The 222,733-nt window shown below is 39.4% G+C and overlaps 1 protein-coding gene, 1 long non-coding RNA gene, 1 other non-coding gene and 1 pseudogene across 20 annotated transcripts; 1 reads left to right on the top strand and 3 right to left on the bottom strand.

Moving 5' to 3' along the window:
* Nucleotides 1-5,666: 5,666 nt before the first annotated feature.
* DTNB (dystrobrevin beta) lies at nt 5,667-217,201 on the top strand. Of its 18 annotated transcripts, XM_031466695.2 has the most exons (22): nt 5,667-5,826; nt 33,973-34,040; nt 43,652-43,732; nt 46,813-47,026; nt 64,653-64,738; nt 74,337-74,491; nt 84,637-84,742; nt 87,740-87,906; nt 111,151-111,275; nt 145,696-145,773; nt 159,342-159,431; nt 163,020-163,107; nt 174,020-174,105; nt 174,910-175,023; nt 180,763-180,859; nt 186,154-186,174; nt 207,181-207,334; nt 208,117-208,206; nt 210,877-210,908; nt 211,236-211,289; nt 214,737-214,771; nt 216,674-217,201. In XM_031466695.2, the coding sequence occupies exons 2-22, from the start codon at nt 33,974-33,976 to the stop codon at nt 216,894-216,896; spliced, it is 2,163 nt and encodes a 720-aa protein (XP_031322555.2). In that variant the 5' UTR covers nt 5,667-5,826; nt 33,973; the 3' UTR covers nt 216,897-217,201. The 18 variants fall into 18 exon arrangements, with proteins under 18 accessions (XP_031322555.2, XP_031322557.2, XP_031322556.2 ...); XM_031466697.2 differs by lacking the exon at nt 5,667-5,826 and having other exon boundaries at nt 216,606-216,747; XM_031466696.2 differs by lacking the exons at nt 5,667-5,826; nt 211,236-211,289.
* LOC105100035 (large ribosomal subunit protein uL22-like) lies at nt 22,934-23,548 on the bottom strand (annotated as a pseudogene).
* LOC135323086 (uncharacterized) lies at nt 146,033-151,029 on the bottom strand. Its single transcript, XR_010384253.1, has 2 exons — nt 150,735-151,029; nt 146,033-149,776 (listed from the first exon to the last, which is right to left on the bottom strand). It is a non-coding gene; the product is annotated as an uncharacterized LOC135323086 (long non-coding RNA).
* On the bottom strand, nt 175,965-176,039 carry TRNAG-ACC (transfer RNA glycine (anticodon ACC)). The gene has a single exon. It is a non-coding gene; the product is annotated as a tRNA-Gly (tRNA).
* Nucleotides 217,202-222,733: the final 5,532 nt, after the last annotated feature.

Consider the following 222,733-nt stretch of genomic DNA (forward strand, 5'->3'; position numbering starts at 1 on the left):
ATGTAAGCTACATATTATTTTTGGAGTTATTTTTAGAGTAAATTCCTAGAAATGAGAGTGCTAGGTTGAAAGGTAAATATCCCAATTGTTTCATTAGATATTGCCAAATACTGCTCCATAGGGGCTGTACTATTTTTAATTCCCTCTAGTAATACTTGTCTTCCGTAATCTCACCAACAGACTAAGGCTGTGGATAGCTGTCCAGTTGTCCCAACACCACTCATTAAAAAGTCCTTTGCTGCAGCCATTGACTGTTAATCATGTACGGGGTTGATTTCTGTACCTTCCCTTCAGTTACACCTGTCTGCCTATTCCTGTGTCAGAACCATGCTGTTTTCACTCAAGAGACTCTGTGTTATGTTTTAATATTTGCTGGGACTAATCACCTCTCATACATCTTCATTTTTAGTGTTTTACTAGCTATTCTTGAGTGCTTATTTTCCCACATGAAGTTTGGTATCAATTTGTCTAGCTACATAAAAACTTGTTTGTATTTTTGGGGGAAACCTGTTAAATCTATAAATTAACATAAGAACTGTCATCTTGATGATATTGAGATATTTTAACCAAAACCAAGGGATTGTCTTTTTCAAGTATATTTTTGTGTCTTTCAAGATGGTTTTATAGCTCTCTTTTTTCAAAGAACCAGATTTACTGAGACATAATCCACTTTCAATCCATCTATTTAAAGTGTACACTTTAGTGGTTTTTAGTACATTCACAGAGTGTGTAACTTTCACCACAATCAACTTCAGAACATTTTCATCAACTCAAAAAGTAACCCCATACCCATTAGCAGTTCTTTCCCAATCCCTCAACACCCCAGCCCCTGGCAACCACTATTCTACTGTCTGTTTCTATAGACTTACCTATTCTGGACATTTCACATATATAGAATCATGTAATATGTGGTCTTCTGTGACTGGCTACTTTCACTTGCCATAATGTTTTCAAGGTTCATCCATGTTATAACATGTACCCCATTCTTTTTCATTGCTAAATAATATTCCACTATATGGATGGATTTACCACATTTTGTTTATCCATACATTGGCTGATGGAGTTTAGGGTTGTTTTCACTTTTTGCCTATTAGGAATAAGACTTGATGAACATGTGTGTGTAGGTTTTTGTGTGGGTATATAACTAGAAGTAGAATTGTAGGGTCATATGATAACTTCATGTCTAACATTTTGAAGAACTGCCAAGCTGTTTTCTGGAGCAATTGTTCCTACCATTTGCATTCCTACCAGAAAGCATCAAGGTTCCAGTTTCTCTACACCCTCACCAAAACTTGTTACTGCCTGTGACTTTGATTATAGCCATCCTAGTCGGGGTGAAACAGTATCTCATTGTGTCCTTGGTTTACATTCCACTAAGAGCTAATCATGTTGAGCATCTTCACATGTGCTTATTGGCCATCTATACATTTTCTTTGAAGAAATGTCTGCTCAAATCCTTTCCCCATTTCTCACTTGGGTTATTTGTTTTATAATTGTTGTGTGGTTTATATATCCTGGGTTATACATCCCTTATCATATATATTATTTATAAGTATTTTCTCCCATTCTGTAGATTGTCTTTGCACTGTTTCATGGTGTCCTTTGACACACAAAAGCCTTTTATTTTGAGAAAGTCCAGTTTATCTATTGTACCTTTTGTCATTTGTTCTTGCGGTGGTGTATCTAAGAAGGCTTTGCCAAACCCAAGGTAATACAGATTTACACTTCTGTTTTCTTCTCAGGGCTTTATAGTTTTAGCTTTTACATTTAGATTGTTGAAGTCCTAACTAGTACCACAGAATGTGACCATATTTGGAGATAAAGTCTTTAAAGAGATAACTAAGTTAAAATGAGGTCATTAGGGTGGACCCTACTCTAATATGACTGGTGTCCTTATAAGAGGAGATTAGGACACAGACACAGCACAAAGGGAAGACCATGTGAAGACACAGGGAGAAGGCGACCATCTACAAGCCAAGGAGAGAGGCCTCTGAAGAAATCAACCCTGCTGACTGTGCAAAAGCAAGGCTGTTCTTGAACCTCTAGCCTCCAGAATTCTGGGGAGACAAGCTTCTGTTCTCTAGGCCAGTCTGTGGTACTTTATTATGGTAGTTCTACCAAATTAATACATAAAACCCACTTGGCCACAGTATGATTATATTCTTAAATCATATGGGCCTTGTGCTTTTTCTGGAATAACTTTCTTTCTTTTCCTCTAGTATAGGAGTGGCAAACTGCAACCCACGGCCAGATCTAGCTTGCTGCCTAGTTTTGTAAATCCAGTTTATTCGGGACATAGCCACACCCACTCATTTGCATATTATTTATGGCTGCTTTTGTGCTGGCTGGCAGGGTTGAATAGTTAAGTCTGCAAACTCAAAATATTTACTCTCTGGTGCTTTAGAAAAAACTTGCTGACCCCTGCTCTAGTAGCTACTTAGTATGGGCTTATGTGCATAGTATTTTTTGAGTTCTTGCATTTAAAAAATATTTTTCTTTCTTTTTTTTTATATAGCTTTTGATGCTTAAAAAACAGCATGGATGGATGGATATAAAATCCTTAGCTTGCATCTTCTTTCCTTGAGTTTTTAGAAAATGCTGAAACTGCTGCATCACTGTTGCCTTCCTTTGCTCTTGAGAAGTCTGATGCCAAATACCTGGTTACTAGATTCTATAACAAACTACCTACCCTAAAAGGAACAGCTGAAGTAAGAACCTTTTAGATTGTAATTTTACAATCCTTGGGGTCAGGAATTCAGGTAGGATTTGGCTGGATGATTCTTCTGTTCCACGTGGCTTCAACTGCGGCTCCTCAGTGGTATTCAGCTGATAACTGGACTGATAGAGAAAATGCATGATGACTTCACTCGTATCAGCTGGAATCAGGTAGGCCCCTTTTGCTGTCCATGTAGGCTCAGATGCTCTTCCCAGGGAGTTAGATATTTTATATAGTGGCTCAGGGCTTTAAAGGCAAGTGTTCCCTTGTGGACCCAGGTGGACTCTTCAAGACTTCTTCTGACCTAGCTTTGGAAGTCCATAACATCACACATTCTATTGGTCAGGCAATTCACTTAGGCCAGGCTGGATCAAAAGAAGAGATAAAGAATTTACAGCCAGAAACAGACTCACAGACATGGAAAACAAACTTATGGTTACCAAGGGGGACAGGGGATGGGCAAGAATAAATAGGGAGTTCAAGATTTGCAGATACTAACTACTATATATAAAATAGATAAACAACAAGTTTCTACTGTATAGCACAGGGAACTATATTCAATATCTTGTAGTAACCTACAATGAAAAAGAATATGAAAACGAATATATGTATGTATATATGACTGAAACTATGCTGTACATCAGAAATTGACACATTGAAAACTGACTATACTTACATTTAAAAAAATTAAAAATTAAAAAAAAGAATTTACAGCCATCTTTAATGTACTGCAGCCTACTTTTCTTACCTTTTTAAATAATCTGAGCTTTTTGCATGGAGGCCTTGAAGATTTATTATTAGTATTCCTAATAGTTTTAAGAGGCTAGCTATCAGAATTGGTCATTCTGGGGTCATTTCCCCCAGTCCTTGTGAGCCCTTTCATTTTGTAGGTTTATATTTTCTTTTTTTCCAGCAAGTTTCTTAGATTAGAGTTTTAACTCTAATGTGAAACTTCAGCTCCATATATGCTGGACATTCTTTGCTTGTATTCAAGTGACACTACAAAGAGAGAAAGAAACCATGACCGAGTACAGTGCAGGGATGTGATGGGGACAGAAGCTACACAGCCATGGGTTGGGGAGGGAGAAGGTGTTGAGTTGACAGAGATGAGTGTAAACTACCTTTAAGACACTTGTGAAGGAAAAGGCAGGGAGAGAGTAGTAACCAGAGCACAATCTAGAGTGACAGAGTGGTTTCTTCCTTTTTCTTTAGAACAGGAAAACTTGAATATGAATAGACAATGAAGGAAAAGGACAAGGAGGTAAAATAAATGGATAACATTGGGAGTGATGGAGGGGAGGATGATTGAGATATGTTTGAAAGAAGTTTTCTGAGGATGTGAGAGGTGGTGAAATACAGAACCAAGGTGGAGAAATGCTAATATGAGTTTATTTAAGGTGGTTATTCCCAGAATTGCCAGCCCACATACTGAAATTACTGTGGTTTCAATCAATAGGGCAAACATAGCAAGCAATATTCACAAATTTATTTTACATCATTTACACATCTTTTCTCCAAAGGACAAGATCAATGTTTTATCCTTTCAATGCCTCCCATGTAGGTGGTCCTCAAAGTTGTAAGTGAATAAACAAAATGTCTCTAACCTGGGTTCCGAGTATCTTAACATATTCAAAACATAGTTACGACTCTGCATACAAGTGAAATGTCTTCTGAGCAGGCAAAATGTCACAAAAATCCATGTGTGATAGGCGATGTCAATTTTTTTTTGAGGAACCTGTTTACTCTCACTTAACAAAGTAGGTTACTAGCATTTCCTTCACTATAGGAGTTTAAAATTGGAAAATGAGAGGAGGAGGAAGAGGATGTTCTAAAGGGAGGCAAGCAGGCAGACAGCAGGAGATGGCACGATCTGCCTTACCATAAGTTGCGAAAAGGCAATGAAAAACCAGATTCAAAGCATACAGGCCTGGACTCTCTTAGCTTAGGGATTTACATCCTTCGCTAAGATATCAAAAATCCTTAAAGGACACTGCTGTGTTGAGCCTTAAATAATGTTGAGAAAAATTATCCTTCGAGTCGTTAAAAAAAAAGCTTTGCTGTTCCTCATTTGGCATCATCTCCTGTTTCACACAGTTTGGAAAGGATTCTATCAAAAACGGATATTAAGACAAAAAAGCTGATGCTGAGATGGTAAACCTTGGCCACTCTCTATTCCTTTGCCCAAGCTGTTTACCTAACCTTTGATGCCCTCTCTTTTTTTTCTCCTAGAACTTCTCTCTTTTTTCTCCTTGCTGGCGGAACACAAATGCCACCTCTTCCAGGAACCCCTCCGCATCGTCCAAGCGGAAGTAATCTCTTCCTCTTCTGCCCTCCCGCAGCATCTCACTATGGCTTGGCTTTGCATGGGTCACCAGACCTGGCTTTTTACACGGCTGCTTTTCCACTAAGTTATGTGCTCCTCGAGACCAGGGACCGTGACCGTGACTGTGTACCCACACAGCACCTGGTACAGCGCTACAGCGCTAGGCATGGAGTCGGTGCTCAGTAAACGCTTGCTGAGTTGAATTAATTTGGAAAAATCACTCAGGGCAGGGTCTTGTGCTCGAGGCGCGCATGAATGATTCACGGGGGTGGTTCTTTGCATTCTTCACCTTGTAGTCACGTCGGGTCGAGCATCCAGCTGGCGGGGCACATACCTGTGGAGTTGAAGCGCACCTCCGCCGGCCGCCGCTGCCTCGCGGGAGGAGCCAGCAGGGGGCAAATTTCCCCCAGCCGCCGGGAAGACTGAGGGCGAGCTGGGGGGCGGGTCTCGCCCGGCCGCAGGGGGCGGGGCTCGAGGGGAACTCGGCCCGCTGGCCCGCCCCTCCTCGGCGCGGCGGAAGCCCTGCCCCAAGCCGCGCGCTCGCGCAGGCGGCGCGTGCCCGCCTCCCGCCCTGCGCCCTCGCGCCCTCGCGCCGGGGGCGGGCTCGCTGCGCGTGCCGGGCGGGGAAGCGGCGCGAGCCGGGCGCCTGAGAACGTTCGCCTCGGGGGCGGCTCCGGGGCCTGAGCGGGCGCCGCCGCCGTCTCAGCCGCGGGGGCTGGGCCGGAGGAGGCGGAGGAGGCTGCGGCCGCCGGAGACCTTCTCAACGCCCCCCAGCTCCGGCCGGGAAGTGAGTACGGCAGGGATCTGCGGCGGCGGCCGCCGCAGTCTGCAAGAGAGGAGCGCGGTGCCAGAGCCTCGCGCCCGCTAGGAGCGAGAAGTCCGCACAGCCCCCGCACCTCGGGAGCCTGCGGGGGCGCAGGGCAGGGAGCGGGGAGAGGGCGCGCGGGGAGCCGGGGCCGCTGCACCGCCCGCGCTGTGCGCGGAGACGGCGCTGCGTGCCCGGCCTTGGAGGGGCGAGCGGAGGGGATGGAGCGGAGACCCGGGCCGGCGCCGCCGGGCTCTGACCCCGGGGCTGGGGAGGGGGCTCCGAGGTCCCCGGCGCACTGTGGCCGCCGGGCGGGGACCGGGGTGCAGGCGCCGGGCAGATGCTGCTGGAGCCCGGCTCGCTGGGAAGAGGCTCTGCATTAGGTGTTGAAGGGGGCGAAGGAGGCAGGTCCTGGCAGAGGGCAGGTGAGGCAGGCAGGCCCTGGCAGAGGGAAGGGAATTCATATCATCCCAAAACACTATTTCCCGAGACGCCTAGCATTGAACCTGTGCACTGAGGTCACCCTTTAAAGGAAAGTGTCCTGAAAGGAGGGAGGATGTAGCTAACAAATGCTTGCTGTTAAATTCCTGTGCCAGGCCTTGGGATTAGGAAGACCTTCCAGCATTCTCAGCAGACGTTTATTGATTAGCTCTCGTGGGTAGAAAGCCGTGGTCAGCACTGGGGCCACAAAATTGTGTAAAACACAACCATCATTTGCTATTTAGGTGCTGACAATTTGGTTATGAAGTTACGCATATAAAATAAAAGCAGCATTGAATTTTGTCTCATCCCTTAATTACTTTAGGTCTCTTTTTCCCAGTAATGGGAAATTGGAGCCATTAAATTGCTTGGTTTGGGGATTAAAGCAGGAGGGTCAAAGGAGCTCGTGGGAGGAATTTGGAAGAGTTTTGAAAGCACTTCTGTGTAACATTTAAAGGAAGAGAAAGAAAAAAAAAAAGGAAGCGAAAGGAACAGGAGGTTGGAAAGAGGTAAGAAGTTCCCTTCCTTGCCACGTAGAATGAAGCTCCATGACCATTAACTGCTAAATCCTGACACGAACAGTGCCTGACCCACAGCAGGCACTGAATACCTACCTATTGCATGAGTGAATGAACCGAGCATAGAACCATGCTCTATTTACACTGAGCACTGTTGATCAATCTGGTGTTAGGGATGGCTGATGGACTTCCCTTGTTCCTCAAGATTTGTTTTGTTTGTTTGTTTGTTTGTTTTTGCCATGTAAGGTAACCCAGGTTCTTGGGTCTGGGCATTTAAAGCAGTGGCTAAGGTGATGGAGTGGTGGTATCTGGTGGCCTGGCTGCCGCCTTCACATCTTTATTGCCTGTTGGCGGCCAGGAGCCTACTCCTTGGGCCTTTGCTTCAAATCATCCCATTCTAGCCATTCTCTTTTCTATCACTTGTGGATGGAGAGTTCTAGAGAACATTCTTTCATTTTTATCCTGATTCTTGGATCTTAGATCTGTAGTGAGAGGATAAATCTCAGCTCTTCTGTAAGGGCGGGGATTCTGCCTTTTCTCTACCGTGGTTGGATTTCTGGGCTCCCTAGCTCCAGGCTGCTGTTTCAGGTGCCTGGGTTGCAGTGCCTGTTGGGTTACTTTGCCTGCCAAATCAAAACTTGACCTTTTATGAGTTCTGGGAGGATTTTTATCATACATAAGTGGAATTACCTTTGAAGGGGGTTGTGTAGTCAAGGTAGTTCTGGCAGGAGTTTTGAGTGTCCAGTATGCTTGAGAGACAAAATTTCTACTTCATTAGAAAGTTAGACTTAGAACCAATCAAATGCCAAGTTACCATTTATTTTATGTGTTTAATATAAATCTCTCAGGACCTATATTTCCTCGTATAAAAATAAAATGTTAATTCAAATTTGGCATTGTGTAGTAAGCCTTGAAGAACTAAGTTTATTTCTCTTTAGTTTTAGGGCTGTGTACTTGAGAGTGCAGCTAGCAGGTGTCTGCTAGTTCTTCTTTTGGAATGCTTAGGTCCTATAATTTTGTATGCTTTGTTCCAGATTTTCTCTGTGATATTATGTTTTTTTTTTAATTTATGTATTTAACTTATATTTGTTTCTTTTGAGGGGGAGGGGAGAGGTAATTAGGTATTTGTTTATTTATTTTTTAATGGAGTTACTGGGAATTGAACCCAGGACCCCGTGCATGCTAAGCACACACTCTACCACTGAGCTGTACCCTCCCCCCTTATATTTATTTCTAAATCAACTTTATTGGTGTATGGTTTTCACATCATAAAATGCACAGATGTCCCATGCAGAGTTGGATGAGTTTGAAAAATGTATATACAGAGCTTCCTACTCTTATGGTGGGGTTACATCAGATAAACCCATTGTAAGTTGAAAGTGTAGTATGTTGAAAATGCATCTTAGCCTAGCCTACCTTAAACATGCTCAGAATACTTACATTAGCCTCCAGTTGGGCAGAATCATCTAACACAATGCCTATTTTATGATAAAGTGTTGAATGTCTCACGTAATTTATTGAATGCTGTACTGAAAGTGAAAAGCAGAATGGTTGTATGAGTACAGAATGGTTGTGAGTATCTCAGTTGTTTACTTGTGATCCAAACCATTGTAAGTTGCAGACTGTCTATACTTTGTACCTACCATCCCAATCAAGATACAGAAATTTACATCATCCCAGAAACTCCCTCAAGCTGGTTTGCAGTCAGTACTCTTACCCTCTCTCATTTTATTTATTTCTAATTACATAGGCATCAGGGCTGTGGCCTCTAGTGCAGGAGGTGTGCTGCCCAACTTTAGGGGGTACCAGTCACATTGGAGTCCCTGTGAATGGCTGCTCCTGGGGTTGTTGTGAGCACAGCCTGTGGCTGCGTACTGCAGCTCTGCAGATGGCTCATGAATGCACACTCTTAGAAAATACTCAGACAGTAAAGACAGAATGAAAGCCCGCTGACCCACTCCCTTCTCCACCGAAACTGGAGTTATCAGTTTGTTGGGATTCTTCCAGATCTTTCTCTATGCATTTTCATCTATATATAGATAATACAGAAAAAACTAGGGTTTTCCTCCACACCCACAGTAATGACACGAAACTGTACACATTGGTCTGCAACTTTTTTTCTAACAGGGCATCTGTGATCTTTCCATGATGGGACATAAAGATCTGCCTGATTCTTCTTGACTGCTACACAATCCCTTATGCAGTATGTATTGTACTGTAGTTTATTTACCCTCTCCTCATTAATGGCCCTTAAAGCTGTTTGCCATTTTACACACTGCTGCAGTGAGTGGAAAGTAGAATTGCTGGGTCAAAGGGGTGCACTTTTAAATTAATTGATGGAGACTTAACCACATTGCTACTTGTGGATCTAGTTCATTTGTTTTTAATGCTGAGTAGTGTTCAGTTGTAGACTTGCATCACTGTTTATGTATCCTTCACTCACTGACAGTTAGGTTACTTTGAATACTAATTCACTGATGGATTTATATGTTGCCAAAGCATCCTGCCAGTCTGAGGCTTGCCTTTACCCTTTGTTAACAATGGCTTTGGTCGTATACACATTTAAAATTTTAATGTTATACTTACGAAAAAAATTTCCATTAAATTAAAAAAAATGGTTTCTGTGTCTCTGGTTTAAGTAAATTTTCTCTGCCCCAGGGTATGAATTATATATATATCTGTATTTTCTTCTAAAAATTTTTAAAAAGTTTTGCTTTCTGTGTAGAATTTCTATATGGTATAATGAAGAGAAACGATTTTTTTTTTCATTTTGGATAACCAGTTTTAAAGTACTTTTTCTCAACTCTTTTTTTTTTTTTTTAGTGTGCTAAAATATCCATAGCATACAGTATACTATTTTAACCATTTTTAATTGTACAGTTCGGTGGCGTTAAGTACATTTACATTGTTGTGCAACCATCACCATCCATCTCCAGAACATTTTCATCTTTCTCAGCTGAAACTCTACCCATTAAACATTAACTCCCCATTCTTTCTTCCCCCCCAGGCCCTGGCAACCACCATTCTGCTTTCTGTCTCTGTGAGTTTGACTACTCTAGGTACCTCATATAAGTGGAATCATACAATATTTGTCCTTTTGTGTCTGGCTTATTTCACTTAGCGTGTCTTCAGAGTTCATCTATATTGTAGCATGTGTCAGGATTTCCTTAATTTTTAAGGATGAATATTATACTGTTGCATGTATATATCATATTTGTTTATTCAGTCATCCATCAGCAGACACTTGGGTTGCCGCTACCTTTTTTGCTACTGTGAATAATGCTGCTATGAACATGGGTGTGCAAATACTGTTCAAGTCCCTGCATTCAACTCTCTTGTGTACATACCCAGAAGTGGAACTGTCCTTGATAATTAAAAAATTATATACATAAATGAATATGATCAAAATGAGTGGATAGTACAGAGAGTTCCTATATACCCTCTTTTCCTTATGTGCACTTTCTCATTATTGATGTCTTGCATAAGTTACAACTGATGAATATGTATTGATACGTTATTAACTTAAGTTCATTGTTTACATTAAGCTTCACTGTTTGTGTTGTACAGTTCTGTGGGTTTTGACAAATGCAAAATGTTATCGTATGACATTTCATGTAATGTCATTGCAGTATCATACAGAATAATTTCATTGCCCTAAAATCCCTTGTATTCCACCCATTCATTCCTCCCTCCCTCCTACTGAGCTCCTGGTAACCACTGATCATTTTACTACATCTGTAATTTTTCCTTTTCCTGAATGTCACTTAGTTTGGATCATACAGTATTGGAGCCTTTCAGACTGGTTTCTTTCACTTAGCATTATGCCTTTAAGTTTCCTCTGTGTCCTTTCTTGGCTTGATAGCTCATTTCTTTTCATTATTGAATAATATTTTATTGTGTGAAAGTACTACAGTTTGTTTATCCATTCATCTGTTGGAAGATATCTTGGTTACTTCCAGTTTTTGGCAGTTATGAATAAAGCTTCTATAAATATTCATGTGCAGGTTTTTGTGTGGACATAAGTTTTCCACTCTCTTGGGTAAATACCTAGGAGCTTGATTGCTGGGTCGTATGGTAAGAGTATGTGTAGCTTTGTAAGAAACTGCTTGTCTTCCAAAGTGGCTGTCAAATTTTACATTCCCAATAATTAAAAAATATATATCCTGCCACTCTAAATGTACTTTAAAAAAGTCTTTGTTAGACTGTTGTGTAAAATTAAACATCTGGTATGAATTTATGTTCTAATTGTTGCTTTTGTTGGCTGTCGTTCTTAGCCTTACATTTCTTTATGTGTTTTGAAATTTTGATTTACAGACTCATTTGAGGGTGAGTACTTTTGATTTTGTTTCTCTTATTTCTGTGCTCACCTTCTCTGTGTGGTGACATTTCAGGTGCTTCCATTGACTTCCTGAACTCTAGTCAAATCAGATATCATGATGGTGGGTCAGGGTCTTGCTCTTTGAGGAATTGGGGCTATTTTAGATCCACTCAGTATGTGAATGTTTTGGTTCAATTCTTGGTCATAAGGCTGGGTTTTAATTTTCTCGCTTTTCTAAGCCCAGAGCACCACGTAAACTGCAGTTCTAGGCAGAGACTGGCAGCAGTACTTTTTAGCTTCCTTTTATCTCCAACCTCATCCTTGGCTTTAAGCAGTGGGTCTGGCTCAGATGTCCCATTTCTTTACCTCCTTCACTTTGTGTCACTGTCGCCCTGCAGGAAGTATCCACCTGCTTCTGGACCCAGAGTCCAGCAAGCTTGTAGCTTCCGTCCTGCTCAAAGCTTTGTGTATCTGTTCTGTTTCTGATCCAAGTGGAGGGTTATGTTGTTTTTGAGCCTTCTTAGTAGCTTAAAAATGTGTTTTAAACTATTTTATCTATTCCTGTGTATTTGGAGCAGAGGGGATGCATCAAAGTGTTTACTTACAGGGCTACCTTGACCAGACTTAATTGACCAGCCTTCTTTCTAAACTCTATCCCACTTATCTTGTTTTCTGTGTTATTGCAACGCTTAGACTCTCCAGTGCAAAAGTTGAATAGCAGTGATGATAAGGGGCATTTAAATCTTTTTCCTGAGTGGGAAGCTTCCAGTGTTCCACTATTAGATATGATACTTACTGAAGGTTTCTGGTAGATGTCTTTGTCAAGTTAAGGAAGTTTTCTTCTGTTCTTGGTTTGTTTTTTTTATTGCATGTTGAATTTTATTGAGACATTTGTTGAGGCTTTTTTGGCATTTGTTGAAATTATCATTGTTTTCCTTTTAATATGTTAAGAGCAGGGCAGACCTTTCTGAGTTGTAGATAACTGAGAGAAACAGATATATTATATATGATTTACTTGTTAATACATTTTTAACAACAAAAAAATAAACTTTTAAAGAGAACACATTTTTGTCTTGAATTTTTGTTTATTAACAACATTATAAACTGTATATTATAACATTATAAGCTATGTATTACAGCATTTCAGCAATAATCACATTTGGACTGAATATTCTTGTAACTCAGCTTCATTGTAATCAAATAGGGCTCAGTAAAAAAAAAATTTTTTTGGTAAATTTTGGGACTCTATAAGGACTTTTTCAGCCCCTAATGTTTCCAGCTTCTTCCTGGCTTCTTTTTCTAGACTCTTTACTGCCTGCCCCCTTTTATCTCTACTTGCTCTGTCTCCTTTTGCCAGAGACTTTCTTTTGCAAGTAACAATGACTTATTTATTGTGATGCTACTTACTGTGTGTCAGGGAATTTTCATAGATCATGGCTACACTTTAGTCTTTACCAAGCGTGGAGGCGAGGTGTGATATCACAGTGTATGGGTGAGGAAATTGAGCACAGAGGAGTTAAAAACCTGTTCAGGGCTACACAGCTAATCAGCTGTGGGGGTCGTATTTGAACCCAGGTCCAATCTCACAGCCCATGTTCTTTCCACATGCTGTCTCTAAACAAGACTGTTTCATGTTCCAAGTTCAAATTGGATTTTGCCTTTTGGCTTACCCACATGATTCCTGAGCACGGTGATATGACCACTATGTGTTTCCAATAAGATTTCTGTGAAAGACTTGGTCTTCATCAGATACTTCACTGTTTTTTGCCAGTCTGACGTTTCACATATTCTTGAACAGTTTCTTATAATGACTAAACCTTTCATAACTGCACAAACAAAAATAGAATAATTTGATTTAAGTTGGAACACATTTAATTGGTCTTATTTTCCTCCCAACTAATTCCAAAGTCATTTGAAAAAGTAATTAATAGTAATTCTTATATATCTTTCTAAAAAAACTTTTTAGGGACAAGCTTAGCTATAAAAATAACTAACAAGGATACCTTTTTTTTTTCTGAAATATGACTATGAAAACTACAGTTTTATGTGTCATTTCAAGACTGTACCCTTTCTGGTTCTTAGCTTTTAATGTTTCCTTATTAGGTAAGTAGTTTAGTATCTTTGCTTAGAACTGAAATTTTCTCCTTATGAACTAAGCAGCCTATGGCAGGTTTTTGGAAAAACTCTGAGGTTTGTCTTTAGCAGACTAGAGGCATCTGTTTCTCCTTTTTGTGCGTTACTTTCCCCCAGTTTTCTTATATTCTATTCTTTGATTCCTTGGGAACACTGCATTTCTACCTCTTTACCTCCTTTCATTGTATTAAAACCCTTTCTCTATGCCAAATTTAAAATGTTGCAAACGATTGATAACAAAGTATTTACTCTTCTTCCAACTTTATATTTTTATACTTTTAAATCAGAAGAAATGTAAATTAAGAGAAAGGAGCCTTGCCAATAGAATTCCAATCTAGGCTTCATCCAAGAGAGTAGTTACATAATAATGTCAGTAATAGTAGCTAACATTTATTAGGTTCTTATTTTGTGCCAGGCATTGTGCTAAATGCTTTACATCATTTATTTAACAGCTGCCATAGCCCTGTGGGGTTATATTTGCTATTCAGAGCACTGGGTAGTTATGGAGTGCAGTCATGAATACTTTTCATTGGAACTTAGAGACTGTTCTCAAATTTGTTAAAAAAAAAGAAGTCAATCTCTACGGTTTTACAAAGTTTGCTTTTTCTGTCATTTTTTTTTTAATCTCAAAGAGAAGAGGAAAGAAGTATTAGAGGAAGGATAGTTGAGAATTTTCCTGAAATAAGCAGGGAAGTTAGTTCTCTCTGAGGGAAGTTTGATTAGTTACAGCTAAGGACTTATTAGTGACAATCTCAGTCACCTCTGACTCCTTATTGAAGGGAGCATCCAGAGAAAAACTGACAGGAGTTTGCTGGGAGACAGTGAACTTGTACAAGTCGTTTTGATACCTAGATGCTTTGAAGTAACTGAGACCTGGAAGTTAAGGCATGAACAGAAAGATTCAAGGGGAGTGATGGATACTTAACACTTAGGTGCAGTGCAGGGACTTTCTGGAAACATTTCTAGAACCTGCTCTTCTTTCCTTTAGTCTTTACTGTGGGATTTACTTAACTTCTGCCTGCAGACTGAATCTAGCTCTGGAATACACTGCTTCCCTGACAGGACGAACGAGGGTCCAGACGTTTTGTTACACTAGCCTCTGGACCCCATTTAGTTGTGGCCTAGGGTCTGCTCCAGCGCCACGGTTTGGGGACCTGTGTTCTTTCCTCAGTCCTGGAGTCCCCGTGTTTCCCCTGGAGGGGGCGATGTGGTACAGTGGAAAGAGAGTAGGCTTTATTGTCAAATTGGTGGCCTAACTCCACAAATTACTAGCTTTAACTTTGGGCCAAGTTAACTACCAATTAGGCTCTGAATTTCCTCGTCTGATCCTACCCTTCATATTGCTCATTTGCTCCTCAAGCCTAGCACAGTCTCATCTTTTCATTCTAGTTTTTTTTTTTTTTTTTTTCAAAGAGTAATGGTTTCCAAAGTGGGAGGCATGCAGGTTGATCTTCTATGCAGGGTATAACAGGAAAAAAAAAAGGGCAATTAACTTTACCAATATTTAATCCATAGGTTGACAGTTGACTCCATCTGTATGTCTGATGATATATACCCGGTGTGGAGAGTGGGGTACCCTGAGAGGGGGACCGTGGGGACACCACAACCTGGAGGCACTGACAGCCTGAGCCTCCTTATTTGTTTGCTTACATCCTATTTGGACATATTACAGTTAACTCTGCCTGTTTTAGTGGTCTTTCAGATTATATTATCTGACTGCCATGAAATGAACCTTGCTGAATGAATGGACAAAGGGCTTGAAAAGATTCCTGCAAAGAAACTGCAGATTGAAGTTTCAGATTTAACTGATGATTGAAGTGATAACATGAGGACCCATGAACAGCAGGAAACAAGCCGAGCTGATGCTTCTACTTATGAACCTGTTGTCGGTCAGATGCAAAGTACAAGATAGTAATAATCTAAGCAGATTGAAGAGGAATCATTAAAAAAGAAACCTTAAACTTTTAAAAATACCATTTGATATACAAGTTTATATATACCATTGAGTGTATTATTCTTAAGCTTAATGACAGTACAAGGCTAATATCAGTTGAGACTTTTTTTTGAAACATTTTTTTATTGAGTAATAGTCATTTTACAATATTGTGTCAAATTCCAGTGTAGAGCACAATTTTTCAGTTATACACGAACATACATATATTCATTGTCACACATTTTTTTTTTTGCTGCGAGCTACCACAAGATCTTGTATATATTTCCCTATGCTATACAGTATAATCTTGTTTATCTTTTCTACATTTTGAAATCCCAGTCTGTCCCTTCCCACCCCCTGCCCCCTTGGCAACCACAAGCTTGTATTCTATATCTATGAGTCTCTTTCTGTTTTGTATTTATGGGTTTTTTTTGTTTGTTTTTTTAGATTCCACATATGAGTGATCTCATATGGTATTTTTCTTTCTCTTTCTGGCTTACTTCACTTAGAATGACATTCTCCAGGAACATCCATGTTGTTGCAAATGGCATTATGCTGTCAGTTTTATGGCTGAGTAGTATTCCATTGTATAAATATACCACATCTTCTTTATCCAGTCATCTGTCAATGGACATTTAGGCTATTTCCATGTCTTGGCTATTGTAAATAGTGCTGCTATGAACACTGGGGTGCAGGTGTCATTTTGAAGTAGGATTCCTTCTGGATAGATGCCCAGGAGCAGGATTCCTGGGTCATATAGTAAGTCTATTCCTAGTCTTTTGAGGAATCTCCATACTGTTTTCCACAGTGGCTGCACCAAACTGCATTCCCACCAGCAGTGTAGGAGGGTTCCCTTTTCTCCACAGCCTCTCCAGCATTTGTCATTTGTGGACTTTTGAATGATAGCCATTCTGACTGGTGTGAGGTGATACCTCATTGTAGTTTTGATTTGCATTTTGATTTGCATACTCTCTGATATTTAGTGATATTGAGCATTTTTTCACGTGCCTATTGATCATTTGTATTTCTTCCTTGGAGAATTGCTTGTTTAGGTCTTTTGCCCATTTTTGGATGGGGTTGTTTGTTTTTCTCTTATTAAGTCATATGAGCTGCTTATATATTCTGGAGATCAAGCCTTTGTGGGTTTCATTTGGAAAAATTTTTTGCCATTCTGTAGGTTGTCGTTTTGTTTTATTTATGGTTTCCTTTGCTGTGCAGAAGCTTGTAAGTTTCATTAGGTCCCATTTGTTTATTCTTGCTTTTATTTCTATTGCTTGGGTAGACTGTCCTAGGGGAACATTTTTGAGATGTATGTCAGATAATGTTTTGCCTATATTTTCTTCTAGGAGGTTTATTGTATCTTGTTTTATGTTTAAGTCTTTGATCCATTTTGAGTTTATTTTTGTGTATGGTGTAAGGGAGTGTTCTAGCTAGTTGAGATATTTTAAAACTAAGCATTCAGAATATGAAGATAAACTTATTGAGCTTTTTTCAGTGATGGTTATAGTCATGTGCAAATTAATAATCTTAAAATTTTATTTACCTAATGATACATTTTTAGATGTTTATTTGGAGATTTCCTACTTTAGAGGTAAAAGATTAAAAGCCATAAATCTTTGTTCTTCCTGTTTTAGTAAAACTGGCTGAAATAATATATAGACAAATTAAGAGTTTTAGTTTGGTGACGAACTGTAATGTCCTTTGTTAGCAAATGCTGTTCTGGTACTCATAGAACACATTACTGAGGATTTGACATAATAAGTATTATATCAAATTATGGAGTGTGTGAACATTCCTGTACATTTGGATAAAAGTTCAGAGCTTATGGTTTTGGTATAGTCCATTTTAGTAATGAAATGTCTGGAGACCTGCCTCTTTAACCCCCAAACCACTAAAAGGAAAGGTTTACCAGGGAATATACTCAAATGACTTAAAATTGTATTGTGAAATAGGCATATAAAGCGTAAAGAATAATACAGTGTACCTAGAACCCAGCCTAGTAAACACATCATCACTAATAGAGTTGATATCCCTCTGCAGTCACATTATTCTGCTTCCATCCCCAGAGGAATTAGCTTTTTTCAGTTTGGTGATACATGTTTTATGTGCACGTGTAAAGAATTTGTATTTTGTCATTATTGGGTGGATTTTTCTACAAATGTCAGTTAGATCTAGTCGGCTGATGATGGTGTTTTGTCCTTCCATATCCATGTTGACTTTCTACTTGTGTCGATCATAGAGGAGTGTTGAAGTCTCCAAGTCTAAGTGTGGATTTAGGGGGGAGGGTATAGCTCAGCGGTAGAGCACATGCTTAGCATGCATGAGGTCCTGGGTTCAATCCCCAGTAAGTACTTCCTCTAAAAATAAATAAATAGACCCAACCCCCCCAAACCCCCCAAAAATAAAAAAATTAGGGGAAAAAAGTGTGGATTTGTCTATTTCTCCTTTCAGTTCTATCAATTTTTGCTTAGTGTATTTTGAGGCACTGTGATTACGTATGTAGATGTTTAGGATTGTTGTCTTTTTAGGGAATTCTGTATGTTACAGGCCCCACAATATAATTTATAAATATTATTTTATCTGTATTGTATTAAAAAACAATTGCTCTTTAAATCAATTAAGAGAATAAAGGAAAGAAATATGTAATTGTACTGTCTTAAAAAAACTTTTTTCAGAATATTTTTAGATTCACTGAAAAATCGAATAATAATAATGAGCTCCTATGTGCATCCCATACCCTGTTCGCTCTGTTGCTAACATTTTACATCAGTATGATTCATTTGTTGCCGTTAATGAACTAATGATGATACAGTATTATTAACTAAAACCCTCACTTTATTCAGATGTCCTTAGTGTTTACCTAATGGCCTTTTTCTGTTCCAGAATCCCATCCAGAATACCACATCACATTTAGTTGTCATGTTTCATTAGATTTCTCTCGGGTTTGTCAGTTTGTCAGGCTTTTCTGAGCAAGCTTTTGATGAAACTTGACAGTTTTAAGGCGTATTGGTCAGGTATTTTGTAGATTTTCCCTCAATTGAGATTTGCCTGATGTTTTCCTCATGATTAGATTGGGTTCATAGGTTTTTGGGAGGAAGCCCACAGAGGTAAAATGCCATTTCATCACATCGTGTCAAGGGTACTGCTGTCAACATGGTTAATTATGGCTGATGTTGTGCTGGATCACCTGGCTGAGGTAGTGTTTATCAGGTTTCTCCACTGTCAAGTTATTTCCCTTTCCCCCTTCACCTCTTTGGAAGAAAGTCCAACTGTGCACAGCTCACGCATAAGGAGTGGGGAATTATGTTCCCGTCTTCTTCAGGGCAGAGTATCTATATAAATTATTTGGAATTTTTCTGTACAGGATATTTGTAGATTTTTCATTTATTAATTTATTCAGTCATTGTTATCAGAATCAATTTAAGGATGTTTAATACTATTTTATTTTGTTGCTGAAATTTTTCCAACTTTGGCCATTGGGCGCTCTTTCTGTTGGTCTCTATGTCCCTTTGGTATACACCTATCATATTTTTTTTTCTCCCAGGATGTCTTCACTTTCTATGTTATAAGATGCTCCAGGCTCATCTTGTATACTTCTTACTCAGGCATTTCTCAGAGAAACCCTGGTTCCTTTTATTGGAGAATTATATTATAAACAAAAATTTGGGTACTAGATGTGCTCATTGCTATTGGGATATTGTTGTTTCTAGGCTCTGTTAGTTGGCAGAGCAAGGATGTGTCTATGTTTATGCTAATATGCACATACCTACTAACGCTTTTATGTGTAACTATCCATGTGTCTATATTAAGTTAACCATGAACTTATACTGATGTCTCCAGTGGTAATCCATTCCATTACCACCTGGATCATTCTAGCTTCTCACCTTGCTTATCTGTAACCTCACACTCCACCATCTGCCATTTGTTTACTTAATTGTTCAATTATGCATATGTGCATAGCAATATCAGAATTGTTTACCCATAACCTGTGGGAAACTAGAGTACAGTACTCATGTATATTTTATTTTACCTTTAGTCTTACAGCGTCCATTCACTTCCGGAGTTACTTAGGTCTCTACACTTCGCCTCCCTACCCCCACCGTTCAGTGGGGTTGTTTCATATATTTATAATTCAGTTAGATTGTTTTCTCATATTCTGCATTGTATCCTGGGATCCTCTGACTTCCTAAAGGATTTTTTTAAAAATTTGCATGCATTAAGGTTCACTCTGTGTTGTAAATTTCCTTTGGTTTTCACAAATGCGTAGTGTCGGTACCCAACATTACAGGATCATATGGAAGTTTTCTCACCCTAAAAATTCACCTGTGCTTCCCCTGTTCATTCCTCTTCCCTTCTTCCCAAATCTGGCAGTCACTGATCATTTTACCATTTGTATAATTTTGTTTTTCCTGGAAGGTCATAAAATTGGAATCATACAGTATGTAGCCTTTTCATACTGGCTTTTTCACTTAGCAGTGTGCATTTAAGCTTCATGTCTCTTCATGGCTTAATAGCTTATTTATTATTGCTGAACAACATTCCATTTATGAAAAGAGCAGTTTGTTTATCCATTCACCTATTGAAGGGCATCGTGGTTGCTTTCAGTATTTGGTAGTTGTGAATAAAGCTGGTGTAAACATTTGGGTCAGCTTTGTGTTAATATACATTTTCCACTCAGCTGGGTAAATACCTAGTGCAGTTGCTGAGTTGCATGGTAAGACTATGATTAGTTTTGTTAGAGGCTGCAAAAGTGCCTACCAGCAAGGCTGTGTGTTCCTACTAGCAGGATGAGAGTTCCTGTTGCTCCCCATTCTTGTCAGCATTTACTATTGACAGTTTATGGATTTTAGCCATTCTGATAGGTGTACAGTGGTATCTCATTGTTGTTTTAGTTTGTAATTTCCTAATGACAAAAGATGTTGAACATCTTTTCATATGCTTACCATCTGTATATCTTCTTTGGTGAGGTGTCTGTTCAGATCTTTTGATCATTTTTTACATTGGGCTGTTTTCTTATTGTTGAGTTGTAAGAGTTCTTTTCATAATTTGGATGCAAGTTCTTCATCAGGTATGTGTTTTGAAAATATTTCTTTCACTCTGGGGCTTTACTTTTCATTCTGTTAACAGTATCTTTTGAAGAGCAGTTAACTTTGATAAGATCCAACTCATCAATTTTTCCTTTCATGGATTGTGCTTTTGGTATCATTCATTCAGTTTGGCCGTGGGCTTATGTCATTAAATAACCTTTTCTAGGAACCTAACAGTTTCAACTCCTATCAGATGGAAGAAACTTCACTTAAATTCTCAGAGCTAGGACCCTGGTTTCCTTTCATTTTGTACACTGAAGCTATATTCTGGTTCTTTTTTTTTTTAAATTTTGCTTTAATGGTATTTATTGTTGCATTGTTCATAGTAATAGATAGTTGGAAATAATTGCCAAAGTCAAGGCTTGGGTGAATGTGATAAAATTCCATTCCATCATTCAAAATTATGGCTTTGATATGGAAAGGTATTCAAATATATTGTTTAAAGTTTTCCCCCAGCTTTGTTGAGGTCTAACTGACAAATAAAATGGTATGTATTTAAATTGTACAACATGATGATTTTGATAATTGTATACATTGTGAAATGATTACTACAATTAAGTTAATTACCTCACACAGTTACCTTTTTTGTGTGTGCGGTGGTGGTTTAAGATCTACTCTCTTAGCAAATTTCAGGTATACACTGGAGTATTATCAACTATAGGCACCATGCTCTGCATTTGATCCCCAGAACTTATTCACTGTGTAACTGAAAGTTTGTACCTCTGACCAACATCTCCCCATTCCCCCCGCTCCCCAGACCCTGGCAACTACTAATCTACTTTGCTTCTATGATGAGTTTGACTTTTTTTTTGGTATTATTGGATTCCACATATGAGTGAGATTATATAGTATTTGTCTTTCTCTGTCTGGCTTATTTCACTTTGTGCTCTGTGTTTTGTTTTGTTTTTTAATCGAGTGGAATGAAGCTCCTGAGTAGGGTGATTCGAATCCAGTGAAGATCAGACATGTTTGAATGGATGTATCTGGTGGATTTCTCTGAATATCCACAGGATGAACTACAGGAAGAAGAGGTTGCAGAGCCCTGAGATCACGGTGTCATAGAATTTTATTTGTGCATTTATGCGGACAAAGATTTTGGCAGTTGAAATGGGGAAAAAAAAGGGTGGATGTGAGAGTGATTATGAGGAAGGAAGTGGCAGTGTTTGAAATCAGGGTTAGTATGTGAAGTGAATGATAAGGAGGTGTTGGTTACCTCTGGATTATGAGACTAAGAAAAGGCAAAGTGCCAGGAATCCAAGTGGAAGGAAGAAGAGAGATGTGTTTACACTCCTGGAAGTGTTTATCTTGAAGGTTATATCAGGAAGAAGGATTTATAATCAGGTGTGGTGATAGGATTAGATCCTTGTCGAGTGTGGACTATTAAAATCATGATTACAAAGATGGAGGTATCCGTATAGAGCACGGGGATGAAGTCACACTAAGACCAAGGGAAATCATTTATAGAAATCTTAGTTAATGTGTACCCCATAAATTTGGATTTTATGAAATCTGAACTTTAAGCGTGGTTGAAATGAAAAGACTTAATATTTAGTTTGAGTTCTCCCAGAAGCTGACTCTCAGACAAGAACTTGAGTGCGAATGTTTTGTTTTGGAGGTTATCCCAGCAAATACCAGCAGGGGACAGAGAAGTGAGATAGGGAAGGAAGTCAGCAAATAAAGGGTTTGTTATCAAGCAAGTTACCACCGCGGGTAACTGAGCTTATTCCCACCGGAGAGCTCTAGGAGCCAATGCAAAACATGTCCTCAGAGTTACAACCCTTGACAGGGCAAGACAGGTAGAGTATTTATGTATCACCTACATCAATCATTGGTCGAGACTGTTTCCAGGGAATGGTAAATCTGTAGTATTTGAGGCCTGTCATGCAAGGAGCAAAGTGGACTTCAGAGATCAGAGAAAGCTGGATTCTCTGTTTAAAACACACAAAAAAGCAGATGCTGTCAGTCTAGTATAGAAGGACTCAGTAAAGGTTGGGATACGTGGGAAGGGGAGCACCCTATTAACTCTTTATACCCTGCTGTGTGGTTCTAGCATCTCTGATTCGTTTCTATAGGTCACCAACGCCCTCCCCGCAATCAGTTTAAGTGAGCCAGTCCAGCAGCACATTTGGACTGGTACCAGGTGTCCTTTTCAGAACATTAAATCCTAGGTCATGGGATGAGTGCCGCCATATCAACAAGCTATTTCTTACCGACCTTACATCTGCCCCCCAAGTTCAGCATCTCAAGATCCATTCCCAGATATGTTCTCCCAGTTCCTGCCGGTGTGTATTGACAGGTCCAGCAGCCGTTTTGATGAATCATCCCTTTTCCATCCAAAGCGAGGACGTTACCTCCCTATTCTGATGCCAAGACTTGACCCTAGTTGTTAGCCTAGAAGCAGTGAGGAGGGCAGGGACAGATCCTGGGGAGGGTCAGCATCTTTTGAGACATGCATCTCAGATGAGGCCTTTGCACAGTCTTTAGGCAGAGGAGACTGCCCTTGTGGCAAGGGCAAGGGAGCCATTTCTTCTGGCCCATAGGGTTCAGGAGAATCTTGGCTGAACTGTGAACTCAATCTTCTTTGTAATTTGCTGACTTTCTTTCTTTCTTTCTTTCTTTCTTTTTTAACTTTTATTTGCATTTATTTTTTGCTGAATTTATTCCTGGACCATAAGTTTTTGTTTCCTCAGTTTCTTCTGGGATATCTTTTTCTTCTGTGCAACCTCCTCTTCTGGTTTAGGAACAATCTGCTCTTTTTCAGTAAGGATCATCTCAATGTGGCAGGGATAGCTCATGTAAGGGTTGATCCAACCATGAGCTCTGTAAGTCCTGCACCGCATCTTGGGAGCTTTGTTCACCTGGATGTGCTCAATGACCAGTGAATCTACATCTAAGCCCTTAAATTCTGCATTACTTTCTGCATGCGCGGTAAAAATTCAGCCGTCTTTTTGGGCCATCGACTCTGTGTCCATCCCTACTGTTTTGCCTGGGCACACCTACCAGCTCCACTGTAACGACGGAACGGCACACACTGCTTCTGTAAAGTGATAGCCTTCAGGTATTTGGTGGCTTTTCGGATATACATACCCTTAATGGCCTGGGCAGCTTCACAAGTGTTCTTAAAGTGAACACGAAGATCTGAACCTCTTATTTGCATGATTTTATGGGGTTTTCTGGGTCAAGTGAATAGCGAACCATTTTTAGAGGTCACCTCAGGCTGCTTACTGGAAAAAGCTGCTGACTTTCATAATCAGAATTTGAGCCTGATTTTTAACACAATCTGCTCTCAAGTTGTGGGAGCTGAGGGTTCCTTAAGATGCTGCCATAGAGGTCTTCTGGCTGTCATGCCATGCTCTGAGTTGGTACTTGGCTGATTTAAGCCTTGACATTTTCTTTCTGTTGTGCATCAATCTTACTTAACAAAAGCTCAACCATTTAATTGTCTTTAAAATTTCTGATGCCCCCCCCCCACCAAATGCTAAAGCTATTGCATAAGCCAGTCGTCTTCTCCTACCCATATCCCTTTACTCGCTCCACCACATCAGGAGTCTTAGTAGTATCAGTGCAGCAGCACGCCAGGGGCTCTCACCAAGCCACTTACTACAGGCGCTGGATCATTGTCATCTGGTTAGTGAGTGATCCACTTAGAGATTTCATCTTGAAGGTCTGTTTTACAGGATCAAATCTGTCTTATTTTGCATTACCCTAGAAGCAAATGCTCTACAAGCACTCAAGTGCAAGTTTTAATTTTAATGTTTAATTTTTATTTTTTAAGATGGCCCTAGGAAATACTTCTACTAAGAAGAATGGAGAAGTAAGACAAAGAAGAGAAACTAGCTGATAAAGGGTTTCTTATCAGGCATCATGAGTAAGCGAAGTTAATTCTAATGGGGCGCTCAGAAAGCCAGTGGAAAACATTGCTTCAGAGTTATTCCCTCTGATGGGTAAAGGAGCTGGAGTATTTATATGTTAACTTCCATGAGTGGGAGGGCTGCTATCCAGGGATGTTAATTCTCTGGTACTTCTGGACTGCCCTGCAGGTGTCAAAGCAGTCTTCAGGAGCCAGAAAAAGCCCTTAGGTAAAGAAATGCAGATGCTGGCCACTGGCAGCTGATCATTTATGCATCAAAGTGGTAATATGGGTGAGAGAATAAAGGCAGGGCATCAACAGGTTCTGCCACACCTGCTAAGTCAGCAAATAAGGTCAGTGTTGCTACTGTTGAGTAACAAGCTTTTCTTCTATGTTGGTTTGAGAGTTTTAAAAAATAAATACATTTTTCTGGATACAGGTTCTGTGTCAGACACGTGATTTCTAGATACTTTTCTCTCAGTGTGTAGCTTGTCTTTTCATTTCTTACTGCTTTCTTCCATAGAACAAAATTATTTAATTTTGGTGACATTTAATTTATTACTATTATTTTCTTCTATGGCTTGCACTTTTGGTGTGATGTACAAGGCCATGAAGATTTTTCTCCCATGTTTTCTTCTAAAGCTTCTGTACTTCTATATTTTACATTTACACCTATCTTCCATTTTGAATTAAGTTTTGTATATGATGTGAGGCATAAGTGAAAGTTCATCCTTTTGACATGAATAACTATGTTTTTCCAACACCAAGACTATCCTTTCTTCATTGAATTTCTTTTGCACCTTAAAAAAATCAAATGGTCATATTTGTGTGGCTCTCTGTCTGGTCTCTGTTCTGTTTCATTGATCTGTGTATCTGTGTCTGCCAATATCATGCTGCCTTGATTACTGTAGCTTTTTAGTAATTTTTAAAATTTAGTATGTGCCTTGAACTTTATCCCTCCTTTTCAAAATTGTCTTTTCTATTCCTTTAGCCTATCCATATAAAATTCAGAATCTATATTTACAAAAAAAACTCTGCTAGGATTTTGATTAGATGATGTGCCTTTCTTTTTGTTTAGGTTTTTAAAAAAATTATGTCATCAGTGTTTTATAGTTCTAGTTTATAGATCCTGTACTTATTTTGTTAGTGTATACCTAAGAGTCTTGTTTTTATTACAGATGTTGTAAGTGCTATTTTGAAAATACTGTTTTTATAACTGACTCACTATGCTGTACACCAGAAGTTAACACAACATTGTAAACCAACTATACTTAAATAAAAACTTAAAAAAAATTCAATTTCTAATCGTGTAATGCTATTATATAGAACTGTGGGTAAATTTTGTGTTTTTACATTGTTTCCTGCAACATTGTTAAACTCACTTTTTAGTTCTAGGATCTTTTTTTTGTATGTTATTTTGGATTTTCTGCAAAAATAGTGTTGTTGTCTGCAAATAGGTATAATTTGATTTTTTCCTTCCCAATCTGTTTGCCTTTTGTTTCTTTTCTTCTTATTTCACTGGCAAAGACAACCCATATAATGTTGAATATAAGTGGTAAGGGTGGACATCCTTGCCTCGTTGCCAGTCTTAGGGTAAAAGCATTCAGTTTTTTACCATTAAGTGTGACATTAGCTGCAGGCTTTCTTGTGGGTGCTCTTTATCAAGTAGAGGAAGTTTTTATTTTTAGTTTGTTGAGTTTATCACCATGAACAGACACTGTATTTTGTCATGTGTACTTTCTGCACCTGCTATGATCACGTGTATCTTTAGACTGTTAATATGTTGGATTATATTGATTAATTTTCAAATATTGAATTGGCCTTTTATTCCTGTGATAAACCCCAGTTGCTTCTGGGGTTTTTATATATTACTGGCTTCAATTTATAGTATTTTGTTGAGGAATTTTTGTGTCTGTGTTCACAAGGGATATTGTTTATTTGCCTTTGTACCATCTTTGTCTAGTTTTGGTATCAGGAATTACTGGCTGTTTTAAATGAATTGGAATGTATTCTTTTGTATTTTCTGGTAGAGACTGTGGAATTGGTGTTATTTCTTCTAACATCTTTTATATTGCTGTTCTTTCATTTGTCATTCAGGTTTCCTTCTGGAATCATTTCTTTTCTTTCTGAAGAACTTCATTTAGCAGTTCTTTCAGAGCATGTCTGCTGGTTACAAATTCTATTTTTTTAAATTTCTGGAGTATTTATTCTCTTAGTATAGAATTGTGGGTTGAGTCTTTTCTTTTAGTACTTTAAAAGTATTGTTTCACCATATTTTGTCCTCCATAATTTCTGATGAGAAATCCAAAGAAGACAATATCATTATTCCTCTTTAGCAGGAGTTGGCCAACTATGGCCTGTGAGTTGATTGCCTATTTGTTTTCTAAATAAAGTTTTAACAAGGCCACACCCATTTGTCTACATACATTTGTCTGTAGCTGCTTTCGTGCTGCAGTGGCACTGTTGAGTAATTTTGACAGAGACCATTTGGCCTGCAAACCCAAAACATTTACTGTTTGACTCTGTAAGAAAAGATGTGCTGATCCCTGACCTATGGGAGTAATGTGTTCTTTTATTCTGGCTTCTTTCAGGAGTATTTCTTTGTCTTTAGTTTTCAACAGTTTGATTACGATGTATCCATTATGATGGATTTCTTTGGCTTTTAACTTGTTTGAGGTTTTCTCACTTTCTTGAATTTGTAGGTATATGTCTTTCACCAAATTTGGTGAGTTTTCAGCCATTATGTCTTTATGTATCGGTTTAGCACCACTCACCACACTCTTTTCTCCTTCTGGAATCCTGATGGCATGATGAATGTTAGACCTTTTGTTTTTATCTACGAAATCCCTGAGACATTATTCCTTAAAGAATTTTTTTCTATTGTTCAGATTGGATAATTTCTGTCTGATCTGTCTTAGTGTGCAGTTTTCTTTGTCATCTCCATTCTACTGTTGAATCCATCCAGTGAATGCCACCCCTCCTTGGTTATAGTATTTTTCAGTCCTAACATTTCCATTTGATTCCTCTTTATATCTTTTGTTTGTCTGCTAACAATGTTTTAACATTTGTTTCTAGAGTGTTTGTGATTGCTTATTTGAGCATTTTTATAATTGCTGCTTTCAAGTCTCTTTCAGATTACTGAAGTCTGTTACAGATTACAGATCTTTGTCATCTTGTCAGTGACATATGTTGATTTTCTTTTCCATTGTGAGTTAAGATTTTTCTTAGTTCTTTGTTCGCCATATAATTTTGTATTGTTTCCTGGACATTTAGAACATTATGGCTGTGGTTCTAATGTCAGTTCAATTTTCAAGTCCTTTTCAGTGCTATTCAGATCTGTACCATGTGTGTGTGCCACCAGTGGTCAGTCTGGGACCCAGGTGGAGGTCTTCCTGCAAGCTCACTTTTCAGAGTTGTTGGTGTGCTAATTAAGATCAGATTCCCTGAATGTGCGGGTTGGAGAAGATCCTAGTGTTTCACAGACAGATATCTGGGGTTGCTGTCCTGAGCTTCTCCTGCTCAGATACCTCTCTGATACTTTCTGGCTACTCTGGGCTCCCCTTTTCCGTCCTCTGGCCAGAAACTGCCCACTTCTGCAATTGCACCACAGTGGCATAAAGACAGAGAGAGAAAAAAACTGTCACCGGGGCCCTGCTTAGAGCTGCAGCTGACTGAACAGAGGTGAAGTTTCCTTTTCTTTGCATTTTTGATGCTGGTAGCTCCCCAGGCCAGCTGCTTTTGTTGATACTGCCACTGCCTTCACCACAGGATGGCCTCTTGGCTGGAGTGGGAGAAAATGAAGAAAAAAGAGAAAGAGAGAAAAAAAAGACCTGGAAAGTTTTTCCCACTCTCTCCAGGTGGGCTTTAGTCTTCTTTCATCTCTTCAGGCCAGAACTAGAGTTTCTCCTGGATTTCTCTGTGTGAGTACCACAGTGCTAGGTTCAGGGGTTCAGGCCAAGGGATGCAAGAAGGGAAAAATGTAAACTCACTGCCTGTGCAGTGGTCTTTGCGTTCTGTGTTCTTTCCCGAGCCAACCTGCTGATACTTACTTTTCACAGACTGCAGCTATCTCCAGCATACATTCTATGCAGGTTTATAGTTGTATTTGGTGGGAGAGTAAGGTTGGTATGTGCTTACTACTCTTTACTGAGGTCTAGAACATCCCAGGGGTGGGCTTTTATACCTTTTACTAGTCATTGGCTATAGCTGCTTGATGACTCCTATAGGGAGCGAGTTACTTGCTGGGCATTTCTTGGTAAGGGAGTGTTCAATCAGCTGAAGGCCATTTTCCAAAGAAGAGTGCATCTTTGACAAGTCAGCAGCCAGCACTCACATCAGCTGGGGCATCTGTAAAGCTCAGGTCAGCTAAGGGTATCTGAGCAGGGCACGAACAGCATCTACTGTGTTGTAATACTGTTTCCTTACATGCTTTGACTTACATGCCTTGAGAATCTTTTCCTAAGTTGGACTCACCTGCTTCGTTCTTTTTATCTGTGAACTACACTATTTCATTGTATGGCTGTACCATGTTATTTAAGCAGTTTCATATTGGATTTCTCCTTCTTTTCTTTTCCCTCTCCACCACTCACCTCTACTTCCTTCTTTTTCCCCCTCTCCAACTTACCCCTTCCCCTTCTTCTTTCCCCTCCCTCCTTCCTTTCTCTTTCCCTTTTTTTTTAAACATTTTTTATTGATTTATAATCACTTTACAATGTTGGGTCAAATTCCAGTGTTCAGCACAATTTTTCAGTCATTCATGGACATATACACACTCATTGTCACATTTTTTTCTCTGTGAGTTATCATAACATTTTGTGTATATTTCCCTGTGCTATACAGTGTAACCTTGTTTATCTATTCTACAATTTTGAAATCCCAGTCTATCCCTTCCCACCCTCCACCCCCCTGGCAACCACAAGTCTGTATTCTCTGTCTATCAGTCTATTTCTGTCCTGTATTTACGCTTTGTTTTTGTTTGTTTGTTTGTTTTTGTTTTTGTTTTTTAGATTCCACATATGAGCGATCTCATATGGTATTTTTCTTTCTCTTTCTGGCTTACTTCACTTAGAATGACGTTCTCCAGGAGCATCCATGTTGCTGCAAATGGCATTATGTTGTCGGTTTTTATGGCTGAGTAGTATTCCATTGTATAAATATACCACATCTTCTTTATCCAGTCACCTGTTGATGGACATTTAGGCTGTTTCCATGTTTTGGCTATTGTAAATAGTGCTGCTATGAACATTGGGGTGCAGGAGTCATCCTGAAGTAGGGTTCCTTCTGGATACAAGCCCAGGAGTGGGATTCCTGGGTCATACGGTAAGCCTATTCCTAGTCTTTTGAGGAATCTCCACACTGTTTTCCATAGTGGCTGCACCAAACTGCATTCCCACCAGCAGTGTAGGAGGGTTCCCCTTTCTCCACAGCCTCTCCAGCATTTGTCATTTGTGGATTTTTGAATGACAGCCATTCTGACTGGTGTGAGGTGATACCTCATTGTAGTTTTGATTTGCATTTCTCTGATAATTAGTGATATTGAGCATTTTTTCATGTGCCTTTTGATCATTTGTATGTCTTCCTTGGAGAATTGCTTGTTTAGGTCTTCTGCCCATTTTTGGATTGGGTTGTTTATTTTTTTCTTATTGAGTCGTATGAGCTGCTTATATATTCTGGAGATCAAGCCTTTGTCGGTTTCATTTGCAAAAATTTTCTCCCATTCCGTAGGTTGTCTTCTTGTTTTACTTCTGGTTTCCTTTGCTGTGCAGAAGCTTGTAAGTTCATTAGGTCCCATTTGTTTATTCTTGCTTTTATTTCTTCTAGGAGAAAATCTTTGAAATGTATGTCAGATAATGTTTTGCCTATGTTTTACTCTAGGAGGTTTATTGTATCTTGTCTTATGTTTAAGTCTTTGATCCATTTTGAGTTGATTTTTGTATATGGTGTAAGGGAGTGTTCTAGCTTCATTGTTTTACATGCTGCTGTCCAGTTTTCCCAACACCATTTGCTGAAGAGCCTGTCTTTATTCCATTGTATATTCTTGCCTCCTTTGTCGAAGATTAGTTGACCAAAAGTTTGTGGGTTCATTTCTGGGCTCTCTATTCTGTTCCATTGGTCTATATGTCTGTTTTGGTACCAATACCATGCTGTCTTGATGACTGTAGCTCTATAGTATTGTCTGAAGTCTGGGAGAGTTATTCCTCCAGCCTCTTTCTGTTTCTTCAGTAATGCTTTGGCAATTCTAGGTCTTTGATGGTTCCATATAAATTTTGTCATGATTTGTTCTAGTTCTGTGAAATATGTCCTGGGTAATTTGATAGGGATTGCATTAAATCTGTAGATTGCCTTGGGCAGTGTGACCATTTTAACAATATTGATTCTTGCAATCCAAGAGCATGGATTATCTTTCCATTTTTTAAAGTCTTCTTTCTCTTTCCCTTTTTTAACAAATAAATAGTGTGTATGTTGCTATGTGACTGAAGTATTGTGCTGTACACTAGAAACTGACACAACATTGTAAAATGACTGTTCAATAAAATATATTTAAAAAATAAATATTTGTAGGAAGTGTAAAAAAAACCCACGTATTTACTGGGCCAAAGGTAATATACATTTAAACTTTTGGTAAATATTGCCAAATTGCCCTTTAAAATGCTTGTCAGTTGACATTCATTAACAGTCTGTGAGAGTGTCTGCTTCTCCATTACCTCCAAGGAAATATATTTAAACATTGTACAATTCTTTTAAGTGCAGTTGACACTTGAACGATATGGGGGTTAGGGATGCGGACACTGTGCACAGTTGAAAATCTTCGTATAACTTTTGACTCCCCCAAAACTTTACTACTAAACCCTTCTGTTGACCAGAAGTCTTATCGATAAGTCAACTAACACTTATTTTGTATGTTATAGGTATTATATACTGTATTCTTGCAATAAAGTAAGCTAGAGAGAAGAAAACAGTAGTAGTGATAATAATAATTATAATAGGAATAGCAGCCACCATTTGTCCTGTGCTTACCTAAGGTCAGGCACTGTCTAAATGAATTACTGTTTTTAATCCTCTCATAAGCTACATGAAGGTGGTGACTGTCTCTTTTATTCACTGCAATGTTTCCAGTACATCTAGGAGTGCCTGTCACATAAGAACTCCTCAGTAAGTATTTGTTAAATGAAGGGTAGCGAAGCATATATGATTCTTATGCCATTTCAGCAATGAGGAATGAATCTTAGAGTGATTAAAGCCAATTGTCCAGGGTAAACTTCTGGTAATGGAACTGAAACTCAAACCCTGGTGGGATGTGGGATAATTGTCATTTTGACAGTGGAATAACCTAACTGCAGCCAGGCATGGGTAGTAATGCAATATTGATTACTATTGCTTTAGGTTGGGTTGACTTATTTTTTCTTAAAAGGACCAGATGTTGATTGTTTTAGACTTTGCATGCCAGATGCTCTCTGTTGCAGCTGCTCAGCTCTGCCATTGTAGCATGAAAGCATCCACAGACAATATGTAAATGATAGGTGTGGCTGTGTTCCAGTAAGTCTGTGTTTGCAAAAACAGGTGGCAGGCCAGATCTGGTCCAGGGAACTCTAGTTTCTCTAGTTTGCTTTAGGTGATCTCTTGCTTCCAATGTCACAGTAATCACACATGCAGATGTGGGCTTTGAAGTGGCTTTGAAGTGGCTTTGGCAGTCCTTGTAGCTTGGTGGTCATCCAGATGATCCACAATATGTTTATAGTAATTTTTTTCAAGATTAATCTGGAAATAAAGACAAAATTTAGAAAACTACCGTGAAGAACTTAGGGATCTCCAGGAATTCTTAGATCTTACTTTCAGAAAAAAAATGATGTAAAGAAATAGCAAAAGTAAGGGGGTAAGGTATAGTTCAAGTGGTAGAGCACACGGTTGACATGCACAAGGTCCAGGATTCAATCCCCAGTATGACCTGTAAAAATAAATAAATAAACCAAATACCCCCCCCAAAAAAAAACCTAAGAAAAAAATAATGAAAGTAGAAAAAGGATATAATAAATGATATATATTATAAAGGACATTGTGATTCTCTTGTTGTAATCTGTGTTTTGCATTTAAATTTTGCATTAATCTAGTGAGAGACCAAGACTAGGGGGAGGGAGCAGACTTTTGAATATTTTCTTTTCTTTGTAACTGCAGATAGCAGCTCCTGTTTTTTCTCTAGGACCTAGATTTCAGTAGATTTGTGCTGTTTCTGGCTGCTTTTTCTTTGTCTTATTTTCTTTCTGTTTAAAACTTTTTCCTCTTGGGGGCAGATTGTTAAAAAAAAATCATGTGGAGCACAAAGGAGTTTTAGTGCAATGAAATTATTCTGTATGATACTATAGTGGTGGCTACATGTCATTATGCTTTTGTCAAAACTCATAGAATGTACAACATCAAGAGTGGGCCCTAATGTAAACTGTGGACTTTGGTTGATAATAATGTGTCCATGTTGGTTCATCGATTGTACCAAATATGCCACACTGATGAGGGATGTTGAGGGTAGGGGAGTATATATGTGTGGGTGAGGAAGGCTTTGTGCCTACTCTGTATTTTCTGCTCAATTCTGCTGTGAACCTGAAACTGTTCTAAAAAATTAAGTCTATTAATTAAAAAAAGAAAAAAGAAACCATTATGTATGTTAAAGCCTATTTGATAACATTTCAAAATGATCTAAGGGCCAGTCTTAGTGATAAAAATATTAATTGCAGAATGTTAAGATATATATTTACATTCTAAATTTTCTTTAGGATATATCTATCTATAAACTTCTGGCAGGCAGTTTGCTTTAATGGATATGTAATTTGTGTAGTCATCACTTAATTTGTGATTCTAACATATTTGAGAATATGTTAGATAAATCACTCCATGATTATAGCAGTTTAATCTGCTTAGGGAAATCATTTAGCTTATGCTATTGTCTAGATATTTTTCTTCACAAAGTAAGGCAAAGTTTGGCTGAAATTGCCATGAATTTTGCATCAGTAGGGTCCATGCAATGGGCTATTTGTATTCCAGCTTTTTAGGCATAGAGATTTGAAAATATGCATGTAGAAGCAACAATTATGAAAGAAGTTTAATGAATGGGTTGGGATTCCACTCTGTTGCTTCTGAGTTGTATGTCCTTGAGCAAGTTAGTGTTCTTTCCTCGGCATTTGTTTCCCAGTCTGTAAAATGGGAATAATAATAATAAAAATAATAAAATAATAAATACCAGCACCCAGGGTTGTTGGGACGATTAAATGAGATAATGCATAGAAACAAAATGACTGGCATAGCCTAAATCATGGGACAAAATAATTATGTTTAGGAGTTGTTTGAGTTTGTGGATGAATACTTTTTTGTTTAATACTGTGTAATATAAAAATAAAAGATTTTATTTATATTTTACATATAAGCTAATTATCCTTATGTGTTTTTGTAGCTCTTCATTATAATTATTTTAAATTTATATTTAGTGACATGTTTATCTATGTAAAACAGTAGGTATATGGGAAACTGTGTCTCAGCTAATCTAGGACTCTGCAGAGAAAATAAAGTTAGCAATAAGACATTATTTTCAGCAAAGGAAGCAAGTGTACGAGCTCATTTAAGTATTGACTCTGATATTTCAAGGCTATCAGATAGAGGGACCACAGTTTATCTTTTTCTATATTGGGCTTCCACTTTATTTTTACTGCTACCCTCTTAATGTGTGCTTATACAACTTAATTTCTTCTTCACAATAGCATGATAAGCACTTGGTTGAATTGTCAAATTATACAGTGGTTTATTGTATCCTTTTTTGTCTCTAGGATGATTGAGGAAAGTGGGAACAAGCGGAAGACCATGGCAGAGAAGAGGCAGCTGTTCATAGAAATGCGTGAGTCTTGAGTGCTTCTAGAAATCCTTATTTGTATGTGTGGGAATGGCATTTTTTTTTCCCTCTCCCTTATCAAGTCATAGCTTTAAAAAATTAGAAGTTTTATGTTACAAGCTTTAGAAAGGGAAGAATGGGGGTTAAAGAATCGTGGAGTTGGAGAACCCCCAAGACAGAGCACGTATTTTAACTGAATTGACTTGAACTTCTTTCTTAAGCAAGATCATAAATAATAAAGCAGAAATGTTAACCTAGATCATCTGTGGGTTTAAGGCTTGCCTGTCAATTTAAACCTCTTGCTGTAACTCCATTGTTACCATGAGCTTGCAGGTGGTGATAAATAATTAATGCATTATATAAATTACCTCCCACTAGATAAAGGTTCTAAGGTAGAGATGACTAAGTGTTAGCACAGCACTTACAGCTGTAGGAAAAATTAAAAGCATAAATGTGTACTTTGGTATATTACTTTACTGTATACACTTTAAAATCTGTTAAAACTTCTTATATATTTCTTATCTATTCTTATGTATTCCTATATTCTTACATATTCTTATATAGTTGTTACATAAAATTCAAGCAAAAAAAAAAAGATGGCTGGGAGGAATAGGGTAGTTCCCAGTGTTCGGAGGGTTGGTTTGGTCTGCAATTACTTGTCGATGTGACCATGACTGCATGGCCTTGACCAATGCACTGACGCTTGGCGGACCTCAAATTCATTAACCATGAAATGGGGTTATTGGTCTGTGCCAGTGATTGTGAAGCCTTTTAAGAGCATTGTGCTTTTTTTTTTTTTTTTTCCCCAATGAGAGCTTACAAGGACCTTCAACATGAGTGTTGTAAAATTGGTGCTGCTTGGTGAAGCCAGAGGAGGGAGGTGGGAGTCAGCTTGAGATACCCCCGAGGTAGCTGCAGAATTCTAGAATTCTGCATATCATGGAGTGAAAATCAGCAGGTCAGACCCTTTCAACTATCAAGATTTTCTAAATTGTTAGAGTCTTAGTAATGGGGAAGCAGAGTTTGACTCAACTCAGATCTGTGTTGTCCTGTCAGGCAGGGCCTAGATAATTGTCTGTTAAAGATGGCAGAAAAAGAAATTTTTGGCTTAGGCAGTTGATCTGGGTGATCTTTAACGACTTTCCTAGTTCTGAGTCTCTCATTGCTAGTCATCTAAGCTGGGCACCTTGGAATCACTTCTCTCCACCTCACCCTCCTCCACCAAAGAAATTACAAAGCGCAGCTGAGTTTTCCCCTGTGAGTCTTTTTTTTTTTTTAGTTTTATTTATTTATTATTATTATTTTTTTATTGAAGTATAGTCAATTTATAATGTTGTCAATTTCTGGTGTATAGCATAATAGTTCAGTAATACATGTACATACATATATTTGTTTTCATATTCGTTTTCAGTATAGGTTACTACAAGACATTGAATATAGTTCCCTGTGCTATACAATATAAACTTGTTGTTTATCCACTTTATGTATAATAGTTAGTATCTGCAGCTCTCGTGAGTCTTGAATCGGTCTGTCCCTCAAATTATAATGGCTTTGAATCCAGGCTCTGTAGTCAGACTGCCTGGATTTGCATCTTGGCTCCCTCACTTACTGGCTTACAATTTCCTCATCCATAAAATAGGACCTACTGCATAGAACTATTGTGAAGATTAAATGAGATAATGGGACTAAAGCACTTCACGCCATGCTTGACCCAGAACCGTAGTTATTTAATGTGGTTAGCTGTGTTTATAGTTAATATATATATATATTTTAATCATTTTTACTTTTCTAAACGGAAGCAGTCAGTTTCTGATCCCTTCCTTCAGTCTTGACGCTCAAGTCGGTGATCTCTGATGCTACCAGACTGAACTATATAAACCTTAGGTTACTTCCTCCTTAAATCCCTTCTGTTGCTCCTCATCACTGTCCTGAGGAAGCCCGAGCTCCTGAGTTGCCCAATGAGGCCATTTTGGACTCTTCCTTGGCTCACAAGTTTCTGATTTCCATCACTCACCATCTGTGTTGTTTCCAGCAGTCCTGGCCTGGCTTTCCCCCAGAGAGATGGTGGTTTTCCTCTCTCTGTGCTGTTGTGTATGGGGTTGCCTCCGCCTTCATCTGGCTTGTTGCTCCTGCCTACCCTTCAAGACTCAGCATAGGGGTCATCTTTTCATTTAGTTTTTAACACATTTACTGAGAATCTGTTATGTTCCAGGCACCATTCTAGGTGCTGGGGTTATAGGGGAGAACAAAACACAGTCCCTGACTTCTCTCCCACAGCTTACATTTTAAGGGGAAACTGACAAAAACAGAAACCAAATAAACTGTAATTCTTGATACTAAGAATTACAGAGGGTAGGTACACTTACATGGGCATATGAGAGAGCGTGGTAGGGTAGGTATTTGAAGTAGAAATTGGGTATTCTGCAAAGAATTGAGTTTACTCTTTAGTGAATGCTATCACTGACACATAAACCTTGTATAAGTTACCATTCTCTGTAACAAACTCAAGGATATGATGTTTGGTGGAGGTGGCTCCCTGAGTCTACTCCATTTCTTCACAGAAAGAATTGCACTGGTACCAGTGGTACGTGCTGTTGGAAGCCCCAATCTCATTGTCAACATCACCCCAAGTCTCCAGCATAATTACCTTGTAAGAATGCAAAAGTCACCTTTTGCCAGCCTTATTACTTGGCCCTGTCATCTGGGTGTTGGGTTGATTGTAGTATGTCAGTTTTGAACCAAATGATCTTTCTTCACTCTTATTAATCTTAATGGTTAGTTTATAGACTTCTACTTAGGTAGGTAACTACATGTATATCTTTTTTTTTTTAAGACTTTATTTTTTTTAGAGCAGTTTTAAGTTCATAGCAAAATTAAGAGCTGTCTCGTATTTACCCCCTGCCCTGACATATGCATAGCCTCCCTCACCGTCAACCCCCGCCCGCCAGAGTGGAACATCTCTTACAATTGATGGACCTACACTGACACATCATTAGTGATGGAATTGGTTCATTCTTTCTTTGCTTAGTATTTTATCTTCTAGACTGTAAGCATCACAAGAGTAAGAATCACATGTATTTATCATGGTAGCTCCAGCAACTCAATAAATATTTATTAAAGGAAGAGGAGAATAAATTACATAGAAAAATTTGATAGTTTATAATTTTTACATAATATAAAATTCCTTAGAAAAATGAAAGGTGATAATTTCTCAACTCTGGTGCTAAAGTAAAAGCTGTCTAGATGAGTCTATAAAATATTTGACACCAGGCCTTTGTGCTCAGAGGTTCTGGTTTTATTTTTCCTTCCCCAAAATGTCACTTTTATTGTATTTCTCAAGGAACTTTTGGCTTTATTGGTCCTCTCCATTATATGTTTTTCTAAATATTCCACGAATGCTTGAAAATAATGTGTATGTTCTCTGCATTATTATCTCAGTCAAGCTTGTTATATGTTTTATTAAAATCTTTTTTGTTCTTACTGATTTGACTGGTTGATCTTAATTATTAAAAGATGTTAAAAATCTCTGCTTTGATGGTGGATTTGAAATTTTCCCCCTATAGTTTTGTCAGTGTTTTGAAGCTTTTGTTCTTAGTGTATATATATTAAAATGTTATGCCTTCCTAGGAAGTTGGATCTGTTGTCATTATATGGGTACCTGTTTTTCTAGTAATGCTTTTTTTTTTTCTGCTGTGAAGTCTAGTTTAAAAAAAATATTGTATGTATGTATTTATTTTAATAAAGATTCTGGGGATTGAACCCAGGACCTCATGCATGCTAAGCATGTGCTCTGCCACTGAGCTGTTACCCTTCCCACTGTGAGTCTGTTTTTGTGTTATATTAATATAACTATACCAGCTTTCTTTTGGTTACACGCCTAGTACAGTATATCTGTTCATTCTTTAAAAAATTTTTCTGTATCCTTATGTTTTATGTATATCTCCTATAAACAGCATAAGTTAGTTTATTTAGAAAACAAAACAAAACTGACCATTGTGACAGTTTTGGCTTTTTCACTGAAGGATTTATTCTGTTTAACTTTTTTTATGAATACTGATATATTTTATTTCTTACGTTTTATTTTGTACTTCAATTTTGTCCTTTCTCTGTTTTTCCTCCTTCCTTGACTTCTTTCAGATGAGTTGAGCTTCCTTCCATTTGTTCTACTTTTCCCCTCTACTTAGTTGTGAGTTATATTATGTTCTTTTTCTATTCTTTTTGTGGTTACCCCAGAAATTTTAATATCAATTAAAATGAAGTCCAGATCCTATCAATAAATATAACTTTGTTCAAAGTAATACAGGAATATTAGAATATTTTAGAGTACCTCTTTTATGAAATATATGCTGTCTTTTGTATTATGTTTTGAACTCCATATTAGACTTTATTTTGTATAATCAATTTTTGTTTTATCCAACCTATTTGGTTATCACTTTCTTTGCTTGCCATTATTTAAAAAAATTTAAATCTAAATTTTGGTGGCGCTAGGCATGTGTCTCTACCATTTCCTTTTGTGGAATTTTTAAACTTTTTTTCCTACTTCATCCGCTGATGGAGTCACCCTTCAGTGGTTGTACCTTCCTCTCTGCTGGGACCTCTGGCTTCACCTCTGGTCCCTAGGGTTTTTAATTGTACCACCAAGAAAAAAATGAGGAAGTCATTCATGTTCATTTTTGTTGCTTATTCAGACTAATTTTTTTTGAAAAAAATTTTTTTCCTCATTAGAAGTGCTTGTAAAAATTTTCAGACAATTCAGAAATGTTACTCTATTTACATTTATTAGATTTATAATCTTTTCTCCCCTTTCTCCCCTTTCTCCTTCCCTTCTCCTCATTTCCCCAGTTAGATTCCTTTTTCAACAAAGTATATTTTCTTTGTTATACCTCCCATTGGTCTGCTGAACACCTCCACCAAATCCTGTGGCTTCCTAGAACATGGTTTGGAATCCTCTGCCCTACCTGAAGAAGGCTAAAAGCATCAGCATGTTTACCCAGGAAACAGAGCTGGCTTCCCCACTGTTTTTATCACCTTCCCCATTAGCTTTTCCTTGCTAGTGTCCACAGTTGTATAGTTTGTCTAACCTTTTGTATTTATTTACTCTTTATATTTTTAGGAAAAAGGAGATCAGAGTCTTTTATACCAGGCAACTGAGAACTTCCTAATTTTCAGTTATTTATTCTAATAAATACTTAGTTGCTAGTTTTATTATGTCCTACTTTGGGGCATATATTAATGAATAATACAACAGTAAGTGGGTCTTTGCCTTCATGGAGCTTAGTTTCCAGGAAATGGAAACAAGGAATGATAGGGCAGTGGGAGCCATGGTAGGGGAAGCATGGGAGGTCAAGGAAGGGATCTGGGAGGAAGTGTCTCGGCTGAGTCAGCCCAATGATGTGGTGAGGGGAGGGCTGGGGCACTATCACAAAGGCCCAGAGGTGGGAGGGCGTGTCATGTTTGGGTAATTGTATGCAGTCCAGACTGATTGGAGTTGGGTGTGCGGTAAAATTTGAGAGGTGCATGAGCCAAACCTTTAAGTTGTGTTGGGTAGTCTTGTGTTTTCCAAAACTAGCTGCTTTATATGACTCTCTAGGGACATTTGTTAAGAATGAGGATTGCGGATTCTTCCCCTGGAGATTTTGATACAAGCTTCTGATACAAACAGATAACAATAAAACTCTTACATTTGACTCTTCTCTTTTCTTGGGGTTTGGTTATACTATAGAACATTCATATCCTAGTTTCATGAATAAGGAGAGCCATAATGTACAAAGAAGGGTTAATCCTTTCTTATCATTTCCCTGTCTTTCTCCTGTACCTCTTGGGTACCCAGTGTCTCCATATTGTCCCCTGTCTGTTCAGGAATTTCACTGGGCTTTCTAACTGGAGCCAGTGTTCTGCTTGGATATTTAGTTAGGACTCCGTACCATTTTTGATGCGCTTGAAACATTGTCTGACATTAGAATTAAAATGACATTTTACTGTATTTCTTATAATGAAATACTCTTGAAATGAATGATAATGAAAAGTAATTATTTTTAAGTCCAGAATTCCCAAAGGGATAATCTGATCATTTCAGTTTTTTTGCTGGGAGCTTTTCTATTTTGTATGTGCCAAACTACCATATTTTCTGATCAGGAAATCAGTATGATACTTACGTAGGGGAAGTATTAAAAAATTGAAGGCTACACTTAGGCAGTGTATGAGGACTCTCCTTTTGGAAATCAGTAAAGGTGACTGCTCCAGAAGGAGGAGAACCTATGGGAAGTTTGAGTACCTGATTGGTTGAATGTTGCTACAATAAGATTTTAATAAAGTTCTAAGGTTATTGATTATATCTTAACTTCTAGGAATTATTTTTGGATTTGGACTGCTACTAGATTTTAAAAAATGGTATTATGGCCAGGACTTCCTAGAATTTCTGAATCCTATACCATCCCACTGTTATCTCTACCTCTTCCCCATTGGGTTTAGAGTGATGTGTTTTCATAAGCATCAGTTGCAGAGGAAAGCAGAGTGATAACTTGATTCTTACTAGTTCCTGATACTTCAGTGTAGAGATTTCTGGCAAACTGGGCTGAAGCATATGGAGTTTCCTGCTTCCCTAAACTAGTTAGCTTTGGACTTGGGTGATATCGGCTCTGTTTCATCTTTTGCAGTACCCAAATCTGACTCTAACTGCACTGGAGAAAAAGTCTGAAGAGAGTGAGTTACAACAGGTGCACTGACTTTTTCCTGCACTTTTACTTCTTCACTAGCAAACATGGCCTAATAAATGCCTTGCAGTCTTGTCAATCAGATTAGTAGTCTATCTGTTTGGTCAGCTGGGGATGGAACTTTCCTTTCCTAGCTGTTCACATTAGTTTTCTCAGTGTTTCTCATAAAAATATTTCATAAAAATAAATATTTAGACATTAAAATTACCTGCAGTAGTTTAATAACAGGTTACTTATTAAGTGCCCTTGAACATTTGTCAGCATTCTTTTTTAAAACCATTGGTTTGGTTTAATTTTTGAATAATTAATATTTAATGATTCGAATTTAAAATATTTAGGCTGAGACAGTAATATATTAAGAAATAAATGAGTAAAAGAAAATCATACTGAATAAATTTAATAGAAGAAGTATAACACTTATACTCTGAAAACTGTAAAACATTGTTGGAAGAAATTAAGGAAGACCTAAATAAATGGAAAGATATCCTGTAAGATACCAGAAAAATTTATCATTAAGATGGCAGTGTTCCCTAAATTGATCCACAGACTCAGTGCAATCCCCATAGAAGACGGCTTCTTTACAGAAATGGATGAGCTGATTCTAAAATTCATATGGAAATTCACAGGACCCAAGATAGCCAAAACAATCTCAAAAGAGAAGAACAAAGTTGGAAGACTCACATTTCCGAATTTGAGAACTACAAAGCTAGAGTAATCCAGATTAAGTGGTACGGGCATAAAGACAGACATAGAATCAATGGGATGGAATTGAAAGTTCAGAATTAAACCCATACATCTTTGTTCACTTGATTTTTCACAAGGACGCCAAGACCATTTAATGAAGAAAGCATTGTCTTTTGAAGAAATGGTGCTGAAAGAAGTGAATATCCATATGTGAAAGAATGAATTTGAGCCCCTGCCTCACACCACATAATAAATTAACTAAAAGTATATCATAGACCTAAATGTAAGAGCTAAAACTATAAAACTCTTAGAGGAAAACATAAGTATAAATCTTCATGAACTTATGTTAGGCAACCCTTCTTGGGTATGACACCAAAAGCACAAGTGACAAAAGAACAAGTAGATATATTGGAACAAAATTAAAAACTTTTGTGCTTTCATGCAAACAACCAAGAAATTGAAATGACTACCCACAGAATGAGTGAAAAAATTTGCAAATCATATATCTCATAAGGGACTGTATCTACAACATACAAAGAATTCTTACAACTCAATAATGAAGAGATAAAAGCCCAATTAAAAAATGGGCAAAGTGACTCATAAAGGGAAGTGGTTTCCTTTTGGGATAATGAAAATGTTCTAAAATCAGTTGTGGTGATGGTTATACAATTCTGTAAAGACCATTAAATTGAATACTTTGAATGGGTGAATTACATGTGAATTGTATTTCAAAAAAGCTTCTTATATTAAAAAAATAAGGCTATATATATATATATATAAAAGGATAGAAGCTTTGTGAGAACTGGATGATGGAGGAAATAATTTTAATCGTGACATCAAGGTAAAGGTTGAAGTGAGAGTAAGAGAAAGCTTTGCTTCACTTTTTGGTCAATATTACTTTCACCAAAAACCTGGAAAAATCCTTCCTTTTTAAAAAAAAATTTTGTGAAATGAGCAGAAATGAGAGATGACTATAAATATTGGTAGAAGATAATTCATGCTAGTTCACTTTCCGTTTATTGAGTCAAAGTTGCTGCTAGATCTTGCAAAGGCAGCATAGATGAAGTGAAAAACTCACATTGGAGGCCAAAGTTCCCTGAAGTGACCTTAAAATTCAAGGAGAATTTTATAGCAAATTTTGACATGAAAACAAAGTTTGATTTGTAGACTCATGTAATTTAGGCTTTGTTATAGTTACTGTGGTTATATATCACTTATCCCCAAAGAGTCATTTTTTTTGTTTATGAATGTTTGGGGTCTAAAATTAGAACAACATCCAGTGCCGATGTCTTTGCTGCATAATATCCGAGGTCTCGGTTGCAAGACTCGAAGTCTCAGGGCTGGATCACTAGAGGCCTTGCTTACTGACAAGTGTGACGGTTGCTGATGACTTCGGCTGATAGACTCAGTTCCTCCGCACGTCAGCATCTCTGTGTGGTCTCTCCACATCAGCTAGTCTGGACTTCTTCCCAACAATGGTCCCTGGGCTCCAAGGGCAAGCATCCTCAGAGTGAGAGCAGGGGCAGCCTGCCCCACCTTTCATCACCTGTCTTCAGGAGTTGCGCAGTGTCGCGTCTGCCACACTCTGTTCACCGAGACAGTCAGAACAGCCTCAGATGCAAGTGGGGGGCATGTTCTTTAGTTCTTGATGGGGAGGGGCAGTGTACTAGACGCACATAGAGTACCGGTCTGGAAATACTACTGTGGCCATTTTTTTGAAAAATACAGGCTACCACACAGCAGAAGGGGACCTTAGGGATCAGCTGGTCCAGTTCCCTCATTTTACAGATGAGGACACTGAGGCTGAGAAGAGATACATAATGTGGCCGCAATCTTGGCAGGTTGGTGGGCAAACTAGGGCTGGAATTTAGCTTTCCTAACTCTAGGCTAGGGTCTTTCCTACTATACCAGTTTGCTTCACTTTGCTCAGTATACAGTTCCTTCATTCAAGTCATGAGCGGTCCTCCTCTCAGAGTTTTCTTAGGCTGGCAGCCAGGATGATGTAGGGAAAACTACTGGCAGAGTGCTTGGCATGGAGAAGGCACACAGAAAGTGTTTCTTAACCCTTCCTCCCCTCTTTGTGTTGCATCCAAAGAAGGCCTGGTTGACATGCTGTCTATTGGCATGACTGTGCCAACACAGTGGAGTAGAAGCACTTTGCCAGCACGTAGAAATTAAATGGTAGATCTAGATGATGATTTTTTACTTGTCCTTTTTCAGGTGCTCAGAATTTTGATGTCATACGACTATCAACATACAGAACAGCTTGCAAATTACGATTTGTACAAAAACGATGCAACCGTAAGTCATTATTTCTACTCATTTCTGTGATAGATGAATAAAGCCCTTGATGGTGTAAAAGATTTTAATATCTTTTAGTCATCTTATAATGTTAATTTAATTATTTTTGTCTTAAGTATTTATCAGAATATAAGCTTTGAAATGGAGAGAACTTGTTTTATTCTGGGTGTCCCTCAAAATATTTAAGAAACTCAATAATGTAACTAGTTTTGAGACTGGTATAGTATTCTCTCAATGGGAGAATTGATTTCTCCTTGTCACCGTTTTTAATTAAAAGTTTTATACAAAATTAATACAACTTATCAGCTTCTAGAGGAAAAGAAAAACTAATATTTTGATAAAGGTATAAAAAATTAACTTTATTAAAGTTAATATAACACATCAGCCTTTTCTATAAGCAATTGCTTCCACAGTTGCTACATATAAAATAAGTAAATAAAATATATGTATATATGTGTTTGTATAGACACACGCATATAAAATCTCTCTTAATTTGTGTGCAGATGAACTAACTTAGACTGAATTATTGTACTTTTTCATTTACGGGCATGTATGTATTTTAATGAAAAACTGTTTTGTGTAATGTCAAAGGACACTTGCCTTGGAATGGGAAAACCTCAGTTTTACCATTTATTATAAACACGTGACCTTGGGCAAGTCACTTCTGATCTAAATACTTCTACACTACATTAAGTCCTACTCAAAAATCCTAGGTTAAAATTCTCCTGAAGAGTTTACTTCAGTTAGACTGAAGTCATGTTTCTTCTCTGGTTTTCCAAAGCAGTGTTTTTCAGATTACGGGCTGTGACCCATTAATGTTTCCTGAAATCCTTTTGGTAGGCTGTAACCGAATGTAAAGCATATAATAGAGAAAAGGAAAAAAAAAGAAAAAAGAATGTAGCTTAATGTGGTAAGGTATTTTGTGAAACGTGTTTTTTATACATCTAGAAGTGTGTGTGTGTGTTGATTTAAATATATTTCTGTGGGTTGTGGTAAAAAAATTTGAAAACCGCTGTCCTAGAGCAACTACCATTTTTATAATTCTTCCTGTAATTATTCTTGGAACATAGAATAATGGGTTGAGCCAGGCTATAAAGTAAAAGAGGCATTGTTCTCGAAGTTTTATTTTGTTACATGTGTTTCCTCAATTCACCTGAAATTTTTTTATGGGTGTAGAGAGTATGAGTAGGAGTCAAATTTCAATTTTTTCTGTATGTATGTTATTGTCCCTATACTGTTTATTGAAAAGATCATTCTTTTTCTTTGTTGCTAAAAACATCTTTTCCTCATATTCATTAGGAGAAATGTATAAGAATGTTCATAGCTGTGTCCATATGTAAGATCTGCTTTTGGACTCGTTGTTCCATTGATCTGTTTGTCTATCCTTATACCAATAATCACTGTTATCGCTTTATAATAAGTTCTTGTTATCAGGTAGATCACGTCTTCCTGCTTTGTTCTGTTTTTCTTTTTAAGATTATCTGGGACATTCTTGGCTTTTTTACTTTTATTTCCATACAGCTTTTAGAATCTGCTTATAATTTGTGCTAAAAACAAATAAAATTAAACGAAGAACCATGCTGAGATATTTTTCCTTCTTCATTTCTTTTTTAAAGTGTAATTTATATGTAGTAAAATTTACCCTTTTAATGTATTCCCCTGCGGGATTTTGTTGGAACTACGCTGAATCTGTAGATCAAGTTGGGAAGAATGAACATATTTCCAATATTGAGATTTCATCCTATGAACATGGTATATCCCTCTGTTTATTTAGTTCTCTAATTTCTGCTGATTATATTTATAAATTTTTTCGGTAGAGATGTACATCCTTTATTGGATGTATTCCTAAATCTTTGATGATTTATGATGCTAGTATAAATTGTGTTTTAAAATTTTATTATCTGTTACTGATATAAAGAAATACAGGGACTTTCATATCTTGTCTCGTATCTAGCAGTCAATCGAATACCCAAATGTTAATTTTAGTGATGATATGTGTAGAATCTGTGAATTTTCAATGTGTATAATTTTGTCATTTCTGAATAATGACAGTTACCTTTCTTTATTTCCGTTACTTGTACTAATAATTACTGCATATTTATGTTGGTTAGGATCTGATGATCCTATAAAAAGCTTTCATTTTGATAATGATTTCTGATTTAATTTCATTTTGATCAGAGAGCATGGTTTGTATGATTTCAATCCTTAGAGATTTGTTGAGATTACCTTTATGACTTGGGATAAGGTCAATTTTTGTACTTGTTCTTTGTGCTCATCACAGTAAAGCGTGTTTTCTAATCATTAGGAGCAAGACTTCATATAGTGTCCATTATGCTTTGTTAGTCACGGAGTTTAATTGTCTATGACTATACTTATTTTTTTGTATGTTTGCTCTGTCACTTGCTAAGAGAGGTGTGTTACTGTCTCCCACAAAGTTTGAGAATTTGTCTCTTTGAGGTTCTGTTACATTTTGCATTGTGTGTTTTTGACACTGTTGTAGGGGAGGCAAAATTTTACCTCTGCCCTCTCAGGGTCTCCAGCTGGGCCTGGGAATTAAATTGGCATAAGACAGATTAACAGGAGAAAAGCATACAGATTTTACATATACATGGGAGCTCACATAGGAAAATGAAGACTCAAAGAAGTGAGCAGGCCCAGGTGCTTGTGTACTAAGCTGAACAAAGAGTAGCGATTATGGAAAAGTAACTAAAATATATCAAGAGACTAAAGATAAGAGTTATTTTAACAAAGTCTGTGCAGATTTCTCTTAGCCTCAATTCACTGTCTCTGGTGTTGAGGACATTTCTTTCCTCCTGGAATAGGGAGGACATTTTTCACAAGGGACATTTATTTCCAGCTTTTGGGAAGAAAAGGGGAGATCAGAGTGCTCTTCTTGGCATCTGCTGTTTTGCAGGTGTCTTTAGCTCAAACTAATCCTTATGCCAGAGTGGCATATTTTAGGGGGACATATTCTGCTATCTTTCACTATTTATTAGATGTAAATAAATGTAAAGTTCTTCTATCTTTCTGCTGGATTAAAACTTTTAGATTGCCGACAGTTTATTTTCTTTGTGTTCTAGTCCATCTTGTTGATATCTGGAACATGATTGAAGCCTTCCGAGACAATGGCCTTAATACACTGGACCATACCACTGAAATAAGTGTGTCCCGCCTCGAGACCGTCATCTCATCCATCTACTACCAGCTGAACAAGCGCCTTCCTTCTACTCACCAAATCAGCGTGGAGCAGTCCATCAGCCTCCTCCTCAACTTCATAATTGCTGCATATGACAGGCTAGTACCTCACCTGCTTACTCCATTTTAAGAATGTTTATCTCCGAATCATCCCTCTTCTGTACTGCCTTGCCAAGGGTTGTCAACTTAGAATCACAGTTAAAAAGGAAATGAATCAGTGTTAAGTCACTTCTGAAGACTGGTTAGATGCCAGAATGACTTACTGTCCTGGGGTATGTCACATTTTAACCTGTGTAATATTAGGGAGATTCACAACACTTGAGACACATTGTTTGGTAAAATTGTAGTTACCTTAGTCAAGCTGTTCTCTTCCAGTGAAATATAGCTGAGTTGTACATTTGATTATGAGGCTTCCTGTTTGACTTTTAAAGCTAACTTTTCTTTATTATGTAACAGCAATTGCCCCTGGACTATAGTAACTTGTTTTCTCTTTATTTATTTTTAGGGTTCTATTTTAATTTTTTTCGATGTAGAACATTTTTCTTCTAAACCTTACAATGATAGAATAAAACTAAACATACCCCTAATTAAAACAGAAATGAGTTGCTATATTTGTATTTATGGAGAATTAAGTTGGGTATGATTAAAAAAACAGAAAATAAATGGTAAATGATGGAAGCACAGAGGTTAATGCTTATATTCTGGGAACCATGGGTTCAGGTTTCTGATCCTTGCTGTACTGTACCATCTGATTTGGATGGATTAATTCTCTCCGCTTCATTTTTCTCTCTGTACAAAATGAGTTCATATATTTGTAGAATGCTAATACTTTATAATATAGAGGATTCTGTGAATTAATGGTAAAGTCATAGAAGTGCCAAGGCCAGGTAACAACATAGGCACTTACTAAATTCACAACACTTTTATAAGATGTTATCAAATTAGATATTCCATCCATTTAGTAAAATTTATTTAAAGAAATCTGAATTTTTAAAACAAGAGTGTACATGAGACATAAGTTCTAGAATTCTAATACCACTTTTTAGCAATTTAAATTAATCCAGGAGGTTAATTTTATACTATCCAAGGAATGACTCTTCTGATCCCAAAACCTCAGTAAAAACTGTCACTCTGTGGTCAGTAAACAGTACCTTATCCTGACACTGACTCACTTGAGTAAGTCAGTTCAGGGTCAACACAACACAAATTAATTTAAGAAACAATTTTAAAAAAAATTTTTATGGGGGGAGGTAATTAGGTGTATTTATTTATTTTTGTAATGGAGGTACTGGGGATTGAACCCAGGACCTCATGCACACTAGGCATGCACTGTACCACTGAGCCCTCCCCTCTCCCCTAAGAAACAATATTTTTAAAGTCAGAAATAAAAATTGTCTTACAGCCTAAAAATAAGGCAGAGATTATAAATTTTGATTCCATACCAAATAAGTACTACGGCTAAAGAAGGGAGAAGAAGGGAGAGTGAAGAGATAGCAGAGGGAGAATGGGAAGACCAGATGAAAGAGGAGAGGGTGAGAAGCGTCCTGGGACACACTCAGAGACAAAGGAAAGGAAGAAATGGACAGTAAATCAGGTGAAGACAGATCAGTAGAAGGGCACCCTAAAGAGAACTAGGGAAAACAAAAAGAGATGAAAGAGTTAAGAAGAGTGGGGACTATAGTATGGCAGTGGTGAGCTTGGTAATTCTCAAGTCATGTGCTGCCTAAAACCTTGAACGTGGGCATCAGAATAAATCATCGCATCTTTACTAACCTTGAAATCGTTCTATGGTAAGAGCTTATTTTTTGGGTTTTTTTAGGTTATATTATTTTTTTTTATGGTAAGAGCTTATTTAATTAGCTCTCCAGAAATTTGAAATTGGCTTTCACGTCCTGGGAAAAATAAAGGATCTAGTTATCAGAATTTTATTTTTTGAAAATCAGGGCATTTTGTTGTTAAATACTTCAAAAAGTAGTAATCCCATCGTGGATAGGCCACTTTGTTACTTAGGCTGGCGAGTCCCTTTGATGTGTAGAATTTCTGTTATTTTAATTGATCTTTTCAGGCTTTTGTATTTCATAATTTCTCAAAGTTAAAATTTGGATGCAACAATTACTTAAGTATTGAATTCCTTTGCCTCCAAATTCATAGTCAGATTTTTGGCCAGGTTGTTTCTGTTTATTCTAATAGATTGTAAGACGTTAAAACAACCACCAGAAACAAATAGGGTCTAAGACTTTCTCCCTGAAGTGTGTATTTTCTTAGGATTTTTTTTTCAGTACTTAGGATTTGAAATATTTCACACTTGACAATTAAAAACATTGAAAAGTACAAAGAATACTGTTATAAACATCTGTGTATAGGACTTCTATGAAAGCTATAAGGAATAGCCAAAACATTCTGATGGCCTCATTTTTTCCTCTATCAGATCCTCACTGCTACAGTATTGCTAGTTACATGGTCTGATCTGAGGGTACAGCAGGTGATACTTTAACCAACATTATATATAATTTTTTTTTTGAGTAACAGATACTCAAATTCCCAGCATGAGGGATAGGAAACCTTCCTTATTCTTCCTCAGTTCAGCTGGCTTAGATTTAGATTTGTGATTTATAAACCTCCTTTCTGTTTCCATCCTCTGCATTAGTTCAGTGTCTTCAGTTGTAAGCAATAGAAAGCCTACTCCGATGGACTTTTACAGTGAGAGGAATGTAGGCTCACATAACGGAGGAGCCAGAGGCAGGCCAGTCTGGGATCTTGGTTCCATCAGCGCCCTGGCTTCATTTCTTTATAGTGGTCTTGGCTTTGCCTTCCTCTTATATCAGTTTCATCTTTAGAGCTGACTTCAGAAAATGCCTGCTGGCAGCTACTAAGTGCTTCCTTTTTCAAGTCTGGGTAGGGGGAAAGAGCCAGTTTTCTTTCAGCACCAAACAGATGTACCTGAACCTCCAGAAATGTGCATTTGGGCCATATATGTGTGTTACGCTTTTTAGTGGAAACCAAGGATTTGTGCCTCTAGAGCAGAGGATAGTTTAATTCTCACCTTCACTGCATATTGCCTCACACTGGGGATGATTAAACTCGGTATGAAGGTGATGACTACAGTGTTCACCCCTAAACTCCTTGCAATACATCATAAACTTGTGGTTCCCTTTCTTGCTAAATGGCCCTACTGTCCATCCAGTTTCTTAAACCTGAAACCTGAGAATCATTTATAAGTCTTCCTTCTCAGTCAGCCCCCACAAGTTGTCAGTTATCAAGTTCTTTCATTTCTACCTCTGGACTATCCTTCAGATTTGTGTACTTCTCTCCATCCTCACTGCCACCATCCCAGACCACCAGCATCAGCTTTTGCCTGGACTACTGCTGTAGCTTCTAACTGGTCTTCTTAGTATATACTCTTCTTCCCTTGTTCATTGTTAGAAGTTATTAACATCTACATACCCAGAAACTTGAACGTTGACAATAATTTACATTTATCTCTTCTAACCCATCCTACTGACCTGCACCTAACTAATTTGAACCCTATTCTGATTTTGTGTTATCATTTCCTTGCTTCTTAGAAAAACGTTTTTCCACATATACAGACATAAACAAAGTATTATTTGATTTTAATTATTTGTGCAATTATAAGAGTGCTGTGCCGAACCTGCTATTATCTGATTTACTTGTTTCACCCAGTAGTATATTTTAAAGATTCATGATGCCTGTAGCTGTAGTTGAGTTATTTTCACTGCTGTATAACGTTCTGTTGTGTTTCTATGCCATTTTGGTTTTTTCCTGATTTTTGCTTTAAGAAACAACTCTGCTTGGAATATTCTTACATGTGTGTCCTAGTACGTGTATACAAATGTTTCTCTTAGTTCTAAACTGAGGAATAGGATTGCTGAACTGTGAGGTATATGAAAGTTCAGCTTTAGAATTGAACTGAGATTTAGAAGATACCAAATTATTTTTCCAGATAGTACCAGTGCATAAGATCTTTTTGATCCACAGTGTGTAAGCCTTAGAATTGTCAGCCTTTGTAGTTTTGCTAAATGACCTCTCAGTGTCTTGGTTTGCATTTTCTTGATTACTGAGTTTCTTCTTGTGTTTGTTGGCCGTATATATTACTTCTGTGAAATGCCTCTTTGTGTCTTTTGCCCATTATTCTAGTGTGATGTTTTTTCTTTTTGTATTGATTTGTAGTTCTTCATATATACAATCTAGATAATCCTTTCTTGATTGTGTCTTGTATGTATATTCTCCCAATTGATTTTTTAGTTTTCTTAAATATCTTATTCTTAAAATATTTTTTCCACTCCTCCAACCTCCTTTCTTGAAATATTATTAATGAAAAATTTCAAATATATACAAACATGGGAAGAATATTGTAATAACACTCAATGTGCCTGTAACTCAGCTTCAGTAATTATCATTACAGGGCCAGTGTTACTTCATCTATATCCCCAGGCTCTCTGCCTCCCCTTTCCCCACTTTCTTGGCTTATTTTGAGGCGGATCTCACATATCATTATCATTTCACATGTCAATATTCCAGTGCATCTGTATCTCTAAAAGATGGGGCTCCTTTAAAAATTTATTATCATAATGCCATTATCTCACCTAAAAATTAATAAATATTTATTAATATCTTAAAATATCCATTTCACTAATTCTTTATAATTTTTTAATGTTTTGTTTAATTTGAGATTCAAGTAAGGTCCATGCATTGCAGTTGATTGATATTCCCTTAAGATTCTTTTCATCTGTAGATGTTCCCTTCATTTCTCTCTTTTTGTGCTAGAGATTGCAGTATGCATTCTTGATTTTTCAAAGTCTGATATTAATTGGCACCATTATTCTCTTTTTAGGCAATGCAAAGACTGCTGTGTTTCTATACCATTTTGGTTTCAGGACGCTTTAATTTTTACCTCCTCTTTTATGTCATTGAGATTGTGTATTTTTATTTCATATATATTTAAAACCAAGCAGTCCTTATTAATTTTTTATATAGTTAAACATTTATTTATAGGTAAGTCTATGGTAAACTAACTGGTATTTACTGTATAATAAAATAATGTTTGCTTAACTTTAAATACGTTAATTTTGTTGTTTTTTCGTCCTCTCCTGCACTTTCAAGATTCCATCGGAAATTATTTTCTTTCTGCCTGAAGAACACCTTTTGTTATTTCCTTTCTGCAAGTCAGACTGTGACACATTCTCTTTGTTTTTGTATGGATATTTCACCTTCACACTTCCAAGAATATTTTCATTTGGTATATGATATTTTTGGTTGACAGTGGTTAAACCTTTCAACATTTTAAGAATATTGTTCTAGTATTTTTTTTAGCTTCCATTATTACTCAATCAGTGGTGGATGTAATTTTAGCTTCTTTTGATGGTAATCTGTCAGTTTCCTCTGGCAACATTTAAGATTTTCTTCCTCTCTTCCTTATCCTCCTCCTTCTTCATTTTCAGCCAAGATGCCAAATATGTCATTTTATGCCATTTTGTCTCTTACTCCTTAAATATAATCAGCCTAGTTATAAGATCTGTGCTTATACTCCATTATCTGGATTCTCTGTGATTCTTTTTGTATTATTTGCTGTTCCTGTTTCTCATTCATGTTGTCTTATTTCCCTTTTGCCTTGTTACCTTTTATAATGTGAGAAACATTGCAAAGTTATTTTTAATTTTTATTATGTACCAGACATTATATTGCAGAATTATTTGCAGAAATACTTTGAGGCCTAGGATAATGTTTTCTTACAGAGAGGATTTGTGTTTACTTTTGCCAGTTGTTTGGAGACCTTAACAGTCCAGAATGCCCTGAGTTCAGTCTGTGATATGGCCCATGTGAGGACCTGTTTTACTTCCTCACACTAGTGCTTTTAGGTGCAGCCTTTGCATTCTCAGCCCACAGTAATGGGAGCCAGAGTAGGCAGTTTCATCTGGATTCAGTGATCCAACGTCTCTCTTCTAGCCCCTTAATGCTGTCAAAGAGTTACTGTTCTGTATTTCAGCCTTTCTGGTTCCCCCTCTGAAATCTGAAAATCGCTTGCATGGAAAAAGTGGTTTCAGCCATTGCACTCACCTCCTTGGGCATCCAGCTCCCCTGCATTAGGTAATTCAATTGTTAGTCCTTGTTTGCATTCAGGGAGATAAAAAAATTTTTTCCGCATCTTTTCTGCTTTTGCTCAGAGGAAGAGATGATCAGAATTAACTGGTCTGCCATTACCTATTATTTCTCCAAAGATTTCCTCTGTTTTTATTTATTTTTTCTCTTTTTTTGGAAGGTTGTCATATTTACTTCCTCTATCTCCTGATGTTTCTCATAATATGGATCAGTTCTTCAACTTTCTCTGCTTCCTTTCAGTAGAGTTTATCAATCTGCATTTCTACTCATTAATTTCTTTTTCATTTAGAGCCGTTCTACTGTTTGTCCCATCTATTATGTTACTTTTTAGGTGTTATATTTTTCACACTTAGTATAGCTAAAATTTTTTTTTCATGATATATGGTTCTTCTTTCATAATGCTGTCTCCTTTTTTTTAGTTTGACTTTTATTTTTTAATATTTTTATTGAAATATAATTGACATATAACATATTAGTCTCAGGTGTACAATATAATGATTCAATATTTGTATATATTGTGGAATGATCACCATAATAAGTCTAGCTAACATCCATCACTGTACATAGTTACATTTTTTTTCTTGTGATGTAAACATATAAAATTTCTCTTAACAACTTTTAAATATGCAATACAGTATTTTTAACTATGGTTACTGTGCTGTACATTACATCCCTAGGACTTATTTATTGTATAACTGAAAGTTTGTACATTTTGACCCCCTTAACCCATTTTGCTCACTCTCCACCCCCTACTTCTGGCAGCCCAATCTGTGTATCTATGAACTGGGGATTTCTTTCTTTCTCTTTCTTTCTTTTTTTCAAGATTACACGTATAAGTGTGATCATATTTGTCTTTTTCTGTCTGACTTATTTCATTTAGCATACTGCCCTCAAAATCCATGTTTTGTTGCAAATGGCAAAATTTCCTTCTTTTTTTGTGGCTGAATATTTCATTTTATACACACACACACACATATTTTCTTTACCTGTTCATACGTTGATAGACACTTAGATCATTTCCATGTCTTGGCTGTTGTAAATAATGGTGCATTGAAGGGGGGGCGGAGAATCTTTTTGAGTTAGTGTTTTTATATTCTTTGGATAAATATCTGAAAGTGGAATTTCTGGATCATTTGATAGTTCTATTTCTAACTTTCTGAAGAACTTCCATACTGTTTTCCATGGTGGCTGCACCAGTTTACATTCCTACCAGCAGTGTGCAGGAGTTCCCTTTTCTCCACATCCTCACCAACGCTTGTTACTTGTTGTGTTTTTTTGATAATAGCCATTTATTTTTTGATAATAGCCAGATGTGAGGTGATAGCCCATTGTGGTTTTGAATTGTATTTCCCTAAAGATGTCTATTTTCATATGTCTCTTTAATGTATTTATCATGTTAATTTTTAAGTTCCCGGTCCATTTGTTCTAATACTTAGGCTTTTGAAACTGGTGTTAAGTTGTTCTGTTTTTCAACATTTGTGTTTTAAGGTAGTTGTACCCCTGGGTCCAAGGGGTGGTCTTGGCTTGGATGTTTGTAGTGGATGTGGGCAAAACGTGGACGTGGAGTTGGAGTGTCCACATACATGTGTGATTCTTTGAAGTATGGCTGTTGGAAGTGGGAGGAAAAGGGGACTGGGCTCTCCCCACGTGGGAATGTATAGTGTCTCAGAGTCCTCAATCTGAATTTGACTTTCCAGGCCATTATGAAGGCGTGTTAATCATTGAACAGAGATAGGACATATTTTAATTAATAACGTTTTAGCTTGATTGATAAGTTTAATATTTAGATGTATGTATAGGGCCTCCTTTTGTAATCTTGCTGCTGTAGGGGCAGGTCTGGCGCCAGCTGTTGGTTGGGCCGTAGTGATTTCTGACAAAAAATGTATTTCCTAGAAGACTTATCTCATTTTGAACTGCTGTTCTAAACTTCTTACATTTTAATCCTTTTTATGTTTTAAGCCATTCTTCTTGGATCATTATTGTATTCTGTTTTCCAGAAAGACAAATGTTCTATAATGAGTTCCTGACTTTATCTGACTGTTGAACCTTATTTTCTCTCCCATTTTTTTATCAGGATTTGTTTAGAAAAGGAGTCTGTGGCCTTCACCAAAAATGTTGGTTCAGAGATATAGTGAAATTCCACCTCAAATGGAACAAACCTATAAAAAATCATGTATCTAATGAAACTAGGCTTGGATAAAGCCGTCAAAATATAACATATCAATGAAAGGCCCAGGGATATTGTTTACCATCGAAAATAACAATAGAAAACACTCTTGCTAATTTGAATAATCAAAAGATTCCTTTAAGGTAAAGACTTTTATATATCTAACTTATGATGATTTTTATATTAAAAAAAATTCCTGTGTAGTTTGGAAGTATGGCTGAGAACTATTTTAAAGTCTTGTTTTAGCAGTTTAATTTGGATATATTTAAAAGTTTCCATAGTTCCCTTTTAATGCTGGATGTGGAAAATGAAGCAATATGAAAAAACAAATCAAAACCAAACTAGTTCACTTTAAATAAAAGCAAATGTATTTCTTAAATTCTGAATGTGCCTGGCTAGCATATTATGGAATGGACATTGCTAAAAAAGCTAATGTTAGGTTACTGTCTTCCTCATTAGTGATTTTTAAACAAAACTATAATTTCCTAGGAGGCACAAACATTTCATGTATTTATGTACGGTATTTACGAATACCCCTGTTTGTTCTTTGATGGATTCAAGATGACAGGAAAAGGCCAAATAAAAAGAGAAGAGAACTAGTGCTGAGTGGGAAGTTTTTGATGCCCTGGATAGTAGCACATTTAACTCATAGAAGGCTCTGATCATAACTCTTTTAGGAAATTTCCAGAGGATGGTGGGGACTGAACTAGGGGTTTTGAATGTTTTAAGGAGGCGAAATCCTAAGGGGAAACCTATTGCAGAATAGGGAAGAACAGCTGCTGTGGTGGAGGAGGATACAGGATGCTGCTGTCGTGTGCACTGATGTCGTGTGGAGGGTGTGATGCCTGATGTGACACCACCAACGCCAGTCTAAGCGCTTGAAGTTCGCTTAGTATTCTTCCCATCACTTACTCTTTGTTTTGTAGCTTTTCTTTTCTCCCAAGAAAATTCATCCATTTGTACTAATTTTCAAAGAGGAATCTGTCTGATTTCAGGATATGCAAACCTGCAAAGAGTTTGACCATTAGCTAATATTTCAGAAAAAAACTTTTTTGATTATTATTTTGGTCTTATTTTATCGTTTCCTTTTTATAATTTTTTTTTTTTTTAAAGAGCAAGATGAATACTTCTGAGTGTTGATTTCTCCTTGCCTTGGTTTTTCTCTGAAAGTGAGGAGAGAGGAAGTAACAGAGACTTCTCCAGTCCATTCAGTACTCATCTCCAAAGTAATCTGATTAAGACATTGTTTTCGTCATGTAACTTCCCACTCGGAAACCTTCAAAGACTACCTGTGGTTTCTGATTGAAGTTGGTACTCCTCAGGTCTGGATGGTATCAGGCAGTCCTTAATTCCATGTTCACCCTAAACTCTAATTAAGCTATTTGAGGCACTTTTTAGTTTTTCCAATGTGGCATGCTCATTTCTTCTCTCCATGCATTTTGGTTGGTCTCCTGTCCCGCACCCCTTCCCCACCCCCTCTGCAGTCAAGTTTTTACCTACCCTGTAGGCTTCCTTTTTGTCACCAATCCCATTTTCATCCCTATGATGATCTGGAGTACTTGTCCGTATCATTATTTTGACCTTCAATTATATAATACTCTGAACTGCTTCCTAATTATACAAAAATAAGATCCTTATTTCAGTTAAATCCTTGAGAGCAGAGATTCTACCTTGTATTTCTTTGATACCTCAACAGATACAGTGCTGGGTTCTTAATAAATATTTGTAAGATTGAAATGAAAATTAGGAGGCATTCTGATTGTGATAAATTTGAGTAATATTCTATGTTGATTTCGCTTAAGTTATTTGACATTTGCCAAATGGATTCTTGATTTGCTGTTGACTGTTACATAATCTGTTCACTGTGAAGTTTTGTAAATTAAGATTAACTGGAAAAATATGAATTTTTGAAAATCAAGGAGAAATACCCTTATTACTTTTAGCTTAGAAAATGCTTTAGAAATGCTCTTATTATGTGTGATATTTGGACTGATAATAGTGTTTCTGAAGTAGAAGTCTATTTTTATGTGATAAGTACTAATTTATGGTTGGCAGCGTTTACAGTTGTTTGCCAAAGATGTAGAAACAACTTGGTTTTTTTTTTTTTAAAGTGAAAAACGCTCCCTGTAGTCTTGTTTTCAGAAATACTAATTTGAATAGCAAGCTCTTATTAGATAGATAGTGGAAAGCTATAAACACCATCCAGATTAGGTTAAACATCCCAAAATAGGCAGAATTTGAGACTTTACTAAATTGAAATGAGCAAATTCCCGTCCAGAGGGCACAGGTGAGGATTGCAGAGACGTCTGAAGGTGCCTGCATGTTACAACATAACAGTGTTTTTTACGGGGTGACTCACTGTCTGCTTAGCTTGGCACAGAGCTAATCACGGTATCTTCTCAGTGTTGGATCTTAAGAACTCTTTTTAGAAGTCGTGCGCACGGTGTATTGTCGACTGTGAAATGGTAGGCCTATGAAGATGAATCACACAGAAAAGTCTGGGAAGGAGAATCGTGTTGCTTGTTGAGGGAGGGTGCTCCCTGGAGAGATTCTGTGGGGGTGGGGTTAAAGTAACAAGTTTCCTCTCGCCAGTCATCCTCAACAAATGTTACCTGTTTATCCATTTATTCATTTTAGTATCTTTCTGCAGGAGTTAACTATCACTGTTAATTGTGTTATATTTAAGAATTGACCTACTAATCAGCCCTCCAGCTAGGCCAGATTTTAAGAGAATCACTTTTTTTTGTGATGAAACCAGGCTAAAGATCCTTCCAAATCTCGTTTGAAGAGAACTGATTCTGCTATGAACTTGGACTTGACTTTGGAAGTACTGAAGACAGGGATGTTGGTGGGGTTATCTATACCATGGCCAGGGGCAGCTGACTATTCAGTTTTAAATGTAGCTTGACCAGGGTATATGGATTAAATTCAGATGTCTGGTGGGAAGGATCAAGAAGGAATTTCTCTGAGAAGAAGGAATCAATTAGATCAAGGACAGAATCATAGGGTCTTAGGCTGCAGTAGGCTGAGACTGCAGTTTCTCTTCACTGCCTCTAATCTCAGAGGAAGAATGCAGAGCTCTAAGGAAACAGGAGAAAAGTGAAAGGGACACTTTCCATTCGCTGTGTTTGGGGGACGTTATAGGAAGTTGTAGTTAGGCTTAAAGTAGACCGAGGGATTGCAATGCCAAGAAAAGCATTCAGAGCAAAGGCGTAAATGCTGAAGTTTGGCCTACAAAGCAAGTAGTTGAGAGAAGGAAGCTAAGTTTTTTTCTTTTGGAAGAAAAATAAAAATAACATGACTTGAGGAAGTAAGAATTGTGACAATACCCCTTCACTAATTTTATTATTTTTTTATGCTGTTATACTTCGATTTTTATATCAGTATCTTTAATAAGTATTTATAAATATCTTTAAATATATCATTTATTAACTTGTTTATATTAATATTTCCTTTTGAAGGGTGAATAAACCTTTTGATAATTGAAACTGTGAACCTAAAGTTATAAGTGATGGTAAGCATTATATGTAGGGAAGATGAGCTCATAATTATGGCCTGAGCCCACTCCCCCGTTCTCAGAATGCAGTTACATACATATAATTAGGTTCTTAAATATAAAGGCTCACTAAGCACCATTTCCAAATCTCTCCTGCCTGCAAATTCATCCCCCTCATATTTACTGTGATCCTTAATCTCAGATACCTCTCCTTTTCCCCATGCCTAAATTGCCCTCAGCCTGACATGTATTCCTGCTATCCTATTGAGTTACACATCTACACTTAGATGCATATCTCCTCACCTTCAATAAAGCAGGCAGTGCTAAGCATACATACATTTGCACACTAAGAAGGGCATGCAGGCAGAGAAGAGAGAAGATCCACGGTTGGTTGGGTGGGAGATTGGGGAGATTGCTGTGTGGCTGTTGTGAATGTGGAAACAGTTGGAAAGTAGGTATGAGAGGTGATGAGTTAATAGTTATAGGTAATGTGTGGAGTTGGGGAGTTAATGCACTATTCTGTTAATGCAGCTACAGACTGCTTGATCTGAGACCAGCCGCTGAGACTAGTAATAATCCTAATAAGTGGAAAAGGATACAGGTGTTTTAGTGCTGATCCAGGCCAATTGAAAAGTACAGTTGCTACTCTGTATTTGAACAGAAGACTTTCTGAATCTAGAACTATGATTTGCAACAGAGTTGAGTTAAAGAATATTTGAATAAGGGATGTGAAGTGTTGTAAATATTAGTGTTTCTAAAGCATTTGAAGACAAGGGGAAAAGGCTGTTTAAAATTTTCAGGAGTGATAGACCCATTAAGTCATGCTGTATGGCATTTATTGATGAATACTCTCTTCTGTAGCAGGGTTGATTCTGACCTGGGCCTCTTGCCAGTATGCTGGGCTCTGCCACACTCCCCTGTGAGTCTGCATAGATGGCATTAGTTCCTTCTTTGCCGCAAGGAATAGATACTGTTTTGTCTCTTTGAAGAAAGAACATTCCATTTGGAGCCAGAAAGAGTTACACACAGTATGATTAATTCTCTTTGATCTTTTATTATGTTCTTTGATTCATCATTGCCTTCAAAATAAAAGCTGAAGTCTTTGTGTTGCATTCACAGCTCTGTGTTGGTAGTTCTCAGCTCTGGATGCATATTAAAATAACACGAGGAACTTTTTAAAAGAGCAGGGCGGGAGGGGGTGTTTAGGCATATGAATGGTATCTTTAATCTCGTACCTTACTGAGATTTGTAGGGATTTAGAACTTTAAGGAAATTTAAATAATCATCTTGTTGATTTTTACAGAAATATCCTATTGTGAATTGGGGGTTGCATTGAATCATAACAGGATTTTGTTCAGTTTAGGAAGAACTAACATTTTAACAATATTGAGTCTTTGATTTTATGAATATGGTGTGTCTCTACATTTTCTTTTTCTTTCATCAGTATTTTGTAGTTTTCAATGTGCAAATCTTGAATGTGTTTTTAAAATTTTTTTTGTGTTTTTCATATTTTGGGAGCTACTGTATTTCCAGTTATCTTTTGCTAATTTGTAGAAGTAAGTTGAATTTTGTATAGTGACCATGTATTCTGTAACCTTGCTGAAGTCCCTTATTACAGTGTTTTGGTAGGTTCTACAGATTTTTTTTAGTAGGTTCTTTGGGATTTTCTACACAGATGATCATATTGTCTGGAGTAGACACAGTTTTATCTTTTAACTTTCAATCTGTATGCATTTTTCTTTTTCTTGCTTTATTGCACCAGCTGGGTTCTCCAATGTGATACTGAGTTCTAGTGTTGAGAGCAGTCATCCTTGACTTGTTCTTGATCTGAGAGGAAAAGCGCTTAGCCTTTCATCATTAAGTATGGTGTTAGCTGTTTTTTGTTTTTGTTTTTTTAAAGATGTTCATTATCAGACTGAGGAAATTCCTTTCTTTTCCTGGTCTTCTGAGAGTATCAAAAGTAGATGTTGAATTTTGTCATCTGCATCTTTTCAGATAATCACGTGGCTTTTTTTTTTGGTCTGTTAATATGGTAATTGTATTGATTGGTTTTCAGTGTCAAACTAGTGTTACTGGGATAAAGCCCTCTGGGTTGTGATTTTTTAAAAAAATTTTATTGTATTGCTTAATTTTGGTGGGGGGTGGAGGTAATTAGGTTTATTTATTTTCAGAGGAGATACTAGGGATTGAACCCAGGACCTCATGCATGCTAAGCATGTGCTTTACCACTTGAAGTATATCCTCCCCTCTAGGTTGTGGTTTTTAAATCATTTTTATATATTGCTACATTTGATTTGCTCACATTTTGTTGAAGGTTTTGTCTCTCTATTCATGAGGGACACCGACTTGTTATTTTCTTTTGTTGTAATGTATTTATGTGTTTTTGGTGTCAGAATAATGCTGGCCTCACAAAAGAATTGGGAAGTGTTCCTTCCTTTTTTACTCCCTGAAAGAGAGTAGAAATGCAATTATTTTTTCTTTTAAGTGTGTAGAATTCGCCAGAACAGCTCTCTGAATGAGGAGCTTTCTTTTTTTGGAAGGCTTAAAAATACAGATTCAGTTTCCATCATGGACATGGGCCTCTTCAGGTTGCCTGTTTCCTCTTGAATGAGCGTTCGTAGGTTGTGTTTTTCAGGGCTTAGTTTGTGTTTGTCCAGTTCATCCAGGTTGTTGAATTTATGGACATAAGGTTTTTGGAACATTTCCTGATTATTTCTGTAATGTTTAGAGAACTTGTGGTGATACCCTTCTTTCATTCTTGATATTGGTAATTTGTGTCTTTTTTTCTTAGTCAGTCTGGCTGGAGGTTTATCAATATTACTGGTGTATTCAAAGAACCAGCTTTTGGTTTCATTAATTTTCGTATTGTTTTTCTGTTTTCAATTTCATTGATTTCTGCTCTTACTCATTTTTTTCCCCCTTTGCTTGTTTTGGGTTTAATTTGCTGTTCTTTTTCGAAGTGCCTTCAGTTAGAAGCTTAGATTATTGGCTTGAGAACCTTCTCTTCTAGTATAAACGCTTAACATGAATAAAGTAAAAAGTGCCCACCCTTTCGTTGCTTTCCTTTGGCTGCCTGCTTTCCACCCTGGATGCAACCAATGTTATTTTGTCAGTATCCTTTCAGACAGTTTATAAAATACAGATATATGAGAATATTATTTTTACTCTCTCCTTTTTAACATAATTGCTAGATTGCATTCTGTTTTACCCCATGCTTTGCTTTTTTTTTTTTGAACCTAGTAATCTATCTTGGATACTTGGATATAATTCTTTATCTTTTATGTTTTTTTCATTCTTTTTTATGATAGCCTGATAGCCAGTCTTCTATTAATAAACATCTAAAGATGGGGCGTGGGTCTTGAGATTTTTAATGTTTTTATTCTTTTTATGCATTTTATTACAGAAATTTTATTGTGGAACATTTTATGCATTGCAGTTTGTTTATCTTAAATGTTTTTTAACATGTATTTTTCCCTGTCGTCATTCTCCCCCTTAAACCAGGAGCTTTGTCGAATAACCCTCACTTTCTCAGGATTCATTTTTTTAAAACAGTTTTTATCAGAAATAGAAAATACCTACAGAAAAATAGCTAGAACAAAGTACAGTTTAATGAATTATTATCAAGCAAATACCCATGTAAATACACAGAGGCCAAGAAATAGAGTGCTGTCAGCATCCCAGATGCCCCTCGTGTTGTCCTTGCTGTCTTACAACTTCTCTCTCTTCCCCCAGAGGCAATCAGTATCCTGATTTCTATGGAAATCTCTTCTAACGTTAATTTTTACTTTCCCTGGTGGAATTTCCTTGGCATTCTTGCATCATGAAATCTGTGTATGCAAAAAATGTCTTGAGGAAGTTTACCTTAAAAAATGTTGTTAGCTGTGCAGCAAGGCCTAACTCTTCTGTTGGCGGGCACATGTTCTTCGTTCTTGCTCTACTGGTCATCAGGCTTACTGGCCCTTGCTCGGGGCTTCTGGAATGTTTTTTCCTGCTGCTTCATTTTTCTGGGCCACTTTGCTTCAGGATGGAAGCTGCGTCCATCAGAGTTCTTAGGTGTAAGCAATAGGATCCATCTCTGGCTAATTTATTAAAAGGCAGCCCCTTGGCTCTCTGAGAACCTTGGGAAAGTAGGCTTGAAGACCAAGAACAGAGCTCAAAATCATACCCCAAAACTGGTCTCGGGGCGCACCTCTGCTACCAAGCTGAGCATAGATTCTGCTGCTTGTGCTCCAGACACCACTGATGCTGGGCAGTGGGCGCTGCTGCAAGAACCTCTGCTCTCAGGACACTGGATGTAACTGCTCCTGTTCCATCCTTGCCAGGTGGATTCTTTGGAGTTCTTCTACCAGTTAATTGTTTTCTATCTGTAGGCTAGAGAGGGTGCATCTTATTGGTGGAGCTTGTGTTATGTGCCCCTGTCATAGTTTCAAAGAAAGATGAGAAAGCAAATATCTTTTTTTTCCCTTTTCTTCATACTTTGATAGTGGAAAGTGTACTTGTAGCATAAGGTAGGGTGTGCTTAAATGTAGACCCAGCATTTGGGTGGTTGGTGACTGAAGAGAAATACCCACTGTAAAAGTTCTCTATCAGTCTTAGAAACCCATTATTTTGAACGCAGTTGAGGCTCTTTGTAGCCACTCATGTTGCTCATATAATGCAATGAATATTTAGCGTAGGAATATTCCTTATCATTTCTAGGTGCCATATTGCCAGGTACTATATAAGACATGGAGCAGAATCTGTATTTCTGAAAAACTATATATTTTAAAAACCCCATTCTAATTTGAGCTAGTTTTAGGGATTCCTGTTTCATGAATAAACTTAATGAGATGTGATAGTTAAAAATTAGACTGTAACAGACATTGGTATCTCCTGGCAACATTTTCACTGAGAATTTTCTGGCTTATTGACCATTTGCCTTTTTCACTTGTGATCTTATTATATCCAAAAGGTTTGGAAAATAGGAGACACTCTATTAGGACCATTGGTAAATATAAATAGGATGACATTTGCTTTTCAAAACCAAGATGATATAGTTCTCATTATTGCAAAGATATTTTACTCAAAGTTACTATGAAACTTTTTAAGGACAAGCTTTCTAAAATTAACACAAGCCCATTGTTAATTTACACATATGACTTTAAAAACCGGCCAGTGACGTTTTCATCTTCTCTGAGACCAGGGCGTAGTTGAATGGCTGGAGCAGTGGCCACGGTGCAGAGGATGGGGTGGGGGGCCTTGCTCGTGTTGCCTTGGCTCTGCAGGTGGTGTACAGCAATAATTTGGGTAGTTCATTTATGTTCTACATTTCATCTTTCTAGTTCCTGAAGAAGAATTAATATTACTGTCCCATTCCCTTCACTTTTCTCACAGCTGTGGTATAAGATCTGACACTGATGTCTCAGATGGGACAGACGAGCTTCTTAGAATCAACACATGGTGACATAAAAGTTGTTACAGTAAAAGCAAAGATGAATATACTATAAAACTTTATAGCAGTATGCATCCTGTCGCTTTAATACATAACAGTAAGCTGTTGTGATGCTATCCTGATGGAAGGACACATTTCTGAACTATTATTCAAACCAGATGGTGCCTCAGATTTGAATATATAAACACTTCAGCTGTGGATTTAATGGACCAAGTTGGTAGGAAGTTTATTTCAGGTTCATCCATTTGGACTTTGCCTACAAAGCCAATAGAGGTTGCTTTACAGGGTGTTTCTAAGCTCCTTTCTAAATGAAACAGGTTAGTTTTAACACTGTTCACATAGCATAGGTGAAGCTTTAATTCTATAAAGAAAAAAAAATCCAAGGTTTCTAAATGTGGTAACATTGTAACATAAGGGTAGGAATCAGTATACTGGTTGCTTGATATTTAGTGATACATTTAATTGCTTTTGTGGTTCCAGATAGCAATTATTTCTAATATAATTTATTTTGCAGTGAGGGCCGAGGCAAGTTGACGGTATTTTCAGTTAAAGCTATGTTAGCAACCATGTGTGGTGGAAAAATGCTGGACAAATTGAGATGTAAGTATTTTTGTATTATTTGAAAGATTTTATTTTCAAATTAGGACTTTTAAACACTTTTAAATGAATGTTTTCAGAATTTTGGATAATGGTCTATTGAATTAGCTTTTTTGTTACCACATCACTCACTTTGCAGCAACTGGCTTAGAGTATGTGAATTATGCCACCTACTGTTCAGAGGGAAAAGTTGGTTGAATTGATTTGTTAGTGTTTCTTTTTTTAGTTTAAAGCAAGAAAACTCTGAAAAGATTCAGAATATAATGTTGACAATTAAAAGATCTTCCCACATTATTAAAAATTTTGCTTGAAGATGATTATGTTGAGCACTTTTAGTTAGAAAATAAATGTCATTACTTTCACTGGGCTTGGTCAAGTTTAGCCCTTTTCTTAATCACGCCATGCTTTATCAGGTGGTATTTCTTGTGATTAAACTGTTTTTTTTAGTACCTTAAGGTCAAGTGTAGTTATTTAGAAATTGACAGCCTATTTATTCAGTTATCTTTCCTTAATTTTTTTCTTCCTTCCTTCCATTTTGGCATTTTACTGTTCAGTAGATAATATTAGAGGGTGGTTAGATGAAATCAAAGGAGGTAAAATTCATAATTATTTAGGTTTCCTGCTTATCATTTTCATTTATTCAGTCACTGGATAGTCCATCCCTGCCTACGCTATACCAAGCACTGTGCTAGGTGCTTTACATATATTTTCTCACTGAATCCTTAAAGTTTCTTTGAGTGGCAGGTGGTATTTTCTCTGTTTTATGGGTGAGTTAACTGAGGTGGGAAAGCTGGGATTTCAACTCAGTCTGTAGCTTCAGAGCCCTGTTCTAAGCTACTGTGTTGTACTCCACTATGCTTGTCCTGTAATGGGAGGCACAGCTGTGATCAAAGTGCCATACTTTACAAGTAGCCATGGAGTGAGAAACTGTGGCAGATCTCAGGGACATGAGAGTGAAGCTGTGGGCTTTAATGAGGTATTGAGATACCCTGTGAGTTGATTGTTGAAGAAACTGGGTCATCTGTCCTGTAGTGTTTCTCATGCACTGGATTTCAATGATTGCATCCTCGTGATGTTCCTCTGTGCCCTACATTTTTTGTTTTAAATGAAAGATATAGAGGCTTCATCAGATTCAAGTACAAGTTTTTAGGCAAGGTTACTTCATAGGTGCATTTGTTTTCTGTACTTTTACTCAAAGTTGGAAAGCTAGATGGCTCACTAGATACAGATTTAGATATCTGAAGAAAGGTCTTAGGTAATATTTGGTCAGTGTCATCTGGGTATGTCATTTAAAATCAGCTGCAACGTAAAACCAATTTTTGGTAGAAAAAATTACAGTTTTATGTGAATACTATTCTGAGTTTTTTTCACATGGTATCTCAAAATATTCTTTTGGACTGCAATTTCTTAGTATTTTCTTTATCCTAGCATGGTATTTTTCTGAGGAAGATAATGTAATACAGATGATTATATTTCATTCAAACACAAAGAAAATAAAGTTGGGATTGTGTTGTTTTTTTTTAACAATGATGATACCAGATAAAGAAATATGCATTGCCATTTTTATTAGTACTGGAGAAACTGGTTGAAAATAGAAAATTGATTGTGTAATTGCACGTGCTAGATGACTCTGTGCTTTATAAGTTTCTATGATTAAACTTGCTACATTTACATAAAGCTGGTACCTGGCACATAGTAAGTGCCAAAATTTTGCCAAATATTAATTATTGATTGAGAACTAAAATTACTGTAATTCTCTGTTGTAACTGTTAGTGAAAAAGTGCAAATACTAGTTCTATGTGAAGTATGGAAGGGATCCAAGTGATAGCAGGTGTTTCTTTTTGTTGTTGTTGTTGTTGTTGTTTTTTAATGTGGCTTTTGAACTTCTTAGAGGAACACAAGTGACCATCATTCAAGTGGCACAAAAGTGCACATGCCTCAGCAAATGTGACACATCAGTGTGTTCTCAACACCAGATCATTGCACATCGTGTATGGATTAATGAAATACAGACCACACTAGGTCACTAATTGCCATGTTTATGTTATTCTGATGGATTTAAAACCTGGTTTATCTTCTTCATATTGAAAATTATGGTTTCTTTACCATCTGTAGCTCTGTTTCAGTATTTTTATCATACCGTAATTATCTTGGCTGGAGAACGCTTAACGTAAGTAAAAATTTCAGGTATTGAAGCCTGTCTCCACTTTTTAATTTTAATCATCCAGGGAGGAAACCTCTTTAAATGTGGTCTGTGCCTCTGATCATAATTTAAACTTTTTTTATCCTTTAGGGATGTTCTCTGATGCATCTAGGGCTAATTGTGAGGCCCTGTTTTTTTCTCCTCATATTTCCAGACTGCTGTGCTTTTTCAGCTGTTGAACTTTTTGTTGATGGTGGTGGTGTATGTGTCCGTGTCCTTTATTGCTGGTAAATGTGATGGTATTATCTATGTACTAATCTCTAGAAATCTCCCTTTGCTTCTAATTTATTTTTAATATGTTACTGACAGAGAAAATATAACCAGCCTTCTTAGTATTCTACTAAAGTTTGGACAGAAGTAATTACTCATATATTATGAGACAAGCACTTACTTTCATAGTATGATTGTTAGTTTTGGCTATTGTGAGAATTCTTGTTTTTTTTTTTTTTTTTTGTTTGTTTGCCTTTTTTAGTGTCACAATAGCACTTAAAATGACTTAAGCAATATTTGTGCTTTTAGTTTGAAACATTTCTTAATTAGATTTTCCAGGTCTCACTTAAGAGAGTTTCTGTCCCCAGGTGTTATTTATAGATAAGCGGTTAACTGTTGCAGCTGTTCGGGACTGTATTCTAGATTCAGAGGCAACTTAAGCCAGGATTCTAGATATTAATGATTTATAATCAGAATACTGACTTTAATTATCAGTGTGATAAAACCTCAGTAACATCAGGAACCCAAAAAATAACTCAGAGAAACAAAATATACAGGCTGTAAAGCCCACATTATTTGTTAAATCATACCTAATTATCAACTGATTTAACTATGTGATTCATTTGTCTAATTCTGCTGTTTTCTAAGAAACTTAATCTCTTATTCAAGCCCCATCTGTCTGATAGTAAAAGATAGGAGCAGATGATTTGTGCAATTTATCTTTAAATCCTTTAGAAAACTGGTGCCACTATTTTGAAGGGCATTCTAACAGCGTGTGTCAGGGTGGCCTTGAGAATATTTATATCCAGTGACTCAGTCTGCTTCTTGAGGGTGTCCTGAGGAATAATCAGAGGTGTACCCCAGGTTTTATGTATGTTTGTTGCAACATTTTTAATAACATGTGAAAACTTGAAACAGCTTTAGTGTCCAAAAGTGAGAGCTCAGTTAAACTTTGATATATCCACACGACTGAATATACTGCCTTTAAAAATATGCTTCAGATCAAAATGCATAAATGTAATACAGTTTTATAAAAAATTATTATACACATATAAAAAGAAAGAAATATATCAAAATGGTAGTGCTATTAGGTATTTTTTTCTGGATTGTAGCATGAAAATGGTTTTATAATAATAATTTATATTACTTACATTTTTGTGTGTTTTTGATAGACTACACTTTGAGTAGTCAGAGGAAAGGTGACCTGAGGTGCTGTTTTTGCTCAGAACTGGCAGTTCTGACATTTCAGTTGTTTGCTTCCTTGATGTTTCATTAACAGACTATAGAGGGCCAACCTTTGAAGTCATAATTAAGCAGTTTCACCTGTTCAAAATTTAGCATCCTCTGTGTAATTTTTTTAACTACCTGTCACTGCATATTATCCTGGCAATTTCTGTTAATCATCCTTTTGCTTCATTAGCCGAAAGTTTCTCTTTAATCTGAGTATTTTTCCACATTTACATTTCTCATATAACCAAAATGTTTTAGAACTGGAAATAAGTAAGAGGTAAGTCCTCCATCTGCATTTTATGAAGAAGGAAGGGAGGCCTGGAAACTTGTGTTGGCTAGTTCCTGGCTGAGTTAACACTACAAGCCCAAGGCAGGCTGAATCCCATCCTCTAGCCTCACTCTGACTTAATGAATGATGTAGGAATATTCATGAGTTTGAAAATAACACACACTTGGATTTGGTTACATATAGGTATTTATGAACATGCAGATGTGTGTACATGTTTTTGTGGGTTAGGTTGCTCATTTGGTAGAAAGATGACAGGAGGAGATGAATCATTGGCCAGAAAAGCTGACATATAGAAGAAAATGGCTTTGCATGTGTAGACTTGAGTCTTTATTGTAAACAGCCCTATCATCTTGCAGAAGTGTATGGTTGGTCAGGTGGGGACCAGAGGGGAATGGATAGATGTATAGATGCAATGAGTAAAACCAGGGTTGGGAGAGGGTACAGCTCAAGTGGTAGAGTGCATGCTTAGCATGCATGAGGTCCTGGGTTCAATCTCCAGTACCTCCTCTTAAAAAAAAAATAATAAAACTAATTAACCCCCCAAATCCCCCACCCCAAATTTCTTAAAATAATAAATTAAAAAAAAAAAACCCAGGGTCATTATCACCAGGGGAAAAAAATATGTATGTAAAGATGGTAGAATAATAGCATTATTTTGCCATTACACAAAAGCCAGAATATTTTTTAAAGTGTATACACATGTGTCTTTAAGGGCTTGATTATGGATTTTTCACAAGGGAAAGGCCTATATTTTTATCTGGAAATAACTAATGGGAAATTAGCATACCTTCTTTCAGAGGTATATAAATTGAAAAATTACTGGGGAAGTGAACCGGTCATCTGGGAAGTAATTTATTCCCTTAATGCCGGAAGGGTTTAGGGCTTTAATTAGAGGACTAGTTAAATTTTTTAGATATTTTTATTAAATTTTATTGTCTTGTATTTGTTTCTTTGGTAAAATATTTTTTGTATGTATGTAGTGAATCACACTTAGATTCATTGTTACACTTTATTTATGATAAAAAAGTTAACAATCACTCTTCAGTGTTTTTGTTACAGATAAGAGAAGCCTAATCTTTAAAAAAAAAATTGCTGTTTTAAATCAGTAACTCAAGAAGTAATAACTTCTAAGTAATAACTGTGCCTTCAGTTTTGGGGTCTAGCAGTGTTTCTCTTAAAACCAACCAACCAACAAACATGCTTCTGCTTGTTCCTTTACTACTTTTATATGGGCCTATTAATAGTTTAAATAGTAAGTATAGTTTCTTTTTTCAAGAATTAAAAATTTTTTTACTACTTTGAATCTATTGTATGATAAAGCAGCTAAGTGTAGTTGAAAATAATACTCTTAGTCATTTCACTATCCAATCCCTCCTTTTATTGCTCTGAAGTTAGATGTAGATTTGTTGGTGTGGATGTATACACTTAAGTTTTTGTGAGTGGAAGCTATACACATGGTATTTATATACTTGGTAGCTGAAATCTCCAGTCTTAAATATTCCTACCATTAGTGGCTACAAGGTAATAACTTGCTAGTTTGTATCAGTTATGAAAACATTGAGTGGCCACAGAAAACTTGACTAGCAGTTACTTAAAACCATTGGGATTTATTTTTCTCAAGTAAAAATAAGTCCAAAGGCTGGCAAGTTCAAGATTGATACCATGACTTAGAGATGTCACCAAAGACTTGGGTTCCTTGTGTCTTCCTGCTCGCCATATGTCTTTCCTCAAGATAATCAGTGACTGCTCTATGCCAGGCTTCATACCCATTTTAAGCAGAAAGAAGAAAGAGATGCCTCTATTAGGAAAGCAAAAGCTTTACCACAAATTCACTCCAGAATTACAATGTGCAAAAGAGGCTGGGAAGTCATTTTTTAAGGGGAGCACATCAGCGTTCAGTTAGAGAGCGAGAATGGGAAAATAGATACAGAGTAGTGGGCACCTTGCAGTGCCCACCACATCCCGTATTGACCCTTAGTTTTCACTTAGATTAAGAGGATGATTATTTTCCTTGTTACAAGAAGAGCAGCCAGCTATTTGAAAATTAAGTTTTTATGCTCTTCCCTCCTTCAAAAGGCATCAGTTATTCACATAATTCGTAATCGGTCTTTAAAGCTGTATGTCTGCTGTCTTGAACTCTGTTTCTAACTGCCTGCAGGATGGTTCCACTTGGAAATTTGCTGAATAGTTCAAATATAGTTATGTTCAAAGCTAAGTATCTATCTTCAGTTTGGTTATTTCAGTCAGGGTTGTCAGCATGTTTTTGAGCTAGATATTTAGAATAATCTTAATTTTTGAAATTCCTTTATTCCCTAGTCTAGTTTGCCACCAAGTGCAGTTTTCTTCAAGAAATTGAAGATGTCTTGGAACTGACACCCCCCCTCCTCCCAAGTACTGTCACTCCTGTAATTCTGACTCTCACCTCCTTACTTGTGCATTATTTACAAGGTTTTCTAGCCGATGTCTCCAATCCTGTTCTTCCTCTTTTATTCATTTTGCCAGTTGTTAACAGTCTAATTTTCTTGAAACCTAGCTTTCAAAATATTTCTTCCCTACTTGAGCGTTTTTAAACAAAATTCAAAATGTTTCCTCTTTTAGCATTTTCACTCATAGCATACTTTCTAAATTCAATCTTTATCTTTACTTCTCAGCATAGTCTGTCATAGTCAGAATGTTCTCAATGCACTGTTTCCTGCCTCCTACCACTGATAGTTACACTCTATAAATTCCTGCCACAGAGACTTTTTATCCCACTTAAAAAAAGTTATAGTTGATTTACAGTATTATCTTGATTTCAGCTATATGTTTCAGGTATACAATAGAAAATTGAATAATTATAGATTATATTCCACTTAAAGTTATTATAAATTATTGGTTATATTCCCTGTGCTGTACAATATGTCCTTGCAGTTTATTTATTTTATACATAGTAGTTTGTACCTCTTAATCTCCAACCCTCATCTTGCCTACCTCCCTTTCCTCTCTCCACTGGTAACCACTAGTTTGTTCTCTGTTTCTGTGAGTCTGTTTCTGTTTTGTTATATTCATTTGTCCTACTCATCTCTGGTTGTGCTCCCAAACCCCTACTCTCAGCCTGTTTTGACCTCATCATTCCAGATCCTGTTTTTCAAGGCCAAGCTTCTAAATTTCTTTTTTGACAATTCTTGCCTCTGTGTGTGTGTGTGTGTGTGTGTGTGTGTGTGTGTGTGTATGTGTGTATGTATATGTTTTAGATCTATTCTACACTATGTTTTGAAGAAGTGTGGTGTAATGGAATTTCTTTGGAGTCAGATAAGTGTGGGTTTAAATCTTGATTTAGTCACTTACTAACTTTTTGACCTTAAGAAAGTTAACCTTTCCAAACAGTTTCCTTATCTAAATTTTAAATGATTATGTACATACACATGTGCGTGCAAACACACACACACCTTTTTGTGACAGTAAAATGAGCTAATGTTTACTGAAGTATAGTAGTACTTAATATTGGAGATTACCACGTGAAAACAAAACCCCAGGGTAACAGTGTTTTAAACAAAGTTGAAGTTTATTTTTCTCTTATATAAAAGAAGTCCAGGAGTATATAGTCCAGAGGCTGGTATGGTAGCTTTATGTTCATCTGGAATCCAGACTTTCTATATCTTTCTTTTCTACCATTCTAGTGTATGATTTCTACATCAAAAATGAGATTGCCATATAGTCCAAGGTGGCTGTGGGAGCTCCAGCAATCATAGCTGCATTACAAATAGCAAAAAGAGGAAGGAAAAAAGGGTGTATTCCCAGTGTAGTCAGCTTTCTTTAACCAGCTTTCCTGAAAGTCTCTCACAACCCTTCTGCTTATAGTCTCCCTGGCCAAATACCTAGTTGCCTGACCACAACTTACTAAAAGAAGGCCACAAAATTTAACCTCTTACTTGGTTGCATTGATGCAGAAAATGAAATTGGTGTTCTACTACTAAGGAAGGAGATAAGAATATTGGGTAGCTGCAGGCAGACTCAGCCATAGTTACCCATTGTGGTGCCTGCTGGCAAATGGTGAGGTTTAACAAATACCTTGTTTCTCTTCTTTCTGTTCTATTTAGAGTCAGCTTAGGACTTACTTCTTTGTTGCTTCATAAGTATCTTATTTTTCCAGCTACACTGAATTTTTCTTGGGGGATAAGAACCATGTATCATACTTCTTTGCTGTGTTTCAAAATATTTAGCAGAGTGCTTGGTACTTGGACCACTTAGTAAGAACATCTTACTTTCCACTAGGACCATACTTTTAGCCTCTTGTTAGATTTTTCCCACCTAATAGGTATTTAATATTTTTCCTTCAGCTACAACCTAGCAGCTATCATGAGAGGAATGTACAGACAGTTTTATTTCTTTGGTAATTTCCTGTTTTCTAATGCTTAAAAGTTATACTATGGAGTTGATAATCTAAATTTTTTCTTTCTTTGATTAATGTATTTTAAATATTGGTTTAAAAAATTTTTTTTCTCTACACCTATTGCTTTAGGATGAAATACCAGGTTGAACCTAGAGAGTAATGCATATATGTACCTTACATCTATCTATCATATATATATCTAATATACCTGTTCATTGTGCATATATAGAATATGATTTTTCAAAATGCCATGTTTGGAAAGGCCTCAGGAAATTATTTTTTGTGCATATTTAACTCACTGATTTGTTTGTAAGAAAGCTGAATAGTTTGAAAAAAAGCTTAGGTTAATAATTGTCAAGTTGTTTTGAGCTCCTAGTTGTTTTTCTTTTTCTCCCCAACTGGGTGAGAAGAGAGGAATAACTAACGGGAGACTGGAAACTCTGCAAAAAAATAAATAGTCGTATTTTTGGAAAGGTCTTTCCCATCTATGGGTCAGACTTTATGTAAAAATAGGATCTTATAGTAACAAAGTATCTGGTGATAGAAGAGTTTTTATGAGTTTTTAAAAATTCTTCTCTGGAACTTACTAAATGGAATTTTTCTAATTTTAATTTTTATTTTTTTTTGAGGGGGGTGGTCATTAGGTCTGTTTATTATTAGTTCTTTTTTTTTTTTAATGGAGGTACAGGGGTTTGAACCCAGGGCCTCGTGCATGCTAAGTATGTGCTCTACCACTTGAGCTATACCCTCCCCCCAAATGGATTATTTTAAATAAACAAGTTATATGCTTCCTTGAGATTTATTTTCCTGTATAGAAATATATTACATCATTAATATATGAACATACAAATATAGTACAATTTCTTTCATCCCCCATCACCAATATGCAAATGTATTCTTACACTCAAACATGTACATGTCTTATATAAATGCGTATGTAAATGTAAGCGAGAAAGACAGCTGCTACAAATTCTTCTTGGAACAAAGTGAGGTATAATTGAATAAAAGAAAAGTTATATATCATTCAGTTAGGTACAGAAAGAGTAGGGAGGTAGTCCTGTGTGGATGGTTATTGGATTTGAAGTTCAGGTTCTTCTGTTAAGTGGGTGGGGCAGAGGGGCCTCACCAGCAGAGTAACCACACAGCGAATGAGAATACCTGTTAACTAAAAATCGTATTAACTTTATGATGCTTTTTAATGATACTTTTGGACTGGTATACAAATGACATAGAGCTGTTTATTAAAAGTTGGTTTTTTGTTTTTACAGTTTGACTTTATTTGGTTTTGTTCTCATAGATGTTTTCTCCCAGATGTCAGATTCCAATGGCTTAATGATAATTAGCAAGTTTGACCAGTTTCTGAAGGAAGTGCTGAAGCTCCCAACAGCTGTCTTTGAAGGGCCATCTTTTGGTTACACAGAGCACTCAGTCCGCACCTGTTTTCCACAGCAGGTAAGGACAGTTTTCTAGAATCTAGGACTTGAGGAGCTCCCATCCCCTCCTCCACCTTCTGTCAGATTTCACCAGATTGCTTCAGTCTAGGGATGTAGGCCTTGAGCTGGGGACGAAAAAGAGCTTTAAGTCAGGGGAGGGGGTGTGGAAAAGAGGGGGGATAAAAAAATTCACCTGAGAACTCTTTTTTGGGAGTGGGGAGGAGTCTTCTCTGAAAAAAGGATAACATTTGAAATATTTTAAATTACTAAACATTTCAAGAAAAAATATTTAGGATGAAGTGATTATATTATTGCCACTGGACATATATTCCTCTCCCTAATGAACTTTTCAACTGTGAAATATAGCAATTTTGATATAAACCTCAGTACAATACTGGATCATTGTTTCCCGAGCACTGAAGACAAGGAACGCTGTGCAGCTCAGCTGCCGGCTCAGAATCCCTCAATGTGCATTTTCATATGGAAGATAGAGTTGGTTTCCTGTTTATTTGTGGGTGTCCTTTTGTGGTCCTGCTCTAGAGGCTGGTGTGAGTGTATTCCTGAGATTTAAACTATACCTCCAAGGACTTAGAGCAGAGTGGATGCTGGCTGTAGCATCTGTTTTTTTCAGGTAGAGATGAGATAAAGAAGCTTCACACTAGACTTAGAAAGTTTGGGAAAGCAGGCAATTAAGAAAAAAAAAATCTATGTTAAAACTAATGGGTAGGGGGGCTGAGGGTATAGTTCAGTGCTTGGCATGTACAGGGTCCCGGGTTCAATCCCCAGTGCCTCTGTTAGAGGAAAAAGATTTTAAAAAAATTTAAAAACCTAATGTGTAAAAGATAAACAGAAATAAATACACAAACATCTCATACAACTCAATAACAAAAAAACGAACACGCACATATCCCTTTTTACATTTAAAATTAAGAACTCATGTTTGTCTGAATTCAGACTTCCAAATAATATTTTACAGTTTGTCTAGAGATTACTCACCTTTAGCACTGAAGGCAGAGCCCACAGTACGGGAGTTATTTTTAATAACTTCTGAAGCGATGTTCTTCCCAAATTTGTACACACTTTGGCTGGTTGCTTTTGTGGAAATTCGTCTCTATACATTATTTTTTTTCTCTCAGCATAAATGGCGATATCAGCCTTTAGCAAATTAAAAGTATCTATGCTTCAATTATTCTAGTAGAGCATAGTTTGCATTTTCCCCCAAATAAATGTGCATTTTCAAAGGATTTGAGGCTGTCCAAACATATACTGGTCCACAGATGTGCTGCAGGTATTAAAATGCCCTACAGAGATACAAGTGAGGATGAGTAGGATGAAGATACCACAACCATTTTTCATTTAGAACTCATCTCACTGCTGCTGCTTTATTAGTGCCATCACATTGACCGGCTGCCTCCACAGGGCTCTGGGGGAATCTTGTATGTGATGTTCGTGTGGCTTTTCACACAGATGCTTCCTGGAGGTCAGGCTAAAATTTGATCAGTTCTGGAATGCTACTATTAAGTAAAGCAGTGTCAGGACGGGGAAGGGAACTTATACAAGGAAGTATCAGTGTAGAACATTTGACCAATGGATGATAATTCTATGGTGCACTAAACCTAAAGTAATCTTTGATTAAATTGTAACGTGAGTGCTAAAATGAAAACCTAAATTGGAGTAACAGTTTAAAATGTTAAAGAAGATTTAAAAAATTCCAATTGTTAATTCTATCTTCTAGAAGTTGGAAGTCTTCTTCTAAGACTTCTGTCTAGAATTCTACATGTTACCTTTTTTGTGAGGCCTTTGAACTCACCACCTGATTGGTGCTTTTTACCTGCTTCAGATTCTTATTTAAACAATTCAGCCTTGTTTTGATAATATGCCAAATTTGGAAAAGTCAGAAAAGCTTATTGCAAAAGAAATACAAGCTGCTGATAGAATGACCAAAGAAGAAGAAAGAAAGAGAAAGACAGTTTGGACAAAGTTTCATGCAGCAAGAGTTAAATTCAATAAATTTGTTTGTTTGTTTGTTTGTTTCTGAAAATGAGCGTTTCCTGTGCAGTTTGTTTTCCTATGTATGTATTCCCTTGGTGTGCGTTAGCCTGTGCACCCTCAGTAGGGAGCGGTGTTGGTGTAAAGTGGGGTTTGTGTTGTTGGTTTATATGTAGTTTCCCCCAGCATGTTCATGTTCTGGGCTGAAAAAGAAATGATCGTGATTAAAGAGAAAGTATGACTATTTTAGTAAAGAAGCTGAAAATCCTGCAGAAGGACCTTCCTTTAGTGAAAGAAGTGGCTGGTTTGGAGGATTCTGCTTTTAGTAATTTATCTTAAAGCAGTCATGGATATAAACACAGACTTATTTACAAGAATATGTATTGCATTGGTGTTCATAATAGCAAAAAGTTGGAAACAACCTAAAAGTCCCAAAATGGGAAATTGATTATATAAACTATGGGATATTTATGCCATAAAATAGCATACATCTACCAAAAATTATATCATGGAACCTTTTTTATTATGTGAAATATTAGTCAAGGCTATTAAATTTGGATGTTTAATGTGAAAAAAAATTTTGCCGACTTTTCACAATAAAGGATGTGGATTTATGTAACTTAGTAGCTTTAAAAACATCAAAAATTAAAAGCATTTATAAGTCAATTCAACAGAATGCATCTACCGGAATAGTTAAAATTCAGTGACTGACACCAAGTGTTGGTCAAATTTGGAGCAACCAGAAATCTCATATAAGCCACTTTGGAGAAGCCCTGGTGTTTTCTTACAACCCTAAACAGACACCTACCCATGACCTAGCAATTCTGCTCCTAGGTTTTTCCCAAGAGAAATGAAAATTTATGTCCACAAAAAGGCTTTGACAGGAATGCACTTAGCAGCCTCAGAGGCATCCTAGAAAGCATCCTTAGTAATAAAACATTGGGATAAAGCTAATTCAAGAGATAATATGTCTGGAATTTGCTTCAAAATAATCCAGGTCAAAGGGATAGAGAAGGCATAGATGAAACAAAGTTTCACCCCAGTTTTTCCAAACTTCAGAGTTTTGGGATGCATTAAAATTTTTTCCTTAGAAAGATGATTCTATTTGTTTTATTATTTATTTTTTAGGTTCATGGTGACCTTAGTTTGAAGAGTCTCGTTCACCTTGCAGAGGATTTAAAATTTGCTGCCTGTCTTTATGAAAGGGAAACCTGAGTGAGTAGAGAGGAGAGTTAGGGAGAGGAAGTGAGAGAGGGAACAGGTGCATTTTTTCAATCAATGTTGCAGGAGATATGGTTGATAATACTTTATGGGACACTGCACCGCCATCTCTGTGGTTCACAGAGGGAGAGGGAAGTAGGGTAGAAAAGGGATTATGTTACTGCCGATTTTCAAAATAGCAAGAATATTTCTTGCCTGGATATGTCCTTTGATTATACTTTGACTGACATACATTCTTCTGCTGTATGCCAAAGTGACTTTTCTTCCCACTGTATCTTTGAAATGAGACATTTTCTGGATGTTTGGACCTTGATTTCCAGAATACTGAATAAAATTTGGCAAAAATTGCCTGGCACATGAATACCTGTATTTGTGTATTTCATATGTATTCTAATTAAGCAGATTTTACAGCCTCTGTTAGCAGCCGCTCATTAGCATTATAATCTAGTGTGGGTTAGTACCATGTTTCATTGATTGGAAGACATTTTTCACACCTTAACATCTCTCAGGATACCTCGTATGGCCAGTGGCATCTTACCATTGCAGTTGGCCAGGCAGTGGTTATGATGGATTGTCACTTCCAAGTATGAACTTGGTCACAGCTGTTCCAGTTGTCACTTCAGCTGAATTATGTCCACTTTTGGTACTGTGTGTGGTGTCATTTCAAATGTTCTCAGAAAGGATGCACTCTGATTTAGCATTAAATAAGAAGTTATTGTACAGAAAGCCATGGACATAACAGGGGAATAAGTTTAATATTAATGAGATACATATTGATTATTGGAGGAATTCCGTATTTTCTTACAAAGCAACACCAGGTGCTTTCAGAACCTTTTTTTTTTAAAGGAAAATATCCACAGATAGATGTGGCTGTATTACTTTTTTTTACTGAGATGTGACCAAAATAATTTCTTGTCACTCAAAGTAGCACAACTGAACCTTGGCGAAATTGCTAGATCCTTCTGAATAGATGAAAGGAATTTCAGTTCAAGAGGCTGGTGTGACGGATTCACATGTCACGAAGGATTACAGTTAATTAAGTCATTGAGTTAGTTTAATTGGCTAAGTGTTTTTCTTTCTTAGTGGTAGGAAAAAAATAATGGTGTATCTTATAAGTGGTGGTGTCTTAGACTGGATGAAATACAGCGTATAAAATGGATTTTGTAATGAACAGGTCTATGGTAATGAAGTGTGTATCACTGGCATTCATTAGATTGAACAAAATTTTAGAGACCTAGGAGGTCTTGTTTTGTTGAGGTTTTGTTCCTTTTGGGCCTGTGGAGGACAGTGTCTTACTAAATTCCTTAGGTAGGAATGACAAGTGGCTCCAAGATTGTTTTCTCTTTAAAAAAAAAAAAAAAAGATTTTTGTTAGATAGAAGTGCTTACTGTGTAGATGCTATGGGAAAGGTCCTCCCCTCTGTTGTTACTCATGAGCTGAAAACAGGTTCTGATGAAATCAGTCCTGGTTCCCTGGCCCCAGGGCAGGGCTGAAGGCTGCTGGACGTGCAGTGTTGGGGGCCGCTGGCCCAGCTGCCTCTCTGGGGCTCACTGGTGGCACAGCCTAGCATGCGCTCCCTACTCGAGAACTGCAGGGTTCACTAGTCTTCAGGGAAAGCAGGAAGATTTTTTGCCAAAGAAACCCTCAGGACTCTGGTCTCATAGTCACTTTACTTACCAGCCAAATGGCGTCTAAAGAAGAGGACGATGCCCGCTCAGAGACTGCTTTTGTTTCATTATTCCTTTTAATCATAAACAAATTTGAATTTAAGTCAACATTTTAAAAAACAGCTTTGTTAATGTCCTTAGTTTGCTTTTTAAAAAACCTTGCTAACTTCTTGTTGCCTACTGGATGAGATTCTTAACCAGACGAAATGGTGCTTATCAATCCAACCCCCAACCTGTCTTTTCACCTTCATTCCTGATTCCCTCGGCACGCCATGGGTTCTTTTTAGATATTGCCCCAGTGCCACGGGGGCTGTACCATTCACATTCCCACCAGCAGCGTATATATAAAGCTGTCTCTTTCTCCACAGCCTTGCCAACAGCACGTGTTCTTACAGTTAGGAATTTTTGCCAGTCTGATAGATGAGAAACGTTTTGATTTGAAACTTCCCTTGTTTTAAGTAATGTGCATTTTGAGTGAGCGAAAATGCTACGCTTCTTCTCTTTGTTTATGCGATTAGTTCTCACTGAAATGTCAGTAACCTTGGACCGTCTCTCTCTCCTCCATCAAAGGCCGCATATTTCAAAGCACAGCTGAAATAGCTCCTCGACTTTGATGCTCTGAATCTTTCCATGTGGGATTAATTGCTTCCTCTTCGGCAGTCCCTGGCACATTGCATCTAGCTCACTTGTGCCCTGAAGGGACGCACCTTGCTTTCCTTCATCTTTATGTCCCCGTAACTCAGCAGTATCTGGAAAATCGACACTTCCTTGATATTTGTTGGATTAACTGAGTAATGGTTTTAAATCAAATGTGGCATGAGAAAGTATCTTGGCTTGAATTCTAATCGCAAGCTTAAAGCTCACAGATGTACTAACATTTTTGTTTCCATTGATGATACTATACCATGATTTTCTCAAATGAAGCAATCTTTGCAATGAGGAAAATACAGAATTTCAGAATTTTTGGAGGGTTTTTCAATCTTTTAAAAAAAAGCTATACTAAGTAAAAAGTATCTCTGATAAAAAAGCACAGCAACACTGCATTGTTGTGTCATTACAAAGTGCTCTCATCTTCAAAGTCCACAAGAAGTCTGTGATGTGGACAAATTCAGGGTCTAGTAATAATTGAAAGGCTGACCCATAGCGCTGGCCCTGTAACCAGTTAATGTATGCCCAAAATATTTCTGTAACTCTGCATAAAAGTTTATTTAGAAACATTTTAATCTGAAAGATTTTTAAAATGTTCTTTTTAAGTCTGTTAGCTAAATGTCATACACTGTTTAACTGATTATCGAGTAAGTGAGAGGGCAATGGATAAGAAACATTTACCTGTTGCCCATAAGGAAATAGGAGTTTTTGGTGGAAATGATGAGATTGGAAACTGCAGCTATGATGATCTAATGCTGAATTATTTTACTTGTTTTGTCGTGTTATTTTAGTGATACTGGAGTTCTCATTTTTAAGACATGGTTCCTCCCCTCTTTTAAAATAGGAAAGTTGTAGCCAAGGTGGAGGGAGGGAAGTGAGAATGGCATCTAGACTAATAATTGTCAGTATTGAGGATGAGAATAACAAAGAGTGGGGAGGTAGGCGACAAATAGGAACACGGTTTCTAAGAAAAATATGAGTGCATACAGAGATAAAAACAGCCTCAGTGTTTTATTGAGGAAGGCATAAATAAATCATGATGTTTTTGCTCAGTGGATCAGGCAGCTGTTAAAATGATTAGAAAAGAAGACCTTATAGTAAAACAATGAAATATTTAATACAGTATTAAGTAAAAAAACAGGTTATAAATTTTTATCTACCCTATGTGCATAATTATATAGAAACATACGCATTTGGAGGGAAATACAGAAAAATAAGAATTGTGGGAATGTGCATTATTTACAATTTTATTACAGTTTTTGTTGTAAATATTGTGTTATAAAAAATATAGAGAAACACAAAGAATGTGTTCAACTCAAAAGGAAAAAAAAAAAAAAAAAAAAAAAACCCCAAAAAGGTAGGAAAAAGAGCCAGCCTATCATTCACGTAGTTATTTACTAAGTCCTGGAATTTTAGAGCTGGCAGTTCTGTCCCACCAGTTCTCAAGCTGTCTGGTTTCAGGACATTTTTATACCGCTCCCCCCACTCCCAAATATTTGAGGATCCCAGAGAGTTTTTGTTTATGTGGATTATATCTAATAATATTTCCATGTTAGAAACTAAAATTGATAAATTTTAAAAATATTTATTAAGTTCTTTAGAAAGAACAATGATAGACCTATTACACATTAAAATAATATATTTTTATGAAAAATGTGTGTTCAAAAGCAAAATAATTTAATAAGAATGCCATTGTTTTCTATTTTTTGCAAATTTCTTTAATATTTGGCTCAAGGCAGCTCAATTCTCATATCTGCTTATCCATTCAGTCATGATACGTTGTTTTGGTTAAAGTATGGAAAGAAAATCTGGTCTCCCACAGCTGTGTAGTTGGAAAAGGGAGGAATATTTTAATAGCTTTTCCAGATGATTGTGGATATGCCATGTTGCCCCTGGAATCCCCCACTGTACACTCATGAGAGAGATTTAAAAAGGCAAATAATGTCTTAGTATTATTATGAAAACAGTTTTGGCCTCATGGGCTCCCTGGAAGTGTTGTAGGAACCTGCCAGGGGGCCTCTGACCATACTTTGTGAACCACTGCTCTGGCCCCACAGGGGTGAGAAAAGGGAAACCAGAATTTTAAATGATTTCCCCCAAATCACGTAGTTACGGGAAAACAGAGCGCTGGGATATAGTTCTGGTTTCCGTTCCTCATGCTTTTGGAGGACTTCAAATTACAATATGATCTTAGGACAACTTTTGGAAACTGATCATGAGTGTACTTATGAGGGAGTTCTGAGATATCAAATATAAATGTTCCTTTTCATCTGAAAGATGAAAAATCTCCACAAAACTCCATGATAGGTGAATCAGAACTTTTTAGGGAATGTAGCATTAGGATTGTAAGCGGATTTGTAAAAGTGTAATTTTTAACAAATATAAGAAGATGCAGAAATATTAATTTAAACATTAAGTTTATAACAAATAGCATGTTTAATGTTTGTTAACCACCTCATACTAGCTAGAAAACTCCCTAGCATCTTCTTTCTCAATAATTCTAAGTAGACACTTCCAGTTTCATTTTGGCTTATTGCGGTTACTTGCATATCCATAACCAGAGGCATTTTCCGTGTCTGGACCTCCACTCAAATGCTGGGTGACTTTCTGGTATTATTTCTAATGTTGTTCACCCATTTCTCCAAGATTCCAGTGAGATCGCAGAAACATTAATGACTTGGATGTCTGAGATGGAAAGCACTTTGAAAACTTTCTTTAGCCTGTTTGAGTAGGCATTTCTCAAACCACACCATCAATGCACAGCTATGTATTAAGGGCCTTTGGATGATAACTTTATACTGTTGTCACCCTCATTCAGCCCTCTTGCATACATGGCAGAACCTTCCCCTCCCTCCAGTCAGTGCTGGCTTGGAGTCTCTGTCCTGGATCTGAGACTTTCCTTCAGATTTCTTCATCTTTTTTGAAGTTAAAATTGTAAAAGCTGCTTTCTTGCTCTCCCATCTCCTTTACCTCCCTTTTCTATTCCCTGCTTACCAGTTTCTTTTAAATATTATTCTCAGTAAGAATGACTTCCAGTTTACATACACTGGACTCAAGATTCTAACAGTTGCCAAAAAGATGCACAGAAGTAAGTCTGTGTTGGCCTCTGTTTGCATGATGGGAACCATTGTTGGGAAGGTGTCATGGTGGATCAGAGGAGAATCCTGGAGGCCACTGTCCTCCTGATTAAACACCACAATGCCTTTGCTCCTGACTTCCAATTTTTGTTGAATATTTTAGTGGTAAAAATCAAAGTTATTTTATAATCAATCAGTAATATCTTTGTTAGCTCGAACCAATTCTTAATCTCTTTTACCTTTTTTTTCCCCCTGAAATAAAGTAGTTTAAAGTTTTATGGGGAAAGGCTGCATTTTTTTTAATACCCTGTTTTTCACTTCAAGGAAAGTGGTGGGACAGAGAACACAGTTACTTGGGAGAGTGAGATGAAATTCTGTATGCCTTTTGGCTTTACCTGACTCCCAGCCCTACGCTGCCGCCCCTCCCAACCTTGAATGGTGGTCCCAGCGCCTGGGAAAGACCTGCTTGCTGGGCTGCGCATCTCCTGTTCTCCTGTGTTTCCCCTTTTGAGTCCACTCTTGTTTTGGAATAAAGTTTGAAGTGGGGGCCTCAGTGTCCAGGTTTCAGTTACAAAACTGTCGTGTCAAGTTGTGTGGCACTGCATTTTCCTCCTTTTTCTTTTCATTTTAGAGCTGGAAGGATATTTTGTGGGTTAGAGGAAATAAAAAGAAAATTCATTAGTTTGAAATATTGTTAAGGATTTGTTCTGTCAACATCCTATGACTTTTTCCTAGACTGTGTTCTAATTTTCTGTGTCTCCGTGGAACTTAATTATATCAATGTTTCACATACCGTGGAAACTTACTATATGTTTGCTTAAAAAAGAGAAATAAAGATGGAACAGAGAAATGCAGCCTTGCCAGGAGATGGTATACTGAAAGGAGTACTGTGGTGGACATTTGGATACTTAAGTTATAATCTCATCCTTATAATAACTATCTTTGTGACTTGGTCAAATTACTACCCTGGGCTTTAGTTTTCTCTTCTATAAAGTGGGAAGGTTGTTAAATGATATCTGAGTGTTTGCTCCTCACTTTAGTATTTATTCAGCAATTACTTCCTAGTGCCTGGGGTGCGCCCGGCAGTGTTAGGAATGCTAGAAATATGGCAGACAACCAGATGGCCAACACCAGCTGCTCCTGTTGACATTTTATAATCAATTGTGTGATGTCTGTTTCCCCGGCTGGATAACAAAAATAGTGATTTGAGGGACACCTGAGTTGTAGTCCTAATTTGGGTAGGACCTTTACAAGTCATTTAAATGTGTTGTTCCTTCATGATCTCATCTGTAAAAGGAAGATAGTAATACTTAGCCTGTTTATCTTATGCAGTTGTTTGAAGACTCAAAATAACGTACATGGAATTGCATCTGAATATAGCAGCAGTGTATAGGATAGTGTGTAGCAGTGTCTGTAGTAATGCAAAATATTGCTTGTTTTGCTATAAAATTTCCCATGTAATTCATTCTCCCTTGGTTGGGAAATTCCTAAATTAACTTAATCTTGGAGTTCAGAGTGACTTGAAAAATATGGCATATATTTGTTTTTTCTTCTCTTCACAGAAAAAGATAATGCTAAACATGTTTCTAGACACCATGATGGCCGATCCTCCTCCCCAGTGCCTTGTCTGGCTGCCTCTGATGCACAGGCTTGCCCATGTCGAGAACGGTAAGAAGAATTTGTATCATTCTTTAGGTTGTAGGAAGCCTATGAACGGACAGTATTTGTGATGTCCTTAGCTATTATCATTGGAAATTATAACTGCACTCCATCATTTGAACTTATGGTTTTAGCTTTCAAAAGAAGAATATTTATTTCTCCAAAAAAAAAAAAAAAAACGAGAGGGGACTTACTACTTAGGTAGGATACCAAGAGGTAGTCATATCAGGCCATAAAACTTGGTGGTTCAGACTCTAGGCTCTTCCCCCCCCCCCCCAAGATTCCAGATGGTGGTTTTCTGCTTGAACCCACCTTACTTAGCCATGACTTCTTTTTTGTTTGTTTGTTTGTTTTAATTTATAAAAGCATAGCTCCAAAAATTTAGATATATTCAATTATCAACCATTAAAACTATACTTATTTTGGAATAGTTTAAAGGAAAATAGCTAAGATAGAATTGGGTCTTGGTTTTCACCTATATTCAGTTTTTTTCTTTACTATTGAGTTACTCTCAGTATCCTTCCCTGTAGTTTGACTTAAATCTTTGTTTCACTTAGAATTGAAATGGTACTTACCTCTTAGTTCTTGGGTTTTTCTGCTATTGCCATCAATTTTTCTCCTTGTTTAGGTTGAGTTCATTAAAAGAAAGGCCCTAGTTTTTCTCTGGAACCTCCCTTCCATCAAGGTTCTTGCCTGTCTCTCCTCCTTCCACTAAGGAGGAAGAGTGACATCTAGGCGGCACTAGGAAGCAGAGGCCTCTTTTTTCATTTTGTAAGAATGAGGGAGCGCTAACATGCTGTTTTTATTTTCTCACCTCCTAGTCAGGCCTTTTTTTTAGTTTTTAAACTTCTCAGCCTTTTGCCCAATTATGGCTTTAGTTCACAAGTCCTTAGATTCAGGATTATTTCCTAAAGTTCTGGAATCTCTTAAATAGACTAAAACAAATAAATTTTTTTCCAAACAGGATTTTTAGGTGGAGATTTATGCTGTTGTTACAGTATTATTGGTTCTTTTAGAGGGTAGTACTTATTTTAAATGTTTTCATAAAGTCATTTTGTATCTGTTGTACCAAATGGAGAGAATCTTGTTTGCTGAGATGTGTTGTTATCCACATGAAACATTCTGTTGTGACTTTGTATGTAGTATATTTATTGATTACATCCTTATGTGGTTAATGATATCATTTTTCTCAGAGATAGAAAAATAGGAAGTCATTGAAATATCTAGAAATAAAACATGTTAACTATCACACTAACATTTATTTACATATGTAAATTTTTATGCTGGGAAACAAATTTTGAAATTATGGCATTTCTAGGGGGTTTTTTTGTTTGGGCCTTTACTTCCTATGAAATGCACACTTGTTGATCCTGTCCTCATTCTGGTTCTCTGCTTTTCCACCTGGTCACCCATTACGCTGACTGATGTAAGCACTGGCTCTTGACTGGTTTAGAAGAGAAGAAAAACCACAATAGTCACACATGTTCAATTAAAATTACCAGAATATATTTGATAATTTAATATTAATGTACATATATTACTTATTATTAACCCAAATTATTATGCAGAATCATAAACATTGGCTGCAGTGATGTTGGCTGCATCAATGTTAGCTCCAGACTGATTTGGGAGTAGGTCCTCGGGCAGGACTCTGCTAGATTATATAGTTTTAATTTGAAGCACAGACTCTTTCTAGCACTTTCGTTATTCCTTAGCATCATCCTGATGACAAAAAGTTTGAATTTCTTAGAAGTATGTCCTTTGGATTTCTCATTGCAGATTTTAGTTTTCTTTTATTCTTTAGTGATCTTGGTATGTTATTTTCCTCACCTAGCGCTTAGATTTTGTTGTTGTTTGTTTTGAGTCTTGATTCTCTGGTTAATATACAGTTTTGGAAGCTGACTAAAAATCCTTATGCTTGTGTTAAGATTGCCTTTGTATACATAGTGCCAGCAAGAGTGTTCAAATGAAGGTTCAAATACTATATCCCTCTTTCTTGTTGTCTTCTATTTCTTGTGTTCAGAATTGAATTGCCAGGGGGAACAATTACTCTATCAACATTTAAAATAATAAATAACCATCTGTAGTATACAGTTGTGTACTTATTGCCCATTTTTCACTCAGTGAACTGAACTTTCAGGCCACGAGAGAATCCCAGTGACCCCTGTAACTCTTGACTGCTGCCTGGCAGCTTTTCATGAGCTGAAATGCTGTATGAGGTAGAAAAAAGAGCAGCAGGTCACTGAGTTTCCCTTCCTTGGTTAGAGTACTTTATTTTATGCTGATACTTGGAGCTCTTACTTAAAACTAGTATTTTAATATGGCTAGCCTGTTTGTTTTTTTTTAACCAGTTACCATTTGTGCCCAGGTATTGTAATAGTATTTAATTTAGCAAACATTTGAAGGCCTTCAGTCCAAGGTTCTGTGTAAAAAAGCACTTGTAGGTAACAGATACACAGCATTTTCACGAATATTGTGTCAGTGGAGGAAACAAATTCGAGCACAATGATAGCTCTCTTAAAAAACAATAGGTCTGAGGGGGACTGGGTAGAGCTCGTGCTTAGCATGCATGGGGTCCTGGGTTCAATCCCCAGTATCTCCATTAAAATAAATAAATAAAATAAAATAAAATAGGCCGAAGTTAAAAAAATTTTTTAAAGGTTTGGAAGAGAAATCCCTTACTTGTATGTTTACCTAAATTTTGAGAAATGAATTTCATTTTAAAGAAGGAAGTTGGCTGTTTTCTAAAGTGGATTATAATCTATTATAAATTGAAAATTTTGTTCTTATTGTCTTTTTATTCTGGTAAATGACTGATCAGATTAGCTAAATAGAAGATAGTTTAGATTCTTCAGTTCTAATTTTGTTTTCACTTTTGCTTTTATGTTAAATTTGGTTTTCTGCTGTATTGACATTATTCTCCAAATGAAAATGATTTCTTTCTCCCTCTGGTCCCACCCCTTCTCCCTGGCCTCCATCTCTCCCGCCTTCTTTTCCCCCTCCAAGTCTTCCATCCTGTGGAGTGCTCCTATTGCCGGTGTGAGAGTATGATGGGTTTCCGGTACCGATGCCAGCAGTGCCACAACTACCAGCTCTGCCAAAATTGCTTTTGGCGTGGCCACGCCAGTGGCCCTCACAGCAACCAACACCAGATGAAGGAGCATTCCTCCTGGGTAACTGCTTTGTGTCTCAGTCTGTGTCCATAATGGTCATCTGTTTCATCAGTAACAGCACTCGGGCCACATTCCTGAGAGATGCCTACTAAATAAGGGTGTGGTGTCACAACATGTTAACACTGACATTCATGATGGGGGTTGCAGATATGCTGTGCTTCATCACTTGATTTTAAAAACAGTTAAAAAAAATTTTTTTTTTTAGTTTTGTACAGTTTTTAAAGATTACTTTCCACTTACAGGTATTACAAAGTATTGGGTCTCTTCCCCGTGTTGTACAATCCATCCTTGAGCTTGTCTTACAGCCAGTAGTTTGTACCTCCCATCCCCCTACCAGTTATTGCCCTGTTATTAGTTCTATCTGTGAGTCTGTAAAAGCAGTCTTTAAAATCCCAGGAGATGGAGATATTGTTACATTTGACATGGTCCCTTTTATTCAGTAAAATGCGATGTTACGGTGCTCCCTTTCCAAGTGAAAAAGTGTCTTTTAAAATTGTACAAGGAGTACCACCCCCCACCCCAAAAGACTTATTACTCTCTGAACTTTAAGGAAGATTTAAAGTTCTTTTTTTTTCAAGCAAATTTTCTTCATGCTCATAAGCTTTAAATGTTGCAAAGAAAGCTGCTGGAAATGAAGGAATTAAATTTTTACCTCTCTAAAGTTGGGGAAATACTGTCTTTTACAATTTCCACATTGATGTCCTTACTTTCAAAAGTAACCTTTTAAATAACAATATTTGAGTGAAGGTCAATGTCTGATTTTTCTGTGGTGTTTATAAATCATGTGACAGGTTTAGCATCAATCATTTTTTTCTTCCCTTCTCTCAGTTTATTTCCAGAGTTTTAAATATGCCATACTTTTATTTCCAGTTGCTATGGCCTTGTTTCAAAACCTTTTCCTCTAGCTTTTGTTTGTTTGTTGGTTGGTTTGCTAAAAGAAATATATAGAGTCATAGGTATAATTCAGAATCTAGGTTCTTAAGCCTGATCACCCTACCGGATTTTAAGTATTAGAAAGCTTCAGTAACCAAGGTGGTTTTTTCTTTTTTTTCCCCCCCTCGTTAACCTTTTTAAAACTCAACCAAGAAAAAAAGCAATAAATTCATAATAGGAATTAGCTAAAAACAAAAATCAAACTTTGATCAAAGTGTGTACTTCCTACATCTCTGACAGTGTGTTAGAGATAATTTTTAAAAACTGTTAGACAGGTGTTCAGTTACAGTTAAACCATAAAATTTTGTTAAAGTGAACATCCTATTCTGAGTCTTGTGTTGTAAACTCCAGTATCTTTTTTTGGTTGAAGAGTCATTATTTTAACTTTTTTAAACAAGCAAAGGAAAAAAAATAAAACCTAATAGTTTTTCCTCTTTTTCATTGACTAGAGAGAATTTATGGATATTAAAATTGTTACTTTTTCTTAAAGTACAAGTATCCCACTGTGTTAATTACTTGTTAATGTTTTTTAACTGTTGTTGTTTAGAGCCTAACTCTTTAGACTGAGACAGCTCTCTGCTCTATTACCTTTCACAATTGGATTCTCTGGCATGTGTCTACTGAACATTCTCATTCTAGATGTTGGGGGTAGGAAGATGAGGAACTTTCTTCTCACCTTAGTTTGAATTGGCTCATTTAACTAATATATAACCCTTATAGAAATGGGAATTTTTCATTTATTTAAAGATAAGTGACTGAATATTGCTTTATGATTTGCAAGGCTGTTTTTCATATACTCTTGAATTTTTGCATTGATCTATAACGTACATAAAGGAAAGTATAGAAATCACAAGTGAGTTCTTTTATTTCTATTTGATCCTCACAACACTCTTGGGAAGTAAGTCTTATCTCCACTTATTGTTATTTTAATTTCAGCTTTGTTATTTTTTTCTAGTTTATTAATTTTTGTTATGGTAACTTAAGAGTTCAGGAAAAATCTAGTATTATCAGCATGCATAATTTTGAAGCTGGTATTATAGATGTAACAATTCTGAATTTTGATGAGTATGTGCATTATGTATGGTAGATGCATGCTGGTAAGGTCTTTTAGGGGCATACGTGTGTGTGCATGGATGTAACTTGTTTTTAAGATCAGGACTCTGTGCAGTGCCCTTGCTCTTTGAGGAAGATATGAGTGAATTTTGAGGCTGACGGGGATGAAGAACTTTTCACCTAATGAAAAAAATGTGTAATCCATTTAATAGTAATTTCTTTGAAAATTGCCCACCATATCTGTGCTAATATTTTGAATGAATGCTTCTCTGTGTTCACAACAGATGCATTTAGTGTGCATTTAACCAGTTGGTATGTGAATTTGCATTGTAAATTTGATACGTGTAGTGTTGGTATTTGGAAATTTATTTTGATTTTTCCAAAAGTTTCTGTTTAATGTTTCATCTAAGTAACTATGACTATAATTCATTATTCTTTTAGTCACCAATCCATTCATTTACCTTTATTACAGAAAAAAATTCCATACCTGTGATTATAGGAAAAAATACCTGTGATTCATTCTGTCCATTCATTATTTATTCAAAAGATATTTTTTGAGCACCTACTATGTCCCAGGCACTGTTAACAGGCATGTGAGGTACATCTATGAACAAATCAGACAAAGATTCCTACCCTGGTGGAGCTTAAATTTTAAGGGGTACTGAAGAGACCACTGGGGCTCACCAACATCTTATTTTCCTGCTCTTACTGGGCACACATCTCAACCTCATCTCTCAGCCCCACTGTATCCAGAAGGACCACGTGCATACCTCTTACCAGCAGAATGTGATCAGAGTAATATGTGTCGTCCCAGAACCAGACAGGTAATAGCTAGGTGCCTTTTCTATCCTCTCTACCAGCTTAGTGGAGAGAATTTCATCAGGACACAAAGAAGGAGAAACCATAAAATGAAAGAAAACTTGGTCCTTGAACAAGGGGCAGAGAACATCCTGCCAACCTGTGTGACTCTGAATGGGAGCAAGGGAGAGACTCTGTGTTTAAGCTACTTAGGTTTTAGTTTTTGCCACATTGGTTGGTGCTGGGAGTGGTGTTCTCTTAAAACAAAACCTTAAAATTTGTTTCATTGGCTTAATAGTCAGACAGCACCCTGATGAGGACACTGATACCAGAGGTTGGAAAGACAGAAACCAAGTTCCACAGTGGTGACCAGTTTGGTAAATTTGTCATCTGTGATAACTTGGAAGACCTTCTTCATGCCGAGCGAACTCTAGGTCAAATGTTGGAAGAGATCAGAGAATATGTTGATTGTTATTGGTAAGGTATTGTAAGAAAGGGAGGAGCTTGGGAAAGTATTGGCTACTTTTCAAGCAAAAAAAAAAAAGAGAAAAGGAAGGGAATAGAGAAGGTTCTGACAGTTGGGGCAGTGAAAGGAAAAATAGACTGTTTCTAGAAAGCAAGAGGTAAGAGTTGAGAAAGGCTTTGAGCAACAAAGACCTACTAAACTTTCTCAGCTGAAAAAAAGTGGCTCAGTCCTGTGGCAAAGATCAGATGAAGGGTATGAGTTCTTGTTGGCTGCTCATCAGAATCACATTGCTCCCACCTACACTGCTTCTAATTTATTGGATCCAGGGTACAGGAAAGTTTCTGAAAGTTCCCCCAAGTGATTCTGTTTTGCAGCCAAAGTTGGAAACCGCTGACCTATTGTTTCATATGGCCTCCAGGTGGCTTCCGTTAGTTGAAAGCAAAAAGGCATGGAGGCAAACACATAAATCAGGATTGAGAATTATGTCTGGGAAAGAACTTTGTGTGTGGTTACTGGCACATGGAACCGACTGGAAACAAATAGATCAAAGGCCCATGAAGTTTTTGAGGGATATTGGCAATGGAACCATGAGCATGACTATTTGAGCTGTAAAACCACTTTTTAACTTGTCCTGGAAAGAGGTTGGTCATGAAGGTTTTAGAGCTCCTTCGGAGGGTATGCCAGAACCCTCCATGTGACCAAGAAGATGTTGGATGAGAAAGAACCTTCTGCTGACCCACTGTTGTATATTGGGACTGGGGAGGGTGGGTGCAGATAACTTGCCTTTTTAGTTCATAAGCTGCATCAGAAGGAGCTGCACGTCTTGATGGAGGAGACTGTGCCAGTGCCTGAGATCCTGGACTTGTAGTTAGATGCAGTGACTACGTGGGACTTCAGGTTTTCCATGGGGGAGGGGGAGAAGTTTGAGTGTGTTCTAGGCGTAGGAAGAGGGCGCAAAATATATTTACTGGTTAGAAGTACTTACTGACATCCATGTTTTCCTTTTCTTCCTGGACATATAACTAGATTAGGTAGCCCATCCTCCTTGCAGCCAGATGGGCCATGTGACGAGGTCTCACCAGTGGAATCTGTTTGGGAGTGATTGTGTTACTTCTGGATCAAGGCAGGTTAAAGCAGTTGTGTCTTCTCTATCCTCTCTCTTTTTGCCCTTCCTGCTCCCTGTGTACATTGGCCCAAATGAAAGGATCTCCAAAGAGACTGGCAGAGGCAGAGTGCATGGATGAACAGAGGCTGGGAACCTGAATTCATGGATGAGAGACCCTCTGCTAGTTTACACTGGACTCTCACGTGAGAAAGAAATCAGGAAAAGGAGTCAAGAGGAGGAGTGGGGAGAGTCTCACAGGCCTTGTTGAGAAAGTGAAATTTGAGCAAAGGCTTAGATGTCCTCCTGCAGGCGTTCTTAGTGGGGCAAGAGTGTGTCTGGGAACTCAGGGAACAGCAAAAAAGCCAGAGTAGGCAGACTGGAATGAGCCAGGGGGAGAGTTGGAGGAAAGAGGGTCAAAGAGTTAACAAGGGCCTTGCTGTCCATTGTAAGGACTTTGGCTTTTACTATGAGTTAAATGAGGAGTCTATAGAGTTTTGAGTAGAAAAATAGCTTGAGGTGATTTATATTTTAAAGTGATCATTCTGGATGCCATGTAAGGAGTAAACAGTGGAAGGAAAAGATAGAAGGAGACCATTTCAGAGAGATGATTATAGCGTTAAAACAAGATAGGATAGGATGTTAGGGGTGGTAAAAAGAGTTGAATTTTATAGAATCTTAAATATAAAATTTTATATTTTATAGATCTGCCTTATGGGTTGGATGTAGCTTGTGAAAGGAAAATGAGTCAAGGGAAACCCTAAGACTTTGCCCTAAGAAGCTAGATGGATGGAATTACCATCAGCTGAGATGGGGAAGGTTAGGGATAAAGATCATTCAGCAGTGAGTTATTTGAATAAAGTATTCTTTTAAAAAGTATAATTTAGTAGAAAACTTGATCGACTCTGTGACTGAATTAACCACTTCAACAGAAATCCTCTGTTCAGGTCATGAGGCTGGAACAGTCGGCGGGAGCCAGCTGTGAGCAGCCTCAGACGTGGCAGGAGAGAGCATCCCTAGAGGAAGCACCTGGAGAAAGTGTTCCTGGGGAGCAAGAGGGAAGCTGCAAGGCCTTGTCCGGCCTGGCTGAGAAATTACACAGGCGACATCTGCCGTGTGCTGTTGGTTACAGGCACTAAGGCTGGAGGGAAGGAGAGGGGCTTCCCCTCTTGATGCTGGGATGGCAGGGGCAGGGGGTGACGTCCCATTGCAGTGGAGCATGGGTGATGAGAGAGATCACTGCAGTTTTGTTTGGAAATTAGAGTCTGCCACATAGGGCATAAAGCCTTACCATCTGAACGAGGACTTCCATTCAGCAATGGAGACCATCAAGTTTTTCTGCTAAATCAGTGCAGTTCAGTGGTGTTACGTATATTCAGATTGTTGTGCAACCCTCACCACCATCCATCTCTGGGACTTTTTCATCTTCCCAAACTGAAATCTTTAACCCTTTCTTGATACACAAGGAAGGCTGGAAATAAACGATCTTACTCCCATTCCCTGCCCACCCCCTTGCCTTACGTTCAGATCTCTGCTTATTCTGGCCTTCACTTTCCCAAGAGAAATTTGACCTATTCCCATGTGGTTACTCCATGGCAGGAAATGTGTGTGTGCGCACACAAAATACGCTTGTACCACAGTACAGTATGTTGGTAGAAGGCCTCCAGAGAGGTAGTTACGTAACTTAGTTGATAAGAAATTTCACCTTTCTTCCCAGCAGAGGGCAGACTCCGCCTCTGAGCAAAGTTACTTATCCTAGTCTTCAGAATCTATAGATGATGGTCTTTGGATTTGTTTAAAAATCTCTATTAATATTATTACTTGCTTTTTTTGTTGTTGTTTTATTTTAGTAAATGTTAATGGGCACCTCACATATGTCCTGTGTAGGTGTTTGGGCATTAATGATAGTAAACCATTTACTTTAAGGAGTCACACAAAACTATGTTGTTATAGATTTGAAACAGTTAAGACTGTTGACTTTGTCAGAAGCGATGTTGAATTTTCATGTGATCAGCATAACCTCTCCTCACATCTCTGGGGTTCTAAAAGATAATACGTGTTCATTGAGAAAAAGGTATGCTTCTTGGCCATGCTCCTACTCAGTTCTAAATAGTTACATGTCATAAGTAAACAAGTAACTTTGTACGTAGTGCAGAACTAGGCAGAAGGACTGGTTTTTTTTTTAAAGGCATAAGCACCATCCCCACTTGTAGCAAGTTATAGCAGGATGTAAGTAATTCACACAAAGAAAATCCAAACAAAACCTCCCAAATCTAGTCCTTTAGGCCTGTGCCCTACACTCCTCGTAGAAACTGCCAAGACTCACGCCCTGTGGCTTTTACTTGTTTTTATCGGTCAGTGTCACAGAAGCCATCTGGTCACTCTGTCTCACATGACACCCTCATTCCCACCGTGATCTGTACTGCTTCCCAGCCTTCTCACAGCCCTGCACATCTCCAGGCCCTTGAGAACTGCTGCTCCTTAATCAACGAGCTGCCCTCACTTTTCCTACCTCTCTAAGCGTTTCTTTCACCCCCTTGTCTTAATAGCAGTTTGGCTTTCCGCTCGGCGCTCCGCTTCTCCCACAGCTCTTTCGGGTGGTGGCTGCCTCTTCTGCATCCTCATGAGTTTTTAGAGGTTGGGAGGTGAGATGATTGTTAGAGTGACTGTATCACTTATCATATAATCAGGACTCATTTCAGAGTAGAAGGGAACCCTGTTAATTGTGCAGGGACAAAGTGCCTAAACTGGAATTATCCTGGGTAAACTGCTTATGGTTGCTGTTTCAGTTTTCATTGCCTGCATAATAAATAACCACAAACTTAGCAGCTTAAAACAGTGGAAGTGTGTTATTTCGGTTTCTGTAGGTCAGAAGTCTAGCCAGTGGCATGGCCGGATTCTCTGCTCTGGGTCTTGCCAGGCTGGAATCAGGTGTCAGCTGAGGCTGTAGTTATCACCGGGGGTTTGGGGGTCCTCTTGCCATCTCACTGGTGTTGGCAGAATTCATTTCTTTGCTGCTGTGGTGGTGAGAGCTGCCAGCCAGGGAAGACTCTCAGCTCCCAGGGGCCACCTGCACCTCCTTGCCATGTGGCCTTATAGGAAGTTTACAACATGGACATTTGCTTTCTTCCAGGCCAGCTAGAGTACATCTGACATCTTCTTCTGCAACCAGCCAGAAAAAATGCTTCTTTTAAAGGGCTTACCTGATTAGACCAGGCCCACCCAGGGTAATCTCCCTTTTACCATGTAACATAATGAGTGATAGCTTATCACATTCACAGATTTCTCCTACATTCAAAGAGGAAAGGCTGATACAGGATGAGGATTACTGAGAGCCAGTTTAACATTCTGTGTACTGTATACTGGCCACCCTGGTCGTTTTCCTCCTTTCTTTCCACCTTGACACTTCTAGATCTTTACACCCTGAATCTCCTGGATTAAAAAAAAAAAAAAAAAGGCAAACAAGATGTTGCTTTGAGGAGTGTGTCATTTTAGTTCTGCCACCCTTCTTCTTTTTTGGTGCAGTTATCTCCTGACTTTTTGGTCATACTCCTTCACTCCTGGGTGGACTGGTACCAGATTCATGGTCACCTCGTGTGATTTCAGTATCTGTATAGTCAAACTTCTTAAGACCCTGGCCACATGGTTGTTTGACTTCCTCAACTCTGACACTCTCCTCCTGCAGTGAACCTCAGACATCTGCTTCCTCAGTTATACCCTGGGCCTTTTCACCACCTCCAACCACTCTACTCCCAAAATCACTGATTTAGACATCCTATTCTCTGTTGATATCCCACTGTCATTCCAGCTAACTTTTCAACTACTCTAAGGTCATCCTTTAATCTCTTTCCAACCCTTAATCCATTGACCTGTCTCCTCTCTCTCTATCCATCAGTCCTCTCTTTTTTCTTCTCTGCTTACGATTTTAGATGTGGCCCTTTGTTCCTGTACCATGAACTCCATTGTCCTGTGACTTTTTTATTCCTGTCTCTGCCAATTAAATTGGTGGATGAACTAATTTACCTGCTTTCTGTAGTACTTCTGGAGAAATCCATACAGTAGGACAGAGTAGTATTACCTTAAGATTCATGATCACCAACTTCATGCTGACCCTCAGCATTGCAGTCCTGTTACATTTCTCAGATCACCTTGCTTTTCCATTCTTCGCAGTGGTCAGTTAAAGTCACATAGAAATAAAATCTCCATTCTTTTTAAAGAATCTATCCCCACTCTTCCCTCTCATTTAGCAGATGAACCCTTTTCTTACTACACAGAGAAAATAAAAGCCGTAACTTTCTGCTGCCCGCTTCACTAACTCATTTCTATGTTTATCCACCAAATTCTACTCAAGTACCTGCCACATAGCAGACACCGTTCTAGGTGTGGGGATAACTTAGAAAAGCCTAAGACAAAGTCTGTGCCTTCATGGAGCTTACATTCTAAAGGGGAGAGATGGATAAAAACATCTGAAAAACAAAAGCCCCAAAATAAATAAACAAAGAAGATATCAAATGACAATAAGTTCTGTATAGAAAAGTAAAATGTCATGATATGATAAAAAGATGACCGAATAGCTACTTAAAATACAGTGGTCAGCAAACTGCTGGCTTCACTCATGAAACCTACTAAACATTTAAAGAATTAATACAAGGCCTTTACACATTTGCCAAAATAGCAGAGGATGGAACACTTCCTAATTCATTCTGTCAGGGCAGTGTTACCTTGATACCAAAACAAAACCAAAACAAAAAAAGGTTACCAAAAGAAAAGAAACTACAGACCAGTATTCCTTAGGAATATACACTCAAAAATCCTCAATAAATTATTAGCAAACCAAATTCAACAACGTATAAAAAGAATTATACTCCAAGTATATGACCAAGTATATATTACCCCAAAATGCAAGGTTGGTTCAGCATGTAAAAATCAATCAATATAATACCATATTATTGGAATAAAGGACAAAAATACGTGGTCTTCACAATAAATGTGAAAAAGGAATTGGACAAAACCCAACATCCTTTCGTGATTAAAAACCATGCAACAAACTAGGAATAGAAGGGAATTTCCTTAATCTGATAAACTTCTTCAACGTTTATGAAAAACCTACAGCTAACATTACTCTTACTGGTGGAATACTGAGAGCTTCCCCCCGTAACAGGAGCAAGACAGGTGTGTCTCCTCTTGCAACTTCTACTTAACGTTGTACTGACTCGTTGTCAGCAAGAAATTAGGCGAGAAATAGAAGTAAAATGCATCTATGTTGGAAATAAAGAAATAAAGCCTTCTATTTGCAGACCACAAGATCTTGTATATAGAAAACCCTAAGGAATACACACATACACACACACAACTATTAGAGGTAATAAACAAGTTTAGCAGGGTTGCAGGATATAAGATCAATATACAAAAATTATTTTTATTTTTATTCTAGTAATAAACAAAATGTAGGTAAGAAAATGATTTCATTTACAGTAGCACCCACGAGAACAGTATAGGAATATATTTAACCAAAGAGGTATAAGACTTACACACTGAAAACTGTAAAACATCTTTGAGAGAACTTTAAAAAGACCTAAGTAAGTAGAAAAACATATAGATTCATGGATTGAAAGACTTAATATTGTTAAGATGACAGTACTCCCCAGATTTATGTACAGATTCAATGCAATTCCTGTGAAAATGTCAGCTGCTTTTTGTGTAATCCTATAAGCTGATCTTAAAATTCCTATGAAAATGCAAGGGACCCCAAATAGCTGAAGCAGCCTCGAACAAGAACACTTTGGAGGACTCACACTTCCTGATTTCAAAACTTATGTCAAAGCAGCAGTAATAAAGTCTATGTAATATTTGCATGAGGATAGACATATAGGTTAATGGAGTAGAATTAAGAGTCTAAAATTAAGCTCTTACATTTATTGTCAGTAGAATTTCAGCAAGGGTTATGAGACCATTCGGTAGGTAAAGAATAGTCTTTTTTTAAATACAGTGCTGGGAAAATTGGATATCCAGAGGCAAAAGAATGCAGCCAGAGCCCAAATTTATACCATATAAAAAAATTAACTCAAAATGGATCAAAAACCTAAATATAAGAGGTAAAACTAAGAAATCTTAAAACAAAACATAGGTATAAATCTTCATGACCTCAGCCTATATGACACCTTCTTAGATATGATACTGAAAATATAAGCTGCAGAAGAAAATGAATAACTTCTGGACTTCATTGAAATTAAAAACTTTGGTGCTTCAAAGGATACCACCAAGAAAGTAAAAAGACAACCCACTGAAAAAGAGAAAATACTTGAAAATCATGTATCTGACAAAACCTGGATTCAGAATTTTAGAGAACTCTCACAGCTCAGCAGCAACAAGAAGAGCGAAAACACCAAATAATCCAGCTTAAACACGAGCAGAGAGAAAGAGAAGGGTGGTTACCAGGAACTGGGGTGAGGAGGGAAGGAAAGTTGTTTAATCAGTACTGTAGAGTTTCAGATTTGCAAGATGCAAGAGTTCGGGAGATCTGTTTCACAACCATGTGAATATGCTTACCACTGCTGAACTGTAGACTTGAAAATGATTAAGATGGTGAATTTTATGTCATTTTTTTTTTAACCACAATTTAAAAAAAAAGTTTAGGGGGAAATGGGGGGAAATCCAAATAGAGATTTCTCCAAAGAGGATATACAAATGGCCAAAAATCATGTGAAAAGTTGCTCAGTATCAATTAATCATTAGGGAAATGGCTAATTGAAACCGCGAGATGCCACTTCCCACCCACTAGTGCAGCTTAAATAAAGACTGACAAACGTTGAGAAGGTGAAGAAGCAGGAACCTAGGACACTGCTGGTGGGAAAGCAGCTGCCACTTGAATGGCTGCCGGGGAAGCCAAGCCTCCAGGGAAAGCCAGGTTTCCTCATAGGGCAAGAAGGTGAAAGTAACCCTCAGAGAAGAGGATTCTGCCCCAGGGAAGGGGTTTTGTTGATAGCAGACTATGAAGACAAGTGGAGGGATTTGAGAGTGGAGGATTAGGGGGAGGAAGGGTCATGTGAGGCTGTGTGCAGAGCTGTCTGGGAATGAGAATACAAGTGGAAGCCTTGGGTTTCTTATGAAATAGGCATAACCTGTAATAAAGGTTGTGCTGGAATTAGCCCCAGATAGTTTCCCAGATGGATCGTGGTGCTGCTGCCACTGAATGTTATTGGCAGAGGGTCTTGCCAGGAGCTTGCGTAGTTCCGCATTCTCATCTTTTTGTCCTGTGAATGGTGGTATGAAGTCCTGGGGAAAAGTGCCCTGAAGTTCTGACAGTGGCTAAACTGACTGCCTCATTGACCAAGCCCTCCCTCTGAAAGTATGAATTTCTTGGCCATCCAAGAGATAAATAAGCCAGAGGTATTCTGACAGCATTTATCAGCACTTTCAGTAGGTTGAGTGGGATGTTTTAAATATTGTTCTTTTCAGCATGTGAACATTGCCCCCATTCTGCTGCGGTGTTTGGATGCACTATTTATTCTTAAACCCATTTACAGCTGCAGAAGTGCTGAGTTTGAAAGGAGAACATTTGAAATGGACCCAGCTGTTTAAAAAGATGGATGCTTATCAAAGAGAGTATTGGTATACAGTTTATGAAACAATAAGACATTTTTTTCAGCTAGCCTGATTATTTTTAGAGCAAAGAGATGACAGAGAGATTTTTTCCATTGCAGAAAAATGTGTGACTTAACTGAAACCAAGCAATTCTTCAAATGAGCGGTTTCCTCTAGCAGTCATCACTTACCCACAGCCCTTTCTCCAGCGTTGGATCTCTTTTGATTCTTACAGGTGGCCACCAGAGCTGCACTGGAGAATGCATAGCCTGCTTCCATGTGTAGAAAGGGTTAGAGGGATCTACATGACCCAGCAGTGTGACTTACTTGCCTGTTTCTACAAAAATTCAGATATATCAGTGATTATTGCCTGTATATATATAGTACATTCTGAGATCTACAGATACAGATTTATGGTAGAACTAAATACATCTAATATACATGTATATTCATTACCTTAAAAAAATTGTATTCATTGTTGTATTATTTAATTATTTTATTTTGGTGGGAGGGAAGTAATTAGATTTGTTTATTTTTAGTGGAGGTACTGGGGATTGAACCCAGGACCTCGTGCGTGCTAAGCACATGCTCTACCACTTGAGCTATACCCTCCCCCTATATTCATTACCTTTTATTTCTATTTAGCGACTACAGAATGTCCAGTTACGAAACTTCTGATTACTACCTACAATAAACCGGATGTTGGTTCCCTGGCATTCTCTCCTGAGCTACTTTCTTATTCTTCTTTTTTTTTTCAATTGAAGTCTAGTTGATTTACAATATTATGTTAGTTTTAGGTGTATAACACTGTGATTCAGTGAGCTGTCTTTTCTTCTCTTGCAATACCCTCTCTGGGTGTTTCCACACAGTTCCAGGTTTTAGGTGACCTGCCCTGCAGTCCTTAATTGCAGCCCAGACTTCTGGTCCAGGTTAATACTCCTGTATTCAGTGGCCCTGTGGACATTTCCATCTTGAAGTCTCACTAGTTTTTCTGTCAATACATGGTTCTAATAATTTTTCAGTCAGTTTTCTTAGACTTCTAAGTAGATAACCAGATGAGGAGCTTTCTGCCCTTGTAGTTGCTCAATAAACACTTCCAGTTCCTGTTACACTCCACGTCCGGAGAGTACTGCTCTACGAAGTAGCACGTGGCGGGTCTTGGTTTTCTGACCTTCCTGCTCTTTCTAACCTCCAGCCTCCCTTTCCTGGGACTCTGGCCGCCTGTGAATCTATTTTCACAGTACTCATGTGTTCTGCTCCTTTTTGTTTTAGCTGACTAGACCCTTTGTTTGCCAAAACCTGAAGTGTCCGTCACACTTCTTCCTTATTCTTTCCTGCCATGCAGTCTGTTACTGCATTTGAGCCAGAGAACTATCTGTTCAGTGTATGTGAGAAGCACTTCTAAACCAGAGATGATTTATAACTCACTGGTTTCCTCTTATGGAGTAATGTTTTGAAAGCGTCTCCAGTTATGTCTTTGGTCTGGAACTTTTATTTATATCTTTCACTCACAGACAGCACTCGGACAGTATTGAACTATTTCCAGTTGCTTGTTCACCCATATTTTCTTACTTTTATGTCTTTGGAATGTGTTAGTCTAGCTGCCTCTGTTGCCTCCCCTCCCCATCCTCCCAAATTTCCCTTGCCAACTTCTGTATACCCTCTGAGAGTCAGCTCAGCTATTGCCTCTCCTCCTGACCCCCAAGCTGACTTACATCTCTTCATGCTGTTCTGTGGCACTCAGATTACCTCTTTGAAGGCACTTACCATGCTACTCTTAATTATCTGTTCATTAGCATATTCTATTAGATCATAAGTCTTTAGTGTGTTACTAGGCCATTTACCCCCATGTTTGTTAAAGAACTTGTAAAGTTGGCATCTTGCACTTGTTCCAGTTTTTAAACTACTTTTGATCGTGGAAATGTTCATTTTATGTCTACTCAACTTGCAAAAAATATGACAGATTGATAATATTCAGTTTTGGCAAGTGTGGAGTAGATGACTCTAGAAGATTCTTGATAGGCGTGTGAATTGATACATTTGAAAAATTAAATTTTAAATGAATGTAATCTTTGACCCAGCAATTCTCTATTTCAATATAGGAAAGACCCTTGTACCAAGTATAGGTTTTTTAGTTAGGATTTTTGTATGAGGAGATGGCCAGAATCGCCAACAGTAGCAAAATGGTTAACTATGGTATATATGTAACTATAACTATGGAATTTATGGGGGGTGTGTGTGTGTGTATGTGTATATGTATATGTATATGTGTGTGTATATATGTGTATATATATATGTATCTGTAGCTGTGGAATTCTGTGTAACAGTCAAAAACAGTGAAATAGATCTATATGTACATATGTGGAATGAGGTGCATAGTTTTCCTCCCTCCTAAGAGATAACCTCTGTTTTGAATTTAGTGCCTAATATTTCCATTCATGTTTCTGTATTTTTATTACACATATGCATGTGACCATTAAAATATATAGCATTGTTTCTCATGTTTTTAACTTCATCAAAAGAGCATCAGAGTACATGTATCCTCTTGCATCTTCCTTTATTCTCTTACACTTTGTAAAATGATCTCCATGTCTATATGGTTATTTTCAGTGCCATATAAAATTCAATTCTATTAATATACCACATTATTGTGGTATTGACATTCAACTTGTTCCTAATTTTCTACTTTTCCTAACAAGGCTTTAGTGGACTTTCTGGCACAGGTCATCTTGTGCAGTCTGGTTTTTCTAGGGTATATTTTAATTTTAATTAAAAATTTTTTAATGGAGGTACTGGAAATTGAACCTAGGACCTCATGCATGCTAAGCATGCTCTCTACTGCTGAGCTAGACCTGTGGAATTCCTGAGTCCAGAGGTTGTGCATTTCTTAGAGTTTGCTAAGTTGCTCTCCAAGGGGGCTTTACTACTTCATACTCCCACCAGCAGTGTGTGAGCCTTACTGTGTATTCACATCTTCATTTATACGGAATAGTTTACTTTTTATTCTCTTATCGAGCAACAGGACTCTTAACAAGTTGTGAAGATGGGAATATACACTGCCAGCTAAGGCTACTGAGAAAGGGAATTCTGTCCATGTCATCAAACTGATATTTCTTAGGGCAAACCAATACTCAGTGCAGTATTTTCCCCTGTCGTATATACTGTGAAGAGTGCCAACCCCCACACAAAATGGGACGCTTTCCACCCAGGGTGGATTGATATCATGGCTCAATTAGCAGCCAAGTTTGGCCTTGAGCTTTGTTTTTGCTTACACACATTTGCAACTCTTTCAGTTATAACTTTATTTATGTTTAATGTTGCAATTGTTTGTATTTTAAAGGTACCCCTCCACCGCCAGGGTTGGTATGTGTGCAACCATAAATACTCTATTGGCTGTTGTGGCGTAGCTAGGAATGGCAGTCTACTGGTGTTGAATTCCAACAAATCTGTATTCTTTTTTTTACCCCCCCGGAAAGGAAGCTAAAACTATTTGGTGCTCAATCGAAGACACCGCTGTTCTTTACACAGCTCCTACCTTAGATGTTGTTGAATCAGTTGAGATAGCAGTGGTTTGTATTTTGTAGCTTAAGAGGTTGTAATTTATAAGTATGTTTCAGAAGCTGTATGTGAACTAGTTACATATTACTCTACCTAGCTACGTTTTCTTAACTGTCAGAGAGCTCATACTGTCACATCTTGGAAGAGTAACAAAAATTATATGGATTCCTTTTCTCTCATATATTAATCAGTCAAAATTATAGCTTTACAAATTAAGTTAAACTGGAGCTTAGCAATTATAATTTTTTTTTTTTTTACTTTCTAAATCAGTTATTCGGAAGCCTTTTAAAATAATATTTTATAAGATATATTATAACATTTTCAAAATAAATTTTTAATAAACTTTAATAAACAAAATAAGAACTAGGAATTCCATTTCAGGGTGGGGGACTGAGGACATGCTGTCACCTTTCCATCCTGCCCCAGATACTTAGAAATGATAGATCAGAATTTTAAAACTGATCTGAAAGAAAACTAGAGGGGAAGAAAAGAAGGGAAGCCCACAGCAGGTCCCAGATGTGAAGAACCCCTACAAAAAGTAGATGGAGTCAGTTTGCAAAAGAAAGCCTTGGTTGTAAACAAGGGCAGGAAAGCATTGTTGCTTAGGATAGGAATAACCTCTAGAGTGTTCCTGCTCAGAAATAGTTGATGTGGGCAATTGAATGGGGCTCAGGGCAAATGACAGAGTGACTCTGGTACTATAGCATGGTGTTGGTGGTGTCTTGGGCAGATGTAGTGTATATAGGACCTTGGGCTGGAGAGAGAGAGCTGGGGTTCAGGTGCTTGGTGAATTCCTGGGGAAGAGGAATCCGTATTCATAAGACTAGCTATAGAGCTTTTCCATGAGGTGGTACATTCTACCCCTTCTTCACTCTCACTGAAAACACGTCCCACTTCTCCCCTTGAAGTAGGCAGTGCACACACAGTAGATGTCTTAACAGGGAGCCTTGACTAGGAAGATGAGCACTTCATTAAAAATCACCAGAAACAACCGTGCAGAGGAGATAGCAGAAGAGTTTATTTTGGATGTAGGATTAATAGATGAGCAAAACTAGATTGTAAAATATGAGTAGTTGAACTCTTGGAGAGATACGAGCAGTTATTTTATCTACCAAAAATAACTGTTGATCTGGAAATTAACATTTTGATTGTCAAAATAAGAAATTTATTAGATGGGCTGATGAATAGTGTCTGCAGCTTAAGAGCAGGTCTGTGCACTGGATACTAGAGAAGAGAAGTATTCCTAAGCCATCACAAAAGGATAGAGTAATGGAGAAAAAAAACTAAGGCATGGGAGACAGATTGTGGAGTGCCATCTGATAACAGTTCTAAAAAGAGGCTAAAGAAAATGCAGGGAAATGATATTTAAAGAATAGATACAGTTTCAAGATGATTGAACAAACACTCTCTCTTCCTCCTGCACCAAGCCCATAGAAATGATAGAACATTAAGTTTGATTAATAAATTCCCTTTCAAGGTTGAAAGAAAAAGAATGTTCTAGACCTGAAGCTGTAAGACATCTTTAAGCAAAGGAGAAGTTACAGAAAGGAGCTGCTTACACTGCACGTTTGAGGCCATCACTACTGCCGGGGCCCTGAAGCTACTCTGCTGATTTTGTCAGAACAGATTCAGCATGAGGCCCCCAGCCAAGAGGCCACTAATGGCTAAGATGGCATGTGAACAGTCCTGTGGGAGATGGTTGCATGACCATGAAAACCTAGAGGAAGCATGGCACAATGAAATTCAAACAGCAAGACTACACTCTAGGGAAACAGAACAGTCAGAAAGAAACTTTAAAAATAGGTCAATTTAATCTCCTTAGAGGACCAAGGATAGACTTTCATGCTTAATATAAGAGGTGGAGGTTATGAAACTATAAACAGTAATGAAAATGAAAAACATATTTGTTGAACAAACTCATTGGATGGGCTGCATAGCAGAGTGGGTACAGCTAAAGAACAGATTATTGAACTGAAAGATCAGGGAGAGAAATTCTCCTGAAACTCAGCATCAAGAGATAAGAGTATGAAACAAAGGTCAAAGCATTAAAATTCATGTGGAAGTTCCAGTATTTCTCTAATAGGAGTTGCAAGTGAAGAAAGTTGATAAGAGACAATGTTTGAAGAAATCATGTATTAAAAATTTCCAAAACTGAAAAGGTATGAGCTGTTAGGTAGAAAGTCTCCTAACTGTGAAGATGAATACATTTTAGTACGTATAACTGAATCACTGTGCTGTACACCAGAAACTACAACATTGTAACTCAGCTGTACTTCAATTAAAAAAGCAGTTTAAAAAAAGAATACGTTTTAAAAAGAAACAACGCAAGTCAACACCTACGTAAGTCCTAGTGATAATGATGAAGAGGAATTCCTAGGAGACACTAGAAAGAAAAGATGGATGATCTACAAAAGAATAAGGATCCAAATGACATTAGACAATCAGTGGTTTTAAGAAACAACAGCAGAATGTCTTCAAGGTGCTGAGAGAAAGTAAATCTGAACTTAGAATTCTGTTCTCACCAAAGCTGCCTTTCAACATCATGGACACTACAATAACATTTTCAGAATTTAAAGACTTTGAAAGCCCTTTGCTGAAAGAACTATTTAAAGATACATGCAATAAGAAAAAAAAAATGAATCAAGAGGTAGTAATGGGATTTAAGAAAAAAAGGAAGCAGAGAAACCAGAAAAACAATGTTAAATCTAAATAAATACTGATCGTAAAATATATGACGATTTTTAGTAAGATGTAACTTGAATCAGCAAAAATAGCAACATGGAATTTGTGGCTAGATGGAGTGAAAAGGGGAATTAAAAACACACTAAAGATTTCAGGAGGAGGATAATATAATGTAATTAACTCTAACTTGTAAGAAAATATAATTTTAATTTTAAATATGCATTAAAAGTTTGAGTAACAACTGGAAGGATTAGATATAAAACTTCAAAACTATTAGAAAAAAAATGTAGCAAAAACAACTTTGACCAATCCAATAGAAGACGGGAAAATGGGAAAATAGAAAATCATGGTAAAATAGAAAACATAAAATAAGTTGCTAGGAATACATTTAAACATACATAGCAGTAATTAAAGTAAATGAAAGTGAATCAAACTTACCTAATAAAAATGTGAAAAACTCAAAGTTAACAAAGTAACAAAAACCACATGCTATTTTAGAGATGGATACAAACAGTTGATGATTAAGGGATGAAAAAGGTAGTATAAAATATTAATATGAGACAAAACAAGGCAAACAACATTGGAAGGGGCAAAGATGGAGAATTTAAAATGCTAAAAATAATTTATAAGAATTGGTATCAGTTGTGAGCCTGTTTGTCCTGCTCATGATAACACTGAGTATATATATGTATGTATATATGTGTGTGTGTGTATGTATATGTGTGTGTGTGTGTGTGTATATATATATATATACACATATATATATATATATATATATCTGCCTGCAAAGCTTATTCCCCAAATGTCTACATGCCTCACTCCCTCACCTCCTTCTTCCTTTACTCAGAATGGAGCCTTGCCTGAGCACATGCAGTAAGATTAGAAATCAACAACATAAAGAAAAAAATAACCTTGTATACGTGTCTGAAGTTTAAAGAGAAAATAAACCTCTAAAATTATGGGATAAAGATAATTGATAATCAAAATGATCAATATTAAATGACTATTAAAATAATGAGGACAATCTGGGAGGATCTCTCTGTGACCTCAGGGAGGGGAATATATCTTAAGATACAAAAGGCACAAAATATAAAAGAAAAGATTACTGAATTGGGACTACTGTATATTTAAAGATGACTATTCATCTAAAGCAATACAGTGAAAAATAAACCTTAAAATGGTAAGTTGTTCATAAGATTTAACCTTTGTAGGGTTAAAATACAAAAAATTTCAAGTACTCTTACTAAATCAGTAAGAGTAAACAAGCCCAGTGAAACACTACGCCAAAGCCAGGAAGAGGCACTTCACAGACGAGGAAACACAAATGGCCCATGAACATTGGAAAAGGTGCTCAGTCTTTCTAGTAATAAGGGAATTACAAATTCAAACCACAGTAACATTTATCACCCACCAGATTGGCAAATGTTAGATGTCTGACCGTAACCAGGGTTGGCCAGAACACAGTCAGGAAGTCCCTCGCACAGCTGATGGGAGTGGAAATTAGTGTAACCACTTTGTAAAAACAAGTTGGCAGTGCCTGGTAAAACTGAACGTGTATAACTTATGAGCCAATAATTCCACTCTTAGGAAATTCTTTCACATAGCCACCAGGAGACATGGACAAGAAAGTTTTATAGCCTTATTGTGACTGAGTCGTAAAAAATGGAAACAACCCAAATGTTCATCAGCACTGGAATGGCTGTATAAATTATGATGTAGTTAAGCAATGAAGTACAGTCAAGCAGGGAAAAAATGAGTTACAGTTATATGTATCAACATGGATTAACTGTAACATAATTTTGAGTATAAGAAGCAAGTTGCAGAAAAAATATTTGTCTATATAGGTTTTACGCATATATTAAATAAATCATGTATTACTTATAGTACATAATTGCTAAAATAATAAAGTTGGGGAAATAATGAATACAAAATACCAGTAGAGGAGCAGGTGTGGAAGGGATGGGCTGTGTTAAATAAGGGCCCACAGTGAGGCTTCAAAGTGATGGTAATGGTCTATTTCTCAGCCATAGTAGTGGGTAATGGGTATTTGTTCTGTCACTTTTTAGACTGTACACACACATTTTATCCGCTTTTTGATGTATTTTTTAAAAATGTAACTTGCAGTATTTATAAGAGATTTTGAAATTAGGTAAAGTGGATTAAAGTATTGAAAATGCGCTAAGATTGAAAATCATCGCGTGAGTGGAGGAGATCTGATTTTCTAGGTGCATGTCTCCCCTTATACGTGTTAGGGTTCAAGTAAGGGGAGACGTAGGTACCAAGACCTAAGGGAACATCTCTGGCCTAGTAGCTTCAATGAAGTGAAGTGTGGGACTCCCCAGTCCCTACACCTGGATTATTTTTCTTTCTCCCTCACTCCCTTCACTTCTATAAATATTTAGTGACCAACTGCCAAGTCCTGGGCGTTGTCTTAGGGCCCGAGTAGCCAGAAGAGGTAATGTCCCTTCCTTGGTACATATTTATAGTAGTTTTGAACTCTTGCTTACAGGCTTTACTAATCTCAGTTTCCTGACCTGGCTCCACAGTGAAATTCACTTCAGACCCATCTCATAATTCACTCGTTGAGACCTTTTTAAGGAAATCATTTGTCTATTTAGACAACCTAATTGAATGCATTATCTGGAAAATCTTCAGGGTATCCTTTTTGGTTTGATCCTAACCCTTAGTTAATTCCTGTATATATTTATTTTCAGTCTTTTTCCGCTTCCTCCTTCCCATACATATCAAGCATCTCATGATGTTTGGAATTAGCTTTGATGTGTTGATTTTATTTTCCTGTCTATATTTTTGAGACTTGAAATGGGATCTAATCTTAAACCTTGACTTAGAGCAGTATTTTCGAAGGCACAACAAGCATGCTGCTAGAGAATATTAGGTGGTACGAGGGGAAACATTTTTTATTTTAACAATCTTAATGTTTATTGTAAAATACACATTTTCGTGGCCTGTGATTTCATGGCTGGTGTTACTCAGGATGCAGCTAAAGTAGTCTGTGTGATAATCTATCTCACATAGACTGCATGAATTAATGGCCCAGGTGGTTCTCAGATATAGCAAAAAATCAGGAACTGAATACATAGGTTACAGATGTAGTGTTTGGTTGTAAAGGTGAATTAGGATATTCATTGGTGTCCTCTGTCTCCTACCCATATCGTAACTCTCAAAAAGTTAAGCTTATGTGGTTTAGTCAGGAAAAAGCAATCTAGAAAATTCATCTCGGTAAATAATTTGTTCAAATAACATATTCTTGTTGGAGATGAGGTTCTGGAAATACGCAGATGAATAAAGTGTAGCTCCTACCCTTCAAGAGCACAGATCTAACAGAGATAGGCACATAAATTTAAAAGTTCAGTATTGTATTGGAATCGGGCAACAGGGAAAATTTGTACTTGGCAAGTGGGTAGCGTGGAAAGGTGGGTACCAACTTATGGAACAGTGAGGAAAGTCTTCAGAGAGGCAGGGAGACAAGTAGTCTTGAGAGGTGAGCAAAAAACTTACAAAGAGGTAGATTGGGAAAGGGAGACCTCAGAAAGGCACGTGCCAAGGTACAGTGATCGAAGAGAGCATGGTGCGTTGGGTTAACTGAGCAGCTTGTTTATGCTGATGTGCGGAGAAGGGTGTGGAGGGAGGCAGGAGCCTGGTAGAGAAGCTCTTGAATATGATAGAATTTGATAGCATGTGTTTAGATCTTAGTCTATAAATGATAATCAGCCTCTGAAGGATTTTAAGTAGAAGACTGACATGATGTCTGGGGTCTTGTAGAAGATGGAATAAAGGAGGAAGAATCAGGGTCACATTACAGTTGGTTGTTGAGCAAAGGGACCATGGAGAACAGTTGTGGGGAAGTTCAGAATTTCTGTTTTGTTTAGCTTCATATGATTTTCAGGAAATTAGATTACTTACAGATTTTTCCCAGAATTTAATGTGTTGAAGGGGATAGTGGTAGGTGATTTGGAGCCAATATATGAAGTTTCTGAAAATGTTGGTATTATTCAGTCTGTTAGAAGCAAGGTATTAATTAACTTTCCCTATATAGTCTTAAAGGTAAACAGATTTTTACTTACTTTGTGTTAAAATACAGGTAAGCAGCATATAAAACTGGAGATGTGCTATTGATGAGACACACAGCTGCAAACAAGTTCCATTTTCCAGTAAGAGTGGTACATATGGTAACGCACTACAGAGGCAGAAAACTGAAATATTTATACTTTTTTGCAATTAGTATCCTGCCAAGGAAATCTCAGACAACAGCATTATTTAAAGGGAAGTGGGTGGACAATAAAATAAGTATATAAAGAACTTTCTTTAAATATGGGTTTCATATTCTGCATAACTTAGTGGTGGCATATTGTTTACTTTTGTGCATATTTACTGTTAAACCTGAGGCCTGATAGTCTTTGGATTTGGTGTGTACTGTTCTCCCTTCCTGAGTAATGTATTAGTATGCCAACTTATTTTTGTACCTTCAGCATATCATAATTTAGAGTCACAGATCTGATGCTTACTGCTTGCGTGTGTGAGGACACACATTTGTATCTGGATACATAGCCAGACCCTTAACACAAAATGTTCTGTTTCACATTTTATTTGGGGAATACTCTCTTAATATCTTAGTCAGCTAATTGGCTAACATTCAAGAGCCATGAGCTCTCAGCATTATCTTAACCTTTTAGTATTTCAGTACAGCAAAAATTTTTGACTCTGATCAAAATTAACTATAACTTTTAATCAAAAATGATCCAGAAGCATAAAAAGAGGGGGTTCCTGCAAAAAGCACAAAGAGATGCTCAAAAGGAAAGTTAACACTAACTGGATAGTGTGACTGCAGAGTAGAAATGAGGAAGCTGAGCACAGAAATGAAGGGCTACAAATGACCTCGGAACAACTGCAGGTTCCTTTCTGCAAGGCTCAATAAAGTTGACTGTAGTAGTGCCACTTAGTTTGTATTTGAAAAGATGTTTTCTACAGCTCTTGTCACTAAGTAAAAATTCTTTTTCGTTCTTTTGAAAATTCCGTTCCTGATTTCCTTATTTTCTGCCTTGACACAGAAATCCCCTGCAAAGAAGCTGAGCCATGCAATTAGTAAATCCTTGGGGTGTGTACCCACCAGAGAACCCCCGCATCCTGTTTTTCCTGAGCAACCAGAGAAACCACTTGACCTTGCAAATATAGTGTAAGTATATACCTGGAGATGGATATGAATTATACTGAAATGGAAACCTTGCTCTGAATTCTTTTGGATCAAAACCAAATATCACCTAACATGAGCATTTAACCTTCTGGTTTTTACTTTACTTTTGGGGAACTTAAGACTTCCAGCTTTCAGCTCTTTAAATCACCATAAATATCTGTGTGGAAACCTAGCTCCTGAGCCCTGAAGCCTGAGTACTGTAGCAGTCTCCACCAGGAAATGAATACATTGAAGAGTAATTAATTGTGCTGGGTCTAACAAGGTTCCCTTTTGTTGTATGTGTGTTCTTCCTTAAGTCAGCCAGTAGAGATCTTTTCTTCTCTACAACAATAATGCCCATAGAGGTTTTAAAAGCTAGTTTAAATAGCAAGGAAATGAAAATCAACCTAATTTGCTCTTTTTGTATTGAGAGAAAATTAGGAAACACAAGACTATACTCTATAAATAAAACTAGTGTTTTATTTTTAGTTGAATATTCATGCTAAAGAAAAGAAAGCTAGAGAGGGACAAAAAAGCTGGAGAAATAGAGAAAGAAGGAAAATAAGGAGGAGGAACAACAAAAACTAATAATCAGCCTCTAAACCTCTTAAATAAGCATATTCAGTGGACTCTGCTGGATAAAGTCAGTGGGTTTTTGACCATTAGTCTTTTTCAGGCATTTGGAAGTTTTTCTGTTGGAATAGACATCTCTTTTCTTCCACCTACTCAAGCTATGTAGTTTGACTAAACGAGCTCTTAGGGTTCTTGATCTTTTCTTTCTCTCTTTCATTCAATAATTTTAAAATGTTCATATTTATTAAAGAATACATAGATTAAAAATTCATTAATACAGAAGAAATACAATAATACATACAACCAAACGCAGCACATCCTCCCACCCTTCGTTGTGCTTTGTCTGGGTTTTAGATCTGCTAATGGATACCTTCGTATCTAAATAATGTATTTAGAGCATCGTTTCTTGATTTATCTGTTTTGGACATTACTCAACTGCTTCTGTGGTGTAAAGGACCAACCTCATTTATAGCTCTACATATCAACCCACCTCAGCTTTTCATAATTTTATCACCATTTTTAAAATTAGTTACCTTTGTAGTTTTAAATGCAATTCTTAAACCTCAAGTTTCTGTAACTTCTTTTGACTTCCACTATGTAAACTGAGGAACTGATTGCCTTCTGTCTACTTTTCCCTTCTCCTTTGGCCTCCTAATTTCTGCCATCTATGCCATTGCTTTTGTATTGTCAGAGCTGATAATATTTCTTTTCTCTCCTGTGATCATAACTGAGTCTTCTGAGATTTATTGAGGGCTAAATCTGAAAGTTGAAAACCAAACAATAGCTTTTGCAGTTAGTACCATTCATTACGAAGCTGAATAGCGTGCCGTGGTTCTGTGTATCCTTTTGTTTAGTTCCTGTGTTGTGATCTCTGTGCGGTTCTCATCAGAATTCAGTGACATCTTCTTTCTTACACACCACGGATTGTAAACTGACTATATTTCAATTAAACAAAAAAGTAAAAAAATTTTTAAGAAGCATGCCTGTTGACTTTCTAAATGGATTGGCTTTCTTGTACTATTTTTTTGGTGGTTTTTCCTTTGATTTCCCATTGATTTCTTCTTGTTGGGAAAAAACTATGCTTTTTTCCCCCGCTGTGTTCCATAGTGGATTTTACCTACTGTATGTAATCCATTTTTTTTTGGGGGGGGGGTTTAAATTTGTTAACCTTTCCCCTTTTTTGATAGTGTTTTTTATTTGCAGTTTTTATTTAAAAAAAAAACAAAAACCTTGCCTGCTCTAACATTGTAGTGGTTTTCTCTTTAAGTCTTGAGGATGTCCCTTTCCCATGTGTCTTTAAGTTATCTGAAATGGATTTTTGTGTATGGTGTAATGTAGAATATCTAATTCTCTTTTTCTCTCTCTCGTTGCGTTTGAATAATAACTTGTCTCGGGGCCATTGATTGGATAATCCACCATTTCCCCACTTAACTACAATGCTACCATTGTCATAAATGAAGTTCCCAAGTACCCATGGTCTGGTTTCTGGGCCCATTATTCTGTTCCTTTGGTCAAAATGTCTACCGCTATACCAATATCATACTATCTTAATTACTGTAAGGGATTAAGTAATCTTCTTTTTTAGGAACGTCTTGTCTATTCTTTGCCCTTTGCTCTTTCATATAAATTTTAGAATCAGCGTACTGAGTCCCTCATAAAATTTTGTTGGACTTTTGATCAGAGATTCATTGAATCTAAAGATCAAACTGGGGAGAAAAAGACATCTTTATAGTATTAAGTCTTCCATTTCCATAAATGTGTTATATCTTTCTGTTTATTTAAATACCCTTTTGTGCTATTTAGTAAAGCTTTATAATTTTCCTCAGAAAGGTCTTATGTATGTTAAATGAAATCTTTTGTACTTTACATTTGTTGTTGCTGTTGGAAACAGTACCTTTTCTCCTACAGTTACTTTGAGATATAATTTACATGCAGTAAAGGCTTCTACTTTAAGTGTACAAATCAGTGAGTTTTGGCAAATGTACACAGTCATGCAGACGGTACCTTTTTTGAATTACGTTGCTTAACAGTTTGTTGCTGGTGTAGGGAATGCACATTGCTTTTGTATTTTAATTTACTGTGTAGTCATCTTGCATAAATTGCTCATAAATCTAGCTGTTTGTACTCAGATTCTTTTGGATTTTCTATAAATAATTATATCACCTGTAAATAATGATTGCCTTCTTTCTTCCCTCCAATTTTTTATACTTTTAAATATTAATCATACTTTTTTTCTTTTGGTTTTATTATGCCAGCTAGAACCTCCAGTGCAATATTGCATAGAAATGGTTAAATAGACATTCTTGCATATTACTAAATCCCAAGGAGAACGTTTTCAGCATTCATTTTAGTATGTTATTTGATGTAAGTTTTTTGTAGAAACTGTTTATCAGGTAGAAGAGGTTCCCTTTTATTCCTGGTTTGCTAAGAGTGCTTTCTTTTTGCCATGAATAGATGTCAAATTTTATCAAAGACTTTCTGCGTCAAGATGATAGTGTGATTTCTTTGTTCTATTAATGTAGTGAATTACATTAATTGTTTTTTTAAACAACCCTACATTCCTGGAATAAACATAAGTTGACCCTCCTTTTGATACACTGCTAGATTTCATTTGCTAATATTATGTTTGGATTTTTTTCTATGTTAATAAGTTAAAGTGTCTTGTAATTTCCCTTGATTTGTTTTGTTTTGTTTTGTTTTAATGGCAAAGTTTGCCCAGTTTGCTATCTTCAAGAAGTTGAAGAGCATTCTCTCTTTTATATGGAAGAGCTTACTTAAGACTGGAATTATTTGCTCCTTATATTTTTGGCAAAAAAAATTTACCAATGAAGCTATCTGTGCTTAATGCCTTCTTAGTGAGAAGATTTTTAACCGTTAATTTCATTTAAAAAAACAACCATAAGACTATTTTTATTTTTTATTTATTTTTGAGTCACTTTGGAACATTTTATAGATGTAGGAATTTGTCAATTCCATCTAAACTTTCAGTTATTGGCACAAAATTTAAAATATTTTACCTGCAGTATGTGTGCTAAATAATATCTCTTTTTTGTCCCTACTCTCATGTATTTAGTTGTTTTTTTTTTCCTCAAAAAGTCTTACCATAGGTTTGCTCAATCTTTTAGGCTTTCAGAGGACCAACTTTTGGTTTTGATGATTCTCTTATTGGATGTATTGTATATTTTTTTAAATTTTACATATTTCTACCCTTTATTATTTCTTTTATTATAGATTCTTTGGGTTTATTTTGCTATTCTTTTTCTAACTTATTGAAAGATATGCTTAGCTTACTCATTTCAGGTTTTTTTCCCCCTCACATAAGCATTGAAGGCTATAAATTTCTCTAAGCACTGCCTAAGTCCAAGTTTTGTTATGTAATATTTAAAAATTGTTTAGTTCTAAATATCTGCTAAGTTCTGTTATGGTTTCTTCTTTGGAAAGTATGCTTTCTTAATTTCCAAACATATGGGGGTTTTTCTAGTTGCCTTTTCATTATTAATTTCTAGTTTGTTGAGACATGCTTATTATCTACTATATGATCAAGTTTTTGTTACGTTCCAAGTAAAGTTGAAAATGTTTCTTCAGTGCTTTTGGGTGCAGAGTTGATAGTGAATGAATGTATGTCAATTAGGTCAAATTTGTTAACCAAATTTGTTAACCAGCCTTACTGACTTGTTCAAAATTATACATATTTCTCTAAGAAATTGAAATTTTTTTCTTATGTAGTGACTCTCTTTATTTTTAATTATTCTATTTGTTCTCAAGTCTGTTTTATCTGCTGGTAACATCTTTTAATATCTTATGCTAGTTATGTGCCTAGTATAACTTTTCCCATCCTTTTTCTTTCGATTTTCTCAGTTGCCCTTAGGTTTTCAGTATGTTTCTTATAAATTGTAAGCTGGATTTTAAAAATGTAATGTAACAACCTGTCTTAACTGGTGAGTTTAGCCATTTAAATATATTACATCATAATTATTATAATTAGTCATTTATTATAATTAAACTTGATTTATATAGTTACAAAATTATAGTTATAAAATTATATTTATATATTTTTATATTTATTTTAAATAAAAATTATATATTTTAAATAAAGTATATTTTATATTTATTATAGTTATATATTTATATTAAAATTATATAAATTATATAAAATTATATAAATTATATAAAATTATATTTGGACCTTTTTCTATTCTCTTTTGTGCTATTTATAATATTTTTTATTCCCCTTTATTCACATATCCCACTCTAGTCACCCTTTCCCCCATGGGTAACCATTCTCATGTACTTAATTGTCTATCCTTTTTTCAGTATCTGTTCCTGAAAACTATGAATTGTTTTGTATCTTCTTTTTTAAAATTTTACATATGTGGTATGCTGAACAATATTTTACCTACCCATTCCCTGTGACGGACACCTGGGTTGCCTTCAGATCTCTGTCTCCGCATAGAATGCTGTAGTAAATACCTCAGATGTTTCCCCAGTGGAACTGGGTAAGAATTTATACCTTGGATACAAGTCGTTGGGTCAAGGGTTATGTATGTCCTCACCAGACATGTGTTGGGGAATCCAGTTGTTTAGTGTAGACTTTCAGTTAATCTCCATTTTAATTCAGACCTTGTACCCCCACCTCCACCTGGTGTGCCTGAGTTTGGAGACATTCTGGTCAATTTCACTAGAGAGTAAGCTGCAGTTTCCCACCGGCCTAGAAAGAAGTAGTCATCTCACTGAGTGGTGATGGGCAGTCAGGTGGAAGAGGCGGGGAGGCTCAGCTTCTCAGGCAGACTTTCAACTAATCTTCTTTTTTAAAAAAAAAATTGTGTGTTTGTGTATGGGGGGGTCATTAGGTCTATGTTTTTAAATTTATTATTAGTTTTTTGTTTTGTTTTTTTAGTGGAGGTACTGGGACTTGAACTCCGGACCTCATGCATGCTAAGCACATACTCTGCCACTGAGCTATACCCACGTCCCTCCTCAGACCTTTTTTAAAAAAATAAAAATAAAACATTGAAAAGTTGTCGTTTCCTATGTCCTTCCTAATCCTATTATTGTTTCTCTCTCCCAAAGAGTAGCCACTAACATTTATTTTGTATCTGTCACTCTGTATGTGTTTTTATACTTTTACTGAATCTTTATACATCTTAAAAATCACATATTTTAAAACTTTATATAAATGGTTATGCTCTGCGTATCCTTCTGTAAGTTTATTACTTTATCAAAGACTATACTTCTGAGATTTATCCAAAATCTGGAATGATATTCATTGAGTGACTATCCCACAAGTAATCCATTCTCCTGTTGGCAGACACAGAGGTTGCTTCCAGTTTTTCACTACAGCCTGCAGTGGTGCTGTGGCATTCTTGTACAGAGAGTTTCTCTAAGGTGGAAGTGTAACTCCTGGATCCTAAGATATGAATATTGCATATTCAGGATAGGCTAGATAATAATGCAGTAGAAAATTAACCTCCAAGTCTCATGGTTCAACTCATGAATGTTTGTCACTCACGCAAAGTCCATTGTGGATTGGAAGGACTCCAGAGCAGCTGAACTGTGGGCAGTGGCTTGGTGGCTTAGGCTGCTTCAGTTTCTGGCTTCGTCATCTCAGTCAAGGCCTGGGGAAGAGAGCATGTGGGGGCCACTTAGTTTTTTTTTTTTCTCTTTTTGCATTCGATTTTTTGGGGGGAGGGTATTTGCATGGGCTTTTTTTTTTTTTAATTGAAGTATAGTTAGTTACAATGTGTCAATTTCTAGTGTATAGCCTAATGTCCCAGTCATGCATATATATTCATTTTCATATTCTTTTCATTAATAGTTATTACAAGATATCAAATATAGTTCCCTATCCTATACAGAAGAATCATATCAGTTCTTCTGTGCTTTGGTTCAGAAGTGACATGTGTCATTTCCCTCCCTACTGTACCTAACTTCAAGTATTTATCATACTCCGTGTACCTAGGAAAGAGAGGAGAACCAGATACTGATCAGCTCTAGTACTGTATGCCGTAAGTGCATGCAACTTTGTAGATATTACCTAGAACTCAAATTTTATAGTTCAGGTATTTATTAATCTGAATTATGCCCAAACCAAGTATATAGTCAGCAGGCCACTCAGAAAACTCAATGATAGCTTCCCTTTTAGATTCTGGTGAAATTTTGAGTAATTAATACCATTTGGATTAACTAGACAATTTTTAAAGTCCCATTCAACTTTGAGGTTCTGTGTTTTGTAGATTTTTTTTTCTTTTTTAATATTTGCCACATGTCAGTGATTCCCAAACCTGCCTGATACCAGGGTCAGTAAACTTTTAAAAGTATAGCTTACTAGGTTACTTCCATTCTAGGTCAACTGAATCATTTTTCTGGGGGTGGCCTGAAATCTACATTTTAAAAAAGTTTCCTAGTGAATCTGCTCAGATTATGGAACCACCTCATTAGAACTTAAGTGGTTTTAGCCATCTTAACAATAAGCTAAGAATTCAATGCTAAGCATTCAAAAGCGGAGATAGAGTACAACTGAAATATAATTCTGTGAATCTCAGTTCTTAATGTTTGCTGAGATTTAAGTTTTCTATTCATTCAGCAAATATTTATTGAGGACTTTCCAGGTACTATCCAAAGTACAAACAGTATTCACACAGTACTTCACTTATATGCGAATAGGTTTGAGTGAGTGAGGAAGCCAATTTTATGAAGTGCGGTGTTTTGGGCTGGCTTCCTTAGGAAAGAGTTACAAGTACAGCTCAAGCGATGAAAAAATTGGAAGGCGTGGGCTGCTGTGTGCATTTCTCATCATGATCAGGAAAAAAATGTTTGCTGTTCTGCACTTAGAAATGAAGGAGATGAAGATAGCTCCTATATTTGAATGCTTAAAGTCAGCAAAATATTCCATTCAGATAGGATCATGATTATTTTAATCATTGCCTTCCTATATTAATTTAAAATGGTCTTTTTTTAGACAAAGAATAGGTAATTTCCTTGCACTTCAGGGTCTTACAACACTGTAGGCATTATTTTCAAACACTTAAGTTGTTTATATTTGTTTTACTAAAAATCAGATTGGGATGAACACCATCTACCTAGGAGGTTGAGAGTTAGGGATGGGACCCAAGGGAATGGACAGCCAGCATTCTTGGACCTTTCCTTGGGCCACTAGTTAAACACTTTTTAAGTAAGCTCACCCTTTACAGTGATTTCTTATGTACCATGCTTATTTGTTTACAACTTTTAAAAAAAGAGAGGACATGCTGGAAGGTATGTATCTTTGACCATTTCAAACTAGATCTTCCTCAGTAGAAAATAAAGCTTCTTGCTAAAGTTTTAGTTTGATGGTCAAATTTGTTCAGTTTTTCTTTATGTTTCTGGCTTTCATGTCATACTCAAAACTTATGTTCTCACTTCAAGATGATAAGAGTACCTCTGACAGTAAATTTCTTATTTCTGTACTTTTTGTTGTTGTTATCAGGTGTGAGATAGGAATTTATTTTTTTTCCATAATGGATAGCCGTTAGTCCCAACTCCATTATTTTCCTGCTAACTGTGTTGCAGTTTTAATTTTGCCTTCCTTTTGGCAATGTTGATAATTCCCTTTGAAAGCTCTGAGAAATAATATAAATCACTTCTCTAACAAGATGTCTTTACCTTATGGTCTGCCTTTATCTTATTAGTAGGTTAAGAAAGGGTTTTGTGAAGTATCACATTTATAGTGAAGATAAATAGGAATTAGGCACGTGGAGGGTAGGGAGGAGCGTTCCCAGCAGAGCGGAGCAGGAGGAAGGCTGCAGAAGCAGGCATTGATTTTGGACATTATCCCAAATTGAAGGGTTTTAGGTAGGAGAGGGACATGCTGAATTTTGCACTTGAAGGAATCACTGTCTGTTGTGTGTAAAAAGGGAGTGGGATAAGGGTGAATAAAGAAGAGGCCAGCTAGGGGTCTTTTTCAGGGGCTAGGTGTGAGATAATGGTGGGTTGGACTATTATGGTCGTAGTGGAGATGGGGAAAAGTTTGTAAACACATTTTTAAAAATCTTAGATTTTGCTAAATGCCCAGAGATAAAATTAAAACTCCAGTGGAAATTTGAGACAGGAATTGAAACTAAGTATGATGATAAAACATTTTAATGTTAATTGTTTACATTTCACTGTTAGCATAGGTTAGAGATCGACTCAGATCCTCACAAACTTGAGATTCAAGTGTTTGTTGCGCACCCAGCGTTCCAAGCCCTTTGATCACCTCTTCTGTGTATGTTATTTCATTTAACCCTCACAGCAAACTTTGCAGCATAGGTAGCCTTAACCTGTAACAGATCAGGAGGCAGTATCAGGGAGGTTGAATGACCTGCCCAAGATCACACAGCTACCAAGTGACGGAGTTGGGGCTAGAGCCTGAGCTCCTGGCTCCATGCCGAGCCTTCTTTCCCAGTTTCCTAACAGGCTGACCCAGTCAGAAATTGTTGTAGAAACATCTGCTAATTGAACCATTGTTTGAACCCTGTGGTCAGGTTTAGAATCAAGGGACAACGTGGAATAGCTATACCTTTGTTGGTTGAAAAACAGAAGGGAGGCAGTGTGATATGACAGAAGAAAAACTAGGTTAAAAATCAGGAGACATCAGTTTGTGTTTCTGTGAAATGGTGGTATTTAAACTCATCTTAATTATCTCAAGATGGTGTTTTAGGATAATGTATCTGAAAGTGCTTCTGAGAGGTTAGGATGCTATAAATATTATATTCTAAACTCTTAAAGTCTTTTCCTCGGAATAAAGTAAATCATGCCACAAAAATGGACCCTCTGCAAAGGCTGGGACTCTATCTTGCTCTACACTGAGTCCCCAGTGCCTAAATAGTGCCTGGGCATGGTAGGCATGTAAAATATATTGCATGAATGAGTGATGCGAAACGTGATTTATATAAACAGACTCCATCCTCCTCTGTTTGTTTGTTTTTCCTGCAGTAAATAAGTCATGTGCCTACAGTACCTGAAGGCTCCACTAGATGTCAGGCATATTTTCTCAATTGGTTCATTGTGTTTCTTTTCTGATGAGTTGAGAATATTAAGTAAACAAGGTTTTTCAAGTGCATCTCAAACAAAACCAATTTACTTATCATCAACACTGTAGCAAATTTTCTTCTGTCTTTGAGAGAAGTAGTTGTTTCTTTTGCTTAAAGCATTTTTGTAAAACTTCTAGCCCTTGGAGACTCAGATAAGCGTTCCGCTAGCCTAATTCAAGCAATTTGTTGGTGCTTACGATCTAATTATCTAACCACATAGTCCTTATATCTGATTTCTTTAATTAGCAATTCATCACTATTACATTTCAGTTTGTGGTTATTTATTTCTGAGAGAAAGCAGAACTTCCCGATGTCAGCTTAGTATGTTTGTTCTCTGAATTCCAGCATGACCAGTGTCTCCCTCGATACACCTGTGATTGATCTAGTCTCTTCAGCAGGAGTTGGCAAACTATAACCATAGGCTGAATCCAGCCTGTCGCCCATTTTTGTATGGCTCATGACCTAGGAATTTTTTTTTTAACTACTTTTGAGTGGCTGAAGAGGAAAAGAAGAATGTTTTGTGAAAAATGATATGAAATTCAGATTTCAGTGTCCATAGATAAGGTTTTATTAGGACACAGCCACGCTAATTCATTTACGTATTTTCTGTGGCTGCTTTTGGGCTACAGTGGCAAAATTGAGTCTTGCAACTGAAATCATAAGACCCTCGAGGCCTAAAATGTTTATTATCTGGCTCTTTTCAGAAAAGCTTGCCAACCCCTACTCTTAAGGAAGGGTTGCTAAAAACTGCAAATTTAGGGCACTTTGTGCTTCTTGGTAGTCTTTTCTCTGAATGCTCATCATCTCCTTTGGTTTGATGGTCCAGGTTGTTTTTTCCACCCAAGGGTGAAGGTTAATTTGGTAGCTTCTTCTGTTAAAGCATTTGGATAAAGTTTGTTACCTAGAAACCAGATTACCTTTTTACCGTTTCTCTCTGTTCATATATAAATATGTACATGTTTGAACAGCTAACCAACCAGTTTTCTCCACATCTTGTATCAAAACAGAATTCAGCTAGACAATAAAAAAAGCTGTTAAATTATGCTATAATTATAGAATTATAATTACAACAATACTTTAATATGGTTCTTATTTGTCCTATTGTAGCTACTTTTCTGTTTAATACTGACTTAGTTGCTCTACACACAAACACAAACACACATACACACACACACGATTTAATCAAGCCAATCTGTCCTCTTTGTTGTTTTTTCTTTTACAAAATCATAGATATTTTTTCTCAGTTCAAGTTTTTATTTGATGAAACTTATTACAAACTCATTCTTTTGTTGTTGAAATTTCAGATGCCATTTCTGTGGGTGATAATTTCAATTGGAGGTTTTTTTAATAATTAAAAAAGTATGTAATGATGGTAAAAAGAAAAACACATAGCATAAAATTTACCATCTTAACCATTTTTAAGTGTATGTTTTAGTAGTGTTAAGTGTATTTTCCATCTTGCAAAGCTGGACCTCTGTGCCCATTGAACCACTCTCCATTTCTTTCTCCCCCGCAGACCCCGGTAACTGCAGTTGACTTTCTGTTTTTATGAGTTTGTCAAGTCATAGGTTTATTTTTTTGAACTTTAGACCACTGTGCCTAAATATCTGATGCTTTCAGTGTTTTGGACTTTTCATTATAATGCAAAAATTCTGCCTGTTTTATTCTTAATTCATAGTGACTTTAAATCAGTAGAAATTCACCAGACCCGGAATAATTTAAGACCATTTGTAACCCTACAAAAAACAGGTCTGAATTCTTGTTTATGTTGTTTAGCTATTAAAGCACATATTTCTGATACTTCTTTTAAAATGAGTGAATCTGGAATTCTAAATGGCTTTTTTGATGAGGGTGTTTCTAGCTAATTGTCCTGTGCAAAACCAAATGCCTCATTGTTGGCAACTTTTTTTATTAGTCAAATTTGGTTTTTTTCAAAGTTATGAATTAGCTTTGAATTCTCCCAAAAATTATTATAGAATTTATGATATTGGTAAGTTGATGTGGGTTGAAATCACTATCTTCCACAGGTATTTACTGAATGTGAATTGTGAACAGAGCTCTGTGCTTGGTGCTGAGGGGAGTCTTATTTGAGAAAACTGACAAGATGATATTTTCCTCTTAGATTTCTGGGTGAGTCTGATGTTCTAGTCACTTGAAAGGAGTATCAGATCCATTCTGGGTATCTTGGTCTCCTGAGACTGAACCTATTTGGAAGATTTTAATTTTGAACTGTCTCCAACAGGCAATTCTTATACTTTGGCTCTTAGATCATAGGTCATCTGATATTAATTATGTTTTGCATTTTGCTGGGGTGGTTTTTGAGAACCTAGCAACTGAGGAACACAAGATCCTCTTAGAGCCTTGAGCTTCACTCAGTTCTGGCTTGGGTGTTGTCTGTTTGGCTCCATTGCAGGCTGAAGGTCCCAGATAATCATTCTTTTCTAGGCTTTGGGTAGCTGACCCTGAAAGTGTATCTCTCCAAAAAAGGAAGAGGGAGCACAGAAAGCGCTGGTACCAAGGATCATGAATCATCTTAGAAATAGGATAAGATTTTTGCCTGAACTCTGTGTGTGTGTGTGTGTGTGTGTGTGTGGGTGGGTGGGTGTGTTGGAGAAATAGGAGGACTTGCATACACTCACAAACCCACACATGTGAGTATATGTGAGTGGTACCTGTGTGTGTGTGATGGAGAGGGATGGTCACATGGACAGCAAATGTGATGATTGATTATGATGCAGTGGGGAGAAACAGCATTATTTAATACAATAAAACTCAAGGTTTCATCCTAGGAGGATAATTATTTATGAGTGGTTATGGCTTTAGTCTACTCAGTGTCACCCTCCCCTTGGGATTTTCCTCACTCTGTTTGCCACTGTACTACCATAAGATACTCTGCTTTTGAACTCTAACTCTAGCGTGGCCAAAACACCATCCCTTACTTTTCTTTCTTTCTTTTTTTTATGGTGGTAAAACATAAAATTCACCATTTTAACTGTTTTCAGGTGTGCAGTTCAATAGAGTTAAGTATATTTTACATTGCTGTGAAGCAGATCTCCAGAACTTTTTCAACTTGCAAATCTGAAACATCAACTCCTCTTTTACCATGAGACCCTGGTAACCACCATTCTACTTCCTGTTTCTATGAATTTGAGTACTTTAGATACCTCATATAAATAGAATCATGTCCTATTTGTCTTTACATGACCTTTTTATTTCATTTAGCATAGTGTCCTCAAGGTTCATCTACATTGTAACATGTGTCAGGCTTTCTTTCCTTTGCAAGGCTGAATAATATTCCATTGTGTGTATATACCACATTTTGTTTTCCATCCTTTGCCAATAGACATTTGGGTTGCTTCCACCTTTTGGCTGTTCTGAATACTACTACTATGAAGGTGGGTGTACAGATACCTTTTTGAGACCCTGATTTGAGTTCTTTGGGTTATATACCCTGAGGCGGGATTACTAGGTGATATGGTAGTTCTGTTTTCAGTTTTTTGAGGAACCTCCGTACTGTTTTCCATAAGGGTTGCACCATTTTACAATCTCATGAACAGTGTATAAGGGTTCTAATTTTTCCACGTTATCACCAACACTTATTATTTTCTGTTTGTTTGTTTGTTTGTTTTTTTAAATTACCCTAATGGGTTTGAGGTAGTAGAATATTGGGGTTTTGATTTGTCTTTTCTTAAGAGTTCTATTAAGGTATAATTTATATGTCATCAAATTCATCCACTGTGACAATTAAATGATTTTTAGTAAAATTATCTAGTTTTGCAACTGTCACCACCATCCAGTTTTAGAACATTTTCATCATCTGAAAAAGTTCCCTCGCACCCATTTAATCCCAGTCAGTCCCAGCTCCTACATGCAGCCCCAAGGTCACCACTGATATCCTTCCCGTTTCTATAGTTTCGCCTTTTCTAAAAATTTTATGTGAGCAGAATCAGATGTGGTTTTTTTGCTTCTGGCTTTTTTCACTTAGCATAATATTTTTGAGGCTTATCCACGTTGTAGCAAATATCAGTGGTTTTGCCTTTTCAATGCTGGAAATATCCCATTATATGAATATACTACGTCTTGTTTGTTCCTTCACCAGTTGATGGGCACTTGGCTCATTTACAGTTTTTGACTATTATGAATAATGCTGCTCTGACCATTTGTGTCTTTGTGTGAACATATGTTTTCATTTCTTTTGGGTGGATACGTAGGAGTAGAATTGCTGGGTCATGCAGGATAAGTGTATATTTAACATTTTAAAAAACTGCCAAACTATTTTTGAAAGTGACTGTACCTGTTACATCCCGACCAGAAATACTTGAGAACTCCAGTTTCTCCACATTCTTACCAGTGCACTGGTTATATTGTCAATCTTCTGTATTTATAGCCATCCTAGTTAGTGAGGTGGTACCTTATTGTGGTTTTGATTTGCATTTCCCCAGTGACTAATGATGTTGAGCACCTTTTTCATGTACTAATAAGCTGTTCATGTATCTTCTTTCTGTAATTGTCTATTTAGATCCTTGGTCATTTAAAAAATATTTGAATAATCTTTTTATTTTAGAGTAGTTTTAGATTTACAGAAATGTAGCTGAGATAGGACAGAGTTCCCATATACCCTGTACTCAGTTCCCCTATTGTTAACATTTTATAAATGAACCAGTATTGATATTATTATTAACTGAACTCCGTGCTTTATTGAGACTTCATTAGTTTTTCCCCTAATGTCCTTTTTTTGTTCCAGGTTCCCATTCCAGGGCACCACATTACGTTTATTCATCCTACCTCCTTAAGTACCTCTGGGCTGTGACAGTTTGTCTCGCCCATTTTATAATTGGTTGGTTTGTCTTCTTCTTACTGAGTTTTAAGAGTTCTTTATATATTCTGGACACAAGTTCCCTGTTGGATATATGATCTACAGATCATTTTTTCCCCCAGTTTATGTCTTATCTTTTCATTTTCTTAATGATCTTTTTTGGGGGGAGGGAGGAGTAATTAGGTTTATTTATTTATTTTTGGAAGAGATATTGGGGATTAAACCTAGGACCTCATGCCTGCTAAGCATGTGCTCTACTACTTGAGCTACACCTGCCCCCGCCCCTCCCCCACCGCCCATTTTCTTAATGGTCTTTTGAAGAGCAAAAGACCATTTGTTATTGAGAAAGGGAACTTTATCAGTTTTTTTCCTTTAATGGGTTGTACTTTTGATGTCATATCTAAAAAACCTTTGCCTGACCCAGGGACACAACAGTTTTCTCCTATGTTTTCATCTAGAAATTTTAACCCTTAACACTTCAGTCTATAATCCACTTTTGTGTTGATTTTCAACTGATTTTTTGTGTATGGTTTAAGATGAGAGTCTAAGTCCCTTTTTTGCATGTGGATATTCAATTGCATGAGCACCATTTGCTGAAAAGATTGTCCTGTGCCCCTTGAATTGCCTTGGCACCTTTGTCAAAATCAATTCACCTTAAGGATTTATTTCTGGACTCTCCATTCTGTTCCCTTGATCTGTATGGCTGTCTGTTCTTTTGTCACTACCTGATCTTGATTCCTGTAAATTTGATTTGGGGTAGTATAAGTTGTCTTCTTTTTCAAAATTATTTTGGCAATTCTAGGTCCTTTGCAGTCCCATTTAAATTTTAGGGTACACCTGTCAATTTTAACAACAACAACAACAGCAAAAAACCTGTGAGGAGTTTGTTAGGGATTCCATTAAATCTATAGGTCAGTTTTCTACTTTTCTCTTTCTTCCCCCTCTGCTACCCTTCTCCCTGTTCTTTTGTGTTTGTTGGCTGCTTGGGTTTTTGTTTTGTTCTCTTCTGTGTTTGCATTTGAGTAGCTCATCTTGCCTGGAACACACTCATTTTTTATGTTTAACAAATCCTTAACTGCCCGCAGCCGTAGGTATATTCCTTTTGGTTCAATTCACTTTTACATCCTAATTTAATAATAATGTTAGTGAAAAATCCTTTTGAGATTTTTTTCAAAGATTCTCATTTTTGTGTGAATGTATAATGCAAATCACCTTTTTCTGAAAGGGTGTCAGATGTATTTGGAGAAATTCAGAACTGTAAGTATCCAGTGAATTGATTTCTTATTGTATCTGTTCCGGTGTGCAATCCAGTTCATATCTTATTTGCTTGTTTTTTTTATCCCTTCAGTGACTTCCCATCACACTTAAAAGCTGAAGTCTGTACAGTGGTCCCCGGGGCCCCATAATATCTGGCTCCTAATAACTTCTCTGACTTTATTTCTTACGCTTTCCCATTGGTCTCTATACTCTGTTCTTACACTGGTTTTGTTGTTCCTTGAAAACACCAAGTATGCTCCTACCTCAGGAATTTGAACCTTCTGTTTTATTTGCCTGACAGGCTCCTCATCCTGATAGGTGACTCCTTCCCTTACTTCGCTCCGATCTCTCCTTCAAAGGTAGCTCCTCAGAGACTGGTCTTAACTATCTTATCTAAAACAGCAGCATCGCTCACTGGGTGCCGTTACCTTGTTTCAGTTTTTTCACAGCACTTTACCTTATGTGATGTTATTTGATACATTTTTGTATCTGTTTACAATTTATACCCCACTAGATTGTACCCTTTGAAGACAGAGACTTTACTTTGTTTCCTGCTATATCCCCGGGAAATAGCATGGGCCTGGCAAATAGCAGACCTTAAATAAGTGTTTGTGGAGTGAATAAATGTGTGTGTATGTGCTCACAATTTACTAACAGTAATGATCTTCACAAAGCTTTCAGGTTATTGCAAGAAATTACATCAGTATGTCAGGATGAGGGAGGATAAGGTAGGGTTTTTTCTTGTTTTTACAGAGCTAGAGCTAATAATAACAACATTTTGGGGTTTAAAGTCATGATCTTCCAGTTCTATGATTACTAAAAAATCTTTGAAAAGTAATCATCCTTATTAATATTGGAGAAGTCTGCTTTTCTTTTGAGCTTTATTTCTTCCCTAGCTAAACCTAGGGTATACCTGTAATTTCATGCAGATACCGAGCCTCAGAATTATATTTCATTAAGTTGAATTTCTTAATGAAATGTATATACTGATCTGGTTGCAATTTAAAACAATCTGAATATTTCTTAGCACCTTCACAGGTCTTGCCTACTTTTGACTAGTGCCTGTGTTTAGCACCTACTAAATTAGCCCTTTTTCATTCTTCTTAAACCTCGACTCTGTGTACATATTTCTAACAAATCAATCTTCTTGAATCACTGCTTTTGTCATATTATTTTCCTATTTAAAAATCCACACAACTCCACTGCCTGTAGACTAAAGGAGGCACTCCTCGAGCTGGAATTTAAGGCCCTGTGTAATCGGGACCCACCTTACTTTTTAAATCTTATCTTCTGCTGCTAAGTTATACAGGACAAAGCCTCTGCTTTGACCAGACCTGCCTCCTTCCTACACTTTAAAGCTTTTCTCTTCCCACACCTCTGAGCTGGCTCGTGATGCCCTCACCCAGCTGCCCCCTTTCCTGAATGCCACAGACTGCCTGCACTTTGTACATCCATGAGCCAAGCTTCAATTCTGCTCCATTCATGAAACCTTCTTTGAACCCTAGAAGCAGCTAACTCATGAAGCTCTTCTTTCCTTACCTGGATTCGTTGAATCCTTGTTGTATCTGTCATTTGGGCACCCAATAACATGCTCTCTCCTTCTTTAAGGATTTCTTGAGTATGTATCGGACCTGGATTTCTTGAAGACTGTAAGCACCTCCTTTCACCATCAACTTCTTCAGTCTGGCACCTTAGTACCTGGCACAATCCAGGTGTGGCTGCTGACTTGTTGTGCATTTGAAGTATGGGGCACAATTGTAAATTCTTGTTAAATTAGGTTAAATTTGACAAGTTTTTTGTCCCTCTCTTCAAGGTCACATTATAGGTCCTTAACTTGTTTATTTGATAATGACTTTGATAAGATCTTACTGAAGCTTTGGAAGGCAATTAAAGAAAGGTTACTCATACCGTTAAAATCTGTTTTGTTTTGTTTTTTTTTTTAATGAGCTTTTGGAGTGAGGTTCTTATTTTACTACTTGAAATAATCTTAGAGGTCAAAAGAAGATGGCATCTCTTTTGGTGAAAGAACCTTTCTTTTTTGTCTAACTTATTTTTTCCCTTTTGGATAGTTTAATGGGATCATTTTAAGGGTAAAGTTGGATATATTGCCTCCAAGCATGAATTTAAGAAAATATTCTGTTAAATAATATTGAATAATCCTCCTCATTGGTTTTGTTGCTTTTACAGTAGAATTCTTTTTGGAGTTTAAGTGACTTCTTTATTCTCTTTAGTCATTTCTTCCAAGCTGTCATGACTTCATGTTTAACTCCATGTAAGTCCAGCTGTTTTTTTCCCCTCACTTCCTGTGTCCAGTTTATTACAAGAAAAACGTTCTTATTAAGAGCTTCTCTATAGAGTTTCTTGAGATGAATATTTAACATCTTCATTTTGAGAAAGTGATTAAACTGCCATTGATGTTGTCTATGTGAGCTCAGCCCTTTGAAAGCTTAAAAATCTGGAACTGGTACAATATGGAGGGATAGAAATCTAGCTGGCAGGTTGGATGTGGAGTATGAGAGGAAGAGAGAAGTCGGTTTGGCCTGAACCATTGGAGACAGAGAGAGAGAAAGACAGTGGAACCTATAGGTGAACAAGTTTGGGTAGAATGAGAGCTCTGTTTTAGGCACATTGAGGTTTTTTTTGACACCTAAATAGAGATGTCAGATAGGCAATTTGTATAAGTCTTGAAGACACTCATGGGACATGTGTGGTTTGGAAATATAAATTTCAGAATTGGCAACTTAGAGATGATGTTTAGACAGAGAGGAGAAGACATGTAAGGATCAAGCCCTGTAGCTAGTTTCTTACTTCTTTAGGTGATTAGTCAGTTAATTGATTCCTAAAAATTCTTTTTTTCTAATATGCACAGTCAAGATTAATTTTAAAATCTCCAAACACGTGAGACTTTTGTGGGTATTTTTTGATGCTTTCTGATATTATTAAATTTTGGTCAGAGGTGGTATTCTGTATGACATTGATTCTTTGATAGAATTGAGATTTCTTTTAGGGGCAATTATTTGAACAATTTTTCTAAACATCCTCTGTACGCTTAAAAAAAGACTCTCAGATTAGTACTGAGTGCTGTGTTCCTCATATTCCCAGTAGATTGCTTATTAATTATGTGTGTAGAAAAGATTAAATTTAATTTTAAAAATAAAAATGCATTAAGTGATTATAGATGAAAATGCCAGCTGGCTTACTATTATGGGAGAAGCTTGTGGTACATTTTCCACTGAGAGCATTAGATACAGAGGAATTACTTCTAAACAGTTTGGACAGAAATGACCGCGATGTACTCTGGAGAACAGTGTGATGACTCAGAGAGCCTTTAGTGATGACGAAGACACTGATGTCAAAGATGCATTTAGAGAGTTTGGATGAAATTGAGTCATGAAACTGAAACAAAGTTATATTTCTAATTTATTGTGATCTTAAATGTTATAAGTAGCAGTGGGAGGAAGAAGAGAAATAGGCTAAGTAGGAGAAGTGTAAGGGACGGCAAGCTTTTGGTATTTTTTTTCTTTTTTAAAAAACAGGGGAAGCAATCCTACTATATAAGGTGATCTTTCCCAAGAAAGGATCTCCAAAGCTGACTTGAACCCGTAAACCTTTAAATGAATCAAATCAAACATCTTGTTACTGTGGTTGCACTGGAGTAAGTTACAAGTGAAGAAGTATTGGTGGAGCCAAAAGCTTAACATCTTTGAAATGAGAAATACTCTAGACCCCTTCTGACACATTGTCAGCGTCACTTTCAACTCCCTGTCTGCAGTAGCATTCTTCATCTTCCTGTGACTGCGTCCCTTTGTCATTTCCCCCAACCTTTATGTGGGGACAGAGGAGAAATAATGAAGACTTTGAGTGGAAAAGCTGTAAGAGTACCATAATCAGCTGTTCTTCTACTCCGGGCATTCCAACAAACAGTGAAAACAGAGGGTATGGGGTGTGAGGTGGAGCTCATGGCACTGACGGGGGCACCAGTTAGGTAGCTACCAAGAAAGCCTTCATGATCTGCAGTTTAACACCTACACAGGGTTTAGACTTAGAAACTTTTTCAAAGCCAGTAATTTCAGATACTAATTATGGATTTCTGTCTAACTGGAGAGAGTAATGGATAATTTATGAATATCTCTGAACCTCCAAACATAAAGCAAACTAGTCTACTTTGAAATAGGTTTGTAGTAAGTTTGAAGTCAGAAAGTATGTATCCTGCAGCTTTTGTTCTTTTGGAAGATGATTTTTGGCTATTCTATCTTTCTTGTATTTCTGTATGAACTTAGGATCATCTTGTCCAGTTCTACAAAAAAGGCAGCTATGATTTTGATAGGGATTGCATTGAATCTGTAGATCAGTTCAGGGAATATTGCTGTCTTAACATATTAAGTCTTCCAGTCCATGAACATGGAATGTCTTTCCATTTATTTAGATCTTAATTTCTTTTAACGATGCGTTGTAGTTTTCAGTGTTCAAGTGTTGCATTTCTTTAACTTTAGTCTAAAGTGTTTTATTCTTTTTGATGCTATTATAAATGAAATTGTTTTCTTAATTTCATTTTCAGATTGTTCATTGCTAATACATAGAAAATTTTTTTATATTGACCTTGTACCCAGCTTTGTTGAACTTGTTTATTAACTCTAGTAGGTTTTTTGGGGGAGGTGGGGTGTTGGATTCTTTAAGGTTTTCTATATATGCATCACATCATCTGCAAATAGAGATAGTTTTACTTCTTCTTTTACAGTTTCGATATCTTTTATTTCTTTTTCTTGCCTAGTTGTTGTGGTATACCCTCATTATTGAATGATAATTTGGCTGGATTTAAAATCTAGCCAAAAGGTGTTTTCCCTTCATTCTTTGAAGATATCATTCCTCTGTTATAACCAGTTTTAATAACAATCTGACTCTCCTTCCTTTCTGTTGAATCTCTCATATTTTGCTAGTAACTTTTAGGGTTTTCTTTATAACATTGGTAATTGAAGTTTTACTATAATTTGTCTGGATATGAACTTTTTTAAAGTTTATTTCTATTTAATTTAATTTTTATACTCAGAGGAGTCTTACTCTGTAAAGCCTCATGTCTTTCAACAGCTCTGAAAAATTCTCAGCCATTCTCTGTGTTAAATACCAGTGCCTCTCCTCCATCCCCTCTGGTCTCTCTGGAACTCTGAGTTACAGGCTTTAAAACTGGATTTAGCTCTCGTGTTTCTTAACTTAGAGGGGAAAAGTAGCATCAATCTTTAGCTGTATTCAGTCTATCTGAGGAGGTTTTTTTGAAAAAAATCTCAATAATTATGATTTTCGTTTACAAAATCTCTAATTGGTTATTTTTCAGAACATCTTATGGATGCTCTTCTATCCTCTAGGTGCCTGAGGATATTAAGTAGGTTCATTTTAAAGGCCGTCTTAGATGCACTGTTCTCTGTGGGGGGTTTTTGTGTGTGTAGAGGTGGTGTTTTGGAGGTGTGGGGTGGATTTGGTTAAGTTCTTCCAGCCTCCTCAGGGGTGGCCCTGTGTGTGGCTGATGGCAGCTCAATGCAGCCGCTGCTCACCACAATGGCTTCTTACTTATTTTCTTCCTTTGGTGATACTTCTCATTTTTTTTTTAAGGCTTAAACAGAGCTTCCCTTTTTAAAAATTTGTTTCTAGCTATGCGTGCATCAATTGATTTTTATATCTTTAAGTCATTTTTCTTTGGTACAGGAGTGTGAGCTCTCAGCGTGTGCTCAGTCTGCCAACTTGACCCAGAAGTCCCTAGACTACACCTTCAGCTGATTTATAATTCACTGTCTTAGCACTGTCTCCAAAGGTCTGTGTATGGCCTTTTCAGCAGAGACTTCGATACACATTTAATGAATGACATGTCATTCTTTATTCCCCTGGCAAACTCCCTAATGTATTAGGACAGTTAAAATTACTTTTAGATTCTTTTAGCTGAGAAATTAAATACCAAGACTGATTTAACAGGCATAGTTGGCAGATGTATTTAGTACCTGTGAGAAGTACTGATGTTTTTCTGTGTCCAGTTAAGCTCCTGAGAACATTATTTAGTCAGCAGGACTCCTCCCACTCAAGAATTTTTGTGATCCCAAATGGCCTGTCTGTTAGCTATCCATCTTTGACTTCCTTGTCTGAACACGTTTTCCATTTAAATTCAGTTCAGGTGAGCCTTCACCAATTTTGCATTTTTAGGTTTAGCTAATACATTGTTTCAAGTAGATTGGAATGAAAAGTAGAATCATAAGAGCTTATCATTGAAAAATACTGTTGCACATGCAATCTGTGCCTGTCACGGTGCGAGGTACGCAGCGTGAACATGGTGGTGGAATGAGCCCGGTGGGCCCTGCCCTCGTGAAGCCTGCAGCCTCTCAAGTGAGACTGGTCAAAAAGTAAACGCTGATTATATGTAATTGTGAATTGTGATAAGGATTATAAAAGAAAAGAGCGGGTTACTGGGAGTGAGTATAGCAGAGACTTCTATTTTAAATTTTGTAGTAAGGAAAGGGGTTTTCAAACTTTAAAACAGCAGTGGAACACTTTGTTTCTATGAACCCTTATGTGGAATAGAAACGGGGCTACTCTTACTGAAATCAGGTTGGGGCCTGATCCCTTTGCTCTCCTCAGTGATTCCTGAAGCACCTCGTGGAATCCTTTGATGCCCAGGGAACACGTGTGAAAACTGCTGTTCTAGAGCCAGCCCCCTTCATTTCACGGACCAGTGAGCTGAGGCACAAAGGGCTTCATTGTCCAGAGTCACGTGGGTCACTTCGTCTGCTTAGAACCAGAATCAGGAGCTGAACCCGGTTCTCCCACACTTGTGTTCTTCCCCCTCTCCACTGCCTCTTCTTCCCCTCTGACGCATTTTTATTATGAAATCATGGCATTTCAATCTCTGTAGTTCTTTTTTACCCCCGAAATTAGTTTTACCTGTTGTTGTTCACACTTATCCTTCACATTCTGTGCTCTGCTCCCTCCTGTGTATACTTAGCTTGTAGCCTTGAAGGATGTTACCCACTGCTATTTTGTTTTTATTATATTTTTGCTATGTCGTACTCTCATTTTCTGCCAAACATTTGAACACATGAATCTTTTTTTATTCTTTAGACTTTTATTATTGATATCAAAATGTTTATATTAACTGGTTAGCAATCTGATTTGTTGGGTTGTCTTTTCACACCTCTTCATCTATCTCGGCAGATGATAGAATTCTTTCCCCAGCACTTAGGTTGTTAGTGTGGCTTTCATCCTGTGTTTAGTGTATATACTTGTGTATCTTTTTACCATTTTGTCTTATTTTTGCTTTACTGTGGCAGAAAAATTCAGAGCCTGTGTTTGAATAGAGTAGCATATTTGCCCTTCAGAAGTGTAAGGAAGTCGTGAAAATTAAGGTGGCCTGGGAGGCTCGAGCTGTAGCATCTGGGTAGTGACATTAGAGAGGAAGGTATTTGTCTTCATTTGGGAGACTAGTAGAGAACTGATGATTTGGGGAAGAATGGTAGCATGAGCACTGTGCTTAGGAAAGTAATTTTAACCATGAGAAATCAGATAAGCCACAGTTGAAAGGTTCTCTGTGGACACTGGTGGACTTACAGAAAACCTTTACAATATTTAAGTCGCACTAACGAAATGCGTGCTGAAATGTGATGATGCCAGTGAGGTGGAGACCAAGAGCAGGTCAATTTAAGAGTATCGAGTAGATGAAATAGAAAAGAGGCCACAGGGTGACTCTTGAGTGTCAGGGACATCCTCGTCTTCTGAACACCCTGCTTGGGGTGTCCCTGAAAGCCCACTCTCTCAGCAGCTCACACCTTACGGCCCTGTTTCAGCCGCCCTCTGATGCTCTGCCTTTATGAAGTAAGGAACTCTTTGCATCTAAGGGGTAGGTAGACACCACTGTTCTGTTTTTTGTTTTTTTTTTTCACTCTGCTGGTGTTCCCCTTAACTCCTCTTCAACAAAACAAAAAAATCAAGCCTTGTTAGTTCTCCCTACCTCCTAATTGCTACCTACAGACTGCTTGGCAGACACAGTACTGCAGGCTGCTTCCGTATCAAGCATTTAGCAATTAGGAGAGGCCCTAGGAGAGGGGAGGTGGGGGATGCTCCTTGACGTCCCCATCGGAGTGGAGTTGTGGACAGGGTTAATTAGGTCGCTAACTTGCAGCGGAACTTGGATTCTGTTGCAGGAGGGGGCGTTTCATGTTTAAGCTTCTAAGGAGTGGTACCTACTCTGTGTGCTGCGTCTGCCTTCCTGTCATTGGCTGCGTTCGACTGCTTGATGGACTTGCTGGCGAAGTGCAGACGTGCGCTTCCTTCTAATGAATTGTTCTCTCGTACCTGCTCTTTCCCAAAATGCTCTGTGGGATAAACTACCTTGGAGAGAAGATTCTTCGTCATGTGGCTGTTCTGTTTCCTTAGAGACAACAGCAGGGTAATGCATTAGATGCCAGATCCGTAGAAAAAGAAGAAGCATTTGCTACAGAACGTAAAGGTTTGAGAGCGCTTCCTTGCCTTTATGTCTTTGCTGCTTGAGCTGCTGGGCTGATGACGATTGTGTTTATTTTTGGCAGGATGCTAGAGCCTGTGGAACTTCCCAGACAGTTATTATAAAAAGGGGAAGCCCGCTATATCTTTTCCTGTCTGGTTAACTGTAAAAAATACGTGCAGGTCAGCCTGGCTTCTATAAAAATGTATGTTTCCACTTTTGAAAACAAGTTTCAGTAATGACCATATGAACAGGTCAGGAAGTGACATTGTGTCATGCATTTCTTTGACCTCTCTGTGAACAGTAACTTGTGGAAGTTTAAGTTGTCCTCTTATCTTTCTAGAAATACAGGAGTTGACATCTATATAAAATATTGACAACTTCCTTTCTAAGTTTAATGAACAAAGAGAACAAAGAAGGAAGGATTCAGGGATTGTGGAAAGGTTTTTACAATAAAATAGTACATTTCTGTTGATTTAGTTAACTCATTTGTAAGACCTTTTGCCTGCTTTTTTTCAATACAATAATATTAAAATGAGTAGTACTATTCAATGATTTGCTAATTATTGCCTCATTTTACAGTTCTGTCCTTTCCCAGAGCTAACTCGAGATACCTGTGTTCCTCTGAGTATCTCCAGGTGCTGCCTAGTAAACATTCTGTATAAGAATATATTTGTGTATTTTAAAAAAAACAATTTAAAGAGAAATAAATAGGAAAGTCAATTCTAAAAAACAGAGAGAGAGAGAATGTATTTGTGGTAAGCTTCTCCTTCCTGAGAAATTGTTCATTCTAAGTCTTATACCACAAATGGCTGTGTTGAACTGCTGGAAATAGGAATTGAGGCATGTGTGTCTGTTGATAGGTCTTTTTTGCATTAATAAATTAGTTGCAACATGTTTGGATTAGTGGTTGGTTTTGGAAATTATAAATCTTTTCTTTTGGTTAATGAATTGTCAGTGACCAGTAAAGTAAATGTACTTCCCTAGCAGTCAGAGAAGCCTCACTGTAAATGTGTAACATGATGTTTACATTACAGTTACAGTACCAGATGGTTATTTTTTAAATGATCTTCTGAGGCAATTTTGGCAAGTAAAGGCAGTTTTGTTGGTTTGTTTAACCTCATTGCTTTGGTGGATAACCACAGAATGAGTGGAGTAACAGGAGATGGTTGGTCTGGTACACAGACAGGAATAAGGAGCAAAACTTCACACTACTCAAGGAGGAGGAAAAGGATCCTCACTTGTCATAACCGTTGGCTAGAGGCAGGATGCTTTTTGAGAGGGTAATGGAAATAATAGGGATTAAGGAGGTCGTAGAATCTGTCCTCGTTCGTATTTCACCAGAGCTGCAGTGTGCCCTTGTTACATGTCAGTATAAGTCCCAATTTCCTCTTCATCATAACGGAATAATTAGATAAACAGGCTTTCTCATTAGATCATATATTGTTTCAGTGTGGAGGTCTGTGAATAGATTTACAGGCTACTAAATTTTGGAGGGTAGCAACTAAAGAGAGAAACAGATGCCACCTTCATCCTAAAGCAGTGTCATCTGGGCTGATCACCCCAAGCAGAGACTCAGAAATGCCTGGATCCTGGACACGGCCATTTGGCACTTGTCTTTCTGTAAAAGTTCGTCCTTAAGTAAAAGTGAATATTTTTCATTGATTTGCTCTTCAGCTGTTTTTCTGGGAGTAAAAGCCACTTCTTTGGAGAAGTGGTCCTCTCTCAACCCTAACTGTGTTGTTCTAAGAGGATGACCAATCAAAGTATTGGGCCCTTTGTCTACCCGAGTGGGCAGATGACTCAAGGTGGGTCACCTTGAGTCTTTTCTGGAAATTTCAAATTGGAACGAGGAAAGAGGTTTTGTCCTCAAAGGGTGAAGCTACCATAAGTTAGGCGGAAGTTGTTTCTTGTTAAGCATATAAAGCTGTGTGATCCTTATAGACTGATTCAAGATGAGATCCTAGAAAAGGTAACAGCAAGTGTCCTAATGACTTTCCAGGGTCCTGGAAGCTCCCCTCACCAACCTTCATGAAGTTTAGTTACGAATTTAGTTGTCATTCAGTTATGATAATTAGTAATTCATCTCTTTTTTTCTAGGATACTTCAGGTTAGATTTGAAGCCAGTGGTCCTGAAGCAGGGCAGTGTTTCTCAAAGATGATAATTTATTCTTCCCTGAGAACTCTACTCTGAAAAATTCACTTGGGTGATACAGAGATGCCTGCATTAGGGTGGTGAATCTTGGGTTTGATCTATTCAGTGGTGTTAGAACCAGGTAAAAGTGGATCCCAGTGCTGGTCCTGGCACTTGCTAGTTTCATGACCTTGAGCATGTTCATTATCCTCTTTGACCTTTCTTTATTTGTAAGATAGGAATACCATCATGAGTAGTAGCAAGAATCCCAGTAAGATATCTGAGGACCCAGCTCAGTGCTAATGCAGTGTTCATACTCAACAGATGTTAGTAAGTGCAGTACCCCTTCCCTCCCGACCCTCTCCAGTGTTCCAGAAGTAAATCTATGCAAAATACACGGCAAATCTGGTAACTGTTAACGTCATAGGATTTTTCATATTCTTTTGTTGTAGTGGTCTGTGGTTAATTATTTGAAATAAGTTGTAGTCTTTGTTATTAATGATTTTATGTATGTTTTATTGTGAATGATAATTATCAAATTCGATTTGACCTAAAGATTGTAATATGTTAAGCTAAAGCATAAACGCCTATTGCCGTGATAACCGGTAAGGGTGAAGACTAATGGAAATTATAAACCTCCTGTGGGCAGGGACAGCCTTCGGCTTGTTTTTGTTTTTTGTTTTCGCTCAAAGCCCTTAAGTGTAGGGAATGAATAGACTATGGGTTTTTGTTTGTTTGAATACTGATAAGGCCCTTGTTTATTCAAATGGAGTTTGTAGTCAATCAGAATGGCGTTATGGGGATACTAAAATTTCAGGAGCCAATTCTCTGATAAGAGAAGCCAGAAAGAGTGGAACCTTGACAAGTCTATGAAGAAAGACATTCCAGGATGGGTTCCTAGGAGAAGATTTAAAAGTAGAGGCTTAGAAAAAGCAAAAAAACAAAAAAAAACAAAAAAACAAAAACCTTGCTTGGGAAATGTGGAAGGCGTGAGTAGTTTGATAGATAAAAGAATGAAGTAGTCTAGAGTCCGGATTTTGAATTTGTCTTAGAGTATGGTGAAATCTGCTGCATAATCTTAAAGACGACGAAAGTATGATCAAAAGGAGTAGGGAAAGATAATTTCAGAAGTAACGTAGGTGTCTAGGATTGAAGGCCACATAGCTGGCTACAAAAATCATAATAAGTGATTAAATGTACTTAACTAAAATGTTTAAGTACCTCACATGTAAAGCATTATTGTAGGAACTGCAAAAAAAGTAATCAAGTAAATGAAAGCATATAGCATAATGAAACCTGGTAAAAAGTCCCCAAACGTGCATGAGTGACATATAGCTAGCTGTCAAGGGAATAGAAAATTGCAGGACTGTAACCTTAACCTTTACAACTGAAAAAACATTCTGGGAGGAAGAACAAGATAATGACGCAATGTTTTTAAAAGTATAGGGTAGGGTTAAGTATCTGTCTCCCTGGATGACTTCCCCCAGAAAAGGTTCATCAAAGGGCCTACGGAAAAGTGACAGGTGCCCAAGGTCTCGCCCATCCTCTCAGGCTTCAGACTTGGCTTTGTTCATGTACCTCTTTATTCACTCACTATTTTTAAGTAGAGATTTTGCTTAAGCAACATTATTATACTTTTACATCCTTGGTAAGAGAATCCTATCAAGAAATTGTTTACCCCTGGATCTAAGTCAACTTAGAAAATCAGGACAAGTAATTACACCCAATGTTGGTCCTGAACCCAGTGTTAAACTTTTTTTTTAACCAATAGTCTGGCTGATACAATAATTTCCTCATTAAATGTGTGTATTTTGTCAGGCTTAGATGACAAATCTAAAAGATCTTTGAAATTAAGATTAGATTTTAAAGTCATTCTAACAGAGATATGTTTTTGAAGGACACTGTTCATGCTAGCTTACTTAGTTTTCCTTGGGACAGCCTAGAGGCGGTTAAGAATGAGAGCCTGCAACCAAATGGCTTGAGTTGAAAGAGGCATTTATAACTCAGAGTTCTAATGATGTGATAGAGGAAACAATAAATCACCCCACACCATACCCTGGGGTTATTATTGTTTTGCCTTCCTATAGAAACAACTCTACAAGAGCTATGATTTAGCATCATGCTGTTGGTTTTAATTTATAGGCCAAACAGGCTTGATTACGTTAAGTGCAGCAATCAAAGGTAGTAGAGACACTACGCCATAAGGATTAGGAACACAGATCCAAGAGCCAGACTGCCTTGGTTCAAATCCTGCTTCTGCCACACAAGTTGGCGGTGACCACGGGTACATACTTCTCTCCGTGCCTTAGTGTCTCCATCTGTAAAATAAAGGTGGTAGTAGCATCTGCCTCCTTGGTGGCTGTGAGGTTTAAATGAGTGAATCCATGAGGGATGTTAGAACTGGGTCTGGCACATGTTCAGCACTCGGTAAGTTGTTGTGAAAGACACTCTCCACTTTGATTCCATTACTAAGTCACAGATGAAAACTTGCTAGGCTGCAAACATGACAAACATACCTACCAAATATAACAACTAGTAATGTCATTATTCCATTCTCAGAGGATAGCCTCACCAAAGCTAAATATAACAGAAAGGTTACTTTTTACACACACTACACTCATATGTGTTCCACAGCGTGGTGCTGACTCATGGTCAAATATTTCCTGAGAGCCTGATCCATGTCTCATCCTATGCCAGATACTCGAAATACAATGATGAAAAATTACACACATTTCCTACAGTCTAATAGAGGAGATAATGCACATGGAGCTAAAATGTTTTCTTTTCTTTCCTTTTGGGGGTGTGGTGGTAGGGATGTTGGGGGGTTGTGGAACTTTGGATCCACTCACACCATTGAACAGGGCTTTCTTCTACTGACGGTCTCGAAGTTCCCTCTCGTTCTCCCTTACCTTCTCAGTTTGCTTTCTTAATGATACCAGAAGCAGTATAGGCTCACTGTATAAAATTTGACTCACTGCTATTAAAAGTTTTCGTTTCTGTTTTTTTTTTAGTTCTTTATGTATATAGATTTAAACATTAAGCATGTTTTTCTTTGAAAATCAGGAAAAATTGGAAGTGTACAGGAAAGTATAAATAGGTAAGAAAAATAATTCCCAGAATTCCACTTTTCTTACATTTTGATATTTTTTCTCCAGATATTTTGTTTTACGCTTATTATATTGTTTAACTGAGACCACACTGTACATATAAACAGTTTTGTCTTATTTTATAGGGTTATTGTGAAGATAAAATAATGTATTTAAAGCCCCAGACCCTATGTCTGATAGATATATATCAAACATTTAGTAATTGCTAGCTAGTATGATAGTTATCTTGCCCTTCTTTTTTACCTCTTACATGCTAAGCTGTTTCTCGTGTAATTAGAAAACTCTTCATAAGCATTATTTTTTAGTGGCGGCATAATAGGCTACATTCACAGATGTACCATGGTTTACTTTTTCCTTTCTCTCATATTTGAACATTTAGGTTTCTTCCAAAATTACTCTATTGTAAATAATATTTCCCTAAATATTTTAATATAAAATTATCTTTGCATTTCTGATTAATTCCTTGGAATAGATTCCTAGGAAGGGAATTAGTCAAAATGTTTGAACTTTTTTAAAGATCTTTGATGGATGTATTGACAAATTGCTTCCTAGAAATTTTGCTTAGCTTGTACTTTCAGTCCTGGCTAGTAGTCAGTGAAAGGCCTGTGTCAAAATCCTCTCCAGCCTTGAGGATTACCTTAAATTTAAAAGAAAAAAGTCGTTATATTTTCATAAGAGAAAATGGGTCTGTAATTTTAGCAGATTTCTTTGCTTTTTCATAATTAACACATTTTTATAATTGAGTTATTTGTATTCTTTTTTTTCTAAAGGTGTATTTTCACTTTGCCATTTATCTAATTGATATCTAGTAGTTATCTTATAAATTTATATGAATCTTTTGTATATTAAAGCTATTAATTTTTGCTCTGTCACATTTGTTGAAATAGTTCCCCAAATTTATATTTTTCTTTCTTTTCTGATTGTTTAAATCATTCAAGTTAATTGATCTTTTCCTTCCTAATTTTTCCATTGCTTTTGAGCTTAGAAAGTCCTCTCTATCCATAGACCCATATGTTTTCTTTTGATTTATATAATTAAACATTTACATTTAGTTCCTTAACACACTGGAAATATATTTTTCTTTGTAGGGTGAGGTGATCTCAATATTTCCCCATAGCACATAGCAGTTTTTCTTACTTCTATTAAATACTTATTGCATTATATTGTAATTATTTTTTCTGAATTTTTCTTCTTCATAAGACTTAAGACTTCATCCTTTTTTGTTTATTTGTTTCATTTTTTGGTTGTTTTTTAATGGGGGTACTGGGGATTAAACCCAGGACCTTATGCACTCTACCACTGAGTTATACCCTCCCCTTCTAAGTTTTCATCCTTTTAATTTTTATCCCCGGCAGCTAGCACAGTACCTTCCACTCTGTAGAGGCTCAACAAATATTTGATAAATGAAATAAAGAAATATATAGAGTTATATATAATTTGTCCTGGGAGATTTAAAAGGCATGATGAGTTATTCCTCATCTATTCCTAGCTTTAAAAGCCTTGAGAGAGATTCTGTAGTAATGCTAATTTCAAGTTAGTCTACATTCCAGAGCATCCACCAGAATGAATTGGAGTGGTCTGGTCATAAGAGAAGTAAAGTGAAAATGACTTGTACAGTGAGTTACATTTTTACTACCTAATAGGAAAATTGTCTAACCAGTAACCAGAGGCTCTGTACCTATTATCTAAGCCACCCTATTACTGTATATTTCCCCAAACTTACCCTGCTCCACCTAAAAAAATAAATAAAAATGCACCTTTATAATGATCAGAATACTCAAATGAACGGCTGCGATTTAATTGATGATACTCAAATATTTTCAAACTTAACATTTCACTTGGGTTCCATTCTCCTGTTTCCAGCTGCTTTCTAGATATCGCTTACCTTTGCTTATCAGTGCCTCTTCAATTCAGCAAATTCCGTCTGAAATCTCGTTCACCCTAACCCTCCTGCTTATTCTCTCTACCCCCACCCGTCCAACACCAAATCCTGTTTCGTACTCTTGTGTTCCCTAGGCTGGACATGATATCACATCCCACCCAGTAGTCACAGTAAAAATCTCCATTATTTTTTATTCACTAACCCTGTGAACTTAACCTTTCACCACATCTTCTCTGTGTTACCTCCCCACTGTTTTTCCTTTTGTCTCTTCCCCATCTTAACTGTCACTGTCCTTCTTCATAATCACTGATCTGACAACTGCCATAACCTTTTCATTCATGTCCCAGCTTCCATTCCCTCCTCCTTCCAAACCTATTCCACATAAATTTTTAAATAAGGGTGTGCATTAGAAAGAATCCTCTTGCCCCTGAAGGTTCAGATTCACTAGACTGAAGGTAGAGCTTGGGTACCTCATCACACAAAATCTTCCCAGATGATTCTTATGCACATCTGGATTACAGCCAATATTTTACAAGCTTCTGGAGCTATTGTTTGAAAACCCAGCTATAGTCACATCACATTTTGGCTTAAAACCTTTTAATGCTTCCCCCACTGCCTGCAGCATAAAGTCCTAGTTCTTAGCTTGTGATGGAACAGGCATCATTCACATCCGGGCCCTAATCTCCCTTTCCAGATGCATTTTCAACTACTTCCCTTTGAGGACCTTGAGTCTAGCCAAATAAGTTAGACCCAAATACACCACATCCTTTTGGATTTCTGTGCCTTTTTCCGTACAGTTTCTTCTGTCTAGGTTGCCCTTAACTTTTTTCTACATCTGGGAAACTCCTCAATGTTACTTCACCCTGACTGCTCTTTCCCTCATTCTTCCAGGCAGGAGTAACTGCTCTTCATCTGTGACACCTCAACACTTTGTGTATACTTGTATTGCTACTCTCATTACTTTGCATTGTGATGATTTGTTTATATATATATAACACACAGATATATATATATATATATATATATATATATATATATATATATATATATATATGGTCATTGAGATAAAGATAGTCTTCCTTATCTTGTATGAGTAGGCACCCAGGAAGAAAGCCTCTTTCCTTTTGATGAAGAATTAACAAATTATGTCTTTTTTTTACCCCCACCTCTTCTGACTAGAAAATTATCTTTCACCTATATCATTCATCTGTTTTAATCTCATTTAAAAAAAAATTTGGTCTGTCTCATTAACAAAAAGGAACTTCCCAAATCTCTGTACCAAGTTATGTTTGGTGATCATTTGGGTATCATGGAACTTATCAGTGTCTAAAGATAAAGATACCTTGCTGAGATCTTGTCAAAGAAGATATAGAACATCTGGTTACATGTTCAGGGTATTTGATATGTTTTGAATGTTGAAGATCAACAAAACTGATCTGATGAGTTGTGTAAGTTTCTATACCAGAATGTTTCTGATGCCTGCAAGTATGAAAAGCTATGATACTGGATTTGTTTCTTTCATAGGAATTATCTCCCTATTCTCTTTGGACAATGGATTAAAAAAAAATCAGAGACAAAAATATAAATTTAGGACTTAAAATTAAGCTAATCTCTGTATTCACTTCCATTATTGGTCAACCTAAAACAGTTGATTAATTGATTATAACTCAGCTCAGCTCAGCACTACCATTAATAGGCTGGAAAGTTTGGGGGCAAAACTGGGAAGGTGGGTAGTGAGATAAATAATATGGAATTGAATTCTAGCCTAGAAAGGCATATTTCAATTCTGAATATCTGGTTACTTTGTCACGTAAAAGGAGGAATGTGTAACAAGAAACATAGTGCTGTGGCTTAAGAATCAAGAGACCGAAATCCATTCCCTGCAAATTATTTCCCATCTTTGATCTTCTCCATTAAATGAGAAATCATTAAAGATATTTCGCTACCCAGAAGTGAAATTGATTTTTTTAAAAAAAGGAATGTAGAGAGAGATGTAGAGATAGATCCATCCATCCATCCATCCCTCTTAACTTTTTCTCTAGGTAAGTTGGCTCTACCTGAAAATTTTCCCTTGAGCTCATATCTGAATGTTCTATGAAACCTACAGAAACAATGAAGATTCTGGTCCCTAAATATTCATCAAGACTTGCTAAGTATAACCTCTGAAAACCAGTTTCATAATTAACTCAGCTCTTAAAGATAAGGAGGAACCAAGAGGTAGTTCCCAAACACCTAAATATGAGAGGACTTTTCTGCTCTCGATGGACAAATTTCTCTGAAAAGTACGTCTTTCAGTTTAGGAGAGGAAGTGAAAAATTTCCCAGGAGGAATATTTAGCAATAGTCATGTGGCTCCAAGTGCAAGACAGAAGCCCTTTGTAGCTAAACCTGCTTAGGAGGGAGAAGGGCTGAAGAATGGCTGAAAGGCAGACTCATAGATTCCTTTTGATACATTTGAAATCATTCATTCAAGACTCTCACAAGAGGGAGAAAGAGATCTTGAGTCCAGAAAACCAGCAGCTTAAGACAAGTTATTCAAAATTGCTAACCTTCCAATTTAAATCTGGATTAGGTTATGAAGGACAGCCTTCTGATTAGAGTACAGGTATAAAATGTGGACTCATTGTTAAGATTCTGGTAAGGGATTAATAAAAAATTTAGTTTTAACAATTTGTTTTTGGTAAAAAAAAGTATACAAACTTAATCAGAGAGAAGACAGTGAGCTCTAACCAAATCTCAGGAAAAACATGCGTGTTGCTGCTGTGACCTTTGTAACATACCACAGACGCCACACACCTAGTGATCCTGTAAACACCGAAACTGCAGAACTCAGCCTCTCGTGTGCTCAAAGTATAAAACAAGGGCCACCGGAGCGACATCCCTGTGGCCGTGTGGGTACAGTTAGTGCTCCTCCTGTCCTGCGAGGGCACGGCTCGGGGCCCTTCGGCTTTGTGCGAGAGAACCCTTCTTGTTGAGTTTACGTAGGCTGGAAGTAGGGATTTCCACCCCTTGGGCCTCACTGTGCTTATCAGGAATGATGGTTGGTCCTTTTGCCTTTGTCGCTTTTTCATTTGTTTCCCCTGGTCTCACTGGTAATTATTAATGTAACGTAAATGTCTTTTCTTTCAGTCCTCCTCGCCCTCTGACTAATATGAATGACACCATGGTGAGCCACCTGTCCTCCGGAGCGCCCACTCCCAGCAAGAGGTAGGTGGGTCTTGCTAAGAGTTGGGTCCCAGCCTCTGGCCTGGGAAGCAGGCCATTCCACAGGGCAGAAGAGACTGGCTTGCTTTCTTCTCTTTTGACTGTCTTTTAATATTATTTTCTACTTTTTAATCTTCTTTCTTTTTTTGCTCCCTGCTAACTTATAAATATAGCAACTGAAGGAGCCCGCTTTTGAGTGGTGCCTGAGGTGGAAACTCTCCATTTGTGACAAGCAGTGAACATAGTGTCAAAGCAGATTAGGCATGTTTAGATCTTTTTATTTTTAACATTAAACAATATTTTGATGAGCACAAATTTCAACAGTCTTGCATTAGAGTTCTTTGAGCGTCAAAGATTTTTTCTGCTTCCTGATTAGACTATGTGAACTGAACGAATCCCTATTTCTCCTAAATCATCCTGTATAGGATTCATAAACATTTAAGTTGAAAAGCCCGAGTCCCCCTCTTAGTTATATGAAGAGTTTCCTTAGGGTCCTTTAAGGAACAAGAACTGTGTACTCCTCTCTCCTCTTTATTTAGTTTACTCTTCTCCAAAATTCTCTTAGGCAGGACTTAAAAGAACTGTATGAAATGGTTTACTTTCTATCTGATTTAAGCTGTTCCGTCACCAGAGCAATGCAGAAACATGCTCAAGGGCACAACCATTAAAGAATTTTTTCTAACAGTCATCACTCAAAAAGAAAAAAACAAAACAAAACAAAAAACCAAACAACAAAAAAAACGAAGACATTCCAACCCAAATCCTTCCTGAAGAAAAGCACTTTGTACTGCAAACCTGAAGAAAACCATATGTACTGATTGCTTTGGATTACTTTGGCTATAGAAATGTCATCTACTTAATAACACTTTGACTTAATATTTATAATATATAATACTTAACATCAGCTATGTTCCCATTGGCTAAAACCACGAGACCAGTGTTTCTTGAACTTGAGTGATAAGAAGAATCACTTGGTTCACTCGTTAAAAATAAACGTTTCTGGGACCACATCGGACCCAGTGGATCCTGAGATCCTGTGAAGCTACACGTTTAACAAGTATTGCAGACAATTCTTAGCATCCAGCAAATTTGGGAAATTGCCATAGAAGGAAGCAAAGGAGTCAATGTAGGAATCCTCTGCCCTGGAACAGAGGATTTAAGGACTGACTAAATCAGAGTGACTTGGTAGTACAGTGTTATCCACACGGAGACTCAAGCCCCTGATCAAGAGTGCTTGTCCACAGCCTTACTGGGACACTTCTAGCAGGAGGATAGCCAAGCCGCTTCTTTTGGGCAGAACTAAGTGGAATCATGTACTGGAGCACAGACTTCCAAGCCAGACTGTCTGCATTCGAATCCTGATTCTCATCAGACCTTGAGCAAGATTCTTATCTTCGCTGCTTTATTTCTAAAATGAGGACAGCAATAGTATATATGTTGTGGGGCTTCTGTGAGAATGTAAGATATTGTTGTCATTCTTGACAAAGTAAGCTGTAATGAGAGAACAGGTAGGGAAGAGACGGAAGAGTTTACGAGTAATGCCCTCTCCCTCCAGGAGGAACAGAGGCTTATAGAAGAACACAAAGCAATTAAACTTCTCCCACCTGCCTGGATATTACAGCCACCATTGCTGGCCTTAACTTTTTATGTTAAACACCCATAGCATTCAGACCCAGACCCAGAATCTAAATATTAACTCAAAAATATTTCTGTTTCAAAACTAGGAGGACAAGGTAGATTATTGAAAGAAGCTTGTAGGTTTTATGTTAGTTGTAACAACACCATCTCTTAGGGTTTCACTTCACCTGAGTTCTTCATTTACGAGTTTTGTCACTGTGAGTCACCTAAGTCCCTGCAGGCCCTGAGGGCATGGTGGCTGAGGACACTGTGCATTCAGTGACCACAGCTGAATGCAGCTGCTAGCGGCTGTTAGAGGGAGTGCATCTTTCTGGATGATGTTTTATGCTCAAGAGGACTGAAAGAAGACGGCCCGGGAGCAGTAATCATCGCAGCCGCCTGCGCAGAGGGACTACGATGGCTTGATGTCGCTGTATGAAGCCCCAGCTCGGCAGTCAGTGACCAGCTGCAATCGTCAGTCACAGAGTATTTACTATTTCTGAAATATGTTTCAGATAATGTAGTGCAGCTTGGGTTAAGATTTTACTTTAAAGTCAGCATTTCAGCTAGCATCTCTTTTGAGGTGGACTTAACTGACGCTAGAGGTGGTTATCACAGACACTCTGGGGGCTGAGCAGCAGACCGACCAAATGCAGCCAAAGCCCTTAGGAAACTGAAAGGAAGGCGGGGCTCTGTAACTTACCAAGAAGAGTGGTTGCTGGAGTAGCGGCAGCATGGCAACAAGATGCTCCATCCTAACAATGTTGTCCTTAGAACTTTAGATTTCACTTCTATTCAGGATGAGATTATGACATAGCATGTGGACATTAATTGCATAATTTATAGATTTGGCTCTTCATGGCCCCGGTTACCAAACAGTATAAATTTCCAGATAGTATCCTATTTGCTTCCTCGAGGACTCATCAGTTTTTATTTTCTCCTCTGAATGTCGTCAGACCTGTGTCTCCAGAGTCTGATGAAAGCCAGGAACCCAGCACGTCATCCCAGTCATAGTTCCTTCCTCTGCTGGGGCAGAGAATCCTCAGGGGGCATAAAGCTACTCTCCAGAAATGTAGAACTCAGCATAGGATGTAAGTCACTGACTCAGACAAGAACATGCACAGTAACAAAAATGCAGGAAAAAATTAAGGGCTCCAGTTTCTACCTTTTCAACAGGCAGTGCATATAAAAATGGTGATAAACCCCAGTGGTCAAACACAATACTTGATTAGTCCAAATGAAGGACGACCTCAAATGTAATGGTTACTTTTTACAGAAGAAAACCTTATAAATGGCAAAGATGCTGGCTATCATGTGAGAAATTGTAAATTATGTTCCTGAAAGGTTCCACTCTAGAGATTTGTCCTCTATAGTATTTTTCTAATATTCCCATATTGACATTTCTGTATTTGAAAGGAAATTTCATCTTTGCCTTAGATTAAATGGTTTCTGGGAATTTGATGTCTGTCAAAAAATCAGAACAGTACAGTTATAAACAAACTTTCCAAACTTTAAAACAGAGACTTAAAGTGCCCCTCTGCCCTCTGACTTCCTCCAAGGCTTGCTCCTGCCCCTCTTAACTCCCCAGGGTTCTCAAAGTGATTATGCAATTATCTGTACTGTTGTAGTGTTTTAGATCACACCTTTTATTCAGACCAATGTGGAAAATGATGCTAATATTTTTAATATGTTCTAAAACTTTAGCTTTAATTATTTATACATACAGAAACATATACAATTCTGTGGAAATCTCATATGACTGCCGGTAACAAAAACCTCCAATATGAAACTTGCTGGTTCTGTGCATTTGGTTGGTATAATAGTTTCAACTCTTTTAGCTTCAGGAATTAAAATCGAACTCTAAAAAGCACAAATTCAGTTAAGCAAGATGAAAAAGCTCTGAAGATCTGGTGTACAACCTTGTGCTTATACTTAACAATACTGCACTGTACGCTTAAAAATTACTCTCTAGTAGATCTTCTGTCTTCTTACCACAGTTTAAAAAAAAAAAAGGAAGAGGAAGAAGAAAACAAAAGGTGCCGAACTACAAGACAAAGGCAAAAGGAGAGGGGGAAGGGCAGAGGTCCCCACAGACAACAAAACCAACTGAACTGCCACCAGGATGTCCACCTGTGGCTTCTCTGTCTCTTGGCTTCTCTCAGTGTGCTGTCCTCGCGCACTCCTCCTGCAGAGCAGCCACCTCTCAAGGTGCCGATGGTCTCAGACTCACATCCACAGCCTGTCCCTCAGGAGGTTGTGCCTCTCCTCTCTTGGGCTGGGAAACTCCAGGAAAGGATTCTGGTTCTCTTGGATAGTGCTACTGTCATCAGAACAGAGGGAGGCGCGTTTCCCTGAAAGAAGGTGGTACCGTCAAGAACAGGAGAGATCCCTGGGAAGAAAAACAACAGCGGTCATTGACAGAATGCTGCTTTGCCACCCAGCACACAGACGTGTGCAGAAGTGTGTACACTCACGCACACACACATCTTCCCATGCACATTTCCACTTCCAGCACTTGCCTTCCTCACACAGTGCAGCTCTCCATATACAACTGCAGGGGCACACTTGCCTTTCCCAGGCGTCTTAGCCACCGCCTGCAGACAGCACTGGGTCCCAGACATCTAGGTCATGTTCATTCGTCAGGATCAGGTGTAGGTACGTCTTTTATGGTTCATTAACCCATTCTACCGTGGACCGAATGGGTTTTAAGAACTCACAATGAATATGTGTATGTTCATGTATAACTGAAAAATTGTGCTCTACACTGGAATTTGATACAACATTTTAAAATGACTATTACTCAGTAAAAAAATATTAAAATAAAAAAAAACCCACACATCTCTACAACTCACAACTCACAACTACAGCTCAAACTACAAAGGTCGAGATCTGAAAATAAGATGATTGCAATTTAGAGAAGGGGGAAAGGGAAGTAACAAAAGACATATTTAGCCACATTTGCCTATTTCCTCCTGAAACACCACGAAAATGACAGTCAAGACTTTTTTTTTAGTAGAAACAACAACAGAGAAAAATGAACGAGGAGACAATAGCAGCAGCATTTTGGAAGCAGCGAAGCGGATGGACGAATGGTAACTGAACACACTGGACAGAACTGAAACCTAAGCTGACAAGAAACCCAGAAGAAAGCCCACGCAGGAATGAGAAGGCTTCGGGTGGGAGGATCTAGGCTGACCGGCTGATCTGAGGAGCACTGAGAGCCTCAGATTGTCTGCATAACTGGGCACCTGCCCCTACTCCACCCCGCCAAAGAGTTGAGATTTATATTTGGGGTTTCTGGAGTAATACAACAACCATAAAAACCCTAGTTGTCTTCAGTGTCTCACCTGGGCAAGCTGAGGCAACTGGCTTGCAGACAACCCGTCTCTTTCCCTTGCGAAGTCACACTAAAGACTTCAGGAAGTGCAGCATCCTGTTATTCCTCTCAAGGTGCCTGGAACTCCAGCGTAAAGGACACAAGATCTAAGTCCCAGGATCCCTGAGGTTACAGTTCAACCAGTGGCTCTGTGCTGTAGCCATATAGCGAAGGCTGCTGTAGTCCCTCCCTGGGATGGAGGGCTCTGCTACCATCTACGTCTCAGCCTGACTCAGCTCATTTCAATGAGTGTCACACCCCACTTCTAGTATTAGTTTCTGTTTACGTCAGAACTCTGCGCTGCTTCTGTAAATAACAGAAGCTCAGTTTGAATGAGCTTAGGGAAAACAAACAGATTTTTGTTTTTGTAACCAGACTGTGGGCAGAGCAGGGTGGCATATAGCCTCAGCGATGACAGAGCAAGGGGAACTCTAATTCATGTAGGTGTTTCCATGCTTGCCCCCTCTCCCCACCCTCTCACTGCTCATCCACTCCTCTGTCGCTAATATAACTGCCTTCCCCGCAGCAGGGAAGGTAGCCAAGAGACCCACGTGTTCACATTTTGTAACCTCATTACCCTACGGGGATCTGGTTTGAAAACTGTGTGAAAGTTCCATTTGATCCATCTTGGATCATGTTGCCCACCCCAGGGTTTTTTGTTCAGTGGCCCCACCTAGAATAACGTGGTTGAATGGGTGGGGGGGTCAGTGCTTAACAGAAGGGGGTCTTCTGTCCCGAGAGAAGGTAGAGGTGTTGAAGAGACATGTAGCTTTAAGCTTCTTTTTCAGGTGGTTTCTGAAAAAAAAAAATTGCATGTATAAGTTCCATTGCACCTCTATTTGCATAGATCTGTTTCAGGAGACCTTTTTTTCCCCTACCACCTCATTTTAATTTTTCTCAAGGGCTAAGTCTTTCTATTCTGTTCTGTTTATGAATATCATTGTGTTGGGACGTAACACCATCTTTGGTGGTAACAGGGAAACGTGAGAGCCACTGATTCTGAGTAAGTCGCCAATTTCGAGGAATCTTAAGTAAATCAGGCAAGATTTTATCAGAGCTTTTTTACTCTAATACATACTTCATAAGAAGGAAAAGCAGTTGTTAAAGGCCAGAAGGTGCCACAGTATAAATATTATTTCTGAGCTATAGAAACATGACCAAGTTAAGAAAAGAGTTTCCCTACAAGGATTTTAAACTGGCTTTCTGATGGGTGCTAAGGTAAAGAGCTTGTCTTGTTGTCTACAGAAAACAGTAGAATGACAAAAGCCACAATATGCTATTTTTTCAGACTGAAAACAATAGAGATGTTGGGGAAACTGAGAAAGGAAGCAAAATGAAATTGGTCAAGTCAGAAACTAATCATGAGTGGACTCAAGCCCCTGACTCTCTTTCTGTGAAATGAGAAAAATAGAGTTCGGGTGAAAAGCAAGAACTAATGAGTTTTTCAGCATGGCCGTGAAATAACTACCTTGTATGAATTCTTTGTGAGAACCTCTCCAAGGCAACACAGAAATTATTTTTTCCTCTAGTCTTTTTTTGAAAGACAGAAAAGCAGAGTAATTGAAAATTAACACATAATCTTATGGAACTGCAGGGTCTCGGTGTTGGCAGATTTCCCAAGTCCATCTGATGGCCTGGGCAGCCTGCCAACTTTCTGCTTCTGAGTTGGGATTAAATTCCATTTCCATTCAAGCATTTAAGGTAAACCCTTCAGCAGTCCTAACTCAGGTTAGTACAAACAAAAAGCTTGAGTACTTCTAAGTCCATACTTAAAAACCTTGATCTGAATAGTTTCCTCATCTCATTGGACTGAGGCTTGAGGTCTTGAACATGAGCAAGAATCACATCCATTACGGATTGTCCGCCGAGCAGAGGGGAAGGAGGAACAGGTTTGGGGAGAAAGACTATGAGTACACAGTTGTCATGTTCAGACTGAGATGCCTGAGGGAGCCAGGCTCTGTAGACTTTGGAGATGAGGGGCTGAAGAAGTGGGTGGCTGGTTCTCTTTCTGACTTGAGTTAGGTAGCTTTGATCAAAACACAGGAGGAAGACTTTGTCAGGAAGAGAGCAAGGTTATATTGGTGAGAGATGCCTGTGGGACACCGGGGAATCAGACCATAGCATGAGTTCTGGTCATCCAGATTCTTCCAGCTACCTTGGATTCATGCCATCAAAGGGCAGACCAGTACTGAGATCCAACAAATGACCAGTAGAACCTACATACACGCGCGCACGCACACATACACACACACACACGCTCGCTCACTCGCTCTCTTGCTCTCTTGCTCACCTTCTCTCTTTTACATTTTTACGTATGCTTTGGAGGCTGTTAGCTTAGGTACCTCTTGACCGCCCCATGTCCTAAGAAGCTGACTGAGTGCAGTGCACTGCTTTCTAAGGATGGGGAGCACTGCAGGTCTGCACTCATGATGGAAATTCCTATAGCAAAGCTCAAATTCCTGTACTGATCCTCCTTAGACCCATGTTTAACTATAGTTTTCATTCCTTTTAACATCAACTTTTAAAATATTTCAGCTTCCTTTAGTAAAGCAGACATTTGAAACAAATCAGTGCTGTTGTACCCGTTCTTAACCTTTTTCCTGGATCTTTTTATTAGGAAACCTCAGTCCACTCCCCAGCAATCCTGTCTTGTCTTTGCAACCAGAGGGATTTTTCTGAAATGCATATCTGAGTATGTTACTCCCCTGGACAAAACCCTCCAGTGGCTCGTCCTCTCTGCAGTGCTGTCCGAGAGCATGGGATTGTCTCGTGCTAAGTGCTCTGGTAGCCATTAGCCACGTGTACTGAGCACTTGAAATGTGACTGGTGTGAGAGAGGAAGTGAATTTTTAATTTTATTTAATTTAAATTAGTTTGAATTTAAACAGCCACGTGTGGCTAGTGCGTGGCAGCACAGCTCTGCAAGGTAAGGCCCACATTTTCAGTGTGGTTTACAGGGCCATTTCTGAGCTGACCCTTGCTGGGCTCTCCACCTGTACCGGTTCCACCCTTGCTACTGGGCATCTGTGCTCAGAATTGCTTTAATCACTCACAGCTCTCCAAGCAGGTTTCTGCATATGCTGCTTCAGCTTTGGTGCCTCCCATCCTTTTCCTGCTATTCCCTGCTTTTGTCATCTAATCTGCCTTCTCAGTTTAGCTTCAGCTCCTCCAGGAAGCCTTCCCTAATACCCTAAATGCAGTATTCGTCTGTGGCATCTTGTACATATCATTGTATTGAAATTACCTGTTTGTTCGATGCCTTTCTAGACTCTAAGCTCCCTGAGGGTGAGGACTTACCAGGCTTTATCCAGAAACGTATTCCTTTTCTTCAAATCTTGCTGCTGCTTGCCTCCTAATCAGCACTTCTTATAGGAAAGCAATTTTCTTCTTCAGTTATTTCAAGCACATAACATCTTATAACATTGCCTGCTTGTTTCACTGAGCGCTGAGAAATGCAGGATGTGCATTACACTGGAGCATTGGATTCTAACGCATCGTGCCAGCTGGTCCACTCCAGCGGTCCCCTCTCGGTGCCCTGTAACTCCCCTCCCCAACAGGGAGAAACTGGCTCCTGTTATGCCATCCATTTACTTATTCAGTCAGTCCGAATAGCATGTATCACAGTTTCAGAAGTATCAATTTATTGTCTAAACAGATTATTGGGCGTTGTATATGTAACACATATTATGCATATATATAATCAAAAAAGGAAAGAGTTAAAATTCAAAAAGTAAATCTGGGAAAACAGAGTTTTGAATGTGAGTTGAACAACACAACACCCATGCCCCAAACAAAACTGTCAGAAAATTCATGGACATTTAAATTTCTTATTTACCATAGGTGGCTAGTGTTAGTGCTTTTCATTTTGGTTTAGATCCATAATTATCTGGCAAACAACACTTGCTCTAAATAGCAGTCTTCGTATAACACTGAAGTGGAGTTTAATGGGCTGTTGCTTCCATGGTGAATGTCTCCAATTTCTGTTCTGCCATTTCCTTTGGAACATACCCTGGTCAGATTTTCACTTCCTGTTACTTTGCCAGAACCACTTCTGTCAAGGAAACCAGTGACTTCCACGGTGCTAAATCCAGTGGTGAATTCTCAGGCTCTGTCTGACTCGACCTCTCAGTGGCATTCAATGTAGATGATCGCTCCCTTCTACTTGAACACTTTCTGCACTTGCCTCCAGATACTGTGCTCTTCTGGTTTTCCTCCTGGTTCTTCTCGGCCCCTTTTGCTGGGTTTTCCATACCTCTTTGAACTCTAAATGTTAGTATATAAGAGGGACCACTTCTCTTTTCTGTCTGTACTGCCTGTAAGTGATCCCACCCAGACTCATAGCTTTTGGTGATAGCCACATACTGGTGACATCCAAACTTATTTTTCTGGCCCAGACCTTCCCCCTGAGCCTTTCCCTTTTCCCTCACTTATCTTGCTCCTAATCAGTACCTTCACTTGGATATTTACTACATATTTCACAATTAGCAGGTTTTAAAGTGACTTGTGTATCTTCTCCCATCAAATCTACTTCTCCCTTAGTCTTCCCCATCTCAGTGAATGGCAGTCCTATTCTCCTAGCTGCTTAGTCAGACCCTTGATTCTTCTCCCATCTATACTGTCAGATTATGAGGTCATCTCTATCCAAAAACACTGTCAAAGTCTATCCAAGATCGTGCTATTTCTTACCACTTCTACTGCTACTTCTGTTTCCTGGCCACTCTTGTCTCTCATCTGGAATGCTCAGTAGCCTCCTAATTGGCTGCTGCTTCCCCTGCTCCCTGGCACTTAATCTTTCATAGAGCAGATGACCCTATTGAAGTATACACTACATCATCCCTCACTTCTGCTCAAGACCTTCCAGAAACTTCTAATATCAGAGTAACAGCTAAAGCCTTTGTAATGGTGTGCAAGGTTTTATAGCACTACTTCTCAGTCCGTCTGCCATAAAGAAGCAGTTTGGCTTGTTTTAATTTCTCATTTGAAGTGGACTGATACTTTACAAAAGCATGATAAAATGAGTTACATAGGAGCTTCCACTCTGGTCATGGTGAACTAACTGGTATCAGATTAGCTCTCCCACTATAAACAGCTAGAAAACTGGTCTGAACCAGTAAGTAGCATAGAACTGATTCCTGAGGGAAGGGAAGCAAACGAGAGAGGCCTCTGATTGCCCAGGCTTTCTGCTGGGAGGCATTTGCCAAACTCCAGGGCGGGATACAAGCGGAGCAAGGCAATCTTGCTGAGAATGAGAAGGTAGAGTTTGGAGTTTGGGGAGGCTGGAATTTGCACAGCAGAACACCAGAGAGGATGAAGTGTGCAGAGAAAGAACTCCGAAGAGAACTCCCTTGAGTCTTTAGCTGAAAACTAAGCTGTATTTGCATAGAATGAGATTTCACGAGACCAGCAAAGAACAACTACCAGGGAAAGAACAACTCCTGGGGATTTGAAAATGGAACAGCTCCCTGAGCTCGCACATGTTGTTTGAGTTTCAGCCAGCCAGAGTAGAGAGACATCATTGAACACTTGAGGCATTCAGTGAAGACCCCAGAAAAACCACATGTTAGGGGCCGGGTGAAAATAGCCCTAAATAAAAGTTATTCTCAATCCACACAAATGAAGCTTAAAGACAAGCCTCAAAAGGATCACGCTGTCCACAGGTAAATTAACTGATTGCCACATTCTTAAGAGGAAGACAACAAAATCCAGACATTCAATGACATGGTACTCAGAATTTGTACCATCTGGTAAAAGAATTAGAAGACATAGGAAGAAGCACAAAAGTATGACCTGTAACCAGGAGAAAACTAGTTTATATAAACAGTGCCAGAAATAACAGACATGATATAATTAGCAGACACGGACTTTAAAGCAACCATGATAAATATCAAAAATACAAAGGAAAAAAATTAAAATAAAAAATATAAAGGAAAATATGAACATAATCAGGAGGAAACGTGAGAAAAAAGAACCAAGTGTAAATGTAATTAGAAGTTTCTGCATATAGAGTCTACTTCCATAAAAAAATTTTTAAGTAAAAAAATGGAACTTCTAAAGTTTAAAGGGATAATACCTGAAATGAAAAATTAAATGGTTGGATCTAACAGTAGATCAGAAGTTGCAGAAAAGAGTTCATTGAACTTAAAGACATAGCAATACAAACTATGCACAGTGAAGCACAGACAGAAGAATGGCTGAAAAATGTACAGAGCCTCAGTGACCTGTGGGACAATGTCACAGTATAACAGAGGAGGAAGAGAAGAATTATTCAAGAAAATAATTTCTTCCAAATTTCCAAATAAATTTTTACATATTTAATGAAAACTACAAACCCACAGGTACAAGGAGCTCAGCATACTATACGCAGGATAAACACAGAGAAAACCATACCAAGGCACATCAGAATCAACTTGCTAAAAGCTAGTGGTAAGAGAAAATACTGAAAACAGCTAGAGAGAAAAATTCGTGTTACACACAGGGAAACAAGGATACGATTTTCCAATGACTTCTCATTAAAAGCCATGCAAGCTGGAAGATGGAATGATGTCTGAAAGTGCTAAGAGAATTTTGTTTTATTCTCCCTAAAATACAAAAATTTCCTATCTTTGTCCACTGAAAAGGCCTGGAAGCAGTGACAACCTAGAAACAGTGAGCACCCTAGTACCGTGATTGTGGCCTCCGAATACTCTTTCTCAGTAAAGGAAACCTGAGATCCTTGGAAGAATGGCTGATTGCAAGTGTGAAGCAGGATGTATACAAGATGAGACTGGGGCATCTCATTTTGCAGACAAGGAAGCTCTAATGGACATGTCAGAAGAACACAAGAGCCTGCTTCCAGGGGCTCCCACTGGCCAAAGGTTAGGACAATTTGAATCCCAAAAAGATGATTGCAATGGATTGAAGCACATCAGAAACATAAAAATCTATGAGTTCATAATGATACTAAAAAAAAAACAAACTGCTAGGGCACTAACTTGTTTTTCTGTTTTTGTCATTATTAAATAATAAGAAATATTAACCATTTGTTTTACCTTTCCTGAATGAGCAGTGTTTCACAATAAGCAAAGAGGCGAAATTAATAAGCAGAAAAGATGATAAAATTGGAAAATCAACATTTTGCAACCCCTCATGAAATAGAGAATCTAGGCAAGAATCATCAGTACATGCTAAAACTATTAGGTGAAAAGTTGATTGGGGAATAATGGAGAGATGAAACCAAGAATATCTGAATCTACTAATCAGTATTTACCTTCCATTCCATTATGTGCCTCCTACTCCATTTATAAGCACACCATATTACTTATGATGGATTCTAGACCCTTCCCAAAACAAAACCAAAGCAAAAACTTTAGTCAGGCTTCAAGCTCTGACCCCACGGGGACTAGAGAAATGAATTAAATGACAACACAGGAAACAATCAATCAGATCCAAAATGTAGGATATGCTACAAGATAACCTGTTTTCTTCACAAATGAATGACATGAAAGAAACAGGAAAAAGGAAGAACTATTATAGATTAAAAACAGAAGCGTAATATCATATACAAACATATCAACCAAATGCAAAGTGCAGACCTGTTTGTATCTTGACTTTAAAAGGATATTTTTTAAGATTTGAGGAAATTATTCAGATGGACTAAGACATTAAAGAATTTCTGTTTATTTTTTAGGTGTAATAATGGTGTTGAGCTTGTATAAATTTCTTCTCTGATAGACGTACAGGCTCAGGTATTCCCAGGTGTAATAATAAATTATCTAGGATTGCTCTGGCCACCTCCTCCTGCACAAAAGTTGGAAGAAGGAAGAATAAATTAAACAAGTTGACAGAATGTTGATTTTCGTTGAATTCTGGTGATGAGTACATGAAGGGTAGTCTTTAGATTATTCTTTTTCTGTTTTGTGCAATATTTTAACATTTCTGTGGTAAAAAGTTAAAAAAAAAAGGTCATGTGCTTAAGGGCCTTCTGTGTATCTGTAAGAGAGTCTCACTCAGATTGTGTGCAACATTGTCTTACAATTATATACAATTTTAACAATTTTAATTTTAATTTAATTTTGGTTTAAATGCCAATTTTATGAGAGAAAATAGAAAGATGCTAAAGACAATGTCCTTATAGAATAAAAAGGTTTAACCGGTGTCATGAGGTAACTCTGAAAACTCTTGCATGTAGACAAAAGCTATAGAAACACTAGGGGGCCATTTAGTGCTTAAATGGACCCACTCAATTTTCCTGCCAGGAGGCGTTCCCTAAAAGATGCATTCATCACAGAGCCCAGAACCTGGACAAAGTTCGGCAAGGCTCCTTGGCGACCCTTCCTTGGTTTCTCCTTCTTAAGGGCTGTAGTGTAGTCGGCCAGAGCCATCTCCTAGGGGACTGCTTTTGTTTAAAGGATTTGTGAGGTGTATTCCCTGTGGTCTAACACCATATTCCATTGTGCATTGTGGTTTTTATTGTTTTCCTTATCATAATTTATTATTTTTTTTCTATTTTTCTTTGAAGTTTGCCCATTTTAATCCATGTTCATTTCTCGCCCTGTGTGTGTCTGTGTCACGCTTGCTGTCTTTGCCTCCGTTGTTCCTAGGTTACAGTATAGCCAGGAGATACCCAGTCACTTGGCTGATGAGCATGCGCTGATAGCCTCCTATGTGGCCCGTCTGCAGCACTGCACACGGTCAGTGGTAGAGCAGCAGCAGCAGGCGGGTGGCCAAGGGCTGATCAAAGGGCGGGAGAGCTCTGTTACCCGGGGTTGCCAGCTGGAAAAAGCTGTGCATGTGGGGTTTTTCTTGAGAAGCTACCAGCTGTGTTTGGCAGAGTTTAAATAATTGCTAAAGCATTAGCTTCTAAAAGAGAAGGAGCCTTGCCAAGCTTGGGCACTTACCTAAACATATAGTCAGAAATTCTTTAAAGTGGAGTTCCCTTCCTTCAGATGACAATTAAAGAGTGTATGACCCTCAGAGAGGTGTGTGGTCCCAAAGATGTGCATTCGCAGAGGTATTTGATGCAGCCTCTTACTGTTCATTCTTGCCTAAATAATGAAATCTTTCAATCAACATTCAAGGTTTAGGGTTGATCAACATATTGTCTAATCTGGGGGTTTTGACACCATCACCTTGTTACATCTTTGTATGCTGCATCGTCATCTGTTCCCCAAAATCAATCATTATTAATTATTTAAACCAATGATTTTCAAAAGTCGTATTGGGTCATTGTCACCTGAGGGACTTTTTCCAAACTATATATACCCTCTCATATTATAATAATTATATGTATTGTAATAGCTCCTCATACCTCTTTCCCTGGAAACTACTGTAGTGGTGTCTCACTGTTAATACGGGAATATGACTGATCCCTCAGTGGATTAGGATGGAAAAACATTTGATAACAACTAACTATAGCAAAGTTAATCTTTTAAAAGAGTTAATACTAAGCAAAGTGCCATTCAGGCAGACCCAAAGCCACCTGCCCAGTCCATGCCCACACCCACTACCATTTTGCAAGGAGAGTGGCAGGTCAAGTTTAAATAACCTAAAGCCATCTGACCCCTCTACATAGCAATAAAGAAGAGTCTCTATGCCCAAGAACCTGATATTATTGAAAACAATTAATTATAAACAAAAAACAAGAGAGAATGGAACCTTAAATTTTGATCTTAGTTTTGCCCTTAACATGCCATGGCTCCACAGGAAACCCTTATTCCTAATGATAACAGAAAAATGAATTAACAATCTATCTATATATGTGTGTATATGAAAAGGACTGTTTTAAGTATTATATACATCATAGCGTGCCCCATACTTTTCCCAGTATGACCAAATAGCATTATTATTTTTAGGCATTTACCTATCTCTAAAGCCTTAGAGAGACTGTAGGGTTCTCCTGCCTCCCAGCTGTGTTCTATGGGCGGGGAGGCCTGATAATTGTGAGTTGTATCACGCAGAGTGTCTCCTCATCCAGCAGATGATTTTGAAGCACTCTGTCCAAGCCCCTCAGTCTCTAGGAAGAGCGTTGTCTCACTCCTAGCAGAACAGCTTATTTTTTATTGGTAAGGGCAATTGTCCAAGGGATTAAAAGTTTCCACGGTGAATATCGCAGCAGAATGTTGGTCAGAATACTACCTGATATTTCAGCCCAGGAAGATTTATGCTGGGAGGGTTTAGCTGGATCTCAGGTCTCATGGCTTAGGGATTAGGCTCGCTGAGCAAGAATTGGTGGCCAGGAGCCCTGGAAGAACATGAAGATTGGGTGAGTACTGCATCTCTTCTTGATTTAAGGTCTAAGGAACTGAGCTGCATACTTCCTCAAAGTCAGACATTTCCTGGCTAACTAATTCTGAAAATGAAAATCAGCTCAAGCAGAAGAATAAGGAACCTTTCTAATTTCCCTCATAGTTTTCACTGACATTAAAACCTCTCATCAACGTCAAGTTCTAGTTTCTGGCTGGAAAGTATAACCAGTTAAAGCAACTATGTCATCCGCACCCAGGTCTAAATGACAAACAGGGCTGACCCTCCCAGGGAGATGCGCTGTGGTGGGGAAAGGAGAGCTCTTTTGCACACAGGAACCTATTGTATTCTTTGCCAAAAAACAGAGGACAGCCACTTTCAGTCCCTCTTCTTAGGCTGCCACTCCCTCCATAATAGTGTCCACTTGTATTGTGAAATGTTCATTTTGTTGTCCATGCCCACACCCACCACCCATTTAAAAGATGAAGATAGTCCTCTTATTTCAGAGAAACATCTTTAAGGCACAAATATTACAGTTCAGCGCTGACCTTGGGGCCTTGACCCTAAAGTATTAAAGCCAACTTATGGTGGCATGTTCTTATTACGAGGTTATCTTTTGAGAAAATGATAACACATGCTAGAGACTGACATTTGCATACCTAAAATTATGTAGTGTTGAGAAGTGTCATTGGCAGGAGACTTACAGCACATTTTTTTTAAAAAATCCATTTTAGAAGAAAGACCAAGTTAAGCTAAACACAGAGACAGAAATACAGGAAGGTTTAAAAAAAAAAAAAAAAACTAAGGAAAATATAGTTAATTTCATACAGGAAAAGTCCAGACAGATCTCTGTTAATTTAGCTTCATCCTTCCCAGATTCCCCTTAGTAATTATAATAAGATTTAATGAATATTGAACTCATGTCTTTAATTTTTTTCACATTTTTGTCATATTTCGTATCTTGTCTTCCTGCTAAATCCCAATCAAGGGTTTTTGGAACTCCAAGAACCTAGAGCCAAAGTAGATGCAAGCCACGGCAGCCATCTCTGGTCAGTGAGTCATCATCACTCATGTCTTAAAGCATCTGCCAGACTTCAACACAGAGAAGTATATAGCCACAGTCCCAGTTAGTTTAGGTGTGCCCTGATGGGGCTAAACATAACATGCTAAATTAAAGGAGTAAATCATAATCAGCCAAAAGCTCCCTGTTAGCAGCACAGGTACACAACACTAGCCTACCACTCAAAAACCCTTCTTTCATCCAGGTGTGGCACCATCTGATATCCCACCTTAGTGGATCTTCACATTTTTAGAGTGCCAGAACTCTTGTTTAGAGTAAAGGACTAGGGGAGTGGTGGTGTAGCTCAGTGGCAGAGCACATGCTCAGCATGCACAAGGTCCAGGGTTCAATCTCCAGTACCTCCATTAAAAAAAAAAAAGAAAAGAAAGTAACAGACCAAATAATTTCAGTCTAAGACGGGGCTGCAGTTGTGGAGCAAGCATGGTAAAAGAAGAGAAAGAGGCGCTGAAAGGGAATGTTGGATACCAAGGAATCTTCTCCAACTCCACCCTCTATTGAACCTGCCCCAGCTTGTGTTCCTCAGTTCTGCTCAACCAGTGTTAAGTGTACTTTTCCTCAGCCCTCTGTTTTTCATGGTGCTTTAGTTTTCTCTCGGTCTTTTTGAATTCAAGACCGATATCTAAAAGTCATGAGGATTTTTTAAACGATTGAAAATCGTTCTCTCAGAATTTATAGATGCCCTGTCTTTTCTCAGCCCTTGCATTCAAAAAGAAGTGCCCCTCTGATGGTGTGGGAGCAACAGGGATATCTTTCTAAAGAGAAGTGATACGCATGGCCTCATCATTTCTCTAAATCCCTTGTGTCTCAGAAGACCAGTAGTATCTATGACCCAGGTCTCCATTTCTTTCGTCATCCTTCTTTTTCAGAAGCATTTCTCCCATCTGTGCTTTCTGAGAGAGAAGCAAGAGTAAGGGATGTTTATTAGACACCTGTTGAATTTTTATCTCCTTGGCAGTGTCCTGGACAGTCCGAGCCGACTGGACGAGGAACATCGGCTTATAGCTCGCTATGCTGCCCGGCTGGCTGCAGAGGCAGGAAACATGGTGAGTAAATAGAGGACTCCAGTGGACTAGCAGAAATTTGCATTACTTTAATATGCAATTGGTAAGGGAATGGTAAACATGAAACTCAGGACAGTAGATACCTCAGAGACAGGAGGAAGAGAATGGGTTTAGGGAAAGGACTGTAGTAGCCTTTAATTTTATCTTCAATATTGTCTTTCTTTAAAAAATGAATCAATAAAAGAAAGTCAAATAACCAGAATTTGGTTCTTTAAAAAAGATCAATAAAATTAATAAGCCCCTAGAAATCTTGATCAAGAAAAAAAGAGAAGAAGTGGAGAAAAGGGAACCTGCGTACACTGTTGGTGGGAATCTAAATTAGTACAGCCAGTATGGAAAACAGAATGAAGCTTCCTTAAAAAAACTAAAAATAGAACTACTGTATGATCCAGTAATTCCACTCCTGGGTATGTATCTGGAAAAAACGAAAACACTAATTTGAAAAGATGCATGCACCTCAGTGTTCATGTTAGCACTGTTTACAATAGCCAAGGCATGGAAGCAACCCAAGTGCCCATCAACAGACGATTGGATTAAGAAGATGTGGCATATATATATATATATATACACATACATACATACATACATACACAATGGAATATTATTAAGACATTAAAAAAAGAATGAAATATTGCCACTTGCAGAAACATGGATGGACCTAGAAACTATTATACTTAGTGAAATAAGTCAGAAAGACAAATACTATATGATATCACTTATATGTGGAATCTTAAAAAACAATACAAATAAATGTATAAACAAAACAGAAATAAACTCCCAGACATAGAAAACAAACTTGTGGTTATCAAAGGAGAGAGGGAAGTGGGGAGGGACAAATTAGATATATGGGATTAACGGATAGAAACTACTATACATAATAAAGTAGATAAGCAGTAAGGGTTTACTGTATAGCACAGAACATTATACCCATTATCTTGTAATAACATATAATGGAATATAATCTGCAAAAACTCTGAACCACTATACTATATACCTGAAACTAACACAGTATTGTACATCAAGTATACTTCAATTAAAAAAAGAAAAAAAGGAAAGAAACAAAACACAAATTACCAATATCAAGAATGAAAGAAGGGACATCGCTACAGATCCTGTAGACCTTATAAGGATGATGAAATACTATGAACAGCTCTTTGCCAATAAATTTGACAACCTAGATGAAATAGACAATTTGAAAGACACAAATAAACAAAAACTGACATCAGAATAAATAGAAAATCTCAATAGTTTTAAAATCCTTTAAATAAATTGAATTCATAATTAACTTCAAAAACTCCAGGCTCAGATGGCTTAACTATTAAATACTATCATATACTTAAAGAGGAAATAGTAACAGTCTGGCACAAACTTTCAGAAAATAGAGAGAGAAGGAACACTTTCCAAATCATCAAGCCACTAAAACCCAATACCAAAACAATACAAGGACACTACAAGAAGAGAAAGTTGATGACCAAGTTCTACAATGAACATAGTTGTAAAAATCTTATCAAAATATCAGCAAATTGAATCCAGCAATATGTAAAAAGGATAATACTCCATGACCAAGTGAGATTTATCCTAGGAATGCAAATTTATTTAACACAGGAAAATCAGTCAGCGTAATTCACCACGTTAGCAATTTAATTAAGAAAATTGTAGTATTGCAGTAGATGCAAAGAAGGCATTTGACAAAATATAATACCCATTTTTGATAAAACTTCTCAATACTATAGAAGTTCTTTAACTTGATAAAGAACACCTACAAAAAACCTACAGCTAATAAAGACACTTAAAGATTAAATTTTGGAATATTTCCCTGTAATATTGAGAACAGGTCAGAGATGTTTAGTTCCACCACCTCTATTCAAAATTGTACACAAGGTCCCAGGCAGTGCAATGTGACAAAAAAAAATGGCTTAAATATTGGAAAGGAAGATGTAAAACTGTCATTATTTGCAGATGACATGATTGTATATAGGAAGTCCTAAGGAAAGTTCTGGAAGAACACTACTAGAACAGTTATATGACTTCATAACAGCGTGGCAGCATACAAAATCAATATGTAAAAAATTTTTTTAACATTTTTTATTGAGTTATAGTCATTTTACAATGTTGTGTCAAATTCCGGTGTAGAGCACAATTTTTCAGCTATACATGAACATACATATATTGTCACATTTTTCTTTTGCTGTGAGATACCACAAGATCCTGCATATATTTCCCTGTGCTATACAGTATAATCTTGTTTATCTACTCTGCATTTTAAAATCCCAGTCTGTCCCTTTCCACCCCTTCCCTGTCGGCAACCCCAAGCTTGTACTCTGTGTCTATGAGTCTGTTTCTGTTTTGTATTTATGTTTTGGTTGTTTTTTCTTTTTTTAGATTCCTCATATGAGCGATCTCACATAGTATTTTTCTCTCTCTCTATGGCTCACTTCACTCAGAATGACATTCTCCAGGAACATCCATGTTGCTGCAAATGACGTTATGTTGTCGGTTTTTGTGGCTGAATAGTAATCCATCATATAAATATACCACATCTTCTTTATTCAGTCATCTGTTGATGGACATTTAGGCTGTTTCCATGTCTTGGCTATTGTAAATAGTGCTGCTATGAACATTGGGGTGCAGGTGTCATTTTGAAGTAGGGTTCCTTCTGGATATATGCCCAGGAGCGGGATTCCTGGGTCATATGGTAAGTCTATTCCTAGTCTTTTGAGGAATCTCCATACTGTTTTGCACAGTGGCTTTCCTTGCTTCCCTCTCCCACTCTTAATGATTTAGATGTCTTCTTTTATAATTTTGTGTTTATTCTTTTTGTAATTCATGGCAGTTATCTCCTTTCTGGTTATGAGTTTCTCATTTTTGTAGCATCCTGCTTCTTTTCTATTTAGAGTAGACCTGTTAATATTTCTTTTAGCATGGGTTTAGTGTTGCTAAACTGTCTTAAGTTTTGCTTGTCTGTGAAGTTCTTTGTCTCTCCTTCTATTCTAAAGGATAGCCTTGCTGGATAGAGTATCCTAGGCTGCATCTTTTTTTCATTCGGGACTTTGATATCTTGCCACTCCCTTCTGGCCTGTAGTGTTTGTGTAGAGAAATCAGCTGAGAGCCTTATGGGGAGTTCCCTTGTAACTCACTCTTTGTTTTTCTCTTGCTGCCTTTAGGATTGTTTCTTTATCCTTGACTCTGGCCATCTTGATTATGGTATGTCTTGGTGTGGGTCTGTTTGGGTTCTTCCTGTTTGGGACCCTCTGAGCCTCCTGTACTTGGATATCTGATTCCTTTAGGTTTGGGAAGTTTTCAGTCATGATTTCTTCAAATACCTTTTCAATCCCCTTTGTTCTTTCTTCCCCTTCTAGAACCCCTATTATGCATAGATTGGCACACTTTGTATTATCCCATAGGTCCCTTATATTGTTTTCATTGTTTTTTATTTGTTTTTCTCTCAGCTGTTCTGATTGGGTGCTTTCTGTTGTCCTGTCTTCTAGGTCACTTATTCGTTCCTCTGCATTAGCTAGCCTGCTTTGTACGGCCTTTAGGTCAGCTCTCATCTCAGCAAATGAGTTTACTAATTCTACTTGGTTCTTCTTTATAGCTTCTATTTCATTTTTGACATATTTTATCTCTAAACACTTTCTTTTAGTTCCTTCAGTATTTTGATCCCTCCTTTTTTTGAAATCTTAATTTAGTAGGCCATCAATGTCTATTTCCTTGATCATACTTTCAGGGGATTTCTCTTGATCTTTTAATTGGGAGTGGTTCCTCTGCTTCTTCATGTTGCTTATATCTCTCTGGCACTGTGGCTTAAGGAGTATCAGTTACCTAGTTCTCCTGGAGACGGTGTGCTCTTAATGATTTTATCGAGAGGTCTTTGTGTCTTCGCCCTGTTTTGCGAACTCAGCTTGCTGTTTCCAGGGGCCCTCTGTTGGCGCCCTCGTCTGTGCTGCTCCCAGTGGCTGTCAGCTAGCAGATTGTGCCCCCTCCCAACACTGGGTCAGATGCTGAGCTCTTAACCCTGTGGGGGGGTGGGTCACTCCCCCTCCCGATGTCGCAGTCAGATGCTGCGCTTGGTGAGGCAGGTGGGCGGATCACGCCCCCTCCCAGCACTGTGGTCAGGTGCTGCATTCCTGCCAGGAAGGCGGGTGGCCGCCTGCCCTCTCTGGGTGCTGGTTGCTCTGCTGCTCTGTGCAGCTGCCCACTCCGCCTCGGGTGGGCGCCCCGAAGGCGGGCTCGGGGAAGACTGCAGAATGGCTCCGCCCCTGCTCCATGCCAAATCTCAGCTCCTTATTTGTCTTGGCGGCGCTAGTTCTCTGCAGTGCCAGGGCAGAAAGATCCTATCTGCTTCGGGCTGTAAACAAGTCTCAGTCCTTCCTAGGAGGTTGCGGAGCCCCTGGGTGCAGATTCAGGTCTCGGCCCCGCCCCCGCCTGGGCACTGCGCACAGGAGGAGATGGCGGCTGTGGCTGCACCCCACCTCTCTTCTTGCGAGAAGCGCCAGTAATGGCTGCACAGGTCTGAGGAGACAAAGGCTACGGCGCCCTCCCCCCAGGGCGCACCAGCCGTGTTGCTTTGCTTTTTTCGCAATTTATGAGGGACCGAGGTTGTTCTGCTCTGTATCCCTTTCCAACCACAGTGCGCAGCACCCTGCAGTTCCCTGGGGCTGCCTCAGTGCAGCTGCCCCAGTCCTCTGCCTGGCTCGGGCAGCCTGGCCCAGCCCCAGCTGCAAGCTCGCATCTCGGGCTGGGTGTTGCAGGGACCCTTTGTGCCCATTTAACTCAGTTCTTTCGGTCAAGGGATGCTCGGGGCAGATCTGAGCCTCGGAGGCTCCCCCTCTTTCCCACTGGCCTCTCCGTTGGAGAAGGGAGACCGAGCGAATGAGCACCAGTCCTCCATTGCCACTCCCTCCCCTCAGGATCGGTCCTGCACTGTTTTGCTTTTTCTTCTTTCTGTTTTCCTTTTCTCCTACCAGATTTTTGGCATCTTTGTCTTTCAAAGAGGGTGATGTTCTGTCGGAGTTTGGCAGGTGCTCTGGTTGGCTAAGTAGGTCCGTAGATGTGAGTTTTGGTGAATTTGTGGGAGAGGGTGAGCTACAAGCGTCCTTCTATTCCACCATCTTGCTTCTCTCCCAATATGTAAAAATTGATTGTGTTTCTATCTACAAGCAGTGAGCATTAGAAAATTAAATTTAGGAAAAATACTATTTACTATAACATTAAAAACTATCAAATACTTATGGATAAATTTAATGAAAGGTGTTCAAAACTGAGAACTATAAAATATTGCTAAGAGAAATGAAAGAAAACCTAATAAATGGAGAGGTGTGCCATATCCATGAATCGAAAGATTCAGTGTTATTAGATGGCAGATTTCCCCAAATTGATCTATAGATTCAATATCAATCAAAATCTCTACTTTATTTGCAGAAATGACCCAGCTGATTTTCAAATATATCTTTAAAAAACCAAAGAACTTAGAATAACCAAAACAGTCTTGGAAAAGAGCCTATTTGGAGAACTCAACCCTACTTAACATCAAGACCTACTCTAAAGTCACAGTAATCAAGAAAGAGTGGTGTTGGCAAAAGTATGCAAATCATCCACAAAACAGAGTCATAAGTTGAAATGACTTTTGACAAGGCACAAAAGTAATTAATTGGGAAAGGAAAATTTTTTTTAACAACTGCTGTTGGAACAACTGTTCATTTGTATGAAAAGAAAGAACCTCTACCCCTACCTCACACCATGTATAAAAATCAATTTGAAGTATATCATAAACTTAAACATAAAAGCTAAAACCATAAAGCTACTAAATGAAAATAGAAAAATATCTTGATGACCGTGGGGCCGGCATAGATTTCCTAGAGAAATTATAGGAATCACAGACCGTTAGGTCCAGTATTGTTCTCTGTGCTCCAGAGAACAATACTAGAGTGAAATTAGACTGGACATACAGACCAGGTCTTGAAGGACCATATTCTACAAACACAACATATTAATTTTAGAAATATGTACCAATTTATATTTACTTTTTCATAGGGAAGTAGAGTTATAAAAGCTGCCTGTAGAGTCTTGCTTTGTTTCGCCCTCCAAGAATAATTTATTCCTTTGGGTTTGTCTAGACTTCAAAATCTTTTCCTTGAGAATCTAATATTGTCATATGTCTGACTCTATCAATGCTAAAGATTAGTGATATGGAACAGAGTAGGAAAAAAAAACCTGGGAAAAAGACAAGTTCTATTTAATTAGTTAAACCTTATACATGCCCTCAATCAGTCACAAACGTTCGAGTTATTCTAGAAATTAAAATTTATAAATAAAATTAATTAAATTTGTTGAAATGGGACAGCATTGTGGTTGGATTTTTAAAATTAAGTGTACTTAATGCCATTATATAGTCTTGTTGGTTTTACATAGTACTTTTAAAATTTTGTAAATAAAAGCTCCAAAGCCATTTTACCCTGAAAAGGAGATCCTAGTACTGCTTTACTGCAAAAAAGATAAGTCTGTTTACACCTGATAGTTTCTGATGCCAATTCTCTAATTCATGTGAAAATGATAATTGTTAGAATGGTCTTGAGACTAAATACTGATATGGTCTCTTTCATCTGCAGTCTATTTTCTAAAGTGTCATTATCTTATAAATATTGGGTCTCTCAGGAAGATTTCTTCTTGACTAGATTTCTGTTAAACAGAAAATTTCTAATCTGCTAATCTCCAACTGATATAAGTGCTTTGCATAAAGTGGGTGTAGTGCTCAAAAGAATTTATTTATAGCCTGTCAGATAGGCTTTGTATTGATTTTTTTTTTTTTCAAAAACCTTCCACAGAGAAATATCATTAAATCATTTTAGCAGCTGGCATTACACCCTATAGCATGGTCCAGCATCAGACCCTCATGTCTCCCCAGGTAGCAGACATGGCCACTGAAACCTCTTCAAGCTGACCTTCAAATCAAGAAATTGTAGGTTGTTTAGATAAGCCAGGAGTGCTAATTTGTTTCCCTGAAGTGCCTAAATTACTTTTTAGAAAAACTACAGTGTGTGACAAATCATAGTAATAACAGCAGATCTTAAAATTTTGCCACAAGCATCACTAGCATTTGATGTAATCAAGTGGTTTTTTGGGTTTTTTGTTTGTTTGTTTTTTCCTCTATGAAAAAATTGAAAACTCATTATGGACAACTTGAAAGGAAGGTGAAAGGAAAGGGAAACTGCTGTCCATTGTCATACTACCTAACATTTACACATTTTTGAAAAGAGATTGTTTTCACATAGCCCTGTCCCAGACTTCAGCCTCATTGTCGAGTCAGCTGCTCCACCCCTGCACCAAGCCAGAAATAGCCTTATGGCTTCTTAGAATTGAAGATCAGCAGTATTTTCATGTGACGTTTTGCACACATTTAATGACTTAAAACCCCTATAAAGTAGTCATTGTCAAACTTGGCTACATACTATAATCATGTATGCAGCATTTTTAAAATATATAGATTCTTGGCTTTGCCTCAGACCTCCTGAATCAGAATCTCTGGCTTTAGCAGGGTCCATTGATTTTAATTTAAAAAAGAAAAAGAAAATTTCCAGGCTTTTGACTTACAGCTAGCTTGGGAACCACCACTCTAAATAACATTATTGGGTTTTTGAGAGAGAAATTAATAACCCATAGCCCTTCAGTTAGTCTAAGTGGGGTTGGGATGATGGGACAGCTTCCCCTGGGACACAACAAAAGTCTAGTTGATACTGGGCACATCTCTTTAGAACTCATCCTGCCAAGTTCATACAGATGGGAAGCTTCCAATCTCTTTTTAGGAGGCTCCACAGATGCATACTATCAGATTATAGTTTGCTGACCTTGTCAGCTTTCCTTGGTTTCATAACATGTGCCCAGCTTTACTCAGTGGGGTCTTGTTTCTTACCTTATATTTTTCAGATCTGTCTCCATCTCATTAAAGATGATGGAGCTCTGTGAGATTACCTAAACCTAAGAGAATACTCATGTACCAGAGGAAGGGATCCTCTTCACATTTCTTTCCAAAAATATTCCTATTTTACAGACCAAAAAATAAAGGTATATGGTAAAATAAAATAACTCAAGGTTTACATGGCAAGTAAGCAAAACTTAGGATTCCTAACTGGTCTACCTGCTTCCATCCTTATCCCACTACAGTAAATCCTCCACTTAGTAGCAGAAGCAGCGATTGTTTTTAATAAACTTTTAAATTATAGAACAGTTTTAGATTTATAGAAAAATTATGAAGCTAGAGCAGTTTCCTTATAACCATGTTCAGTTTCCCCTATTATTAACATCTTACCTTAACATGTTTATTGTAGTTAATAAGCCAATACCAATACATTATTATTAACTAAAGTCTGTGCTTTATTCAGATTTTGTCAGTGTTTACCTAATATTTTTCTATCTTTTTTCTGTTCTGGGGTTCCAGGCAAGATACCACATTACATTTAGTTGTCATGATTCCATAGGCTCATCAGGGCTGTGACAGCTTCTCTGACTTTCCTTGTTTGTTTTAATTTATTGAAATACAGTTGATTTTTCAATACTGTGTTAGTTTCAAGTGTACAGGCATTTAAAACTAAAGAGATTCTTTAGAAATTTCCAGTGAAGTGCTACGGGGTTTCTGTTTGCTTGTCATCATATGAAGCAAAGTCCTTTCAGAGCTCACTTCCTCACCCATAATTTCCCCTGGTTCCACTCTTATAAAGAGCTATTAGCTTTAACTCCAGTTTTCAGGAATAGTAAATCTGTTATCTGTAGCAGGTTCAGTCTCAGGTAAGCCGTTTTTCTGAGATTTAACTCAGACTCTCACAAGACTCTAAATGGAATATAGAGAATTTGCTCAATTGGCTGCTGGTCCACTCTTCTCTGGAGGAAGAAAGATCACCTTTTTTTTTTTCTTTTAAATAAGAAAAATATTTGGTAATTTGATTAAAAAAAAAAAAAGCCTGTCACTGAGATTTACTATGCTCTTTTACTCCTGTTTATTTAGGAAATTCCACATGAAAAGAATTACTTATTGCATCTTTAAGCTCTGGACAGGAAACAAGGTTTCTGCTTCATCGTAGATCATATTTGGGGCAGAACTGAGAATACAGAGTGAAGCATAGCCATCCCAGAGCCTTCACTGAGAGCTTCCATTCTGGTTAATCAGTAAAAGGGAAATGTCACCTAGTCATCCATTTTCTATTTTGTGTTGAGTGGCTTCCATATTCTTAAAAGAGGTAACAAGGGTCAGAAATATCAGTGGATATGCAAATCAAAACCATCATGATTTCTCCAAAGAAGACATACAGATGGCCAAAAAGCACATGAAAGTATGAGCAATATATTAATCATTGAGGAAATGCAAATTGAATTTACAAAGGGTACCATTTCATACTGACTAGGATGACTGATCAGAAACATGGACAATAACAAGCAATGTGGCAAGCATGTGGGAAAAATGGACCTCTCATATCTTGCTGGTGTGAATGAAAAATGGTACAGCCACATAGAGAAACAGTTCGGCAGTTCCTCAAAAGACAGTTACTATATATGACCTAGCAATTCCACTGTTAGATGTATACCCAAGAAAAATGAAATCATGTCTCCATGCAGAAACTTGTTCACAAATGCATTATTCAAAATAGCCCCCAAAATGGGAACAACCCAGATGTCAGTTATTGAATGGATAAACAAGGTATGATATATCGTATGATGGAGTATTATTCATCCATAAGAAGAAATGAAGTACCGATACTACAGCATGGATAAACCTTGAAAATGTTTGCTAAGGGAAAGAAATCATGCATAAAAGATCACATATTGCATGATTCCGTTTATATGAACTGTCCAGAATAGGCAAATCCATAGATGCGGAAAGTAGATTAGCAATTGTCAGGGGGTGGGGATGGGGGAATGGAGAGTGACTGTGGGTTTCTTTTTGGGATGATGAAAGTGCACTGGAATTAGATACTGATGATGGGCTCACAACCTCATAAATATAAGTTTAAACCACTGAATTGTATACTTTAAAAGGGTAGATTTTATGACATGTAAATTATATCTCAATTTTAAAACAAACAAAAAAACCACAGGTAGGTACTTCACGCCCACTGGAATGGTTAAAATCAAAAAGACGATGACAAATATTGGCAAAGATATGGAGAAATTGGAACACTCATTCTTTGTTGGTCAGATCATAAAATGGTTCAGCCACTCTGGAAAACAGTTTGACACTCTCAAAATGCTAAATACAGAATTATCATATAACTCAAGATTTCCTCTCAGGTATTTATCCAAGAGAGACAAAAACACATATCAACACAGAGATTTATAAATGAGGGTTCAGAGCAGCTTCACTTGTAATAGCCAAAAGCTGGAAACAATGGAGTACTATTCAGCAGTAAAAAGAAAGGAACTCCTGTTTCATGGAGCAACATGAATGAACCTCAGAAACATCATGCTAAGTGGAAGCCAGAAACCAAGACTGCATGTTGCATGATTCCCTTTATGTGAAGTTTCTAGAAAAGGCAAAACTATGGACAGAAAGCAGATGAGTGGTTGCCTGTGGTTGGCAGTGGGAGCAGTAGTTGACTACAGACTGGCATGAGGGAGATTTCTGTGGTGACGAAAAATGTTCTAAAACTGGACTGTGGTGGTTGGTTTGCTCAACTGCTTAAATTTACTAAGACTTGTTGAATTGTGCACTTAAAATGGGTGGATTTTATGGTATGTAAATTATACCTCAGAAATCTGTTTTTAAAAAATCAACAGCCCCTTTAGGACTCGATATATTTAAATCAGAAGAAAAAAACTTTTTTAAAAAATATTTTTATTGAAGTACAGTCAGTTTACAATGTTGTGTCAATTTCTGGTGTAAAACCTTTCTTCTTCCTCACTCTAGACTCATCCTCCCACTGACTTGAGCTTTAACTTTGATGCCAACAAACAACAAAGACAACTTATTGCAGAACTGGAAAACAAAAACAGGTAAGAATGCAGAGGTCAAGCCAGTTTCTGAAGCTTGAGCCTATCACGTGAGTATCTGATTCTCTCTCTTTTTTTTTTTTTTTTTTGCAGACTAGGTGGGTTTTGACCACAAAGGGAGATCCCACTTCAATGATGATAGGCCAGCCCAAGTCCAGTGCATGCCCTGGACACTAATTTGTATACCTCTGCATGCAGTCCACTCTGGGAGTGCAAAACCCTGCTCACGTGCCCTCCCATAGACTCTTTCTCCCTCCCCTAGTGTGTTCCCCTCTCAGGATTCCTTTCTCTACTCTACTCTCAGGAGCCTCTGCTCTATCTTGTCATCCTGTCCTGGCCCATGTTGCTGCATGCAGCTGTCTGTTCTCCCACTGAAAAGCCATTTACCGGTGGCAACCATCAGCACTTGGTGGGGATGGGCGGGGTGGGGTCAGGAGACGAAAGGAGACAGAGGAGGACTTGAGGAATGTCAGCACAGGACCTGCATTAGGGGGTTGCAGGGAGTTTTTTCCTAACCCCCAGGAGGAATGGAGTATTCTAGATGTCATTTTTCTTCTGTGAAGATTTTCAAGTTCTCGAGAAGAGGAATTGTATGACTTTCTACCACAAAGGATTGTTTATTGAGGAAATCCCAAGTGAAGTAGTTTCAAGAAGGTGTCCGTTTCACATCTTGGTCATTCAGAAGCAATCAGAACAAGATTGGCAGAGGCAGCACTACTGGAATAAAGACTTCTAACAGGAAAAAGAAGAGAGGGAGGGAGCTGTGAGGCACCACGTAGCCATCTCCTTTTCACCCGTCCTCTCTAGAGAGATCCTGCAGGAGATTCAGCGTCTCCGTCTGGAGCACGAGCAGGCGTCCCAGCCCACCCCGGAGAAGGCCCAGCAGAACCCCACGTTGCTGGCAGAGCTGCGGCTGCTGAGGTATGTGGAGGCTCCTGCACTTGTCCCCCAGTTCTCATCTGCTGCGGGAGGAACTTACAGCTCAGGAAACCAAACTAGTGGGCTAGGATCTGTTTAGCAGTGTAACTAGTCATGTTAGAACAAACAGCTAAAGCATTCCACTCATTCTGTTACTGCGTCGGATGTTTGGGTTCCTTTATTAATCACTCTGAGGTCTCCTGCCTTCGTTCCAGAACTAGGCTAACACTGTTGCAGCCCCATGGACGAGCATAGCAGTGGTTAGGCTGTTGTGATTGCTTTAAGAAGACAGTGCGTTGCACTTAATCTTATCTTGCAAATGAGTCTAACTGTAGAGACTCTTGGCAGGAATTCTGCTCTGCCTGTGCTGTGAGTACAGTCTCCTGGCACAGCACAGTCAGAGTAGGAGTCCGTTGCAGGAAAAGCATGCGTTCTACACATGTCCTCTGAGATGTGAAACCAAGTGGGAATCCCTTGCACTAGGGCTGTGGTACCTTCCCACTTCAACATAAATGTAAAGTGTCTCAAGGCTTGAGAGACTAAGAACAAAGGATCTGGATTGGGGTAGAAAGCAACTTCAGCTCCTGCCTGATGTTGTCTAGGAGGGAATGAGGAATCTTCAGGAAGACTATAACATGCACATGACCCGAGCAAAGTTGTCAGGGTCTTATTTCCTATCAATCTTAGAAAGACGTGTGTATCCTCTTCCATAAGTGAAGACATTATGGAAACTAAGTGAATGATTTGATTTTCACCAGACCTTGAGATTTCCAAACAGTGGGTTCTTTCTGTTTAGGTTGGAACATTTGACAGTCCACAGTTGATTTTAAATATGCTGTCATCTGGGATTCTGCACAGCTGAATGTCCTTTTTTTATGATTTTTTTATTGGATTTTTTTTTTGAGGGGGGAGGTAATTAGGTTTATTCATTTATTTATTTTTAGAGGAGGTAGTTGGGATTTGAACCCAAGACCTCATGCATGGTAAGCATGCGCTCTACCACTTGAGCTATACCCTCCCCCCTGAATATTCTTTCTTAGTTCTTCCTTTGGCTCAGGTCATTTAGAATCCCAACCATGATTTCTTTTCTTAGAGAATAGAGATCATTGTTTTTCTTTAACTATCCTGATATTTAGATTTACATCATTAATAAGGAAATCATGAAGAATTTAAACTATCCAGATGAAAATCATTAGAGATACAGAAATGCCCATTCTCCTAAAAGTTCACTTTAGTTTCTAACTTTAGTTGGGCTGAGATTTTGGTTGCTCTGGGTCCACTGTCACACAGTTGGGGTATCAGCACAGTTGGTGTCACACTAGGAAGGATGAGAAAGCAAAAGCTGCTGACTCAGGTAAAGTGGAACTCTAAGCTAGTGGCGTAAGATACACTGTTTTCTTTCCTAGTGCTCAGGCACAAGTGACTGTTTTATATCTAGAAAAGCAAAAAGCTATCATACTTTAGTCTAACTATTGCTGGAACTGGGATGCTTGAAGTGCTTCCATATGCTGGAGGGATCTGAAAAAAATCCTAGATTTACATAGCCAAAGGGCTGAATCCAGCAGTATCACATGAGGCAGTAAAAAGCAGGAATTTAATCTTAAGTCCAAGGAAGGTCTAAATCCTGAGAAATCAGAATGTATTTAATCTCAAAAGCAGCTTCTATATCACTGAAAAAAAAAGGGACTATTTAATGTGTGCTGGATCAATTAATTGGTCATGCATAAGGACAAAACAGATTGGCTCTCTTCCTCAGGCTATATGCAGAAAACACCACCAGATGGATTAAACATGGAAACAAAAATGTTAAAACTCCTAGAAGAAAACATAGGAGAATTTCTTTAGGATTTTGGAATAGAAAATAATTTCTCAGAATTACTAGCCATGAAAGAAATTGTTGAATTCACTTATATTAATAGTACAAACCTTTGTTTATCATAAGACATGTAAAGGGCAAGATTCATTTGTAGGTTCTGACATCCTTCTGGTTTTGATCAGTATATATGAAGCCTGGAACTGCCAATACCCAGCTAGTGTAATAAAGCAAAAAAGAGAGTTTCATCCTTAGGGCTAGTGGTTATGAATCCTGGCCACCAAGATTATCTTTTCTCCTTTATTATGATTTTTAATATGTTTGTTATAATAATGATGTAAGTGACAAATGAGTCAGATCTGAAGCATAATGATAAAATGAACACCCGGGAACCCACATCCTACTTGAGACCTCATATATTGCTTAAACCATGTCATCTGCATATCTGCCCCCCTTATCCCACTTCTTTGCTTCCACCCTCTCCCCAAAGCTAACCTCCATCCAGAATTTGGTTTATCATTCCCTTGCTTTTTAAACAATATTGTCAAATATATGTGTATGCCCACATAATAAAGTGTCTAGTTTTGCTTTTTGTTTTTTGAGCTTTATAAAAATGGTATTGTGTGCAGTCTTCTGGGACTTTTTCCCCCTTAATATTACTCTTTAGGGTCCTTCCATGTTGTTGCATGTAGCTGTAGTTCATTCATTTTTGGCCACATATTATAATTATTTGACCACTCACAGCACGGAGAAAGAGTACTACATTCAGTCTTGGAAGTTCAGAAAGGCTTTTTAGAAAATTAGAATGAGTCAACTTCTCCTTATTGAGTTTATACCTGTGCTGGAAATTTAGGGAGCATGAAGACCAGAAGACAATGATTCTACCTTAAAAATGTATAATCTAGTTTTAGAAACAAAATGTAAAATAATTTGATAATCAGTTAAGTAATATTTTGCAGTGTTAATAAATAGTATGGATATTAAAAGAAATTTGAGTAGGGAAAGATATATGTATATAAACACATACATAGGCCAGAAGCAGTTAAACCCATGGAGGTAGTAGAATTTGGGCTAGACCATGAAAAGGTAGGTATGGTTTGAATGGAATGTGGGACAGACCATTTCAGATTAGAAGTGGACGTGGGGTTTGGCAATATCCCCCAAATAAGTAAGACATTTCAGAGAGGGGAACAAGTCTTGATGCTAAGAAATTGTTTCAATCATCCAGTGAATTAATCTTTACAGTGCCAATGATAGGAGATTAAATTAGTTAGATAATTGAAACCAGATTCTGGAGAGCCTTAAGTGATACATCATTGGAAATCCTTGGAGGGCTTCAAATAATGGTTTTGTTAAGTTCACTAGATGTTAATTGAGTCCACACTGGATGCATGATATTCTCTTAATCGTTTAATAACTGCAAAGATGAGTAAGGCTCATCCCCTCACCTCAAGGATTTTGCATCATGGTAGGAATGACAGCAGTACAAGGTAAAATAAATTAAGTGCCAAAGATAAGCACCAATTTCTATAATTAAGCAGGGTCTGATACCTGCTGAAAGGAGTCAGGAGTAGCTTCCTGGAAAGAGTGACGTTTGGGATGGACACTAAGGAGTGAATAACATTTTGAAGAGAGTCCAGGAGTAGCTTTGAGTCGTAAAACGATGGGGTCTACTTAGGGGAAAATGAACCATGGCCAGAGGTCCAGACATGGAACGGAATAGGAAGTGAGGAACTAAGGATTAGAATGTAGGGGGGTCTGGAGCGGCACTCTCTGATAGAAATGTCATGTGAGCCATATGTATACTAAAAATTTTCTAACAACCATGTTGAAAAACTAAAAGGAGATAGGTGTCATTAATATTAACACTATCTTTTATATAACCTGTCGTATCTAAAATATTATCATTTCAACATTTAATCATTAAAAACATTGAACAATTATCAAGCTATTTTACTTTCCTTTTATTCACACTAAGTTTTTAAGATCCAGTGTGTATGTTACACTCACAACGCATCTCAGTTCAGACATGTGCCCAGTAGTCATTTGTGGCTAGTGGCTACACAGTGGACAACAGAGTCTAGATTGTGCAGGGCGAGCCAGTGATGCTAGAAATTCTGCTATTGAGATTATTGCATGGGATGATGAAATGAACACAGCTTTCCTTTGAGCAGCATTGTAAAGTTCACAGAACACTTTCATGTCCATTATCTTACTTGATCCTCAAAATATTGCTGTTACTTATTATTAGTCCTATTTTAGAGAAGAAAAAGTTGATGCTCAGACAGGTGGAGTGACTTGTCCAAGGTTGCGTATTGAGTAAAATGGTGGGCTTCAATCTCTTGATTTATAGTCTCCTGCTTCTTTCTGACCATAAGAGATGAAATCGGGATTAATGAAGCTAGGATGCCATTGCTTGTGTGAGGTAAGGAACACTTGGATCAAGCCCGAGAAGCGTAAATAGAAAGATGTGAATGTCCAAGAATCACCTGAACTGGGTGATTGGTTGAATATAGGAAATAAACAGGGAAGTATCAGAGGACTGAGTTTTCCAGCCATGACAACTATAAGAAAAAGTGGGAGAGACAGGGAAACTGAGAAAGAGAACCAGGTGGAAAGGAATGTCTTAAGTTTGGTTTTGGACAGATTGAATTAGAATTGATGACATGAAATCTGTCCTCAGAGAAACTGAATTCTCTCAGACACAGAGTCATCCAGATGTCTGTCACACTTTTTGATCCTGATGTATGGTTCTGGAAGCACTGACTCCTGAACCCTGTTTCCTCTGAGCTGTTTTCATACATTTCTTCCACTATTAATTTAAATTGGGGCTAGTTTTATGTATAAATGAACTATTTGACTTTCTAAAGAATTTTTTAAGTCACTTTAGTAGTATTAACAGTACTTTTTCCAGGACCATCCATGTTGCTGCAAATGGCGTTATGTTGTTGGTTTTTATGGCTGAGTAGTATTCCATTGTATAAATATACCACATCTTCTTTATCCAGTCATCTGTTGATGGACATTTAGGCTGTCTCCATGCCTTGGCTATTGTAAATAGTGCTGCTATGTCATTCTAAGTGAAGTAAGCCAGAAAGAGAAAGAAAAAAGATCGCTCATATGTGGAATCTAAAAAAAACAAAAACAAACAAACAAAGCATAAATACAAAACAGAAACAGACTCATAGACGTAGAATACAAACTTGTGGTTGCCAAGGGGGCAGAGGGTGGGAAGAGATAGACGGGATTTCAGAATTGTAGAATAGATAAACAAGATTATACTGTATAGCACAGGGAAATATACACAAGATCTTATGGTAGCTCACAGAGAAAAAAATGTGACAATGAATATATATATGTTCATGTATAACTGAAAAATTGTGCTCTACACTGGAATTTGACACAACGTTGTAAAATGATTATATATCAATAAAAAAAGTTAAAAAAAAAAATACTTTTTCTCTGTATGGCAGTGTATGCTTTCCAAAGCATTTTTACATACTAGTCTCACAAAGTAAAGGAAAGTGAGCAAAAAAGACATTATCTCCCTTTTATGCACCCTGTATAGGAGCTTAAATGACTTGCTCAGCATCTCCTACACTGGTCCATAACAGAATCAGATGTGAAACCCATTTCCCTCGGCCTTCGACTGCTCTTCTTTGAGGATCCCTTTGTCTTCATTTCTTTCTTCTTTTGTAATGTTTGTTCAATAGGCACATTGCAAACAGCTTTTTAATGTTTTTAATTTACAGTATCTTTCTGTGGTCTAACTATTCTTCCATTTCTTCATTTCTTTCTTTTTTTTTTTTAATGGATACTGGGCATTGAACCCAGGACCTTGTGCATGCAAAGCATGCGCTCTGCCACCGAGCTATACCCCCACCCCCCGACCATCTCTTCGTTTCTAATGGGCTTCTCCTCTCTGATAGGCAGAGGAAAGATGAACTGGAGCAGAGGATGTCGGCGCTGCAGGAGAGCAGGCGGGAGCTGATGGTCCAGCTGGAAGGGCTGATGAAGCTGCTGAAGGTAAGAGCAGCGGCTACTCAGGTCTCATCCTCCCACCGCTCAGCTCCTCTTGTCCATCTTCACCCCTAGCTCAGTGTCTGCCTCCCCTGTGATGTCAGAACAGGATGAGGCTAAAGGGTTACATATTGTTGCCGAGACTCAACTTTCAGGTAAACCTCCATGAAGTTAGCCTAATTTACTATAAAGTTCATCTAAATTAGTGTAAAGCCTGATTACAAAAAAAAAAAAATTAGTAACTGGTACTAGAGTAATGTCCTTGAATAGTTGCTTTTATGAGAAAATAAGAATGTTTATAAATAGGATATGAGCTAAGTATAAATGAATATTTCTCAACTGTGTAAAGCTTCTTTTAAGGCAAGCTTTCAAATATTCTCCCTAAATACTTAAATACTGTGTCCTATTTTAATAAGTATTATAGAGGCATACCAACCTAATCTAACCAACTCTGATCAATAATTTTACTCTATTCAGAGGAATAAGATAGCATATAACTCTAGGCTTGGTATATTGGGGCTTGAATAAATCTGGAATAATTCAGGTCTCACTACTTTTATTGAAAAATATATTACAACCCTTATACCCTAGAGCAGAGAAAGGCATGTTTGGCATTTAAATGTCCTCACCTGGACAATTTGACTGGCACTGAACAGAAATATTTACCCAACTCGGAAGCAGGAATACCAGGACACATGTGTTCATGCTGTTCATCCCTAAGGTCTGTCTGTCCGTACTGTGAACTCACTATGTTTCATGGTATGACACAGAGTTAGAAGCCAGAGTGGAAATCACACAGTGCGGACTAGCCCAAAAGCTGGGCTGAGGGAGTGGATTTAATCCTGTGATGAAGTAGAGTCATTAAAGATTTTGAAGGCAGTAGTTTAGGAAGATATGCACAAAGGTTAGGAAGAGGAGAAACTAAAGAATAGTAGGAGCAATGAGCTCATCCAGGCCCACAGTGACAAGGGTCTAGATGAGGAGGGGTAGGCCTGGCGCATGTCAGCTTGAAGACTTTCCTTCAACTCCTCCATTCTAAACCGGTCCGTTAATAATGAAGCCAGTGGGTATTAGCAACTTTGGGTAAATGGAGTGTTTGTGTTTTAAGCTGACTTTTGACTTGCTCAAAACAATCACTTCTTTTAGTCTTGAGCTGAGTTTTTTCTAGCTTTGGTCCTGGGTATTTGAGTTGTTTTGCATGGACCTGTTTCTGCATTAAGCCCGTTAGCAGGATTTCTCCTGAGAAATATTTTATGTCTAAATGAGTCTTGTTTAAAGAAAACCTTATGCCTAAAACCTGACCCAAATCCCTCTAATAGCTGTCAAGTATTCAGCTAAGCAACCCAATCACCCACTCGAGAGAACAGAAATATGCTTAAGTACATTTGGCCTGTGTAACATCTGGAGCCTTGTTCGGTTTTGAAAGCCCTGCCATTGTGGGGTTAAGTCCACTTGTAGGACAGAAGGTCATAGGGGATTCACCTCCTTTTCAGAAAGATGCTCTCAAATGTTACTTAAACAGAGATGGGAAGGTACCCCAGGGTGATTTTTGTAAAGGCAAAGGTTTATGCAAACTGAAGGGAAGTCAGAATGCATTTCCCCGAAGTATTACAGTAAGCTTTCCCGTCAGCTGGCTGCCCTCAGTGTTCCTTGGAGTTCCTGGCTCAGCCCCGTGTGCATTACCATGACCTTGTCGTGTACCTCTGATACTCATATTCAAGGGCTAAGCCGAGTGAGCTGATGCCTGGAACTCTAATCCCCACCCTGAGTGTCTTTATATTTCCAGCTGTTGTCTTACAGTTACAATTTCAGTAAAATAAGCAAGACCCCTCTGCTCTATTTTGTAAGATCCCCAACCAAGTGGTTAAGTGCATTATCATTCACCTACGCAACAGGCTGAGGTTATTCAGAAAGGGAAGACAATTTTGCAAACAAACCAGGAATGTTGTCTTTTTATCCATTGATTCAAATTCACAGTTGAAAATCACAGACCTTTAGTGTCCTACAAGGATTATAGCATAATCTTAATTTGTGTATTATATGCACTCTGCGAAGGTCATCATAGGAATCACTGACTTCTATTAAAATCTCAGAGTTGTTTTCCTACTATTAAAAGATACATTCCCCAGCCCATAATAAAAGTACCCTTTAGAATCCTAATTTTAATTTCAAAGGACTGTCCTGCTTTCATTGATGTTCAGTCTGCTAGCATTTAATTCTCTCATAAAACAGCTGTAAGCAGTTAGTCAAATGGACAGTCGAGCCACATGGTCTTGGGTACACATGAATTAAAATACACCACGCAGTAAATTTCCATTTCACAGGGAGTCCTTTCATTTTACTGCTTCATTGAAATACTGTGTAGTTTGTCTATTTATCTGAAAATCGATAATGTAGAGAACTGTACGTATGGAGTGTCACCATTGTTTATTAATTCATTCAACAAAAATCTTAAATCTTTTTTGGGGAACAAGGCAAGGTAAAAATTAACCATACGTTTATTTAACCAGAAAAGTATTGAGTTCCTGAGAGTCATGTTTAGGTACAATGGTGACTAAGACTTAATCCCTGTCACCAAGAAGTATCAGGGACCTTCTTATTGTTGGTTTTTTTTCCCTAATGACATATTACCTGACGCTCAGGTATCCATGTTTCAGAACGTATCTTTTCTTTACATTTTTTCCTTTGATTAATGAGTATTTGGATAATGTCTACCTCAAACTTCTTATTTAGTCTAGAAATAGTTATGTGTTGGTGTTTTAGTATCTAAATCCTGTTCCCAATATTTTTCTGCCTCATTTTCTATTTGTCCATTATTGCTTTTGAGATGCATTTACCAGATGAATTCTGTAGTTTTGAATTTTAACCTCATTTGCAAATGAGATTTTGAACATAACATGTCTTTATATAGATGACGACAGTGGCTGTGGCATTTCTTTGGCCACCTAGCCGGATATTCCCCCTGTGAGTGGGGCTCACATGTTTTTAGGTGACTTGAGCAGTCCTAGGTTGGCCCTTCATAATTAAGGTATTATTACCCCCTTTAAATCAAGTGGGCTCCTATGCCTTGTCATCAGTCAATGTTTACTGACCCCAACTGACTAACTGATAATGCAAAGGTTCTAAGGCCTTTATATCTGACCTGTTTACTGTGTTGACAGAGCCTTCAAAGCTTTATCTGATTAACTTTTGTGAGTTTGGATTATACAACACCATCCTAAGTAACACTTTGCCAAAGTCCACCCTCTCCCAATCCCAGTGCACATGGGCGACCTCTACATCCTGAAGACACTGCCCTGTCCGCTCTCCCCATCCTAACCAGACACGTGTTTACTGCACATTATAACAATTTCATGTCCTCGGATAAACTGTGTACAGTAGAGTTCAAATGTTCAAACATGAAACATTGCTTTCTGAGTTTCCCTCTTCTGTTGAACCAAAGCAGTGTTGTCTCTAATGCCAAGCCTGGAGAAAACAGTGAAAGCAGGGAGATGTCTTAGAAACAGTTCTAAGAAATTACATCCTGCTCTTTTGATCGCAGATGCAATTCCAGCTGGTCAGGATTGCCCTGTCCCTCCCCCACCATCTCAATTTCCATTTCAACATTTAGCGCCAGCAATAAAAACACATTTTCAATTGTTTAATAACTCTTCTATGGCTATTTGCCTAGTGAATGGAAGAAAAGTGTTCTACCCCACAGGGAAGCCTGGCCAGGAAGGATGATCGCTTCCCACCTGTGAAACTCTCACCCCTTCTAACTGGAGCCATGCATACCAGATGCAGAAGCTTCAAGACGCTAACTTCTTAAGCTAACTCAGCTAGTGCTCAGGGCCCTCTTTGCCTGGGTGCCTGTGATTTTAGGTTTGGGCAAGCGTCTAGCAGCTGGCTTTGATTATGAAAAACATCTTCTGGTGCTGAGTTGGAGTCTCCTCAAGAGATTTCTTGGTGCCCATTTAATTTCTAGTGCATGTCTCCCTTGCAGGGATAAAATAACTTTCTCCAAATTTTGACTTCCCTGCTCCCTTTTGTAATTCCTTGGCTTTACTGAAATCATTCTCGCCGTTGCACCAGATCTGCAGACTGAGAAGCACTTACCCAATCCTAAGACTTCCTACACACATGTTCAGTAGAGATGGTCTGCACGGATGGATCCAATTTAAATAGAATCATTGCAACAGCTTTTAGATTTATGTATTCAGGGCAAAGAGCAGAGGCTTCTGACCACAGTTACTCATGATGAGGCACAGAAAAAGGAAGCGAAGAGACCCATTAAAAGACAGAGTAGCTGAGGAGAACAGGACTGAGGAGAGAAGAACTCGGAAGTGTTTATTTCATCTTCATTGTGCTTCGTGCTTCAGTCTAGAGGTGCCTTCTGAGAACTGAGAGTTAGCAAGGGCCTGCTCTGAGCACCGTCACTGTGAGACTCTGAAAGACAGAGACCATATCTTACCTTCATGTAAGAAGCACTAAACAAACCTGTGTGGAACTAACGAGGCACTGAGGTCAAGAATTCTCTTTGAAAAGCCATTTAGAGTCGTGGAGCAGTTTGCAGTTTACTGGGGGAAGGGGATGCATGTGCATCCTTGCAAAGAACCACAAAGCAGCCCAAAAGCTCCAAAAGTAGAAGACAGGGAACTAAATAAGAGAATCTGTGTTCAGGTGGAGTTGTCAGTTTCTAGCAAGTTCTTAAAGGCACTGGTTCTCAAATGAGCAGGATTCAGAATCAGCTGAAAGGCTCAGGAAATAGTGCTACTCACACCCGGAGGGTTTTGATTTCGTAGGTGGCGAGAGGTGAGGGGTGGGCAGTTTGCATCTCAGGCAGTATTCCAAGTGCTTCTGCTGCTGCTGGTCTGTGTTCCCCACTTTGAGAACTACTGGCATAGAGAACTGTACCTAAACACACATGGATATGTGAATGGTCAAACAGAACCATCGTTGGGCTTTTGAGTCATGGTTGAGCTGCTGCTTTCAGTTTACCCTAAATAGGGATGTGACCTGGGGCGAGTCAGGGCTGCCTAGGCCTTTTTCATGTATAAAAGGGGAAGTTGGACAAGATGGTTTATAAGATTCTTTCCTTCTGACTCTAGAAGTTCGCGTTTAATGAACTGGATGGGGCAGAGGCCCGCCGTTTGCTCGATCCAGTTGATGGTGCTCAGATGATGGTCGGAGCCTTGGATCTCTGAACCCCTGGGCCTGGCCTGGTTTGCCCCATTCTATCATTTTTTTCCAAATGTTTGTGGTGATGGGCGTTAATCTCTTTCCTTTTTCCCTCTGCCTTTTTTCGTCTTCAACACCTGTAGGAGGAAGAGCAAAAGCAGGCAGTAAGTGAACGTCACAGTTCTCCTCCTGACTCTGCTCCCTTTGCATGCTCTTCTTTTCTTCATGTAACTGTCACATACTTCCTCCTCCCCTCGCCGCACCAAGACCCTCTCTGCGGAATCGGTTGTGTGTAAAACCCTCAGCAGTTCTCTCCATGGTGTTGTAAAATGTCCTACAAGGCCATGTCATGTTTACCTAGTCGAGCATGTTCTTATTTGAAACCAGAGCTTGTTGAATTTGTTTTCAGAGAACACATCCCTTGTGTTTATTTAAATATGCATGATTAGCCGGGCGACAATTGCATTTTCCTGCGCTTACCTTCTCTGCTGCTTTGTGTTTAGAGTGACTTTCATTGCTTGAAATAATTTTCAGGGTGGTGGGGGTGACCTCAGGGCTGAATACTATGTCGAGAATGACTGTGCATGAAGATGAGTAGTTCTTTTGACAATTTTAATGTCCTTTAGTCTCCAACAGGCTTCTGGGTGCTCCAGCTCCAGTAGCCTTCTTACCAAAGTTACCAATGAAAACTGAGTGACTGATTATGCTGTAAGTGACTTCCTGTTCAGAGCCAACTCCAAAGGGAGCTCTGGTTTTTCCAAGCTGCATGGTGTTTAGGGAAGGTTTATGTTTGTTTGTATTTTTCCTGATAGCCACTAACCCACACAGGAAAATCAGTTGAGGGCCTAGCCACACTAGTAACACCATATGTTTATATAACGTAGTAAGATTTTCAAAGCATACCCTTTTTACACAAACTAAAGCTGATTTTTAAGTTACCTCAGGGCTTTTTTTAAAAGAGAGAAATATGAAATGTGTAATCCAAAAAATGTACTCATTTCTTATTCAAAAAGCAAATGTATGCATGTTTTAGATTAAGAAGAGGAATAGAAAACATTCTTCTTACTATTATTTCCAGTTAGGAGAGCAATGGAATCATAAGGTAAAGGAGGGAGGAAAGGAAGGAGAGGTAGGTAATGAGAGGAAGAGGCAGGAAAAGAGTGAAGGAGAGAGACTGACAGAAAGAGGGAGAGAAGACAGAGTATGGTGTCAGGGAAGGCCACCAACCCATCAATCTCGATGGCTTTAATGCAACCAAAATGTGTGTTTTTGTCTTTGCTTTATTTGGCTTTGTTTCCTCATTCACACATAATTTATTACTTTGATCTTATGGTATTTTTGTATCAATAGGTACATTCACATGGGCAGAGCAGGGGAAGACCAGGATGGAAAGTCAAGCCCAGCCATTAAATGCTTCTACCAGGAAGTGACACACATCACTTCTGCTCCATTTCATTGGCCAAAGCAGGTCACATGACCCCACTTAACTTCAGGGGGGAGGGGAAGTATAATCCTCCAGTTTGCTTGGAAGAAGTAGAGAAGCAGATGCTGGTAGTGCCCACCACAGTGGGAGGCTGAGTGAGGTTGTGTTGGAGGGGAGGAGAGAAAACTTCTGTTCTTCCTGCTCCGTTCTCCCACTCCTTTCCTGATGGTCTCGTCCACTTGCCGTTGACCATACCCCTCCTGCAGATCAGGGCATCCTCACCTGTCATTGCTGGCACTGATGTCCCCCTCTTTTTCTTCACCTCTCTACATCCCAGAGATGTGCTTTACAGCTAAAACCACTTTCTGGGAACCTCCTCTAGCAGTCCACCCAGACTCGCATCTCCTGATCCCTCTCTGAACGTGCCGGCTCAGAGCAAGGAATGTAATCGGGAACAGCCCACTCCTTCCCCGAGAACTCCTTTCAGAACAGGGCAGACATTACGGATATTTATTTTAATGCCAGCAGTAGCACTCCCAATAGACACTTCATTTTTTTTTTTAATTTTGTGGATTCCTGTGTAATCCAAGAACCGGAAATGATCACTGCTGGCATATTATTTCTCATGTCAATTTAAAGCTGATCTTGAGCAGACAGGGAATTGAATAACAAGGTTCCCGCCAGTGACCTTTGATTGTGTGTGAGACCATCCTTACAAAACGGGAAGCTGGACTCAGGGCTCTGAAGCCGGCCACTGTCAAGCCATTCATGTGCGTGTATTAGAAGTTCTCTGGCTGAGGATCTAAGCTCATGTTCTAGTCCTCACTGTCCCAGGGGACTGTCTGTAGCATGAATCAGTACAGATTGTTTTTTCCTCATCTTTCCCCACTATGGTGTGAGGTTAGACATTCTGCTCTGTGGATATAGGTAGAAATTTCCTCTCTCCACGTCACAGGTTTAAACTGGACCCACCTATGGCTCAGCAGTGAGGCTCAGATTTAAACCTAATGGCTTTCCATAGCTCAACAGCATTTTTAACATGTACTGCTAGGACTGTAAAGCTTTAGAACTTGAACTTCTGTTTTAATCTATTATCATTACTGAGTGAGGCACCAAAAGGTGTTTAACACAGAGCTAAGTTGTAACCCTTTCTTCCCCCTGACAGCTTCTGGCTGGTATAGTTTAATTTCTTCCCTATCAAAATGTATTACCCTATATGGGTCATAAAATAATCGTTAAAGAGGTTTTTTTTTTCTTTTTGTTGTTTATCTCTGTTGGCTTTTTTTTTTTTTTTTTTTGAGTTACAGTCCGTTTACAATGTTGTGTCAATTTCTGGTGTACAGCACAATTTTTCAGTCATAATGAAGAATTTACCAGCATGCTTCCCCAAACTGACTCTCTAAATCCATTATAGAGAACTTTTTATGTAGTCCGTCTTCTTCATTCCCTTTTAGGGGTTAATTTTGGCTGTGGTGGAATTTGAAGAGAGAAGTGGGTAACTGTGACTTTAACTGTGACTTCGGGGCTACGGCTCTACCTTCAGCCTTGGCCACTTTTCCAGTGTTTTGAGTGACATTAGTACCTCAACTGATCATTCTTCTGTCTTTCGTCTCTCTCTCCCTCCTGCCCCTTCTGCTTTCTCAGATCCAAGGGTTATAATTAAGGGTAGAACTGCTTGGCTATTTCAGATAAGACTTCACTGAGTGACTGTTCAACCCACCATATACCCTACAGTTAACAGGCTCAGGAATTAGATTGTATCGGTTGAGTCAGGGTTAATCAGGCCCCTGATAATCATCAGACTGTAATTAAAGGGCCTCGTCTGCCTTTGTCACTACTGCATCCCTTCCCTGCTAGCCCAGTGCCTGCCACGTGATAGTCAGTGAATAGCTGCTGAATGAAAACTGGTACTAACCAAATTCACAAGATTTTGACTTAAAAAACAGTGTGAATTCATAAGTTTATTACTTGTAAGGGACATAACTGGTTCAAGTACCTATACCAGTGATTTTGCTCAAGGTACCCCTGTGTAATAGTTAGATCCAGTCAAGAGACTAAGTGATGGTTTAGAAATGTCCTTTCTAGTAAGGAATCAGAAAAACAAGAGAACGGGAAGAGCAAGCACATACACTAGTGTTATTATTAACTCTGTTACTATTTTTGTCTAGAGAACAGATACTGATTATGAAGAGTAAAATCATCCTCCCTTTTTTTTTTTTTTTTGGCTCAGACACTCTATAAAATGCAGGATATCTGTAGTTATCTGTATCATTTGGAAATATTTTGAGCATTGCTCAGTAAGAAGCCAATGCCTACAATCAGGAACGTGGCTGCAGGACTTGCCAGCATGTTACAGAGGGGCGCACTAGGGCAACAACAGACTGAGGACCCGCTAGCCGTGGTGTTACTGTTGAGCTGTGGGCTGCTGCATCAGGTCAGACAATATCCCAATCCTAGTGTGGAGGGATCTCAATGTACAGATTTATTCTAGGGACACTTCCATTTTACCGCAAGACTCAACATACCATAAAATTGCACTGCTGGATTGCTAACCCCAAATAAAATGAGCTATCCAAGGCAAGGGGTGCAGTTTATTCATGAAGGGTGTATTTCTTTAAACATATCTCTGGTTCCTCCTCTTAGACAATCATTACTTTTTATGTACAGATCAATGTCAGACTTAGATTGTAACTGTACACAGCGCTATATAAGGATAGGTTGGCCTTGACTCAGATTAGTAGGGTAGTGGTCCAGAGGGTAATATAGGTGTTACTCTGAAAATTATGTAATTAGAGGAATCTTGGGGATTCCACTAAGAGAACATGGCCGCTCTTGGGGTTTCTCTTTTTACTTTAGTCAGTTGGGATATCAAGTGGCATCTTGCCCCAATGCCCTTTCTGATTTCCAGAACCAAACAAATACCCCACCATGACTACACCAAAGAAAGCACGATGAGGGCTGGCTCTCAAGAGCCCCCATCTCTGACCACGGCTTCACCAAATATGCCTTAACGGAAGGGCACTCAATATTTAGTTAACCACGCTTGACCCATGAGGACTCCAAGAAACCACATGAATATTTACTTTGTAAGTTTACGAGAAAGTACTTAAAAAAAAATAACCCTACACAACAAATGAAAACCTCCGCTTTGTCCACTAAAGAGATTATTGGGGAACCCCTTGATGTGCTCATGGGTCATTGTGCCTCTTGGTTGACTTAACCTTTGGATGCATTCTCATCGGGAAGTGATTCCCTGCCTCTCTAAAATCTTCTGGACTCCCTTATCCCTGCCGTACTCTGAATAGAAGCCTGAGTCTACTTCCTGAAAGGTGAAGGATTGCCATTTATTTATATCTTCAGCAGTGTCTTACTACGTATGTTCAAGGCAGTGAGCTTGGCCTTTTGGAGGATAAAAAGAGAAATCCTACACAAATTCCACCCTCAGATAGTATGGAAGTTATTTCATGGTTGGCGTGATGCCCTAAATACAGAAACACAAGCCTGGTCAGTCACATCCGGAGCCTTAGGCACCACTGCTCCCCTCCCAAGTTTGCAAGCTGCACTGATGTTTTTCATAAACAAAGATCAGTGTGCTGTACTCTGTGACTATGCCCCAAACCTTCAGCCTGGGCCCGGTCCTAGTCTCTATACATAGACTCTCGGCCCATGCTGGCTGCCCACAGATGGCCCCGTGAAAGTCTGCAAAGGATGCTCATTCATCAGTCTTGGCTCCTGTACTCACTGCAGGGACCTGGCATCTTGTTGGGGGTTTTTGGTCGGTTGTTTTGTCTGTTTTCCCAAAAAGAGGAAATATCATTATAACATTGAAAATAGGTACTTATATTTCACTGCCCCAAAACTCCTTGAGTACCTACAGGAAATTTATAGTCTAAGGAAATGGGAAATAGCGTTTGTGTCTTTTTTCCACACCTCCAATATTTTTCATCTCTCTCATCAATCACAAGCTGAGAGATTTCCTTACCTGCTTGTTTATTTCCCTCCTGTACTGTATTTCTGCCTTTGCCTCTCCTGACCAGAGTGCATACAACATATGAAAACTATATGCCAGAGTCTCTGGAGAATTTCACCTTGCACTGGAGGAATATTGGGATTCCTAGGACACAGTGTCTTCCCCTAGAAAACTCCAGTCCGGGTCTCAGCAACACGTCAATAGAAAAGAAGATGGCTTCTCAGCCTTGAGCCCGGGAACGTGGGAAATGACTGAAAAAGTGAAACTGGGGAGATGATGTGGGACACAGGAAGGAGACTTTGATCTGATTTGAATAAATGGCATTACAAAGAATACGTAGGTGGTCAAGCTTTTTGTCTGGTCTATTAGATATTTAAGGATATGCAACTGGAATTTTACTGGGGAAACAGGGCTAGCAGTGTAGATTTGGAAGTCTTCAACGTAAAATTAAGGTTGAAACCATGAATATGAGCCTTAGGGAAACCCTGTAGTAGACTAAAAGAAGAAAGGGGAGGGGTAGGATTGTGGGTTCTCATAAAAAGCCAGGAAGTTTCAAGAAAAAAGTTAGTAAGACAGTTAGACAAGGATTTGACAATAAGGAAGTTATCAGCAACCTTGGAAAGGAAATTCTCAGTATGGTGGTGTGTAGACAGCTCTGAAAAACAGTTTTTATCTTGTTCAACCTCCTCACCCCCATTGGTTTCACTGCAACAAAGGAAGGAGTTAAATCTTCAGTCTGCCTTATTGAGTTATGTGTGAATGGATTGCTCTTCCGACTCACAGACTCTTGTTGACAAAACCTCATTTCTTCTGTCTCAACATGTATATAACCTTTACAAACCTCAGTTTTCTCACCTATAAACTTCCAGTCCACAATTCTTTGATCTTTCATCTCTGTTACCCATCAGAATATTGGGGAAAAGCTATAAACCAAGAAGGGTCTACAGAAAGCCATCTGGGTTCATTTGACTGGTGTCTCCATTTGTGACTTTGATACCCTCTGGCCCTCCCTTTATTGTCTGGACTTTCTAACCAACTCCTTCCCCAGGGGTTATTCATGCCAACCTTCTACTTCCCACTTTTCTAGACAAAAGAAAGCATCCTAAGGAAACAGTATCAGCTGCTCCATGGTACCCTCTCCTTTGGCTTATCTCTGGAATTCTTGGCGACGCCTCCCACAGGAAGAGGATTCCCTACCCTCTCTTTCTGTTAGACCTCAGTCAGCATCTTCACTTGGCATTGCCGTTGGATCTGTGACCCTCCACTTGGAGAGCATTCAAGGCATTTCCTTGAATCCTGATGCTGTACCAATCTCTAGGGTTTTATAGCTGCCCTCAGGCTGGTTCCAATGTTCCACATCAACAGCGATGCTGAGGGAGGGAGCTTCCTGGCCTGGAGTCCTTAAGCGAAATGAGCACCTGCTTAGTTTCAGCCAAAGAAGCATGTTATAAAGTTACGGTAGACTCCTTTATGCTCTTCTCCATTTGCTGCTGATCATAATTTGGCAAGTAAAATTACTCTTATTTGGAGCTGCAATATAGATGCCCAATACTTCAAAAAAAAAAAAAAAGAAAGAAAGAAAGAAAGGAGAAGAAAAAATATAGATGCATGTTTTATAAAATTGGAGGCAATGCAGAAAGATAGGTAACTGCAGCTAAAGTGGTACCTTTAATAAGAATCCATGCCAACTCACTACTGCTCTGTAAAGCTGGCTAAGCATAAACCCTTCCATGCTTTCAGTATTATGTATTCTTATTAACTTAAATATATGTAACATTCACTGCTTTCACATTTCAAATTTCAACTCCTGTATTTAACCAGTTCGGGCCTCGGAAAACCAAGAGAGAATCTAAGAGACTCTCAGGCCTGTAGCTACCCCCGGGATATCTCCCAAATGTGCAGAAGATTATCAGAGTTTATTCTTGGGCCCCTTGAAGTTTCTAACCTGATGTGAGACTACTGGTGGCCTGCCCTTCCTTCTACAGCAGCTCCCCATTGGAAAAAGAAGCCCTGGACAGGCCACCCTCTCTAGGACCTTGTAACTCTGTCCCCCTCAGCCAGGTTTCTCATCCTCAGCACTATGGACATTTGAGGTCAGATAACTTTTTGTATGTGTGTGTGTGGTTAGGTAAAGGACTTGTAGTATGTTTAGCAGAGTCCTTGATCTCTGCCTACTGAATTGCAGTGGTAGCCCCCTCCCCACTCCAACCAAGTCCCTAGCAGGTGAAATTATCTGTGGTTAAGAAGCTCTGCCCTGAGCCCAGAGAACCTGTCTCTGTGATACCATTCTCAGCATCCCTTATTCTGAGGTTTAGCTATGGGATGGATGGTAAAGAATCCCCAGTCACCTTCCCCCACAAATCACCCCCTTGTCCCTATTTCCTGCTTCTGTTAATGTCATTGCCAGCACTCCCTACGCGCATGCTCCCTTCCAATCCTCTGCTTTTCCCACTCAGTTGTCGAAGCCTGGTCTCTTTTTCCTCCAAAACCTTGCTTGTATCTCTCTCCTCTAATTCTTCTCGCCATTCTTCATTCCAGCCTCCGTCGTCTGTCACCTGGTCTGTTGGAAGAGCCTGCACATAGGTCTCCTTGACTCCTGTCTCTTGCTTCTCTGCCCCTCCCTCACGTTGCCCCAGAGCCAGATTCTGATCAGACCAGACACCGTTCCCTCCTCGAAGCCTTCACTGGCTCCCTCTGCCATTGCCTATAGCAGGGGTCAGCAAGCTTTTTCTTGGAAGGTTAGATAGTAAATATGTTAGGCTTTGTGAACAGAATCAAAGATATTATGTAAGGACTTACATAACCATTTAAAATAAGACCACTAAAAAACGTAAAAACCATTCTTAGCTCACAGACTGGAAAAAAGCAGGTGGCGAGCAGGATTCGGCCGTGGGCTGTAGTCTGCCTGTCTAGGGCCTAGTAATAGACTTGACCATTTATTCCAGGCTCCGGGTGACTGGCCCACACTCTTCTGTGCTCCCTGTGTAGTAGCATTGCCACACGCTCTTTGTGCCCCACAGCTTCCTCTCGTGGTGCCTCTGCTCCTGCCCCTTCCTCACCTGGATTGCCCTCCCCAAGTCTCTTCTGCCTGTTGAAATTATACCCCTCAAGACACTCTCAGATGCCACCTCTTCTGTGAAACCTTACCCCGTTCCAGAAGGTCAGAGTGAAACCCTCTGGGATCCATGCCCCTTTCCCTTTGTCCCTCCGCTGCGACACGGACTTCCTCCTTTGGATGCTGCCGGCACACCTGCCGAACTGCCTGGGAGGCTGTGAGCCGGCTGAGCATGGAGACCTGGCCCCTTCTCACCCCTTCTGTGCCCCATTCACAGTGAAGCGTGGCAGGTAGCACTGCATTGAGCCCGTATGAGAAGCAGTTTATGTGCATCTTGACCAACCTGTGAAGTTATTATTATCTCCCCTTCAGATATGAAAAATCTGAGATACAGAGAGGTTTAAGTAAGTTGCCCAAGATCACACAGTAGTAAATGGCAGAGCTGGAATCCAAACAAGGTCTACCTGACTGCAGAGCTTGACCCCTAAGCAGCATATTATATGGAACAGGGACCCGACATGGAGTGGTGGTGCTGGGTCAGCGCCACATCTCACTGTGCAAGTTTCTCCTACTTAGTAGCATTTCAGTTTGACTCATTGCACTTTAAAATACCATTGATAGGTTCTGGCTGCCAGCCTGATCAATGATTTAGCCATCTGAGTGACGACCATGCTCTCCTGGAATCCTGTCCTCGTTTGGTTTCTAATATGCAGTCTGAGTATTGGGTCTTCGTTTGACAGGGATCTTTCCCTTGAAGAGGCTTTGAAATCCTCCAGTGAGAACTAATGGGATACCATTTTCAAATAGAGCTGGGCAAACTAGGAGGAACAAACAGAAAGAAGGTAATTCTGGTCTCGGAATTTATGAGCTTCCCTATCTAAAAGTTTAAATTTCAACTTTCTTTTGATCTTTGGGTTTATGGTGAGTTTTAATAGATTGTTCTTTTGAGACAGTCTCAGGAACTTAATACACTTCCCTCCTTCTGCTAAGAAAGATAACTGGACTCCTTGCCCCACCCCACCCCCTGTCAGCCTTGGGTAAGTTTTGTCTTCTACATAATTCAGTATAACTTGAATGGGGGCAGAATCATGAAGACTGAGAACGATAAGCTTCTACCCGTTGCCAACAATGTGATCACCCAACACCCAGCAGTCCTGCCATCACTCTTTCCCGTCTGTAGCAGCCAACCCCACAAGCCACTGCAGGGAGTGATAGGTGAGGGGAAAGCCCTGAGTTTCCTGAAGTGATGTGGGAACAGACAGATGTCAACCCTCTGTGGTGGGACCTCATGGTAGACTTTTTGGTGGCCCCCTTCCTCCCAAGAGATATACGTGATAGATAAATGTGTATTAACGGTGGTGAGAGAAGCGAGACCTCATACCACTCTTTGGCGTTTCTCTCTGGTGTTTAGAAGCCAAGTTCATCCTTAAAAGCTACATGGCACTGAAGCTTGCAAGTGGACACCTCGGCAAGGGAGGCAGGTCTCCAGGCGTGTTCTTTACCTGTTTCTCATTCACCCTGGAGGGAACCAGACTGCTGCTTCACTCACTGACACGTGACTGCCTTTCTCTTGTGTGCTCTCTTCCATCCCTGGGCCTGACTCCCAGCAGTCTTAACTCTTGTCATGTTAGGCAATTATTTTCAAATCTTGCAGCAGGACAGACAGTGCAGCGTCAGATAACCTTCTCTCCCTCTTTTTCCTTGCACATTTGATGAGACAGCTGCATTTTCCTAGCAGAGTCACCATCAGCACCAGTTGAAAGTAGTCTCAATTTGGTGGTTTTTTTTTTTTTTTACCTTCTCTTGAAGAAAATAATATACGAAGTCCATTGTATATATATCCCAGTTCTCTGCACACTCACGGTGGCTGCAGACTTGCACTTCCCCTTTCTCCCAATGTTGTTTTCTTGGTTTTGTTGTTGTTGTTTTTCTGAGTGGGCCTATGAAAATTGGCAGCAAAGAGGCCAGTTTGTTTAATTTAAATACACTGCAGCAAAAGGAAGGTAGTTGTCCACACAGGCCATCTGCTACCTGGCAGGTATCCACGAGTCAGAGAGAGAAATGGAGAATAAAGTGTCTCCTTCTGTTACCATGATAACCACTTAGCTCAGAGTTTCCTCTGAAGGGGTGTGTGTGTGGAGGGGGTGCAGTTAACAGTGCCCTGGAGAGGGCATTAACTCCCCAAATCAGGCTTTTTGTCATAAGCCTCTCTGGGCTTGATTACCTGGCGATAACATGTATCAAGGAGATTTTTTAAAAATCTCATACCTGTTCCATAAGGAAAAAGAAGAGAAGGAAATAGTCTTTACGGAGCCCCTACCGTGTGCCAGGCACCCAGCTGGGGAGGCCTGAGCAGTGCACGTCTCCCTGCTGCAGACAGTGCCTTTCTCCCTGTGCGGCTGTGCCCTCGGCCACAACGTGTGAGTCCCTGTCCCTGCTCAGTGTCCTCAAGTCACCTCCTCTGGCATTCACTGTACCTGTCTTGGCTCCAGTATTAGATTTGCGCTCTAGACAAAAGACTGAGTCGTGATCACCGTACTCTCCTTTCTCACATTTCTGACTCGTGTTGGAAATTAATCTGCATTGCTATCGAAAATCATGTTTGGCCTCAGCAGTGAGAAGTCTCGACTGATCCACATTCCTTCTGACCTCAGAAGCATGGTGCCAGGGTCCCAGTGTGCTTCGGTTTCTCCCAGCAGTTTAAGGCAATTAGAAGACCCAGGTACCAGTCTTAGCCTTGCTCCTAATTTCTTTGTGACCTTGTGTCCTCTCTCGGCCTCAGTCTTCTCAGGTATATTTATGAATGTTGGACCAGAACAGAGGCTGTTTTCCTGGGGTAACAAACCCTCTGAAATTATAAGCATAATTTCTGAGCTGTTTTCTTGAAACACGATACATAGCTTTCTCAGGTTCGCAGAGTCTCTCAGAGTCTCGCTGAGTTAGAAGAAGTGAAGGGCCAGCAGACGAGAGAGCTTCTCAGATTAATAACATTCTCTAGCTCTGTCTTTCCAACAGAATTGTTTCCAACTACAAGGGACCTCTGTACTCACAGAACCTGAGTTACAGGGCATTTATTGTGTCCAGTTGTTGGTTAGACACATGATTGGCCTGTGCTTTATCCAAGCCTTTGTTACAGGCTGTGCTACAGCAAGGTCCCACTGTCCTCGCATCGGGAAACCTCAAAACCTCAAAAGCTTCCCCAGCTTCTCCAGACTAACCACCCCTCTCCTGGCAGCTGTTTGAAACCCGAGGCACACGATTGCTTTTTACCCTCATTGTCCCCATCCCCCAGAGCCACTTAACTGGTCCCTCCACCTTTGCTGATTTCTGTGTGATTCTAAGGTTCCCCGGAATCTCTAGGTTCCAGCGATGATGCTCCCCGACTCCCCCCACCCCCAGCCTCCTACAGGGTCGCTTATTCTAGATTGGTTTGCTTCCAGTGGCGTGTTCGGCGGTGTCCCCGGGGAGGGCCTGCCTCTCTGAACATACTTTTGTATGTTTTGTGGCCTTGAGGCAGGATGCAGTTGCTCAGCACAGGGCTCCTGTCTGCGCTGCCTTCGGCATGTCCATCCAGCACAGACCTGTCAAGAGGGCAGAGGACAAGCGGTGCCGGCTGGGCTCGGAGGTGACGGTCGCCAAGCCAGCAGTGATGCTGCGTGCTCTGCCTCCAGCTGTGTGTGCTCTGGATGCTCCAGTCTGTCCTTATGTAATAGAAGGACCTGATTTCAAACTCTGTCTCTTTTGAGACAGCCCTGTCTGCACCCCCTCAGCGGCTCCGTGTGCGTGAGGCCTAAGTGGGCGGCATCTCTGGTGTTGACTCCACTCGTGAGAAAGGTGAAGTAGGAGTAAACATGCCTCGTGTGACCCGAGGTGGCTGCCAAAAGCCCTCAGAGGAGAATCCTTCGCTGACAGTGCGGTTATGACCAAAGCAATGCTTTGATGACTCAGCACGTCTGTGATTAAGTGACTTAGCAAAGGCCCGTAGAGTCAGAGTTTGGTATGTGAAAAATACTTCACAGGTCATCTGGCTGATGCCGCTCAGTTTGTAAATGAGATGACTGAACCCCAGGAAGATTCAAATGCACGTGCCACACAAGTCTGAAGAAAAACCCAGGTCTCCTGACTTCCAAGCCGTGCCTGCCCCACCGAACCCCACTGCCTCCTTTGAGTCTTGGCCCGAGGTGGTGGTGAGAGTGAGAGTCCATCTCAGCGCCTGCAGCAACCCCTCCTCTCCTGAGTCACTGGTTTCCCAGTGGAGAATTGTCTCCAGGTGCTGTAATTATTGACAAAGGAAAGAGGTTGAAACTTTTCAGCATCAGGACAGGCTGTGCACCTAGGCACACTCTCAGATCAGGAAAAATGTTTCTCGATTCTGTATCTTTGTGTCCTTTCTCATGCACAGTCCTCTTTCCTAAGGTCTTTGGCATCTCCTGAGGGCCACTAGGCCTGGTCTGTCATAGCCCAGAGTTCTCCCTCCTACTCCCTCTCAGTCAGATGTTCTTCAGGTGGGACTGATCTAATAATATATAAAGAAAAAAGTCAAGCCCAGCACATGAGTTGCCTACTGCTGTGTAACAACTTACTCCAAAACTTAACGGCTTACAACAAATTTTACCTCACGGTGTCTGTGGGTCAGGAATCCAGATGCTATTTAGCTGGGTCCCCACAGCTGAGGGTCAGGGTCTCTCACAAGGTAACAGTCACCCCAAGGCTCAGTGACTTACTTCATTGTTGGCAGGATTCTTCATGGGTTATTGGATTGAGGGCCACAGTTCAATGCCAGATGATGGCTAGAAGCCACCCCCAATTCCTTGCCACATGGGCCTCTCCACAGGGCAGCTCACATAATGGCCAGCTTCATTAGCGTGAGCAGGGGAGAGAGAGTGTGTGTGGACAAGACAGAAGTCAAGGTCTTTTATATACTAATCCCAGAAGTGACATCCCATTGGCCTGATTCCTTAGGAGCAGTCAGTATGCCCAGCCCACCTTCAAGGGGTGGGGATAATGAGGTATCACCTCACACCAGACAGAATGGCCACCATTCAAAAGTCCACAAATGATAAATGCTGGAGAGGGTGTAGAGAAAAGGGAACCCTCCTACACTGTTGGTGGGAATGTAGTCTGGTACAGCCATTATGGAAAACAGTATGGCGATTCCTCAAAAGACTAAAAATAGACTTACCATATGATCCAGCAATCCCACTCCTGGGCATATACCCAAAGGGAACTTAATTCAAAAATGCAATTCAAAAAATGCACCCCAATGTTTATAGCAGCACTATAGCCAAGACATGGAAGCAACCTAAATGTCCATTAACAGATGACTGGATAAGAAAGTTTTGGTATGTTTATACAATGGAATACTACTCAGCCATAAAAAATAATAAAATAATGCTATTTGCAGCAACATGGATGGACCTGGAAATTGTCATTCTAAGTGAAGTAAGCCAGAAAGAGAAAGAAAAATCACTTATATGTGGAATCTAAAAAGAAAGACCAATGAATTTATTTACAAAACAGAAACAGACTCACAGACATAGAAAATTAACTTATGATAACCAGGGAGGGGGAAAGGGGTGGGAAAAGATAAATTGGGAGTTCGAGATGTGCAGATACTAACTAATATATGTAAAATAAAATAGATAAACAACAAGTTCATGCTGTATAGCTCAGGGAACTATATTCAATAGCTTGTAGTAACCTATGGTGAAAAGGAATATAAAAACCAATACATGTATGTATATGTATGACTGAAGCATTGTGCTGTGCACCAGAAATTGACACATTATAAACTGACTACACTTCAATAAAATATACACATATACACACACATATATATGAGGTGGGGATTACACAAAAGTGTGACTACAGAGAGGGAAGGTGTCACTGGAGGCTGCCTCAGGGCTCTGCCCACCACACTTAGTTATCTAGTTAAAGTATTTCACATAAAGCTTTATTGATGACTGACAGATTTAGTCCTCCCAGGAGATCACTGCCCACTCTGGCTACGTTCCCACTTTCCATTACAGAAGAAAAAGGGTCAGAAACTTGATACACCTCATTGTCATTTAACAAATACTCATTAAGCCTCTACATGTGGTCGGCACAATGGTGAGGAAGATAAATGTGAGAGGTGAGATTAATGCTGTACAGGGTTCTGTGGGAGCATCCCAGGAAGACCTAATCTGATCCTAGCAGAGGTGACAATGGGCAGACAGCTGGGAGACCAGGAGGAGCTGGTCAGAGGACACGGAGCGGGCAGTGCTCCTGGCACAGAGAACAGCAAGCAGAGGCCTGAAGGCAGGAGAGAGCGCAGTCCTTTCCACAGATTGAAGGAGCTCTTGCTGGTACTTTTTGTTGTTGTCTACACCACCCAAGAGCAGAGTCAGTTGACCTCCCTTGTACTAACATTTACCTCATCCCAGGGCAGCCCCCGTCTCTAGGCACCCCTTAGACCTCAGCCTCAGGCCTGGCTGAGGAAGTCACGTACATCAGTTGCCTCTGACATGTGTCTCTCCCGGGGCCTTTGGGATTTACTGACCCACCAGGATGCCAAACTGACATTGCTCTGCTGGACCCAGAATTCCCACAGGGCTCCTGACAGCTCCATCCTAGCACTGTTTTAGTCCAACATGATCCTAAAGCCAAGGGCTGGAGCTTGAGATCCATGGGGAAAATTACGTCTTCCCAGTGGTCTGGGCTTTTCTCTTTCTCCTGCTCTGAACACAGACAACATCGAAGTCTGGTTTCCATCTTCCTCAGAAGGCATGTCCTGGGCTGTGATCCCGGGGAAGGGGCCTGATTATTTTCAAGCTGATGGTGGGCAGTAGGTTTCATTTTCTGACCCTGGAGTTTTAGCCACATGTGCCTGTCCACCCCAGTCCCTCCCTCTTGCTTCATCCCCCATCATCATTTTCCTATTAAAATATTTGCAAAGGTTCAGTCTCATGTTTCATGTTAAAGCAACCTATTTGTTCATCTCTGGTCTTACGACCCTGACCTTTGGTCCTCAGGCAGTGATGCCTGACCCAAATCTCACTGAGCGAGATTATTGAGTACTTGCCACGTGCTTAATGCTGGGTTGGCCCTCTGAAGGGACGACAGGTAACTGTCATACATTGAAGTGAGTGTGAATTTCACAGGCCATACTCAGGCCAAAAAAAAAATCTGTAAGTGGCCTTAATTTCCCTCTTAAGCACTAACTGTCTGAGCCGGACACTTAGTCTGGGCCAGACACTTAGTCTGGGCATTTCCAGGAAAACTCTGAAGCCAGTCACTTCAGAGACTATTATTCCCCTTCCTGCACCAAAAATGAGTGCTATGCCTGGAGGACTCAGGCTGGATGCCGTGACATCGGCAGAGGGGTGTCCACGGCTCCAGGTTGATCTGTGCTGAAGCCATCATGCCCTCTGCTTGTGGCCAGGCCTCGTTCTTGCAGGCAGCATCCCTGTTCCGTGGCTGAGGCTCCCCCAGCATCCAGGGTCCACACCTGACCTCACTGAGGCTCCAGTTCCTCTGTGATTGAGAGGCAGCTTTAGGCGTATCACCTCTCACGGTATCAGCCTATGGGAAGCGTTCAGCTGCATTGGATTCTTCCTTGAGGCTGCGCAGGCAACCCAAGAAATGACCTTTGTTCTGGTCCCCTCAGCCCAGGAAAGGCCACTTCTGTGATGTTCTGCATCCCAAACTGTGCTGGCTCAGGATTCTCCTGCCAAGCCAAGCATCGGACTTCCTTGCCTTTTCTCCAGATTCTCTCACCTCTCTCCCACCTTCCTTATCTAGTTTGCACTGTGGCTGAAACTGCTAGTTCTGGCTGGTCATCATAAGCACTTTCCAAACTAGAATAAATTGTATGCTTTGTTATTTGCCCCCACTCCCATAAAAAATGACCAGAAAGCAGAGGCTGATGGTAATTATAAGGTAAAAGGGAGAGGTGGTTTCCCAAAATACAGTGATTAATATGTGATAATGTTATCTAGCCAAAACAGGACTCCTGAAATGGTTATAAACTAGTTGGGAAGACAAGATACATACCCTGATAAAGTAAGTAATAGTAAGTGTTTTATAGCCACTGACAAAAATAGAAGAGAATATTTCACAAGATAGAACATGTCGAATTTTCAATGGAACATTATTATAAAGGTTAAACAGTAGTAAAAATAGCAAAAAGATTTTGTAGTAATGGATAAGCCACATTTTGTTGGTTCATGCAGCAGTCAATGGGCTTTGGGGTTGTTTCCACTTTGGGCCTATTCAGCAATTGCTGATGGACATTTGTGTACGAGTTTGGGGTGGGCATAGGTTTTTATTTCTCCTCGGTATATACTCAGGAGTGAAATTGTTGGATCGTATGGTAAGTTTATATTTAACATTTTAAGAAACTGCCAAACTGTTTTCCAAAGTGGTGGTTCCATTTTACAGTCTGTCAGCAATGTACAACAGTTCTCGTTTCCTCACAGCCTTGTCAGTCGCTTTGATTGTAGCTACTTCAGTGGGTAAGTGGTATCTTTTGTGATTTCAATTTTCATTTCCCTAGTGGGTACCCATGTTGAGCATTTTTCATGTGATTTTCAGACCATTTGTACATATTATTTCATGAAATGTCTATTCAAGTCTTTGCCTGTCTTGTAATTGGGTTGTCTTGCCTTCTTATTCAGTTATAAGAGTCTTTATATGTTCTGGACACAAGTTTTTTTTTTTTTTATAGTTTATTCTGTTTTTGTTTCAACTTTATTGAAGTATAATTGCTATATAAAATTGGAAGATATTTAAAGTACACATTGTAGTGACTTGATACACATGTACATGGTGAAAGGGTTTCCCCATCTAGTTAATTAACACATCCATTACCTCACATATCTATCTTTTTATGTGTGTGTGAGAACATTTAAGGTTGTTCTCTCTCAGCAAATTTCAGCTATACAATAGTGTGTCACCAACTATATTCCATGTTACATTAGATCCTCATACCTCATAGCTGAAAGTTTACACACTTTTACCAACCTCTCCCTACTTCCCCCACCCTTCAGCCCCTGACAGCCACTCTGCTCTTGGTTTCTGGGTTTGACCTTTTTTTTTTAGATTCCACATACAGATACCATGCAGTGATTTGTCTTTCTCTGTCTGGTTTACTTCACGTAGCATAAATAAAACAGCAGGATTTCCTTCTTTTCATGGCTGAATAATATTCCATTGTACACATATGCCACATCTTCTTTATCCAGTCATCTGTTGATGGACACTTAGGTTGTTTCCACGTCTGAGCTATTGTGAATAATGCTGCAGTGCACAAGTAAACATAGGGGTACAGCTATCTCTTTAAGATCTTGTTTTCATCATTGGATATATACCCAGAAGTGGGGTTGCTGGATCATATAGTAGTTCTATTTTTCATTTTTTGAGAAACCTCCATACTGTTTTTGCCTAGTGGCTGCATCAGTTTACATTCTCACCAATACTGCACAAGTATTCACTTTTCTCCACATCTTTGCCAACACTTATCTCTTCTTGATAATAACCATCCTAACAGATATGAGGTGATATCTCATGGTGATTTTGATTTGCATTTCCCTGATGATTGGTGATGTTGAGTACCTTTTCTTGTATGCTTGTTGGCCATTTTATGTCTTCTTTGGGAAAATGGTCTGTTCAGTTCCTCTGCCCATTTTTTAATCAGATTGTTTTGCTTTTTCACTATTGAGTTGCATGAGTTCTTCATATATTTTAGATATTAACTCCTTATCACACATATGACTTACACATATTTTCTTCCATTCAGTAGATTTCCTTTTCATTTTGTTGTTGGTTTCTTTGCTTTACAGAAGCTTTTTAGTTTAATGTAGTTCTACTTGTTATTTTGCCTTTCTTGGCTTTGTTTTTGGTGTCAAATCCAAAAAATCGTTGTGAAGACCCACAATTTCTTTATCAGAAATAACTTTCAATTATTTTTTCCAGACTGTGGCTTATCTTTTTATTTTTCTTAGTGGCATTTTTTTAAATAATAGTTTTGTTAAGATATAAGTCATCTACCACACAATTCACCTTTTTAAAGTGTACAATTCACTAGTTTTTAATATCATCACAGAGTTGTGCAACCATCAGCATGATCAATTTTAGAACATTTAATCACCCCCAAAATGACTTCATACCTATTAGCACTCACTTCTTATTCCTCTCAAGCCTCCAAACCCCAGACAACCACTAATCTACTTTCTGTTTCTGTGGATTTGCTTATTCTGGACATTTCATATAAATGGAATCAAACATGTAGTCTTTTGTAACTGGCTTCTTTTACTTGGCATAATATTGTCAAGGTTCATCCGTGTTGTAGCATGTGTCAGTACTTCATTCCTTGTTATTACCTAATCGTATTCCATTATAAGAATGTACCACATTGTATTGAAATCATTCATCAGTCGATGACATTTGAATTTGTTTTCCCTTTTGGCCATTATGTATAATGCTGCTGTGAACATTTGCGTACAATTTTTTATGTATACATATGTTTTCATTTCTCTCCGGTCTATACATGTAGGAGGAGAATTGCTGGGTCATATGGTATTCAATGTTTAACCTTTTGAGGAACTGCCAGACTGTTTTCTAAAGCAGCTGCACCATTTTACATTCCTTCCAGCAGTTTATGAGGGTCTCAGTTTCTCTACATCCTTGTCAACGTGTGTTATTACCTGTCTTTTTTTTTTTTTTTTTGTAGCCATCTTAGTGGATGTCAAGTTGGATCTCATAGTGGTTTTAATTTGCATTTCCCTAATGGCTAATAATATTGAGCATTTTTTCATGTGTTTATTGGACATTTGTATATCTTCTTTGAATGTCTATTCAGATCCTTTGCCCATTTTAAAATTAGGTTATCTGTCCTTTTATTGTTCAGTGTCAAAGAGTTCTTTATATATTCTAGATATAAGTCCCCTATCAGATATATGATTTGCAAAAATTTTTCCCATTCTGTGAGTTCTTTTTTCACTTTCTTAAAGGTGTCCTTTGAAAAAAGTTTTTAATTATAAGTCCATCGTATCTGTTTTTCTTTTCTAGTGTTTGCTTTTTGTGTCATATCTAAAAAGTCATTGTCTAATCATTCCTTCTAAGAGTTTCATAGTTTTAGTTCTTATATTTGGCATGATCCATTTTGAGCTAGTTTTTGTATATGTAAGGTAAGGTCTAAGTTCATATTTATTTGTATCATGGGAAGATCTCAAAACGTATGCTAGGCGATAAAAGCAAATTGGAAAATGATACGTGCAGTATGATACCCATTCGTGCAAAACTTAAAAGCATGAAATGTCATCTATTATTCATAATTACATATGTACACATAGGTAAGAAGTTTCACACCAGAATCTTTGACAATGGTTGCCTCTGAAAGGAAGATAGGAGGGGACTCAAAGAATTGGTAGACAAAGGGGTCTTCAGATTTATCTGCCGTGTTCTTAGGTTGAAATAAATTTGACACAATATTAACAATTATCAATTTGGGTGGTCTGTAATGTTCTACTTCTAAGCTTTTCATATTTTTTGAGTTTCTCAAATTAAAAATGCACACACGAATCAAAGCAAGAACGATGGACAACAGACCATTTCCGTGTAGCCCAGCGCTCACACTGGTTGAAGCACTGAGGTGATGCTTTGCGCACAGCCTGTCAGCCTGTTTGGGGCAGATGCTGTTTGTATGTGGGGTTTCTGAGCTAGATCCCAAAAGAGACTGATCTTCCTTTGAACTCATTTGCACACTTTGGTTTATATTTTCCCAGTTTTGCTTCCACAGAAAAGCCCAGTCTACATGCCACACTCAGTTGCCCTTCCTCTGAAAAGCAGCAGAGCCCAGATCTCAGCAAGCTCCCTTTAACAGACGTTTCAAAATTTTATCCCATTGCTCCAAGCTTTCTCCAAAACTATACCAGAGCCTTCACAAGGAAAGTTTGGTTCCCACTAAACATGTTTTCATCCTCACCCAGTCCCCACTGGATGGCCTGCGAAAGACTTCACTGTGTGTGTGGCAAGTGCAGTGTGACAGCCAGATGAGCCGGCTCCAGGGAACAGCCTGCAGCTGGGCTCCCAACACGCAGACGCGGGTGTGGGTGGCGTGTGTCCCTGTGGCAGCTGCAGAGGTGCTGGGCCGCTGTCATTGCCCTCGGAGTGGAACGGCTTGTTCCACTCCCTCCCACTGCCGGGCTGCGCGGCCTGACACCGAGCTCTTACTCTCTTCATCCTGGGTTTTCTCCAATAAAATGGATACAAAAATGTATGTCCTTTCTACTCACAAGTTGTTGTGAGGCTCAAATGAGATAGTGCCCATGAATGTGTTTGCAAACAAAAATGAAAGCTGTTGGTGTACTATTTCCAGCTGTGTGACCCCCAACCCCTGATCCTCCGACCAGCCACTCTGCTCAGTCTGGCCACCTGCAGGGCCTCCGCCTCCCTCTGCAGTGCTTTCCCTCCCTCTTTCTGTCCATTCTTGCAGTGTTCTCACGCTCTCTTTTCTCTCCTCCCCTTTTGTTCTCTCCTCATCTCCCTTTTTTTTTTCTTTTCTTCCTCTCTCCAGCCCTGGAGGCAGCCTGACTCCTTCCTTTCACATGTGAGTGCAGTGAGTGCATGGCACCACTGAACTGAAGCCCTGGGCTGGCTCAGACTGAGAAAAAGGACTTTCCCCCCTCCTCAAAGAGGTAAGACATCTGAGATAATATCCTTTATCTCTTTGATTCTCCCAGGCTCAGGCCACAGGATCACCACATACATCACCCACTCACGGAGGCGGCCGCCCAATGCCCATGCCCGTGCGCTCCACGTCGGCCGGCTCCACCCCAACCCACTGCCCGCAGGACTCGCTGGGCAGCGGGGACATGCAGGAGGCCTTCGCCCAAGGTGAGTGCGAGAGCAGGGATAATGGAGAGCAGAAGGGGATTTGAAGCATGAGCAAGATTCCTACTGAGGCTTTTCCAGTTTCTTTGTGCGCTTAGCTTTAAATGATCCAATTTTCATATACAGTAAAAGTAAGTCAAATGCTGACCCCTTCTCATTAGATGGGCTGGTCTCCAGTGGAGGTCTGCAGGCTTTGTATGTGTCCTGAGTACAAACCTCCTGGGCTTCTATGCTCTTTTTCCCCGGGTTTTGGGAAGTGCCTTGTCCTTTGGGCTTTGCTTCCTCTGGAGGAATTTGATGGATTCATTCCAAAGCCACGTGTCGGCCTGCAAAATCTTTACAGCAAGCAAGAGAAGGAAGAGTGGAACTCTAAGTAAGACTTTGCCGAAGGCTCCTTGTCCACGGAGCTGATGGCCAGCAGTGTAACGTGGTTGGGGGAAGACGAGGAAGGTTCGGATGGAGACTTCACTCCACAGGGAAGCGGAGGTGGAGCTGGAGAGTAAGACCTGCCTTAGGCTAGGAGCACCTGGGAGCAACCCAACTCTTGATTGTGGCTGAGAAGCATGGAGTTGACAGGGCCCTGCTCTGCAGGTGTAGAAGAGGGAGGACCATGGACTTGGGTACCCGATGCTCCTGATGTGCCTGGGAGCGGGCGGAGCTGCGTGGCCCCTCTCCCCTTAGTGCGCACCATGTCCACCCGAGGGCCCGGCCCACCGAGGCATTTGCTCAGCCCTCTCTTCCCCACCCACCCACCCGGCATCGCCATCTGCTCTGACTCCCCTCAGGTACGAGGAGGAACCTCCACAATGACCTGCTGGTGGCTGCTGACTCCATCACCAACACCATGTCGTCCCTGGTGAAGGAGCTCCACTCAGGTGACGCCCAGAGCTCCCGCCCGGCCTCGCGTCTCCCCCTCTGCACCCAGGCCCTCCTCACCGCCTGGCCAAGTGGTAAAACGTCGCCCCGGAGCGCAGGCCGCCACCCGTCACCCTGCGGTCTTTTTGCCTTCTAGGACACGCTGGCTCCCCACCCAGAGCCGCTCCCACGCGGGACCATGTAGCGGCAGTCCTGCGTTAGGCTTCTCTTAAGAACATGCCTGGTGCAGCAGACACAGTGCAGACTTGAGAAAAATTCCCACCTCTCGGTGCAGTCAGGCCCCTTCCTCACCTAATTTGTCTTCCATCTGTGCTTCGTCCACAGCTGCTCTCTCCTCAGGCCTGCTCGGCTGTCTCATTCCGGAGCTTTCCTGGATGACTGGAACCGAATCAGCCACAAAAGCTTCTGGACTTTCTCTCGCTGCCTCTCTGCTCTCTCCTATTTGACTTGGTTTTGAAACCCTATTCTCTCTTTTTGTCCACGATGAGGCTCTGATTTCACTGGAAGTTCATGACCCGCGTCTGTTGCTTCCTTCACTCCTCATGTTCAGTCTTATCTGTGACTCCCTTCTGTCTGTCACCTGGCTATTTCAGTGATTTTCCAGAGACCCTTACCTCATGGAATATTTGCCCTTACATAAAACCGAGGAAGGAGAGAAAAAATAGAAGGCTGTTCCCATACCATCATATCTTAAGAATCCCCATGATTCCATCAGTTTTGTAGCTGCCAGATATTTTACTATTTTTTTTTACAGTGGTCATATTCCCATGTTATATATTAAACAAACAGACTCCTTTCCTAAGTGCTGTAGGTCACTCGTACAGATGGCCCTCTTCTGTTTCTTTTCACCTAATGTAGTGCTTTTAAATACCTTGAGCTAGCTTAACAAGATTATTAAATAAAAATACAAAGCAGTTTTTCTGTGGGCTGTTCAGACACAAATACTTATCCGAACACATACACTGAAATCATCAGTCCACGCTCTTAGGGAAGGCAAGCCTTGGGTGTTTCTTTAGACGTTCATAGGAGAACACACACACCTGTGGTGTTACTGCTCTCAAATCTGCTGTTTCTGTTTAGAAGAGAATAAATGTGTGGCCTGGGTTGGTTTTTCCAGTGTAGTTAAGATAGGTTGCCAGTTCTCCTGTGCTGGGAGTTATGGTGACGCTGTCTTCAGTCTGGTACCATTTCTCAGCCCCCGTTAGAAGCATTGCCCCCTCCACACACACAAACCGAAGAGCTGACGTCATGGGTGATTAGAAAGTCCCTTCCCTAATATAGCTCCCCACAGATGCCAGAAATCCCACTTTTGGAGGGAATTTCCTAGGGGATTTCAGGCCGTGGAAATTAACCACACTTGTGCCTTGTGGCCACTTCTTGGGGTTTGTGCAAAATAAGTGGTTCGTGAGCTCATCACACTGATTTGAGAGGTAACTGGATATCATTAAACACAAAGCATATAGAGACAAAATAGCTTCCTAAAAAAGTAAGTTTATGGGGACACCCAGCAATCTCTCATAGGAGGAAAGGATGGTTTTTAACAAAACTATGCAGTGTGTTTAGAAGGTACCTTAGAGATTACACTGTCTACTCCTCTTACTTTAGAAATGCAGCGAGTGGTGATCAGAAAAGTGATTTGCCTGAAGTTGTGCAGCTTGAAGGGGCAAAGCTGGTCTTAGAGCTTATGTCTGAACATTAAGCTGATGCTGTTACCACCACACTGCCTTTATCCCCACGCAGGACAAGGTGTCAAATCTCCAGTCCCAGGAGGGCCCCTTTCACTGATGCTCCATTCTCCCAAGCCCTGAAGTCCACAGGGAGATGTGGACTAGGCCCACACATGGCACAGTGTCTCTATAAAACACAGAAGTAAAACCCCTTTACGTGCGAGGCTGCAGTCTCTCGATGAGTGGAAGAGCCTCGCCCGACACCAGCACCATTTTACCATCACTGTCAAGGTCTCTGTGAGGATGCCATTAGATGTTCACATTGTGTTTACATGTATTCTGCACAGCGCGGACGTACTATTTATACCATAGCTTGCCCACCTCGTCTTTTTTGAAATGCTTTCAAAAATAACGGATTCTTAGAGTTGGAGAGGATCTTAGAAGTCATTTAATCCAACTTGCTGCTCAGTATAAGTCCTCTGTTTGAATATTTCCGGTGAGCTCATTCATGACCAGTTCTCCCCACTGGGAAGTTCTTCCTTATCAGGGAGCCAAAACCTGCCTGTCTGTAATGTCTGCATTCTCAATCCACTCTCTGAAGTGACCCAGACTGAGCTCAGTCCCTCCTCTTCACGTCAGCCTTTCAAGTATTTGATGGCAGATGGCAGGGTTCTCCCTCCGCCTTCCCCACTTTGGGCAACTGGTCACCGTTCCTTCAGCTGTAACTCATGCGGGTTTCACCGGACCATCCTGCCTGCCCACACCAGGATGTGGCCAAGTGTTTCAAGGCCCCAGTTCAGAGCCAGTTCCCAGGGCCGACACCCTTCTGCACGTCGCGGGGGTCTTCCCCCTGCAGAGCACAGCCGGCTGCCGCCTCCCTGGGTGAGCCCCCCAGGAAAGCAGTCTTAGACAGCACTCCCCTTCCCCACACAGCCACTTTATGCTGTTCAGGCATTTTAAGTTTGTTGTCAGCTAAAATCTCTAGATTTGTTTTTTTAACAGAAGCCAGCATTCACCTAGGTGTCCCCTACCAGGTACGTTTACAGTTCTTTTCTTGAACCTGAATGCAAGGTATTAGCTGTATCCCTAGCGGATGTCATCACCTCAGGGAAGCCAGCAACAGAGCCAGCAGCCACGTGGGTGACATCAGACTGCACATTTCTCTGGGCTCAGGGCTTATGGGGACACAATACTGGGGTGTGGGTGCTACAGGCTAGGTGATTTAAGCACCCTTGGAGGCCTGCAGCCGTGAGCCTTTAGCTAGGGTTTCATCCCACGCCTCTCAAGTTACTCCCTTCTCCCTCCTGCCATGCTTATACCGTGCGGAAGGGTCACTGGCCTCCTTGGACTTGTTTTCACAGCAGAGGAAGGTGCAGAGGAAGAAGAAGAGAAGATGCAGAATGGGAAAGACAGAGGTAAAGGCAGCTCCACAGGACCCCTAGTCTGAATGAGAGCCAGAGCTCCAGTCCCTGAACGAAACCCTCCTTGCCCTTTTGTTTCTGCCTTTCTTCCAGCTGCCACCTTTCCCCAAAGCTTTCAGACCCCTACCGTTCCTTCTCCCTGCTGTTCCCAGCTGACCGTCAAGTTTTTCTCTAGAGATGGTCATGTCAGTGGATCAACAAAAGCTTCCTGATTTCCTGACGCTCTTGAGAGATGGGTGGCAGGGATACAGGAGGTGGATCCAAGTCAAAGACCAAACATGACCCCTTGCCTCCGGGAGTTTATAGGAAAGCAAAATTAAAATATGGAAAATAAATAAGAGATAAAATGAAGTGGCAGGAAAAGTCAGTCGTCAGACTTTGAGTGTAGGATTGTAAATGCAAGAAGTGTTTGTGAAAAGGAAGAGATTGTTGTGGACAGAACAGCCAAATGGTTTTGTGGCTTCTCAGAGGAATTAAAAGCAATAGAGAAAGGTATCAGCAAAGGACAGTAATGCCTTCCTCATTTTATTGTCTCCAAAACCTCCTTAATAACTTGTTATGTTCAAAGAGCTGTGCTAAATGGTTTCCATGTTTAATCTTACTCAGTCCTCAACAACCCAGTGAGGTGTGTAATATAATAATATCTCCATTTTACCGATGAGAAAATAGGCTCAGAGAAATTGAGATCGTGTAGCTATTAAGTGGTAAAGATTGGATTTGAACTGGGTCTTTCTGACTCCAGACTTCATGCTCTTAATCTTCATGTTTCTACGTTACCCTGAACAGATAACAATGCTCTTTGGACATTTGAGAGTTAGCTCTTATTTCTGTGACATATTAATACATCTGTTACTGGATTCCTTCAAAATGTAAGATCCACAAGGCAGAGATTATGGTCTGTTTTGTTCAGGTTGTATCCCCAGTGCCTAGAACAGTGCCTGGCACGTAGTGGGATGTAAGTAAATCCACAAATCTAAGGAAGTAAATAAACAGGGTGGTGTGCTGGAGAGCCAGTTGTCAGGGAGAGAGGTGGGTGGCCACCCTGGGGAGGCTGAGGGGTGGAGCTTGAGAAGGAGCCAGCCCTGCTCTCCCAGGTCCCTGCTGGATGCTCTGCACTTAACACACCCTTCCTGTTTGATTCTTTAGCCCCTGGAGGAAAGGATTCCAGACAGGGCTCAGGGCGGTTAAACAACTTGCCCAAGTAGTGAGTGACAGAGCCTGGACTCAGCCCAGGTACCTCTAACTCCAGCGCCCAGGCTTTAGTCTGAGCAGACTGGGAGACCGAGGGAAGTGAAAGAAGTCTTAAGGAAGGTAGGAAGCCATGGATGCAGGAAGGGAGGCTGTGATGGGGAGGGGGGCACACCTTGAGGGGCGGGGTCTGGAGTGTTTGCCGTAGGGTCTGGTGCGGACAAGAGAGGGAGGGTTTTGGAGTTTGTCAGCAAGGAGACTGGAATTGCCAAGGAAGAAATGGGGAGAAAAAGAAAAACATACTCCAGGTGCTGAAATCATCGAGTGAGTCAGAGCGAGGCCTGGGAGAAAGTGGACAATAGTATGATGAATTGATGAGAATGACGTATTTGGCATGGCCGTCCAAAGGTCAGAAGGAGAGGGCAGCAGTGTTTGAAACATCTAGAAATGCTGCAAAGAAATGGAGAGAAGACTGACTTCTCTGGGCCGACAGGGCACTAGGAAGAAGGCAGAAGGGTTGTGATGCAGGAGGTGACGAGAAGAGGAGACACAGAGATAGATTTACACTTATGTAAACACAAGCTGCAAACAAACGCATGCACACGCACACCATCCAACCAGACCCCGGCATTCGTGTGGAATGTTCTTGGCTGAAGACATAACAGCTGCTGTTTTGGCCTCTCTTCCCTTATACCCTCCCTTCCCCCATAGCTTTTCCCATGGCCTCTCTTCAGTCTCCCCCACTCCCCCGAAGCACACAGAGGACTCTGCCCTGACCACTTGGGCCTTGCCCTGACCATAGACTCCAGCCTGTAGTCCTGAGTCTGGATGTAGGCTGTGTCTCACGTATGGACTGGGTACGGTTTCCCTTGTCTGGTACCTGCTGGCCCCAGGGGCCCTCTGTCTTTACTCCTGTGTTGCCCTGTCAACATCTCTTTCTGTCCCTCCTGCTTTGTATGTCTATGGGAAGCCTTTCTGTAAGGATGCCTCAATTTTCATTTCTGTGGCTTTTAGGTATCACCCCCAAGGGGAAGAGTGTTATGAGTTGGGATGAGAGATGGGTAGGGTTTAAAAACAAAGTTTGACTCTCAACATTGTATAGGTCCTCAGATATGCCCCTGTAGCTAACTTGTAGCTGTTACATGGGTATAGTTGTAAAACCAAGTGTTTTTATGATGGACCTTCTGATTCTCCACTGTAAACTTGGCGTGAGATTTTACTGTAGACTGAGGTAGCAGTAACTACTGTCACCTAGGCATTAGAGAGCAATGTAACTGCCAACCACAAAAAGACAAAAAGATTTGCTTCTTTGGGGGTTGAAATCATGCTGACATAACATGAAAACAACTTGGTCGGCACCCTGTCGTACGCAGTCTGCTCAATGCAGAAACTGTGAGAGCCAAATGGACATTTCTGAAGACTTGATGACCAAGCCAGGCTTCCCAGCCACATTCACCCCTGCCCCGGGCCTCGCCCTGCCCCACCCCGGCGCTCGGTCTTGCTGCATCCTGGGGAATGCTTCTGCTCCAGCTGGGGTACCTTCCTGCTTGCAGCCCCTCACCTTGAGTGGTACTTGTCACCAGGGCTACACAGATGAAGCACAGGTGAATGTAACTTCCCCCATATGACATCAGAGCCCTAAATTCATCTCAGCTCCTCCCAGGCCACATGCTATGCTCCTGTGTCCTTCAGAGTCACCTCTCCCAGAACCTGCCACCACGGTGTTGGGAGCTGTAAATCCAGGTTGCACACTTAAGGCTGGTGCACGTCTGGCAGACTGTGAGCAGTGGTCCTTGGTGAGAACAGATACAGGCTTTTGAGGTTCCACGCGGTGGTTCAAGATTCCAGGGTGAGCAAGAGTATGACTGAGATTTCCCAAGCAGATACGTCTGCAGGAAGGAAATACTGTTCTTATCAAAGTTTGAACATTTTCACCTTGTTCACTTTCAGAAGCAGATGGGCTGTACCCGCTAATGTAGCTGCTCCCTAGATTTCGGGTGCATTCGTTTCCATTTTAGTGTTATCATTTTCTTCCTCCTGCGAGGCTCTTGTCTCCGAGGCTGTTTTATGTCAGCTGCAGTTGCTGGTTATAGGTAGTGTGACCCCCTGTTTTCATACCTGGTCGGGGAAAGTCAACCTACAAGGAGCAAAGGGGAGAGGCGAGCCCGGGAGCCCATGGGTATGTGGGTCAGGGAGGCCCGGAGGAGACCCCAGGTGTGACCGTGGTCTGTTGTTTGTGTCCCCGCTGCACAGGTTAGCAGAGGAGCCAGGACAGAGAGGATGCGCGGGTGAGTACGGTTTTCTCCGCCTTCCCCCACTGCCCCTTTCCCTCCTCCCTTTCCTCAGTCACACGTCCCAAGCCAGAGCCACCCCACCACGTGAGAGCCAAGTTAGGGTTTCCCTTCTGTGCTCAGCTGCACGTCTTCTCTGTGTGTAGCCCACCGGCATACCTGCTTGGCCCCATTTCCATGCCCAGACCCAGGACGTCTTGCACTGCCCCAGGCCTGGGCCTCAGGCAGGCCTTGGTGTCACCTGTGTCGGGAAGCAGGGGGCAGACCAGACACTGCTGGCTGAAACAGGCTCTGGGGGCAGGGGTCAGAGGTCACTTCCCAGGGCTGCCTATGCCTCCTTGTTCCTGATTTCCCACAGCCACTGTCATTTCTCTCTAGAGGTCCAAACCACAGTCCGTGCATCCCTGGGGTTCCGTCACCCAGAGCTGTAACCTGCCACGTGTTTCTGTCGTGTAAGACCAACGGACCCCATAAAGCCGACCAAACCGTTTCCCACAGTGCCTGGCCAAGCTGTACCTTCTCACTTCCTAAAAGTATTCATAAAAAGTACAGACTTCCTCACAAGCAAATGCCCATCACTTTAGGAGTTACTCTTTCACATTTTTCCATCTCAGGACCTTAACTCTTATCTAGTCCCAGTTTCAAGGCAGTGCAGCTTCTGGGCCTGCGTGCTGAAAGCAGGGATGAAAATAATTGGACAGCCAGTCTGTTCAGAGAGTTCTTCCAAGGATAGATGCCATTGGTGCAGCCGTGAGTTTTCTCTTTATTTTTCAGTCTTTTCTTCCCTCCTCTCCCCCACCTCTTGTGTTTAAAAGTTAGGCCATCTTCCTCAGTTGCAGATCTTCCAAGCAGAAAAACCAGGGCTGCAGCTCATAATCCAGAAAAGGAACTTCCCCAGGCCCTTCTGAGTAGTCTCGTTCTGGAGCAGCCTCCGGGCCTTTTCCTGACACCCCGCCTTCCCCCATCTGCACCAGGCCCTTGGTTCTGTCCTCGCACCCCGGGACCACCTGTCTCTGAGCCTCCACTGACTCAGGGATCCTGCAGGCTGAAGACGGGCAGCACTCGAGCTGCAGACATTCTCTTGCTGCTCTGGAAATCACAGAGCCGCCCAGGCCGGGACAGGCTTTTCCCTGCGCTCACTGCACACGCAGGCTAGGCCCTTCCTGACAGCAGGCTTTGGCTGCCGCTGCCAAGGAGGAAGTCAGGAGCTGACTTGCCCTTGGGGAGCCTGCCAGAGCCCCTCTCTCCAGGGTGCAGAGGAACTGGGGGACAAGGAAAGCGTGGCAGCCATCTGGCCCACTCCCTCTTCATGCACACGAGGAAACTAAGGCCCACTGCCCAGGAGCTTGGTGCCAGACCTGGAATCAGAGCTGGGTCTTCTGCTGCTAATGCTGTCCTCTGACCCATCAGGAGTTAGGAGAAACTTACCAGTAGTGGACAAGCAAAAGTATAAAAACTCAGGTGGCTCAGTTTCATGAACCCTTACATTGTGCTGTCCTCGGGCATGAAGCTAAGGCTTCCTCCCCTTCTACTCAGTGTTTCACGGCACATCTCCGACCTCTTTGCCATTCTCCTCAGTCACAATTCTCTTTCCCATAAAACCACCACATTCCAAACCTTGTACTGCAAACACAATTCTTTCCTTCCTGGAAACATTTCCTGACCCTGTGACCTAAGCAAAGACTCCAAAGACTCCAGGTACCCCTAGAAAAGAGAACACCCTTTTCCCTAAAAGGGGGCGTGAGTACTGTCAGCTCTTTGCGCGTCCCAGGTTGAAAGGTAAGCGTCCCAACCACGTCATTGTCATCCCTGTACATTTTGTCCCCAGCAGACATTGGCAGCATTTGTTCAGAGACCCTTGGCAGTGCCCGTGAGTCACAGTGTGTCTGTCCCACACAGGCACAGGGGACGTGAAGTGAGCTGGCACCGACACGAGAAGGCGAGGTCCTCCCACAGAGGCACGTTCCTGTCCATTTTCCCACTGCACACCTGGGCCAGGCTTGCAGGCTGCCAGACGTCACCACCTGCGGGGGAGAGGGAAGTGCAAGCCGCTGGGAAGTGGGAGGGAGCCCTGGTGCCGCCGCGGGCGTGCCCCCACCTCGCACAGTCCTGCATGAACTAGCATCTTCATCACTCCCCTCCGGGCACAGTCTCATCGCTGCACCAGGAATTTACTGGAGGTTGAAAAGAGAAAAGAAACAGCACGAATCTCCTGTGTGTGTGACCTGATGGACTTCTTGCTGGCTTCTCACCAGCTCGCGGGGTGCTCCCCAGGGAGTGGGGCACAAGTTTCCTCCCTACCTTTGACCTTTAGAAACCCAACAGGTTTTCTCCCCTCTGTCGTGCAAAGACAGCTTCGGGCCTTACTCAGTTCTACAAACATTCACACCCTGGCCACAGTGCTAAAAATAGCCTTCCTTTCTCTCACTGCTTAGTCTTCCGCCGGGTTCGATGCTGCTGCTCTGCAGCCCAGGCGGGAAGCGGGAGCAGAGAGAGCTCTGCACTGTAGCCCCGGACGACTCCTCCTCCGGCGGCGGCGGCAGCTGCGGCAGCGGTGCTGGAGGCTCCCGTGCAGCGGAGCCCCGGAGCCCCGGAGCCCCGGAGCCCCGGACTGGCCCCGCGGGGCGCGCTGACCGTGACCGCCAGGGGGAGCGCCGCCAGGATGCCGCTCGCCCAGCCTCTCCCTCTCGGGGTCCACTCTGCTCCGGCACTCAGGATAATCAATCCCAATTCTCGGTGATTTTCATTTATTTTTTCCTCCTCCCTGGGCTCCAGGATGTTATTTTTAGTAGAAGAACTGCTATAAATATTTATAAAGGGCAGTGACTGGAATGAAGCGAGAGGCCCCACAGCTGGCTCTCGGCGCCCCCCCTCCCCATGCACACGGTTCTGCAGACCCCTGCCCGCTGCCTGCGGGACCCCGTGGCTCCACCCATGGCTGCGCGGGACCCAGGGGAGCAGTCAGGGTGAAACCACAGGGCTAGGCGAGTTCGCCACCCTCCCCTCCCCACGGTCCCCTCTCCCTCCATGACTCACATTCCTAAAGGAGGGCCAGGCTCCTGCAGGGGGACAGTGCCCAGCTCCTCCGTGTAATGAGACAGGTCGGAAGGCTCCGGCTGTGGGACAGCGGGAAGGAGCGTGGGAGCTGCGGAGCTGGTTACCCCTCAGGTGTTAAAAACACCCACTCTGGGCTTCAGGAGAAGCCCCCGGGCCAGGTGCCTCCCACGGCAGCTCCTGGGCCCTACCGAGGCCGACGCTGTGACCAGCAGTGAGCTGAGGCTGCGGCAACACTCGAAAAAGACAAACATGGGTGTAAAGGTATGCCCACGCACTCAGGAAACGGGGGTCCCGGCTTGCCTGGAGGACCAGGAGGAGCAAGGGTGACAGTAGCCAAATGGAAAGGTAGGGGGACACTCAATGCGAACCAGTCTCACCAATGGTGAAATCAGGCGTCTAAGGGCTAGACCAGGGCCCACCAGGTGACACTATTCGGTAACCATGTGCTTCTCCCACAGTTCCGACTTCTCACACTTCGTACCCCATTCCTGAGGACAGAGCAGAATCCCAGCTCCCGGTTCCTCACGTGAACTGCTTGCTTCTTCCAGAGCAAAATGATTCAAAGGGACAGTCAGATTAAGAGCGCCAGTGGCTTCAAAACAGCCCAAGTGCTCGGCCCAGGTGCAGTGCGCATGCGGATAGCCCTGTCTCCTGGGTTACTCCGCGCCTGGGCCGCAGGACCACCCTCCATCCGGCGGGCGCTCTCTGCCTGCCTTTGACAGGAAGTAGCACCAACATCTTCGAATATAGGAGAGGCTCCCAACTCCCAGCCTCCCGCTAGTTACCAGCACCTAGGGGGTGGTAAGGGGGCTGGAGAGCGCCTCAGATGAGTGAGTGGTCCATTTCTATGTAAAAATCTCAACAGTTGATTTCTTTTCAAGTTAGAGTATCTACCATGATCTAAGGCCCCTGAGGTGCCTCCCGATGGCTTGGCACCTGCTTTCGAATGCAAACCCACATCAGAATCGTGAAGCTGGGTCCCTTTCCTCAGTTCTGACCTGGAACACAGGTGGTCACCCTGCAGTGGGCATTTCCTTCTTAATTGCTCTGTGACCATTTAGGAGTCTCATTTAACCTAGGTAGATGATCTTTTGAGAGAACTGACATATGCTGTTAGCATCGTGGGCCTCCTGGCCTGGTGCTGGTTTGTAGCTGTGAAGACCCCTGGAGAGGTGCCAGATGCACCCTAGGTCTTGAGGAAGTCAAGGCCCCACCAAGCTCAGGTTCATCAATCCGAGCCATGCTGCAATTCTGTTTATTTTCATAACCTCCTCCTCTGCTGGGCATGCTTTTTCCACCAGCAGACTCCCCCTCTTCTGCATTGCTTACACTCTGCTCCTGTAGTCCATGACAGCTTCGGAAAGGTACCGTTGCTATGGCAATGCCTAGAGCCATCTGAATTCCTGCTGCACCTTCTGGAAAAAAGGGCGTGTGAGGAGCCCTGCAGTAGATTCCAAACCTAGCCTTCGCTGGCCTCCCCTATTGGGGGGGTCAGATGACTGCTACAGGTGGAGCGTGGGAGCCCATCTTCCTCGGGCACAAACTCCAGCATCACAAGCCGCGTGCACCTGGACAGGTTCCCCATGTGTGGACCAGAAAATCAAGTGAGGTTTCCTGCCAGGGGCTCTTAGGTGTAGAGACAATGCCAGTGTTCTCAAACTTAGAATCCCCTGGGGGGCTTGTTAAAAATCTGGATAACTGGGTCTCACCCCCAGAGTATCTGATGCAGTATCTCTGGGGTGGAGCTGGAGGATCTGCAGTTCTAACAAGCTCCTGTGTGTTGGTGCTGCTGTAGGTTCAAGGACCACATTGTGAGGACCGCTATACCACAGATTTATAAGGAGAAAAGCATCCACGTCAGGTGGAGAAAGGCTAGTGTCAGTTGTCTATTCTAGCGGAAGAAAGGGGAGGGTTGTGGGGAGCAGTGATCTGTGGTCACATTTCTTGGCCAGAATCCCTGGGGGACTGGTGATCCTAGACTGTGTTTCTTTTTGGTCCCCACCAATCAATAAACAGAGGGTGGGAGCAGCGTCATAGGTAAGGCCTTGAACTCGTGGAAGATCAACCTCACGGATGCCCAGTGTCTGAGTGGGTCCTGCAGAGTCTAGAGTCTTAGCGGCCAGGGAAACCAATGACCTGCCTGGCTCAGGAGGGAGAGGAAGCGAAGTGGGGTTGCTATCACTTAGCTCCTGCAGTTGGAGCTTTTATACCAAGAGGCTTTCTGCACATTGCAAATACCATACTCTACACTAAACAATATTCAGACCCCAGCTGGGCTGCTTACCTTCCACCTGCCTGAAGCTCCAACTCCCAAGGGTATTATTCTAAAAGAAAATGATGACTAGAGAACCTGATAGATGTAGCAGGCCCTCCCAGTTACAAACAGCAGATGTCAAGGATTCTGACGCCTTTTCTGTAGACTTAACCCTGCCTGGAAAACCAGTTCTCTCGGTGGCAGGCTTGGTGTCTCCCACTGTGGTGTGCCTGCAAACAGGTAGAGTGTGCTCACTGGTGCCATCTCCCGTCTCCTGCCTCAAGCCGGGGACAGCTGGGTTAGGACCAGGCATAAAAGAAGTGGGCATCAAGTTGGTTTACCAGTTCCAGAAAGCACTATTCGTTTCCCAGCTCTCAGAAGGTTTGGATGGGTGTGACTGTTTCCTTTTGAAAATGTAAGATCTCCAAGGGAGACCATGAGGAGAGCTGGGACTTGCTGGGGAGGGAGATCCTTTGAAGACGCAGACACCAGATAGACATGCTTGATTTTCTGAAGTAAATGGAGCCTAGCACTGCCAAAGGTAGAGATTAAGAAGGAACATGTAGCCTAGCATAGGACTGTCATTCATTTGAGAAGATATTTGATGAGAACTATGTACCGGGCACCAGGCCCTGCGGGTCTTCAGGCCTCACTGAATGCAGGACCTTAGAGGTTAAGGTTGAAGCCTGGTCTGAGGTCACAACTAGGGAGCGAAGGGGGCTGGCAGGAGCTGCACTGCCCTCTGAAGCCCATCAGCTTCAGGATGGTGGGTGCCAGCTGAGGCCACTGCAGGGAGGGAGGGAAATGGCCACTTAGAAGTTTTGGGCTTTGGGCCTGTGAATGGGAGAAGAGACTGGGAAGAGTGTGTCCCCATGAATTTAAGGGTCATGACTAATACATAACTTGATAGCCCCCTGGGGCCCAGGAACACTGCCAACTAATAAGGAGTTAATTATAATTCATAATGAGTTATAGCCTGAGTCCTCTGCAGGCCCAGCAAGTGTCCTCATACACACACACGTGCGCACCTGTGGGGCCCTCTCTGGCTTGCAAGGTTTAGGTCACAGGTGCTACGGTTTTCCCTGAGGAGAGCAGAGCCTTAGGCCCGGCACCTGACTTGGGGCTGCAGGCCTCAAAATCACCTGTGCACGTTGAGTTTTTCATTCAGGTCCCACTCACAGATCTTGCTTTCACCTCCACGCCTGGTCCCAAGGCCTTCGTCACTTAGTCTTTCCCTCCCCACAGAGATGGCATCCTTGCCCACCAGGCACTCACTCAACCCCTAATGAGGAAGAATCCAGTCTGGGTCCTGATTTCAAGACCTCTAGAAATCCTCCCCGCAGCACCTCAAAACCCCAGGCCCCCTCCACGCTCCCTCAGCAAGCAGGCCCTGCGGCTCCTCCCTCCTCTACAAAGCTGGTGGCCACTGGGTGGCGATAGGTGTTGTGTCTTTTGTTCACCTCATCAACCACCTGAGGAACTCTGCCCTCTTTGGGGCTCCCCTGATGGGACTGGTCTTTTAGAGGAAGAAGTAAGCCTGAGGGCTGCTGAGAAGGCAGTGGGGCTGGGGAGGCTAGGTATGGACCAGCAGCTCTGGGACGGGGCAGGAGCTGTGAGGGAGTCTGGTGGGGACCAGACAGCCTGAGTTCCCTCTGGACCAGCTCCCCAGGATGGGAGTCAGGCTGGACCGCAGGTGAGGGTGAGGAACGGGGACTCCAGGCTTGGGATCTTCTGTGGGTCACCCTCTTCCCTTGACTGTTGGTCAGTGTTTGTCCTACCTTCCACATCACCTCAGCAACGATCGTGCGTTCACCCTTCACCACTAGCCTGTCCTGGGAGCCTGGAGCCTGGCTCTCCCTGTCAGAGGAGGGGAACGGGACGGAGGACCAGTTGGTGACATGCGGGCCAGAGGACTGGGGAGAGGAGAGTGGGAGAGGAGGAACGGGATGGGGGGAGAGGAAGAGCCCAAGGTGAGGCAGGGACATTTCAGGGGATACAGAGGATACAGGGGACTGGACTGCAGGTAGAGACTGCGGGTAGAGAGGAAGGAGGAAGTGAGGAGAGGCTGAGGCAAGCAGAGTAGGGTGGATTCTCCTGCCCTGTAGCCCTAGGCTGAGGACATCTCATCCTGGCCACAGCTTACTAGCTCCACATTTGACCCTAATTATTCCCACTGGCTTTCTACCCCATCCCCATGAGCTAGGGCTGGGGACAGGGCTGCACGTGCCTTCCCCTGGGACTTCCCCCCACCCCCAGCATGGCCCCTGCCTCAGGCACAGGCCTCACCTGGAAGGCAGAGGCCTTATCTCCCCCTCCCTACCTCCTCACCACCTCCCATCCTGACCCCAGCCCGTTTATGGAGCCCCTGCAGCCTCTGAGGGGGTTGATGGAATTTCCCTGGGGGTTGTCTGGTTCAAGGAGTCACTTATCTTCCAGCCTTCAGCCATCACTGAAGAGTAGAGGGGAGTTAGACTGGGGTCACTGGGAGGCCTCTGGAGCCAAACTTTGCAAACCATGGGGTTTAATGCTAGGGTGGAGCTGGGAGAGGCCCTTGTTTAATATTTCTGTTTACCGAGGCCGACCCTGACCTGCCCATGGCCCACCTCACCTAGCTGGTCTTTTCCTGCCCCTGTTTTATGACGGAGATT

This window comes from Camelus dromedarius, chromosome 15, assembly GCF_036321535.1.
Source record: "Camelus dromedarius isolate mCamDro1 chromosome 15, mCamDro1.pat, whole genome shotgun sequence".
NCBI classification, from domain to species: Eukaryota; Metazoa; Chordata; class Mammalia; order Artiodactyla; family Camelidae; genus Camelus; species Camelus dromedarius.

Bases quoted from the DNA above. Each gene is read 5' to 3' on its own strand.
- DTNB (XM_031466695.2), top strand. From the start codon at position 33,974: ATGATTGAGGAAAGTGGGAACAAGCGGAAGACCATGGCAGAGAAGAGG. The intron at 175,024-180,762 runs GTATGTGGAGGC...CCTCTCTGATAG, and splicing joins GCAGAGCTGCGGCTGCTGAG to GCAGAGGAAAGATGAACTGG. The intron at 211,290-214,736 runs GTAAAGGCAGCT...CCCGCTGCACAG, and splicing joins GCAGAATGGGAAAGACAGAG to GTTAGCAGAGGAGCCAGGAC.